Below are 288,358 nucleotides of genomic sequence, written 5' to 3'. Positions count from 1 at the left end.
TCTCCTCCCAAGCTCCGTCTTTCTCCGCTCCCGACTCAAGGCATCCAATGGAGGGAGGCGGCCCCTTTTATAATCACGTGCTCCAGGTGCCTCCCGATTAGCTTCTGCCAGCACTCCCAAGTGTGGCAGAAGTACCAGCTATGCACCCGAGAGTACTCTGGGTGTTCCTGGTCTTCTTCTCCCCAGCACTTCTGGGTGTGGCAGAAGTGCTAAGGACCAGGGCTCCTCAGGCATTGGGGTGCCCCCTAGTGGTGACCATAGGCCCCTAGAGGGTTGAGCTTCTAAGCTCTGTTCCTGTGATCCCCAAAGCCACCAGGGCGGTTGCCCCCTCATGGTCTGGAGGAGGCGTAAACCCTCCTCCAGTCCTCCTGGGTGTCCTGGCTGGGTACCACCCCCAGCCACTCACCACATTATCTATCTATAACACAAAGTTAACTGACTCTTTCACTCACTCACCATCTTCTGCTTAGTTAAGAAACTGAGGTTTGTCAGGATGGTTCATCTAGGGCACTAGGTGTGCACTAAAAAGGGACATTTTGATACATCAATATTTAGGGTTAAACACACACACACACACATATGCAGCCACACACAATAGAAAAACTAAATACAATCTCGAAAATGCCTTGATGGGTTTAATTGAAATATGGTGACTTTACTGAAAAAAGAAAATTCACAGACAAGTGTTTTTCTGTGTGTTCATACATTTTTTATTTTATCGAAATACTATATATTAATATTATACCAACTTACATGCCCCTCAATGTGCTAAGAGCACACTTTATGCAATTGAAGGATGCAGCAGAAGTGATTGACGGGCAATGCGAGTAGCACCAGTAACCATTAGGGTGGGCAGATGACTGAAGACAAGGAGGTGTCCTGGACAGGAAAAAAGAGACACGATCATGCTGTGAAACTGAAAAAGAAAGTCTGGCAAAGCTCAAAAGCAGAAGCAACAGGCAATGGCTATTAAGTGTTATTTGTTTGCTGTTGACTGCCAGCACTTTCAGATGCACCAGCTCTCATCTTGGTTATCCATTCTACTCTGTTGACCACCAGCCTCGGTTGGGGGCATTGAAAACTGAACAAACCACTACTCTTCAATCTTGACTTTCAAAACATTAAGGGGAGACAACACACACACACACACATTCTTTGATCATGGGCTCCAAACTCCAAGGGAGATACGTTGGTATTAGACAGTGTGGCTTGAATTTCTAATGGGGAAACACATCTGATATCACATTCAATGGCAGGTGAAGAGGCACCAGTAATGTGCTGGGAAGATTTCACCTCCTTCTGCAGAGATGTTAAGTCTGAAACCATGCAGTTACCTTATCATACCATGCTCCAAAACAGTTGGTCAGAATGGTCTCAATGGCGCAGTTGGAGAAATTCACAAAAATCTGACAAGACAGTTAGACCTTCCTCAGCCTCATTAGATAGTAAAAACGTTTCTGGGTCTTCTTGACCAGTGTGGAGGTGTTGATGGGTCATATCAGATCTACAGAAATGCCCAAGAACTTAAAGCCGGAGACACACTCAACCACAATCCCTTTGATATAAATGATGGTGTGCCCACGGCATTTGGACTTCTGGTAGTTCACAATGAGCTCCTTGGTCACCATGATATTCAAGGCCAGGTTCAAGGTGATAATCTCATATCAATTAAGTTAACCCAAAACACAAAGGCTTGGATTTAGAAACATTATTTCCACACATTAACTTGAGTAGGCAGATCATCTGCTCATTTGATAACCAACTGCCCAATCACATCAGTATTAAATAGACAACTAACCAATGACTCCAGATGTTGTAACTAATGCATTACATACCCACCAGTTATAACGCAGAGAAGCAAAGCATACTCTTGTGAGGTAAGGTCTGTAATGGCATTACCATATTAGCTAAGATAAACTCTCCAGAAGATATTTTCATAACAAATAAATCTTTAGCATTTAAAAATATATGTTTTATGTACTCTCTTTATCCTTCAATATACCTATTTATGGAAGTGGCACTGGTATTTAAAAGAAAGAAATCCCTTCACATTCTTTCTTCGTTGGCTTTTATTTTTAGCTCTTTTTATCAATCAATCAATCAACATTTATTTATATAGCACATATTAATACAAAAAAATGTAGCTCAAAGTGCTTTACAAAATGAATAGAAAAATAGAAGACACAATAAAAAATAAACATAAGTCAACATTAATTAACATAGAATAAGAGTAAGGTCCGATGGCCAGGGTGGACAGAAAAACAAAAAACTCCAAAGGCTGGAGAAAAAATAAAATCTGTAGGGTTCCAGACCAAGAGACCGCCCAGTCCCCTCTGGGCAATCTACCTAACATAAATCAAACAGTCCTCTTTGTATTTAGGGTTTTCATGGAAGGACCTGATGATGATGGTCACGTAGACTTCTGGCTTTCAGTCCATCAATGTTGGTGCATCATGATGCTTTGAGTAGGTGGTGGTGGCGCAGGCCGCCACCACAAAGAAACCGGAAAAAGAAACAGAAGAGAGAGTAGGGGTCAGTACGGATTTTAGAGCCACCATGAATAGTTATTATGAAGAATTGAACATACAGAGTATCAGTATTAAGTTAAAGTGAAGTTATAAAAAGGCCATGTTAAAGTAATGTGTTTTCAGCAGTGTTTTAAAGTGCTCTACTGTATTTGCCTGGCGAATTCCTATTGGCAGGCTATTCCAGATTTTAGGTGCATAACAGCAGAAGGCCGCCTCACCACTTCTTTTAAGTTTAGCTTTTGGAATTATAAGGAGACACTCATTTGAAGATCTAAGGTTACGATTTGGAATATAACGTGTCAGGCATTCCGATATATAAGATGGAGCGAGATTATTTAAGGCTTTATAAACCATAAGCAGTATTTTAAAGTCAATCCTGAATGACACAGGCAACCAGTGTAGTGACATCAAAACTGGAGAAATGTGTTCGGATTTTCTTTTCCCAGTTAGGATTCTAGCAGCTGCATTCTGCACTCGTTGCAAATGATTTATGTCTTTTTGGGTAGTCCTGAGAGGAGTGCGTTACAGTAATCTAGTCTACTGAAAACAAAAGCGTGAATTAATCTTTCAATGATATAAGAGGTCTAACTTTAGCTATGTTTCTTAAGTGAAAAATGCTGTCCTAGTGGTCTGATGAATATGCGATTTAAAATTCAGATTACAGTCAACGGTTACCCCTAAATTTTTTACTTCCGTCTTAACTTTTAATCCTAGTGCATCAAGTTTATTTCTGATAACCTCATTGAATCCATTATTGCCAATTACTAAAATTTCAGTTTTCTCTTTATTTAGTTTGAGAAAATTACTATTCATCCATTCAGAAATACCAGTAAGACATTGTGTTAGTGTATCGAAGAGTCGGGTCATCAGGTGCTATTGATAAGTACAGCTGTGTGTCATCAGCATAGCTGTGGTAGCTCACGTTGTAACCTGAGATAATCTGACCTAACGGAAGCATGTAGATTGAGAATAACAGCGGACCCAGGATAGAGCCTTGTGGAACACCATATCGGATATCATGTGTCTTTGAGATTTGATTACCACAACTCACAAAGAATTTTCTCCCTGCCAGGTAGGATTCAAACCAATTTAAGACACTGCCAGAGAGGCCCACCCATTGACTAAGGCGATTTCTAAGAATATTATGATCAATGGTGTCAAATGCAGCACTCAGATCTAAGAGGATGAGAACAGATAAATGGCCTCTGTCTGCATTTACCCAAGTCATTTACTACTTTAACAAGTGCAGTTTCTGTACTGTGATTTGTTCTGAAGCCTGACTGAAAGTATCAAGAATAGCATGTTTATTGAGGTGGTCATTTAACTGCATAATGACTGCCTTCTCTAGAATTTTACTTAAGAAGGGCAGGTTAGAGATGGGTCTAAAATTTTCAAAGGCAGAGGGGTCAAGATTATGTTTCTTAAGAAGGGGTTTAACTACAGCAGTCTTAAGACAGTCTGGAAAGACCCCCGTATCTAATGACGAATTAACTATGTCCAGAATATTGTCAATTAGCACGCCTGATATTTCTTTGAAAAACCTGGTTGGTATTGGGTCAAGGACGCAGGTGGAGGGTTTCAGTTGAGAGATTATACTATGTAATTCAGGTAAATCTATCCTGGTGAAAGCATTTAATTTGTTTATAATGGAGTACCGGGGCTTTGGAGGTTCTGCAGTGTTGGGGAGATATACTATGTTATCTCTAATATCATTAATTTTTTGATTGAAAAATACAGCAATGTTCTCACAGGTTTCACTGGAAGTATTCTGGGGGCATTCCTTTGTGTTACCTGGGTTTAACAGACGATCAATTGTTGAAAATAAGACTCTGGGATTACTAGCATTGTTATTTATAATATTAGAGAAATAGCAGCGCCTCTCAAGACGGACAGTGTTATTGTATTCTGTTATTTTAACTTCAATATCTCATAATGGATAGTTAGTTTAGTTTTCCTCCATTTACGCTCAGCTCTACGACATGTTCTTTTAAATCAGACACTCTTTGGGTCTTCCATGGAATAACAGTACTAGAGGATTTTTTAACTGTCTTTTCAGGTGCAACTATGTCAACAGCAGTTCTTACTTTAGAATTAAAGTTTTCCACTTTACTATTTACATTATCCTCGGTATTATAGTTGGCATTATAAACGGACTGATTGCTTAGAATAGTTGTAAGCTTTAAAGCTGCTGATGAGTCAAAGAAGCGTTTTTTAACAAAATGCTTCTCATGAGCGTTTTCTATCTTTATTTCTATATTAAATAGTAGAAGGAAATGGTCTGATAGACCAATATCAATGACCTGCTTTATATCAACTTTAAGTCCTTTAGTAATCACTAAGTCTAACGTATGACCTGCTTTATGTGTAGGCTGATTTACGAGCTGTCTCAAATCAAAAGAGTCCAGGAGGTTCATGAATTCCTTTACCTTTTGGTCACACTGATTGTCGACATGAAAGTTAAAGTCGCCGACTATTAAGAGTGCGTCATAGTTTGTAACTAAAATTGACATTAAGTCAGAGAATTCCTCAAGGAAAGACGCGTTATATTTAGGAGGTCTATACACGGATAATACGAGAACGTGAGAATCTCCATGAATAACAACGGCGAGATACTCAAAGGACTTAAATTTACCAAAACTAACATCTTTACATTTTAATCGGCTCGAGTAAATGTTTGCCAATCCCCCCCCTTTTTCCCCTGGCGGTCTGCACGAGTAAAACTGTAATCCGGAGGCGCAGATTCGATTAAAACTGCCGCCCCATTTGAATTAAGCCATGTTTCATTTAGCGCAATAAAATCAATCTTTTTATCACTAATAAGATCGTTTATAAAAAATGTCTTGTTAGTTAAAGCTCTAACATTTAATAGTGCCATACAAGCAGCATTAATATGGCAGTCTGTCTTTTTTACCAGTGTTGTTATGAACCTCACAGGTGGCAGAACCCACAGGGAGCCTAGTAAGAAGAGGAAAAGGGCGATTGTACTATGTGATCTGTTTAGAATATGTTATTGAGCTTAGCCCTTAATCCATCCATCCATTATCCAACCCGCTATCTCCTAACTACAGGGTCACAGGGGTCTACTGGAGCCAATCCCAGCCCTTAATCTGAATTTTTAAATCCCCAAGTTTTGTTTAGGCCAGCACAATGCTGCCTTCCTGCCTCATATCAGCTGGTGATCTGGGAAAAGTCTGCAGGTACTTCTGGGTTTCTCCTGCCCTAGTTTGAAGATATACTGAATAAACAGACTGCTGAACCTGGACTGACCCAGTAGCTTAGGCTGTGTGGCTGTTGCTTTCTGTTTAGCGTCAGATGTTGCATGAATAATGCTGACTTTCTTTTCCATAAGCAATGATCTATTATATGATTAGGTTTTGTTGTCCTGCATTTAATGAATAAATTGGCTTTTTGAGTTTTTTTGTTAATGTACTTCGTGATGGACTGGCTTTTCAACCTGTCGGCTTATACTTTGCATCCAGTGAGGCAGTTTGGATAGGTCTCTGCCTGCAACAACCATTAACTGGACTGACCAGGTTTGAAAATGGACAGATGCCCACTGCTATTGTCAATTGCAAGGCTGTTCTAACCAACACTCATGCCCTCTGCATCGACAGAAGATCTGCTTGCGATAGCCTCATCTATCAGCGATCATGTCCACCTGTAGTTGACTTTGGCCATTTGGGAAATCCATCCACTGTATAATTTTCTTAATGTAAGTACTGAGGTTATGGGTTATCTTAGCTTTGTAAATATTGTAATAACAAAAATCATAAACAGTCGGGACACCTGGGTGATCCCCGTATAACTGAAAAAATGAAAGCAATGACACAATACACAGTATAGGCAGAGATGGCAGTGGAGCTGGTTTTCAGGAAGACAAGGAGGAAGGGGCAATGTTCAGGAGATCTGGAAGTTGGAAGTGACGTCATTGATTATGGTCTGCCCATCAAGTGACAACGCCCACCCTTGTCTCGGAGGGTAATTACCATTGGAATAATAATAATAATAATAATAATAATAATAAATTTGATTTATATTGTGCTTTATATTTAACAATCTCAAAGTGCTACAAAATAAGAATAAATTAACAAACAAGATAATCTATAGAATAATACTAATATATATACTAATAAATACTATAATATATACTAATAAAAGGCAAAGCCCTCACTGACTCACTCACTGACTCACTCACTCATCACTAATTCTCCAACTCCCCATGTACGTAGAAGGCTGAAATTTGGCAGGCTCATTCCTTACAGCTTATTTACAAAAGTTAAGCAGGTTTCATTTCGAAATTCTACGCGTAATGGTCATAACTGGAACCTATTTTTCTCTATATACTGTAATGGACATTAGCTCAACGGCCGTGGGGGGGGCGGAGCTGCGTGTGACATCATCACGCCTCCCACGTAATCACGTGAACTGACTATGACCGCAGTACGTAGAAAAGAAGGAAGAGCTTCCAAAGAGCGCTGAAGAAAAATGCCGAATACTTTAGTCGCGAGATACAAGTTTAATGAGAAGACACGAGGTATAAACAAGACTTAGGATTACTTTGTAACAGAGTTAAAATTGCTGTAGCGAGAAACTTTTAAGTGCCGGGTCTTAGCTAACATTAAATGAAGCCTTGGACATCATGAGATCGCACGAGATAGCACAGGCACAGCTCATAAGCTTCGATGCATGCACTCCGAGCGGCTCACGTGAACTGACTATGAACGCAGTACGCAGAGAAAGCAAGACCTCTAAAGAGCGCCGAGACTTTTGATCACGTGACCGTGTCTGCAAAAAGTGCCGTTTCCTGCGCTGCAAAAATACTACAAAAGTCAGGCAGCCGGCGCGCGCGCGTGGCTGTGCCGGCCTTTGAGACTCTGACTGCGCTTCTGCCTTAAGTGAAAGTAAACACTTTTAATTTTTTTCCTCCTTCCCATGAGCTATAGCCCAGACAACTGTAAAGACGGGATCCCATTTCTAGACCGCGGCAAACTAATATTAAGGCGCTTCGCACTTTCTTTTACACGTATACAATTATGAGGTCGTCAGGTCAGATTATGAAGACACGCACACGAGTGGAGGACCGACAGTGCCATCCCGGCCAGTTAATGGCAGGGCCGTCTCTCCAGTCTACACGAGACCCACCGCGACGCTCATATCATCAGCGAAGACCTCTCTCTACACTATATAAAAGAAATAGGCAACTTTCCTTTCTTTACACCTTTTTTCCTTTTATCCCAAACCAAAGCCTTTCTCTCTTAACACTGCAGAGGACACAAAAATGATTTTCTTTTAATTGCTGGTAATGCTGGTAAGGCACATTACCACAGGCAGAAATTTGGATGTTCACATAGAAAATGTAATTTCTATACCACAGCCGTCGTGTAGCGCCTTTCAAAAGGGATCTACTACCGAGAGATGATCCATATACATTTTAGCTGCTGTTAGTACTACTTACCTGTTCTGTTATACTGGCTTTAAAATGTAGTTTACCCGAAACCACTCCAGTGGTGCTCAATGTATCTTTACTTCTTAAAACGTTAATGTTTTACTGTTTAATAACTTATAGACTACATTTTATTATTTTTCCCTTGCACATATAGACACATACATATATATATACACATATATATATACCTGTGTGTATGTTTGTATGTATGTATATATACATACACACACACACACCTATCTACATTATATATACACACACATACTTACATACACACACACACATAAATATAATTTGTGTGTGTGTATGTATGTATGTATGTGTGTGCATATATAATGTAGATAGGTATGTATATATATATATGTGTGTATATATTTATATGTGTATATGTAGATATGTATATAGATATGTATATATGTACTGTATATATATATGAAGATATGTGTGTGTATATATATGTATATATATATATATGTGTGTGTGTGTGTGTGTAGACTCAAACCGATTATGACAGCAGCAATCCAAGCTGTGAGAAAACAGTAAAAAGGAGGCGTGTCAGACGTCGTGGTACATTTTCTGATGCAGCTACCGAAAACAACTTCGTGACGCTGCCACCAAATACACAAAACAATTACATTGACAATCATGTTACGTTATTTTCAAAATGTTTCCTTTTCTTTTTCTTTACTTCTTTAACACACTACTTCTCCACTGCGAAGCACGGGTATTTTGCTAGTATAATAATAATTTAGCAAAATGCCTTTCTAAAAAGATAAGTTTTTAGGTTTTGTTTAAAAGCATCAGTCGACTGTGGGGCTCTCAGGTAATCAGGGAGAGAATTCCACAGCCTCAGCGCCACCGAAGAAAAGGCCCAATCACCCATACTGCTAAGCTTAGTTCTGGGAACTTGAAGAATGTTAGTATGCACAGAACGACGGTGCGTGAGGAAGTATGAGGGATAAGGAGTTCCTGTAAATATAGGGGAGCAGATCCATAGATGCACTGATGGGTAAGGAGAGAAACCTGGTACTCTATTCTAAGTGGTACAGGGAGCAAGTGAAGGGTTTTCAAGATAGGAGTGATGTGGCTATGTTTTTGCACCCTCATCAGGATCCTGGCAGTGCTGTTCTGAATGTACTGGAGTCTCTTTGAGTTTTTTTTGTGAATGTACTTCATGATGGACTGGCTTTTCATCCTGTCAGTTTATTTTTTCATCCTGTCCTGAAGTTATCTCCTATGCATATGTGTGTGACATATATATACATATATGACCATATATTGTATATATATTATATATATTGTCACACATGTGCGCACAGGGGGCAGCTAAAATGCTCGAAAGAAGGTGATTTCATGTCAAACCAAGGGATGGAAGATTGCGGTAATCCTTTTTCTTTTGTCCCTGCAGACCAAACACGGGAAATTCTGTCTGGGCTCACTGACATTATTTCCCGTTTCGGGGCCAATGATTTCACTTCCGGTTCCTGTCCAGATGACATCATTTCTTCTGCCTGACTTTAAAAGCTGTCATATTCCTTCTATCAATCAGTTCTGTTTGGACTCACATCTGTAACAAACTCGCATTTATCTTTTTTGTTTTGCCTATTTATTTCCTCACAGGTGGTGCAGCGGTAGTGCTGCTGCGAGACTGTGGAAGATTGAGGGTTCGCTTCCCGGTTCCTCCCTGTGTGGATAGCGCTTTGAGTACTGAAAAAAGCACTATATACAGTAAATGTAATGAATTGAATTGTTATTTTTGCAACCATACTCCAAGTATATGGGAGGCTGCCCCAAACTTTTTTCTGTGTGAAGGCATGTTCTTTCCACATTGGTGTAGTCAGCAGGATGAAGGACTCCTCGAAGAACACAGAGCCGGACCTCAAAGAAGCCATGACACAGAACATCATCAAACTACAACCCTGTTTTTATTTTGGATGTGAGAAACATTTCCCACCTGAACAGCAGAGCACAGTACAACTCACATTACACAGCTCCTCCTCCTCCATCTCCTCCTCCTGACTAAAGCTCCATGAATGAAGGCAGATGGCTCCTTTTATGCTGCACCTGGGAGCACTTCAGGTAGCCCATCAGCATTATCTGGAAGTACTTGCAAGTGTGGTGGAAGCCCAAAGTTGGGCTCTGCATCTCCCCTTAATGGCTCCCATGGAAGCCAACAGGGCTGTGCCAAACTCCAGCTCCCATGGACTTGAAGGTGCTGCTGCAACCCAGGGGGGCTTCCATCTATCATTCTGCGGGAGGTAGTGCTCTGCTTCCCTGGTCCTTCCTTTACAATGGCCTCCTGGCTGGGAAAGGGCCCCAGCCATCCATCACACAGAGTTGGAACAGACTGTGTTACTACACCCTCCGAGGTACTATATGGACAATATTCCAGTGATAATGGCAAGAAAATGGCAATTAACAAATGAAATGAGACAGAGCATTAATATCATTAGAAGTGTAGGCCTTTCATTAAGAGAAATTGCAAAACAAAGTCAAAGTGTCAATGAGTATGGTGTCCTACACAATCCAAAGGCAATTAAAATCTGGAAGAAACTCTGATACAAAGAGATCTGACAAACCTAAAGTCACAAGCCAATCAGAAGACAAGTTTCTGAGGGTCGCCAGTTTGTGGGATAGGCACCTCACAGCACAACAGCTTCAAGCACATCTTAACAAGGGTGGAAATAAGCAACTCTTAGTTTCTACTTTGAAGAGGAGACTCTGTCCAGTCTGCAGTAGTCCACAGCTGGTTATTTCAAGGCCCTATTTTGTCCTTTAAGGAATAGCTTTCTTACTGCCGCTCTCTCTGTCAAACCTGCAGCACAAAGTCTCCTCTTCACATATATATATATAGAATCACCCTGGGTATGGAGGGTTTGGACCAGACAGAGATACATTCCCCCTACCAGAAGGAGCAGGGCTGCTTGGGGAAGCCGGCCATAAAAGCAGCTTTGTGAGTAGTGTAACAGAGGTTCGAAAAGAGACAGCACTTTGTGAAATGCTTCAGACATGTTTCCCTGCTGCCTAGGTTTCTAATGGATAATTTGCTTTAAGTTACTGATTTTTAATTTATTATTCACATATAACAGCAAAGCCCCATTTTCAGCCTCTATTCCTTCAGTGTCCTAATGGTCCGCTCCCTTAGCTTATACTTAAATTAGTTATGTATGAATGAGAAACCTTTGTAAATGCATTAGCACCACTGGAAGCGTCAGATACTACATTGGGATTAATAAAGTATCTATCTATCTATCTATCTATCTATCTATCTATCTATCTATCTATCTATCTATCTATCTATCTATCTATCTATCTATCTATCTATCTATCTATCTATCTATCTATCTATCTATCTATCTATCTATCTATCTATCTATCTATCTATCTATCTATCTATCTATCTATCTATCTATCTATCTATCTATCTATCTATCTTACCAGTTGCGGTCAATAGAAGGTGAAGCAAAAATGGGTAAAAAAAACAAAGATCAGCTCCTTGGAGAGTTTAACTGGGATAGGTAAGTAAATATTGTATGCCCAGTACCTCCATATCAATCAGTTACTCCATACATTCTTTGTGCTAGCTTAGCTTTCCATGGTTTTCCCAAGACTCATGTCAAAATGAAGGCTATTCCATGTGACAGATTGCCAAGAAATTGTAGATTTCATACAAAGTTGTCTGTTACTGTCTGAAGAGAAGAGAGCAAACTGGATCTAACCAGAACAGATAAAGATGAGGAAGGCCCAGATGCTCAACTGCATTAGAGGATAAGGACATCAGAGTTCCTAGTTTGAGAAACAAACACCTAACTGGTCATCAGTTGCCTTCTTCCTTAAATAACTGTCAAATATCAGTGTCATCTGTAACAGACAAAAGACGACTCCAGGATGCTGACATTACATGCAGAGTTTCAAAGTAAAAGGCAGTTCTGAAACTGGCAAATAAAAAGAAAAAGTTAAAATGGGCACAAGAACACAAACAGTGGATGGAAGATGACTGAAAAAGTGCCTAATGATCAGCATCCTGTTAGTCTGGTGTATGTCACATCTGTTGCACTCAGTTTCCGGCCCACCACCTTTCTCAATTTCTTGTACAGAAGTTGACCGACACATCTTGTCTGCAGTGAAATTTCTGCAGCTTTCAAAAAGTACTTAGCTAGTATTAAGAGGTCCAATGTGTGACAAGAAAACACTGGCCACACCATTATACTACGAGCACCAGCCTGTGCCATTGAGACAACAACACCATTTATTAATATGGCACACCTTTCCACAAACAATGAAGCTCAAAATGCTACAAGGCAGGATGGAACCATTCAGTCATGACATTTACAGCAGATTCTCTGTTCTACTTTAAGTATTGTCAGACATGTGTGAGTAGGAGACAGCTAAAGGGCTCAAGTAATTGTAATATCACATTAGACCAGTGGGGTGGCTGGGTGTACTGACTGTCTTTTTCAGTTCCTTGCAGACCCTTCCTGGGAAATTTCACAGAGTTGCGGTGCCTTTAATGACATCACTCCCAATCCCAATTACATCACCTCCGGTTCCGGCGCATTAGATGACGTCACTTCCATTTTCGGTGCATTGGATCATGTTGCGGGCCTATGATGATGACACTTCCGGACCTGACGATATCACTTCTGGTTCCGGACCCCATGATGATGTCACTTCCTATCCAGACCTTTAAAGCCGGCATCTTGCCTTTGTTTAATCAGTTCTGTTTTGGACTCAGTCTTGTGAATAACTCTGTTTGATAATTCTACCTTTTGCAGCCAGGACATATTATACGGATGGCTGCCCCAAACCATTTTTTATGTCTGGTGTCTTATTGTATCACAGTATATTCTGCAGAAATAGAGTATTTTTTCATCAGTCCAGGCAGAAGTGTTTACAGTGTTCGGCTGTCTTCTTTTGATGATCACGTGCCACGACGAGAGCCTCAACTGCCTCTACTGAGCTGATCAGATTAGTGACCGGGGTGATCTTTTGCTGCCTCAGCCCACCCACTTCCAAGTGTAACACACTGCATGTTCAGAGCTGTCCTTCTGCACGGTCTTTCTGTTAGCTTAAACAAGTCTGGTCATTCTCCTGTAAACTCTCTCATTAATGAGGTGTTTTTGTCACCAGAACTGTGGCTCCCTGAATGTTTGTTCATGCGCTATTCTCTGTAAATTCTGAATGCTGCAATGCATGAATATCCTGAAGAGCAGCTATTTCTGCAATGCCACATCAGGCACCAACAATCATATGGTGGTCAGAGCTGCTCTCTTAGTTCACACATGCTGCCATTTTGTGTCTACATAGTATACACTGAGGTGTAGCGGAGCAGGCTGTTTGCTTTAATAATCAGGGCCTCCTACTAAAGTGGCAAATGGCGGCTTATTGCATAACTACATATAACAATCTATGTGTACAGGTGTGTGCACAGGTATACACAGCTATGGAACGTCAAATTATAAAAACGGATAAGCAGTTGGCTCAGGGTCATACAGTGTGTCAGAGGTGGAAATTGAACTGGATAACTGACGTTTGCAGTCTCTAGTATTATTCAGTCATATTTGCTAGCAGTGGGAACAGGAATTCTGCGAGGTTGAAAACTTTGGATGTGAGTAGCTGATATTCTGCAGATAATTCTGTGTTGTACAGGAAGCCAGAGTAACTGAGTAAGTGAATCAGTTTTTACTATTAAATACTATTTAAACGTGTATTTTTTGCCTATTTCCTGTTTTTTTTAACTTAAAGGTTCCAATTTTTGTGGTTTATTTTTCATTTAAATTAATTTTAACAAAGTTTAGTTTGATTACTATTTTGTGTGGTTGGGATGGGTCACAAGACCCCATTTGTCACTCTATTAATTAATCTATCTATATATATAACTCACTAAGTCCATGGCAAGCAAGACGCACACAAGACAGAGCCACACCCACCAACTCACAGGGCCCCGCCCGCCAACAATTCACTAAGTGGCCGACCGTGACACGCAAGACAGACCATGGGATACGCACGACAGAGCCCCGAGCGAGAGCGAAAGCATTTGCCAAGAATTTTTTCATTAATCAAGACACACACACAGGCGCGCACGAGAGAGAGAGACACACAGGCATGCGAGAGACACACACACACAGAGGCTCGCGAGAGAGACACACACACACAGAGGCACGCGAGAGAGACACACACACAGGCATGCGAGAGAGACACACACACACACAGGCATGCGAGAGAGAGACTTAAGATGTTGATAATTATGCGGCGTATGCTATGCTGCGGGTTGGCTAGTATATATATAAAAGTCAATGCGTGTATGTATATATGTTTCAGCATCACGTCCAAACGGCTGGAGCGATTTTCATGAAACTTGGTACACATTTCACATTGATCGACTGAAAATACTGTATGGTGAAATCAGCCGTAACCCACCTCCTTCTGGGTACTGGGTGATCTTGCGGTCTTGTATGTATGCTATCATCCGGTTGACACTTGGAATGACCACCAGAGGGCAAACTGGAGGTGACTGCCAGCATTCTTTATGTTTGAGCAACACCACCACACCCCTGTTGCTTTAGAAATTAAATAGAGTTCTACATGTGCAAGTGTCTGTGTCTGTAGGGCCCAGAAGTGAGATGTAGAGTCAGGGTGAGGGCTCCAGCTCCGAGGATACGCAAGCGAGGCCAGCACACCAGCAAAAGGAAACCTCCTAAGAAAGACACTCACTTAGCTGCTAATGCATAAACGATCTGAGCACGTCAGCAACATGAATCCTCATAGCAGAGAGATGCCAAGAGTAGTTCTGACGATTTCAATACCTTCTAGGATCCCGTGCTTTTAACAGCACAGGCTTTCACAGTTAGTATATACCAGGTGACTGCCAGCATTCTTTATTTTTGAGAAGCATCAGCGCAGCTATTGCTTTTCAAATTAAATAGTGTTGGCCGGTTCTGAGCGTCGACTAGATGATAACATACATAGAAGACCGCAAGACAAGGACATTAGTGAGTCTTTGTTTCTTAATTTATTTTTATTTTTAACGTTCTGTTTTTTAAATTATTTTTTTCTCAAACAATTAAAAAAAACACGAGGGCGAACTGAACGTGACTGCCAGCATTCTTTATTTTTGAGCAGCGCCAGCGCCCCTATTGTTTTTCAAATTAAATACAGTTGGCCGGTTCTGAGCGTCAACTGGATGATAACATACATACAACACCACAAGACAAGCACATTAGTGAGTCTTTATCCATCCATCCATTATCCTTCCATTCATCCATTATCCAATCCGCTATATCCTAACTACAGGGTCACGGGGTCTGCTGGAGCATATCCCAGCCAACACAGGGCACAAGGCAGGGCACAAACTCCGGGCAGGGCACCAGCCCACCACAAAAAACCCACGCAGGCACAGGGAGAACATGCAAACTCCATGCAGGGAGGACCCGGGAAGCAAATCCAGGTTTATTGTTTGTTAATTTATTTTTATTTTTAAAGTTGTGTTTTTTTAATTATGCTTTTCTCAAACAATTAAAAAAAACTTTATTTTTTCTCCTGGGCAATGCTGGGTATTTCTGCTAGTGTTACCTATAAAGACGGTACAGCTTTATAGGGCATCATGTCTCGGTGGATATTCAGCGTGTCGATTATCATTATTAGTTGTTTATTATTTCAGACAGGCCCCAGATCCAGCTTTTTTTTTTTTTTGCTTGCTTTGACTCTTAATTTATGTTTTGTGTTAGAAATCGTGGTTGTGTGTGTCATGCATCCATGTCTGAGGCCCACCTTGCCAGCTCTGATCATGTATGTGGTACCACCCCGAGCAGAGAGGGGGCACTGTTTCTAAGGGCTTATTCAAACTTCACGCTCAGAATGCGTACACGTCTGCATCATGGCTGCCACGCGTTCCCAGCGTTCATTTCACGCGTCCTCTGAGCAGGGTCTCATGCATAACGCTGTGCGTAGAATTCACACTATAACATAGCATAAGCACAAAAGCCGAAATGTGCTTACGCACAGAAAAATCCAGATGTAGGAATCTGTGCGTACTCCAACTTCCACGTTCTTCCGCTACATAAATCCCGGTCAGCGTGAAAAGTAACGCTTGTGCACGCGCATTATGTAATGCCCCAACTCCTCCCAGAATTACGCCTCTTTGAATATGCAAATCAATATAAATCGCCCTTAAGCTCAGCCTTCTGTGAAAAGACAATGGGAAAAGCACGGGGAAAATATAAGAATTTCAGCGAATACCAAGTGGAGGCAAAGGAAAAACATACTATTTGTTCAAATAAACCGTGGTATAATCAACAAAATGAAGTTGATCGAGTGACATAGCGTGTTGGAGAAACTTGAAAGCTCACGTTCACAAAATCGCACAGTGCCGGAAATAAAAAAGAAGTCACATATCAAAGTCGCCGTGAAAAGGCGAGTTGTAAGCCCACTGTCTGAGTGTCATATGAAAGCTTATTAGGGTACAGAGAAAAAAAGGCACACAGTGGGGAAAAAGCACGAAATGTCAACTTCAATCTCGACATTTCCACTTTAATCACGTATTTTATTTTGTCATTAAAGTAGAACATCATAAACATCATCTTAAAATCATTTAATTAACCAGTTTCTCAAATCACATCGTAATTAAAGTAGCACGTTAAATGCTTTGTTTTGTATTTGATCTTCTATGTGCTCTATGTGTGTGAATCACTACTTGCTTCTTAAACCGGCTCTCTTCCTCCAACTGGACACAGAATTCATTACATTCGTATATCAGATATTACAGCTCTCTAAATAACTAAAATACTGAGATGTATACGTGATATCATTCTCATGATGATAGGAGTTAAAGCACGTTATTAAACATGGGTTTTATGGCGCAATGATTGTGTGCAACCTTAGATGAAATTATTTATTACAGCAGTACTCATGGGCAGCTCTAGGCAGAGAAAGAATCGGTGGCCCCTTCGCCCACCTATGTCAATATGATAGCTTATGCACGGTGGATGGCCACGTCTATTGCGGACACTGCATAACCGCCTTGTGCTCATGACACAAGCATTTAACTTTTGTCGAAATTTGCTACTGCGTTTTTAGATGTGTCGTCATTTTCTCTATCTGTTTTATATTTAATATATATTGGCGTGGCCGCCCCTGCAGTCCTTGCTTTTCTTTCCCCAAGTAACCGATCGCCACACAATCAGCTCTGTAATAGGCGTTAAGCCATCTGTGAGCTTAGAGCGCCGATTCTTCAAAATGTTTAAGGAACATTGAAATATCTTCGTAGTACATGTTTAATTACAGTATTCTATCCTTCACACCAGTCCCAGTGAAGAATATAGATTATTTAAATGAAGTTAAAGTTTTATCTGTATAATATAATAAACATATTTTGCTGCATTTCACCTTAAAAATGATATCGTCATCATATGTAAATACGCGCTTTATAAAGTGGCGCAGGTTGTGAGATATTATAACTGTAGTGCAAGTTTACAGTGGGGTGATTGTACTTATAAGTACAAACAGTTCTACAAGGAGCACTTGATTGAGTGTGTTTATAGTTCTTGGGATGAAACTGTTTCTGAACCACGAGGTCCGTACAGGAAAGGCTTTGAAACGTTTTGCCGTGGCTGAGACAGCGTGTACTTGATGCTGTATACCGATAATTCTCTTTCCGATCAGCTGCTGCTGTGGTTCCCCACTCAGATACAGTGATATACTGTAAATACTCCGAGTGGTGCAGTGAGAGTAATATGGAAAAAGATGATCCGCTGTGGCAACCCTAACGGGAGCAGCTGAAAGAAGAAGAAGAAGAAGGAGGAGGAGGTGCAGTGAGAGTAACGACGCTAAAGCAGTTATGGCATTTGGAATACTATGGCTATTCCCTGGACCATTATATTGTTAAAGTTCATTACAATCAGATGCGTTACACTAATAAACAATATGCGGTTAGTTTCAGTGTATTTATAAAGCCGCGTCAGGAAAATAAAGAGTAAGCACACAGAAACAGTATGCTTTGACGCCAGTCTACAAAACCGAGCGGAGAACTTGCGTACCACAAGGTATGAGGTACCGTGGAAAAGTGCATGGCTTTACGCCAAGTGTAGGTTTTATACATCGCGATTTGAACGTGGAAAAGTTCTTACGCAACATTTCTGTACGTACGCACCGTATATACATGAGGCCCCAGGTCTTCAGAAATTAACGCAAGCCGTGCGCGAGTTACAGTTCCAGCAAAAAGTCGGAGGGCGCTGTGTGCTCAGTTTGGAACGTGACGTCAGAGTTTTTGTTTAATCAACATGGCTGAACGCTTTGAAGAAGATCTGATAGAGGAGGTGAGAAAATATTGTCATCTTTACGATGTCACGACCCCTCTCCACAGTGACAAACACGCTTCCCAGAACAGCTGGCATCAAATTGCCAGGTCTTTGGAAGCAGACATCGAAACATGCAAGACGAAGTGGAAACAAATTCGGGACAGATAGGCTCGTACAATGCGGAAAATGGCCGGAAAAAGAAATGGCGATTCGGCCGATTCTGCGTTTTGTCCTGCGATCGTCAGGCGTCTTGCATGGCTTCATAACTTCGTCAGCCATCGTACAACCGACACAAATTTGGATACTGCGGTGTTAAAATTTCGTATTTAATATATAGTGTATGTTATAGTGTATAATACAGCATACTTTATGTTAATGTGATGCTTAGCTATCATCACCTAATCACGGAGCACTTTTCTGTTAACTCTGCCTTCTTCATGTATACTATCCTAATCGTTTACTTTTTAACAACGTGATACTTTATATTTACACAAGCTGTGTATACATGCAGTGTGGCGCTGTGCGTCTGAACGTCAATCAATGACGTTGCGGGTACAAATCCCACCACTGATACTGTGTGACCCAAATCAGGTCACATCAGCCACCTGTGCTCCGACTGGAAATGCAAAAGAAATGTGGCCAACTGTATTTTAAAGTTGCTGGACAAAATATAAATGTAAAGGTATATTGCCTCCATGTTGCAGTCAGTACAGCTTGTTGACAGAAATAAATTGTATTTTTTATTATGGTTACAGACAAGCAACCAGGAAATCCCAGGACCAAACACAATACAAGTGCCTCCACCGACAACTGAGCAACATTCTCCAGGCTCTTCCGAGTCCAGTCAGTCATCAGCACCTTCAGAACATTCTGGGAAGAGAAAGCGAGACAAAACGGATCTTGTTGATGTTGCTATTCTGCAGACTTTGTCTCAACTGCACAATAAAAGTGAGAAAGCACCGAACATGTATAGTGCGTTTTGTGGCTACCTGGAACAGTTCCTTCTGCAGCTTCCAGAACCAGATGCTAAGAAACTTGTAAAGGATATAAAGCAACTGATGGCTTCATATGAGTAGTTTTATAAACTCATTGATGTTTTGCAATAATAATTGTTAATTGAAAGGTGCAAACTGTATTTATACTTTACATTTATATTTTGTTCTCATTGAGTTTTATATATTGATATTTGAAATAGTATTCATGGTTATATTTTGGAAACTGTATACTGTATATATTTGTGTTCATTTATTGGACTGTTACTTTTATTGGTTTATGTTTAAATAAACAGTGTGTTCTGATTGTTTACATATGTTTTTGCATGTCACATTCCTTTAAAAAAATTGTTTATTTAAAGATTTACACATATAACAAATTGATGTTACAGATCTTACAGAACTGTTTAGCATTACTGCAGCAAAAGTAACATCCAGTATTTCTTCCAAAAATGCCACATAAGTAAAAAAAAAATTACAATCTCCCGAAATCTTGAATATTTACAGTCTACACCTTTGAGGGCCAAATTATGACAAAGAGCATAAACTTAGCCTTAATTGACTGTGCCTCGATGGAGCACAGCATCCTGGAAAGTCACTTTCCCTGCAACAGTCTGAAAATATTCTTTTAAGACAGTCACGGACAAGAGTGCCAGTCCTTGTAGCCTGGCTGCCAGTGAGGCGTCCTGGGTTTAAGTTGGAATCACCCTCAACTGTGCATCTCCATTCTCCAGGGATGTTGCCCTCATCCACCAAGTGTCTGGACACACATCGTGTCCCATCAGGCTCCATACCGTCGTCACCAGTGCAGAGATAATTGAGTAGACATATGCACGCTTTGGTGATGTCTTGTGCTCTGTCAACTGAAAACTCCATGGCCTTTCCAAAAATTCTCCACCTAGCAGCAAGAATTCCAAATGCATTTTCTACAACCCGTCTTGTTTTGGAATGCCGATAATTATAGATGTGCTGCTCAGGAGTGAGACTGGTTCCTGTAAATAAAATATGAAACAAAATGACATGAGAGTCATTAAAAGGTTTGGGGCAGTCACCCGTATATATTGGTATCCTGGCTGCAAAGTGGCAAAATGTGTAACAGCACTGATGTGCACAAAACTGAGTCCAAAACAGAACTGAGGGAATAGGGAAAAGGTGGAGGCTTATAAAGGGGAAGACAGGAAGTGAGATCAAAGGAGTCGGGCTCATAGGGGTCTTCAGCCATAGTCTCAAACCCGGATGTGACATCACAGGGGCCAGAGCTGGCAAAGTCTTCTTCCATTGGCTCGGACCTGAAAGTGACGTCAAGAGGACCAGGTGGAATCTTCCATGAATGGTCTGCAGGAAAGGGAGAAAAAGAGTCAGTGCACTTTGTCACATCCTGGTCTGATTCGGAATTGCCTTTACTCAAGCCCTTCAGCTGCCTCCCATGCATACGTGTGTGACAAAATATATATATATATATATTTTAAACTTTAAACGGCTACCTTAACATTAATTTAACTTAAAGTAATTCCTCAAAATTACTTTTAATTAATGTGCACCCAAGGTAAAATACGTTTTTGTGGTTGCCATATGATACAATCTTTCAGAATGCAAACTTTTTTAAAGTTTTTTCTTTGCACCGATTTATACATTTGCATACAGTTTTGATATTTGCATAAGGAAACACCCTATTTTTACCACATTGTTCCTAGTGAACCACATAGCTTTGCATAGTGGGTGGAAAAAAAAGCTTAAACAGATTTAGTACTTATTTATTTTATTTATTATTTTTCCCCAAATGCTGAAGATTTTTTGAGGTTATGGAAGCTGATTTATGGTATGTTGTTTTCGATAAACTGGCCAACCTGTGTGACACCAGACACCACAAAAGCACATTGCAAAAAGTGAAATCTGAGCAAGTGAAAAGTATTTTTATCATGACATTAAATGTTGTTTTCCTTATTGTATAACCAAAAAAATTGCATTTATGATCATTTTGACTACTTTAAGAAATCTTGTCAAGTAAATGTTGCTTACCACATTGGCCGATTTGTTTTGTTAAATAAAAGAAAACAATTCCCATTTGAAGATTTTTGTCTAGTTTTTGCATATGCACTTTTTGCAGTGTAGATTTTATTTCTCCAGCAGACAGCGTGTAATAACTTTATTGAGCATTGAATTCTTTAGGCCCCGCCGTGAGTGGCAGCCTTTCCAGCAGCTCCATGTACAACTTTATATTTCTACCTTTCTCTCTATCTCTCCGATCACTCCTATCACTTTCTTTTATGTGGATTTGTTTCCTGGACACTTTTTACTGTTATACCTGCCTCACACTCTCCACCTTGCATTTTTTAACTTGCACTGTGCCTTTATTGCTCTTTAGTTAATATTGTTTTTATCAGTATGCTGCTGCTGGAGTATGTGAATTTTCCCCTTGGGGATTAATAAAGTATCTATCTATCTATTGTGGTCCCCGGCGAGGGCTTGTGCCTCCTCCAGACCACAAGGGGGCGTCCGTCCTGGTTAGGTTGGTTTCCTCGGGTACAGGGCTTGGAAGCCCAACCCTGTAGGGGCCCATGGCCACCACCAGGTGGCGCCCAGGTGTCTGAGGAACCCTGGAGCCCAGCACTTTCGCCACACCAGGAAGTGCTGGGGGGAAGACGACAGGGGATACCCGGATGGCTTCCGGGTGCGCAGCCGGCACTTCCGCCACACAAGGGTGTGGCTAGGACTGATTGCCGGGAAGCAGCTGGAGCCCATCCGGGTTCCTATAAAAGGGGCCGCCTCCCTCCAGTCAGCAGTGGATGTCGGGTGGTAGTAGACAGAGCTGGAGCGAGGACTGGAGGTGGCCAGGAGAAAGGCACAAAGGACTGTGAGCCTGGACTTTGGGGGATCGGTGCTGGAAGCACTGGGGTTTTGTGAGCACATGACTTTTGTAAATAGTTGTACAATAAACGGTGTGTTGGGTGAAAATATGATGTCCGTCTGTCTGTGTCCGGGTCAAAGTTCACACTATCTATCTATCTATCTATCTATCTATCTATCTATCTATCTATCTATCTATCTATCTATCTATCTATCTATCTATCTATCTTTTCAATGTGTAAAATTAAATTGCATAACATGTTTGCTATTGATAGTTATTTTAATCATGCAGACTGGTTTGTGCTTCTTTTTTAATGCTCTAATGATTGGCGTATTTATTACAGTGCATGGATTTCAGCTTATGGCTAAAGGTTCACTTCTATTGTATTGTGCTGTAACGCAAAAGCAGTTCTTTATGATAAAGTTATGCCATAGACCTAAAAATATTGCCAGCTTATTATTGTACTGTAAATGTAACATTTTTTTTTACACCGTACAGATATCATAAACTTAGTCCATAGGCACCGTCTTACGCACTACTGTATGTGTGCTGGCCCTGGAGCTGAAGCACAAAGGAATGCAGACAGCGACTGTGATGCTCAACTTGTGATGCTCAGGCCGTGGCTCCAGATGTTGACAGTTTTATCCGCCTTTTCTGTCACAGTGCAGCAATTTTAAATTGATTTCTTACATCTTTAATTAGTCATTTACGTAATCAATCTTTTACATTGTGAAGTTTATGGTAAAACCAGCCTCTGGGATTTTTAGAAGCATACATAAATTTAACTGTACCAAAAATATGTTTGAAATAAAACGTATTTAATTAAACATTAATTTAAAGGAAGACTAAATAATCAAAGGCATGCTATCCAGCTCTGACATGCAGTAAATCATGACACATCTCTCCTAATCTTTGTTTAAATCCAGAGTTTTTAACCAATGTTTATAATTATAAAGACATTTTTTTAAAGATTTAACAATTTGTTATGTTTCACTCAGTAAAGGAGACTGATATCATGTCTAACTCACAGTTGGCGCAGTCTACATTCTCCCAAAGTCACTTTAAAATGACCAGTTTTTTAAAACTTTTTCATTTTATTCAAACACATTGTGTTGTTTATTTTAAGTATTATTTTTGTATGTTTACCGTAATGATGTGTATCTTGCTAATATTGCTCCATTTATAAATTGCTCTGTGTTCTCCTATTTTCCACGTGTTTTGTGGGTGGCCACCATGATGTCATTGCTGCAGACTTAGCCTATATATGCGACAAAGGGGAGCAGATCCTTCAGTGGTTCATTGTGGTTAATTGTGAGTACAGGGTGCGCATCCCTAATCCAAAATGCTTGAAATCAAAAGAATTTGGGATTTTAGATATTTTTGGAGTTTGCAATAATTGCATGTACAGAATGAAATATCTTGTTAACACAAGTCTAAGCACAAAATATGCTTATGTTTTGTATATATACTGTATGTCTTATACTCTGCTCAAAAATGATGGGAACGCTTAATCATCACAGTCTAACATTAGGCCAGTTAAGCTTCAGGGATATCAGTCTGTCCAGTTAGGAAGCATAAGCGATTGTGAATCAACTTCACCTGCTTTGGTGCAAAAGAAAAAGACAAAATGTGCACTGGAGAGGGAATGATTTTGGTGGTGGCCACTGACAGTTGCTCTCTCCTTATCCTTCCTGACTGATCTGTCTCTAGTTTTCATTTAGCTAGTGTCCTTGTCACTACTGGTAGCATGAGGCACTACCTGCAGCTGATTTAGCTTGCACAGATAGTCCAGCTCCTCCAAGATGGCACATCCATACGTGCCATCACAAGGTCTGCTGTGTCTCCCAGCATAGTCTTAAGAGCATGGAGGAGATACTTGGATACGAGCCATTACACAAGGAGAGCTGGACAGGCATCAACCTTACAGCATGACTGGTATCTGCTCCTTTGTGTGAGGTGGAACAGGAGGAACACTGCCAGAGCTCTACAAAATGACCTCAAGCTGGCTAACGTTGTGTATGTTTCTGACCAAACTGTCTGAAACAAACCCCATGAGGGTGGCATAAGGGCCCAATGTCCTCTAGTGGGTCCTATGCTCACAGCCATTCACCATGCCGCTCGATTGGCAATCGCCAGAGAATACCACCATTGGCAGCCCCAAGATTGGCACCCCGTTCTCTTCACAGATGAGAGCTGGTTCACACTGAGCACATGAGACAGACACGAAAGAGTCTGGAGAAGCCATGGTGAATGTCATGAAGCCTGTAACATCATCCAGCTGCTCTTTCTTCTTTGCTTAGTCGTTGACGTTTCATCTAGCACATATTGTCCTTATACGCTTTACATGTGCTGAGAGCACAGGATCTGTCTGTGTTATGTGTCTTTATACGACTGAGTGTTTTGCTGGCCGTGCTCTTATTTGATATTGTTTGTGTCTCGGGGGTATTTTAAGTGTCTTCTGAGAACTTCCGAGAAGATTTCATTTTATAATAGAGAGATATATTAACCACCCTGTGTCCCTGGGCCCCAAACTCAAAGCCCAGCACACGTGTAGGTTTAAATAAAAGACATTTCTTAAACCTTAGCACCTTTTCAAAATCACCCTTCCAAAGACCATTTGCAATATGCACAAAATAACCAAATTCTTCCTCCTTCTGTTCTCCCATTACGTGTTGTCCGCTGCCTCCTGACTCTGAGTCATCTGATGTGATGAATCTTCTTTTCAAGCCAGACCCAGGAATGCTTCAGGTGCCACATCATGTCTTCCTGGAAACACTTCTGGGCTATATAAAAGGTGCAAAGGTCCTCCCCCAACAGCGCCCTCTATCAGCACTCTGGGAGCCCGACTGGGCTGCTACATGAGGACCACTGCTTCCTGCCATATGTGGATGGAACTGCCCCCAACTTCCAGTTTCTGCTGGTCAAAACATCACATTAGTCCGGCTGGGCACAAAGTTATTTCCTCGTCTAGCCAGCCAACCCATCTGTCCTTTTTTTCTGGCCTCCCATCTGGGTAACAAACTCTCCTCCTTCCTGACTGGGACACCTGTTTTCCTCCTACAGTATATATACTGTATTAACAGCATGGTCTCAGGCTTGTGCTTGATGCTGCCTGTATAAGCTTCTCCTCCAGAGGACCCTGCAATAGAAAATCATATGAATGGAACAATTAATTAATATTGATTCGTTGCATGTGTTTGGGCATCTCAGAATAACATGGACGTCTGCACAGTACAGGACTGGCTTCAGTCTTGCACCTGATGTTCAGAACACTGTTCTTCCATTTTATTATACTGAAAAATGAATAAAGCATGCATTGAGTGTATTTCCTGTGCAGGGATAGCAATAATCTCTCCTTAATATTTTACATCTCTTCTCTTTGTAAAGGACCCTGTGCAAAGTACAATGGAGCCCACTGGTTCTACTGCTTGTTTCTTTTTTTCTCTTTCTCTTTGGAGATGTAGACTCTGAACTATTCAGTTAATTCCGCCTGAAAGTTGGCTTGCAACAACTAGGAATTCAGATCAATAAGCCACTTATCTCTCAGGGTGTCTCAGGTCTTTTACTTAATTCAGATCAGTCGGTTATTTTGTCCCTTCATGACCTCAGTCCACATGCCTTTGAATTCCTGCCCTCTATTCTCAAAATTTTGTTTTCTTTCTTTCTTTCTTTCTTTCTTTCTTTCTTTCTTTCTTTCTTTCTTTCTTCATTTTATTGTCTTTAATGCAGTTAAGTCATTAAGCAATTATTCTGATTTTATCATCAACAAATATCAGCCTCTTTTATCTTTAACATTGTAAAAAGTGAGAAAATTATATTTGTTAGTCAAATTGTATACTAATGTCACATGAACTTTGTGGCTTTATAAGCTCAGGTTGGCATTTATGGTATCATCTGTTTAGATGCACCTTTCGTTTTCAGAATGCTATCAACGTGTAACACAATAACAGTTGATATACCAACCTGCTCAACTACACATACTTGATCTGCACTTTTTTGGAATTATGCAACAAAAAGCTTTATCCATTTTGTAGTATTCTAGTTTTGGGTTAAAACAAATCAACTGTGCCATTCTAGAAAGAGAATTCTTTTTTTAACGTTGAATTCAATTTCAATTATCCAAACTGTAGTGCCGCTTAAACATGTTCTAATTTCTATTTTCCTTCACCCACATTCTAAGCCGGACTGACGTTTACAATAAGCGGGAGCTTTCTCTGTGGCCTGCTGCTTGGTCTGGCCTGGCATTCAAAGCAACAAGTGACTGACGGTGAAATTATATGATATTATTATACTGAAAAACGAGCAGGTGTTATTTCTCTGCAGTGGGCACAAATCCTTTCAGTTTAATGTTGGAGGGTTTCTTGTTTTTGTTCAAGTCAAGTTTTGATTTTGCATGTGTGGTAGGTAATTCTTTCGAGTAAATAAATCTTCACACGAACAAAACAAAGTTTTGGGGACCATCCCCGTATATTGTCGTGCAGACAATGATGAAAAAAAGCAATTCAGAGTCTTTGGAAGTACAATGAATGTTTTACTGGGAACAAAATGGTGGTTTTATAGCAAGGATGAATCATATGACAGGAAATGGTTGGCAGGAAAGGACGTTGCAGCAGGACCTGGAAATAACGTCATCATGATGGGCTGGAAGTGAGGTGATTTGTGAGAGCTGGAAGTGACGTCATCAAAGTTGGAAACTGGAAGTTGCAGGATTATTTCTCTTCAGGATTTCTGTTGATGAAAAGTAGTTCAGGTAAGTACCACGTGATGACCCGCTATCTCGCGATATTTCACTCACCTTTAGGCTCTTTGGGTTGCACATGTGTGACACATGAATCTCGCACTCTGACAGTTGCGCTCTGATGAGAGGTGCGTACATCTGGTGCTTTTGTGATTAAAGTTATTTATGAAGATTGTTTAAAAGTTTATAATATACTTTGAATTATATTTGGATGGGTTCACTTCCCGGGTCCTCCCTGCGTGAGGTTTGCATGTTCACTCCGTGTCTGCGTGGGTTTCCTCCCACAGTCCAAAGACATGCAGGTCAGGTGCACTGGCGATCCTACATTGTCCCTAGTGTGTGTGCATGTGCCCTGTGGTGAGCTGGTGCCCTGTCTGGGGTTTGTTTCCTGCCTTTCGCCCTGTGTTGGCTGGGATTGGCTCCAGCAGACCCCTGTGACCCTGTAGTTAGGATATAGCGGGTTGGATATTGGATGGATGGATGTTATATGAGTTTTGGTATTTGTTACTGTGTATTTGTACTGTGTATTGGTTTTATTGTTGTTTCAAATTGTAATGAAGCGTAGCGTGTGGTCTCATTTTTAACATTTTTTTCCTTTTTCCCTCAGAGTGACCGGAAACAGTCCGAAATGTAGCTAAATCCAGCTAAACTCAATTAAACCCCAATTTGCGGATAATATCTTTAATTATTTTATTTTAAAATATATTATTTGTTAAGACTATCGTTGGTGTAGTATAATGTAGTTGCATTATACAACCATGCCAACTGACTGTTTCCGGAATGCAGCAGCTAGCGAGCTGATTGGAGACCGTAAGAGCCAATCAGAATTTTTGAAACCAAGTCTGTGATTGGTTGGTTTTGTGGCACACTTATAACGGTGTACAGAGAGTTGAGCGCTCGCAGCAGAGAATGTTGTGAGCGCAAGCAACACATTGCGAGCAAGCGCAAATGAAAAAACTGAGCGAGAGGGGGTGCTATTGTGTGTGTGTATATGGATAAGCAAACACTGAAATACATTTTTTGCACGCAGCAATGAATTTTGTTCACTCAAATTCAGCTTTTGTACGCTCAAAATAAATTTCTCTTCAAAATGCAACACTTGCACTTGCAATCTTTTTTTACGTGAGCTCAATATTTTTTTACGTGTGCTCAGAATAGTGGCACTGAAATAACGCCATAAACAGGCTTCACGAAATGTTTCATAGTTTACTAAGTGCACTCTTTAAAATATTCTTTGACAGAATTCTGTGGCACCGAGACATTTTTTGAGTCTTTTGTCTATTGAAGAAATTCAAAGTGGTCTTTTTTGAGTAACACAAAACTTTGTGGAAGATATTTCAGCATCACCATCCAGACACGGACAGCGGCTCGGCTTCCAGACTCACAGTTGAAACTACAAACATAATCTATGCACTGTGGATTCTACTGGCAACTACTTTTTGTGGTTCAGTGCTTTTTACTCATTTGTTTTGATTTAAATATTATAAAACTACATAGTTTATTTATTTATGAAGTGTTATTCCACATTTTATCAGAGGTTGTCTTGAGACTAATATTTAAGAGTGAAATGTATGTGTAAAAGCTGAATCTGCTGTCTCCTCATTCATAAAAAAATCCAAGACAAAATGGTGTTTGTCATTTTTTTGTGCCTGTAGCCTGGCCTGGGTAAGACTTGGGATTCCCGGCCTGAATAAGCTTCCCAGTCCGGCCCTGCCCACATTTTACTGCCTGTACTGCTGTTTTTAATGGTAAAGAGGAAAAAAAAGGTCCTTAGACTTCCTTCTTCCAGCACCTCAGTCTTTTGCCCCTATACCTTTTCCAACCTATCATACGTCTAGTTCACTGGACATTTTTGCTCTTGTTCCTGAATCTTTGGTTCCTACTTATGCTACTGTGTTACGGATTATTAATTTCAGATACTGTTACCTCTTCTAAAGAAAATGATTTTTAAGACCTTTAAATTTCTATTGGGGATCTTTTTAAAACTGAATGAGGTAATACGTCACATTTCCTTCAAATGCCATTTCCTGATTTGTTCCTGTTAGTAATTTTTTTCTGTCCTCTAGTGGATGTTTTTCTCTACATCCGCAGTAGTCTTACTATGCCAACTCAATGGCTAACAGTCCAAAGAAATACATTATTCTCTTGCGAAATAATTAGTTTTTTATTTTTCTATTCTGAATACACTATTGCTTGTGAAATCATTAGTGACTGCATTATTATTTTAAAATGTATTTTAATATCTTTGCAATATCATTTATTTTCAGGTATATCAAATCATTTGCTTTCTTTTTCAACCCTCTGCCTTCTCAATCTTTTCTGAGAAAACTAGTTTACCATGCCTTTATGAGGAAGTGATACTGTCCAGGACAAGCAAAACTACAGACCACAGTGGACTGCTTTTTTACTGAATGGTTTCTCAGACATGCTAAGGGTAACTGTAATTGAACTCTGAACTTTACTCGCAGCTTTTTCATAAAGAACAATGCTGCGAAAATCTGTTTCATTTTGTAATTTATTATCATAAGTATTTTGTCTATACTTTATATATATAAACTGCTCAAAAAACTAAAGGAACACTTTTTAATCAGAGTCTAGCATCAAGTCAATGAAACTTTTGGGATATTGATCTGGTCAATTAAGTAGCAGAGGGGGTTTGGAGCAGTTTCAACTGCTTTGGTGCACTAAGGGGGGCAACAATGAGATGACCCCCAAAACAGGAATGGTTTAACAGGTGGAGGCCTCTGACATTTTTCCCTCCTCATCTTTTCTGACTGTTTCTTCACTAGTTTTGCATTTGGCTACAGTCAGTGTCACTACTGGTAGCATGAGGTGATACCTGGACCCTACAGAGGTTACACAGGTAGTCCAACTTCTCTAGGATGGCACATCAATACGTGTCATTGCCAGAAGGTTTCTTGTGTCTCCCAGCACAGTCTCATGGGCATGGAGGAGATTCCAGGAGACAGGCAATTACTCTAGGACACCTGGACAGGGCTGTTGAAGGTTCTTAACCCATCAGCAGAACCTGTATCTGCTCCTTTGGGCAAGGAGGAACAGGATGAGCACTGCCAGAGCCCTACAAAAAAAAAAAAAGTTTTTAAAAATTTCTAAAAGTTTTTAATGATCTTTTAATTGCTGCTGATGCAGGCAGGTGCTCTATGCTTGTACTGTTAGATCTTACCGCAGCTTTTGATACAGTGGACCATCAGATCTTAATTATTAGATTACAGCTGTTAGGTGTCTCTGGCTCTGCTTTGGACTGGTTCTCCTCTTATTTGTCAAACAGGAGTTTCTCAGTCGGTGTGGCTGGCTTTTCAACTGACTGCTCCTTTGACATGTGGAGTGCCACAGGGCTCGGTTCCTGGACCTGTACTCTTCTCTTTATATATTCTTCTCCTATCACAGATTCTTAACTCTTTCAAGAACATCTCGTATCATCTATATGCAGATGATATACAGCTTTATTTTTCATTTAAGCCTAACCAAATTAATACTTTGGTCACTTTGGTTGATTGTCTGTCTCAAGTTAACGACTGGCTCAGTAGTAATTACCTGCTGTTGAATTCAGGAAAAACTGAGGTACTAATTGTTGCTCCTCCTTTTCTTCATTCTGGGATCAGTTTAAAATTATCTTCTGTCTCTCCTTTTATTAAGTCAAGTCTACGTAACCTTGGAGTTATTTTTGACCAGTCCCTGACACTTGATGAATATGTAAGGTCAGTCAGCCGCTCATGTTTCTTTCATTTAAGAAATCTTTCAAAACTAAGAAATATTGTTTCAAAATCAGAATTGGAGATGCTTGTTCATTCTGTTATTTCCTCACAGCTTGATTACTGTAATACTCTCCTTACAGGTTTGAGCAAGGCCTCCCTCTCAAGCCTTCAGTTAGTTCAAAATGCAGCTGCCAGGCTTATAACTCGTGCTAGCTGGAATGATCATATCACTCCCATTCTGTACACACTTCACTGGCTCCCAGTGTTTTATAGAATTCATTTTAAAGTTTTGGTACTTATTTTCAGAGCTTTGCATGGACAAGCTCCTGAGCACCTAACCAGCCTGCTCCAACGCCATACAGCTTGCTGGACTCTAAGATCTGGCAACAGGGTCTTCTTGTTGTCCCACACACTCGGCTAAAAACCCGTGGGGATTGTGCCTTTCAGTCTGAGTCGAGTCTGTTGATTCTTTTAAAAAACAACTAAAAACATTTCTTTTTAAGCAAGCTTTTAATCAATGCTGAATAGTTTCAGTTTGTTTATTTATTGTTTTTATTGGTTTTGTTTATGTTTTTGTTTCAACTGTTTGTATTTGTTCTGCATTTGCTGTTCAGCGCTCTGTGACATTTTGTCTGTGAAGGGCGCTATATAAATAAACTACTACTACTACTACAAAGTGACCTCCAGCAGACCACTGGTGTGAGTGTCTCAGAATCAGAATCAGACTTCATGAGGGTGGCCCGAGGGCCCATTTTCCTCTATTGGACCCTGTGCTCCCTGCCAGGAACCATGAAGCTCGGTTGGCATTTGCCATAGGATACCAGAATTGGCAGGTCCACCACTGGCACCCTGTGCTTTCACAGATGAGAGCAGGTTCACCCTGAGCATGTGTGACAGATGTGAAAGGGTCTGGAGAAGCCGTGGAGAATGTTATGCTGCCTGTAACATCGCTCATCATGACTGGTTTGGTGGTGGGTCAGTGATGGTCTGGAGAGGCATACCCATGGAGGGACACACAGACCTCTACAGGCTAGACAACGGCACCTTGGCTTCCATTAGGTATTGGGATGAAATCCTTGGACCCATTGTCAGACCCTGTGCTGGTACAGTGGATCTTGGGTTCCTCCTGGTACACGACAATGCCCGGCCTCATGTGGCGAGAGTATGCAGGTATTTCCTGGAGAATAAATTGATACCATTGACTGGCCCCCACACTCGCCTGACCTAAATCCCATAGAACACCTCTGGGACATTATGTTTCTGTCCATCCGACGCCACCAGGTTGCACCTCAGGCTGTCCAGGAGCTCAGTGATGCCCTGGTCCAGATCTGGGACGAGATCACCCAGGACACCATCCGTCATCTCATTGCAACCTCCAAAATTGTCAGACATGCATACAAGCACGCGGGGGCCATACAAACTACTGAGTACGATTTGGAGTTGCTGCAATGAAATTTTGGCAAAATGGATGAGCCTGTCTGTCACATCATGTTTTCACTCTGATTTTCGGGGTGTCTTTATATTTAGCCCTCTGTAGGCTGATAATTTTCATTTCCATCAAACAGTGTGGAATCCTTTCATTTCTAACACATTACCATATCAGTATAGATATCCAGCAGGATTTTATTTCCCATTGAGATCTGATGTGTTCCTTTAATTTTTTTAGCAGTTTAAATTAAAAATAGCAGCGGCCCTAGCACTGACTCCTGAGGAAGACCACTCTTAACATTGGCCAATTCTGATGAGGTTCCTCACACCATCACCCTCTGTTTCCTGTGTCTGAGTCAATTCTGCACCCATCTAAAAACACCACCCTAAACTCCCACTTGTTGTAGTTTGATGCCCAACCTCTCATGTGGCACCTTATCAAATGCTTTCTTAAAGCAGATATACACAGGCAGAATGGGGCGTATGTCATAGGGGACTGCTTGCGCCAACCCCATGTGACAATAACGAGACACAGAAAACCCTAGCTTGTGCCTTTTGTTGATGATGGGTGGAGAGTGACTTTCTGCGCTAGAAAGGGAGTGAAGGGAGAGCTATATAGAAGAATCGACTACCAGAGGGTTTGTGGTGAGGCTGAGATCAGGTGAGCAGATTGCTCATTTTTGCTTTTGCAATGATTTTTTTTTTCTCTTTTTTGGACTCCTTTTTGTGTGCCATTTAAACAGTGGTTGGCATGACACTGAATATGTCTTCATTGATGTATGTGTCTTGTTTCTCTTCACCATTGATCTCTGTCATGAACTGCAAATGCCTCAGGTTCAAGGTCATGTCTTGGACTGAGTAGACAAGGAGCATCACACTTTGATGACATCACACATCTTTCCTTCCCAGGGTATCTTGGGAATATCACCATAGCAACAGACTATGCTAATGATAGAAAATGGCCATACCTGTATAAAAACAAAAATAGTTCAACTACTGAAAGTTTTTAGTAGAAAATACACATTAGAATCAAATTCATTAGGGTAAGAAGCTCCAGATTAGATTCATATATTGATTTAATAAAATACTAGAAACTGTGCCTGCATCACTCATAATTAGCACTTAAGTGTGTTTATCTGTGGGATCAGAATGTGTGTATATAGTTTAGGATGTGTGAGAGCAGGTCAATCCATAGTGAAGTTGGTGAGTCCCATTCACCTCATAATAACACAGTGTGGAAGTAATAGACCTGAGCCATGAAGAAGTGTTGGGGAACCAGAGGGCTACCCTTTAATCCCAGGGATATGAGGGGAAAAGTGGTCAAAATAAACAGCACTCGAGGGTGCTAAAACAAGAAAAGAATGAAGTGCTCCTGAGTAGGTCCTTCTAAGTTGTGGTTTGTCAACAAACTAACACCCTCTTTACATTCCCGGTTGATTTTGAACAAAAAATTTCCCGGAAAAGGCACATTGATTTTTGTGACTTGGTCCCAGAAGTGACGTCACTTGCCCTCCATTCAGGGTTCCCCTGAACTAAGGAGGGAAAAAAAGGAAATTGAGTTACCAAGAGTGCCCCCTCTCTGCTCAGGGTGGCATTACTTACCTCACAGGAGCCTTGTAATTCTTGTAATACACAGGTACTCCCACAAACACTCAGATCTCATTAAGTTATTAATTGTTTTTTTTTTAGTTTAGCTTCATGCCTGATGAGAATAACTTTCTTGTTTATGGCATTTTGACTGTCTGCATTTGTTATTTTTGATGGTCACATCCTACCACGTTTGATTTATCATTAGCTTTGGCTATTGACCTTATCCTGACTTTCAGCAATTTCCCCCCGGTTTGTCATGTCTTGATAGTGACCAAATTCTTGTCTGCTTTTAGTCTGTAGTTTTGTTTTCACTTCTCAGAAAATATAATCAGTTCTTCTATTTTATATATGGGCTCTCATGCTACAGCAGCAGGGATTACAAAGTCGTTGCCTACTTTCCTTAAAGTATCATATATTCCACTGTCAGCTCAGAATGATTTGGGATGAGAGTCATGTGTTGTACTATCCTCTCCATCCTTAGCATTTATTGCAGGTCTTAAAGTGAAGGGCAGATGCAAGAGCAGATTATATGTCAATACATACTGACAGTGGGGTTGACGGTAATTCTAGCAGTATTGACTTCTAGATTTTGATCACTTCTGTTCAAAGTTTCCAATCCATCTGTTAATAAACTCCTTTAACCAAATTTATGCTAAAATTGTACATGCTGCAGTTATCTTGAGAAATCTCATGAGTGATAATTTAATGAAAATATACTGACATTTGAAAGCAACTGTGATTTTCTAGGGAAATTAGGTTGTAACCTCCTTGGCATTTCAGTAGTTCAGTATATTGTCAACTTGGTGGGTGATACAGCTGTCTTAGAATACTTACTTTTCATCCCTATGAATGATGGCCCATGTACAGTGATATAGGTAAGGTACCGTGACAGTTGCCAGGCTGTTTAAAGGAATGATGGCTACAAGAATTACAGAGACGCCAGGTGTCCCTTAAGGGAGCTCTAGGACTTTCCTAGACTCTTCTTTGGCCTCAAAAGTAGTTCCAGAAAATTCCAGAAGGTGTTCCTTCTTGGGGCTTAAAAGCTCCTTTTGACAACGGGCCACTGAGTGTGGAGTTTGGAAAGTGCTCAACAAATGTGAGGAAGAAAGTTGAGAGTTACAGTAAGAATGAAACAGAAGACCTGATGGAGGGGGTTATTGTGTGTTAAAGGTACCTATGTAGCTAGCATCCGTTATGGTACATGGGGACTATAGGGTGGTCCAGATCTAATTATGCAATTTTTATTACGCTATAACTTATTAAGGTTATTACATAGAAAATCACCTGAAAAATCCCGGACCATCAAGAAGTGTGTGAATTGACGACATGAAGAATCTTCTTTGCGCCGAACTGGTATCGTCCCCACATAAATCAAAGTCATCCAGACGATCTGGATCTGTATAATTAGATCTGGACCACCCTGTACAGTACGTATAGGGTTTAGTTAGACTCTGTGTCTCAGCCAGGCTTTGGTTTTCTTTATTTCCTTTGTTACTTCATAGGTTCACAGGGTCATGTACAGAGCAGTGTTGGCTCTGTACTAAAATGCCGATGCTGGTATCGATACCAGCATTTAGACTTCAGTACTGGTGCCAAAACAATGCTGAAGTAAATAATGGATAACTACAAAACCCCGGTGATTCAAGCTTAATGTAATTAGGTACAAAGTATGTTACAATTAAGAGAGTGGTCCCATTGACGTTCCAATAGTACAAATAAATGAGGTGCTTCCAGTACTGAAATTAACAAAATCCAGAAATTTTAAAAATTGTTTTATTCAGTACTTTTTCAATACCAGTATACTGCACAACCAGAGTACAGAGTACAATGAGTAAAAATACCAAGCCATGAAAGTTCTGTCAACCTTGCACAATTATTATGCCATCACATTTCAAGTGTATATTGTGAAAGCTATGGGGTGCCGCTGAACCCCAAACACAAACACACCAAACACAGTCCTGGGTTTAAATACAGGGGTTTTATTACAAAATCCCTTGCACCAACAATAGGTGTTTCTTCTTCTTACTCTCTCTCTCTGTCCCACTCCACCACACTGCTACTCCTCCAATCGAGTGTTGCCTTCCTTCCTCCCAGTTGTAACTCGCCTGGACAAGGCAGTGAGGTCCTTTTTATTGAGGACATGGGAGTACCTCTGATGACATGACATAACCAGTGAGGAGCACTTCTGGGTTATGAGAAAGTCAGGGAGATCCTCCAGTGCCCTCTATCGTCCATCAGGGATCTCTACAGGGCTGCTCCTCCAGACTCCAACTCCCATGCAGCCATGAGGGTGTCCACACTTGGACTGTATATAAGGGACACTACCACCTATTAAAGTGAAAGATGAACTGCTCCTTGCTGTGCTCTCCTACCAGTTCTTGTGATCTTCGGGCATTCCACACAGGATGGGGATCAGAAGGTGTCCCGACCGGGTATTGCCCCCATTTAGTCATGGCATCCTGGCTGGGTAAGGATTGTGGTCAAAATTTAACATCTTATTAAAAAAAGAAGATAGGCCCATAAGTAACAAAGACCGTTGAAAAGTTTAATATGGTGGCATCATACCACCGAAATAAGTACCAAATTTCAGCCTTCTACCTACATGGGAAGTTGGAGAATTAGTGACGTTGGAAAGTTCAATATGGCGGCTGACAGTGGCATCATACCACCGAAATAAGTACGTACATTGGTTTCAGTTAGCGCAGGGAAGCCGCCTACCAAATTTCGTGAAGATGGGGCCATGAATAAGAAAGTTCAATATGGCGGACGTTGTTGACCGTTATGACCGTTACACGTAGAATTTCGAAATGAAGCCTGCTTAACTTTTGTAAGTAAGCTGTAAGGAATAAGGCGGCCAAATTTCAGCTATCTACCTACACGGGAAGTTGGAGAATTAGTGATGAGTGAGTGAGTGAGTGAGTGAGTGAGTGAGTGAGTGAGTGAGTGAGTGAGTGAGTGAGTGAGTGAGTGAGTGAGTGAGTGAGTGAGTGAGTGAGTGAGAGCTTTGCCTTTTATTAGTATAGATAACAACTGTCCATAGTTTATAGGACATCTGTTGATTTCTTAGTTTATCCTTCAGTACATTTTATATATTACATCAACCTTTCTTCTGGAACATTCTTTATTTACTTGACCATCTCAGTAATTTTCCTAAACCAATTCTTATATTTCAGTGCACATTTTGTTGTTCACTTGACCATTAATCTGGTTTCCGACATTCATTAACCCCTTATGCTATTTCTTAAAGATGAATGCTATGTTACCCTAAAATTATTCTTCCACAGGACTCCACCTTCATCCTGGGTGGGATGCCCAACTGTGCTCTATACAGTGGTTATCAAAGTTTAAATAATGATATTGATAATGAGCTAATAACCAATGCCCTTTTTTGAACTTGTTTTGTACTTCCTTTACTTTGTTTTATCATGAATTTTAAGGACTGCGTACAGGCTTCCCACTTAGGCCACAAAATCATTGACTTTTTTGTTAGTATGTCAAGTCAAGTTGGGAAGCATGCACTGGTACAGTGCATTGCCGCACCCACTACACGACGAAACAACTCGGGATCCCAGTTGGCAAACTCCCAGGCAGACACGCGGTCCAGTCCTACCCTCCAGAAATGACCATCCATCTGCCGCAGCCAGGTGTTATGTGGGTGACCCCTTGGCCTGGTCAAGCCACCTGGGTTCCTGACAATGAGAATCTTATGAGCTGGAACACCCTCGGGGAAATGTGCCACATGGCCGTAGAGCTGTAACTATGCTCCCTCACAATGCAAGTAATGTGCCACATTCAGGACTCCATGAGCAACCGCTCATTCGACACAAAGTCAAACCAACGGTACCCAAGGATTTTCAAGAGAGACACAGTACCAGTCTTTGGAGTCCAAGGAGTCCAGTCTTTGTCTCAGGTCACTGGATAGCGTCCATGTCTCACAACCAACCATATAGCAAGACAAGAAGCACCAGGACTCTAAAGACTTGGAGCTTTGTTCTTTTGCATAGATATCGGGTGCGCCACACACCCCTTTCCAGCGACCTCATGACCCCCCATGCTCTCCCAATCCATCTACTGACTTCACAGGAAGAGTCACCAGAGACATGAATGTCACTGCCAAGGTAAGTAAACCTCTCGACAAAGTCAACAAACTCTCTGCAAACAGACACACTGCTGATGGCTGTGCCTAAGAGGTCATTAAAGGCCTGGATTTTGGTTTTATTCAGGACACTCACAAACCCAGACATTCAGACTCCTCACTCAGTCTCTCGAGCGCCCCAATCAGAGTCTTCATTGACTCCGTGAAGATCACAGCATCGTCAGCAAAGTCAAGATCCGTGAATCTTTCTTCACCAACAGATGCCCCACAGCCCCACGACCTTGCCCAACACCCAGTCCATACAAGCATTGAACAGTGTAGGAGCAGGAACACACCCCTGACAAACCGCAGAATCAACTGGGAAAAACACAGAAGTCCTGCCTCCACTGTGCACAGCACTCACAGTACCAGTGTATAGGCCGGCCATGATATCCAGCAACCTCGAGGGGATCCCGCGAACCATCAGGATGTCCCACAGGGCAGCTCGATCAACTGAGCCGAACGCTATGTGAAAATCGACAAAGGCTGCAAAGAAACTCTGCCGATATTCATGTTTGCACTTTATGAGAACCCTCAGTGCCAGGATGTGGTCGATGGTAGACTTCTTAGGTGTAAACCCAGACTGTTCCGGTCGCTGGTAGGTGATCACGGATCCTATTGAGGATGACCCTAGCAAGGACCTTACCTGGCAATGAGAGCAGTGTTATCCCCATGTAGTTGGTGCAATCCAGGCAATCACCCTTCTCTTTCCAGATAGGGTCGACAAGTCCTGTTTTCCAGTCAGTCCAAGGTTCTTGAGGCTGATCCACCAATTAGCTGTGAACCACCCAATCTCACTGAGATTGCACAGGTGGTGAACCAGCTGAGGTTGGGAAGGGCTGCAGGGATCTGTGGTATCCAGGGTGAACTTCTCCAGGCTGGTTGTAAGGCTGTCCTCCTGGCATTGCAAGCACTTTTTGCTTCCATTTGGGAGACTGGCATCATCCCAACTGACTGGAAAACGGACTTAGTATGTAACTCAGTTAATTAAAGCCAAGTCTTAAATGAATTTCAAAATGCAAGTTATTGAATTCTTTATGTTATTCTAATTGAAGGCACTTCTCGTTTATTTTAATTAAACATATACGGTATTTCCCACCGCATTTCTGAAGTTGACTGTCATTCACCAGCATTTTAGTGCATCAGCACTCAATCCCAGAGCAGGAGTGACGTCTGTAGAGATAGCGGCTGTGAGCACGCAGATGTTTACTTAAGCCGTACTTTCTTAATTAGACTTAGCTAACCACAAAAGAAAAATCCTCAGAGGAACTCAAAAGGCCTGAGTGGAAATATGTCAGTGTTGCAGGGTGTGACCAGGGAGTTTAAATGAGCAAGAGAGCCAAGCTTGCTTGCACAGATGGATGTTAATTCAATCATATCAGGGTCTGTATGCATAAAATGACCTCTAATTGTTTTTGAAAACTCATAATAAATTTTGAGGTGCAGCAAAGAAAAAACTCTTCTGTAAGAGTTCCACACAGGAATCTGCCTAAGGCCACTTTGTTCAGACAGTAAAAGACACTTATGAAAGAGTGTCAGTAATTTATGATGTTGACATGTTGTAACTGCTATCGCAGGCAGTGATGCTGTGTTGCTGAAGTACCAGACTGTTAATCATTAGGCTGCAGTTTCACATCATGCATCTAAGTGTCTGACCTTGAGCGACTCACTCATCCTTTCTATTAGTCCTTTGCAAAGCATTTATGGAAACAACTATGCTGTGATTCTATACTAAGCAAAATGGTGCATAAAGTAAAGGTTACCATTGGTACAGAAAAAAATGGAGCCGACATTAAATTAATTTTAAGAATGCAATTATCTAAAATAGAATTAGAGGGAGCCAAAGACAAATCTTGACAGAAATTAACCTAAGGCAGGTTGGATAACAACATCAGCCCATCATAGAGTCATCTGTGCACATTCCCAAACTGAGCCAACTGAAGTTAAATTAACTGCATGTTTTTTCAAGTAAGGGGCAGAACTGGCCTCCTTTAGGGAAACGCAGACACAAGGAGAACATTCAAATGTCATATAGGAGTCACTCTCAAATAGGATTTGAACAAGGGTCCAAGCACTATAAATGCCGCCCAGCTTTAGATACACTGGCCTCATTTTCTAATTTGTTTGTATTCATATACCCACCCTCCAATTCGTTTTCGAATTCATTTTAAGATCCTTGTATTTGTTTTTAAATCCTTTAATGGTTGTGTCCCTCTTTATTTGTCGGAGCTGCTGCACCCTTATGTACCGTCTCACTCTCTCAGGTCAGCAGACCACATGCTTTTATGTGTTCCCAAGGCATGATGCAAACTCCGAGGTGATCGAGCTTTTTCAGTTGCAGCCCCAAAACTCTGGAACGATTTACTGTTGCACGTTAGGCAGGCTCCTTCACTAGCTGCATTTAAATCATTTTTAAAAACACACTTTTACTCTTTGGCTTTTAACTGAGTATGGGATGTTGGGTAACTGTATACTTTTTATTAAGAATCTCTTCAGTTCTTATGTGTTTATGTGTTTTCTGTTTCATTTACCCTTTTGTTTTGTGTGTCTGATATGCTGGGTTTTTATTGTACAGCACTTTGGTCAGCCTTGACGTTGTTTTTAAAGTGCTTTATAAATAAATAAATAAATAAATAAAAAAAATAGATGGCACTGTGTTTAGAGCTACTGACTCACAGCTCAGTTGACCTGGGTTTGATTTTCATCCATGTGCTTTGCATTTCCATTTTTCTCAGACACGATAATGCAAGTGTATTCACAAAACTGCATGTACTGTGATGAAATGCATCTTGTCCAGGATAGGTAGCTCCTTTGAGTCTGGTGCTACTGGGACAGCTGCAGCCTCTCAGAAAATTTGGTTTGTAAAATTAATGGATTCTCTCTCTAACAATTTGTGCACAGTGATAAATAAATCACCAACACACAGACAGATGTAATGGAAGATAGCCACACATGACCTAAGTGATATAAAATGGGAATCTAAGAATTAAATAATAAGGTATATCAGAAGTTCATATTTTAAAATTCGACCCAACAACTACAGAAAATTATAATTCGAGGAGATCACATCCTAAGCAGTGCATTGGATTGAATAACACAATTAGATAATTCCAAAATTCCATGTCTGGGGCATTGTCATGGCATCAGAAGTTGCATAAAATCTCAAGAGAAGAGTTTGTCATCCTTTTTGAAAAATGAGTATGCATTTGGCTGTACTAATTGTATAGTGAAATTTGCCCTATAATGTAATATCATCAGCAAACTTTTATGCAGATGTTCAAAACTAGTTGAAAATCTGCTACCAGTACTGAAATCCTTTACACTTCAGTTAGAAACTTTCAAGCAAAGCACTTTGACCCCCCTTGATTAAAGTGTTCAGCATTAAAGGGATACTCCAGCCAAAAATGTTTTTCTTAACATGTTAATTACCCCGTGTGTTTTTAGTGACGGGCTGGGAGGTGACCAATGCTGAGAAAACAGCAAACAATACCAAAACATCCATGAATAAAACCAATCTTACGTCACTTATGTCTCATCATATAGGTCAAGTCAGTCATTCGTATGCTCAAAACATGCAAAATACCTGTACTTGTTTGCTAAATTATTATCAAAGTGAATCCTCTGGTCAAATGAAAATAGCCCATAACCCAGAAGCCCTCTCACACAGCATAGCATTTTGAGTTGAAGATCTGCCTCTCCTCCAATACACTGGTTAAGGGTCCTGTCTTCAATTCAAAAGAACAACTCTGTGTGAAAGGGCTTCTGGGTTGTGAGATACTTTTGTTTTCTTGGAGGAATCGATTTAACAAAATTCCAGCCAAGAATCTGTGCATTTTGCATGCATTGAGTATACGACTGAGACACAAGTAGCACAAAGTTTTTTTCCATGGACCTTTTGATATTGTTTGCTGTTGTCTATTGTGGTTCACAGCCTACTTCCATTAAATCACAAACTTTGCTAGCTCCATTCTGCATGAAAACATGACGTTAACATTTAAAAATTCAGTTGGCTTTGTTCATTGTTGTGCACACTGGTTTATAAAATTGATCCCTTTAATTATTATAAACAAATTGGAATTCCCCTGGATATATATACAGCACTGTTGGGGGACTGTGTCACTATAGTAGATCCTTATCCTCTTATTGCTCTTTTTGAAATTATGATGGATGAAGCACCTTTCATTAGTAATTATTCAGTGAAAGAAATTGCCGTTGTTTCTTTGTTAGCTTGCAGTACATTTATATTGAAGTAGAAGATGTGGAATAGTTGGTCATGGCTAAGCAGGAGAGGTCCGTTTTAAATAAATAAATAATTAAACTGCCGGTTCGATCTCTGTGGGAGTACGTGCTCGAGCAGCTGGAAGAGGATGGTGGGATAGTTGAGATGAAGCACACCTGTATGTGGTAGTATAGTCTGTCTTGATTGTTCCATTGGCTTTCCATGTTTCGCAAATGAAGCGATGCACCCACAGAGGTATATAAGGGGGAGCCAGCATGGCATATGGGGGAAAGGAAGAATTCAGATGAAAGACCAACAGAAACAGAAACAGAAAGACAAAGGTTAAGGATGGAATAATAGAGGCAGGAATGTGAGAGAGCTGGTGAGAGAGAGAGGAGGTATGCAGCTGGGAGGAGAGCCCCTTCAGATTTGTGAGGCTGACACTCGGCCCAACTGAGGGTCACTCTGGCTGACGGAGCTGGAGGGATGCGGTACTCGCTCCCACATAAGTCTGAGGAGAGGCAGTGGGAGAATGACGGAGCCAGGTGAGGCTCGGATTGGGAGCCCTGCAGGGAGCCAGGCCTGTGAAGGAAGGTTGGCTGAGCCTGTTGGCATGGTGTCTCCTCTACTGTGAGGTCCCGTGAGGGATAAGTAGAAGTCAATTTTAAAAGGATGCATCGGGGACATGATTTGACACAGCAGCTTCCTGCCTTTGAAATTTTTGAGTTTTTGAGTATTTATTCGATGGATTTTTAACCTCCACATGCTGCACTGTTTTTATGGATTGTTTATTTGTTGGCATAAACGATGGAGCACTGTGCTGTAATCTGAACACTTTGATTTGGAATTTTTTTAATAACAGCACTTGTTCACCTTTGCACCAACCCCTTGCTAAGTATGTGTCCTCATTTGCCCGACTCATCTCGATAACATTATTGATAGTGGTGGGTTCAAGAGGCTCCCAAAGAAGAATGGGAGCATGGAGCTAACCCACACCATCACAGAAGAGCACAGTGGCACTGTTAGCTTTATAATAGTTTAGGCATGTACTACACTTTTTTGAAGCTAGAATATTTTTTCTGTTTGGTTATCTGGATCTGCCAGGATTTGATCTTTGTTTCCTGCTACTTGTGCCACTGTTTTACATGTGAGTAATGTGGTTTTGTGTTAAACCTTAACTTAATAACATTAGTTTCCTAACTTATCATTTCACTGGCAATAGGAGAGTGTAATGTTTGAGTTTTAAAAAAATATATTGCACGTTATTTACATGATACACTTTATTATAATCTGTTCTTATGTTGAGGTGGCGCTATGGTAGTGTTTGCATGTTCTTGCCATGTCTGTGCAGCGTTTCCTCTGGGTGCTCCAGTTTCCTCCAAAGACATGCAGGTTAGGTGAATTGTGTTGCTCTGCGATGGACTGGTGCCCTGTCCAGGGTCTGTTCCTGCCTTGCTCCCTATGCTAGCTGGGATTGGCTCCAGCAGACCCCCACAACCCTGTTCAGGACTAAATGGGTTAGCAAATTTTGTTGCGTTTTTCAAAATCTCAGTGAAGATGGTAATAACAAAAATCTGGCCGAGAACCGTTATAATGATGACAATGTCACAGTGAGGGATGACAGCTGTTCAATCTCCTGCATCTTGTCAAAATTTGCTGTCATCGACTGCCTGCTCTGGAGTATCCAGGCCTTACATATTGCAAGTGCTTGGGAGACGTTCTGAGTGTGAAAAGTTCCTGATAACTCTGCTTTGTGTGACCGAAGTAACCATGGAGGAAAACTGATAGTGCACTTCATTGATAAAATGCACACTGTCTGGCACCTTCAACAAGGAAATTAAGATGACTGTCGTGTATCTGTCATTTGTCACTGTGGATTGCAATGTGAAAGACTCTGCAACTTAACACAGGGGAAAAAATTAACAGTGGAATGAGGGGTCAGTGCTGTCACTTTCAAGAGGCTAACTGGATTAAACATTTCAAAGCACTGTAAGCTGACTGTGTCAGACCAGTCAGGAGCATCTAATATGGTTTGCTTGGACCTCAGCATAGACCCAATTTATCTGATTTTTAATTTCAGCTGACCTCTTTGAATTGACTGTTGGCAATAGAGATGGCGACCAACCACGAGGATCGTGTCAAACGAATCAGGATTTGTGCAGTATTCAGGAACCTATAATGAGAGTTAACATCTAAATGTCTGCTGCTGACAGAAAGATCAAAGTCTGAATAAGAATTGTCAAAAACCATTAAACCAAAGATGAGCTGTCATCAGAACCAAGACAGCTGATGTACTCGGTACATTTTTTTCTATGTATTTCCTTATCGATTGATTGATTGGATGTGCTATCTGTCCTATGAGTCTGTATTCTTATTTTTTATATTTCTGCCACTGTATGCATTTAAATTTTCCCATGAGATTAATTACGTTTATCTAATCTGTCTAAGGTAAAACTGTAAACCAAGTTGAGAAATGCATTTCTATGAGTTGTTAACTAGAAAGAGCACAAGACAAATGCAAGATCGAGGCTGTGAGACATTTTAACCCATAATCGATAATGAGCGCTATATGTAGTTACAAAGCAGAGCATTACAGTATGGCACATAGAGACAAGAGCAGTGTTTTAAGGGTGGCAAGTGGGATGACCGCCTCAGACCCCGCACCTAAGAGGGCCCCGCTTTTGAGGTCTGCATGTCCTGTTCGAGTAGATTTGTCAAGTTGTATTCTCCAGTATACATATATATTTGAGATGCTTCTAAGAGGAACCCTTTTAAAATCGCTCTTCAAGGTCAAATTCCATACATGTACAACTTTGAAAACATTCCATAGTCCACCTTCATCACCCAAAAAGGTATAACCCCTTCCTAAAATAGGTAGCCTATTAGTCGCTGGGTTGGCTTCTGTTTTGACCTGGAAACAACTGATGGCTTGTCGCTTATGACTCATTCGTGTCTGGAGAGCCATTGTTTCTTAGTTGAGTCTTTGGTTCAGTTTGCTACAGTAGGCCTAGTTGAAACAGTGTGGGAAGTGTTTGTTAGTGGAATGTGTAGCAAAGTTTTAGCAGTATTGCTGTTGACACCAAGAGTAGAAGAGATCATGGCGTACTATTTTAATAGATTATATCATTATATTTTGATAAAGTCCGTGTGTTTTCTTGCAAAAATTTAGCTGAATACTGTAATGAGAAAATCCAGTGTATGTTAACATTATTTTTATTAAATTCGCACACAAGTTTGACGTAACCGGCCCCGTGTAGGGTTTGTCAGCCCTAGGCCCCACACACCCCTAAGGCCGCCTCTGCACAGAGCCTTTTGGGAGGCAACTCCAAGCAGCAGTGGTGTGTGTCCAGACAATCCAGCAACAAAATGGAAAAGCTACAAAATGGTGATGTTTAGCACTTAAAATTAAAGAGCAAAAATATTTACAATTATCCTAAACTATATTATTAATACAAAACACATACAAAGAAACAAACCTTGGCAGTAGAATGCTCAAATGATCTATAACAGAGAAACTGAAAAACAATATAACTTGACACAAGAAAATTCTAACAATGTGTACAAATTTGGTGCAGCCTGGACCAGTCAAATGTCACTGCTTTGTGACCAATTTTTATGTAATCGGAGACAGCTTGGTAATCAATAATTAGAGGTCATGGCTCCAGGCCAGTCATGTGTAGGTTTGTCTTGTGAAGTTAGCAGGTAAGCAAATGCTGCTTGTGGAGTCCTTTTAGTGTATCAGAGAGAAAGGTCAGGAGCATTCACTGATAAGGCGCATTGTCGCACCCACCACATGACAAACCACCTCAGGATCCCAAATTAGGTCCCGAGTGCAGCCATGCAACAGGTGACACCTTGGCACCACATTAGTTCAAATGGAATGGAATTGAGCAGTGTGAGGCTTTTTATAGTGGCTGGAGTGCCAATCCTGCCACCAACCTCTGAATTTTCCCTTTTGCAAGTTGGAGGACCTGCTTTCAGGGCTGGATGTAGGTTAAAGTCATACCCAGGATGGAGCAATTACAGCTTAAGGGCCCAACTAGCAACCTTCTGAATGCCAACACAGATCCCTAGCCTCAGAGCCACCACTCCACCTCCATGCAAGTTGTTGCCAATAAGCAAATGTCCTTATTCTAGGCCAAATCTGTAAAGAGCAAAGAATAGTGCATTTGCATTTTGTTTAAACATTAATAAAACAGTGATGGAGTGGTGACCTGTCTGGACTGGTTCCTACACAGCACCCTATTTTCCCTAAGATAGGTTCTAACCTCCTGCAACCTTATAATTAGATTAATTGGTCTAGAACAGTGGTTCCCAAACTCGGTCCTGGGGACCTCACTATGGCTGCAGGGGTTTTGTTCCAACCAGATTCACAATTGGTGATAATAATTGATAACGACTGATCTAATTTAATTAGCCAGTCTTTTTCACTCTTCTCTTATTCTGCGTCAGAAAAGCACAACAGTATGATTTTTACATTTATAAGACATTTAGAAATATTTCTGTTTATTTTCTAAAGCTATAAATGCTTAACTCTCTTTTGTTGTTTTCCTATTATTTTCCCTTTGTATTTTGCTCCTTTCATTTAACCCTAATAGTGACAATTAACAACCAGCACAGCAGACACCCAGGATGATGAAAGCAGCAACAACTTCAGTGTTAGACCCGCTCATCAGTTAATAATCAATTAAATAACCAGAACACCTGGAAAAGCAGAATTAAAATTAGTTTGAAAATACTGTTAACAACTTTAAAAAACTACATATTCCCTATATAACTGCTTAATACATTTTAATAAAAATGTACCTAACTTAGTTTGTCATTTCTACATTGACTCCAAAACACAGAAACTTGGGCTAAGAGTCCAATGAAAAAACTGAAGTTGGTTGGAACAAAAACCTGCTGCCAAAGTGGGTCCCCAGGACCGAGTTTGGGAACCACTGATCTAGAACATAAATGGATGGTTGGATGTAATTATAATATGTCTACAGTAATAAGGTGAACTCATTTGTAAATGTTTTATGTGGCAGAATTTATTCTCATGCTAAGCCCCATTTTGAAGCATAGCTCAAATATGCAGTCAGATCTTTTGGCATTTGGGACAACTTCAGTGTCTGTTTAGACGGTAGAGAAAAGCAATTTTTTGTCATTGTTCTCTAGGAACTCAGGTTTTCCTGACACATCCCAAAGACTTGCAGCTCATATTAGTTTTCAACTTTCCATTGGTCTACTATAATTGAGTGTGTGTGTGAAAATAACTGTTCCTGTTGAAGACTGGTTTCTCCTTTTTGTCTGATTCTGTCATGATAGGGTTAAATTGCAGATTGTGTCCAACATGAAGTGTTTGCTCCACAAATGCACCATTTTTAATGCTATGGTAAAATGGTCATTCTGCTTACAGTGATACTACAAAGCCACAATGGCCACAAAATAACCAGAACAATAGCTAAAAACAATCATGACACAAATATAACAGTGTCCATAAAAAGCATCCATCCCTTGGAAGTTTTCATATACAATATTGAATCAGACTGGATTTAACTTTTTAAAACTGATCAAAAGAAAAAGATTCTTTGAAGTCCCAGTAAAAAAAAAAGATCTCAGAAATTTTTTCCAAATTAGATAGAAATATCCATCCATCCAACTAACTACAGGGTCACAGGGGTCTGCTAGAGCCAATCCCAGGGCACAAGGCAGGAAACAAACCCCAGGTGGGGCGCCAGCCCACCGCAAGGCATGCACACACACACACACCCAGACACCAAGCACACACTAAGGACAATTTAGGATCGCCAATGCAACTAACCTGCATGTCTTTGGGCTGTGGGAGGAAACTGGAGTGCCCAGAGGAAACCCACGCAGACACAGGGAGATAGAAATATAAAACACAAAATAGTTGACCCCATACATATTCACCAACTTTAATATGAAAGACTTAAAACATCACTGGTGTGAACAATTAGTTTAATGGAGTGAAGATCACCTATCTGTACTTAAGGGGTTTCAATTGATTTAAGTATAAATGCACCCGTATCACGAAGGTCCAGCTTGTGTTGAGTTAGTATGGTGGCCTAATTAACATAATGAAGACAAAGAACACTCCAAACAACTCAGTGAGAAGGTGATTGAAAAGCACAAGTCAGGGGATAGAGACAAGAAAATGTCCAAGTAACTGAATATCACCTGAAGTCCAGTTAGCGCAATCATTAAGAAATGGAAAGAGTATGGCAGAGCAGTAAATCTGCCATAGAACACTCCATCCACAAAAACTGAGGGAGGCCAACAGGAGACCTAAGAGAACTCTAAAGGAGGTACAAGCTACAATGACTTAGTTTGAAGAGACTGTGCAGATAACAAGGTGCTTCAACTGGTTGCAGCCTTATGGGAGAGGGGCAAAGAGAAAGCCACTGTTAAAAAAAAAAGCACATGACATCTCAGGTGGAGTTTCCCAGAAGGCACATAAAAGACTCTGAAGTCAACTGGAAGAAGGTTATACGGTCTCATAAGAATAAAATTGCTCTTTTTGGCTATCAGACTGAACTCCATGTTTGGTGTAAGCCAAATACTACACATTATCAAAAGCATACCATCCCCACCGTGAAGCATGGTAATGTCAGCATCATGTTGTGGGGACGCTCCTCTGCAACAGGACCTGGAAAGATTGCTTCAGTAGAGGGGTAAATGAATACAGCAGAATACAATCCTGGAGGAAAACCTGCTGCAGTCTGCATGAAACTTACACTTTTAGAAAGATGTGTTTTCTAACAAGACAAGCGTAAAGACAAAACTACATAGGAATGGCCTAAAAATAATATTCATGTCCTGGAGTGACTGAGTCAGAGTTAAGATCTCTGGCCAGCTTGTGACTAGACTTGTAAGAGTCCCACAATTCTAATGCAACCTGACAGAGCAAAAGGGGTTTTGCAAAGAATAATGGGAAAAAACTGCAGTGCCCAGATGTTCAAAGCTGACAGAGATGTGTGAATTCAGGAACAAGAATGGATTTGCCACCAAAGGTGCATCTATTAAATTCTGACTTGAAGAGAGTGTATACTTATTAATTTGTGTTTTGTACTTGTATTTAATTTAGATTAATTTGCGCAGATCTGTTCTTACTTTGATATCAAAGGGGCATTTTCCTGTTGATTAGGGTTAAATATTAATGCACCGTATCACGAAGGCCCAGCTTGTGTTAAGTCAGTATGGTGGCCTAACCAACACAAGGAAGACAAAGAACACTCCAGCAACTCAGTGAGAAGGTGATTGAAAAACACAAGTCAGGGGACAGGGACAAGAAAAATGACTTGTAAAATATCTAAATCACTGAACATCCCTTGATGTCCAGTTAGAGAAATCATTAAGAAATGGAAAGAGTATGACAGAGCTGTAAATCTGCCTAGAGCCAAATTAAATCCAATAGGATTCAGTGCTGTATAATAATAAAATGTGAAAACTTCTGAGGTGATGAATACATTTTATAGGCACTGTAATCCTGCCTTGCGCCCTGTGTTGGCTGGGATTGGCTCCGGGAGATCTCCGTGACCCTGTATTTAGGATATAGCGGGTTGGATAATGGATGAATGGATGTAATTTTATATCTAGCTTGTATTATGTGATCTTTCAGCATACAGATTTACTCTCACTAGAGACTTTGTAGGATTTGTGTTGTGCCCAAAATCCTTACCTCAGACCCTAAGTTTTAACCAGATGCTTGTATGTGGCCCTGATACAAGTAAACACTATGAAATGACTTTTATGCACAGTTTGAGCGAACAGCAGCCTACCGCTTTAGAGGAGTTGCTAAATCTAATACTTACATAGAAGAGCTAGGAATTCAGGCTGTGTATTATTTAGTCTGACTTGGCTTAATGCAAACCTTTAATACCTGTAATTAAACTAACTACCAGTTTCACTTACCATAACCTTACTATGCTAAATATTTTGGATTATAGAGTACCGAAACTAAGCTAAATTAACAAAACCTTGTTTTTTAATTAAGAGTTCATAAGAAGGAAACACAGCATGTAGTGTACTTATGGGTTTAATGGAAAAAATGACAGAAGGAGACTTTAATATGAAAAAATAAGTAATGTGGTGCTCAGGAGGCTGAGATAGTGCATAAATGTTAGATAATACAAATAACAGCAATTACTGTACATAAAATATAAAATATCATAATTCAAAAATAACACAAACAGCAATAAAACAGAAGATAAATATGAGTCAGGGAAAAAACCCTGGCTGGAGTAGTGTATAAATATTAGATTATAAACATAATAGAAATTACATAAAAAATAACATAAAATATTATAAAAAAAAAAACAAGAATAAAACAGGAGATACATACAAGCCAGGAGAAACAAACCCTGGCTGTAACACAATACAAAGAAAACAAAATTAAACATATTTAGAGACATAAAGCACAAAGTACACAGAAAATCAATAAATGGGATATTTTCTTGGCACACTTTATGCCTCTTCGTACCAATTGAGCAATGTTTAATATTGTTGCTGAACATGTCAACCCTTTGTGATTGCAGTGTCCCTATCTTCTGATGGCTACTTCCAGCAGGATAACATTCCATGTCACAAAGCTCAAATCATCTTAAACTGGCTTCTTGAACATGACAATGAGTTCACGATACTCAAATGGCCTCCACAATCACCAGATCTCAACCCAATAGAGCACCTTTGGGATGTGGTGAAACAGGGGGTTTGCATCATAGATGTGCAGTCCACACATCTACAGCAACTAATGTTATCATGTCAATATGTACCAAAATCCCTGAGGAATGTTTCCAGCACCTTTTCAAATCTATGACACAAAGAATTACAGCAGGCAAAAGGGGATACATCCCAATACTAACATGGTGTACCTAATAAAGTAAGTGTACATACAGTAGTAGAGTTTATGGTGTCATGGGTGATAGGAGTTGTTGATAAGTATATGAGAAAAAAGAGCTGAAGTACACCAGATTAGCAGTACAGGCAGCCTAGAGAGGCTGGGAAATAAAGATTTTCTCAGAGGAGGATGAGTTGTTTCATCAAGTACAAGACTACTGAAAAAGATGGAAATCAAAGGTTTCTTGCTCCAACTTGCCATTAAGCCCCTGGAAAGTACTGTGGAAAAAGCAGCATTTAACTTTGGATTAAGAGGAAAGAAAACACCTTGTCTGTAAAATGAAAAAAACATCAAGGAGGGTATAGCACTAAGACGGTGGTAACTGGGATGCCAGGTGTCATTGTTCAGCACTCTGGAGATGTTGTGTGCTTATGAACAAAATGTATAGGAAAGAGGGTGGCCACCTGATAACCCCTGTACTAATCCTCCCCACTGCAATCTGATTATTAATATCAGTAAGAGTGTCATCTTACCAAAGGATTGAAACATCAAGTCCTATGAGCTTTAATTAAACAAACCAATGAAGCCAATGATAGGTGGTACTATATGCCTTAAAGGATCAACCTAAAACATAAAGAAATGTCAGCATATGGTTTATTGGGACAATTTTCTAAGAGTTAACCAAAAGAGCCTGATGGGTTGAGTGAGTGGTCTTACGCTGTATTTGTTTTTGTGGATGCACCCCATGGTGACAGTTACGGGGGAACTTCCTTGTCAGACCTACTGTAGAAACTATTTTTCTTGTACCTGTTTTTTCACCTTATGACTATAAGGTCCAGCCTCTGATGCGATTCAATGACAGGGCAATATGAATAAGAGAAAGATTAACTACTAACAGGGTGTCTGATAGTAACTAAAACACCTTCAGGAAAACCAAATAAATATTATCAGAATCAATTAATATTTCTTTTTCATCATTTCAGGTATTCCCAAGGAGGACCAATCATTTCTAACTGCATTTTTATATTCCATCATAAATGCTAGGATTATATCCATCAGATTATTGTTACATACTATTTAAATTAAACCTCAGAATTATATACATCATTGTTCTTCACTTTTATCAATTTTTTTTTTTTAAATCCACAATTCATGACTATCTTACGAAACAAAAGCCCTTAAGCCATTGCAAATGACTCCTGCCTAGCCTGCATTGAACATCTGGTGAAAAAAATGTTACCAATTGAAGGAGAAAAGATAATAAAAAATACAACACTACTGTGAGAAGCAACAATGATTATTGCAACAAGTCCCTCGATACACATACTTTTTCTGGTTCATAACAGTTCATGAGATCTAATATTAAAGATGTCCTCTGCCACTCAGCAGAGGTTAGTATGTGCTCAGCAGCTGCCCTTGTCACAACAAACTAATCCTTACATGGTAACAAGTGACTAATGCCAACTACACAAGGAAAGCAATGTGTAAACCCATCAAGACAAAGCCACCAAAGCCTAATTCACAAAATTGTCTTTAGCACAAATGGAGACATACACACTGTGATTCTGGCTTCAACACAGTTAATCTTTATCTATTGTTTCCTATTTAACTAGATGGTTTACTCCAGCTCTCTGTCTACAGTCTCTGGAATTATCAATAGTCTGAGCTTCCTCTATGAAATTCAGAGTGCAGCTGAGACTTTTGGCCCATTGAATGTATTTTATCTGGACTCACTATACAATATTAGTCATGGGGAACTGAAGACTACTATAGAAACACAAAAGTAAGAGACAATCACAGATAACACACACACAATACTCCCTACTGGTCCAGCTTAGAGATGCTAATTAACCTAATATGGGTAGCAGTTCTTGATGTGAAGGCAGGTCATTGAAGGCCCACTGTCTCTCTCACACATAAACAATGACATTCACACCGTTTAGGCAAGTTAACCAGACATGCACATCTTTTGGGATGCGGAAGGAAAAAAACAAACAGACATGAGCAGGACCAGCACCACCATTAAGTCAAATTAGGCATTAGGGTGCAGATGATAAGGGGGGGTGACTCACCCACTTGGGATAGCTATCGAACAGTTGGTTGCTTAGCCAGGGGCACAAAATAACGTAGCGCCGGCACTGGACATGAGGAGAACATGCAAACTTCAAGCAAACATTGACCAAGCATGATTTTCCAACCACGGGAGTTAAATTTGTGAAGTAATTAACTTGCTGCCCTAGGCTGGTATGCTGTAAATTTAAATAATTTTACAACAGCTTATTCAAATACAGGACTACAAAGGTTAAGAGACTAGTCAGGCATCATTTGCCATCAGGGTGCAATAAGTTCTGGATGAGTTGCCAGCTCGCTAACAAGGACACACTTACTGCTTCTCAATAATAATGGTATCATTAATCTAACCTACACATCTTTATGGTATGGGAGGAAATTGGAGAAAATCCGTAGAGATAAAGGAAGCATATGCAAATTAATTGTCTGCCCTGGGATTTGAACCTGTCACACCTTAGATGTGTAGCAGTGGTAATGACTGCCAGTCTGTTAAGATTTCACAGGTTTCATCAAAAAAATTGTCTGATTATTTCATGAGCTTTTTCTTTTTTGGGCACTGAATTAAAAAATGAAAACCATTTTTCTCCATGACATAACATTTGTCAAACAACACATTTTTTAGCTGTCAATTGTAGGTTTTTTAGAGACTCATCTGAAAGAAGCCCAAAAGGAGTACTTCTTTATATTGGCAATAAATACACATCAATACCCATTGCCCATTCTGTGCATTTGAAACCTACAAGAACTTTGAAATTCTTCTTGAGAAAATTTACCTCAATGAGTATCATTGGTTCAAATTTAGAGACCTAAAAGTACTATGTATCTTACTGGGCCATCAGTTGAGTTTTACACAATTTTCAAGTGGGACAGCAGAGCCAAGAATTTGCATTAGGAAAAAAACGACAGCTTGGTGCAAAAGAACACCATCAGTCCTAGCTGGGAGGATCGAGATGAAGTGCTGCTATCACCACTTCACATTATGCTTGGTTTAGCAGAGCGGTTCTCCAAAGCCCTATCAAAAAATAAGCCTGTTTTATATATTTGTATCAAAGGCTTCCATGTTTGTCTGAGGTTAAATTGAAAGATAGCATTTTTGCTGAACCTGATATTAGAAGACTGATTTCAGATGCAGAATTTGATGGTGCGATCAACATCTTGGAAAGAGAGGCTTGGTTATCATTCAAAGATGTAAGTTCTGTGTTTTTAGGTAATAATAAATTATATCAAAAAAGCTTGTGAAAAATGTATTAGTTAAGTTTAATTAAATAGGTTACAGCATGAATCTCAAAGTTCACTTTTTACAGATTTGCATTTGGAATTTTCCCCTGAGTGGAGAGTTAACAGCAGGGTGACAGATTCCATCAGGATAGCAAGGACACGGGAAAAAGGTACCAGAGATGTGGGGATGTCAGTATGAGGATGGAATACTGCTGGATGATTCATTGGGGTGCACCAGAAAAAGTGTACAAACGATGGGCCACCAAATGAAGTTCTTAATCAAAAAATTAAAAAGTGACAAAAACTAGAAAAGTTAAATGACAGTCAATGAATATGCATTGCTGCTTGCTTTATATATGTGAAAAATATTACATTGACTGAATATGTACATTTTAAATTGATTTGTATACATGAATATATTGTGCAGTTTGTTAGGTGTTAATTATATTTCTTTTCAATTGTGTAATTAAATGTGACTCAATTGAAACATTCTATTTATATTGTGCTGCGGTGGGCTGGTGCCCTGCCCGGGGTTTGTTTCCTGCCTTGCGCCTTGTGTTGGCTGGGGTTGGCTCCAGCAGACCCCCGTGACCCTGTAGTTAGGATGTAGCGGGCTGGATAATGGATGGATATTAATATTGTGTGCATGAATGCAAATACAAATAACTATTCACAATTAAAAGTTTTTAAGTTTACTTTTGCAAATTTGTGTTTTAGATCATTAAATAAGTATACGGAGAGTAAATTAATATATTACAAATACAATGCAAGCTCACAATGATGCATTTTATTCCAGTGAAGCTATATGTATTTAATATTAGTTTGTCTGATAAACAGAAATAAAAGTAATCAGTACAAGATGAGAGTGAAAGTATTCCTTACTGTATACTTTCCAGGGATGAGGGGCAGTCTTTCCATCATACAGCTAAAGTGTCAGTGTTACTCACCACTTCATTAGATTCTCTAATTTCCTTAGATATTGCATCTGCAGTAAACAACGAGAGCATTACAGATTATTTTATAAGAGATGCGGAATGTTGGAACTTAATTTTCCGGTTACAATCCTTCTTGTTCTACTTGAGTGTATTAACAAGCTGAGTTGACGGTAATGCTGCAGCGCAGTTTTTCGCAGCTCTTCGCAGCTCTTTGCCCACAATGCGTCCTTTAAGATGTGACGTCACTGAGACACACCCCCCCGTTAAAACTGCGCAGATTTTAAGAAAGCTGCGAGTGAAGTATCGGTATTTTTTTAACAATATCGAGCGTTTTCTTCTGAAATTGTAGTACTGTAGAGAAGTCACAAAACGTTATTCAATTATAGAAATAGGAGTAATAAATTAGTAAAACTTTACTTAAGGAGCGTGAGCGTGTTTTTGAAGAAACATGGTTTTTGCACGTAACTTCTTTTCTCGTCAGGCGCGCTGAGGGCAGCCTTCGCCAGCCAGGCTTATTGATGTCAGCGAGTCGGACAGAAGGGAGGGAGAGACACACACATAAGCACGCACACACACACAGACAGAGGGAGAGGGAGTGAGGTCACTTGTGTGAACTTCTAATGACAGCTGATCAGTGACTGTCGTAGAATAGCCCCACGCCGCAGAAACATATTCATTATATATATCAAGCAGGGAGACTCGATTCACTGAAAATCAGCTAACGGTGAGCTACGCAGCAGCCAGACACGCGATCATCCGGTGTGTCTACAACAGCGCAAGTCAGAGAGGCATATGCCTGTTTTGGGTGAAGAAGAAAAAAGTGCAATGCAGAGAAAAAAATACTGCAAGCTGGAAGTTTAACTGCCAAGCAGAATCTAAATCGCAGGCGTCACACAGGACAACTTCATTCCGAGAATACGTGCGCATCGGCTTGCACCGGCAGGTAAGTCACTGTGCTTTGGGGTACGGACCAGGAGTAATCGAACGGGATTGGGTCATGTAAAGTGCCTTATTCGTTAACATTTAACTGGATTTCCTTCACTCACTTTGAGGTCAGACCCCTATTAGTTTCACATTAGCCTAGGGCGAGACACACAAACGTATTACATTCGTATATCCACACACCCACACTGTATAGGGACGTGGAAGAAAGACTGCGTCAACATGCATCTTCAGGAGAAATATGTAAAGTTAATTCCAGCTGAAGTTCACAAATATAAGAGAAAGTTTAAAGCATAACGTTTCGTCTGTTGACCTTACGTCAGGTTTGTTTATATATTTTTTCAGTGCAGCCATGGTGTCAGTATTAAAACAACGGTACAGAAGTTTCGAGTTCAAAAGCGCTATTGTTGGCAAGTTACTGAGATGCTGATGTTTGCCGTCTGTTGTTAAATTATCACCGCCATCAATCTATTAAGATAATGTTCACTTTGTCATTTCAAGGGAAGGCGCGCAGAGAAAGCATAAGCTGAGACGTCTTTATTAAGGAGGTTTCAATGCTGAGGAGAAAACGGTTTCTTAAATACTGTATATTTATTGGTTAACTAATTTTTGCAATGTGCCTTTAATAATCTGTCACAATTAAGGTAAAACCGGTTACAAAAACTTTTGATGAAGAAGATTGTTTATAGTCTCATCAAAATGGGATACTATAAAAGATTATGTTCTCTTTTTTACTAGAAATCATAAGGCTGACGATGCTAGTAGAAGAGATAGGATGCCCTGCTGCAGGCTTAGCAGACCTCATATATTGCTCTAGACTAGAGAGTGGGATGCACTTCCTAAATACTGTACTGTGTTTTTCTTAATAGTGGTAACAGTAATGGTATACTGGGTCTGAACTCTCACTGCTCCAAGTTGCTATTATTTTTTTTTCATTGAAGGAGGTACTTAAATTATGAACCTTCTCATTTACAGTGATGACAATGATACAGAGCCTCACAAGGCAGGTGAAGTGACTCGTGTTGCATAATGAGACTGTGGTGTAGACTGAACTTACAGTTTTTGTTTCCAGGGCAACATTTTAATCTAAAGTTGATCTTTAAATTGAATTAGTACCTTTATTAGCAGGCAAAATGTATCATACGCATGGTTTAGTTTACAAATTTAACAAAAGTTCAGCTGAAGTGAGTCTTTTAGGGACTAAAACATGCCTTTCAAGTACTGATCTTTGAAAAATACACCATATTGTTGTCAAAGGAATTCAAAATCGAATAGTTACTCCATTGAAATGCCAGTTTCTTTGTCAGAAAGCCCATTGATTACAAATTGACAAATATTTGCATATGATATACCATCTTTGAATACTATTTGTATTGTTCATTTAGTTCCATACTGTTGTGGCAGTGTATCACAGTAACTCATGCTGTAGTGTTACAGTTCCAGATTCCCAGCCTAGCTTCTACCTGTGTGGGCTCTGTGCATTCTGTCCATGTCCCCATGAATCTTCTTTTCTGTTAATACTGGCAACTTAAAAGTTTTCCAGCATGAGTGTGCATGCCCTATGATACACTATAGTGCCACATCCATGACTGGTTCTTGTTCTGCAGGCTGTGCTGAAATAGATAGGCTGCACCCCCCACCCCCTTTCTCTATTTTGTAACAAGCTTGTTCGCAATTTAAAGGGATGACACTACATTTCTTTGTATATAATCTCTTTTCATTTGACAATATTTGTAACTCTCTGGCTCAGCTTTTTCTGGACAGCGGTACTGAAACTAATTTGAAATCATTTATCTTATTGAAATATTCATAAGACTTGGAAGTTATTGTTGTGACTGAAAATAAACATCATGCTAAATATGATAGACTCTTACAAACTCATGGGAACAAAGTGCTGTGATAGTTCTGTCATAGCTCAGATCCAAAAGACATTTGCTAAAAATGAGTTTGTGTTACAAATTAGGAATGGAGAAAACTAATTAGAAGAGATCATTTGGCTCATTAATTTAGTATGTGAGACAGCATAGTATCTACATTAGTTACAGGACTTGGTGCTAAAACATCACTATGATCAAAAGCCTTTACTTTACAAGGCACATTAAACATTTCAGTTTTAGTGTAATTGTTTGCATACAGTTTCAGCTTGTATTGCATTAAGTGGGCTTTTTATTTTCAGCTGTGTTAACTGTTTCTTAATTAATCACTGCCACTGGATGCTGCTACATTAGAAGAGCTGTGTTTTCAGTTTATTATGACCTAAATCTTCCTCCATCAAGTCAGATAGCTTCATGAGAATATTGTTATCAATGTATTCAAACATAGCTGATAAAGTGTGCTGTGTGCAACAGCAGATGTCAGCATTAATGTTTCCTGATAATATACTGTAAACCTTATACTGTAGCAATGTAGACTCCTCTTTTAAGTGCATAGTGTACAGAATAGTATGCAGAATGTACCCAGTAGTTTCCCATCCCACTATACTGTTAGATGAGTTGAACCCATAGTATTGGAATTTTGTTTGATTCAAGGGGCTGGGTTTCTCAAGGGAGAAGTGGTGCTGGTGCTGGGTGTGCACCTTAAGTTGATTAGAAATGGGTATGAGGCAGGCACATTGTGGGGAGGATGACAACTCAGCACCAGGCTTTTCCCATGAACTGCTCCAAGCCACGATTATAGAGTTAAGTTGAAGTTAATTACGGGTATTAGATGGTGTGCTGTAGTTTACAAATATTTTTACAGTACATTTCTTAAATGTATGTTTTCACATTATAAAGTTTGATTTCCTTACTGCTTGAGAGTGAAAACAAAAGAGCACTGGGTGTTTTCAAGGCATGCTGATGTGTGATTTTGTAGAACAATTCCTTATCATCCATGAAGGATCAAAATCAAATAGAGTCATCTGGATAAGCCTGGATTAGTCTAACATAACGTTAGGGAACATTTGATTTCAATTGTGTGTGTTGATCATTCTAGAATCAATTGATCCAGATCAGGATTTGTAGTTGATTACAAGGTGCCTCAAAGTGCTGCTGCCTTGTAACTGTCTGTAGTAGCTAAGAATCCTGCAGTTATCACAGTCTGGAAGGAGATTGTGGATTTTCTCCTGATATACTAGTCTTCTTTACAAATTCGAAAGATATAATGATTTATAGGGTCATTATTGTAACATGTACAGTGAAATACTTATGATGTGCACCACGTCTGAGCTCTCTGGTGCAATGATTAGAGAGAATAACTGACGTAGCTTGAAATTTACTTACTTTTCTTATCTACCTGAAAAATCTCAGAGCATATTTGTAATAACCTAGCAGCAACAAATTACTGTACATACAAGTTAGGCTAATTGGTACCTGTAGCAGTGTGGGTGTGCACGTGTGTGTCCAATCATAAAGTGGTGCACCGTCCTCGGTTAGTAGTCTCCTTATACCCAATATATCTGGATAAATTCCACGGATTAAGCAAGTTCAGTAAATAGATGGTTGAATTTTTAATGTAAAGATAATTGCTGCATGACTTTGAACAAATCACTTATCCTACCCTTGATCCAGTTGTACAGATGTGGTGCTGTGATTAGCACATTTAGTCTAATAAAAGAAAATATGACATAAATAGATGAAAATGTTTAGGGTCATGCAATTAGTCCAGTGGGGAAAGAATGAACATCTTTGTGATTTACAGTCCACTGTCCCTGTCACTAAGCCATACTGCTTGATTGAGTGAGGAATGCTAGCCCTTTTAGAAAAAACTTAAATCATTTTGATCCTGCTCTTGGCATTTTTGCAAAGGATCCCAAGGTACCCTTTTGATCAGTCAAATAAGGTGTTATTTATTTCACTGATGCCAAGCCATTTACATGGAAAGCTGGACCATCGGGTACATGGGTTACTTGGTTCTGGTATTAAATTGTTGACTTTTTAATTCCATGATGTAAAAAAAAAATAGTATATAAATAGTAAGTTCAATTTATATTTGTTTACTTTAGGAAGCAGTATAGTGTAGTAGATAAGCAACAGGAGTCAAAATCTCAAGGTGACCATCCATTTTTTCTTTTTATGTTCCTACTTCATTGTCATATTGCAAAGCACTTTGAAATAATATCCTTAGTAAGAAAATGTTAGGTCAGGTTGGGGAGCATGCAACGATACAGCACATTACCCAACCCACCACACGACGAAGCAGCACGGGAACCTGGTTGGCAACCCCCCAGGCAGACACGTGGTCCAGTCCCACCCTCAGGAAATGAGCCAGGTGTTATGTAGATGTCCCCTTGGCCTGGTCCAGCCAATCGGGGCCTCAACAATGACGATCCTACGAGCCGGATCACCATCTGGGAATTGCGCCAAATGGCCATAGTGCCGTAACTGACGCTTCCTCACAATGCAGGTAATGTGCCTCATTTGGGACTCCCTGACACAAAGTCAAACCTGCTGTACCCAAGGATTTTCCGGAGAGACACAATACCGAAAGAGTCCAGTCCTCATCTCAGGTCACTGGATAGCATCCATATCTCGCAACCATATAGCAAGACTGGAAACACCAGGACTCTAAAGACTTGGACCTTTGTCCTTTTGCAGAGATATGGGGAGCGCCACACACTCTTTTCCAGTGACCTCATGTGTTATAGAAATAAATAAATAATAATAAAATAAATAAATATTCTATAGAAATAAATTTTGTTTTCAGTATTTATAAAGTGTCTCAGTGTGGTGTTACCTCTAAAATGCATTATATAAAATAAAAGTGGCTTGTCTTTCCTTTCCTTATTGTGCTTCATACTTTAGATATTCCTGACCCTGAGGCATGAAGCAGTGTCTGTTTTTTTTCTTCTTTTTTTATATGTTCTGAATCTCATGGCCGCTTGTACAATTTTACTTTTTTAAAGATTACTTTTTCAATCTTTGTAAGCATCACTTTTAAAGGAGTAAAAATTACACAGTTAAACTTGATGAGGTACAATATAATCTATATCACGTAAGTTCTTTTGTTAGTACAGTAGTCTACTTATCATGATTTTGGATAAAACAAAAAATGGTCACGTTTTTATTATTTCGGCATTCTGATACCTTTTTTTACTGCTAACCTCAGAATGGTAAAAAGAAAAATTAAATTCTAATCCCAAGATAGACAGCGCTGCATTGACTGCTTGTGTTTTAATGACAGCTTGTGGATGGCACTCCTAAGATACTACATGTGGCACGCTCATCTGTAGTTCTTCCTTTTGCGTCAGACATTCTAATGATAGATACCCCGGTGATTCAGATTTGAGAGAAGTCTCTGTGTACTGTTCAAACGGAATGGGGGAGTGTATTGTTAACAGTTACATTTTGGATAAAGCCTCGGCAATTCCAGAAATTGCTGAGTGCTTACAACTAATGACTGTATTGTCCGGGTCATGAAAATCATTCAATAGTCACATGACCTTTTGAAGTGAATTGGCACTCTTGACTGGCTTTACAATTCGGTATTGTACCTCTTTTCAGATGCATTCAGTTAACAAATAAAAGCATATTTTATTAACCTACTGAGGGGTGTTTTTTTCTGTGTGTGGGCTATTTTTGTGTAAGCACTTACGTGATTGATAAACAACAGATAGTCTCAGCTGCTTAAAGTCATACCTTAAAATACACAAATAATTTGTTTTGTCTATTTTCTGTTATATCTGCTTTAGCTGTAATATAAAACATAAGCTGAGCCTGCTAAACCTTTTCAGAGGCTGGGAGTAGGAAGGTGTTACTTGCATAAATTTGATGGATGGAAGTGCCAGGTGACTTGAGTATCTCATTTCACTTTTAAAGCCTCATAAGATCTACAGCATTCTTCCTGAAGATAGTAGAATGTAAGATAATATAATTCTTTCTAACCCGCTTAATTAATGTCCGGTTTGCGGGGACTGGTACTTGTCCTGGCAGAATCGAATGAAAAGTACCGGTAGAGTTTCATGGAACCTAGTGCAAAAAATAAATTACACCACCCTTTGCGCAAAATTTTAGTAAATCCAATTAAAAAATAATCCGCATTAATGACATACATTAAGTGTATAAGCCAAAAAAGACGCATTATAGAGTTTGCGGGAATGATAACACCATTAAACTTTTTATTCTGATGTCAAGTAAGCAAGCTTGTTAATAATAAAGCCTTGCAGAAAAGCAACTATTCAGTAATCGTGGATGCTGGTGCAACTGCCCTTCTTTCACTGCCTATTGTAATATCACTAGCGTGGCCTATTTCTCCCAGTCCAACACCCATTCCCAAGCACACTCTCACTCTATGACTCCAATTAAGAATCACCAACTAACCTAAGATGCTCAAAAACAGTGCAGACATTATGGCAAGCTCAATGTGAATTCTTACTTAAAATATGTTTTTAACTTTTTCCCAGATTCTCCACCTGCCAAGCTTGAAAATACTTCTGTGGTCAAGTGCAGGTGTCACCTAAAAGAATATCAGGCTAGAATTGACTTTAGCTGCCCATGGTGCTCTCATGACTGATTAGCCTTGAGTAGCCCCTGTTGGGCCAGATTGCCCTGGCTAGCAGCCAGCTAGCTATGTTTAAAGAGCATCACATGGTCATACTCCTAGTAGGGAACATATGTTGCCTCCCAGCAAATTGATGGAACACTACCAGTTCTCTGCCTGTCATCCCAGGCCTTACTCTTGAAGGAATGACATGGGTCGGGTTTCCCCAGTTAAAAACAGTTGGCTGCAACTTTGTGTTCAAGTGGTTTGTGGTCTTTTCCATTTTCTCTCACACTGGAGGCCCTCTATGTTTCCCTTTAAAGAAATCACGAACCAGGTCTGCTGTCTCCAGTAGCTCATGTATTCCCACTTAGTGAGTTTTTTCACTTTTGCTTGGAGATTTTGTTCAGGACCTCTGCCTCCCCTATTCAGTCCTGTTCTTGTTTTAATTTAGGAAATCTTTTGCCAGCCCAGCACCCCATGACTGTATATTTGTAAATGTAAACAAGCTAGAATGCAATAAATTTACTTATCAGAGCTGGCAAAATCATTCATTTCCCCCTTTTTAAGTACCTGGACTGGCTGATTGCTTGTCAAGTAATAATGTGCTTATAGATGTACGGCTTTGAGGTCAAATCCCATCTGATACCAAGTAAGCCCATTAACTTAGCAATATCCTGACTTACGCGTGTAAATAACTGTGGGGCATATCATGTAAAGCATTTGTCATGTTTTTTCATGTATTGCTGGGTGTTGTGAAGTGTCAACCCTGTGTTTTTCAGGCCATTTTCTACCTACCATTTAATCTTGGAGGGGGGGATCCTTGGTATGAGCACCTTTAAAAGTATATATCTATAGCAGACACAAAAAGCTTGAAAGATGCTCATTGTAATTAATAACTTTCCAAAGTGTAAGACAGGAACCAAACCAGACTGTGAAACTATTCCAACCATCACTGATAAGTCACTTTCATTTGTTCAAGGCCAGTTGTTGGTAGTGGTTAACTTAACATGCACTTTGTATGCAAAGGAAAAGATGTGTACCTGGGGAAGATCCATGTGAACATTAAAAAATGTAAACTCCATACTGTGATTGGGCTTGGAATTAGTGCTTTACACTATGCCACTTTGCTGTACTATGGTGAAACCTGAACTACAGAATAATGATGGCCAGTAAAGTTAATCTCTGACTCCCAATTCTAATTTTACAGAGCAAATTCTGGTAGAATAGTTAAATGTTAGGTTATTTAGCATTATATGTTGTGTAGAAGTCAAGGAAAGTTATAATTTACCTATGTTGTGTATTAGTGAGGCCTTAGCCGAAGTACTGTGTGCAGGTTTTGATCTCTATCTTACAAAAAGACTCCTAATAAAGAAGAGCCTCCTCTTCCCTTTCGTATATAAGTTAGATCCTCTGTGTTCTGCGACCAGTCCATCCTGTCATTGATGTGGACTTCCAAGTACTTGTAGGAGTGCACCACCTCTACTTCCACTTCCTGAACAGTGGCTGGACATAAAGGTTCATTTAGTGTGGTGAAAGTCAATAACAAGTTCCTTGGTTTTGCTGATGTTAAGGTGCAGACAATTTACTTTGCACCAAGAAATAATGCTCTCTACCTGACTCCTATACTTTGTCTCATCCTCCTTATTGATATACCCTATAAGTGTAGAATCATCTGAGAATTTCTGCAAGTGATATGACCTGGTGTTATATTTATAGTTGGAGGTGTACAGAGTGAAGAGAAAAGGAGACAGGACTGTTCCTTGTGGTGCTTCAGTGTTGCTCACATCCATATCAGAAACACTGTCCTTGAATCTCACAAACTGCAGCCTGCCCGACAGATAGTCCATTATCATGGACATCATTGGCTCACCCACCAGCATATCTCTGAACTTACTCCTTAGCAGGGATGGCTGGATGGTATTGAAGGCACTGGAGAAATCAAAAAACATAATCCTCACAGTGTTGTCAGCTTTGTCCTGCTGAGAATAAATCTTGTGGAACAGAGAGATAATTGCATCCTCCATTCCAACCTTTGTCCGAAAGGCAAACTGTAGTGGGTCCAGGTGGTCTACCCCAAAAGGACTCATATAGTCCAGGATCAGCCTCTCTTCATGATGTCAGACGCAAGTGCCACAGTCTGTAGTCATTAGGTGAAGAAACGCCTGCCTTCTTTGGAACAGGAACAATAAAGGATATTTTCTACAACAGAGGCACTTTCTGAATAGGTAATAGAGGACAACACAATGTTGGTCAGTACAGGCCTTGAGAACTCAAGGACTAACTCCATTTGGCTCCACTGCTTTTCCTGTGTGTAGCTTCCTCCGTCATCTCCTTACTTGGTCTTTAGTTATGGACAGTCCACACTGATGGTCAGTGGTGGACTTGTCACTGGCCATTCCAGTTTCTTTGGTAGAAGTTGTTGATGTAGTAAGGATGGTGTGGGAAGACACAAAATTGGAAGAAGGTGGCACTGGGAGGGAAAATCTATTTGTCTGCATCCCCTTTTGTCACTTGAATCCATTAATTATGCCCAGCAGTATGGTGGACAGTGGTATTTTAGGGACCTTGACTCAGTGTTGTTTTGAAAAAAATAGGCGAATATGATTGCCCAGCTTTGTTGGGCTGAATGGTCTGTTCTTGTCAACATTGTTCTAATGTTCCCAGCTAAAGAGTGCTTGTTTCATATTTAACTATAGGCACTTGTCCTCTGAGATTTTTTAGAGAGTTCTTTATTTATTTGCTTACAGCCCAAACATATGCAAAGTAAGATGGTTGGCCCAGTGTAAGGAAATGTAGATGAGTAAGGGAACTTGTCCTGTGATCAGTTCGAACCATATCCATGGTTGGTTAATGTACTGTACCCAAACACTCCATGATTGGCTGCTACCCCATCCAGATTTGCTTTCTTCTGCTCAAATAGATGAAGCAGGCATGAGGATATGGTGTTATATTGTTATTATTAGTTTTCTACATTTGAAAGAGCAAAATTCCATAGTTTATCAAATTTTGGGAATAATTTTAAAATTTGAATGGATTAAAAAATTATAGGCATAATTTAACTGAATACTAAGGATCAAGCTTGTTATACATGGTAAAAATGCTTTTAAAAACAATCTAGCTTATCATATTTGGATCATAAGTTAACAACTTATTTTAGTGACAGATAAATTTAATTATATAGTGGCTGTCCTGTGAGACAAATTTTATACATTTTGGTAAAACACCTTGGACACCTTCTGGAACATTGGTGCTTATCGTCCATGAATCCTCCAATTTATGGATGATGGCTAGAGCCTTTACATGCTTGTCCCTTTAACTAAGAATATTTGGGACTAGAATTCCAAAGCATCAAGTGTAAGCCATGACACATAAAGTGACCCATAGGTATGGATGTTGTTGGGGAGTTTGAACTTTGGAAATGTAAGGCAGATGAAAAAAATGGTGACCAACGATAGAAAGAAAGTGATTTGAAGTGTGGAAGTAGGTGGGAGCAGTAGATAAAGATAAAAATGACACCATTATTTTAACAAGGTATTTCATTTCTTTGTGCACTTTGAAATTGCTGGGTTTGAGGGCAATAGTTGTAACAAAAGTGAAGAAGTGCTCCTTACCCAAAGCAGATGCCAAATCAAAATCTTTAACAGAATAAAAAAAGAAATACACCAGGAGAAATGGCAAAAGGGGAAAAAAACTTGAGTGCATGCTTCTCAATTTTTGGAGACAAGATCTGTTATGTCTATTTGCTCTCCTTGACATATATTCCTTCTAAACTTATCTTCGGTTTGTTTTTAAAAATTGACCGGTATTTTGAAGGAAGAAGGAAAACAAACATGAAGAAGGCGAGATTCTGGGGTCTGATAGTGTTCAACCACTGGAGTTTGCTGTGCCTTGCCAATATTTGTATTTTTTCCCTAGTAAACTGGTTATCGGATTTGCACAAAAAAAAGCTTTTTTTAAAAGTGGACTTTCTTCTTTATGCTTTTTAGCAATTGGGTCACCATATCATGAAAATGAATGTGAATTTTCTATTAAGTATAAGACATTTTTTAGATGTAATTTATTTCTACCTTCTGTTTTGTTTTAAAGGATACAAGTATTATCACTATAACTCTAAATGTGACTCACTAAGCCTTTGTATGACACTTCAAATGTTACCCATTTGTAAGAATATCTTAAGTAAATTGTACTTTATTGGTATTATAAAGAGGTTGAGATATTGTTTACATTTTTAAATTTGATATGTAAAAAGAAGAAAATATAATCTAGCTATCAGGTCTTTGCTATTGAATGTTCCGTTTTCTTTAGTAAAATTTTGTAAAAATGGACAGAGAACATTTAGCAGGCTAATACTACCGTGCAACAAAATAATTTATTTTTTGTGTTTTTTTTTTATTTTTTTATTTCCAGTGTTGAAATCAATGCATCCATTCACTTTCAACAGGAAGGTGCGAGTACACTGTGAAACCTGTTATCATGAAACAATACTTTCAGTTTTACCAAAAATAACTGCAGATAGCAGAAGAGAAAATTATAAATATTACAGTAGCAGTCTCTGGAGCCATGATATACACCGACCAGCTACAACATTAAAACCTGCTTAATATTGTGTAGGTCCCCCTGAGAGAGAAAGAGAGAAGAACCACCCGGATTGGGACCCGAATGTAGCGGGTGACACCTCGGCACCACCCTGGAACAGTGTGAGGTTTTTTTATGGCGGCTGGAGTACCAATTCTGCTACCAACCCCCAAGTTTTCCATACAAGTTGGATGACCTGCTTGCAGGCCTGGATGCAGATTAACGTCTTACCCAAGACGGAGCACTTGCAGATTAAGGGCCTTGCTGAAGGGCTCAATGGACTTGAGTCACTTCTGGCATTTACGGGATTCAAACTGGCAACCTTACAATTGCTGGTGCAGATCCCTAGCCTCAGCTCCAGCACTCTGCTCCTACTATCCCCTTTATGCCACTAAAACATCTCTGATCCATTCAGGCATGGACTCTACAAGACCTTTGATATCTGGTAGTAAGACATTAACAGCACATCCTTTAAGTTCTGTAATTTGTAAAGTGGGGCCTTCATGGAGTGGATTTGTTTTTCCAGCACATCCTGCAGATGCTCAATCAGATTGAGTTCTGGGAAATTTTGAGGCCAAGCCAACATTTTATCATGCTCCTCAAACCATTCCTAAACCATTTATGCTGTGTAACGGGATGCATTATCCTGGAGAAAGAGGCGACTGCCATCAGGAAATGCTTTTGCCATAAAGTGGTGTACATAATGTGTAACAATCTTTAGGTATGTTTCAAAGTAACATCCACAGGACTCAAGGTTCCCTAGCAGAGCATTGTGCAGAACATCACACTCCCTGCACTGGCATACCTTCTTTCCATAGTGCATCCTGCTGCTATCTCATCCCCATGCACCTGGCTGCCCACATGATCTGAAAGAAAATGTGTTTCATCTGACCCAGCCAACTTCTTTTCATTGCTCCATAGTGCAGTTCTGACATGCATGTACCCATTATAGGCATTTTTGGCAGTAAAAGGCTACTTGGACGTATTTACAGCCCATACACAGGAAGCTGCAATGCATTGTGTCATGCCAACTTTCTTTCAGTTTTTCTGCAACTTCTGCTACAGTAGCTCTTTTGTGGGATCAGACCAGACAGGTTAGCCTTCGCTCAACATACACATCAATGAGTCTTGGGCACCCATGATCTTGTCGCCAGTTCACTTGTTGCCCTTCCTTGGACCGCCTTTTAGTAGGTGCTAACCACTGCATACTCTCCACAAGGCCTGACATTTTTTAGATGCTCTGACTTAGTTGTTTAGCCATCATAATTTAGCCCTAATCGAAGTCACACAGATCCTTATGCTTGCCCATTTTTCCTGTTTCTAACACTTCACCTTCAATAACTGACTGTTCACTTTCTGCCTAATATATCCCACCTCGTTTGGCAGGTGCCATTGTATTGAGATAATCAATGTTATTTGCCTCCCTCACTTGTCAATGGTTTTAATGTTGTGGCTGATTGGTGTGTATCAAAGTACATGACTATAATAAGTTTTAAGAATATTCAACTCAATTCAGTTTATTTTTGTATATTGCTCTTCACTCAGTGCAGGCTCAGAGTAACAATTTCACAGGTAAATGCTATTACAAACAAGTTACTGATTATATAATGCATACCACTGAAGATAAAGATTTATTTAAACACACAGTAACACAATTCAAAGCTGATTAAAATGAATAGATCTTAATGATATCTGCCCATAAAATTATGGTTGACACTGGAGGAGGGGAAAACAAAAACTCCAGTCATTAGCATCTCCTGGGGAGTCCACAGTCTGTCAGATAAGGTCGCAGTTCTGAAGAGAGTAGTAAATTGGCTACCGACCATCTCTTGGGTATTCTCCAATTTAAGTTTGTACAGAGCAGTCTAATATGGCGATATAATACAAAACACTTACTGGCTTGCTTGATGTGCTCCTTATCCTTGTTTCTTTGCTCCCATTACTTGAAAACTTGTGCAGAAACTACAGCATAGTTGCACAGGCAGAGACTGTGTATCCTAGAGGCATGCAAAAGCGTAGGAGATGTACCATAGGTCCAAAAAAAAAAAAAAAAGAGAGATTTTAGAACTAGCGACTAAACCAAAACAAAGATCAAAAAATCAGAGTCAAAGTAAACACTGAAAAAGAGTGCCTTACCTTAAACTAAGAATTATTTTTCCTAGCTATAAATGATACTGAGTGGCAATGCTACTGCTACTACTAAAGGCTCATATAAAAAAAGAAATACAGTGCTGCTTGTTGTACTGTAGTTTTTTGCCACATCTCACAGACATGTTTTAGGGTTATTTAGAACTATAAACTAGTCTGGTGTGAATGAGCATGGATGTGTTTGTGAATGTGCACTGTGATGGACTCACACCATGTCTGGAAATGGTTTCTTTCTTGTGAGATCTGCTTCTAGGCTGCCATAGGCTCAGTCTTAAAATAAGATCAAATGGTTTCATAAAATGAATGAGTGGATTAATGTTATACTTTACATTGCTAGGCAATAACTGGCTGCTACTTGACTTCCAATTTAGTGATCACAACTAGTGTAAAGGTAGGCACACATAAGTTAAGGTCGTGCCAGTCCCAGCAAGCATACAGCACAAGGTAGGAACAATCCCTGAAGGGGGTGCCAGCTCATCTTACCTCTGCGCCACTGTGCCTCCACATGTTTAATTATTAACAGGATACATTATTTAAATGACATTAACAATTTATCTGTAATATGGTTTATATATACTGTGTGTGTGATATATATATATATATAATATATATATATATATATATTTTTTAATGAATTTCATCATAAAAATGATATCAAGTGTACATCCTAGCATTCTAACAGCATACAGCTCCAAGAGGATAGCTCTTGGTAATAAAAATTGACAGTCATCATCATCTGTAAATACGCGCTCTCTTCTATTGAACTGAATTGAATTCATTTATTGTCATTGTATGGTAGAATGAGATTCAATATGCAACTCCTCCATAAGCTAATTTTCCTATAAAATGATAAAATATAATAATATGATAAAAGCCTAAGTAATATTTAAATGTACAGTACATATAGTGCAGACGGTGCATATTTATAAAGTCGCTCAGGTTGTGCAATATTACAGTTGTAGTGCAAGTTTACAATGAGCTAATTGTAATTATTAGTACGAACAGTTCTACCAGAATCACTTGATGGATTGATTGTGTTTATAAAATTTTTTCTCCAGCCGTCTGTAGTTTTTTTTGTTTTTTCTGTCCACCCTGGCCATCGGACCTTACTCTTATTCTATGTTAATTAATGTTGACTTATTTTATTTTTCTTACTGTGTCTTTTATTTTTCTATTCTTCATTATATAAAGCATTTTGAGCTACTTTTTGTATGAAAATCTGCTATATAAATAAATGGTGTTGTTGTTGTTGAAGCTGTTTCTGTTGCCAGATGGCAGAAGTTCAAATAAACTGTGGCATGGGTTATTATAACTCATGCAGATGCTGGTGGCTTTCTTGAGGCAGCATGTGCTATAAATGTCCTCAAGGGCTGGAAGCTGTATCCCGATAATCCTTTGCACTCTCGATACAAACTGCTGAAGAGCTTTCCGATCACATGGATCACACATAGATACAATGTGTTAAAATACTTTTAGTGGTGCACTGAGAGTAACAGTGCTAAAGCAGCTATGGTATTTGGAATAGTTTGGCCATTCTATGCACCATTATGTTGTTACAGAATGATTACAATCAAGTGCCTTAAATTTGTACATGATTTGCAATTAATTTCAGTGTATTTGAAAAAAACCCACATCATGGACATACATTTAAAAAAAAAAAAAAGGGAAATGACACAGAAATAGTAGCACTGCTTTGATGTTGGGTTCTGCCAGTTTGCAAAACCGAGCAGAAACTTGCTTTACACCAAGTTTAGTTTTTATACACCTCAAAGTGAGCGTGAAAATAGGCGTACACAACATTTTTGTATGTATGCACCTTTTATACATGAGGCCCCTTGTGTGTCGGGTGCAAGTCATAAGCCAATCCTGGACTGGATACTATTCCACTGAATAAGTGTTTGTAACATATACCCACAAGTCACACTCACAATGTATAATGAACCGTAAAAATGAAACAAAAGTCCTTGAGATGTTGTGGGGGAAGTCAATCCATGAAGCCAAGGGAAAATGTGAAAACTTCACACAGACAGGAGCCTAGTGCGAGATATAAACCCAGGACATTGGATCTGTAATGCTTAGAAGTGAAACAAAAAAAGAGTAGATTTCATACAGTATGTCCATCCATCCATCCATTTTCCAACCCGCTGAATCCGAACACAGGGTCACGGGGGGTCTGCTGGAGCCAATCCCAGCCAACACAGGGCACAAGGCAGGAACCAATCCCGGGCAGGGTGCCAACCCACCGCAGGACACACACAAACACACCCACACACCAAGCACACACTAGGGTCAATTTAGAATCGCCAGTCCACCTAACCTGCATGTCTTTGGACTGTGGGAGGAAACCGGAGCGCCCGGAGGAAACCCATGCAGACACGGGGAGAACATACAAACTCCACGCAGGGAGGACCCGGGAAGCGAACCCGGGTCTCCTAACTGCGAGGCAGCAGCGCTACCACTGTGCCACCGTGCCGCCCTCATACAGTATGTGTGCGTTATTTATTTTTTTTCTACTCTACTAAATTGCCTGTTAACCGCTGCTGCTGGACTGTCATTTCAGTAAGGCAATTCGTGAATCTTCATTTTTTGTCATTTTCTTCTTACCAGAGGGGAGTGATGCCTCTAAAATAGGAAACAAATAAGGTATATGAATAATTTCTGATACTGTAAGTAAGGCACAATGTTCAACTATTAATTAAAGCCTGTGAAGTGGTATTTAGTGACAAATTGCCACTCATCCAGAGTTGAGTCCTGCCTTGAATATGATGCTGCTAGCCGAACATTCATGCTTTTTGCCAGGTGCTGCTGGCATAGAATCCACTGTCCTGTGAACCCAAATTGGATATTTTTAATAGAGGGATGGATAAACTGGCACCTAAGGAATGAAAACATTTGTCTTAGCTGGCTGCTCCTTCCATCATTATGTGTACCGTTCATATTTATAGATGATAAAAAGTTAAACCGAAGTGTTGGATGAAAATATTTATAGATTATTATAATAATATTAAAGAGATTAAACAGGTGACTGTTATGTAATGGAAAATATACTGATCTCTTTGTAGTTCATGCTCCTTGAATACTTCAAGTTCCATAAGAATAACACTGATCCCTGGTTCAAGTGGAACACATCTATTAATAAACAGGATGTTAAGCAAAACCACATTGTTTCCTCTCTTCTCCTGTTGTATAGAAATTACATCAAATTGTAAAAAACACCACTTGTCTCATAGTGTTGGTTCCTTAATTTTCTACAAAAGTGAAAATTGTGAAACATTAAAAAAGAAGTGCAATGCAGTGATGCTGGCTGTAGGTTTACTGCAATGGCAGCCATGTTTTCTGAACATTAGCTCCTTCTCAACCCACAGATGTCTCACTGGACTGAGACTGGTGACTGGAGAAGTTACATTTAGCTAAATTCACTGTCATATTCCAGGAACCATTCCTGGGATTCCCTTGCCTTGCAGCATTGGGCATCATTCTGGATGAATGGCTTCTCTTCTTCCAAGAAGGGATACTCTTATTTGGCAATGATGTCCAAACATTCTGCAACTTTTAATAATTGGCTCCCTAATTACTGTACAGTATAAGAAGAGCAGTGCTTGCTACAATTACACACTCTGTACCATTACCTTGCCATCACAGTGCTGTATCAAGATGGAATCATCGACTTTTAGGCCTTACCCATACTCTGGTCCTCCAGTCATGGTCAGTTGGATGCATCATTTTCCAGGCATCCATTGTCCAAAACATGTGTTGCATAGTCTAGTCTAGTGTGGTGTTTCTCGCCAACAGGAGAGAAAGTCTGTTACCTCATCTGCTACGAATGTACAATGAGTTCCCTATTGTGGTGTTCCTCTTTTGGCACCATGGTTGAAGTTCGCTGTTAGTTGACTGGCAGTTGCCCTTGTATTGTTGCATACAAGTTATCCTTTCTTCCATCATCTCCTTCCTGACCACAGAGTTGCTTCTCGCTCAATATGCTTTTTTGTGTAGTGGCACTATTCTGCTATTTTGATATTGTTGTTTCTGCAAACATCAGCAGGGTTCCTTTCCTGCTATAGCCAGTGAGGTGTGCCTGGTACCCCCTAGTATGCTCTCAGTTTAATGCAAAATAATTTTGTATCTCAATTATTAACCTTCCTACATGCCCACACAAACAAGCTGTTGGTCACTACCTTTGTGCTTTAAAACAGACATGAAACTGTGTGTTCGAATATTTCATTTTCTTGGAAGAACAGTTAGACCTAACAGTGGGTCAGCACAGCATGGATGGTGCAGTGGACAAAGGCAAGCAAGTAAGGATAAGAAAAATTTAGGCAAAGGAGGCAGCAGAAAAAAGGCACATCTCCTGTTTGTATTTGAAAGATGAGACATGGAGTCTCTCAGGCATGCATCTGATGCTTCCATGGATAGTCTGGTGTCCATTTTCCATTACCATAAAGTTACAAAATATCAGTTTACAAAGACAAGCATGCCTTTCAAAAGCAATAATCTTCCACTGTACTAATTGTAGATAGTGTAACAATTCTCTGTTTTTTTTTTTAGTTTTTGTACATATTTCACAGTTTCAGGAGACCTCCTTTCTCTATCCATCTTCTTTGTTCTGTTTAAAAGTTTAAGGAAGCTGTCTCCTTTTACTGAAGTGTGACAAGGCAGGTCACACTTCCTTCCAAGGTTTAGGCTTTACGTTTCATTGATCCCTACTACTTATTACGGATTGCTGTCAAATTTGTTAGGGTAAACCGTACATCTATTTACTGGAACCACTTCATTCAAATTTCATGATGCAAGAAGCTGGAGCCAACCCCACAGTGCACTGGGTATAAGACAAGAACCAGCCCATGAACAGGATATGAGTTCATTACAGGGCATATTCTCATACACATATACACTGCTGAACTCTTACACAATGCCAGTTAAAGGTTGCCAATCAAACCTAATGTTCATTACTTTGGGATGTTCCAGGGAACCAGAGAACCTGAAGTGTGCTAGTGGAGAAAAGTTTGTGACCAAGCTAAGTTAAGAACTCGGTCATCTTGCATTGTAATGTACTTATTACATTATTACTGTTTTGCCTCCTTAGCATTTTGTTTACCTCAGGCAAAATGAGCCAAAAACATTGAATTTCTTTCAGCAAGAAAAAGATATTATTACATGTAACTGAAAGCGCATCATAATAACAATACATTAGAAAAGGTTATGTCTAGTGTGCACCGATGCAGATTTAGTACATGTCTTTTGTGTGATATGTTTTGGGACAGTCACCAACACGCATCCTGATGTTCCAATTGGGACACTAAAATCATGTTTCTTTGTGCACTTTTCTGATTTCTGTTGTTTGCATGTCAGAGGGTAAAATGTCAGTGTGTTATTGTAGACAACCACAGCGCGAGGCTTAGTGATGTCCACATTTTCCCTGATATAAACATTGACAGTTGCCACATTGTGAACATTGCTTATGGAGCTAACATCTGGCTTGTCCTTGCACTTCATCACAATTATTTTACGTTTTTGTCACACAATTACTGTAACACTATGCTGAAGCTTGACATGACCAAATTCAACAAGGCATATTGCAGTACTTTGGTTGCACAGTATGTATAACGTTCCATGTCAGCAACTGATGACCAGTTCACATGGCCCTTACTAGTGCTTGATTTGAGCAATAGATCAGTTACAGTTTGTTCTACAACTGCCTTTATTTTTTTTCATTAGCCATTGTGTTTTTAGTTGGAGGCTCCACCCCTCTCATGAATATTGATGAGCTCCCTTAGAGTGGCAAAATGCATAGCATTCTTCATAGTGCCCCATAACTCTGGAATTCTCTTCCCTCTCACATCCATCAACTGGACTCAGTAGCACAATTTAAAACTGCTCTCAAAACATATATTTCCAAACTGGCATACCAATTATGATTTTGCTACTGTTACTGCCAGCTATCCTTGATGTTTTTTTCTACTTTTGCATCCTTATTACTATTTGATTTTATTGTTCTGTTTGTTTTCATCTTTTTTTACTTTTAATTCTTTGTAAGGTGACCTTGAGTGTTATGAAAGGTGCCTATTAAATAAATTGTAATAGTGTTATTATTATTAAGTGTGAGTCTGTATCATTGTTTTTTATGTTTCTGCTGCTGTATGCATCTGAATTTCCCCTTGGGAATAATAAAGTTTATATAACCTAATCTCATTAGTTTATATACAGAGCCTGTTTTTTCTCTTATTTGAAGAAATCTACCCAAACAGCTAGTTGTATGTATGAACAAAGAAAATTAGCAACAGAGCAGAGGGAATCTTTGCCAGAATGAATGAATGTGTTGGGTGGGCCAAATGCTGTGCAGTCATAGTTGGCCAGAGAACAGCTTTAGAATTAGATCTTCATTCTTGTTCAGTATCCAAAGAGACTACTATATGTGAGATTTGAATAATTTTTAACATCCATCCATCCATTATCCAACCCGCTATACCCTAACTATAGGGTCACGGGGGTGTGCTGGAGCCAATCCCAGCCAACACAGGGCGTAAGGAAGGAAGCAAACCCCGGGTAGGATGCCAGCCCACTGCAGGGCACACATACACCCACCCATACACCAAGCACACACTAGGGCCAATTTAGAATCGCCAATGCACTTAACCTGCATGTCTTTGGACTGTGGGAGGAAACCGGAGCAACCAGAGGAATCCCACACAGACACGGGGAGAACAGCAGCATTGTGTGCAAGGAGAAAGTAAAACATAGTATAGTGCCTATAAAAAGTAGCCACTTACTAGAAGTGTCCATATTTTTGTTTTCTACAACATTGGATCACAGCTGATTTAATTTGGCTTTTTTGACACTGATCAATACAATATAATACAATACAAAACAAAGCAATTTATTTTTGTATAGCTCAAAATCCCACAAGAAGTGCCGCAATGGGCTTTAACAGACCCTGCCTCTTGACAGTCCCCCAGCCTTGACTCTCTAAGAAGACAAGGAAAAACTCCCAAAAAAAACCCAGTAGGGAAAAAATGGAAGAAACCTCGGGAAAGGCAGTTCAAAGAGACCCCTTTCCAGGTTGGTTGGGCGTGCAGTGGGTGTCAAAAAGAAGGGGGTCATTACAATACAGTACAACACACAGAACAGAACAAATGCTCAATACAGTATAAAGATAAAAATTTTAGAAGTACGTAGCAGAATTTAACAGTGGATGATATCACATAATATGATTTGGATTTGTTTAGAGTCCTGGAGACCTCATCCATCAAGCTGCATCCCCCATTTGGCCATTCCACAGCTGAAACAGTGCTGGGCCAGCCAATCCGATGAAAGGAGCTCTCTTTTCCATGATTCCAGCGATCCTCCATCAGGGATGACTTTACCATAGGCAGGCACAACAACTTGGCAGGTGGGCCATGGCACCAAGTGCCACATTTGAGTACCGAGAAGAGAAACAGAATAGGTGAGGGGTAATATCAAATTATAACTATCATGTTACTTATGTTTTAGTGCTAATGACTGACAACAGAGATGCAGTCTGTACAGTTAATCAGCAGCACTAGTCAGGATATGCTAAACTGAAGTAGTGAGTCTTCAGCCGGGATTTAAAAGCTGAGACCTAAGGGGCATCTCTTATAGTAGCAGGCAGACTTTCATGGATCTATTTTTCATTTTGACATTAGAGTCTTTTTCTGTTGATCAGTGTTAAAACGGTCAAATTAAATCCACTGTAATCCAATGTTGTACAACAACAAAATGTACAAACTTACATGAAGGTGAATACTTTCATAGGCACTGTACCCTGAGAAAAATCCATGTGGATGTGGGCAGTACTTGTACAGGCAGTGATCAAGCCAGACTCTGAACCCATACTCCTGGAGCTCAAACACTGCAATGCTGTGCCACCGTCCTTTACATTTTAGGTATGTTTATAAAAGAAAGGAAGGAAGTCAACCATCAAATGAAGTTAAAAAAATTAAATTGAAAAAAATAAGATGACTTGTTTTTGTAAACCCACGTTGTTTCCCATTCCAAGAATATTAATATGAACTGGTGTCAGAACGCATAGTGAAATAATGCCCTAATTGCAAAGGTAGTAATGAAGAAACTGAGAAAAGAAGTAAAAAAAAAGGATATGAATGCATAAGATGAAGGCTGAAACAATAAAAAAAAATATAAAGTAGAATGAAAAATCATGTAAAGTAGCCCTCTTTTTACCCAGCAGGCATACAAAAAGGAGCTATGTATTTTTTGCTTTGTTGGTTTTATTATGCACATTTATTCACTTTAAAAATTCTTTTCAGCCTGTGCCTGATGCATATGCTGATGAAGAAATATTCTTGGCAGCACTTGTGTGGAGTAATCCGATCACATTCATATTAATGGCGTACCCCGCACCACCTACATTATGACTCATTTTTTGCTTTGTGAGTGTTGGTATGCAAGGCTTTACTCCCACTGGTTTAAATAAGTAATGTGATGTAGATAAAGCTATCCAAGCATGATTTACTTTTATTCATCTTTGAGCTGCTACATACCAGTCATGGATGGCAAGTAACTCTATTCTAACCTCGGTTTCATGGTCAACCGGGTGGTATTTTCTGTAATTTTCATGTTTATTCTATGTTTGTATGATTTTATTATCAGTGCTCTGGTTTCTTTCCAAAGTCCACATACATATTGCAAATTTCACAGTTGGGACTAGAATCAGCTTACTTATTGTGTGTTTTACCATTTCAGTGAGTATGCCCCGCTGCAGGTTGGGATCCTATCTATGGTGAGTTCTGGAGATGCTGGGAGAATTGATGCAGTGTTGTATCTTGATGTATCATTTGTACACCATGGAGAAGTATCTTTTTTTTTTCGGTAATAGTAAATACACAGATAAAAATGTTACTCAGCTAATAACTATGTATTTTGTGTCTCCTCATTTTAAATGGGCTTATGGGCTTAGAGTTAAATCAGAAGGAACTAAAATGAAAGGAGGTGTTGGGATTGTAGCATGTGAATCAACTCTTGCTGGAAATTTGCTTAAATATCTCACTGGGGTATCTGAAAATGTCTTATTCAATTAGACTGAGCTGAAATGAAGAAATTAGCTAGAGAGAAAAGCCCATAACTATGCTGGCCACCAAACAACTGTGCTTTAAGCCAGGGTTCCTTAATCACAGTCCTGGAGGGCCGCAGTGACTGCAGGTTTTTGTTCCAACCCGGTTGCTTAATTAGAAAACAATTCTTGCCAATAATTTAATTTCATAGCTTGTTGGTGTTTTAACTCTGCTATGTTAGGTCATTCTCAGATCCTCGATTTTCTTCCCCTTTAAGGATATCATCCAAATGGTTTGAAGGCTAAAATGGAGGAGTAATTCTTAGTCCTTCACTTTTTTCTCTTCACTTTCCTTCCAACTATTTACTTTAACCCAAAAGTACATGATAAATACACAAAGGTGTCAATGGTAACATGCTAAATGGAGAAATGCAGGTCTCTTTTGTCATTTTTATGTTATTGCTAATTAGGAGCAATTAAAAACCAAGAATACAGCTGCTTAAGACTAAAATAAACAATAAGGGTTCAAAATCTGAACGAGACAACTAAAGTGAAGCAGAAGTGTTACTTGAGCAATAAGTGCTTCTGATTAAACAATTGGGTTGGAGCAAAAACCTGCAGCCACTGCGGCCCTCCAGGACCGTGATTGAGGACCCCTGCTTTAAGCCATTACATTAGACAAAAAGGTGAGTGTGAAATGGTACAAGACAAACAGGCTATGAGTTTAATGAGATCATGACACAAAGCTCAGTGGACGTTCATGAAGACAGAGTAGTGAAGTTTCAGAGTAATGATTATCCTTTGCAGAAGCCAAAGTAACACAAAGAAAGTGGTTCTTCTGTGGTGTTCACTATTGTTATGTCAGTTATCCCATCTGCTTTTTATCTTCTTCACTGCTGCTTCTACTTGCAGCATTTCCAGCAGATCTATCATTTTCTGCAGCAGTGCACACACTTGAGTTCTATTTTTGTGGCCCTGTTCATTATTTACTTGTGCATGGATCTGGCTACAGGGCTTTTTCATTGAGTATTAGGGTATGTGCCTCTTGTTCTAATGTTATTTCCAGTCTCTCTTATTCTTTGACTATTCTACTTTGAACCCTGTCATGTTTTACTGTGCCAGACCAGACCTTGTCTTTGCTTCCTCATGAGCGCACAGTTTCTCTACTATTGATTCTCCATTGAGAAGCTTGTCACAGGCAAGATTTAATCTTCTAGATTCCGAATAGCCTTTTGTAAATAGGACAGGAAAGTCAAGAAAAGATTATGTTTAAAAAAAAATTGGATTTGTCTTGAAGGGTCCAAACTTTTTGCAGTTAGTTAGCAGAAGGGATTTAGATGATGATTTTGATATGAACAGTGAATTGGTGCATCTGAATCACCCAGGAATGGAATAGTCTTAACATTTAAAAGCATTGCTTACAATTGTTTCAATGTACTTAATTTTGATTCAAACCTTCAAATAATACTGCATGCATAAGGAGTAGAAAATACTATGGCATCCTAACATAATTGGGTATTGCACATGGTTTTAATTTATTAAAAGTGAATTATTTCTCATGTAAGCTTTTGCATGTCCTTATATTTAGGAATGTGGTATAACACATACAGTTTCTGCAAAGTCTTATTTTAGCCTTCTTTCTTTGTAGTGTGCAGACTTTGTGATTTAATTTTTTGTGGTTTGAATCAGTAGCAGTCTGAGTTTTCCTAGAATGCTTCTTTTTAGCAGTCCTGCTCTGCGGAAACCCAGTATGGGTCTGCATCTTATGAGAAGTTGTATCATTTCCTATAAAACCTTTTTGTATTCCAAATACTACATAAATATTAACTGGAAATTTAGCCATTTTGTTCTTCCTGAACAGCTGCATGTATATTAAAAATTTGAGAAACTTCAAGTCAAAGCAGAGGAACAGAAATATTGGAAGTGGAACATGCTGGTCAACTGCACCTCATAAGATGCCCATTTTTGATTGTGTCTTGTGAACAAGTGGCCAGTTCGAAATGGAATATAGACTAGTCTACCAAGACTGACTCGGAGTGATCCTGATTAAACCGTTTCAATGAGACCTTGCTGCTTTACTTTGTTTGTGCTCATTCTTAAATAGTAATTTTGTACTGCATTCGTAAAATGCTTTAGAATGGTGCTCAGCTAGTTCTGTAGAAATTAATTTTTTTCTGCTGTTGTTTGGCTGGTGTTTTGCAAATGGCCAATGTATTGGTAAAGGGTTTGTCTTCAGCTTTCCCATAAATCTGGACTAAGTTGACAGAAAATGGTTGGATGGTGGCATTTTAATATTGCGTTTGGAGGCCACCTGGCATCTTGTCTAGTAAGTATAATTGACCTTTGTGAAAACTAAAGCAAGTCCAGTTGTATATGGTATTGATTGCAGTAGTTTCCAAATTCCAACTCTTGTTGTATGAATTAATAGAAAATTGGGGGGTTTGAAGAGCCAAGAGAAAAGGAAGAAGTTTATGAGCCCCTGGATTCCCTTGAGAAGGATTGCTGCCTGCTTCGGCATGGTGGACATTTTGGCAGCTAAGTACACTTTCAGGCGGCCTCTTTGCAAGTGAATAATTACTATGTTACTGAACACAGAAAGGAAATGAGTTTTGATGCTTCTATAAGTAAGATCTTTAGAAAATAACTTGATGCCAATAAGTGCAGAAAATATTATTAGATTAGATTAAATTAGATTAGATTAATTTTATTAATCCCATGGGTGTAATGGCTAACACGGTACATCACCCTATTAATCTCATGGGGAAATTCAGAAATCAATCATTGTGAAGAGAGAGCAACAAATAAATGTAACTTAAAGATAATGTGATCAGTTGCTTTTTAATTGGAAAGATGTTAGAGCAGAGCTACCTGTACATGTCAACTGCGTATGCACTAGACAAGAAAACAGGCTCATTCAAGGAACAGTTGCATAAAGTTTCGCAACCCAGACCTTTACAATCCATGAATAAAAGAACAAATATCCACAAATTCATGGTGAGAAATCGCTCAGGCACAGTGCAAAGATTAAAGTTTGTGTGGTCAGCAATGAAAATATCTGCGAGATTGATATATACTCTAAAGGCAATGAAAACCCTTTTGGGAAAAGCTGAGAGATTCAGCCACCATGCAGTGTTGCGTACAGAATGCTTGAACTATAAACAGGCCACGGTGTGCATCCACTGTGCGTGATCTTATCTGCAGCTGTCTATGCCCGAGTATAAATGGGCATTTATAGGGTCAGTAGTACCAATATTGTCATGTGTACAGAGTACATTGAAATTCTTATTTGTAAGTTCAAGCCAAATGCAACATGTCACCACCCTCTGGCACCATAATTAACAAGAATGTATTAAATGCAATTGTTACTCACACAAGAGGTGATCAAAAAGCTTTCTGTGTTCTATGTGTTCCTTTGATAGACCTCATTCATTATTATGTATCTCCCAAAAATGACTATATACATATATGTATATATTGTCTCCATACACTGAGGAGAGGCAAGACACATGACAGCCCGCATGGAGTTTCCTAAAAGACACCTGAAGGACTCTGAGATGGTGAGAAATAAGATTCTCTGGTCTGATGAGACCAAGATAGAACATTTTGGCCATAATTCTAAGCAGTATGTGTGGAGACAACCAGGCACTGCTCATCACTTGTCCAATACAGTCCCCACAGTGAAGCATGGCGGTGGCAGCATCATGCTGTGGGGGTGTTTTCAGCTGCAGGGACAGGACGACAGGTTGCAATCGAGGGAAAGATGAATGCGGCCAAGTACAGGGATATCCTGGACAAAAACCTTCTCCAGAGTGCTAAGGACCTCAGACTGGGCCAAAGGTTTACCTTCCAACAAGACAATGACCCTAAGCACACAGCTAAAATAACGAAGGAGTGGCTTCACAACAACTATGTGACTGTTCTTGAATGGCCCAGCCAGAGCCCTGACTTAAACCCAATTGAGCATCTCTGGAGAGACCTAAAAATGGCTGTCCACCAACGTTTACCATCCAACCTGACAGAACTGGAGAGGATCTGCAAGGAGGAATGGCAAAGGATCCCCAAATCCAGGTGTGAAAAACTTGTTGCACCTTTCCCAAGATGACTCATGGCTGTATTAGCTCAAAAGGGTGCTTCTACTAAATACTGAGCAAAGGGTCTGAATACTTAGGACCATGTGATATTTCAGTTTTTCTTTTTAATAAATCTGCAACAATTTCAAAAATTATTTTTTTTGTCTGTCAATATGGAGTGCTGTGTGTACATTAATGAGGAAAAAAAAATTAATTTAAATGATTTTAGCAAATGGCTGCAATATAACAAAGAGTGAAAAATTGAAGGGGTCTAAATACTTATACACACACATTCAGTGCTCATCTGTTTTCACAATGATATTAAGGAGTAATTTTCTGTTGATCAGTGTCAGTAAATCAGAAGCAAATTAAATCTATTGTGATTATTGCTGAATAACAATAAATTGTGAGAACTGTCTGGGTATGCGTGTGTATGAGTATGTGTATATATAGTGAAGGATGGCATTAAAATGGAAGGACAGGGGGAGACCGCGTACAGGGTATGCTGGTATTGTAGTCCCAGGGGACAGTCCTGTTGGATCCCATGGGGACCGCTTGCGTAACTGCAGAATTTGAGAGTCCCTATTCCATGGGACTCCAACCTCACCAGGAAGTGCTTCGGAGCTGTAGCAGCATATCACTAGAAGCACTCCCGGCGGGTGACGTGTTAGATTAAAGGTATTGTTGTGGCAGTCCTGGTGCAATGCTAGAGAAACATCACAAAGATAATAATTGTACTCTTTTTCTTTCTTCATTCCACGTTTGGAAGATCAAATCAGTGTCATACCACCTAAGTGTAAAATAAGTTATCTTTGAGTGGCACTAAAACCAAAATAAGTCGTGTCAGGTAGCTTACAGTGCTGACTGATCTAATATAATGACAGCATTTTATAAAATAGAAATGTAATGATTATCCCCAGTCATTATTCCAGTTTGCAGTATCTTCAGTAATTTATGCAAAGAATGCAGCATAACCACCCAAGTAATGCACGGTGACAGTTTATAGGCAAGATCGCAGCTATGGAGAACTATGCAGCTATGTAACCCAAAAAATCCCGTGGCACACCACTATTCTACCAACTACAAAAACATTTAATGTCATACACCTGCTTAACTGTCCGAAGGGTCTTGACTACCGGAGACGGCATCAAAAAAAACAGTTTGGGGATTGGCACTTACAGACACAGCACTTTGTTACTGGCAAACACACACCCTGGCAGATGGACCCCCCAACATGTCTCCTGACTGCTACAGTGCACTCTAACTGCTGTGTCTGCAAATCAGCAATCGCGGACCTTCTTCTGTGTCTGCTTCTCCAGGTAGTCCTATCCTTTTCAGACAGGTCTCGATCATCTAAGGAGTGTGTTTCTCTCAGGTTGGGACACAGGGGCACCACACTATTATTTTCACAGCACACCAGTTGATAAACACTTGTGTGAAGTATAATTATCAAGTCGTTGATAATGATGAACAATTGAGGATGGTATTTGTGCAGTTTTAACACAATGTTAATGTATGCCCATTTAGGAGAGGCTTATACTTTCAATTAAATTAGTCTTTAGCAGTGCATTCAAAATATACAGTCATTTCAATCATTTAGTTTTACTTTGACATGTTTGTGTTTTAAGTAGTATGCCAATTTAAGAATTAAAGCAATTTTATTGTTGTTATTTTTGTAGGTGTTTATAATACATTGGCCTTGTTTTCTTATTGCATTCTTTTCACCTTACCTTTTAGGAAGGCATTCAAATTCAGGTTATGCTTGCTCTAGTAGTGTTTTGTTAAAAGTTCTGGTATAAGGTCATTGTTTAAGTTATGCCATTCATTTTTTTAACTTTTTTGTGTTGATTCTACATTATTTTTGTGATTCAGTGTGCGTTTACTTTATGATTTAAGTACTTATTTTATGGTTCCATGTTTTAATGATATATGCGATTAATCATGATGAATTACATACAATGAGGCGATTTAATACATTTTTTTAAATCGATAACCGGCCCCAATATCCGAAGCCTCGGATGTTGCGGGCTAGTTTGCTTCCTTGACTGGGTGAAGATCGGAGTATTACATTTGCCTCAGGTGCTGATGTCTGAAGTTCGATCCCTGTAAGGGGAAGCAAAGGTGTGTAGATCTGACAAGCCCCATTTAGGGTGAAAACATGTGTTGTGCACTCTTTGTATTATTTGGCAGGTACTGTATCACATATCTATGATATGCTTCTCACAACTGAGAGGATGTGGCAGATGTTGGCCGACTGGCACATATTATTATAAGCACTTAAGAGACTGTACCTAAGCTATTGAGCTAATAAAACTATTATAATAATCATAAACTGCATATCTGTTTATATACAAATACTAAATTTGAAAAAAAATCAGGTGAAATTTTATTTTATACATATTAGTAATAATCAGGAAGAACATTACAATAGTGCATACTATCTTTAACCCCTATTCAATTCGAGCATGGATGCCTTCTGTTTTCTTGCAACTACACTTTGTTCCACAATCTTCTAGAGACATATTGGTAGGTTATCTGTTTTCTCTTATTTGGTTTATGAGTAAACCTTGTGATGTGGTGACTCAGAGCGGAGTGTTGCCATGAATCTGTTGCCAAGGTAGGCTCTTTTTCATCCTCACTATATACATCCATCTATACTTTTGAAGCTGCTTTTCTAATTTTAGTCTTTGGTACTTGAGGAGTAGGTGAGCTGAGTCCTTGGAGGGGACGTGGGTCTGCTTGGGGATCTGTGCTTACCACACCAACTGATCAGGACAACAGTTTATCACAAATAATGCTCTCACAAACTTCTAAACTCACATACACCAATCTGCCAGTTAAGCTAACATGCTGTATGTGTTCAGATTTTTCACTATAGTGAACAGTATTTCAAAGCAGTGAAGATTCAAATTCAAGTGTAAAGGCATGTTAATGGAGTTGTATAGGATCACTTAAGGTGGCTATTGAATTTGAATCGGTAGCCCTGATGTTTTAAGCCCATCTTCTTATCCACCAAAACTGCATGAGCTGCTCAAGTGATTGCCTTAATAAGGGCCCTAAGTCTTTTACTTTTTTTCTAGGACATATTTGACTGACCTCCAATAAAAACAAGTATAAAACAAAGATAATGTATTGGGAAACTGGACAGGATCTAGCTAACTGCACACGCCGCTATCAGTTTACATAGCCCTTTGATACTGCAGCTATTACATGTATGTGTATTATTTATGTGTTTGGAATTACACTGAAAATTTTCTTCATGAAGCCTTGCAGTGGGTGTTTCCCCATTCAGGGGTCACTCTTTCCTTGTGCCCATTGCTTCTGGGATAGGCAATGACGCCATTTGATCCTCTAAGTAAAAATGTACAATTTTAAAATAGACACATTGATTATTTGCATGATGATGATTTACATGTACATCGCAAGGATTGCATTGTTTTACAGACCTAAACCTTCCAGTGCAGGTCACAAACTTTAGTTGGCATTGTCAAAGTCTAATAAAAGAGTGAAATGGTAAACAGCAATGCAATAGCATTGCAGGAAGCTTCTAGCTGAGTGCCCAGCTCTTCAATGAGCCATGCAGCCACTCGACCAGAGTGCTATGGCCTGGTGCAACACAAACTCTTTTGTTTTGTGGTAAATGACTCTCTCTTGATAAATAAACCAGTAAGTCAGCAGATCAGATTGCATTCGTGCTCTGACTTGCCGGCACTCACATTTCTTTCTGCTTTTTTTCTCTCTTTCTCTTCACTCCCTTACAAAAAATTGGCAGTTTTCTCTGTTTGCAGGGTTTGTTGGTAGCTCATTCATTTCTCAGTCATTGTTAGAATTATTTTACTGACGACAGCAGCATTTGCGCCTGCCTTCTGGAAGTGTAGTCTCTTTTCTTATTTATTAATCCAACTTTATTGTTTTATCCACTATTGAAAACTAAGAATTTCTAAGGATGATAAAGTATGATTTAGATGCCAGCGATCATGATTCAAACTGGCCTTCTCGTATCATGTTTCTAAATGATCCTTTTTATCATCCTACAAGTGTTTTCATTCCAGTCTAGCTCTGACGCGTAGACTACTGCTTTAAACTAAAGTAAAAAGAGCTAGGTCAGGGCTACAGTTTGGACATATCTTAGTGTTTTCTCATTGACACGCAAAAACAGACTCGCAAAGCATTGACTGGACTGTATTTGGAGAATATCAAGCCAGCCAGTACCTTTTACACAGTAGTGATAACTGTGAAGTTATTGCTTCAGTATAGCTAGCTCCCTTCTGTCCAGCACATCTATAACCTATGCTACCTTAGAAAGACGGTATTAGCCATCTTTTACTGCCAATTTGTCAAATGATACAGGATAATTAGCACTCACAACACTAAGTTCAGGGACAGTGCTCTTTAAGGCCACTTGACAAGCACTTGCCTATGCATACCTGACACCATGCCTATAAAAAGTATTTCTCTCCTTTGGAAGTCACTTTAGTGTTATAAAACATTTAATCACAGTGGATTTAATTTCACGTTTTTGACACTAATTAAAGGAAAACGCTCCCTTTTAGTCAAAGTGAAAACAGATCTGTGCAAAGGGATCTAAATTAATTACAAATATAAAACATTATATAATTTAATGCATAAGTATTTACCCTCCTTAATATTACACATTTTAATACAGGTATGGCCACTTGGTTTTAAAAGTTGCATAACTAGTTCAGTGGCGATCACCTATCTGGGGTTTCAGTTGATTGTAGACTAAAAACGCCTTATATGGATGGTCCAACTTCTGGGGCGTCAATGTCATGGCCTAACCTAAGAACACTCCAAGTAATTCTGTGAAAAGGTTATAGTAAAGCACAAGTCAGGGGATGGATACAAGAAAAATTTTAGTGTATGAGGCTACCAAATAATATGGCCACCAAGAGACCTGTGAAAACTCTGAAGTAGCTATAAGCTAAACTCACTAAGCATGAACAGACTGTGTAAACAACCACTATTGGTTTTTGGCCATTAGACCAAATGCCGTGCTTGACACTGCACATTATAAAAAATTTGCTATCCTGGGTGTGATACATGTTGGTGGCAGCATTGAGACGTGTGGATGCTTCTCTGCAGCAGGTTCTAGAATGCTAGATCTGGTAGAGGGGAATATTAATGCAAAATACACAGAAATCCTGGTGGAAAACCTGATTGTGTCTGCAAGAAATCTGTACCTTGGGAGGAGATTTGTTTTCTAGCAGGACAACAACCCCAAGCAGTCAGAGGAAGGAGAAAAGTTTAGCTGTGCAAAAAAAATCAATGTTCAAAATCCTCACCTGAATACAAGTTGCTGTTTGTCAATTTCTGTATTTTCGTTGAGATACTTTAAAAAGAGTGTGCTGTAAGCATTTTTGAAATTCCAAAAACTACAATTGAAAAGCACAGGTAAATCTGTGAACTCACCTGTTTTAAAACAGACAGACATTCTGTTTTACTTCAATTATGGATTTAATGTACCTTTTCAAATTCACCTAAATAGAGGTTCTTCAATTTATGTATTTTGTATATTTTCCTCTTTTAATTGTCTGACAACCACTTCTGATGGTAAAACAAATCTCAAATGCAAGTTTGTCTAATGCTGGGAGAGATGCATGTTTATCAAAGCTGTTAACCAGATCTGGTGTCTGTCATGATCTGAAGCAGCCAACAATTTTTATTTGAGGCTTTAACAGAAATTATAATTAACTACATTTAGTTATAGACCCTCCACAACCAACCAGCTAACAATAAGACATCAATCAATGCCATGTTTACATCACTTGAAGTGGAATCTGCGCTCAATGGAAGGTACTGAGCCACCGTAAGCCTATCTGGGCCGTGTGTTTAACTACATAACATTGTAAAGTGCTGTTAAAATGCGTGTCATCTGCTAATGCATGTAATTGCATTTAATTACACAAGACCACAGGTCATTTACAGGAAATGAACAAAACTCTGTGAAGAACTGTTTAGATCGTGATTATGTAGGGTTTACAGAGAGCTTTTTCAAAGTGCAATTTGGATTTTGCTTTATAGTAGGTGCAGGTTAGCCAGGAATGCAAAGTTTGATTTCTAATGGTTGGGTTTTTTATTAGCACATTTTAACTTTTTTAGTGAATGCATCCAAGTTAAGAATTTTTTTTGTTAGAGATTTGAAGGAGGGGGTGGGGGTATTTTACTTTTTTACTTTATATGTCCAAAATGTGTGTCTTGCATTTAGACCTTCATCATATAAGGACAGTTCCAGGAACTTTTCCAGCAAAGCAGTCCATTTAGCGGAAGAATGGTTTCCTGAGGAAGGCCTGATCATTTAAGCTATTGTCTTTTTACAGTGTGCATGTCATCCAGGATGATTGTCAGCTTTTTTTTTTTTGCTGAATTGTTGCCATTTTAACAAAATTATTGGCTACTGGACCTGGGATTTATATTCAAATTACTTAAGTTCACACATTCTTCTTGTGTCTGCTAGGGTTTCCTTCCAACTCCAGTAACCTTAGCAGAGAAATGTAGAAATGTATATACCGGTACTAAATAGGTGTGATTTTTAAGATGCTTTGGATTAAAGCAACCGCTAAATAAATAAATATATTTAGCTTCTATTTAGAATGAATCCCATCCTGGTCACGTCCTGTGTGTAATCTGTATGTTCTCCTTGGCTCTGTGTGAGGGTTTTTTTCTATAGATACTTTGGGTTTTCTTGCGTATCCTTGCAGATCTAGTTAATTAGAAAATCAAAACAATCCCAGTCTAAATGGAATGTTGGTTGGTATCCCAAGTGTGCCTCAAGTTGAACTGGCACATTGTTCATGTTCAGTTTTTGTCATGTGTCCAGGGTACGAGAACACTTTGCCCCATTGCCAAAACCCAACCACCTTCTCAAACTCTCTCATTAAATGAGTAGTTTCTGAAAAAGGGTGGATATTTCTAAACATCTCTGTGTGTTTATAGCTGCTTAGACCAGTGTAGACAACAAGAAATTCACTGAAGGCTCATGTGGCAGTAGGTTCTTTCCTTGTAATAAAGGACAAACCCTCCATAAATTAATGTGAGAAGCATGCAGTCCACCAACCCATTTGTGTGGCTTGTGAAACCAGGATACTGACTGATACTATTAAAAGGCAAATCATAAGCTGGTCTCTTTTTGTGTATAGTTGACTTTGGCCCTTGCCCCTTTTTAACATGAGGGCTAGCTTGTAGTCCAAAATGAGGAATTAAAGCAACATATGGATTTGAGCCATTTTGCATTAAGTTAATGGAGAGACGACAACTGTTCACAAATTGGTCTTTGAAACAAGCTTGTTATGTTTTCAAATATAGAGGACTACTGTAGTCAGTAGGATTTAATTTATGTTATTTTTATTACTTGTGTTATTTCTGTTCCTTTAATTGCATCACTGCTTGTGCATGTAAGTTTTTGTACGTCTCTCTCCTTTCAGTACTAATGCATATACATATATACCACACCTATTATAAGTATCCATTCCCATTATGTAGTGTTTTATATTTATATTCTTGTATCCATCCTTGACTTATGGTCTTCTATCACCTTTGGAGTATTCTTTTGTTTTTTTATTGTATAGGTTAGGCCATGATAGTGACATCCCACAAGTTTGACCATTCCGATACGGTTAATTTATTCTACAATCAACTGAAACCCTAGATAGGTGATCTCCATTGAACTAATTATGTAATTTTTAAAGCCAAGTGGCTGTACCAGTGAGGATTTAGGTGTATCATATTTAAGTTGGGGGGAATGATGAGGATACTTACATGACAAAATACTTTGTGTTTTATATTTGTAATTAATTTACACCACTTTGCAGAGATCTGTTTTCACTTTGACAATAACAAGAGTCTTTCAATTAGTGTCAAAAAAGTGAAATTATATCCACTGTGATTAAATATTTTATAGCAATAAAATTACTTCCAGAACTGTACTTAGCAGAGTCCTCTCTTTTCTTGAGGTCTGTAATTTCTGGTTTAAATTCTAATTTATCTTTCAGTTAAAATGTTTTGTTTAACAGTTTGTCAAGTATCCCGAGTGTTCTTTTTAACAACACATACCACAGTTTCCCTGTTTTGAAATTCCATTTTCTAAGTGTTTATAGAGGTGCACTAATTGACAGTGGCTAGTTATTGGTATTTGCACAGTTTGGTTCCTAATACATGATTGTTTAATATGAGTTTACTTGTTTTCAATGCTGCACCATTGTTAAAATAAATTTCATCTCACGTTTAGACAAGGTAAGAAGTTGTCAAATGTCAGACAGCAGGAAATAGAAACAACTTTACTACTTGAATGGAAGTTGCTTTTTCTCTGCCTCACTTCATAACATATCAAGAAACATCAAGTGGGAAAGCTTTCCACACTAAAAAACATCATATTTGCAAACAAGATACACGTGGGAACCTTTAAAGTGGACTCTGCTAATGTTGTAGCTGCTGTCACCTTGGAATCTTTTAAAATTTCAGTATGTAATTGCAGTTAATGCTGATCCATTGTACCTACAGTACTGCTGAGGTGGTGAGGTTGGCATGTCAAGGTGAGTTTCAGCCACAGACACTCAAGGTGTGCTCCAATACTTGACATAGTCTGAGGTCTTCCTATTGATTACTTAATTGCTGTTTAAGAGATAAGAGCTACTACAGTAGTTTAAATTCTGGCTTTTATAAGTGAAGCATATCCTTAAGTGTAGCTCTTAGTGATATGTGATTGTTGCACATTTTTTCCACACAGCTTCATCTGCTTAAATGTTCGGTCATTTTTCTGCAAATTGCTATTGAGGTGTATTTGTTTAGAATAAATAACTGTTTTCCATATTGGTTTCACTTTAACACAAACCCAGTTTACACTTGTCAGGTATCGACCCTGTATGCTGCTTTTCATGACTTTTCACTATCAACTCCCTTTGTAATCTCAATTGTCCTGTATAATTCATCAAGGAAAGCTTGTTGACCTGTTCTCCTTTGATGCACACTGACATTCAGAAGCTGTGCAGCTGTTTTTAGGTTGAGGAAGTTTCCTTTGCTGACTGGACATTTTCTTGAACAATGATATCAATTTACTTTCAAGAGTTGCTGTTCCATTCATCAAGGAACTAACCTGGACTTATGAGACCTGTTTTCCTTGTGGTTTAATGACAGAATGTTATGCTATCTAATACTACGTGCTGCTGGAAAACTGTCCAATACTATGTTTAGATAGATAGATGTATGTGTTAAGAAGATTTTAAAATTAGTTTGTGTCTTCAGTTGACTGTTAAAAAGTTGTCAAGTTTAATTCTTGGGTACCTGGAAATATGAGCTGCTTGAAACTACTTTTCTGAGTAAGCTTGTTACAAGATAATTCATTCATCAGGTGAAACACAGAGATGGACCAAGACATCGGGAAGAGCCTGCTCATATCACCATTTAGGATTAGAATTTAAAAAATGGAATTGAATGTACCTAGGAGTCAATAACTATAAAAGCTGAGAGACAACATGGCAGTCAGCATCCGAATGGCAGAACAAAAAGATTGTTTTATAAAAATAATTAAATATACAAATAGCAGATCTAAACTGAGGACTAATTGAAAAGCTTCTTCACTCCCAGCATTTAAGTGAAGGCTGAAGACAGTTTATTTTAGCATAGCATATTCATATTCTCAATAATACCCTCCATATTGCTGATCTATATGGCTTTTTAATAACTGTTAACATTTGTTTAATTTGGCAGTTATTAAGTATATCTCATTAACTTTCTCTTCTCAGCGTCTCACATTGAGTGTACCCCAGAGTAAATATGTAATTATGAGTTATTGAGCCATTTTCAGGCCTTTTGTGGTTTTCTGCTATTATCAGATTTTTCCTATGTCTAGATTTTTGTCTAGATCATGGCTGTGCAAGGACAGAAGAGATTGGGAGTTTAAACCCTCTTTTATTAGTACAGAAAACTATATACATGACATTGTTTGGTATATTACAACTATACTTAGTTTAAATCCCATGGCCTATGTGGAATTTGGAAGGTCTTCCCACTTCTGTGTGGATTTTCCTCTGCTGACTCCAGTTGTCCTCCCACATCCGCAAAGATGCACAGGTTAGGCTTATTGGCAGCCATAATTTGGCTGTGTGTGTGCAAGTAGTGGTATATTTAGAATACAATATAACTTATTTTTTGTATAGCACATTTCGCTGAGTACAGATGCAGAGCACTGTGAACAATTCTCAGTTAAAGAACAAGTACATACTATACTACTTACTAAATACAGAGCTATATGTCCGTGGATGCTGCATTGAACTGGTGCTCTGTCCTAGGTTGTGTCCCATCTTGCTCTTGTACTGATGGGATAGGCTTTGACCATGTGCAGTTCTGAGATGGATCAAAACCAAAATGCTACTTGTAGTTAAAAGAAGTACAGCAAATCCTTCAACACTAACTTGGATATTTGCTTTCTATTTGAACTGAGAAGTTGGTGTTTCCGAGTTCCTGGTCATAATTTTCAACTGGAATGCTCCCACAAGTAGGATTTCCTCCTCAGAAAATCGGGCCTGGTCTGTCAAGTCTGAGTTTGTCAGACTTCAGATTAAGAAGACAATCCATAACAGCAATGTACACTGCAGACTGTAGTATTATGCTCTTTATTAGTAATTTTGTCTATTTATGTCTCATTATATCAGTCACACACACAGTTCTGTCCAACTTCTATCTGTGGATGTGTTGCTATAGAGTTTGAATGTGCAAAATACTACATAGTATTTTGTTATCAACTGGTATTTATTCCAAAAAAATAAGCACAGCAGGGGTTTTCCTGGGAGGTGTCCATATTGGTTTTCTGAATGTTTTACTGGAACATGGTCAGCTTGGCTGTGACATCATTACCATCTCTGAGATCTGACTTCCAAGGTAAATGGAATGCAGCATAACTCTCACTGGTATTTGATGTTATTTCTGACTTCTATCCAATATCCAATATCCATATGGCCAACTGCCATAACATTACTTGTCACTGTTACAGAATAGAGTTTCCTCCAAGACAAAATAGAGGCAAGGTCTCCTTAAACAAGGCAGGGACCAGGCAAGAATGCTATCTTGTCTGCCCTGTAGAGACTTGCTTGACTTCAGGTAAGCCTTTTAAGATTATCTGCTGGCTTCAACTGGAGTAGGCCCAAAATGGGGAACTGGCAAACCAAATATAAATATTTAAAAAATAAGACTAAAACCTGATAAGAGGAGGAATAACCATAAACACTTGGCTTGTAATAAAGCACAAACAAGGAACATTTTCTGTAGGGGATTCATTTTTGGAAAAAATCAAATATAAAAACGTTCAAAGAATAAAAAGAAACACAAGAGATTTGCCCAAAATGCAATCTTAAATAAACAAGTTCAAATTCACAGTCCAGAAAAAAGAATCCATAAAACAAAAAAAAGATGTCCAACAAGAAATAGCAATACTCACAGAAAATTCCAACAAACGAAGAATCTCCAACTCCTGAGCCTTCTCATCCAATATAATAGACCGAAGGAGGACTCAAGAAGGGAGACGTCAGGTTGGCTCCACCAACAATGAACATAAGTACATTTTAAGGGACACGATAGAATTACAAATTCATACATGAAACCAACAAAAATAACAAAGACATGTAAAATAACTCAAAATTAAAAACAATTAAACACAAGATAGAAATATAACAAACTGATACATAACAGTCCTGTAACTGGCAACAAGCTTAGCAGTGGTAGAAATGTGGCTGTGGCCACAAAGTGAATGACACAAGTCACCAGACTACCAAAAAAATGAGTAAATGTGGAAAAATAAATGTGCAGAAATTCTAAAAACAGCACAGACTGAACCAGAGAAATCTGAAATATGGATTCATAACAGCATAAATTAAATTTGAAAACATCTTCAGTTGACAATCAGTGCACATGTCAGTAAATAACAACAAATTAATTTAACTTCTAATAACCTTAGACTGGACCATCAACCTTGTCTAACTTGAAACCCTCTCCATTAACCTTACTGCTTAGTTAACACTTTGGTTATTTTACTTTTATTGCTCTAAAGCAGAAAGACCCTTCTCTGGTGTCAGTTTACATGTCTTTTTTTTGCTTGGTATTCTGTGGTGTTAAAATGTAATGAAAGTTAGTATAAATGCATTGGAAACAATTTGGCTTACAGATCAAAGTAATCAACTGATCACTAATTTCTTTTTCATCTCTTGCTGGAATAACCATAGGGAGACCTTTCCATCTAAACCAGTAATATTGTTATAATCAAGGTTATTATAGTTTTGCCTTTTTATATTAGTTTTTATTTCTATATTTTTTCTGACCTTACTTGAAAATTCACTTTAGTTTTAGTTTTCCTTCATCGTGTATTTTTAGTTTTAATTTAGTTTTTATTTTGCAAAGACATTTCTATTTTATTTTTATACAGGGTTATTCAAAAAGAATGAACCGATTTCATTAAGCAATATTTTATTAAGGAAAAGTAATACAAAACTCCAGCCAAGTCACAAGTATTCTACTCACAAACAAGTTTTATTTCCTGTCTTACAAGTGTTCAATGTGGCCACCACCTGCAGCACGGACAACATCAATGCGATAAGAGAATTCCTCCCAGGCGTGTATCAGCATATCATGTTCCCCTGACTGGATCGCTATTGTTTGCTAAGCTCATCGAGGTTAGTGGGTAGCGGTGGAACATAAACGCGATCTTTTACATATCCCCACAAGAAAAAATCACACACAGTGAGGTCTGGAGATCTCGCAGGCCAAGCACAAAGAGCAAGGACTTGGGCCCCTTTCTTACCGTCCTGGACTTTTTCCTTTACACAGACACCCACTGTCTTGAAAGTGTCGAAACCACCATCGAATGTTCTTAAGGGAGGGCGGATTAAAGTCAAATTGCCTTCGAAAAGCACGCTACACCATAATAACCAAATTTGTTCTTGTGAACTCGAAAACGCAGAACACCTTTTGCCGAGGACTCGCCATTCCTAGGGTAAACAAACAACTGAACATTACCGGAAGAATGACGCGACTAATCATTCTTTATGACTCATTCCATGATGATGCTTAAAAAAAAACAATAATCTCGAAAATACTGCCTCATCACTTTCAGTGGAACGTGATATGCTGATACGGGCCTGGGAGGAATTCTCTTATCGCATTGATGTTGCCCATGCTACAGGTGGTGGCCACATTGAACAATTGTAAGACAGGAAATAAAACTTGTTTTAGAGTAGAATACTTGTGACTTTGTATTACTTTTACTTAATAAAATATTGTGTAATGAAATTGGTTCATTCTTTTTGAATAACCCTGTATATTAGTTTCAGTTTTAGTTTTGGTAATTATAGTATGGTAAAAGAGCTACTATGGAGTTTAGTTTTGTGTCACAATGAGACAGAACTGTACACTTAATAGGTTTGGATATAATATGAGTTTAATGTTAGTGGAAGCTTACTACTCTCCACAACACACTTTACTATTTGGTTTTGTTTTAAAAACAAGTATAATCAAAACCAGGTACTGAATATGAACAATTTTACACAATTCTATCACTTTTTAAATATTTTCTGTGTCATTTGTGCTGAACAAATCTGTGCTGACTGTTGGCACTTTTTTTTTCCCCTTTATTGCCCAGTATGGGCCAATTTGTAATGAAATTTAGGTGAATTTTAAGGTGTCTATACAGCACACAACATATCCTGCTCCAACAACAATGTGCTTATAATGAATGCCTTCAACATTGCATTCAAAAATCTCTCATACTGGGCTTTGTTATTTTCTACCAGCCATATTGATCTCTGGTTCCATCTCAGGCACAACCAATTTATAGACAGAATGGTTCCACCTGCAGACCTGAAAAGAAATCAAAAAATGAGAAAACAGAATCTACTGTGTTCTGACAGGTGTGATCATGAACATCATGGGGGCTTAGGAAGAACAGAGATCTTAGCCTTAAAACAGTATGCAGACCCCACCTAGCTGTATTGAGGGAAACAAAGAAAAATAAGCATGGTGTCAAGGTTAGGGGCAGTGAGACTTGATTAAGCCCACCATAAGAACAGTAAACCCATAAGGAGCAGAACAAGAGCAGGTAATAAGAGTGTGGACAGGCACAAAACAACACAGACAGCATCTGAGATTAGGAACAATATATAAATTATCTAAACCTGATTAAACAGAGCAGGATTGCAGGAATCTGGAGCCTACCCAAGCAGGTCTGGATGCAAGGCAGGAAAAATCCCTGGTATGCAATATGTATGATATGGCTGATGTTAAGAACAAAAATAATATGATATTTCAACAATCTATTTTAAGAGAGAGAGAGAGAAACATTGAAAAAATGGGGACAGATATTTTAAAAAATAATTATGCTACTGGATTATTTTCATAATATCAGGTATTTTGAGCTGTGAGTATTAATTAAAAAAGATAAATTAATAAATATAGAATACATACATAAACACATTAGTATGTTTAGCTTTTCATCACTTAGCAGACTCTTTTTGCCTAGCTACCTGTAGTTCAGTAGAGACATTGCCAACTGAGGAATTTAACAAGGTTTGTATTGCTTTGTTGTTAAACGACGTTTTTAAAGCAAAAGTGATTGGTCAGCAACAATATGCTGATCTTGTATGATGACTGTCAGTCTCTCGATCAGTGCAGTTTTATTTTCAAAAATCAGGAGTGGTGTCCCCAAGGCTTTCTCGTGTACTCAGATATGGGGATGGATATTTGAGGAGTAAACCACAAGACAATGATTAAATTATGTACATAAAAGAACCATCAACAACAAATCATATCTATACTAATAAAAGGCAAAGCCCTCACTGACTGACTGACTCACTGACTCATCACTAATTCTCCAACTTCCCGTGTAGGTAGAAGGCTGCAATTTGGCAGGCTCATTCCTTACAGCTTACTTACAAAAGTTGGGCAGGTTTCATTTCGAAATTCTACACGTAACGGTCATAACGGTCGATAATGGTCGACAACGTCCGCCATATTGAACTTTCTTATTTATGGCCCATCTTCACGAAATTTGGTAGGCGGCTTCCCTGCGCTAACCGAAACCAATGTACGTACTTATTTCGATGGTATGACGCCACTGTCGGCCGCCATATTGAATTTTCCAACTTCCCGTGTAGGTAGAAGGCTGACCCCATCTTCACTAAATTTGGTAGGTGGCTTCCCTGCGCTAACCAAAACCGATGTATGTACTTATTTCGGTGGTATGACGCCAGTGGCGGCCGCCATATTGAATTTTCCAAACGTCACTAATTCTCCAACTTCCCATGTAGGTAGAAGGCTGAAATTTTGCAGGCTCATTCCTTACAGCTTACTTACAAAAGTTAAGCAGGTTTCATTTCGAAATTCTACGCGTAACGGTCATAACGGTCAGCAAGTCCGCCATGTTGAACTTTCTTATTTATGGCCCCATCTTCACGAAATTTGGTAGGTGGCTTCCCTGCGCTAACCAAAACCGATGTATGTACTTATTTCAGTGGTATGATGCCACTGTCGGCCGCCATATTGAAGTTTCCAATGTCACTAATTCTCCAACTTCCCGTGTAGGTAGAAGACTGAACTTGGGCAGGCTCATTCCTTACAGCTTACTTACAAAAGTTAAGCAGATTTAATTTCGAAATTCTACGCGTAATGGTCATAACGGTCAACAACGTCCGCCATGTTGAACTTTCTTATTCATGGCCCCATCTTCACGAAATTTGGTAGGTGGCTTCCCTGCGCTAACCGAAACCAATGTACGTACTTATTTCGGTGGTATGACACCACTGTCAGCCGCCATATTGAACTTTCCAACGTCGCTAATTCTCCAACTTCCCGTGTAGGTAGAAGGCTGAAATTTGGTACTTATTTCGGTAGTATGATGCCACTGTCGGCCGCCATATTGAAGTTTTCAACGGTCTTTGTTACTTATGGGCCCATCTTCAAGAAATTTGGTACGCGGGTTCCCAATGCTAACTGAATCCTACTTACGTACATATATACGTCCATAGCCTGCATCTCAGTCACCGTGTGAGGTTGGATTGGGTCCCCCATCCCAACGCCTCCCACGTTGTTGTCTGCCTGCCTATATAAGGCCGTCCGTCGCTCCAGTCTGTACATTCCCTTCCTTGCTTCACCACAGGATTCACGTCTCCCTGCTGATAACTACAGCCTTTTTATTTAATCCACGGCTTCTCCACTGTTTTATTGTTCATTTATTACGATTATAGTTATTGTGTAGGTATTTTAGACTTACTTTACATTGTTCAGGTACCCATTTCCTTTATCATTCCAACCGTACCCGCATTAATATGTCTATCGAGGTGATCACCATCGATCAAAGAACTGTCATTTACCAAGTGGTTTCCATTCCCAGAGATGGCACCTACCTTTTCCATTCTCTTTGTTACATACGAGGTGTGGCAGAAAAGTAATGAGACTGATTTTTTATTTACCAAAGTTTTTATTTTTTTTCAAACATCAATGTTATCCCCTTCAAAGTAGTTCCCTTGGGCAGCTACACACCGATGGAGACGTTGTTCCCACTGTTGGTAGCAGCGCTGGAAGTCTTCAACTGGTATGGTCTTCAGCATGTCCGTTACACTCTTTTGGATGTTTTCTAAAGCACTCTTTTGGATATTTTCTAAAGTCCCGAAATGACGTCCTTTGAGGACATTTTTCAGTTTAGGAAAAAGGAAAAAGTCACACGGACTGAGGTCAGGTGAATAAGGGGGCTGGGGAACCACAGGAATGCCTTTTGAGGTCAAAAATTCTGTTATGGAGAGGGCAGTGTGACATGGAGTGTTGTCATGATGGCGCATCCATTTGTCTACAATGTCTGGTCTCACGCGAATGACCCTTTTTCTGAGCCTTTCAAGGGCGTCTTTATAAAAATTCTCCAAGCTTAACACAAAATTTAATGGCACAACGTTGCTCCAAATTCGCTGTTCCATTTTGCGTGGCACAACCAAAAACACAACCGCTAATAGCAGTCACAAAAATCACGTAGTTAACGGAAGGAGTTGAAACTCGCACTGAGCTATGGGAGGGTACTGATACACGTGCTCTATCAAGGACAACAGCGCAGCATTGCCAGATCGCTTGCAGTGTTGCCAGTCTCATTACTTTTCTGCCACACCTCGTATTGCACGGCCATATCAGGCTCACTCTTGATATCCGGAGGAACATTGTGTCTTATGTATTGAATGACTGGGATAGGTTCAAGGTGTGGACTGATGACGGTACAGGAGATAATTATACTACACAGGAGCACTATAAGAGTGAAATGCTTAAGCCCTTCACCTATGCATCTGCATGTGAGTTGATGGCTGCCGCTGAGTTGTTCGGTTGTTGCTTTCAAGTGTACCGAAATGGCCAAATATTTTACACCTTTCAACAACCACCAATGCCTCTTAAACATCTTAGATTCACAGGTGACGATTTCAGTAGTGGACACTTTGATGTTTATGAATGTTTAAACTCTCAAAAGCTGGATGTGAAGTTATCGATGAAACTGGTTGTATGCTTACAACGCTTGACAGATGCGGAATGTCACTTCAACACAAGTCCTGCAAATACTAACGTAATTGAAACAAACCATGAAACTCAAACCGATTGTGACAGCAGCAATCCAAGCTGTGAGATTTGAAAGAGGATTACTGTTCACATGGCCAACTGTACGTTGCATGCTCAAGAGTAAGCTCAGCGCACAGCTTGGTCATATTACAACCGGAGGGCCGAACTGACAATGTGGTTTACAAGGAAATCCTTAACAAATAATGATTGGTATATTTTCCCTCAGTTTAAAAAGGTTTAATTTTCTTCTTAATAAATATTTTAAGGCAGTACTTCGCCGCTGCAAAGCGCGGGTATTTTGCTAGTTAATAATATATTGAACAATTATTATAAAAGTAAAGCTGAATAAATTGGACTCTGAAGCTGCATGAATAAATAAAAAAATTGAGTATGTGTTCAGATAAAGTACCACTTCTTGTTGATGAATTTGGCCCAAAAGTTAATACAGATCTTCAATTTTAGTTTAACAACTACATGCCAAATTTCATCCATCTATTTGCGTTTTTCAGTTACCGTGTTTATATACTCACGCGCACATTATTGAAAAAACGGAATTTTCGGACTCAGGGAGGTGTAAAACATCAAAATTCATCAAAATTTCTAGGTCGAATTTTTTTCAGGGTTACTATACATTCTCTATACTTCATGTGCGAAGTGGCAGGTGGATTACTGTCAACAAAAAACAGGCACCTGAGAAATAAACTGAAACGTTACTCACTCGTGATTTTTCTATCCATACGGTAAAGTTTTTGTTGACAAGCACATTCCAGTTTCAGGCGTTTGAATTACATCTAGATTTACAAGCAAAGAAAGGCAGCACGTAAATCGCTTTCTATTCCACACACTTTACGAACGTATTCCGCTTGCTCTGTCATCGCAAAAGCTGTGTGAACACCCGCCCTCCTTCACAAGCCGCTGTACACTGGATGAATATATGCAGGCAGCTCATGGTGGATGACTTTCAGTTTTAGAGTTAAAAGTTATAAGGGTTAAAAAGTAACAGCAAGAATATTCATTCAATAATGAAAAATATAATTATTTTGATAAATTATTATTTTATTTCAGTTAGTCTTTCCAGCTACTTTAATAGTTTTGTTTAGTTTTAGTTTTTCATTTTGGTTGTGTTATTTTATTTCAGTTTATGAAAATGTTTTTTTAATAATAGTTTCAGTTTTGATTTTAGTTTTCGATAACTATAATAACCTTGGCTGTAATCAGTGCTTCATTTCTCTTTCGCTGTCAATCCCAATATTTTGCAAATGGTAAACAATAGGCGTGATTCGGACCAATCAGGTCTTTTTAAGTGTAGACTGCATTAGTTTCCATCTGTCTCCAATATGCAGACCAGTCTGGCAGCAAATAAAAAACAGAAGATGCATTGATGGCCAGTATCACTTACTGCATGATGCTTATAATTATTTGTACTTTTGGAAGTTTCATAAGACATGGGGAGTAAAATCTCTGTGTGTTGTTGTCTTTTGCTTATTCAGCTGCAGGAGATTTCAAAACTCACAGTGCAAATGAAACATATCATTAAATAACAATAATGAAAAAGTAAAATCCCCGGCACAGTGTGTATACTCCAGTTATACTGGGCTGACAGCAAATATAATAAGGGTAGTGAGATTAAGGGCAGAATCTGGATTTTCCTTGAGATTGATCAGTATTATAAATGCAAATGGAAACCTAGCAACTGTTTCATTGTATATACACTATTGGCACAGCATGGCACAATTTCAGAAAAAAAATATCTTAATTGCCCTGTTATTTGCCATGTACGAAGGAAACATTGACAACTCTGGTTAATTAGGACCTGAGGGAACATCTGTGTTTAAGCTACCTTATAAATGATATACTAAAAAAAGACAGAAGTACTATACATGAAAGAAACATGTGTATGGAGAGGACCATGCTTGTAGATTGTTTAATTGGGGTCTTTATAGGCATCAACAGTGCGGTTTAAGGGCTGAGGGTTTACCAAAGGAGAACAACGTTATGCCAGGAGGGGTGTGGGGCTAGATGTGCATTTATTTGTTTTCTTAAAATATAATTTTTTTTGTTTGAAAGGGGTTAATTAGGCAAGACTTTCAAGTCACACCTGTAAATCCAGTCTATGGCCTGTTGCATATTGAATCTTCTGTTCCTGCATGTATAGTCTTTTGTACAGGACTGGAGTGCTTTAATGATAACTGCACTATTCTGTCTACTCGTGTGTTAATTCAGTTTGTTGTTTTCAATTCTGATGTAACTTCAGGATGTCTGCTGGTTCCCAGGTGTTTCTTGGTTTTTCCCTGATGTTAACCTTGTAAGGTGCGCCAGGGCGTGTTTGTGTATTCTCTGAGATATACTGGCATCCCAGTCAGGCTCAGTCCCTGTCTTATACCAGATGCTGCTAGGATGCTGACCCCCTGGTTTCCTGTATTGGAAAAAGTGAGTTTGTTAAATGGGTGGAAAGATTTATTTGGCATTAAAATTACAGTGTAGTTTTTTTTTTGCATTGTAATATGTTCTTGAGTGCATTGTAAACCTCATTGAAGTGCTGTATATAAAAAGTGCTATAATGACAAATTGATTGACCAGCCTTTTGGTGGGAAGTAAAGAGGTAAAGAATTATACTTTTGTGGCTCCAGGCATCAATTTTAGACATCAAAATGTATTTTATTTTCAAAAATACGTAGTAAACAGATGTCCTGGAGGAAGTTCTCAACTGAAAAAATAGCCTTTTCTATTTTTAGCTGAACTTAGTGAATAAGGCAGACAATTTTTTAAATGTTCTTTTAAACCTCAATTCCATTAAAGAACAGCTACTTCTTTTTACCAAGTGTTCCCGCCACTGATTTGACAGCTGCTTCAAGCATTTGTCTCCAGGAGTTTCACAGATGCTTCATGTGAAGCAATTCTGCGGCCTTATTTACTAAGCCCCCGCTCATCACCGTGTTACATTCATCAATGTGGTGCAGGACCAACAAAGCAGCACTGTCCTGTCATCTTTCCAGAACAGCAGGTATGCAGTGCCTTGATTCCCTTTTACTGGCTAAGGTGTGTGCCATTGGTTATATAAGCAACTTCATGTTTTCTGATATACGGTAGCACCTTTCAAACTGGATAGAAATCATAAGGTGATTGATAGGATTATTCTTAAAAGAAGTTCATAAATGTTATGTATTTTGCTTATAAGAAGTGTTCACGTTTTATACACAACATTAAATCAAAGTGAATTTACTTTGGCTTTTTTGGAATTGATCAACAGAAAAAAACTCATTAAGGTCAAAGTGAAAACAGATCTCTGCAAAGTGGTCTATGGTTATTACAAATATAAAAACAAAGTAATTGATTGAATAAATATGCACCCCCTTCTAGTCAGCATTTGGTATTTATATACCCTTGACAGCCATGACAACCTTGAGTCTGTGTGGTCAGGCATCTATCAACTTTGCTCATCTGAGCACTGCAATTTTTCCCCAGTCTTCTTTGCAAAACTACTCAAGGTCCATCAGGTTGCATTGTGAGTGAACAGCCATTTTCAAGTCCAGCCACACATTCTCAATTTGATTGAAATTTGGACCCCTTTTTGACCACGTTTAGTTTTGAAGCTGTTTCTGTAAAGCTTAGTCTTTATGCTTTGTCGTTGTTGTCTTGCTGGAAAACAAATCTTTTCCTAAGGTGCAGGTTTCTTGCATCAGGTTTTCCACCAGAATTTTATTTTGCCACATTAATTTTCCCCCTTTACCCCCACCAGGCCCTGCTGCAGACCAACTTCTCCATGTTATTGCCATCCCTGTGCCTTTTTGCGGAGCGGATGGAATGTTTTTGATAATCTGCAATGTCAAACATGGTATTTAGTCTGATGGCCATAAAGCTCAGTTTTGGCCACATCAGACCAAGTAACCTTCCAGCATGCCTTCTGGCAAACATGAGCTAAGATGTCTTTTGCATTTTTGCATGGTTTTCTCTTTGCCACACTCCCATAACGTGGTGAGGCCCCTGAGCAAAGTTGTTGTCTGCACAGTCTCTTCAATCTGAGCCACTGTAGCTTGTAACTCCTTCAAACTTTGAATAGGTCTCTTGGTGGCCTCCCTCACTAATGTTCTTCTTGCATGCTCATTCAGTTTTGTGGCCAATATGCACTAGGCAGATTTACAGCTCTGTCATCATCTCTCCATTTCTTATTTATGGTTTTAACTGAACTCCAATGTATATTCAATGGCCTGGATATTTTCTTGTATCCATCCCATGATTTATGCTTTTCAGTCATGTTTTCACTGAGTTGCTTGGGGTATTCTTCTGTCTTCATTGTGTAGGTAAGGCAATTACTAACTCTCCACAAGTTGGACCCATCAGATATGGTGCATTTGGATTGCAATCAACTAAAACCCCTTGACTACAGACAGGTGATCTCCAATGAACTATATTTTGTGAGATCACTAGCTGCACAAGTGAGGATTTAGGTGTGTCATACCAAAGAAGGAGGATACTTATGTGATGAATTATTAATTAATGTAGACCACTTTGAAGAGCTTTGTTTTTCACTTTGACAGACTTGATTTCTGTTGTTCACTTTCAAAAAAGCTAACTTAAATCCACTGTGATTCAATGCTGTATAAAAATAAAATGTGAAAACTTTAGAGGGGTGAATACTTTTTATAGACACTGTATTTCAGTGGAAGATTATTAAAATATTTCCATATATCAAATGAGAATACAAAGACAGAAATAACAGAAACAGAGAGATTTGAGCTGCTGTCAGCTGTGCTACAGTTGAGAGGCTTCAGGTGATTTGTGGTTAATGCTGTGACTCTTATTGTTATATATATATATATATATATATATATTATAATATAATATAATATAATATAATATAATATAATATAATATATATATATATATATATATATATATAATATATATATAATATAATATATATATATATATATATATATATATATATATATATATATATATATATATATATATATATATATATATATATATGGAGGAAAAGGTCTGTGATACGGTTTGCATATTTGCAGGTGGAGATCCACGAAGGGAGAAAATGAATCACGTATCAAAAGTAGTTTTTTATTCCTGCCAGAGGGTCTTCATCAGAGGATAATGATTAGACTTACAAGAATCAAAGGCAATATATAGCAAAAAAATTACGTGCTTGAGGTGGCTAAGTCGGGGTATTGGGTGTGAAGTCTTGTTTATTATGAATATGTTCTTCTTAAGTTTGCATATGCTGGATTTATGTCCAAGTTTTGGTAACCAGGATTCAGTTCGGTTCAGAATAGCGAATGAACAATCTGCGCATGGTCCTCTTTAATGCTAAAAACAAGAAATCGACAGCAGAAACATGAAACGCAGCGTACAGCATTCCATGCAGCTCGTGCTCAGTGGTATACATTGGACAAACTTCAAAAAGAATCGCAACATGTATACAGGAACACCGCAACGCCGTCAGAAGAAAGGACTCACTATCATTGATCTATATGCACACTAAATCAACAGGACATACATTTAACTGGGACAATGTACAAGTAAAATTCAAGGCCAGTACGAAAAGCGCCAGAGAGCTGGCCGAATCCTGGTTATCAAATGAGAACGCCATCAACAGACACTTGGACATAAATCCAGCATATGCAAACTTAACAAGAACATATTCATAATAAACAAGACTTCACACCCAATAACCCGACCACACTGACTTAGCCACCTCAACGTAATTTTATCATAATATATGTATAATATATATAATACTAGCCATGTAAGCCCAGGGTCCTAGAAACTATTGAAATGATCAGAAAATAAATTGAAATGTATAGATATCAGGCCTCGCTAGTGTTATTAGTGGCTAAGCGAGTTGTCTGTTTCCTCGGAGATGGAGCCTTCAGCCCGATTCTGCCTCTCACTTTCAGGCCAAACAGACACACATACTTCCACGCATAAATGTTTATATATAAGACTAGACATTAAACCCGTTACAATAACGGGCGCTAGAACAGTAGTGTATAAACATTAGTAGGAACAGCCTATTGAATGGCAAGGGACCTTGACCTCATTCTGTTTCTTGTCTTAATTTTTTTTTTGTCGAAAATATTTTTGCAAGAAGCCTAAAGTAAAATAATAATAAAAATACAATAGAAGCATATATGAAAATACAGTAAGTGTAATTAATATTGCCTTAGTGTAAAACTTTGTAACAATCTGTAATACACAATATCTGAAGAAGATATTTAGGAAAAATTTTCTATATTTTTACCTCATGAAATTTTTTTTTATAAAATTTCATTATAGACAACATTTCTTGTAAATATTCTGTCTGAGTTTGGCAACAGTTTACCTTGTTCAAGACCATCTACAACCTTGATAACAACATCTGGAAAACTTCTAACTCTTGATAATGCAACATATAACTGACCGTGGCTGAATACTGCTTCTGGCAAGTAAATGCCAACTTTTTCTAAGGTTTGCTCTTCTGTGTCTTTCTCTTTTAGCGTTTTTCTGACGCATTTTCTTTTTCTTGAATTAATCTATTTGTTCGTATTTTTCTTTGTCTTTCAGCTTTTCTTTTGTTGATGCTTGCTTGTTGAGCTGACCATTCTTCCAGGAGATGTTGGTTATATAGGATTTGATCGTCTGTGTCTTTTGTCCTACTTGACATGTCCTTTTTTTGGGTGGCATGTTGTTAGTAGATACGTCCATAATATTTTCTCTTACAGTAATACTGGCTTGTATGTGGCTGTAATATGCGTCACTGTATTGTGTGCCTTCAATTTTCTCTCGCAGTAATACTGGTTTGTATTTCCGTAAAATGCCTGTAATTTTCTGTGGCAGTAATACTGGCTTTGATGTCCATAATATGACTTTAATTTTCTGTCACAACAGTGGGCAATCAGCAGAGTGTCCCCAGCAACTGATGTAATGTGTGGCGTGCAGCTGATAATCGTGCTTGTGGCGTCTCCCAGCAAGTATTTTAATCTGTGCTGGCGTGCAACTGATTATTGTTTGTGTGGTGTCTCCCCAGCAACGGATTTTATGTGCGTGGCCAGGACTACCCAATCATCACTCTCCCCAGCAATGATGTGCTTTATTTGCTTATCATGCGCGGCTAGGCCATTCACTGTGTGCCCAGCTTACAGTGTGTGTGCGCGTCCACGGTGCCATGGGCGGGGCACGGTGCGATGCGCGGTACAGCCCTGCGCATGCACACTTCACCATAAGACACACACACACACGGACACCTGGATGCACACAGGGGTTTTATTGAAGAGGATATGCATTTAAGATTTTGATGTAAAAATGGAGAATAACTTTGGAAAAGAATTAAAACTCCACACTGTGGACTCAAAGTCAGTCTTCTGGACGTGTGAGACAGCAGTGCTATTCACTTTGCAGTTTTTTTATTTTGGTGTTGTTATTTGCATACCTAGCCATGGTATAACCTATACAGAAATCCACACATTCTTAGAATTAAGATTGATATTTGCAACAGCATTTGACATCATTGATGCTAATGGTTTAAAGATGAACCTATCTGTCCATTATCAGTACCATTTGTTACAGCATTCATTGACCTTAAACTGGACTGTTTTGGAGGATACTTTGAATGCAACAGAGGAGCCAGTCCAACAAACTGCACCTACTCTCACACAGTTAGTTAATTCAGACTTAATGAATTAGGTTTCACCAATTAACCAAGCTAGCACATCTTTGGTATGTAAAGGAAAACCCAAGGAAATACCCACAGAGATACATGAAAAATAATCACACAGTATACACTCAAGAGTGTGTTTTGGATTCAAAACTAGTCACATGTGGCTGTGAGACGGAATGGATGACTTTATGTTTATCTAATCTAAATTGGCCTAAATGAGTGTAAGTCCAGTGCAATAGCAGTCAAACCCAGGTGGCTCTTGACTTGTGTTCTTTGCTGTCTGAATAGTCGTGGGATTCCCAGGACTGTATAACAGTAAAAGTGGATTCCAAAAATGGTTTGATTGATAACTATGGCAGCCCAGTGATACACCAGTTCATTTTGCTGCCTTATAGATTAGATAAACTTTCTTAATCATACTTGGATCCTGGTTCATTTTATGAATGGCATGGCTTTCAGTATGAAGTATGCATTTGCACAGTAGGTTTACAGTGATATACATCCCATGTGTGAAGACAGATTGCTAGGCAGATTGTGGATCTTGGCATGAGTTTGTTTTCCATTTGGGTTGGCTTAGTACCTGCATTCCCACATTAGTCCCCTGACTTAATCCTTTGTGCCAGGGAAGGCATAATCTGCTGTGGGTCTTTAAGAATTAAGCTGTGTGATGAAAGTTAACATGTTTTTAAAACTTTCTTTCTTTCTTTCTGCTTGAATCTGTATTATTGTTTAAAAGATTAAGCTTGCTGTTTTCTATAGTATTTATCAACATGGCATACAGAAAGTGAGACATGCACCTATTATAGCAAACACAATATGTAGTTTAGTGTAAAATGGTTTGGGCAAGTTGAAAGAGATTGGCTTAAAAAACATTTCAGATGTGTCGGTTTTAAACGATAAAATAACAAAAGCAAATTAGAAATATGGTGGCTATTTTCATTTGTTGTTGACAAACAATTAAGCCAACAGCTGATTAAAAAAAGAAAAAACTTTAATGAATAATAGCTAGTTGTCTGTCTGAGTTGTCAGACATCATGCACCACTATTGAGGAAAAAAAACAAAGCTCAATCACAAAAAACACAAAACTGACCCAAACAAATTGATGGACCATATGAAATTGTTGCAGGTAAAGGTTTTATGGAGGTCCAGTGAAACTTATGAGACTGGACTTAACATAAGGTGAGATGTTTTAGGGCTGTGAATAAAGGTGAAGTTGGTCCAGTGCTCAAGTGTGTGGAAATGGGCAGAAACATTTAGCATGCAGTCAGGAACAGAGCAAAGCAAATCAGCCCTGAGTGGCCTGGTTCTCTGCCTCCCCAGTTGTGAATTCAGTGAAAACTAAAAACTGAATGAATTATAACATAATATGCTGCTAATTAGAGATTGTAGTTTTTGATTTTTAATATATCTACAGACCTTTCTGAAAACATATTTTCAGTTTGAAGTTATGGGTTATTAAGTGTACATTGATCAGCAAAAATGGCAGATTTATCCAATTAAAATTAAATCTACAATATAATACAATTAGGTAACTCTTTATCTAAATGCATTTTTCTGAACACCATTTAAATTTGTTTTCACAGAAGTTTGAAAAAAAAAATGTTTTAAATGATTGAATGATCTTTTTAATTTCATGCAATGAATGTTCTTTATATTTCTAGTATATTTACTATGCTTTTATTCTTTCATTATTTTTAGTCAAGGCATCTGTTCTAAGTGCTTCAATAATCTTGGAAATATATTACAAGACTGGCAAAATGTGATGTTATATTTACAGGAGTCATAACAGCCTCACCAAATGGCGTCATCCATGGTCTTTTTTTAGCCCATGAAATAGTTAGTGAGACCATCAGGGTGTTTTATGCCCACTTTACTGTATTATATATTCAGTAAGTGAAAAGTAACTGAATTTTATTCCATAGACATTGAAAACTTATTTCTGATTAAGATAAATATGTAACTGCTGTGCTTTGGATACCTGATGGTGCATAAAATAAATCTTTTCTGCAAGCAACTGCATACATCAACGGCATTAGCAGTTTTTTTATGTTTTGCTAGCCACATGATTATATGGCTCAATGTGCTGCTATATGTGTGAATGGTTCCAGTACGAGGGGGCAGGCATCCCACGTGCCGAGGCTTCATGATTTTTGTGAAAGTACGAGGTCATGAAAAATTGTTGTAAGCATTTTCCTCCAAGTTGCTTGCTTAATCTTTCAATACAGTGTATTGGAATGGATTAGCAGTAGCAACTGTGTGTAACCAGAACTTCTTTTAGTCTAGAGTTGCTCTTAACCACATGTCATCCGTGCGACAAAAACAGCCTTAACAACTCTAAACTTTAAGTGAGATTAAGATTAATGCAGCTGCACAGCTGCTGACTGCACAAGTAAAGATTCCTGCATGCTGTGTCTCTGAAGTGAAAGAGCTCCTTGTTCTAACACTACAGCGGCATATGCAGTGGGGGAAACTTGAGATTTTATCTGTAGACTTATTGCTCATTTTCTTTCTCATTTTTAAATAATTACAGCTTTCTCTACTTGTTATTATTTTCTTTAAACCACTGACTGAAATACTTCTGTTTTTATTTACAGTATATTTAATAATTGATTTATTTGATACATTTCTACAATAACCCACACTTAATAGTTCAGAACTGTAGGTACTGGTAAAGAACCAGGTTTACAGTTCAACATATTAGCCACTAGGCTACATGACTGTTTTTTTTATTTGTACTTAAATTACCATAAGTATATCATTAGTATGTTTATGGAAGGTATAGTGACAGAGACAAAAATTCAGCTTTGAGATTTACACATTTTAGGTATCATGTCCACTTGCATTGTGATGTGTGTCAATAGATATGAAAAGCAAATCAGTTAATGTTAAAATAACATTGCAAAATTGCTAGAATTGTAAAATGCTAAGGGCAGCAGGGTGGCACAGTGGTAGTAAGGAGACCTGCATATTCTCCCCGTGTCTGCATGGGTTTCCTCCAGTTGCTCCGGTTTCCTCCCACAGTCCAAAGACATGCAGGTTAGGTGCATTGGCGATCCTAAATTGCCCCTAGTGTGTGCTTGGTGAGTGTGTGTGTGTGTGTGTGCCCTGCCTGGGATTTGTTCCTGCCTTGCACCCTGTGCTGGCTGGGATCGGCTCCAGCAGACCCCCATGACACTGTGTTATATAGCGGGTTGGATAATAGATGGATGGATGGTAAAATGTTAAAAGCCCCGTAATTTTCATAAACATCTCTCCAATAGTGTATGTTCTACTTTGAAAACTATAGAGAAGCATATTATTAAGTAGCTTTGCTACCCAGCTTTGCCTATAAAATTTCCCAAGACAGTGGGCCTCAGTTACAGTACTGTTGATTAATCGTATGTATCAGTAGTCCTGTGTAACTAAGTAAGCATCTTTTTGTGTACGATATTTGTACTTGTTTTTTTTTTTTTTTTCTTTTTTTACACTAGGGGGAAATATTGTTAGTTTGGAGTGCCTTACTCTTGAACAGAACATTCTACATACAGTTGCCCATGAGTAAAACATCCTTACCGTAGATCAGTACCTGCTTTTCTAGTTTAGTTTGTTCCTTATTTTAAGGTCCCGAGGTTAAACTTAGTTTTTGCAGAAGTTCAAAAAATATAAAATTGTTATATCAAAAAGCAACCCTACATCAAAAACATAGAAGAATAATAAAAAAGCAGAACAAACCTCTGACTTGGCTAATAATAAAAAAGCAGTCTCAGTGAGGCATTATAAAGGTGCATTCCAGGTATATTAATAAAAAAAAAATGTTGTGACAAGGTCAAAAATGTAAGTTCTTAAAGAATTTTACCATCGTGTTTTGTCTTTTAAGTCTATCAGCAGTATTTTTGCTATATGAAAATTAACTTCAGCACACCGTTTCAGTTACTTCATTGCTGTTCACTGATTCTTCCTTGTTTGAGATGAGCAATAGTAAGCAAGTAAGTGACAAGAAAAGATTCCACAAAGCAGTACGTCCATCCATCCATTTTGTAAACATACTTATCCAGATCAGGGCCATGGGGAAGCTGGAGCCTTCTGCAGCAAATAGCATGCACAAGGCTGCAAGTAACCCTGGCCAGGGTGAACACCCACACCAGCAGTCAATTTAGCATCGCCAGTTCATGTAACTTGGGAGAAACTGGAGCACCCAGGGGAAAACTCAAATTGACATGAGGAGAACATTCAAACTCCATTCAGGGTGCACTTGGTACTTAAACCCTGGTGTCCTTGTTGGGAGAGAGCAGTGTTTCCACTGTGCCACGCCAAAACCGATTTTTGCCCACCGAAAACAAGGATATTGCCCATTTAAATAATTATTCTTTCACTCCTTCTTAAATAGAGTGATCATTTTTTCATTGTAGTCTCAGTTATAGGCCACTAAAGTGAGAAAACTGGTCAAAAACAGACTGTTGATGAAAGGGGAAAACAAAGTTGGACAACTAACAGTTGAGTTGAACAGTGCTGCTGAATTAGGCACATCAAAGTGTGCAGCTCTGTACCTGTAACAGATTGGATATAGCAGCCGACACTCATAGTAAGCTCAACAAGAACTTGCTGTTGAGGTGTGTTAAGGAAGACTTACACTGAGCACTGGAGTTTTGGAGGGTAGGGATACTGTGAAAACTTCATGAGTTTTTGGCCAGATTTGTGTAGATGCCAACAGTGCAGGATGGTGGTGGTGTTGTGATGTAAGGTGTGCATTTGTGGTACAAACTGGCACCCTTGCTGTTAAAAGAAAATCTTGTAAATGTATTTCAATATCTGAACATCAGTTATAAGCAGGAATAGCAGTATTGTGTCAGTAAGTGGACTTCTTCAGCAGGATAGTGTCCAAATGCAGTAAGGCTTCAATAAGTTGGTCTCTGTGCACTAGCCTCCTGTGCAGGGCCTTCTGGTCCCTTAACTGTTCAATTGGCACTGGAATGAGCAATTCAGAGTAGAGATCCACCAACAGCTAGTTTGCAGCCACCATGTGACATGTTATATTCTGAAAAATTCAAGTTATTGTGAAAGCCATTGGACATCCGCCTCACTATTTAAACAGATTAGATGTACCTAATATAGTGTTCACTAATTTGTTCTTATATTTTGGATTGTGATGGGGTTTATCGTGAAACACTTCTCATACAATAATAAATAATTCCTTTGATCAATTTTAAATCCTGTACAGCATGTATGTTGCAGCAAACATGAGGGAGGGTGCGTTATTATGCATCTGCCCTTCCTGCCTCAACTAAGATCTTTACATATACTTATTTGGCTGACACCTTTATCTAATGTGGCTTACAACATTTATGACACAATTGGTTACATTTCTTTTGATTTTCAAATTGGAGCACAGGTAGGTCAAGTCACTTGCCCATGGTCACGCAGCGTCAGTAGCGGGATTTGAAGCCACAACCTCAGGGTTTGAAGTCCAAAGCCTAAACCTCTACACCACACTGCTGCATTGTGCTCCTTACCTTCAATGTCCTCAACAACTCCAAATGTAGTGAAATTGTTTGGAAAACAAATTGATGTAAGGTTGATTAACAATTCAAGTTAAAAAAAAAAAATCATGCAGTAAAATGATTTTGTTGTTGATGCAAATTTCATTAAAGGCAACCTTCCTTCCCCCTTTACAGTATTCTGTCATTTCATCTTAGTACTGCACAGTTAAGTAAGGTACAGACTGTCCTGTCACAGAGGGATGCTCCTACATTAATTTTCTAATTATGAAGAATTTTATCCACAAACGAATTGGCTTTTTTGTGGTTTGTTTTTTGTAGGTTTTGTTTTTGTTTGTTAAAATGATGTGAACACCCATTTCTAGAGTCCTTGCCAAGATCCTTAGTAAGCTGTAAAGAATATACTGTAAACAGTTTTAGCTTAGAAGGGACATGCAGTGGCCTTAGTTAACTGTAAAGTTTAACTGGTTACAGCTGCCACACCATTTTTAACTGGGTTTGAAAATAGTAATGCAGTTGAATGGTCATTTGTTATTGGGATAACCAGAGACATTGTAGAGCCAAAGCCTGCTGCAGAATAATTCTGTTCTACATGAAGGACACATCATTCAAAGGACAGTTGAGAATTCCTGGACTGGGTACTGGTGATGCATCTGCCTGAAGAATCAGGTTGTAGTTAACAAAAATCAGAGAAAAGCTAAGTTTAACGTTCTGTATATGTAATTGAGATATTATTCTATTCAATACAAACAGGATGCCATAATGCAGCAACATAATGCAATTTCTGGATTTGTGCAATTAATTAAACCCCAGTCCGACAGAAAATAGACATAAAACAAGGCAGCCAGAGTCTATTGGTTATGCAAGAACATGTAGTGATAAGTAATCAAAGAAGCCATCCTAGGACTAAGTCATCTGCCAGGACGTGTCCCAAGGGAAATGGGATCCTGTATAAACCAAGTTCAGTGCTGGAAGGATCCCATTTCAAAAGATAAGCAGACTTGGTAGGCAGTAATGATACTTTGTAAGCAGGATGTGTCCTGGTCTGGTGGACTGGCATTACGGGGGCTTTCTGATGTTAGGGTAACTGCCTGGTTGGCTTACACTTTACAAGAGAACACTTGCCTCTTGTTGGAAAAACAACTTCACATGCACTGTATGTAGCACCATCAGCCAAGCAATAAGCATTAAAGTAGCAGCCTTGATGTAATTTAAATTTTGCAATATGTTGGGTTCTGTAGGTGCATTACTTTTGATAGTTTATTCTATGTTGAACAACACTTCTGTGTCTTTACTTTTTCTTCTCATCTTAAATGTCAGCAGCTATAATCTTCCTTGGTGCTTTGATAGATGACAAGAGATCCTAGCTGGCCTCCCTTGAGTGTAGGCAGCTCATTCAGTCATTTTATGAGTGCCTGAGACATACGCACGTATTTTAGTTGAGGGTATGGTGATAGTTGGACTGTCAAGATACAGTGTTATAAAGTGACCTTATAAGCAACACTTTAAGATGATCTTTAGATTGGGATTTTGAAAGGAATCAATCCACTATTCCACTTGAACCTAAAGGTTTATATTGTTTTAAGGTCAAAGCTAACTGTGTGTCAGTGAAAGGAATGGAGGAGGTAAGAGTTGAATTGTACTAGCTATATTGAGGTAACCTGCCGTATTGTTACCATATACAGAGATGATCAGTGAATTATTTCTTTATCGCATGTCTTCACGGTTTCATCTTAGTTACTGATTATGTCCCTAACACTCTTGTGGGAGACAGGAGGTGAAATGAAGAAAGTAACTGATGTGTTTAAATTAAACAGTTTTGTGATTGCAAGCCAAACTTGATCAAATTTCCAGATATGACCTTCATGACTTTGCAATAAATAGATGGAGCAAGTTGTGAAGTTGGTGCTTGAAACTGTCACCCTAGTTGATTGATGTTAACTAGAAGGACATTTTTATAGAGCTGCCTGGGTTGGTGCCTTGAGCACAGTGCTGCCAGGATTGTCTCTATCCTATCCTAACTGAATGAATGAAGGATGAATGAGAATGAATTTGTATATGCTGGAATGTTGAAAAATGTTTTCGTAGTAAACCCTTTAAGATTGTTTCACTTTCAGACTGTGAAATAGTCATGAAACTTCAGTTCTTTCAATTATTTGAGTAGTTTTTTTTGGATAAGATGTGCAGTAATATGTCTTCTGAAAAAGATCACCGCAAGAAGTGTATTTTATTCCTTTAAGTAATGTTTACTTGAGAGGAGTACAGTAAAGCAGTGTTTCTCAACCACTGTATGGGTTTATTCTTTATATTTTTGTAGAGGTTTGTGACGATTGACTCTCCTCCCAACAAAGTTCTGACAATTGCATCCCATTAACCCAAGTGGGGGGGTTAGTCACAATAATATTTATATGGGAAATAATGTGCATTACACCAAAAAGGTTGAGAAACACTGCAGTAAAGGATATCCAACTTCTAAGCAACACAGCTAATCCTACAGTAAATCAGGTAATTTAACATATTGTTAAAACAGCAAACTGAACTTAGTCGCCATAATCACATTTTTCCATGGCATTATCAATATTTCATTTTGAATTATGTGACATGTTCTTAGTGCCTAGCACAACTCGACCTGTTTCTGAGTTGCTTTGGCAAACCCTTTGACCCCGCAGTGTTCTATCGATACATTTGCTCTGTGTGCACATGTGCAGCCTCAATGTCACGGGTCTGCCTTGGGCCTTCAAGATTTTTTTTTTTTTATGTAAGTGGAAGGGCGCAGTTTGAAGTAGACCTTACAACCTAATAAAAGGAGAATTAGTAAATTTCACTTATTTGGAGCAGCTGTCCTTATTATCGTGAATCAATTACTTACAGTATGTAAAATATGAATTACCAGTTTGCCCATTAAATAAAAATGGGAAAATTCATGATCATTCATTTTTAGTTCTGCTTTCTGTGTTGACTGATTGCTGTTGATATTGAGATATCTTTTACTACAGTCCTTTGGTGCCTGTACTCTTTGACAATGTGTTGATATACCTTCATTTTGTGTGTCCTGTTTTTTTCCATTATTCAGCTGACATTTTATAATCACTGGAGCTGGCAGCCCAATATCATTATTAAATGCAGATTAAATGCAGTGTCTCTCATATCCTCATGCAAGATGTACTGGAGGCCGTGTTCTTCCTTGACTACTCTCACATGCCTCTGCCATTGTTCGTGCATTGAGACTCCAATAATTGTTTTCTGCTGTGTCCCTTGCTTGCACTTTCATGCTATCAGCTCTGCCTCACACTGCTCACTGTGGGTCCGAAGAAACACACTGCACTTACTTTCCCCACTCCACAAACTGATCCAAGCCAGGGTCCTTCCTGAAATCACAGGCTGCCACATAACGCAGGCTAATCATTTCAGAGGAGTGGATCTTGTAAGTTCTGCTCTTTAAGTGGCCGATCATCTCTCATTCATTCACATGCAGACCCCCTGCACAGTTTCCTAAGATGATTCTGTCCCTTCTGAAGCATCTAGCTCCCAGGTCTGCATGGCTGCACCAAAATTTAAAATGCCTCTGCACTCATCCATAGCAAAGTATTTTTTTCTTGTGAGTGAAGAATCAACTACAACTAGTAAATAATTTGTCTTGGGTTTGATTTGGGAATGAAGAGAAGAATATGAACAAAAATACAATTCATGTTTTCCTTTCACTCCTCCAGAATGCCAATGATGAAGTTATCAAGTTTTTCAAGTGGTCTGTTTTTTGCAGGAGTGTTTGATTGCGCAGTTGCACATATAGAAATCCTGGAAATTTAAGTTGATTTTGTTATCTTGATTTTATGATAACCTATTATTTGAATACACATTTTTTGGCAGAAATGTACTAATTTTTCAGAGATGCAAAACAATTTATTATTCTTACTCTTGTCAAGAAAATCACTGCAGAAACATAATACCTGCCCATCTTGGAATATACTTGAGATATGTTAGGTCCATGTTTGTGGCCATACTGACCATTATTAATTTATTATTATTATTAACTTGATTTTGCAGTCTGCCAACTGCTGCTTTATGTGGTTTGTAAAATAAACACAAACAGATGATTGATTACTTGAGAAAACCCTTTTTATTGGCGTGAAATTGGAATTAGGCAGGGTGTTAGACAAGCACACATCCAGCAACAGCTATTGCACAAAGGTTAAGAGGTCAGAGAAATAATTCCTATGTGGTCAGAAGACAGGTCTGTGTGGTTTCTGGGAATTAGGGTTAAGTTGAAAGAGGTCAGAGATCTTCTGGATGGGCAACATACAGCTTGTGGAGAAAAAAAGACTGAGTCTTTCAGATAGTCTCTTAGCTGAATATGTGAAAGAGGCAGCACAATCATAGCCCCATTACATTCTGTGGATGTTGCCACCTGAAGGAGGAATACCACTTATCTCTTACTCACACATGCGCGCACACACACACACACACACACACACTGAGTGTATCTACCCTGTGCTATTGGTGTCATATTGCTCGGGATGCCAATACTAGTCAGCAACTACTGTCAGGAATCAGTTTGGGAACTCCCGCTGTACAGTCAGCTTTATATTTTTTGCAAGTCTTGTTTTTGGCAGTCTAAGCCGAGCCTAATAACTGCTGAAACTTGATATGATTTTTGTTTCACTAAAACAATGAGCTGAATAAATTGTACTGTGCTTTCTGATTTGTTTTAATGAGCATAATATTCCTTTTGTATCTTCAGACAGTCAGCTATTGTGCATGCAGCTATAGTCCCTTCAGTTTTGGCTGCTGTGTTGTCTGTTGAACTATTGGGCTGACTCACTGCAGACCTCACATTCATTATCAGCGGGGTGGGTCGGAGGGTACATTGTGATGTCATGACTACAGCAACATCTGAGTCCCAGCTGTGTTCATTTATGTTAAAATATATTACATTACTGAAGAAATGTTTCCTTGACCTTGTTTAGTGAAACTTTGAGAATCAAGGCAGGCCTCTCCATCTGTTTTTGCAGTACACCCATGAAAGGAGCTTATCCTGTGTAATTAAATGATGGTAGAGAGACCCTTCTTTTTACCGAGCTTTATGAATAATTATCTTAAAGAGGGTAAATAATAGTTAACCATGACATAAAAAAATAGACAAATTAGTCAAAAATATTGTTTTTACTATTGAAAAACTGAAATCTAAAATAAACTATGATCTGTTTATGCTTCATATGCCTTATTCTTTATTTATTTTTTGTTCTTTAATTAAAGTTAATTCTTTTTATTCCTTTAGAAGTCATAATGTATTTTATTAATTGTGGTAGCTCATATATTATTGAAAAAATTAAAAAAATGAAAAATATAAATCTAAAATAATCAATGAAATATGTTAGTCCTTGCTTATCTATACTGTTCATTGTCTTGTCTTATTGTTGTTTGTTGTTCTTCATCATTGAGGCAATGTCTATGATTTGCTTGACTCTTAGCAGATGTTGCTACTCTTCTTCTTCCTGCTTTTATGGTGGAGAACACTTTATCTTTTGATAACTGTGCCATAAACCAGTGTTACTTAAAGTTGGGATTCATGTTACATGGTAAGATCATCAGCAAAGTAACTGGTAAAGTTTAAGAAATTTCAAAAATATTATATATACTTGGTGTACTAACAGTCTGGTTATGCACTTTGCCTTTATTCTCCATTTTATGTATTTTAAACAATCACCTTGAAGCATCTCATTTAAAAAAAAGAAAAAGGCATTAAACAACATACAAACTTTTCACATGTGCCTACAGCAGCATCAATATATCCCACAAATGCACAAAAAGCTTTTTAAATCAGAATATAGTAATATAGAAGACTGACCTTTTTTTAACACATGCTGAGACCCCCTACACCAAGCATAAGCATAAGCACACAAACTTAACATCTGTGCCAGTCACTGCCATAATGTTCGCAGCCAATAAAAATGATTATGATGCCTCGTATCTTTCATTGTATACTGCTGTCAATCATTAGTGACTCTTCTTTGCTCAGTCACACTGAAGCTAATTAACTAGTTAGGAGAGTGAAAAAACAAACAACTTTTAAGTAACGAATGGATTCTTGGGACAGGTGTCTACATCGTCAGATGAAAATAAGCCAGCTTTTTCGAAAAAAAGAAAATATGATGTTAAATATATAGAGTTTGGCTTTGTGAGTCATCATTCTCAGCACTTACTGCTATCAAGACAAACTACAGGGCATGTTTGCATGTAATGGTCTGCTTATCATCCATGACTCCCAGAAGTGGAAGACTGTGCGGTCGGAGACAAGCGCACCCATCTCACTGATTTACTAGATACATGATTATTGAAAGTATGTGCAAAAAAGTTTTCCAAATTTATTTTTCTTCATAAAATTGCTAAAAATAGGTAGATTAGGTAGGTTATTAAAGAATCTAATGTATTCCTTTCAAAGGGGAAAGTGGATCTTTGGCAAGACCTGGCCAACCCTTAAGTGAAACAAGCCTCTTTGGCACCTGACAGATGTTTTCCTGATATTTCAATAGGTTAAGTAAATTGCTCTGGTTGGCTGAGCTAGAAGTAATTTCAGAAATTGACAGAGATTGCAGATAGAGAACTATTAGCTTGTTTTTAACTGTTACATTAGAGTTAGGGGGACTGTAGAGGGGACTGGGCGGTCTCGTGGTCTGGAACCCCTGAGGATTTTATTTTTTTTCTCCAGCCGTCTGGAGTTTTTTTTAGTTTTTTCTGTCCTCCCTGGCCATCGGACCTTACTCTTATGTTAATTAATGTTGACTTATTTTAATTTCTTACTATGTCTTTTATTTTTCTGTTCTTCATTATGTAAAGCACTTTGAGCTACATTTTGTGTATGAAAATGTGCTATATAAATAAATGTTGTTGTTAATGTACTTCTATACCATCAATGTTGATTATTGGAAATTATACATTCATATTAATTACAAAGTGAATTATTATGTGCTTTTTAAAGAAAGATTCCACCCAAATACAGATATATCTATATATGTTCATATTAAAAAAAAAAATAAAAAAAATAATCCGTGTTTTCATACAGAATAGGGATAACAATGTTTCTGATGTCATTAGGCATCTATGGTGACCAGAGCTGGATAACAGCAAACAATATTAAAAAGTCCATGAAAAATCTCATATTACCCATGTTGCTTAATCCAGATGTCAGGTCATGCAGTCATAACATCAGAACATTTCAAACACATGTATTTTTATTAAAATGTTCAACCATTTCTGGAAAACTCTCTCGTGAAAATGGAAAGCATTCAGACATGAACGTGCATTTGAAAAGAAGTCCCGCCTCATGTAATGTTGAGGAGTCCAGCCCAGTAATAATGCGACATCGAAAGTACCATGTACACTTAGAGAAATGTACAACTAAAGATTAAACCTTTAAGAAACGTGAATGAAAATATTACCAGGAAGAGAATATGCCACGTACGGAGCTTGTGTACATCTGCGATGCTTCAACAACCAGAAGGTCTATTCAGCTGTGCAGTTTTACAGCCTGCCGTTTAGTAATCCTGAGGTACTCCAGTTGTGGCTCATCGCTGTGAAGATAAATGTAATGATGGGAGGAGGGTCTTCAGTTCAAAATGCTTGTTCCATTTTTGTTCATGAAAGTATTTTCTGAAGGTGGCTTATATAACAATATTTTAGTAAAAATGAATGTGTTTGGAATGTTGTGAGCATATGAATGGATGACTGACATTTGGGTTATGTGACACGAGTAACGTGGTTTTGTCATGAATGTTTTTGATAGCATTTGCTGTTGTCCAGCCATGGTTACCTTAGGAGCTTAATATATCAGAAACGTTCTTATCTCCATCATGATTTGTATTTATTACTAATAATACTGTGTAAGTTACAGAACATGATTACAGCATATACAAAATGCTTTTCTTTCATGTATCTTTCCAGATGCAAGCTTTTGTGGCCAAAGCCCATGGCTAAAAATTTACAATACGTGAATTTACATTGCATTTATGAAGTACTCAGATCATTTGAAAATATTTACATTTTACCCAATTAAATTTAAGAATACCAAAAATATAAAACATGCAGATGCATACGGTATATATTGTTTTTTGTATCAGTATACTGCTGCTGGATTATATGAATTTCCCTTGGAATTAAAGTATCTATCTGTCTGTCTGTCTGTCTGTCTATCATGATATTTTCACTGCGTCTGTCTGGGTTTTCCTTTAGATTCTCTGGTTTTTCTCCCACATGTTTTATTATTAATTCCAAATTGGCCTCTGTGTGTGTGAGTGGGCCCTGACACTTATTTTTTTTCAGATGTAAGGAATTTCTTTATTTATGATACATTTTAATGAACAAGTTTACAAATAAAGGCAACAAAACATGAAAAATAAGTTACAAGAGTATAGAGTAGTTTGGATGTACAGAATGTATCTAAGATTATTTGAAAACAAGACATTTTAGGTGTGGATGTATCCAAATTAGCAATTTTTATGAAAACAGCCTTTTCCATTTGTGGATCATATGTCATTGGTAGTTAGCAATGACTCCTATGGGTTTGTAGTTGGAAAATTTTAACTTTATTGTTATTTGAGGATTTTGTTTTGTTTTGTTTGCTCTGATTTCCATTTCACAACAGCATGGTATGAGCCAGCTGGTTTGTATCAAAGCTTTCTCTAGCTATTACGGAAAATCATTTTTGACTATATTTGGCTGCCAAAATTTCCATGTGCCAGTACTTGCCAATTTTCAATTGAAACAAGATTCAATAGGATTTTTTTGTTTCATTTTAATAAATTATGTAAGAGTGAGCTGTACCTTACAAATAATGCTGGAGGTCACCTCAGTGTTTTTATGAAGTCCCCTGTGAAAGAACCGTGGGTGACAGTTTTGGGAAAGGCTGCCCTACATATTAAGAAAATAAGGAAACATAACCTGTTGTTAGTGTGAAAATGCTGCTGTAATTTTATTGAGCTTATGGTAATTGTAAGAATTTATTTACCAGACTGACTTTTCAAGTCTTAGCCATTTGAGTCTACATAGTCTTGTTCAGATGCATATGTATAAATAAAACTATTTTAACATGCAAGTGTTACCTGGATTATTGAGCATGCATCGAGACCAACATGCAAGTGCTGCATGTGCAAACTGGGAAGTGAATTATATTATAAAAGAGTGCATCTGATATGCCTATAAAGTAGTTGTCACATATGGTGCTTCCCAGACTTTGTTTTATATAGTGCTTTTTTATGGTGAACAAAAACCATAACACATGCCTTATAACATGTTATATTACACATTTCTACAAATGCTGCATGGACAGGTTTCAGTATGTGACTTGCTTCTATTCACATTGTTACCACAAGTAGGCAATACTGAGCCCTAAAGCACAGACACAATGTTACCCAACACAACTCTGGATAAAATTTAAGGACCTTATTTCTCACCAGTACCTCTTTCTTCCCTCATGGTGAGTGTCACCCACTGCCTCCTGACTCTAACTCCCTGAGGTGAGCTGCAGGCTTCTTTTAAACCCACCCCAGGATTGCTTTCGGTGTGATTACACTGGTTGTCCAAAATACTTCTAGATTGTGTGGAGACCAGGACAGTCCTCTCTCGGCAGTGCCCTCTGGCAGCACACAAGGACTCCCGTTCCCATTCTATCAGCCCAGAAGAGCACTGCCACCTGCTGTGTGGGGGAATAACCTGTTCCTGGCATCCACCTTCCCTCAATCCATCTAGTATTTCTTATTACCAACCAGGACTAAGATTGTAGGGCATAGAAGCATAAAAAAAAAAATCAGTCTCAATTCAGTCGGGAAGCCTGTCCGTCCTCATTGACACTTAAACATGACGAGTCAGTTATGGTGATTTAGAAGGTATACTTATGTTTATAATATATATAATATAATATAATATAATATTATATAATATATATATATATATATATATATATATATATATATATATATATATATTTAGGCATGGAGCTGGACAGTTTGACATCTGTGGTAGAGCGACTGGCACTGAGCAGGCTCCTGTTAATCATGAAGAATCCACTGAACAGGATCATCTCCAGACAGAGGAGCAGCTTCAGCGACAGACTGCTGTCACTGTCCTGCTCCACTGACAGACTGAGGAGATCGTTCCTCCCCCACACTATGTGACTCTTCAATTCCAACCAACACTATTCAAAGTTATTGTCTGTTTTTACCTGCATTTTTATCACTCTTTAATTTAATATAGTTTTTTTATCAGTATGCTGCTGCTGGAGTATGTGAATTTCCCCTTGTGATTAATAAAGTATCTATCCATCTATCTATTGATCTATCGACACTGCCTATTTGCATCTCATGCCTTTGGGCTCACTGGCAACAATTTTGTTACCTCCTTTATATCTTCTCTGTGAATAGTGTGAATAGTTGTTTAGATTTGATTATTAGTCACAACAAAAACATTAAATGTGCTATAAAGACATGTAGTGTTGCCTTATTGCCATATATCACAAAGGCAACATAAATATATATATTTTTTTTACATTTTACCATCAGTAAAGCAGACACGTACTGTATATTATGCATTCCAGAATGTACATTTCACAGACAAGACAAAACACTTAAATCAGAGCAGAGCACAGTCTTACATAGATGACCTTTGGACTTCATACCATAATTCAGTCAATGCAAACCATACATCTAAGTCATTGTGAGGCTTTGAGCAAGTCTCTTAAACTTTCTGTGTAAATTACCACAGCAGATTACTATACAGTAGCCACTAATTCATATTTGGGGCCATAGTGACCACGGCACAAGGTAGAAAACAACCCTAGTCAGAATACCAGTCCATTACAGAGCAGATTCACACACAAACTTTAAAAGACTTATTAAAGTTGAAGTTAAAACTGCTATCAACAATTTTGCTGTAGCTGTATACTTGTAAATTGCTTTGGAGTGGTGATCACAATGTAATCATATAATATAAAATCATTGTTTTTAAGAATAAGCAGCACGGTGGTGCATATCCATTGTCTGGTGTTTGAACCTTGTGCCTGGTTTTTATATATGCAGTCTGCTTGTTCTTCCCATTTCTTCAAGTGTTTTTTTCTCAGTAGTCAGGTTTTTCTACCACATCCCTGTGTATGTTGGGTTCTAAAACGAGAGTGTGTAATTGTTAGTGTGGATATGCAGTATATGTAAGTGGGCCCTGTGATGGATGAACTGGTGCCGCCTTCAGGATTGCTTCCTGCCTTGCACAGTACATAACCCTGATTTTGATTAAGTAAGTTTGAGAATGTGGTTTTATATTTTAAGAATATATTGCTGCATCCATTTCTATTAGCTGGAATCAGCCATACAACAATTAATTAATGCCACTTGGTCTTACCCGTACTTACTGTCCAGGAGCTTCTGCTGCTTCCCAATAAGAGAAGAAGACTGATGCTGGGTGCCTTCCAACTAATGACCACTGGAAGTAAACCTCAACAATTAGTTTCATCCAGTAATACAATGTGTGCCCCACCTGAAAACTGCTGAGTTGAAGTTATGGCCTGTATAGCAAAGAGCTGTTGTAGTTTTCACTAAATATGAAAGTGGGGCACAGCTTATCCTGGAAAGCACAGAACCAAGCCACATGTCCTTAACATATCATTCATTCAGTGGTTTCCTAAGAAATGTAGGCCATTAATAACCCTAACAAACTAATCCATCACTGTACATACCAAATGTATACTCTGCATTATAATCTTTGAATGCCGGAGGCAAAATCTGAGAAATATAAGACTAAATGAAATAGAATAAACTTGAAGAAATATAAAAAGAAATTGTACAAATTCTTATGAATGTCTGTCACTACCAGACTAGTTTACCAGCATACTACATTATATTTATTCCACTTCTGTTCTGTGATCTGTGACCAGCTATCATCTAGTGGCTCCTATTAGATAATATTTCACTTTGTCACCCATTGTACCAAATTTGCTGCCATAAGTCGCTTCATTCCTCTGTACAGCATGTGCACATTTACAACTGCTGTCTAAAATTACTGTATCTCCAAATTGTCATGGACTGATAAACTGGTGTCATTTAGCATTGTAATGCAAGGTCAAGTCAGTAATTATTAGATTAGATTAGATTAACTTTATTAATCTCAAGGGGAAATTCACTTTTGTGATAATTTTATTAGGACAGGCTATACAGCTTTCCACATGCACATATGTGTCTGTGGTCACTGTAGTGAAGTTTTGACCTTGATCAGTCAGTTTTTCCTGTTGTATATTCTAGGAACAAACATGGCCATTTGGACCACAACAAAAGCAGCCTGCAGTGATTGGATTTATATGTGCTGAAGGTGTACCGGGGCCAAAATCTGGACAACATGGAAATAGTGTCTTACCTTGGTGTTTGCATACGGATTGAAAAAATTCTAAAATGATAAGACGAGTGGGACCCCAGTCCACGTACACTACTGATGACAATACTGAGCAAAGCTGTACCATGATTCCAATGAACAGATGAGGATTTTAGCCCCGTACACCTTCAGCCCATAAAAAGCGGATTTTTGCTCACTTCCTTTCTTTGGTGCAGGCGGAGAGTGTTGTGGCCATGTTTATACTTAGAAAACTACAGGAGAAACAGATTGCACAAGGTGGAAACTTTACCACTGTGACCACAGACACACTATTTTTTGCATGGAAAGCTGTACAGCTAGCCCACTCTTACATGTTGCTTTTATGACAAGAAAAAGAACCAGGTAAGAAATCATATAAATTAGTCATAATTAAAAGTATATGGTATGGTGGCTCATGGATCCAGCTTCCTGGAGTAGAATCCCACTTCTAATCACAAAGTGGCATTTGCATGCTTCTCCCATATCTTTATTGGACACCAAACTGGGTATTCCAGTCTCCTCCCACATCCCAAAGATGTGTGTGTGTTAGGTTAATTGGCTATTATAATATATGTATGTGGGCCCTGTGGTGTCCTTTCACCTCGATTCAGCAGGAACAGGCTGCATCAAGATAACTAAGTGAGTTAAATGTTCATCCTTCCATTTACTCAACCTGTTTTTCCAGTTAGTTAGTTCCAGTCCTTGAAGCTTTTGTGAATAAGGCCACATCAGTACACTTATATGTTTTGGTTTTATTTTTTGTTATTCAGGTTCTACTTCTTTCTCTGCACCTTTTCCTACTTGTGGGGTTAATGTGCTTGATTAATATTCTTCATTCACCTCAGTGTTGCACTTCCACCCCAGTCAGGCCCTTTCCTTTCAATTCTTCATTTACTTTATTCACCCATCTCTGCTTTGGCCTCCGTCACTTTGTCTTCCACTGTAATTCCATTTCCATCATTTTTTTGTCCACAAATCCATTATCTCTCCTCATCAAATGTCCATACTACTTCAGTCTACTTTCCTGTACTTTCTTAGATATCTCTCCCACTTTTGTTGTACCTCTGATTGTCTCGTTTTTTTTATTCTGGCACTCATACACTCTCCTGTGCTCTCTTTAGTGCCCATGTCTCAGCTACTGGTCATTACTGGTCTTCCCCCATCTTAACAACCTTTCCTTTTGCCTCCACCTTCTTCAGCCACACAATAGTCCTTATATCTTCTAATCCTACCATTTATCCTAGATGTTTAAATTTAGACATTCTTTCTAATTGTTATCCCTGCTGGCTAACTTCTGAATCGTGATCATCATTAAACCTCATATATTCTGTCTTCCTTCTTCCTATTTATCTCTCTTCCAAAGCCCTTCTTCATTCTTCCAAGTTCCTCACCACCTTCTCTTTTCTAGTGCTACATAACACACAATGTCATCAGCAAAAAACATTCACCAAGGAGATTGTTGTTTTCTTATCCCATAACTCAATACAGCCATTGCCTGATCAAAGAGGTAACGACTTAAAGAAGAGCCTTGGTTCAGACCTACTCCAACTGGCATCTTGTCTGTTACCCCAGCACTGGACAGTCCTCACCTACTTCTCTGGTACTCCTTTTGCTCTCATGCACCTCCACACCTCTTGATATGCCACTCTATCATAAACCTACTTCAAATCCATAAGCACCATATGCAATCCTGTCTGTTTTTCTCAATGCTTCTCTATGAGCTGACTCACTATAAAGACAGCATCAGTTGTTCCACTCCCTGGCATAAAACCAAATTGCTCCTCCCCTATTGTAGGCTCTTCCCTAAGTCTTTTTTCTGTTTTCATTGTACAGTATGTGAGATCAACTTTATCCCTCTATAGTTTTTCCTAGTATACCTCTATGGTTTTTGTGTTTCTGTATATTAACACTATAGAGTATAGTAATACTATTTATTAGTCTAAGAAACAAGAATATGTAATGAAAATACAGTAGAATATGCCATAGAGGGAGGTCCTTACATTCCGCGAAAGTCTGCCGGTTAGCTTGTAGCTTGGCATTTTGTTTTATGTTCGCCGGAGTCTGGTATTCAGTACATTTCAAGGCCAGCAGTTCAGCTTTTAGGACCTCCCTACATATTTGAGCGTGCCACTTGGAGAAGCTGCCTGAGACACTGTAAGCTCTTTCCTAATTCCTGTTTTTTGTTAGCGGGCTTACTTCATACACAGGAGAGAACTTGTGTCAGGGTGGGTGGACCTCTCTCACAATCCAGCTAGCATTTTGTTAGACTTTTTTTTTCCTTGGCAAGATTGTTTGTCTAGGGATCAGACATGATGACTGATTTTCTCCACTTTGAGAGCTAAATAATAGCCATGTTTTACACATTTTATATACCTGATGACTATCTTTCTTTCGGAAACTATGTGATAGTGAAACTAGTGATGTTCTATTCAAGACAGCACCACTCTTCATTTTTTTTCTTGCCTGCTCCAGTACTTCTTTATATAGAAATAATAAAAAAGCCAGACATTGCTTATATACAATGCATGCACTTAAAGCCCAAATGTGTTTCAAAAAGGTAAAGCAAAGGTAATAAAGTACTGAGAAGTAAAAAAAAAAAAAAAACAAAAACAAAAATGTTATCTTTTTTTCATTTTGGAAATCCACTTATGGACGGATTTTATGCGCACTCCTCACGATATACTGGCTCCCCTTACCCATGGCTGTTTCTGTCCAGCTCTGTTTTGCCTGGAGCTGTTACAATAGGCCCAGGTTTCTGTAACCCTGAACTGTATAAGTGGGTTTGAAAATGGGTTGATGGATGAATGGCATTTAAAAAAAATTATCCAAGCTGAACCTATTGCTTTGCTGTGAATGATTGCCTAAACACATTAAGCAGTTGTCAGAAACATCATATGAAGGCTTTTTTATTTATTGTTTTTGATGTCATTTTTTTTTATCATCACCATCACCGCTTTCATTCTCTGTATCCTGAAGAGGTTTGGGATACCAAAATGTTTAGTTTAACCTGATCAGGCCAACCTACTCTCAGAACCTTCTTCATCCCCTCCTGGGCAATGCCCAGGCACTTGCAGGGCAGCAGAGAAAGAGAGACACCCTCATAAGTGTATTGTGGGTCTCGCTCAGGCCTAATCCCAGTGGTCCCTACCTTGAACACCTTTGGAGGTAAGCACCAGGAAGGTATTCTAACTTCATGCTCAAAGTACTTAAACTGGCTCCTCTTGACCTGGTGAGGCAGCAGTTCTACTGCTGGTCCTCCCGTATTTCTGATCTCCAAAACTAATCATGGAGAGCAAGCCAGAAACCATGTCAAAAGGAATGTCATTTCAGCCAATATTTACACTTTCATTCAGTTAATAACCAACCACAGCTTGTGAATATACTGTAGGTCAGAAATGGAATCTACACTGACCATTAAATTAACAGTTTAGGGACTTGGCTCCTAGGGGAGTCCAGCACGCACATTGAACAGACTCAACCCGATTCCCACACAAATACAGGGACTGAATGACATTTACCACTGGCTGAGTAAAAACATATTCTAAAAAGTGACTCCCACAAGATATTAATGGGTCATAAACTTTTTCTAATCGTATAAAGCCCATGTGGGGAGGATTAGAAAATGCCCATGACACCTCACATATGTCTGCCTAGGTAAAAATTTGTTCCACTATCCTTTGGTCAGAGCAGAATTCATATTGTCCTTTCTAGATCTGATGTTCAGCTATTAGACAAAGTATCTGTTTTAGTAATTTGGCAGTAGGCGATGAAGAGTCTTGTGCTGACCCCACCTTTAACACATAATTGAAGAGACGCATCCATATTTCTAGTTGGATCTCATCCATCCTTACAGCTTTGTCACTATAAAGCTGTTTAATCAATGCAGAAACCTTCGCCACACAGATGGATACAACCCCAAATAATGTTACTGGGACTGACGCCTCTGGGTTTGGGAGTTCTTCAAAATGTTCCTTCTGCCTCACAGCTACCATTACAATACCCGTGCGGAGAACAGCCTAGGTGACATCTTGCCTGCTTTCCCTGAGTTGTCCAGTGACTTGCCAAGAATTTTTTCAAGGATTTTCAAAAATCATTCTCTTTCTTTGACCAAATTCCACACATACATGGGCTTTTTTTGACTGCTGTAAACACTACATTTTTGCTATTCCAGTACCTCCAAGCCAGACCTGGAGAATCTCCTTCTGACATTGTATAGCAAGATAGCCACCATGACAGACACTAACTACCCTCTAGCCATTCAGACGCTACATATCTGATCTCTTCTGACATTCAGAAGTTTCTCCAGAGGGGGGAGTTAAATTTATTCTGATCAGAGGCACCCACTACACATTTTCGACATACCTTTAGTGTCTATATAGGTCTTCTAGGATGGTCCAGTGGGCACTCTATATGCTTGAGCCAACTCAACACCAAGTGGTAATTAGTTGACAGCTTGGCATCTCTCTGTCTTTACTGAAAAGTCCTGAATATTGGGCATTAGATCAGATGAGCCTACCATAATGTCGAATCACTGACCTCTCAACCAAGATAACCTTTTTACCAAGTACTTTTATGTGGAACCTTGTGTTCAAACTTGGTGCTCACCATATGGGTTCGGTGCAGGCAAGCTGTTACACCTCCTTGAATAGGGACTTAGTAAACTCCAAATCTAATACATCTGAAAAGGCCAAATGCTGTGAATAGTTATCTGATGCATATAAGCAAACAACAGTCAATATTTTGTATCTTTGCAAGGCTAATTTGCTTTAGGTGGATGGGGAGTAAGTGGTCATCTGAGAGACTGTGAACCAGGAAGAGAGAGAGCTATTGCTGTACATATCATAGTAACACCAGTGGCTGGAATGAGAGTGTCATAGTCTGATCATTACTGGTATATGCTCATTTAGTTCAATTATTTATTTTTATTTATACAGTGGTCTTTTCCTTAGCCAGATAAAGTATTTCTAAGCCATTGGCATAGAAACTATTTCTTTAGTAAAACTGTCATGAAGTGTACATTGGGTATAATTCTGGCTCTTACACTACTATATTGATTTGTACATTGTTCTTATTGTTTTAGACTTGTGTTTTGTGTTGTGTTAATGTTGAAGCAAATAAATTTCTTTCTGAAGATAGATGGACAGATAGATAGATGCGCACAGATAGATGGATATCTATGTACAGTTACTGTCTGGCTGGCTGCCTGCTATATTTTGCAAATACTTTCTAGGAAAAAATTAAACTATATTCATTCACTAGTTCATTTGAGAAGCCATATGACAGGTTATGTTCTGTCCATACTGATGTGAGTGTCCTATTAATTCAATCTTAAATGTATTTAAAAATAAATTGGCTCATTGCAGATCTACTGAGTTTTTCTGCTTTCTTTTCATTCCATAATCATTCTGCAAGTGCACACAAGATGCATGAAGTTTAAACCCACCAACTCCCAGCTGAGGAATGCAGGAACTGGCAGTAATTTATTGGGGAGTTTTCCTAAATGCTGAGCAAGTAAGCTTCCCCACATGCCAACAACACTCTGTGAAATGAAAAAGATGGAAAAAATAAACTTTAAACTTTTCAGCTATAGGCATTCACATTTCCATTAAAGTATTGTACAGTAACGATCATCAGAAGTTTTTCATTGAACAGTCACATATTTAAGTGCCTAAAGTATGCTTTCTGGTGTTCTTGAAAGCTAGACATCATCTGTTATCAATATCCTTAATAAACATGAGACTGTCATTATTAAATTGTTAAGACTGATTTTTTTATTTTTTTCCCTCTCTCTCCTTGCTTGGGAGTCTTATCGTGCCTGGCTTTTTATATTAAGGTTGTTGTGGTAACTGTGGTATCTATGTGATGTCTACACATGATGTGTTTTAAAATTCAATAATGAAGTCATTTTCTAAGGTTTGCTTTTGCTATAACTGCAGTGGATTGCTGTTTGTATTTTATTTTAATTTTTTTTTTCATTTTCTTTGAACTTTTTTACAGTAAGCTTATTGCTGACAAGCTCATTTTATATTTTGTAGCAGAATGCAAATAGAGAAAATCACTATATAAATGTAATTATTATTATTATTATTGTATATACATGTTTGGAGTTTGCAGGTTGTCCCCATGTCTGTATGGGCCTTCCAACAGGTATCCCCCTTTACCAAAGGTGTGATAGATTCATTTTAACTTTAAACTGACCCTGCATATGTTTGTGTATTTGAATGTACTTTTTGATGACCTGGTGCCCCATCCCATGCCCAGTGTTTCTGAGACGAGAATGAGCTCCAGGTTAACCTGAACTGTATAAGGAGATTAGAAAATGGATGGATACATAGCAATATCAAGTCATGCTTCATTTCTTGTAAGCTGCATGGAATTTGACTTTGAATTATTTTAAGTTTCATTGTTTTCATTTCTCATATCTCAATATACAACCTTTAGTTAGTTAATTATATTTATGAATCCTTTCACAGTGGTTTGTATTTAAAAATATATAATAATATGAAGTAATTTGTTAATGGGGTGAATATCTACAAAACAATAAATGCTGTTTCTTTTGATATAATTTCCCCAAACCTTGACTTGCATGGTTCTCACTGTGAGGCACACACAGTTAATTAAGACAACTGCAGTTTGGAATTGCTATACAAGGTAGGGAAACAGTAAGCCAAAATAACAAGTAGGGGTGAGGGGTGTTCCCAATACCGATATTGGCATGGAAGGAGAGTCTCGCCAGTGGGTGGTATAACAGAAAGATATGATAGGTGGTCTAGACAAAAAAGAGTCAGAAATACTTACAAGAGAAGAGAGGCAGTGGTGGCTGAGACAGGAAGAAGCAACCAGGCCCTGTCTGGCAGGTGGTCTGACATTCTGGGGGGGTTATATCTGACATAAACCAAGGAGCTGAAGTGAGGCCAGTGGGTAAATGTCCGAGCCAGAAACACATCTGGGTCACTAGAGGATACTCAAACCTAGATGAGAAAGAATTGGGTTATTAAATCACCTCTCTAACAGTGTAGGTGTCTGTTGAAGCCAATGGAAGGCTCAAATGTTCAGGACCCTAGAAGCCACTAGAGGGAGCTCTAGCTTGTTGCTTATTGTGTAAATACTATAACTTGAAGATTTCAGTGAAAGGTTTTACCAGCATGTGCTAATCATCATTGGAGTTGCCAGTTTGTGTAAAAGCACTTGTTTGGGGAAAAAGTGCAGACTTTATGCCAGCAGTTATAAGACTGTTGTATTAATAATGTAGTAGTGCTAACTGTTATCTTTATGTTAAACATTACAATTACATTTTTTTTTTATTACACTTCATAATTGCTATCTGAAAGCTGATCTGGCCATTCAGTATTTATTTGGTATTATGCATTATGGTATTGTTTATCACAATACGCTTTTGCAAGGCTCTTAGCTGTAATATTTGCCATCTTAGTTTCCATGGTGATGCAACTGTTTTAAGTTATCTTGCATCAAGTATGAATATATTTTTTCTGCAAATGTTTTTTGTCTTTTTTAGCAGATTCTACAGATACAGATGGCACATTTATTCTGGTGCCATTATAACTCAAAAAGTGCTAAAACACATCATTCATCTGCATTCCCTGTTTTTTCTTCCTTGTGCTTCTGACAGTCCAATGAGCCATGGAATCTGGTACACTGGTGCGAGCTGTGTTTGATTTTCGTCCCAGCGTCCCTGAGGAGCTGCCTCTCTTCACTGGGGACATCATCGAGGTCCTTGGCATAGTGGATGAATTCTGGCTGCTGGGCAACAAAGATGGCGTTTCAGGTATATATTGCTTTCCTCTTTTAAATTACAATTGAAAAAAACTGTGTAAGTCTAAATGCTGGAGTTAAGAATACAAAGGAGAAAACATACCTCAGGCATAGAGTGTCATGTTATTTTCAGAAACCAAATATCCTATACAATAGAACCTCATATTGCTTTTTGTTTTAGATCCCTCACAGTATAAAGCATATTAGCCGTTTCTCGATGTGGAATGATTTTTTTACTTCTTACATTAAATATGGGTCTACCCCCTTTTATTTTATGTGGCTAATTATGATGGAAGCCATATCAGATTATTTTACAAGCTAATGCAACCCAGTTTGTCAGGACACATAGTTTAAATATTAGTCCTGGCTAAGTAGTAATATGTATTTGAGGCCATTATTAGCCCTGTGGCCAAAGGGAATGTTTTTTTTAGCTTAGTGGAATAACACTCTAGTATGAAGGAAAAAGCAGTACAGTACCTGTAACGAAAATTCAGTTCTGCTGTTGTACAGTAGCTTACCTTTACATTGATGAGAGTGACTCTTTCTTTAACCCACAACAAAGTGCAGTCCATATTTTATATATTTATTTTATGAATAACAACTTAAAAGAACTTAAGATGAGCAGTATATTATTTCAGGCCAGCTTGGCAGCTTGCTAAATGTCTTACTGAGTTAGTGGCGAGACGTGAACTTGTGAGATTGTGACTTGAAGTTTTATTTGCCTCATGTATCTAGTACCTGTGTTCTTTCGGTAACAACACAAAAAAAAGAAGCAAATAAATCCAGATATTCGTGATACTTACTATCCTCCTCGGGGGTACTTGGTGTTTAATACTTCAGCACAGTCTGCCTCACCACAAAGGTACAAATAGTCAGCTGTTTTTTCTCAAGCTAAGTCAATACATAACTAAAGTAAATAATTGCTCGCATTGTGTCCCTTGCAAAAAGAAAATAAATGAATTCGAGAATGCAGTGCCACTGCTTTAAATATATATGAAGTATGAAAATTAAGCAGGTTGACAACTGGTTTGCTAACAGATTTCTGGACAATAAAATGAAACAGATAATTAACATTTCCCAAGGACACTGATATGTATTGAAGCAGATTGTTTAATGATACAGTTATTGTACCAAAATACCTCCTAGCTGGACTTTTCTATTTAATGCTCACAATATTTCAATTGGAATCACTTTCCTTTTTTTTTTTTGTTCACATGTATATTTGTGGCATTTGTAATAAAGTCTGTCACTCCTTGCCTGTCTGAGTGCAAACTTGCTAGCATTTACTTTTCTACTTCAGCATATTTTTCAGTAGTTAATTATGATTGCTATTGAAGACTGGCATCCTACCCTGGGTTAATTACTACCTTGTGCCCGGTGCTGCCAGTACAGACATCTCTTACCTGGTTTGATTGCATCTGTCGATTTTCACAATTGCTTCTAGTTCACAATGTTGGGATGTTGTGGTGGTGACTATCCCAGGAGCATTAATTGAAAATGATTTAACCCTGAATGGGAACCAATCCATCACGGGGCTCAACACAACACACTTTCTCATACTGAGCCAATTTAGTATTACTAGTTTACCTAATCTGCCCTTTTCTGTGACAAGGGGGAGAAAATCAGTTTACCAGGGGGAAATTCTAAAACATATATACTATTTAAATAAGGACTCATCCAGGATTTAAACCCAGTCTCTTGGATTTATAAGGCAAAATACTTAACCACTGGTCCACAATGTCAGATATTGATTTAACTGAAATTAAATGAATTTAGTGCTTGTTAATTTATTGAAACAATTAATTTAGGCTGATATCATATTACATGACTTTGACTTAGAGAGCATGTTGTACTTAATGACTGTAATTGCTGGATCTTATTGCCACAAGGATGTCAGGTTACATAACTAGAAAGGGCAGGGAGTGATGGATTACATGGTTCCCTCACAACATCGTAGCTCAGCTTCAGACTTACTATTGTGTGACAAAAGTACTGTGAAGTCAACATGTTTTGGCAGCCAATCAGTGCAACAACAAAGACGAGATGCTAAATTGAGGTTTGTTTCCAAAGTTTCACACTCCTGTCCTATGTTTGTGTGGTGTGGAACATACATTTTGTTTAATTTCTTGACATTGCCATTACTGTTCTCTGTTCTTCTTTTCTTTGTGTGTTTGTTTTTTTTTTGTGGACTTGGTTATGCTGTTTCTCTGTTTTTGAGCACTTTGTGCATTGTAATTCTGGCTAAGTACTGATTAGCTGTCTAGTTTTGCACACACCGGAGCACACAGCTACAACTTGTGACAAAATCAGACCGGTTTGATTTTGTTGTGGCTAGTCTCTGATTGCTATAGCTGATTCTCTGGAGATTTCACACTTCATAATTACCGATGACCTGACTTGCATTACACCAATCCTTCAATCCTTCACCATTTACCTTCCAGGTGGGAAGTCCACAAGCTGGCTCCAATGAAGCTACTCCACCTCAGCCATTTGCAAGCACCATTTCCAGTCCCGGTGGCGGGAGTGCCAGAAGTGTTGGTTAGGAGTGGATCTAACTCTGAGGTTGAGGTGCCTGTGGCATTTAAACATTTCTGTAATGGCAGGGCCACATTGGTGGATGAAATCTGACTAGAGATTATAAAGACACTTGATATTGTGGGGTTGCTTTGGCTAACATGCTTCTTCACTGTTATGTTGAGGATGGGGACAGTGCCTCAAGATTTACAGAGTGGAGTGGTGGTTCCTGTTTTTAAAAAGGGTGTTTAATAAGATATGTTTCAATTACTAAGTGATCACACTCCTTAGCCTCCTTGGGAAAACCTTTGCCAGGGTTTGATTTTGTCATGGCTAGTCTCAGATTGCTATAACTGATTCTCTGGGGATGTCATTTTACATACAGTAATAGTAGATCATAGATGTGCGTTGTAACTGCCCATGGCTCACAAAGGTTTTGCACAGCAAATGAAGGCTAGAACTGAATATTGCTGGCAACATTGTGTAGAGTTATGGGGTTTTATAGTACACTGATTTCACCCATTGCATCATGTCTGTGATTAGCTGAAACTAATGTGATGAAATTGAAACAGCATCTCTGGTTAGCTGAAAGAAACATAACTTGAATAAACTGTCACTACCATTTACTAAAATATCATATCCTGTACAACTAGATAGCACATAGCTTACACAAAACAAGCTAAAAACTATTAAGTGAAAAAATAAATATTGCTGCCATATCAATTAAATAAAAGTTGAAATGTGACTTAATAATTTACAGTACTCTTTAAATACATAATTATAGTGTCAGGTGACCATAATATAATGCAATTCTCAGTATTTTTGAAGAGTGTGGTCATTAAGACTAAAACGGTTAAGTTTAACTTTTACAGGGCAAATTTTGAGCAGATTTGGCAAAGTCTAAGGAGGATAAACTGGGATAAGTTTTTAAGTGCGGGGATAGTCGAGGAGCAGTGGAACAGGTTTAAATACATTTTACATGCATAATGTAGGACAGGTACATACCTAAATTTGAAATTAGGAAATTTAGAAAAATTCTGGGCAGCATGGTGGCGCAGTGGTAGCACTGCTGCCTCGCAGTTAGGAGACCCGGGTTTGCATGTTCTCCCCGTGTCTGCGTGGGTTTCCTCCGGGCGCTCCGGTTTCCTCCCACAGTCCAAAGACATGCAGGTTAGGTGGATTGGCGATTCTAAATTGGTGTGTGGGTGTGTTTGTGTGTGTCCTGTGGTGGGTTGGCACCCTGCCTGGGATTGTTTCCTGCCTTGTGCCCTGTGTTGGCTGGAATTGGCTCCAGCAGACCCCCGTGACCCTGTGTTCGGATTCAGCGGGTTGGAAAATGGATGGATGGATAGAAAAATTCTGTAGTGGGTTAATAAAGAGTTGAAAAACAAAGGAGAAAACAACTATATATGGCATGTTAGATTGATATGTCTAATGTGAAATCATAGGGCATATGAGAACATGAGTGAAACAATTAAGAAGGATATTAGAGAGGCTTAAAGGCACTTAAAGAGGAATATAGCAGGCAAAAGATGACCCAAAGAGATAATTTCAGTATTTTAGTAGTAAAAGAACAGTCAAGGAGGAGGTGAAGTGCATCAAGAGTGGTAAAAGGGAATTAAAAATACAGACAGTGAAATAACAGATGCTGTAAACTCAAATTTTTCTGAGGTCTTCACATGTGAGGAAGTGGATAACCTCCCTGTGGTAAAAAAGACTACTGAGGATGTACTGAGTGTTTTGCAAATTATAGAGGGAGAAGTACTGTTCAGATTAAATAGGTTGAAATCAAACAATTCACCCTTACCAGATAATGTTTACCCTTGAGTTCTTAAGGTGGTTAGCAAGTACATATTTAAACCCTTGATGCATGTTTCAAGGAAGTCATTATGCACTGGGGAAATTTTGAAGGACTTCAAAATGACAAATATTGTCCAATTATATAAAAAGGGTGATGGGGAATATCTAAGGAGCTATAGGCCAGTACGCTTACCGTGCATCGCAGTTTAATTAATGGAAGAAATTTATTAAGGATAAGAGGGAGGTCATGTTTTACTAACATGCTGGAATTCTATGAGTAAGAAACAAAAGGAAATGATCAAAGTGGAGAATATTATATTTTTTACCTTGACGTCCAAAAAAAGTTTGATAAAGTGCTATATGAGAGGTTGTGAATCAAACTAAAAGAACTGAGAGTTCAGGGTGTTTGTAGGTGCAAAATTGTCTCAGAAACAGGAAGCAGAGGGTTATGATGCAAGGAACCTCATCAGAATTGGCTGACGCTAAGTGTGGACAGCAAACAGGCTTGGGCAGATTTGTGGCAGATGAAATTTAATAACCAGGTTTCCATCCAAGGAGTTTTTGCGAAAAAATATTTAGCGCTTCAAATTTTAGCTGATGGAAATGCTAATTATCGATAAAATGTTGTACATGTCGACATAATATTTTTCCGTTTAACTTTAGTGCATAAATTCCATATCGATACTTCAGATGTCACAAAAACTACATTGGAAACACTTTTTGTCGGAAAAAAGGGCTTTAACGCAAATAAATGTGTCACATGACACATTTTCACCACGTGCAATCAAAACGAGAATAGTGGTGCGGTTCGCATGGTCTGATGAAGAGACTCGTTATTTCTCGTGATGAGCCAATGTAGTAGCGGATAGGCTGGGTCTCCTGCTACTAAAAGGGGTACCTGAACTCCCTCCACATCAACTGTAGCCTGGGGGTGTCTCTCAGGATGTCTAAATAATACAAAACCGCAAAGGTAATTTACTGTGCCAGTCAAAATATTTAATAAACCGTGTGTTTCATTATCTAAACATTTTTTTCTTATTATTAAATGGCAGATGTTTTAGCATATATGAGAAATTCTCTCATTAATATTAACTTTAGTTTTTTTTGATTAAACGTCGCTATTTTGTATTAATTCAAATTTCAGTTTTAATTAAAAACCTTAAGGGAAGCAGGTTACAGTACTAATTCAGTTGTTATTGCACTGAGAAGGGATGTTGAAAGGTAGGCTCACCTGTACAGATCCGATGCTGCAAACACAGCTGCATCATGGGCACTTCCAGGAGTGCCAACGCAAATGTCTCGTTCATGCACCTGTCATCAACAAGGGCCTGGAGAACAATAGATGGCCACCCTTTGCGATTAATGTAATCGCGGTAGCCTTCCATCGGGGGAAGAATAGGCACATGTGTGCCATCCAGCGCACCGTAAATCTGTGGCACAAGATGCACCAAGGAATTGCGGTATGCAATTTCATTGGCCTCCGCTACAGTCGGAAGTCTGATATAACGCGCATTAATTTTTCTTTAATAGCGGTGCACACAGCATATACACATCGATGGACGGTAGTTTTACTAACCCCGAAAGTTTCTCCAACTACTCTATACTCGGCGCAGGTTGCCAGCTTGTAAAGGGCGATGGCAATCTGCTTTGGGTTGGAACCGTGGTCGGTGACAACCTGTGATGGCGCAACATCAGGACTGATGAATCCACACAACATCTCAAACATTGGCCGTGTCATTCTAAAATGTTGCAGCCAGAGATTTTCTGTGAAGTGTCTCCCACCACCTCCTCCCAGAAGGTCTTATTTCGTCATCTCTCCCATACCCGTGGGTTTCGTCGCACTGGGGTACTTTCTTCGAGCTCTAGGGCTATCGGACAAGCAACTGCTTCATTCTGCTGTTGTCTTCGGATATTATGTACAATTCCAATTATTTGTGAAACTGAAATAACAGTAAGCTGGCAAATTTCAAAAAACTGTCTGAATAATCTCTCCATTTCTTTGTTCCTTTGTTTAGTGGAGGGGGTGTAACGTGAAAAACAAAAGGTAGATAATTTGCGACATACACAAAATTATGTATGGAAACGGCTCAAGGGCAGATTTTTTTTCGCGATACAACAAAACTTATGCGACAGTTCGTTTTGGAGGGGATGACCTTATCACGCACACCATTTTATCGATAAAAAGCCAGTTGGATGGAAACAGGCTGGAGACAGCAAATTTCGCACATTTTTTTTTACGCATTTTCTGTTTGTCCATAACAAAACGTCGCAAAAAACTGGATGGAAACTTGGCTAGTGTAAGTAAATATGAAGTATTACACATAGGAAGGAAAAATGTTAGGTTTGAATACACAATAGGAGGTCTCAAAATCAGAAGGATTAAGGAGTCGTAGTGGACTTGCCACTATCATCTGCCAGTTTTCAGAGGACATTAAAGAGGCTAACAGAATGTTAAGTTGTATAGCACGGTGTGTAGAGTAAAAGTCCAAGAAGGTTATTCTCAAGATTTATTAGGTAGATAGATAGATAGATACTTTATTAATCCCAAGGGGAAATTCACATGTTCCAATGTAGCGACCTGTGGTTGAGTCTTAAAGTTTTTAGAGCCGTACTCAGCCGTGCACTTCCCCCAAGCTGGTCGGCCAGCGGAATGCCAGCGCCATGCACGCAGCTGTACCTAGCTCATTAAGCCAGTGAGCACTCGTGTCCCATACACCGCACGACTCTGAGTGTCTCGGCAATCATTGCTTAGATGAAATCTTAGCAATACACAGCTCTGTCCTGTTGTATCTCTTTATTAAGCAGATAGTCAGAAAACAAAGCTCAATCTCATTGCATAGCCATTGCCAGGGTCATTAACGAAGCCACCTTTCTCCTTGATGGTAACTATTTACAATTTTACAAAATAACCCAAACTCACCCCACCAGTTGAACACAAACACATACAACAATTTACAACAGGAACAATAATTTGATTGACTTGCTAATTTAACACAACAGTAAACTTTACATAAATTACCCACAATGCATCATGCCGCCAGCGCTGGCTGCCGGGTCACTACACAGAAAGAGGGTTAGTGTCCCCACAACCCTAATCTCCACAATAAAAGTCCAACAAATGTCCTGGCCGACGATGGACACGCTTCGACTCTCCTGACGTTCTAGCACCCGTTGCTATGGCTCAGTCCTGAGTCCCGTCCATCTCGGCACTGAGGGTGGATGATGGAGATCTACTGTGGTTATTCGTGGAGGACCTCGGCGACGTGGGTAGCGTCTGTAGCGGTTACTGTCGGCTGCATATTTGCTTCCCTGGACTGGGTGTTGATGTTGGTTGAACGCGACTGACCCCCACTTCCTCAAGTTGGTCCCCTTCCATCCCTCGTTCAACTGCTCTCGTCAGCTGGTGCAGGCGTGGCGATCGACCCGTCGCTGACTCCGCCTGTAGCACCTCCTCAGACTGCTCAGCCTCCCGCAGTGCCTCACTCAGATCTCGGGGTGACAACTGATGGACATGCTGGCGGAGACGCTCCGGTGTAAGGCCCCGCAGGAAAGCATGGAGGCTGCGCTCCTCCCTCGCTGCTGCCGGGAAAGTAGGGTAGCCTGTCCGTGCATCGACCCTGATGTCAGCTACGAATGCTCCCACGCTCTCACCTTCACGCCGGCGTCGGTTAGTCAGCTCCTCTCTGCTGTGCTCTTGGATGGCACGCTCTAATTCTTCAAGACTCTGTTCCATAACGGCGTCTTCTAAACAGCCTGGGATCCCACTTCTGACACCAATTTACGCACTGGTTATGCCTCATCTGGAGTACTGTAAGCAGTTTTGGTATTTAGGCTACAAAAAGGACATAGGAGCATTAAAAAGGTCTAAAGAAGAGTGCCTAGGCTGATTCCAGGGTTACTGGGGATGAATTATGAGGAAAGATTAAATAAGGTGAGCCTTTTCAGTTTAAGCAAAAGAAGTTTAAGATGAGACAGGAATTTAAAAATATTAACATTAAGTAACAAATCAAAACTTAGTCCTCCTTTTTCTGAGTGTTTTCAGACCATTTTATAGTTTATTTTCTTGCATACACTCCCAGTGTCCACATTGGTGTCCTGCCACAGTGCAATCACATATGGGTTAGGTGGACTGGCAATGCTAAATTGGCTCCTGGTTTGTGTGTGTTTAGTGTGTGTTCACCCTGTGACATACTGGAGCCCTGTCCAAGTGTTGTTTCTTCCTTGTGCCCAACGCTTGCTGGGATAGACCCTAGCTTCCCCCTGACAAACATACTCTGGATAAATGGGGTTAAGGAGATTGATGGCTGGATTTCATACATCTTACTTTATGATCATTTTCACTGTGGCATGGTTTATGAGACTTGCACTGCCATACAAAATCATATTCTTTCCTGTAGATAAGGTAGGGTTAGGTGGTAACAAGGTCATGACACAACTGCTAAAATAACAATGCACATCACAGTTCACTGAAGAACTAATCTTGCTTTGTAGAGTTAAGAGTGAGGATTCTCAAAAATGTTAAATATTCAAATTCTAAAATCATTGTTCATGTCTTAAGTTTGTTGATATATTTTATTAAGAAATTCTGTCTTTTTTGATGGCTGGTTGTAATAGATTTTTAATGTTTTATATTATTTGCTTTGACGTAAGTTGTTATATAAATAGTGATATTTGTATTTATTTACAATTACTCATTTTTTGTTTCTTTAAATTTGCAGGTCAATTTCCAAGTACCTTTGTGGAAGTTGTCACCATTCCAAAAGTAAAACGAGGAGAAAAATTGTATGTCTGCATCAGCAATTTTAACGCCCTAAACACTGGCAACCTTTGCATTAAAATAGGTCTGTGTCCTTACTTGTTGGGAATATGTAAGCAGGCAGCAATGCTTCTTTTCTAATTGATTGGCTGTAGGCAAGAATCTAACTTTGTGTGCCAAAAGGGATTATACAAACATAATATCTGTATACAGGATAAAATATTATGGGGGTTATTCATTTTTTACAGCTATTGCTTCTTTTTGAATGTGACATTGTTTTCACTCTTTTTGAGAAAATAAAATATAGAAGAGCAGGATTTATCAATAATCATGTTTGTACTCACACTGAGGTGATCACATTTTTACTTGGATGTTTAAGAAGAAACTGTCCAATTTTTATTGCTGAAGTGGAGAAGGTATAAAAAATGAAGAGGAATTGCTGTAGCCATTGAAGTAGTAGCAGTGGTGTTATATAAAGTACCAGTCACAGTGCACTGCATTATAACGTGCAGTGAATACACTTGACTTGAGCATTCCTAGTTTTCATCCTCTTTCTTTGTACATTTAGCATTCGTTTGCTCAGAGTTCCTGAGCAGCTCTTCTTTTCTTCACCCTAGCGGCCCGCTTCTTCTCTTCTTTCGTCGGCATCTTTACACGTTAAAACCGATTTGTCAGTGTTTGTGTTGCAATTACTTAGTACATTCTCTTTAATTTTTTACTTAAGCTGGCACTTAAGTCTTCAATCTGCCTCAAGAATGATTTAAGATATGAAGAAGTAGGGGAAGTGACGGTGAAGGTGGTAGGGATGAGAATGGTGGCAGTACGCATGCACCACACGGTCACCCTGCTGGCTGTGACCAAGAGTTGATTCTACAATAAAATAAAAATAAAAAGAGGAATAACCTAGGAGGTCAATAATCAAACAGAATTTAAATATTTTTTTATTTTAGAAGTTCTTAATGACATACACTTAGGAGTGGCCAATTTAAGTTGCTGTTATTACTGGATTTTTAACATTTTGCCTGAAACTTTTTTTTTTTTTTTTAATAACCTGTCTTTCACATTTCCGTGCTTTAAGTTCTAAATCTTACTTCTTCTATCTAAAAAACAGTCCACCCAGACAGTAGTCATGATTATTCTTAATTTCCTGTGGGCACATAAAAACCCACCCAGCAAATTAAAGCTATGAGTCTTGATATATCTCAGTGCGTTTAATGCCAAGTGGCAGACGGTGCTGTTTACCATGTTACATCCTGTCAAGAAACATGTCCAGGTGGTGTAAAACTAATGAATAAGATGCTGAAATCTAAACCCCATTACTGACTTGCTGTGTGATCCTTGGTAAATCACTGCTCCAGCTGTAAAAATATAGGACCAACTGCATTCATGTACCTATTATTTGTAATTCAATTTGAAAAAAATTAGACTTTCTAACCCTCTGCTGTCCCAACCAACCAGCTAGCAACTTTAGTTTGTGTTAGCTACTGATTTTATCATCATAGTTTAGGACTGATTGTAATATAATTTAGAGCATATCACAAGACTCTTGCTATGTTACTTGTTAATATAGGATTTTCTGAATCACTCAGTTTTGATATATAACGGCTTTTGTATATAATAATAACACATTAGCATAGGGGACAGTATTTATATTATTATTATTATCATTATTGTGTTTGAGTCTTACAATTATGAAGCTTACAATTATGCAGTAGTTTGTACTTGTTTTCAGGATTTCATGTTCTGTGTTGCTGCTGGACCAAGTTGGTTACCCTTCTGGGATCAATAAAGTTTCTATTTGGCACTGCCCTGCCAATAGTGAATAATGCGGTAACTACAATAATGTAGCCATGCCTTTATTTTCTGAACTCCCTTTATATGAGGTGTCATGGCACTAAAGCTCTTGTTTCAGCATGGCATAAGGCAGGACCCAATGGGTGTTTCACTAGGCATATTTGTTTATACTCACCAGACACTATTACAGTATGCAATTAACCTAACACGCATATCTTTGGGAAGTGGGAAAAAAAAGTGTTCCTCAAGAAATTATGCACAATCCTGAGGAGATTGGCTTGGCTGAAATCAGGACCCAGGTCACTAGAAATGAGAAGCTAAAGCACATATTATTCCACTGACATGCTTCCCGTATAAGAATATTTTTTTACATGTTAAAGTCCATAAATCTGGAGCCTTTTCTAACACCTTTAGATGTTAAGGTACGGACCTTCTATAGAAAAGGTACCAGTTTATCACAGGGCATTATCACTTGTCCAACAAGTCTGGAGCTAGTAATCAAACTACCTTGCAAAATCTTTGGGAAATAGGAAGAAATCAGATGATCTTAATAAAATTCGCACAAGGTGGGGACTCTATCTAGACAGTGTTGGGCAGACAATCAATTTCAGGCTTCTGGCGCTATGTGAGACAGCAGCACTAACCGCCGAGAAACTCCTAAATTAAAATGTAAAATGTTGTTTTGTGTCTGGTGGTTGTACTTAAGTCAAAAAGAAAAGTTCAAACATTCAATTCATTTTTATTGTCCCAAGAGCAAAATTTGGTTTGTCAGCAAATTTTACAGAGACCTCGACGTAACATTAAAGTCACAAAGAACACAGCCATCAAATATATATTCTTAGTACAAATAAATTTAATAATAATATAGCAGTGAGCATAATACTTATGGTGAAACATTAGATCAAACATATTACACAAAATATTATACCTATGTTTAAACCTGACTGATAATTAATTCAAATAGTAACTGTTCATCCCATGATTTAAGGTTGTGGATCCTTATTAAAATAGAATTTATTTAGAATATTAATAGCAGTTGGGATGAAGGAGTATTTGACCTGGTTGCTTTTAATCCTTGGAACCTTAAACCTGTAACCTAATGGCAGCAACTGGAATTAAAAAATCTAGTGGTTAAGTCCCGTCCAGCAGTAAACACCCTGCTTTCCTTAATACATGCTTTTTAAACCAGTTCATCAGATTAGACTTTTGAGACCTTGTTCTGTTTTAACCATAAGTAAAGACAGATTCAGTACAAGATTTGTAAAAGATTAACATAAGGGATGGACTCATATTAAAAAGACACCGTTTTCATAAACAGTAGAGGCCCTGCTGTCCCTTTTCACAGATAGCCTGTGCATTTTCATTAAAACTCAGTTTTGAGTCTATGATTGCCCCCAGATATTTATAACTGTCAACAAGCTGCACTGCCTAGTCTTTGATGATTGTTTCCTTTGGATGAATGGTGTTTCTTCTAAAATCGACTATTAGCTCTTTAGTTTTTGTAACATCATTAATAAATATATTGCTATTGCAATGAGGGTGCCTATAAATTTTGCCACAGCAAAGGTTTTTAATTTAATTTCATTGCTTTTGTGGTAATTGGACTGAAGAATACATTATGCTTATAACAACAGTTTTCTTTCCAAGTAAAGCCCTTCCTTCCTGAGTGGAGTTCAAAGAGTGCATTCTTAGCAGCTTTTTGGCTCCTCATGTGCAGTATGCTGTTTCAATCAGTAGATGTCTCACTTTGCTTGCCACTAGATATGCTTTTTCTAGTTTGATTTTTTTTCTGTGTATGCATATTTATTTATATACTGTATGTATGTATGTACATACATACATACATACATCTATATGTGTGTGTATTATGTGTTTATTTATAAAGGTGTTTATATATATATATATATATATATATATATATATATATATATATAATTATAATTATAATTATAATTATAGTAAAAAGGTGCATGATCTGACACGGAGGCGTGAAATAAAACAATTATTTATTTTCTTCACCTCTGGAGCACGTCTTCCCCGTAATCCCCACAGGCACAACACAGTCCACAGTACAAATAAAAACACCCAAGCACTCTTCTCTTTTGCACCACCACTCCTCTTCCTCCAAGCTTAGTCCTCCTCCTCCCGACTCTTGATATCTATTTGATATTTCAGTCAAGACTGTTTAGTGTGGTCATTGGACTCTTCCACACATGGGCTTTGTCTCTTCTCCTGTTCATCATTTTCATGGATAGCCTATCAAGGCATAGCTATTCTTTGTGGGTGTCCATTTTTAAAATCTAAGGGTTTCAATTATTTTGCTATAAGCAGATAATGTTGTTTATCTTAGCCTCATTAGACTGCGATCTGTAGGTCTACTGTAGTATTTCATAGCTGAGTGGGATGCAACTGTAATGAGAATCTGCACTTCCAAAACTGAGGTTGTGGTACTCTCCAGAAAAGAAGTAGCTTCAGGCAATGGATGAGCTGCTGCCCCAGGTCAGGAAGTTCAAGAAACCAGTGTCTTATTCAGAGGTGAGGGTAGAGATGACTGTGAAATTGACTATTGAATCAGTGCAGCCAAGTCCACAGACAAAACTGTCAATTTACTGGTCAGTCTATATTCCCATCCTCACTTATGGTCACAAGCACTTAGTAGTAAACGAAAGAACTGGACCACAAGTACAAGCAGCACAAATAAGGTTCCTGTGCAGGAGTGTTGGGCTCACTTTCTGTGACAGGAACTTAACAAATAGGGAGATCCTTGAGTAGATATGCTTTCTTCCCTAGATCAAGAGAAGTCATTGGTCTGAACGTGTCATTAGATTTACAAGGCCTAGCCCCAGCCCCCTGGGGAAAACTGAAGGCCATACACAAGACAAGTCTGAGAGAAAACATTTCTCTATCATCCTTGGGGCATATGGATACTCCCAAGTTCCAAAGAAGTGTTAGAGAAAGGTGATATTGAGACCCTCAACAGGAAAGGCAGAATGAACATGACGATGATATATAAGGGTAGTGCAGTGGTTAGCAGTGCTGTGTCAGAGTTCCAATGGTCTGGGCTCAAAACCCACACCCAGCAGTTGTCTCTGTAGTGTCTCTTTGTTCTTGTCATGTGCTTTTTGGATACTCCAGTCTTCCGTTCACTTTTTTTAGTTACATTGTGATTCCAAATTAACACCATGAACCATGAGATAGACTGGCACATCATCCAATTCTAGTTCCTGCTTTGCTACCAATGTTTCTGGGACAGGATCCAGCCCCCTGTAACACTGAATAGAAATATGCCGCTTTAACAATGCTATGTTCTGTTTACTTTATAAACAGTGGCCTCTTGGCAAAGAAAAGCAGCTGTTTACTTTCAACAAGTCAAGGTGATGGGTTCAAATCCTGTTCCTGTCTCATTGTTTGACCCTAAGCAGATCACTGCATCCTGACTTGACTACGTGATTAAGACATTCATATAAAGTGCTTTGAGATGGTGTTTGCCAAGCAACTCATTTTAAAATGTAAAAAAGTTTTTCCTATGCAGCTTCTTTCCAAAATATACATGTATTGTGCGAAAATAACTTGGTGTTTGTTTAGGACAGCAGTTAACAAATTTAATATTCACATATTTATTTTTTATTTTTTTTTTTTTTTGCTTTGACAGATTTTATTTTAAGCTCTCTTTTCTGCATATTTTTCAGGTGACATTATTGTTGGAGAGAATTCTGTGGATGCCAACTGGTTGAAAGGCAGGAATGGCCTGGGATCTAAAGGAATCTTTCCAGTATCTTGTGTTAAAGAGTTGCACCTCTCTTCTAAGTCACGCAGCCTTTCAAAGAAGTCAGCATCTTGCCTTCCAAATTATGCTTTGGGCCAGGCTCAGGCCTTGATGAGCCTCACTGCTCAGTTGGAGGAGGAGCTGGATTTTGTGGAAGGGGACATCATCACCATTATTGATATCCCTGAGCCAGGGTGGTATAAGGGAGAGCTTGATGGGAGGAGAGGTATCTTTCCTGAGGGATTTGTTGAGCTTTTGGGCCCTTTGCAAGTAGCAGAGGACCAGGTGTTTCAAGATGACTGTGAAATTCAAGAAACCAGTAATGAAGAAATTAAGTCTTTGGATTCAGATGATGATGCCAGAATATATGGAATTGCTTTGCATCAGTTTAAGGCCATAGAAGAAGGAGAGCTAGATTTTGATGTTGGTGAAAGAATATGCATTATAAAAACATTAGAAGATGGCTGGTTAGAAGGAATTGTCAATGGCAGAAAGGGAAAATTCCCACACAGGTTTGTCAAGTTTGAAAATCAAGCTTTTGGACAGGAAACGGAAGACTCATTGTCCAAGAGTGAGGCAATTGTTCCCAACAAAAAAGAATCTGAGTACAGCTTGTATAACAGTTATGATGATGTGATTTACTGGCATCATCAGGACAATGGATTATTGGATCTTGATTATTTGCAATCAAACAGAGAAACCAGTTCAGACATTTTGTACTCAGTAAAAACTGAAGAGGAAATGTCCTCTTCTTGCAAACTCCTAACCCAGGAGAGCTGCAGATTGATTAGTACAGAAAGAAAAATCCAGGAAAAGAAGAGTACAAATTCAGTACAAGTAGACCCTCATGAAAGAAGTGCTGGGACAACTTCAATATCGACAAAACCTGTCCTTCCTCAAAGACCTAGTCGTCATTGTCTGAATAGCAAATTATACAACAACATACCTAAAGTAAGTAAAGATGACAGTGCAGAAGTGCCCCCGGCACCAGCAGTTAGAACACTGAGCTTAAGAACAAGACATGTGAATAGAAACTCTGATTTTAATTTACAAAGTCAACATTTCAGTAGGACACAAGGACGGATACAGTCAGAAGAGCTTGTCAAAAATGGAAATATTAATGTGTTACATGATTTGGCCAACTGGATGGAAGAGCAGAAGCAAAAAAGAAGTCCCACAAATGTTTGTGGTAAGGATTATAATTTCTTATCGGATTGCAAAAGCATACCAGCCATCCACTGTCAAAAAAGTGAATCAAATGGCTTAGGTGGCTTGGTAGGATTAGACACTTCGGGGTCTGACTTGGATTTGAAGTTGTGTGAACAGCTGGCTGAATTTGAAAAAAGTTCACCAGGTTCTAGAGGGAGAGAACCAAAGAAAATATCCAGACATTTTTCCATCATGGACTACAGAAGTGAAAATGATATTATGAGAGGATCATCCAATTCTTTGAACCAGCCAGAAGCGGCCTCCTCACCAGAGAGAAGAAGAGCATTAAGACCCCCTCCACCTAGACCCAGGACACCTAAGTCACAAAGTTCTTTGAATGTGCTAGCTAATTTAGAGGAAAGTCTTCCAGTTGCTTCTTATGAAAACTCACCAGCTCGCTCTTTCCCATTCAAACCTTCTCGACCTGCTCCACTACCCCCACCAGCATCCTTCAAAAGAAATTCAGAGTCCCCCAAGCCTCCACAGCATATCGATACCAATGAAAACTCCTTTTCCCCACAGCAACATTATGGCAGTGAGGATGTTGCCACTGAAGGAAGACTGCAGATTGCCAGTGATAGTGACCTAACAGAAACTGATCACGACCACTATTCTTTACAGTTAAGACTACAGGAGATTGAGAAAGACATTGAAATCTACACAAAGACCAAAGAAGAGCTTCAATTGATGCTTGAGGAATCAGAAAGTGAAACTGTCAAGGAGCAAACTTTGGAAAACTTGGAGTTTTGCAGCTATAACATTGAAGCGCTAACACTGGAATTAGAGCAGCTCACAGGTAAGGTTCTGTGTTGTTTACTCATTTTTAAGTCTTCTGGGATTTCACACAATAGGCCTGATATATCATCTGTTATCTTCAGATATGAAAAGCTCTTCACACTGAATATTGCGGACTTCTAAAACTCAAGAGCAAACAAGACCTGTTATAGAAAATTAAGGAATGTTGACCATTTGCAAAAGTGTAAATTATGCCACTCTTGGCGTCTTTAATCATTAAAGTTTTTGCTATGAGAATTTTTCTGCAACCCCTTGCCCTGCATATTTTGTGTGTTAGATATTGGTCACTAGTTTTTCCAAACATCAAACAATATTCTGTATTTTAAAATGACATCATGAAAACAGGATCATAGAATTTTTTGCAAATTTATTAAAAATAAACAATGTGAATATCTGACACAGTTATTCATACAATTAGATGAAGAACCTTTGACATCAATTACACACCAGGATTTCAGGTCTCTCCATTAACGTTCGCTTGGGTTCAAGTCTGGGCTATTCAAGACCATCAACAGTATCCCTGATCTGCCAGTGTGCTGCCTTTATTTAGTTCTTATGGTCTTTGTCCAGTTAGAAGGTGAACCTTTGATCCTTTCAGAAGTCCAGAGCACTCTGGAGCAGATTTTAGCCCTGTTCATCTTTTCCCCAGCACTCTCTGGTCTCCCTGTCCCTGCCTGATAAACAACTGCACAGCAATTATTGTGGCCAAAAGGTGACATGTGCTGTGTGGCAGCAGTGCCAAACACTGCAGCACTGTGCATTCGTGAGATCAAAGAAGAAAGAATGCAGTCGGATGCTGAATAATATATTTCATCAAAACAAAGTATAGATGCTGAAATCATAGTCAAAAGTCAGAAAAAATATGTAGGTCTTTTAAATGCAGAAAATTCAAAGTGGAGTGTTGTGATTGAAACCGGTGGCTCATTCTATTTTTGAAGTTGTGCTGGAGGCTCTCTAAAGTGCCTGTGCTGATGCTTTGTACTTTTTATTATATCAAAAAGAAACATCTTATGAATAGTAAATATTTCATTATTATTATTATTATTATTATTTCATAGAGTCCCCTCTATTGGGGGCATCAGGCTCCGTCAATGTTTGTTTTCACTCTTGCCGTGCCACATGGCTAATTATTATGCATGCATAGGGTATGCGCCTCCTTCTCATATATTGACATGAGAGAGAGAGACAAATAAATCTCCTAAACCAGCCAAATTATCAGTAAATAATTTGATGAACAAGGGCAATTGCAGCAAATTTGCTGTAAGAGACACTTTGGTGAAATTCGCTGATCAACACTGTTGCACAGGTAATGGACGGTACGTGGATTCCTCCAGGCATGATGCTATTTTGGTTTCGTCAGCCCAGAGAATCTTTTTTTTATACCAGTCCGAGTGTCCTTTGGGTGCCATTTTGCAATCTGCAATTGGGCTACCATGTATCTTTCACTGAAGATAGGCTTCTGTGTGGCCTCTCTGTCATATAGGCCAGATCTGTGAAGTGTTTCAGTGATGGTTGTCCTTCTAGAGGTTTCTCCCATCTCCATACAGGTTCCCTGGAGCTCACCCAGAGTGAAATTGGGTTCTTGGTCCCCGTTGCCATGGCCCTTCACCTACAATTGCTCAGTTTCACCAGTTTGCCAACGATAGGAAGAGTTGGTTGTTATTCCAGTCTTCTTCCATTTTAGTATTCTGGATGCCACTGTGCTCTTAGTAACCTACAATGCAACAGGAATATTTGTAGCCTTCTTTAGGTCTGTGTTTTAACACAATTCTGCCTCTAAGCTCTGCAGGCAATTCCTTTGACCTCATGGCCTGGTTACACAGTGTCAGCTGTGTGTCCTTCTGTAGAGAGGTATGTGTCTTTCCTCATCATGTCCAAACAATTAAATTATTCACAGGTGGACTCCACACAAGGTGTAGAAACATCTCAATGATGATCAATGGAATAGGATGCAATTGTGTCATATTTCAAGTTTCTTAGCAATAACTGTTCCTGTTTTTTTTTTTACTTCTAATAACTTTGTAAAGATTTTTAAAATCCCGTGTGCACTTTGTTTCTATGTGGTATTGGGTGTTGTTTCTTTGTGGTAAAAAAATAATTTAAGTAATTTTAGCATAAGGCTGCAACATAACAAAACGTGAAAAAAGTGATGGGATCTGAATACTTTCCAAGTCCGCTATACCTGTCCTCTCCACTGTGCTCCACTGCTTTCTTCCAGTTGTCTTTGATTGCATTACATTTTTGTATTTAACATTTGGGTTTCTCAACTGCCTGTGTTTTTGTTCCCAGAGAAGCTACATATAAAGAATCAGGTAGTAATGGTATTTTCATCAGTTCTTTCTTCATCCCTAGCGTTTACTGCAGTGTTACAACAGTCAACACAAAAAAACCTGTATAGAATATGCTCAAGTCTAAACTTTAAAATTCTTTCATCTATTAAAATGAATGAATTAATGAAAATCTATTATAATCTAGTTAAAACTAGCTAACATAGCTGAAATACCCGGTGTTGCCCGGGAGGAAAATAAAGTGTTTTTTTTTTTTTATTGTTTGAGAAAAATGTAATTAAAAAAAAAAAAAAAACTTTAAAAATATCCATCCATCCATCCATCCTCTTCCGCTTATCCGAAGACGGGTCGCGGAGGCATCAGCTTGAGCAGAGATTCCCAGACTTCCCTCTTCCTGGCCACTTCTTCTAGCTTTTCCGGGAGAATCCCAAGGCGTTCCCAGGTTAGCCAGGATACATAGTCCCTCCAGCGTGTCCTGGGTCTTCCCCGGGGCCTCCTCCCGGTTGGACGTGCCCGGAACACCTTACCAGGGAGGCGTCCAGGAGGCATCCTGATCGGATGCCCAAGCCACCTCATCTGACTCCTCTCGATGCGGAGGAGCAGCGGCTCTACTCTGAGCCCCTCCCGGATGACTGAGCTTCTCACCCTATCTTTAAGGGAAAGCCCAGACACCCTGCGGAGGAAACTCATTTCAGCCGCTTGTATTCGCGATTTCGTTCTTTCGGTCACTACCCATAGCTCATGACCATAGGTGAGGGTAGGAACGTAGATCGACTGGTAAATTGAGAGCTTTGCCTTACGTCTAAGCTCGCACAGATCCGCCTGTCCATCTCACGCTCCATTCTTCCCTCACTCGTGAACAAGACGCCGAGATACTTGAACTCCTCCACTTGGGGCAGGATCTCTCCCCCAACCCTGAAAGGGCACTCCACCCTTTTCTGGCTCTCACTTTAAAAATAAAACATAAAAAATAAATTAAGAAACAATGAAGACTCACTAATGTGCTTGTCTTGTATGTATGTTATCGTTCACTCGTTTATTAACACAATAAAAGCTGTGGTTGCACAGAGGTTCAGTGTTTAGCATCTTCCTTACAGAACCCTGCTCTGAGCTGATGTGTGTGTGCAGTTTTCACATTCTCCCTTTGTCTGCATGGGTTTGTTCTGGCTAAATCGGTTTTCCTCCAACTGGTTCCTTTTTAATATGTGTACTAAGTTAGAGAGTGTGTTTAAGTGTGTATATGTCTATGTTTGAGTGAGGACACTACAATGGGATTAGTGTGTGGCTTGTGCATATAGCCGCTCAAGAGGCTTCAGCCTTCTGAGACCTTGAAATGTTAAAATGTTTTAGTGAAGTTGAATGAAATATCACCAATTGCACTGTAGGATGAACTGAAAGCTTATTAACAGGAGACAAATACAAAACAGTTAACTTGCTTGCTTTGTTTGTTGTATGTCTGGGAGTTCTGAAGGAATATTTCAGCCTGTAGTATGATGGAAGCCTACTTGTTCATTAAAGGAAGTGTCTGGGGTGCTTAGTCACCATATACTCCTCCAAGGGAAATGAAAAAATAGGCACACTTGGTGTGCTAGAGAACAGTTCTGCAGAGAGACAGGAAGGCAGGTGTAGCCATGGAAAGATGTATGAATTAGACATTACAAAATAGAAAGGTCTTTTTTATTTAATTTTTAATTTTAATGGTGTGCCTTTTAACACTAGATAGAAAACATGAGTAATAATTGGAATGTCTGTGTTAAGAAATTTAGACCTTAATCAAGTTAGAAATTTTCTGTTTGATTTTTTTTTTCATCATTTGCTACACTTCCAGACACTGCATATGCAGATGGGTGAAGTTTTCATCACAAAATCACCCATTTATTAAGTGATTAATCTAATTTCATGCACACAAATTGTGCAGTCTATACCAAAGTTTGAATGATTGCTGCATCTCTAGCTTGGAGTGATTTGCTTTATACACCAGCTTGGGTATAGTTGGCTGTTTTCATATTTGTGGTGGACGCTCTCTTTTGGCTTGCATAAAATGCTAATTTACGACAGATTTTGATATTTGGTATCTACCTGATAACCATGGTGTCACATCTTGCATGCCCTGCTGTATTTACTGTTCAGATTAGAGATCTTGATTTTCACAAACTCTGTGATAGCATAGTGAAATCCTTGTGACATAGTTACGAGTATGTATAAATAAATATAATAATAATAAATATGAACAAACACACTTTTTATGTAGCATACGTTTTTCTTTAATGTGGTTGCAATGCAAATTATTTTAATTGAGTCCTCTGGTATGTGCCATAGCTAGGGCACACTAAATATGCTTGAAGGTATCTTAAGGATTGTGAGTTTATTTGGAGAAGCTAAGCTTATATTCAATAGATTTTCTGCTGCTGTTCAATGCAAAGTGACTTAATTCAATTGAGTCATATGCATAAATAAGTAATAGACAAAATTGCACAATTTAACAATCATTATAAAAAATACATTTTTACAGATTGTATCACTTTCTGGTAGTCGTTAATCTGTTACAAAAGAGGTGATCATTAAAAGACTTACCTATTCCCTGAAATGCAATGTTATAAACGAGTAGCATATAAAATCAGTATTAAGGGCTACTTAAAGATTTAAGTGTTATTATTTAATACTAATTCTTATTGTGTCACAAGTTATTAAAGAAACAAGTTAAAAACACTGGATAATGAGAAGACCTGATGCAATTGGAAGATTTGGGGTAGAGATGATGAAGATGACCGAGTCATCAGCCAACAGAGTGTGTATATTAGACTGTATGGCATTGTATTTCTAAGATAGTGAGGTGATGGATGAGAACCTATCAAATAACATGACAATAGAGGATTTTAGAATACTGAAACACAAAGACATACTGTATGTTAAAAGACATGACAATTGGAAGTATTTGGTTTTTTTTTGTAATTTCATGACAAAGGTATCAAATTACAGATAAACACACTCTGTCCCTGTCTACTGTGGTAACCCCAACATAATAAATGACTGATTTTGTTGAACTGATTTTTGCTTTAAGTAGGAAAAGTTACATTCAATCCTTCAAAAACTCATCCTACGGCCCCTGTAAATCCACAGACATCATAGAAGTGACATGTGTTCCATTTCTTTCAAATGCTCTTAAAACTAAAAAGTAATTGAACTAATGTAGGTTATACAATACCACTAGAATGCTCTCAGTTACGTAAGCTGCCATTTTCTTTTTAATATAGCAGCAGTTCACTGTTTGGATTTGGTTTACATTTAAAATTTTCCTGAATTCATTATACATTTTTTGGATTTTTCTTTTTTGTTTTAAGGGTTTTGACTGAAGCTGGATCATAATTCTGCTTTTTATTTGTTTGAAATGTATTTAACGATGTGTGTTTAGTTTCAGTTCTTTTTTTAACACCATCTTTTATTTGTAGGGCATCACCATTTTATAAATTTGTATCTTCCAGCTTATATGGTTATGAACCGGTGTAGTCATGGCCAAAAGTTTTGAGAATGACACAAATATTAATTTTCACAAAGTTTGCTGCCTCAGTTTTTATGATGACAATTTGTATATACTCCAGAATGTTATGAAGAATGATCAGATGAATTGCAATTTTTCATCCCAAAAAGTCCATTTCCATTGCATTTCAGCCCTGCCAAAAAAGGACCTGCTGACATCATTTCAGTGATCCTCTCGTTAACACAGGTGAGAGTGCAGACGAGGACAAGGCTGGAGATCACTCTGTCATGCTGATTTAGTTTGAATAGAGAAGTTCAATTATTCTGAAGAAGACTTCAGGGCGCTTAAGAAAGTCCAGCAAGCTCCAAGACCGTCTCCTAAAGTTGATTCAGCTGTGAGCACCACCAGTGCAGAGCTTACTTAGCAATTGGCAGCAGGCAGGTGTGAGCCCATCTGCACACACAGTGAGGCAAAAACTTTTGGATGATGGTCTGTTGTCAAGAAGGGCAGCAAAGAAGACAAGAAAAACATCAGGGACAGACTGATATTCTGCAAAAGGTACAGGAATTGGACTGCAGAGGACTTTCTGATAGTTTGGGGCATCTGGAAAAAAGAGAAGAAAAGGTGAGCGCTACCATCCTGTGTCATGTAAACAGTAAAGCATCCTGAGTAAAGCATCCTGAGACCATTCATTCAGCCAAGGGAGTGAGCACACTCACAATTTTGCCGAAGAACAGAGCCATGAATGAATAATGGTACCAAAACATCCTCTGAGAGCAACTTCTCCCAACCATCCAAGAACAGCCTGGTGATGAACAATGCCTTTTCCAACATGATGGAGCACACTAAGTGGCTCGGGGATCAAAACATTGAAATTATGGGTCCATGGCCAGGAAACTCCCCAGACCTTAATCTCATTGAGAACTTGGGGTCAATCCTCAAGAGGCGGATGAACAGACAAAAACCCACAAATTCTGACAAACTCCAAGCATTGACTATGCAAGAATGGGCTGCTATCAGTCAGGATTTGGCCCAGAAGTTGATTGGCAGCATGCCAGGGTGAATTGCAGAGGTCTTGAAAAAGAAGGGCCAACACTGCAAATATTGACTCTTTGCATAAACTTAATGTAATTGCCATTAAAAGCCTTTGAAACTTATCAAATACTTGTAATTATATTTCAGTATATCATAGAAACATCTGACAAAAATATCCAAAAACAAGGAAGCAGCAAACTTTGTGAAAACCAAAACTTTTGTCATTCTCAAAACCTTTGGCCTCAACTGTAATAAGCAGTGTTTGTCTTCTTCAGTAATAGCATGTAGAACTAGGGTGTTGTACCGTGTTAGCAATTATGAATGTAATGAGAAATCAAGCAAATTGACACTTTTTATTGGCTAACTAAAAAGATTACAATATGCAAGCTTTTGGCGCAACTCAGGCCCCTTCATCAGACAAGATGTACTTCAGTAATAGTATAGAAGGTCAGCACTCTGTATTTCTGGGTAATCTGACATTGAGTAAAAATATTCTATATGTTTTGTGCGTTTGGCTTATAAAGCATTTGATTTTTTGGCATAAAGACATTTTGCTTTGTTTGCTTACAATAAATTTTGGTTTTTGATTATTTATTGGCAACAGACAGGCCTGATTTTTATCTACAAATTTTCACTTGTTTTCCTGATTTTAGGTGTCATCTCCCAGTCTCTTTATAATAGAAATTCTCTGCCTTTTCTCTCAAGGCAAAACAGAACATTTTTATATGCTTTTTCCTAAATGTATTATTTATATTTTCTTAAGCTGTATCTTAAGTTTTTGACATTTTTCTTTTTATTATTATTATTTTAGTAATAATCATAACCTAAGGTCTGATAATATGTCAAAGAAAGACAAATATATATACTGTACACTATGGAAATGTACATGTCCTCAGAATTCTTTTTCAATGGTTGTATGAAAGCAGATCACTTTCAACTGTGTAACTGTTAATCTCACAGATTAACGTCCTTTCATTCCCCATTAAAGTAGAATCTTGCTTAATGAAGATTCATGTCTATTCCATCACTGCCTTTATGGCTGAGAAGATGCATTTTTTGGGTCAAAAGATTTTTCCAGTGTTGGAGTTTTTAAATAGCAATCCTTGAAGGCCATTTTTATTCCAGATTTAGTATTTTTTCAGGTCACCGAATGCCTTCTAACTTTAAAAGGACTATACTTTTATGATAATTAGCCTCATGGCAGGATGTACATGCCTTCTATTCAGGGTGTCACCTAATGGCAAGCTTAGCCCATGCCATTGCAGTTCTATATCTCCCCTTCTGTATGTACCCCATATTCAGATGGAAGTTGTTTGTGAATAGGGAGGAATAAGATGATTGTCACATTGTTAAAGGTTGGACTGTGTAATGTGCGATTGACAGATAGAGGACTTGGTGACACAGGTGAAACAAACAAGAAGTATAGCTGATTTATAACAAAACATTTGAAGAGGATTGAACAAAGACATAGCTGGGAAAAATAAGAAAATGGGTAAAACATGAAAAAAAAACAGAAAATGAGGCAAATGGCTGGGGCCATTACTAAAACTACATGTCATTAAGATCAAGGCTTGAGATGGAAGAAGAATGTATTAAAGAAAGTTACTTAGGCAAGAAAACATTAGAGTCATCTAAAGTAGCACTTCTTCACCACAAGGGTTGTGGGAAATTTCTTCTGCGTCCTGTAAAGTGTGGAGTAGAAACTTTGACCACTGTTAGAAGACATCTCAGTAAGGGTTTGGGATGACAATGATCCTGGAGTCAAGAGAATCGGGTATTAAAAAATAAATAACTTACATGACAGTATAAAATACACAGATAAATGTTATCTGAATTTGAAGTAAGTGATGTTATGGAATTTATGAATGCAGAATGAAACCCTGAAGACACTGCTAGCATCACAGAATTCAAAGAACCATATTCAATATATTTTAAATTTGTAATCGTATTGATATTTAGAGCCAGTAAGGTATCTATTTCTAGTCCAAGCATGAGGCATTCATTGTAGCAATGACTCAACACTGAAAACATAGTGGGAAGCAAAGTATATGCTGTATACTGTGGTACTGTACTGTAAACCCTACTATATTTATTTAGCTGAAACTTTTTGACTAAGTTACAAATTACGAGTGCAAAAGTAAAATTGTTTACATATTTTTTCAATTTGGATACTTTATGGCTAGCAATTTGTTGAATGCCTAACTATACATTAGAGGTGGGTATTAAACCAAAACCTCTTTTATTTACAATTTAGTACCTACCCACGGGGCAGGTTTAGATCTAGTGGCAGAGCTACACATTAAAATGGAGAATTTGTAGAACTGCTGGAATTTCCACATTCTGAAGCTGTTTGTAAAATAACATTCAATGTGCTGCTCCTTTAAAATTTGAAGAAAAGTAAAGTTTAAACCAATAACATAAAATGTGTTTTGCAAAAGGAGAAAAGTAGGTTAAATAATATACAATTATCACCAAAAAAGAGACTGACAATCTACTTTTACCTAAATATTCTGAGATTCAATTTGTTCCTTGGTGTATTCTTATTAAGCACCTAATGTATGAGTGCAGTGTGCTATACAGTAATTACATATACTGTACTGTGTATAGAAGAAAAAGAATTGTAGAGTATAGCATAATGTTAAAGGCATAAACCAACAAATACACATACAGTCATGTGAAAACATTAGGACACCCTTTGAAAGCATGTGGTTTTTGTAACATTTTTAATAAATGGTTATTTCATCTCCGTTTCAACAATACAGAGAGATTAAAGTAATCCAACTAAACAAAGAAAACTGAAGAAAAGTCTTTTCAAGATCTTCTGTAAATGTCATTGTACAAAATGCCTATTCTAACTGAGGAAAAGATAGGACACCCTCACATGTATTCCCTCTTAAATTGGCTCAGATCTCACACAGGTATATCACACCAGGTGCACATAATTAGTAGATCGTTACTCTGCATGTTGAATGAGGCTTGCCCTATTTAAACCTCAGACATTTAGTTTGGTGTGCTCCTGACTGTTGAAGTGAGAGTGAGCACCATGGTGAGAACAAAAGAGCTGTCAGAGGACTTCAGAAAAAAGATTGTAGCAGCCTATGAGTCTGGGAAGGGATTTAAAAAGATCTCAAAAGATTTTGAAATCAGCCATTCCACTGTCCGGAAGATAGTCTACAAGTGGAGGGCTTTCAAAACAACTGCCAACATGCCCAGGACTGGTCGCCCCAGCAAGTTCACCCCAAGAGCAGACCGCAAGATGCTAAAAGAGGTCTCCAAAACCATAAAGTGTCATCTCCAGAACTACAGCAGGCTCTGGCTACTGTTGATGTAGAAGTACATGCCTCTACAATCAGAAAGAGACTGTACAAGTTTAACTTGCATGGGAGGTGTGCAAGGAGGAAACCTTTGCTTTCCAAGAGAAACATCGAGGCCAGACTGACATTTGCCAGAGATAAAGTTGACAAAGACCAGGACTTCTGGAATAATGTTCTTTGGACAGATGAGTCCAAAATTGAATTATTTGGACACAACAGCAGAGGACATGTTTGGCGTAAACCAAACACAGCATTCCAAGAAAAGAACCTCATACCAACTGTGAAGCATGGAGGTGGAAGTGTCATGGTTTGGGGCTGCTTTGCTGCAGCAGGACCTGGTCAGCTCACCATCATAGAATCCACGATGAATTCTACTGTGTATCAGAAGGTGCTTGAAGAACATGTGAGACCATCAGTTAGAAAATTAAAGCTGAAGCGAACTGGACCATGCAACATGACAATGACCCAAAACATACTAGTAAATCAACCAAAGATTGGCTGAAAAGAAGAAATGGAGAGTCCTGGAATGGCCAAGTCAAAGTCCAGATTTGAATCCCATTGAGATGCTGTGGGGTGACTTGAAAAGGGCTGTACGTGCAAGAAACCCCTCAAACATCTCACAGCTGAAAAAGTTCTGCATTGAGGAGTGGGGTAAAATTTCCTCAGACCGATGTCGAAGACTGGTAGATGGCTACAAGAACCGTCTCACTGCAGTTATTTCAGCCAAAGGAGGTAACACTCGCTATTAGGGGCAAGGGTGTCCTATCTTTTTCCTCAGTTAGAATAGGCATTTTGTAGAATGACATTTACAGAAGATCTTGAAAAGACTTTTCCTCAGTTTTCTTTGTTTAGTTGGATTACTTTAATCTCTGTATTGTTGAAACGGAGATGAAATAACCATTTATTAAAAATGTTACAAAAAACCACATGCTTTCAAAGGGTGTCCTAATGTTTTCACATGACTGTACATATAAAAGTGGTTTTAATTCTATCTGCCCTAGATTAACCAAAGTCTTAATGGATTAGTCACTAGGCAGACAATGACATTTTCATTTTGACAGAAGTTGCCTGAAACCTGGTCCATCATATCTGATGACACATCGGCTCCAAGACAGACTAAGTGTCATCACACACCATGAGCAGAAAGAAAATGGAAAAGGCTTCATAATCACAAATTAAAGGCTCATATTACTACAACTGACTGAAAAGTAACATTGTGCAGAGAAAATAATGAGTCTTCAGCATTGAAGGGCTTCTCTAATGGGGCTTCCCTAATAATGGTAGGCAGATCATTACAGAGTTTGGCTGACAAAGGTTTTCTTTATCCTCTAAATTTAAGCAATTCTACATCTTTGGATCACCATATATAAAATGGAGTATAGGCCAGAGGTGAAACTAAGGAATGCCCCCATCCGTAATTCGGTTTTGTTAAAAGAAACAAAGTCAAATTAGGGAAGAACGTGTGTCGATGTACTGATGATTCAGATGATTGGTTGAGAAATGCACAACATAAACTTTACATGCCTGGGAGCACCACGTCTCAAGTCATGTCAGTGGTCACAGTGAATACATCATGCTAGATTGTACATGGAAATATTTTATAGGTTTCCTCATATTCAAGTACATAGTACAGTTTGAAAGATCATAAAACAAGTATTTCACTCTGTTAGGAATTACATTCAATTTTGTTTTTCACTTTTGATTTTTTTCTGTCCTATACCCTCTTAATGCACATACCCCCCAGCACAGGGGCAACAGGGACTTTAAATATGCCACTAGTGTATGTACTTATATACTTGTAAGATAAGGGGAAATATTCCTTTTTCTCACTTTGTATGTGAGATGGGGACTCTGAATGATATGATTTGAAGTGATGCTCCGCCAAAAAATATCTTTTTTGAATTTTACTTACCCCAATGTGGTTAGTAATGATGGCCGAGAAAAAGTTTTAAACTAATGTTTTCATGCAGAATGGAGCAAACAAAGTTGATACTTTATAACCAGCTCTGGACAGCAGCAAACAACATCAAAATGTGAGGTTTTCTTTTCATGGACGTCACTTGTGACGCATTATCCATGTCAAGTCATCCAATCATATACTCAAAAAGTGTAAAATGTATGCATTTTTTGGTAAAATATTGTTAAATCCATTCCTCTGGTAAAACAAAGAAGCCAACAACTCAGAACCCTTTCACATGGGATTGCACTTTAGAAGTGAAGACAGGATTCTTGGCCAATGTACTGTATCAGACAGATCTGTGCTAAAATCATATGATTGTTTCTCTCTAAATGGAGGCTATTTTTTACCCATTACGTTCAGCGTTTTTATTTTCCATAGCCTACAATATGAGATTCACACCAAATGGCAGCATAGTGAAAAAAGCACATGTGTGTTTCATTGTACTTTGCACAAATAATAAAAAAATCTGAAGTGAACTAGTTCTGCTGCATTGTATTTTTATGGAAAGTCTCACATTTTTGATGGAGCCAGGCCACCCACGTTGCAGTTTTAGTGGTGTGTTTAGTCCATGCACAATAAAAAAAATGAAAAAGGCAGACTACAACAGGCAGATTGAAGCACCACGAACCAATTATTGACTTTTGTAATGCATGATGAGTCACTATTACTGAGGATATGGTAACAAAAAAAGTTAGAACAACATATTTGAGTGAATAAACTCACTCATACCAATCAATCCATAAGTACGTGAGGAGAATTTGTAAAACTCATGTAGACCCTGGTATTGTGAGGCAGGATAGACAGCTGTGCATTTCCTGGAGAAGCCAGTATAAAAGAAGCTCCGCAAGCGGTGATAGGGGAGGGAATGAGTTGGGGGCTTGGTGTGCGGAAATAGCACCTAATTGGAGTTGGTGGAAATGGGATGCCTCTGACCCCAGATGAGCTGAGTGAGGCAGAGCCGGATGGCATGCATGAGCGGGCAAAAGGATGAAGCAGCTGGGAGTATGTGTCTATACGTCTGGGCACCATGGTAGAAGCAACTGCTGAGGAAACCAGAAAGTCCTTTTTAAGGGCCACCTCACCTGCAGCCGATACTATATACGAGTAGTGGCTAGTTCCATTCCTCCGTCACTCACACTCCACCAGTCAATTGAATATTCTCTCTCACTGAAGCACACACGTGCATTATCAATCCAGCAGCTGCAGAGAATATCTTTTTAAAATACGTCTCTGCATAGAGAAATAATATAATCATTCATATGTGTGACCTTTTTAGTTATTATTTCCTAGATGTTGTGGTCTATGGCCGGCTTGTCATCCCTGCCAATACCCCCAGGTCACCAGATGGAGCTCTCCCTGCAGCATGGAGGCGCCCCTGATGCCAGCAGGGAATCATGGACTATGGAGTTTTCCCTTACAAACTTGCTGGATACCCCAGAGGCCAACAGAGGATGCTGCAGGGAGGAATAGAGAGTCATATGTGCCCTATAACCCGAAAGTGCATCATAGGCAAAGCGACAGCAGAAGTGACGTACTTCCAGGATGAAGAAAAGGACTTTTTATCTGACCCGGAAGTGATAAGGATCACATGAACTGGGGATTGGAACACTTCCGGGTCAGGGACTATAAAAACACTGTGACAGCTCCCAGACGGCGAGCTGAGCTGGGTGGTAGGAGGGCAGCACGTCTGGGAGTGGAGGATTGTAATTGTAGAGTATTGTGATTTGTTTATTGTGGAGGAGAGGGTGCTTTGTGCACTGTTGTGTAGTAATAAAGTCAACTATTGGACTTTTATCTGGTGTCTGGAGTCTTGGACAGGGGTTCAAGGGAGCGATAGTGCCCCCTATCTATCACAATGTCTACAAAGCAAAGGCACAATTCATATATCTTGGCAATGACTTTCCAGGGTGAATCCATACCCCTGGCCCTGAAAGATACCGTGGAGGAAAGTGCATTGCTGATCTTCTTTTAAAATGGCCCAATGTCACAACAATGGTTTGTGTTGTGTCTTTTTTCGTCTTAAGTCAACAGTCGATAACACATTTGGCGTAAAATATGGACCGAGTCCGTAAGTTTTAAGGCTTTTCTTAGTAATAAGACTGCAGTACCCATAAAGCTCAATTATAAAAGGCAGGAGCAGGCTAGTTGTTTTATTAAATTTATAAAAATATGCTTCCCTTTAGAACACAATTTCATATGACAAATGAATACGTACAATGATTGTGAAGAAAGAACTTTGACTTGAGAAATACAGAACTTATCCTTTAAACCATGTAGTCCATAGTTGTTAAATTTGTGACACAGTATGGGAACAACTTGACACCTTCCTGGACATTTCAGACATAGGTGTATTTATATGCTGGATGCATACCATTGTTAATACTGAACCTGAAGCTTCCATAAGAGGGAGAATTGTACAACTGTAAATTGAAGGAAGGCAGGGGATGTGAGGGCAGGTAGAAGACAATGTTACTCCCATGGATCACAGTCATCCTGCTGCCCCTACAGTCTAATGACAGTGCCCACATCTCAGAGTCTTGGGGAATTTTTACATCAAAATAGGTCAGATTAGGTGGGTCCCTGCACTATAATGTAATGATAATGTAATGAGGACATCGTTTTCAGTATTTGCATGGGTAGCTGCTGTGACCATGGTTCCAAGAAGCTTTGCTGAAACCATTCTACACATCTGTTACTTTTGGGAGCTGATGGGTAGCAGTATTTCTCAGACGTGCTTTGTAGCCGCAACTGACAGACCTGTCTGATTATCAAAAGATGGGTTGGCCATTTATATATTTGGTTTTGTTTTACATTTTTACCACAAATTATGTTATTTACAGTGGTGTTCTATCAATGACCTAGGTACCAAAAAGCTTAATGAATTAAACACTTTCATTTTCATTTCATTAGCAATGATTCACTAGGAATAATTGAATGCAGGATTTCAAAATTTGCTGTGACTGAGAAAGCATTTTAAGTTTATATAAATTACATAAAGCTGTAAGCCTGAAGCAACACAGTAGATGTCTTTAAGATGATCTTGCTGTTCAAGGGCATTATATTGCGCAGGCCATAGAGTATCAGTTAGAAAAATAATGACTTAGGGAATTTACACAGCAAACAGGTTAGGTGGGTTCCTACCAGTTACTGTGGGATTTTACTGTTATTTTCCAGATAGGGTTTTTTCACTAGCTTGTATATATTTGTTATTTTATTGTCATTTTTTAAATTCTTTGTGATGTTTTGACGTTATTTTGATTAGATTTGTTAATTATTTCTTATTTGTTTTCTTTGGGAGGTACCTTAAGAGGCTGTGCCTCCTTGACATCTCTTCCCCTGAGACTTCCCTCTGGCTTTATATTAAATCAGAAAAGAGTATTTCAGTTGTAGTGCGTTATGTGGCCCCAACTCTTGGGGTACCACCCACAGAACAGAAGGAGTAAACTCACATTTAAAGGAACAGAATACAAATAACAAATAATTAGATTAAATAAACTTTATCAATCCCAAAGGAAAATTTAGATGCATACTGCAGCAAAAACATATAAAATAACAACCTAGACTATCAAGACAATTCAAACAATCAATAAATAATCATAGAGTATTTGTTGTGCAGAAATAGCAACAAGAATATAAGCATTTAATCTGAGATGTTGGGAAGAAGCCTTGAATTGCCTGACTGCAGCCGGCCGAAAAGAGCCCCATAGGTGCTTCTCAGCACACCATGTAGGAATGAGCCTGTAGCTAAACTTGCTCCAAGGGAGCACCTCCTGGAGAGGATGAAGGGGAATTTTCATAATGGCATCCAATTTTGCCATCATTCTCCTTTCTACAAGCACTTCCGATGTGTCCAGGGATAGCCCTGTGATGTAGCATGCTTTCCTGATAAGTTTGTTCAGGCATTGTGCGTCTTTTGAACTCAAGTTGCTTCCCTAGGAGACCTCAGCACAGAACAATACATTGACTACTACAGACTGTTAAAAACATTTCCAGCAGCATGCTGAACACATCAAAAGACCTGAGTCTTCTCAGAGTGTGTAGTCTGCTCTGGCCCTTCTTGTTCTGCACCACTGTGTTGTCAGACCAGTCCATTCTGCCTTTTTTTTTTTCTTTTCAAATGTTAACTTCTGGGTACTTGTTGCTCTGCACCACCTTCATGTCCTCCCCTTAATGGTGAGTGGTCTCAGAGGCTCTTTAGCATACCGAAACTCAAGCAACAACTCTTTTGTCTTGTTGATGTTAAGCTGTAGGTGGTTCTCCATTAACCAAAAAACAAAGTTCTTTACAAGCCTCCTGTACTGCAATTTATCTCCAATATTAATGCAACATATGATGAGGAGTCATCTGAGAATTTCTGTAGATGGCAAATGCTGATGTTGTATTGAAATTCTGTTATGTGGCGTAAACAGGAAGGAAGACGGGATAGTTCTCTGAGGTGTCTAGTATTGCACACATTCCATTTCTGTCACACAGTCCTTGAGCCTCACAAACTGCTGTCTGTTGGACAGGTAGTCCTTGATCCAGGAGGTTGTGGGGGCATCAAGATGCATAGTCAAAAGGTCTCTCCCCAGTCAAAAATATTTAATAAAGATAACATAAAACATAAAGTAAAATACTTCAAGAATGACTAAATCAACAATAAAATACACATGCCAGCGAAAAAGCTCTGGCTATATCATAACATTCTTCTTCTTCTTCTTCTTCTTTCAGTTGCTCCCATTAGGGGTCGCCACAGTGGATCATCTGTTTCCATATCTTCCTGAACTCTGCATCTTGTTCTGTTACCCCCATCACTTGCATGTCCTCTCTCATCCCATCAATAAAACTTCTGTTAGGCCTTCCTCTTTTTCCTCTTTCCTGGCAGTTCTATCTTTAACATCCTTCTCCCAATATACCCAGCATCTTTCCTCTGCGCATGTCCAAACCAACACAATCTCACCTCTGACTTTTGTCTCCCAACTGTCCAACCTGAGCTGACCCTCCTATGTCCTAATTTCTTATCCTGTCCATCCTCATCTCACCCAATGCAAATCTTAACATCTTTAACTCTGTCACCTCCAGCTCTGTCTCCTGCTTTCTGGTCAGTGCCTCTGTCTCCAACCCATATAACAAAGATGGTCTCACTATTGTCCTGTAGACCTTTCCTTTCACTCTTGGCTATATCATAACATAAAACAACCAAAAAATCTAAGATAAATAAAGTTTACATTAAACAACTTCAAATAGACTTGAATGAAAATAGCCAGGGGGAAAGTCTTGGCAGCAGCGACAACAGGGTGACCCTGCTTCTTGGTGAACTGCCCACATAGCACCAGGAACATCACAACATTCAAAGTTACTGTACACAATTAATAAATCAAATATAAAACTAATAGGATTAACAAAAATATGTAAAATGATTTTCAAAATGTAACAGAAATTCAAGCAAAGGAAGGAAACCTGCACTTAGACACCGCATTAGCTTTATGCCCCATCCACCAATATTTGATTAAATGGTTATGAAAGTAAATGGATGGATGGAATTAGCAGATGGATGTATTAATCTAGGATTATAGATGGTCCTAGTTAAGAAAATATTTTAGGGAGCTAAGCTAACCCCATTAATGGTTCAAAGTGTCCATGTTTGTTTTGTTTTGTTTTTTTCTGCCCATTGGGACATTTGTACACCTGGAATATCATCATTTATAGGGTATTGTTTCTCTGTGATAAGATGGTTTATATCTGTTCATCTCCAGGACATAATGGTGGTAGAAAATTGTTTGGATGGTTTGGGTTTCTTATACAATTCATTGCTGATATTTGTTAAATGGAACACTGTTGTCCTCTGAAAGAAGGTTTAGTATAGTGGAGGTCAGCATTTCGGTAAAAGAGGGGTGGATATTCAGTAATAAAACAGCAAAATGATCCATGCGGAATTAAATTTCCAGTGAAACTCAATGTTTGTTTAAAAAACAATAACAAAACAAATAGTTTTTCACTTCCTTCACTTCATTTCAGCCGCTTGTATTCGCGATCTCGTTCTTTCGGTCACTACCCATAGCTCATGACCATAGGTGAGGGTAGGAACGTAGATCGACTGGTAAATTGAGAGCTTTGCCTTACGGCTCAGCTCTTTTTTCACCACGACAGACCGATGCAGAGCCCGCATCACTGTGGACGCCGCACCAATCCGCCTGTCAATCTCACGATCCATTCTTCCCTCACTCGTGAACAAGACCCCAAGATACTTAAACTCCTCCACTTGGGGCAGGATCTCCCCAACCCTGAGAGGGCACTCCACCCTTTTCCGGCTGAGGACCATGGTCTCGGATTTGGAGGTGCTGATTCTCATCCCAGCCGCTTCACACTCGGCTGCGAACCGCTCCAGAGAGAGCTGAAGATGCCTGATGAAGCAAACAGGACAACATCATCTGCAAAAAGCAGTGACCCAATCCTGAGTCCACCAAACCGGACCCCTTCAACACCCTGGCTGCCTAGAAATTCTGTCCATAAAAGTTATGAACAGAATCGGTGACAAAGGGCAGCCCTGGCGGAGTCCAACTCTCACTGGAAACGGGCTCGACTTACTGCCGCAATGCGGACCAAGCTCTGACACGGTTGTACAGGGACCGAACAGCTCTTATCAGGGGTCCGTACCCCATACTCCCGAGCACCCCACAGGATTCCCGAGGGACACGGTCAATGCCTTTTCCAAGTCCACAAAACACATGTAGACTGGTTGGGCAAACTCCCATGCACCCTCCAGGACCTGCTAAGGGTGAAGAGCTGGTCCACTGTTCGCGACCAGGACGAAAACCACACTGTTCCTCCTGAATCCGAGGTTGACTATCCGGGACCCTCCTCTCCAGAACCCCGAATAGACTTTTCCAGGGAGGCTGAGGAGTGTGATCCCTCTATAGTTGGAACACACCCTCCGGTCCCCTTTTAAAGAGGGGACCACCACCCCGGTCTGCCAATCCAGAGGCACTGTCCCGATGTCCATGCGATGTTGCAGAGGCGTGTCAACCAAGACAGTCCTACAACATCCAGAGCCTTAAGGAACTCGGGCGTATCTCATCCACCCCGGGCCCTGCCACCAAGGAGTTTTTGACCACCTCGGTGACTTCAGTCCCAGAGATGGGAGAGCCCACCTCAGAGTCCCCAGGCTCTGCTTCCTCATTGGAAGGCATGTTAGTGGGATTGAGGAGGTCTTCAAGTACTCCCCCACCGACCCACAGCGCCCGAAGTGAGGTCAGCAGCGCACCATCCCACCATATCGGTGTTGACACTGCACTGCTTCCCCTCCTGAGACGCCGGACGGTGGACCAGAATCTCCTCAAGCCGTCCGAAGTCATTCTCCATGGCCTCCAAACTCCTCCCATGCCCGAGTTTTGCCTCAGCAACAACGAAGCCGCATTCGCTTGGCCTGCGGTACCTATCAGCTGCCTCCAGAGACCCACAGGACAAAAAGTCCTATAGGACTCCTTCTTCAGCTTGACGGCATCCCTCACGCCGGTGTCCACCAACGGGTTGGGGATTGCCGCCGACAGGCACCGACCACCTTGCGGCCACAGCTCCGGTCAGCCGCCTCAACAATAGAGGCACGGAACATGGCCCATTCGACTCAATGTCCCCACCTCCCTCGGGGCGTGGTTGAAGTTCTGCCGAGGTGGGAGTTGAAGCTACTTCTGACAGGGGACTCTGCCAGCCGTTCCCAGCAGACCCTCACAACACGTTTGGGCCTACCAGGTCTGACCGGCATCTTCCCCACCATGAAGCCAACTCACCACCAGGTGGTGATCAGTTGACAGCTCGCCCCTCTCTTCACCCGAAAGTGTCCAAGACATATGGCGCAAGTCCGGCGACACACCACAAAGTCATCATCGACCTGAGGCCTAGGGTGTCCTGGTGCCAAGTGCACATATGAACACCCTTATGCTTGAACATGGTGTTCGTTATGGACAATCCGTGGCGAGCACAGAAGTCCAATAACAAAACACCGCTTGGGTTCAGATCGGGGGGGCCATTCCTCCCAATCACGCCCTTCCAGGTCTCACTGTCATTGCCCACGTGGGCATTGAAGTCTCCCAGCAAAACGAGGGAATCCCAGAAGGTATGCCCTCTAGCACCCCTCCAGAGACTCCAAAAGGGTGGATACTCCAAACTGCTGTTCGGCGCATACGCACAAATAACAGTCAGGACCCTGCCCCCCAAAAAGGCGGAGGGAGGCTACCCTCTCGCCCACCGGGGTAAACCCCAATGCACAGGCTCCAAGTGGGGGCAATAAGTATGCCCACACCTGCTCGGCGCCTCACCGGGGCAACTCCAGAGTGGTAGAGAGTCCAGCCCCTCTCAAGGAGATTGGTTCCAGAGTCCAAGCTGTGCGCCGAGGTGAGTCCGACTATATCTAGCCGGAACCTCTCGACCTCGCGCACTAGCTCAGGCTCCTTCCCCTTCAGAGAGGTGACATTCCACGTCCCAAGAGCCAGTTTCTGTAGCCGAGGATCAGACCGCCAAGGTCCCCGCCTCCGGCCACCACCCAACTAACACTTCACCCAACCTCCTTTGCCCCTCCCATAGGTGGTGAGCCTATGGGGAGGACCCAGGTTACCTCTTTGGGCTGTGCCTGGCCGAGCCCCATGGGTGCAGGCCCGGCCACCAGGCACTTGTCATCGAGCCCCTCCCCCAGGCCTGGCTCCAGAGGGGGGCCCCGGTGACCCGTGTCCGGGCAAGGGAAAACATTGTCCACAGTCTTTATTCTTCATTGGAGGTGTTCAAGCAGCATGTCACTTTTTTTAAATAACGCACCTCACCTCTGTGGAGATGTGAACAAGAGATTTAAATAGAATTGATTTGACAGGTGTTCAGGCAATTATCTGCATTATGCACCTGCAGAAGATGTACAGGTAAACACAGAAATGTCAATGGTTCAGTCTGTCAATTTTGTACGGTCAGCTAAGAATTAATTAGACGCAATATATCATCTATCCATCCATCCATTATCCAACCTGCTACATCCTAACCACAGGGTCACGGGGGTCTGCTGGAGCCAATCCTAGACAACACAGGGCGCAAGGCAGGAAACAAACCCCAGGCAGGGCGCCAGCCCACCACAGATATATCATCTATATAAGCTGTAAAGCCTTCTACATCAACTACATGACTCAGAAATTTGTTCCAGATTTCTGACACACTTCATGTAAAGAAATGTTTCATGTCTTTCATCATAAATACGTACATTTCTAATAGTGTCTTAAACTGTATGTTTCACTATTTAACTTTTATTGATGCCTTTAGGAATTTTGAAGACCCAGAGTTAGATTGTTAGGGAAGAACATGTCATTTAGTCCTGAGATCCATTTGGTTGCTTTTTCCTCTAGAGCTGCTAGTGGATCCAGGCCAAGCTGACCATTGACCTGAAAGCTAACTGATGTGTTAAGCTGATCTTTTTGGAGACTCGTGAGCTTTAAAGAGATGACCAGTTTAAGAGCCTTCTTGGCAGGTTCAAAGGTAGCTATGGGCTGGGTGCAAGATTTGGAAGGTGGATAAATGTGTTTGACACTGGAAAAGTGGCCTTTAAGTGATTTTTTTTCTTTTTTTCTGCTTATTGCAGCCCATCATTATACCTGCTTCTGATTTTTGGTGAGCTTAATACAGAAGATTAACAATATTAGACAGCATTTTATTTTGAAGGAGTGCTGTGCTATCTAACAATGCATGGATTCCTTGATTGGTGCCCCTTTTACCCTTTGCAATCTCTTTTCAGTACAATCTGAATGTTGCTTTTATTGAAGCATCCTACCCTCATGAGTTGAGTTCTATAGCCTTACTGGTTTTTCCACATTAATTATAACCTGACAAGTTCATCAAACTTTCGACACTCCTTTGTCAGCAGACATTCTCAAAGACTGAGTCTTGTTAACCCAGCCTCATTGAACACACCCTCTGTGTTACAGTAGCAATGAAAACAAAAGGAGATCTGGCCTAGCCATTCTCTTTCTTAGTAATTTCCTTTGTTGTGTTGTACTCAGAGCGACATTTTATGTTTTCCTGTATATAAAAAAATTGAAGCATGATAAAGTGACGTATCAAAATGAGTTAGTCATGATACTACGATGTACGGATTTTGAAAACCAGATGCTACTGATTTTCATTCCAACTAATTTCTTAATGGATGGACAAATATCATTTTTTCTTCAACTCCATGTTTAATTTAAACTATTCCATATGAGCACTTTAACTGCCATGCTGTGTGGAAAAGGATTAATTCAGGCTGGTGCTGATTCACTTCTGGATGTGGGATAACATGGGTAAGTACTGTCCATTGTAGTTTCACAGTCTTTAGTGTTCTCTTTTTATGTCTGTTATTGTATACTTTATTAACAAGAATGCATGACAGAGGAATAAGCCTTGCTCTAATATGTTAATGCGACAAACATTTCTAGTTAGATTATACAACTCCAGTTTTTTACAGGGTGTCCCATAAATCTGCAGTCTCGGGAAAGAGAATGACAGTACAAATACATTAATTCAGAGAATGCACTCAGTATCTCCATGTTTGTTCCTGATGCAACAATCCATGCAAGATTTGCCAGATCTTGCAGATATCACAGGATATTCCACAGGATTTTTAATTTTCCTCATGATTCCGGCTTGGTATGACACAGTGTATTTTAAATCCTAACAACAACAACAACATTTATTTATATAGCACATTTTCATACAAATAATGTAGCTCAAAGTGCTTTACATGATGAAGAAAAGAGAAAAAAAAAGACAAAGTAAGAATTAAAATAAGTCAACGCTAATTAATATAGAATAAATGTCCGATGGCCAGGGAGGACAGAAAAAACAAAAAAAACTCCAGACGGCTGGAGAGAAAATAAAATCTGCAGGGGGTTCCAGGCCATGAGACCGCCCAGCCCCCTCTGGGCATTCTACCTAACATAAATGATCAGTCCTCTTTGTATTTAGGGTTCTCATGGAAAGACTTGATGATGACGGTCATGTAGACTTCTGGCTTTTAATCCATCAATGTAGGAACATCAAGGTGCTTTGATTAGGTGGTGGTGGTGGCGCAGGTCGCCACCGCAAAAAAACGGGAAAAGAAACAGAAGAGAGAGTAGGGGTTAGTATGGATTTTAGAGCCACCATGAATAGTTACGGTAATAAATTGAATATATAGCGTATCAGGATTAAATTAAAATTAAGTTATGAGAAGGCCATGTTAAAGTAATGTGTTTTTAGCAGTTTTTTTTAAAAGTGCTCCACTATATTAGCCTGGCAAATTCCAATTGGCAGGCTATTCCAGATTTTAGGTGCATAACAGCAGCAGGCCACCTCACCACTTCTTTAAGTTTAACTCTTGGAATTCTAAGCAGAAACTCATTTGATCTAAAGTTACGATTTGGAATATAAGGTGTCTGAATATCACATATTTCTTAAAGTATGTTGATATTCTCAGGCTTAGAACATTGTAAAAGATTGTGAGAAATTAGCATAGTATTTACAATACAAGAAAGGCTGAAGCATCTACAGATTTTACATTTTCTTGAATTTTTCAGAATCTGTAGTAAAATGTGTCTCCATTCCTAATGAATTTTAACATTGTTTCATTACCTGGGGTTCTGTATTTTCATCATTACAATCAAATAATGAAAAAGTTTGTTAAACTGAGGTTATCTGAGCAATTACTGATTACCTTCGTGCACTTGCCATTTTTACATAGTACTAAAATACCAGATAAATGTGTTAAGCAGAGAGGGAAAGCAAAAGTAAAATAATGAATATAGTGAAGGATGTGTGGCTGACAAGAAGTTCCCAGAACAATGTCTTCACTAGGATGACACGGGGCATGGCCTCCATGACACACAGAGTGAGAGCCATACTGAAAGTAGAAGAAGAGAATGCAAGGGTAGGTAGTGGGGCTCAGTGTAGTGTGTGCCGAGTATCCTGGAAAGATAATATGTAGTTGCACCTACACAAGAATCAAAGGTGGTGGTCTAGGAAAATAAAAATTCAATTCCTCTCCATAATCATAGGCAGATAACAATGGCACACACTCATCTGGTTGGCAACATCCTCTGGCCACTTGAGAACACTTAATACCATAAGTAGGTGTAGTAGTGGTATTGTTACATGTGCAGAGTACTTTGAATTTCTTACTTGCATGTCTGAACAACATGTGGTATTTTGTCACTCTTTGGCAACAAATGAAGCATTGCTGACTTCTGACAGAATTGAAAGCAGAGTGGCTGCCGTGGAGACCTTGTCTTTTAAGGGTAAATTCAGGCTAATGGGTGCAGGGGGCAACACACCTGCTATAGCAAATTCTAGCCTATTGTATTGGAATTAATGTTGAGTTTCCATTAACACGGGAATAGAAACTAAAGCTGCCTCATGACTAGAGTAGTGTAGTCAGGGCTAAGAGTTAATGGGGACAGCTAAACTGGCAAAAAGAGAAAACCAGACTGCTACATGGTGAGAAAAAGGGTGCTGTTATGTGTTATTTTGGTGGCAAGATACCCCATGAGACTGAAAGGAGTTTAACATCCATCAGGCCAGCACAGAGAGACTGCAGGCTTACTTTCGCTCTGTTTATTTGCACTTTGTAAATTCTCCATCTGTTCAGCCTTCAATTTGATTTAATGAAAAAAGTTTTTTTTTTTCTTTTTTTTCAATTTTTGCTTTCTTGATGGTGTTCTGAGTGCAAAAGACTGGTGGAAGGACCTCCAAACTTTTCATAGCATTTACAGCTTAAGTAACAAATCTATCGGCCATGATCTGTCCTATTATGATCTACTGTAATTACCCTAAAACTTGCTTGTGATGCTTTATGTTTAAAAAAAAAATTCCAGAATCAACTTAGAAAATTGCAAGCATGCTTTACCAGGGGGAATTAGATTGAGCAAATACCTCTTAAGAGATAAATATCATTTGCCATTTTATTGTTACCTTATATACACCTGAAAAAAACACTACAAAAAGTATATACTGGAAAGTGCTCAAAGAGCACTTGACACAAAATACCAGTACTCCATAGTAAATAAATAAAAAGGTTGCTTTTGTGTTTCCTCAGTATTTTGCAATGATTTTCCAAATGATCAACTGGCATCTTATGCAGGGGATTGTTCCCCTCTTGTGCCCAATGATTTCTGGGCTTCCCAGTGACTCTACCCTGTATAGGCAGGTTACGAAGATGGATGAATGGATGGAAAAATGTTTTTCTTATAAAACACAATAGTATTAAGGCAAAAGTTTGGCAGTAATTCCCCACAGACCCGGACACCTGGGTTTGATTTCTGGACTAGGCACAGCCTTTAATTCTGTTTGAGCATTCACCCAATGTCTGCATTAGTTTTTAAAAAGCTTCCTTCTGCATCTTAAAGATGTCAGCATTTGGTTAATTAGAATTTCCAAATTTTCAGAAGTGTGAGTGTCATATCCTGCATTGGTTTTAATCTTGAACCCAATAAGCAGGACACTCTGAAATATATTCTATCTCCTCCATTGTCCAAATAAAGGATACAGCATGTTCCAAAAATAGGTGAAGGTAACAGCATCACACAATGCAATAAAGCAAGCATTTAGATTGAAGTAATCTGCATAATGTGTTTGCTTGAGTTTCTTGGTCATCTATTCTTCTGTTTCTAGTAGGATTTGACAACTGATCTTTCATTATTATATCATTTTATTTGTTCATGTGTTGTCAATGAGTGTGGAAATCTGTGTGAATCTACCCTGTCATGGACTGTGCAACTTCGGGGTTTGGTTCCCACATTGCACCAGTGTTGCTAGGATATAAACTGGCTACCAGTAACTCAAAAAGAAGAGATATGTTTAGTACAGAATGTGTAAGAATCAATACATATATTAAAACAGAATTGAAAGACAGACTTAATTAGAAAAAGTACAGAGATGTCAGCACCCTATACTGTAAAGCAAGTCGTAGCTTATTTGTTTAAGAAGGTTGAGATTCCATTGAGTGTGTTTTCAAGGGTGTTGTATTAACCCTTAACAAAATTAAGAGTGCTTTTCCAATAATCACAGGTATCTGTAAAGTAAACCAGTTTCTTTGTTTTTACAGGGATTTCCTATGTGGTAAACAGCTGACGATAGATTGACAAACAGTTTATAGTTTTGCAAAAGTCTATTGCTAATTTTCAAAAGACATGCATAATCCAATCTGTTCATTCAAACACATGCAAGCTATTATGTTAAATGTGAAACTTAATGTGTAAATTGCAGCTGTGTATTACACATAACGGCAGTATTTGTTACTTGTGGTGTGAAGGTGGATGTTATGAGTACAGACTGTCACAAATCTCTCATTCTAGGAACCTGTTATTTATTACTGGCTCATGCCAAAAAAGTTCAGCTCATTCCCACTTTACATGTTTCTTCCTCTGTTGATGTTGGCTGGATTCTTGCAGAGGATAAGCAAATATGTTCTGTAAAAGGCTAGGTCCCTCCCTACTATTATTTCTAGAGCTTAAGCTCTGCGGTTGCCATGGAATATTGTGGCCAATATTCAAAACATATCTCCCCTAAAGAACCGGCAAGTTTCAAGGTAGTAGTTCCAAATTATTTGACCATATTTGTTTTAATAAATAGTGGATGAAAAAGCAAATAAAATAGTAGGGTAGCATAATTTTTCTTGGCATTGACAATATAATTCACCCATAGTGAATCAAACTCCAACTTTGCCTCACTTTCTTAAAGTGATTTACACGTGACAATAGTACTACTGCTACTATTATCTTCTATAAGACAGCAACAAGTGTAACATTTGACTCTTAAGAATGAATGTGTAGTGTGTCTCACTGCTGCTGCTGTACTTAACTTTAACTGCCAAATTACTATCAATCCAGGGCAATGGTTCTCAAACAGTGCACCTAGGTGTACCACGAACATTACTGAAGAAGTAATTAACCCCCTCCCCACTCTTACACAAACTTCAAGTTGGACCACTACCGCACTGCCCCCCAGATTTAACAAGGAGAGAAAAATTTTCATACATTTTACCCTGTGCCACAAACAAAAACATTTGAGGCCATAAAAATTTGAGAAGATTAGTCCTCAAGTGCAAACTGGATTTTTTACAGAAGCTCTTTAAATAAGTAAATATACACAAATAGGTAGATAAGTAAATAAATGCACACACACACACACATGCACACTTTGGTCTGAATACAAAATAAAATTAGAAAGAATGTATACTTCTGACTTGGCTGTCACAATTAAAGTGAGACATTATGCAGATGTATTGATGTTGATAAGGACACCCCCACATTGTAACTTGACACACTTCTGCTAAATTTACGAATTTGTTGGCTGAAAGTCCTCAGTCTTAGTGTGTCAGAGAGAGGATGTGCAGCATTGTTCATAATGGCACTCAGTTTTGTTTGAAGTCTTTCCTCCAGGGGATTCAGAGTGTGTCCTGTAATTGAGCCTAACCTTTTAATTAGCTTGTTGATTTGGTGGCCCTCTCTTGAAGTGATGATACCAGCCCAGCACATCACAGCATAGAAAATTAATGTACATTCAAATTAGTAAATTGGAGAGCTGGTGATCATACAGACATGGTCAGGCAAGAAAAACTTAATAATCTCTTATCATGAAAATGGAAATTAACAGAACAGTTAAGTGGATGAGCAGAAGGTCATGAAACACAAATCAAGCAATCCCCATGTGCAAATGGTGAAGTAAGTTGCTCAATGTCACAGAGTGAGTCAGAGATAAGAACTGAGCAGGTAACCTTCTAATTGTAGTACTGATGCCTAATCAGTAAAACCAGTGCCTGTCTGTTTATAAAGAGTACCCTTAATAACAGCATCTTTTAGGGCCAAACAGTCCTCTGGTGCTGGCTGAATAACTGCAGTTATTTTATGACAGTAAGAAGAAGCTATGGTCACTGATCAGTAACAAGATGGCAGTTTGTCCAAAGGTACAATCTCCCCTTAAGGCATCTGAACTGAACCGTCATCCAAGGATCACGTAGTAAGTGAAATGTCAAGTAGAAGATCAGCACAATTTGGTTCCAAAATTTCTTTAAATAGGGTTCTCCTTTCCAGAAGTTATTTTAAAGTTTTCAAAATTGGTCCCAAGAAAACATTCCACTTAAAATCCATGTATTAAATATGTTTAATTACAACATGGCAACATTGCACTGCCACATACCAGGCCAATTTAGATTGGTTGGTTTGCTCAACATGCACAGCCTGGTATACCCTGGCAAAGTGCTGTACAACTAGGCTAAATGAAGCCAGTTCTGGTACCGACCACTTCTGCATTATCTCAGCAAAACACTTTGATTATAAGAGTGGTCAGTTTGATGAGCTGAGAAAAGGCAGTGAAAATGGGAGGCTTTATCTAAAGAGGAAAACGCTGCCGTGAGGGAAAGGGATCAAGTGCGTATTGTTATACCAAACCAAATGGACAACCCATGAATCGATTAAAAAACATAATGTCTATGTTGATTATTTAGATTTCAGCCAGTATTATACAAGCCTCTTGTTAAAAGTGGTTTGACCACTGAATAACTTGCTAAAAAGTTAAATAAAATAAAAATGAAGAAAGATGTGGCAAAATAAAACATACAACACGAGGAGAAACACTATTGCAAAAATGTTAACAAAACACAAAACCATGTAAAGAAACAGGTAACTGTACTGTCTGTGCAATTTAAAGTACCACATTATGTTGAACCCTTGCAAAAAACGTCCAAAGCAGTACTATCCATATGTCGATACTAACCGTTGCAGGCAGTGATTCAGCTGGACATACTTTGATTTGGGTGAACCAGAACACCTTATACCCACATGTTTAGAATATGGGAGAAAAAACAGAGAAAGTCCACATACATATGCAGATAAATATGTTAGCTGCATACAGTCTGTGAGCAAGAATGGAATTTAGGCCAAGTGTGCTAAATCCAAGAGGCAGCAGCACTAACCCTTTCACCATAGTGTCACCAAATGTCAAGGAATTCTGTGTAAAATATCTTATCATCAACTACACAAATATGTCAAAATAAACACCCCATAATTGTGAGCAAGGGAAAACTCAGTCGCCCTAACAGTAATAGTAACATTTCTGTTCTAGGATTGTTTTGAATGATTTGTTAAAACACGTTAAGATTTTAGTTCTATTAATAAAATTTTCACAGGTAAATGTGACTTTGACAGGCTAAAAAGTTGCAGAAGCCACCAGACATCGAAATGTCCCCAGTTATTTCTTTGGGGTTTGTTGTCTGGAGTGTGCACTGCTCAGCACAAAATGCCTTTTAAAAAGAGCTTGAACAAAGTCTGGAATACAATTACACAGCCAGTTTTTAGGCTATCTCATATTTTAGTTCATCTGTCTGATTGGCGTTTTAGAGAAGTTACAGGTAAGACATTTGCAAAATATGTATTACCTCAAAAAAATTCTAAGATTAAAGCTGTAGCTCCTAAGTGTCTGTTTTTTCTATATATGTACTACATAAGTCCTGTGATATGCAATTTACAGATTCTGTACACTGGATGTGACTGATGTTTAGGCCGAGAGATTTGCGGCATATTTTGATGAGCTCAGAATTCCATAAAGACAGCCTTACTCACTTGTTCTTAGTCATAACATAATATTTGCTTACCCCTTAATCCATTTCAGAGTTGTTGGAGTCCGGAATATTTCACAGCAGCACTAAGTACAAGGCAGAAACCAACCACGGATAGAGCAAAAGTCCATCACTAGGCCACTCATAACCAAATCCTCTTTGAAGCTGATGTGAGCAACATCATATCATCATCATGTGCCTAATAACAGCGATTTCTGTATAAATTAACATACACGTAAGGATTTCGCTGTCCTCAGTACAAGGAGCAATGGGCAGACACACAAAAAAGGTCATCTCATCCTCTAAAGCGAAGGAAGCAGCCCTTTTACACTGAATTTACAGTGGTGTGAAAAACTATTTGCCCCCTTCCTGATTTCTTATTCTTTTGCATGTTTGTCACACAAAATGTTTCTGATCATCAAACACATTTAACCATTAGTCAAATATAACACAAGTAAACACAAAATGCAGTTTTTAAATGATGGTTTTTATTATTTAGGAAAAAAAATCCAAACCTACATGGCCCTGTGTGAAAAAGTAATTGCCCCCTGAACCTAATAACTGGTTGGGCCACCCTTAGCAGCAATAACTGTAATCAAGCGTTTGCGATAACTTACAATGAATCTTTTACAGCGCTCTGGAGGAATTTTGGCCCACTCATCTTTGCAGAATTATTGTAATTCAGCTTTATTTGAGGGTTTTCTAGCATGAACCGCCTTTTTAAGGTCATGCCATAGCATCTCAATTGGATTCAGGTCAGGACTTTGACTAGGCCACTCCAAAGTCTTCATTTTGTTTTTCTTCAGCCATTCAGAGGTGGATTTGCTGGTGTGTTTTGGGTCATTGTCCTGTTGCAGCACCCAAGATCGCTTCAGCTTGAGTTGACGAACAGATGGCCGGACATTCTCCTTCAGGATTTTTTGGTAGACAGTAGAATTCATGGTTCCATCTATCACAGCAAGCCTTCCAGGTCCTGAAACAGCAAAACAACCCCAGACCATCACACTACCACCACCATATGTTACTGTTGGTATGATGTTCTTTTTCTGAAATGCTGTGTTCCTTTTACGCCAGATGTAACGGGACATTTGCCTTCCAAAAAGTTCAACTTTTGTCTCATCAGTCCACAAGGTATTTTCCCAAAGGTCTTGGCAATCATTGAGATGTTTCTTAGCAAAATTGAGACGAGCCCTAATGTTCTTTTTGCTTAACAGTGGTTTGTGTCTTGAAATCTGCCATGCAGGCCGTTTTTCCCAGTCTCTTTCTTATGGTGGAGTCGTGAACACTGACCTTAATTGAGGCAAGTGAGGCCTGCAGTTCTTTAGACGTTGTCCTGGGGTCTTTTGTGACCTCTTGGATGAGTCGTCTCTGCGCTCTTGGGGTAATTTTGGTCGGCCGGCCACTCCTGGGAAGGTTCACCACTGTTCCATGTTTTTGCCTTTTGTGGATAATGGCTCTCACTGTGGTTCGCTGGAGTCCCAAAGCTTTAGAAATGGCTTTATAACCTTTACCAGATTGATAGATCTCAATTACTTCTGTTCTCATTTGTTCCTGAATTTCTTTGGATCTTGGCATGATGTCTAGCTTTTGAGGTGCTTTTGGTCTACTTCTCTGTGTCAGGCAGCTCCTATTGAAGTGATTTCTTGATTGAAACAGGTGTGGCAGTAATCAGGCCTGGGGTGGCTACGGAAATTGAACTCAGGTGTGATACACCACAGTTAGGTTATTTTTTAACAAGGGGCAATTACTTTTCACACAGGGCCATGTAGGTTTGGATTTTTTCTCCCTAAATAATAAAACCATCATTTAAAAACTGCATTTTGTGTTTACTTGTGTTATATTTGACTAGTGGTTAAATGTGTTTGATGATCAGAAACATTTTGTGTGACAAACATGCAAAAGAATAAGAAATCAGGAAGGGGGCAAATAGTTTTTCACACCACTGTATATACTGTAAATTACTTGTCCCAATGCCTTAGTTTTTTAATTCCAGATTTTTTATGCTTTTGCTATTTATACCAAATTTCTTAATTACAGTTACATGAAGAAATCCATTTTTAGCAACCTTACATGTATGGACCAAAAGCACTATATTAGTTCTTCATTTTGTAAAAGTGTGTGGACTACTGGTAGATGTCACAGACCTGTCCATATATCCATTTATTTTACCAGCATAGGAAATTTGGCAAATGAGAAGAGACCACTAATCCACCCAGCTTTCCCATCTAGCTAATAGGTAAACTTTGCCAGTGTCTCATCTATATACTTCTTAAAGGTTGTCAAAGTTTCTGCTTCAGCTACATGGTTCCCATCACTCTTTGCATTAAAAAAAGTGCTTCCTGGCATCATCCCTAAATGCATTTTCCCTTAATTTCCAAAGGTATATATGTAATTCACCATTTATTTAAATGAATTTGTCTGGATCTACTTTATCAGTGCCTTAGTGAATTTTGAAGACCTTAGGTCCCCAAATAGTCTCCTCTGTTCAAGATTAAACAGGGTTAATTCTCAAGAGTGTCAGATTCTGACATGTCCTTAAGACCAGAGATGCACTTGGTTTGTTTCCTCTGCATTGCTTCAACTGCTTTTCTACTTTTTACTCATTTTTTTCCCAGCTATTCCAGTTTTTTCCTGCATCCCAAAGATGTGTGTTAAATTAATTACTGACTGTGACTGCTTGTTAACAAATGTGTTCATTGACATGCTTAGCACCCTTTTAAGCATTGGATCCTCCCATATGCCCCCAGATTGTCTGCTGCTTTTGCCATCCAAGAAATGAATTAAGTAGGTTCAGCAAAAGAGTGAGTGGGACAATTTATTCAATGTGCCTAACGATGTTAGTGGATTTTCTGTGGAAACAGAGAGTAGATTTTACTAAAAGGTCTTTCATGGTCCTCCAGCACCACCATATTTGTGAAGAAGGCTCAACATTTACATCACTATTTGAGCTGGCTGAGTAACGTCAGTTGCAACTTTGATCTCAGATCATCAATAACCTCTACAGTTTGACAGTGGATTTGATATTGACTAGTTGCATTACAGTTTGGCATGGAAATTGTCTCACTGTGGCAGACAAGACCCTGCAATCAATGTTTAAAATTGCCCAATTTAAACTGTTGTCAAGCTCCCATACGGCATATTCGTGACAAGAGATGCCTTAAAAATCCCTTTATGTTGTGACAGATCCCACACGCCTCTGCAACTAACTATTGCCAGAAAATATTATCGTAGAAATCAGGGCTGTACCACCAGTCTCTCATTTAGCTTTTGTCTCCTTAAACTGTTGGCTTCCATATAATCATCTGGCTGACCTATGATGAAGACTCCATCATGTAAGCACCCACTCCACCACCCAGTTTGCTGTAGCAGTTCCACTTAAATTTCTTATTTGTTACCTGTTCTGTCAGATAAATGTGGCCAGCCTACAGTACATCTGATACTTATGTGTTTATTTTTATTATGGAATAACTACACTTTTTTTTATTTTCAATTAGCATTTCAGCATAATTTACACACCACAAGGATAAGCAAAAATGATTTTTATTGTACTGTAAAATATAGTGCTAATATACTTAAATTAACTAACATTGAACTTAAGCAAAAAATTTGTAAAGATTAGATCTATACTGAAAACAAAAAGAAATGGTTGTTTATAATAGTTTAACTTATAATAGTTTCAGAAAGAACTGTTCACCTTATCTCAGTTATTTCATCATTTTGCTGCTAATTGCTGAGAAGTAGTGAGCAGTAGATTTTCAACACTTAGAAAGGACCTTATCAGGCCCAGCAGCTGTGATTGCTCTGTGGCATTACAGTAACATTACACACTCAGCTGTGTTTCATTTATTAATAACATATTCAGACCTGAAACCCCGAAGGTAGAGGTGCATCATTTTTCAGCTTGAGAAAACACTAATTTTTTTTTTTTGGCCATGATATATGAACTATTAGGTGGCATAAATCGTGCCTCAACTTGCTACAAATCCTGGAGCCTTGTGAAAATTCATTTATTAGATGAGATATCTTTTAAGAGGTAGACTACATGTGAGAGGAAGCATTATTATTATTTGGAGGGAACAAATTGTCAGGTTGTCAGAGGGAACATAAGCTTTATTGCATATTATAGAGGAGGATTAGTGAAAGAAGGTCACAACAGAATGTTTCAGGGCTGAGTTAGGTCCCAGCAAGAGGTTCCAGGGTTGAGAAGAGCCACGTTGGCACTAGCATAAATGTTTGACTCAAGTTAAACAATTTAAAACAATGCTACCAAATATTAACAAAGTGTATGCAAACTTGTGATGCACTACAATTGTGATATAGTCAATAAAAAGTGAAATAATCTGTCTGTGAACAATGTTGGAAAAAAATTATTTTGCCCTGCACAAAGTTGATATCTCAAATGATATGCCAAATTTATTGTTTATTAGTATAAAATCCATGAATGAGTTATTGAGTTTTAAAGAATTCTCCTGAAACCTGGGTTCGCTTCCCGGGTGCTCCCTGCATGGTGTCTGTGTGGGTTTCCTCTGGGTGCTCCGGTTTCCCCACATGGTCCAAAGACATGCAGGTTAGGTGTATTGGCAATTCTAAATTGTCCCTAGTGTGTGCTTGGTGTGTGTGTGTGTGCCTTGCAGTGGGCTGGCACCCTGCCCGGGATTTGTTCCTGCCTTGCGTCCTGTATTGGCTGGAATTGGCTCCAGCAGACCCCCATGACCCTGTGTTAGGATACAGCGGGTGGGACAATGACTGACTGACTGCATGTAAACTTCTGACTTCAACAAGAACAACAACAACATTTATTTATACAGCAGCTTTTCATACAAATGGTGTAGCTTAAAATGCTTTACAAGATGAAAAAAGAAAGTTTATATGAAACAAAAATAAGGCAGTACTGAGCATCAAAGAATAAATTAAGGTCAGATGGTCAGGAGCACAGGAATAAAAAGCTCAAAATGAGTCAGAGAGAAAAAAAAAATCTGCAGGGGTTCCAAGGCCAAGAGACCGTCCAACCCCCACTGGACATTTACCTAACATAAATGTTCTAAATCAGTCCTTATGGCTTTCAGGCATCACATGAAAGGATTAGATGATGATGGTCATATGGACATCTGGCCTTCAATCCATCAATGTAGGGACTACATGGTGCCTTAATCAAGTGTGGTGGCAACAGAAAACTAGAGGAAAAACAGCAAGAGAATAGTAGGGATTAGTATGGATTGTGGAGCCTTGATGAAAGTGATAATTCCATGCACAAAAAGCTTAACAAGGAAGCTATGAGGAAACCATGTTTTTAAAGTGCTCCACTGTATTAGCCTGGCAAATTTCTATCGGTAAGCTGTTCCAGATTTCAGGTGCATAACAGCAGAAGGCTGCCTCACCACTTCTTTTTAGTTTAGCTCTTGGAATTATAAGCAGACACTCATTTGAAGATCTAAGGTTACGATTTGGAGTGCAAGATGTAAGACATTCCGAAATATAGAATGAAGCGAGATTATTTAAAGTTTTGTAAACCATTAGTAATATTTTAAAGTCAATTCTGAATCCCACAGGTAAGCAATGTAATGACATCAAAACTGGAGAGTTGTGCTCAGGTTTTCTTTTCCTAGTTAAAGTTCTTATAGCTTCATTCTGCACTAGTTACAACTGATTGATGTCTTTTTTGGGTAGTCCTGTCCTGTACGTCACAACTTTTTCTCTCTTATCTCATTATTAGCATGTGGATTTGGTTCCTTCTCATTAGTGTTAGTCTTCTTTCTTCTGTGCAATGCTATGTGACATTTCGGTGGTACCCTTGCCCCTAGCAACCTCCCACTATAAACTGTGTGTAATATTTGCACATGCGTGCAGTATGCTGTGTGTACAGTTTGCATCTCATTCCCTAAATTCAAAGAAAGGTCGAGTGAGGCTCATCTGTAGTAAACGGCATACTTTTCTTCTATTCAAAAACAAAAAAGTGTGTGTTATTTGATTCCTATTTTTATTTTATGATGGCACAGAAAAACTTTACGTGAAGAAATTAGTCAGAAATTAGGTCAAAGATCAGTTATTGCTAGGTTCATGTATTCAGTGAGTCCCCTTGAGATACCTGTTCAGAAATATTGTTTGTGGGGTATTTCTAGAGCCAGAAGTGCATAGATTTTGAGATTGTGTTGCAACTCTAGCTAGTTTGAAATTTCACAAGTTTGGGTGGAGGCAGCAAAATTAGCATGCTTGCCTTACGCCTCTGGGGAGAGTGATTTAAATCTTGGCCTGATTACTGTATGAAATGTGCATGCTTTCCCCCTAACCTCCTGGTATGTGGGTTTTTTCCCACGTCATTAGGACATGTTTATTACATTGATGGGTAAACTTATATAAGTGTGCATGTAAGCATGAGTATGCCTGGCATTCTATGCCCTTTCTTTAATCTCATAAGGTCTGAATAGACTTCTCCGCATACTCTGATTCACTTCAGTATCCCAAAGAAATGTATGCTAGGCCAGTTGGTGCAGATGCAATCATGAGTTGGCCTGGCTTCCAAAACTGGTTATTTTTGCACCATGTCCTGCTTGGATAGGCTCAGGCTTACCCACAAACCTGTAACTGAAAAAAGGGCAAAAGAATGGGTGGATTGATTAATTAATAATTAGGGGGAATCTATCCATGCCTAGAGCCTGACCTTACACTTTTGGGTTTAGGGCAAGAACCAACCCTGGAAGGGAAGTCAGTCAGTTTTAAACCATATTCGTGCATTTATACAGGTACATACTTGGTTAAGTTTAGACTGCCCATTTATTTATTACAAGACAATACACATGGATGCTGAGAAGAATTTACAATGTCCACATGAATCGTGAATTGAAATTTGTAGCACTTGGTGGAGCAAAAAAAATATTTTGGTTACCACATGAGGATTTTTAATGGATATGATTATTTGAACATTTAATTACAGCAAAATAATTTAGAAATGCTCACTCATACTTAAAAAGATAAATTTGCCCATCAGCTCAAAAAAGTAAGAGCAATGTTTAAAAACAGTGATCACAAATTTGGTTGTCAGTCTGTCTGTCTGCCTGTCTGTCTGAACAAACGTTAAGGACTAAGTGTGTGTCTGTTTCCTCTAAGCAATCTAACTGGTCACTTTGACTTTGGTGTGATTGGTCAGTTTAGCTTTGGTGACACAATTGAAAGAGAAAGTGCAAGTGTAAGACACATGAGGTGGAGTATAGGTGTAGCAAATGTATAGTAAAATGTATATCATATAGACTGTTAAGAGGTTCTAATAATTGGAAATCTAGCACTTTGTATATTTAGGAGTTGTGGTCAACAGGGGGAGCTTCAGCTCCCTAAACACCCAACACAAGCAGGTACAGGCACAAGTTTAAAAGGAACAAAGGGTAGTTTTTGTAGGAAATTTCTCAAGCGGGGCGGCACGGTGGTAGCACTGCTGCCTCACAGTAAGGAGACCTGGGTTCGCTTCCCAGGTCCTCCCTGCGTGGAGTTTGCATGTTCTCCCCGTGCCTGCGTGGGTTTCCTCCCATAGTTCAAAGAAATGCAGGTTAGGTGCATTGGTGATCCTAAATTGCCCCTAGTGTGTGCTTGGTATGTGTGTGTGTGCCCTGCCCAGGGTTTGTTCCTGCCTTGCACCCTGTGCTGACTGGGATTGGCTCCAGCAGACTACCATGACCCTGTGTTAGGATATAGCGGGTTGGATAATGACTGACTGACTTTCTCAAGCAAATGTTTCCCACCACCACATCCACAAGTACAATTAAGCACATTCTTTGTCTTCTTTTATCTCTGTCTTTTACTGGTCACTGTGTCCTTCACTCATCCTCACAAGCTTTGTCCATCTTCTATCCAACTCTGGCTTGTCCCTGTGAGGCAGGCAGCTCCTTTTATCTCCCACCCGGGAATACTTCAGTCTTCTGTACATGCAGTCCGAAAGCATTTCTTGGTGAGGGGGAAGCCCCATGAGATAGTGCTCCTCAGCCTCTGCAGCACCTTCTAGCGGCACCCACAGAACCCAGAAGGGCTGAGTTGAAAAACTCCATGTCCCATTCTGGCCTGTGGGAATCCAAAGCACTACTGCAACGCAAGGGGGCTGCCTTCAGGTGCTCCATGGATGATAATGCCTTTTACACGCTCTCTGCCCCAGTAATGGCACAGGCTGTCCCTCACAGAGTGCATATATAGTTTGAAACATGGACCCGCCAGAGGCTGGTGATATATTGCATATTTATTAAGACTCCACACGCATCACAATAATGACCATGTAAACTAAAGTATTACTAATCTAACTGCATCTGAAAATGTGCTAATTTGATCCTTTCCCTGAATTTCAGTTTGTAGGTTTAGAATAGAGATGGATTAATCTTCAATATGTTGTGTGTGATATTTGTGAAATGAAAAATTCCTTTTTTGACCATTTTTACTTTTCCTTACATGTACTGTGTAGGATATAAACATATGTGCAAAAGAAAGTATTGTGACAGGGCCACATTATTAACAGAATTTGCATATTTTAGAGATCCTTGATCATGGTTTGACAACTTTTAGGGTGATGTTTGTGTCAGAATATATTAGTAGCAGTAATATTGATGGGAGTGCAAAGAAATGATTACTTGCGTGCCCAACTATCATGCAAAAGCTGATTACTTTCTGGTGGCATTTTAAACAAGAATGTATTAAAATACATACCTTAATTGTTTTATATTAATATTTACTGTATTTGTTCCAGATAAATTTAGTACAGAAGAAATTAAATAATATGACATCCTAGCATACGTTTCAGTAAAGTAAAATTACAAGTCTGTTCAATGAAAACTATAAAAAATCTCATGTATCACAGAAACAATTAAAAATATGCTATCATAAACCACACTAAAACCCCTACCCTCTCGCGGAATAAACAGCAAAATTTTAATAAAATGAGAAAAGAAAGAGACAAGGAAGGTCTCTTATTATTTAAAACAATAGGAGATTTGTATAGACACAAGTAGGAGCACAGCAGTTAATTTAAAATTGAAAATGTAGCCAAGTTGTAAAGAAGCGCTACAAAGTTCTGCATAAAGAAAAATGATGTTTTTTCTATTTTTAGATAATATAAGATACTGTTTTCCTATTGTGTGATGGAAGAGGTGTGTTAGGATTCTTCCAGTTTAAGGGAATAACTCTTTATTTATTTATTTGATACCAGTAACGACACTTGACTTGAGCGTTCATAATTTTCATCCTCTTTCTCTGTACGTTTAGCATTCGTTTGCTCAGAGGTTGATGCGCTTGCTGCTTCCTGAGTAGCTCTTCTTTTATCCACTCTAGCGGCCTGCTTTTTCTCCTCTTTCGTCGGCTAAAACTGATTAAGTCAGTGTTTGTGTTGCAATTATTTAGTATGTTTTCTTTAATTTTTCACCTAATCTGGCACTTAAGTCTTCAATCTGCCTCAAGAATGATTTAAGATATGAAGCGGTAGGGGAAGTGACGGTGATGGTGGTAGAGATGAGAATGGCACCCTTATGCATGCCCCGCACAGCCGCTCTGCTGGCCGCTGCCGAGAGTTAATTCTACAATAAAATAAAGTAAAAATAAAAAGAGGAATAACCTTGGAGGTCAATCATCACCCCAAAGTGAATAGTAGACATCATGTAGTATATGTGTACCAAATTTCAGGTCAAAAGGTCAAACGGTTTGTGATCTACAGGTGATTTATAATCCTGGACAGACAAACAATCAGCCACGGTAGTGTGTTATATATAAAGCTGAAACATCTCACCTGATGTACTCCATACTTCTTTTTAGATGCCATTGCTTCATTTATGCTTCCATGTCCTTAAACCTTTGTCTAAAAGAACCTAAAAAAAACTCTATTATAGTTATTTTGAGTCATAGACACGATAACTCAGAGATAAATTATTCATCCACTTTACACAACTATTAAGATTATCAAATTTTAAAAGGTTATTGATTTTCTCTAAATCACTCCAGTCCATTTTGTCGTACAGTGATAATGATTTTATGATTTTTGTGCACATTTGCACCTCAAGTGCAACATAATTGAGGAAGGAGAGTGGCATGTTTTTAAACAAGATCTGTCTTTTTGTACACATTTAAACATTTGGCTTCAACATTTTACTGGTGAAATCAGTGCACATCTGATTTTTTATTTATTTAATTTTCTTGGGTGTATTATTATTTAATTTAAATTAAGTAATTTGCATTTTTCGTCAGTTAACTGATAACCATGCATATTTTGTACTTTTTATGTCAACATTTTTTATTATCTTGTAGTTGCTGAAAAAAAAATTAGCATCAGTCATGTTACAGTAATTTAAAAACAAAATTGCCACAAGTATTGTTCTGTATATTTTTTGCTTTTACTAGACTACACTTAGATTTTAATATTAAAAACAAACAATGCAGGAATATTATGAAGCAGCTTTATTTCTTAATAACAATGGTTATATTTGTACGAGTGACACAGAAGAAACACAGCTAGGTAATAACCTGATCCTCTAAACCATTCTTATCAAAGGCTGATAGAAGGGATCGCTGGTGACAATGCTCTTTTTGTGAAGGGGACTGCATTTTTTCATCACTACACTGACTATGAATAAAGAGACTGTTTGTAAGTTATATTCAGTCTGCCCCCCTAAACGTCCCTGAAAACACTTTTTAAACATATGTATGGTTATTTGTGATTTACAAATTCATAGTATATTGTGTGGTGTAATATTTGTCTTTAAAATGAAATATATCTTAGCAATAGAAGAGATTTTATTGCAAGTGATTACACAAGCTGATAATTCCCTGTTTTAATATTAGACTTCTGAAGTCTTTTCATTATGTCCGGCTTTAAATCTTGCAAGGGCAGGAAATTCTCTTCCAGAATCCTGTTTAGCTGAAACAGAAGCTTTTACCTTCACTTCAACCTTTTAAAGATTTAATAATGGGGGTGGGGTAGGAGTTGGCTTCTTTGATTGCCAGACAACAATTGAGGGAGTTGGATAAGAACAGACACACTCAGCGCTTAAATACCTTGCACTCACAGTAAACAGATAAGCTGTAGTTTCATGTAAGCAAGCAGCAAGAGGCACTTTTTTCTCTCTCTAACTTGAGAATTAACCAATTACAGGAGGCAGAGCTCTAAGCCTGGTCATGTGACAGCTCAATAATTAACTCAGAGCGCTGTTAGCCCATTGGGTGCTAAGGTGAGAAAGGGGCTGAGTTCTTGCTGGGTGCAGTCAAGCAAGGGAGTGCCTGTGTAATCACACAAAACTGAGAGCCAGCCTCTGCACAATTTAGCACCATGACTGGAAGGTGACAGTTTCTGTTGATTTATGTGAAATGTGCTTTGCATTTCAAGTAATGGAGACATTCTGGAATTCCACAGCACTTTGGGATGAGAGGAAAAGCCCTACTCACACAATCAAGTGGCTTCAATTGTGAAATAAAATGTGTGAGTGGGAGATTTGGAGGCTTCCTCATGGAGAATATAAACTTGGATAAAAGCAACCTGAGGATCGAGAAGCAGAGTTCTGTTTATGGAGATTATGAGCAGGAGCTTGAACCATGGCAGACTAACCGGAAGAAAAACAAAGACCAGAGAAAATGTGACTGGGAGAGTAACACCAGCCAGAGAAGTCAAAATAAAGTACAGGATCCTAAAAATGTGAGAGACTTCCACCAGATGGAGTTAAGACAAAGCAGAGATCCTCAGAGAAATAACCTGGAATACAACAGGAGCGGAGGAGACCAAAGGGAAATAAGGGACCATGATGTGAGCCAAGGAAGCCAGACACCAATTAAGAATAAAAATGGGCCCCAAAAGGAGAGTAGGGATGGTTGGAGAGGAAATTTCCAAAGTGGACTATATGAAAGACCAAGGACTAACAGAGAAACTGAACACTGGGATGACGGGAGATGCCAAAAGGATGCTAGGCAAAGAAGGAACCCAATCAGCCAGGATTATCAGGGTGATATATACCAGGAAAATAGAAGTATGACAAGAGACTATAAAAAGGATCGCTGGGACGATGACACAAACCAGAAGCTTGAAAAGCAACAAAGAAACAGTTCTAATAGAGGAGATTGTGAAGGTGACACATTCCAAAGGGATGTGAAGCCAGGAAGAAACCAAGAAAATAGTAAATGGGAGAGTGGCAACTACCACAGGCAAACAAAGGGTTATAGAAACCTTGAAAGGGAAGGTTATGACAGTGATGCTAATCTGAGAATGGAAAGACAAGAAAGAGGGTATTGCAGTGACACCTTGGATAATGACACTTCTAAGAAATGTACACGGAGAAAAGGGGACTTTGAAAATGATGGTTGGCATAGTGACCCAAGCCAGAAAGTGGAAAGACGAAGAAAAGAGTACGCAAGTGATGGTTGTGAGGATGACACTTGCCAGGAGTATACACGGAGAGACAGGGATCCTGAAAATGATGGCTGGCAAAGTGACTCTAGCCAGAAAGTTGAAAGACGAAGAACAGAGGACAGCAGTGATGGCTGGGAGAATGACTCCTACCAGACATATACCCGGAGAAAAAGGGACCCTAAAAATGATGCCTCAGACAGTGATGCAAACCGGAGAGTGGAATACAGAAGAAAAGACCATGACGGTTGGGAGAGTGACACCTACCAAACATATACCCGACAAAGAAGGTGCCCTGAATACTATGGCAGGCACAGTGACACAGATAAGTATTTGGAAATACAAAGAAGAGGGTGCAATAGAGATGACTGGGATAATGACTCTTACGAGAGGCCTCAAAGAAGAGGCCCCAAATATGATGGCTGGGAGAGTGACACAAACCAGAGGACAGAAGTTCGAAGAACAGAGTATAGCCATGATGGCTGGGAGTGTGACACCTATCAGACAGACAAAAAACAAAGAAGAGACTATGAATACAGGACCCAGCATTATAAACATTATGAAGAGGATAGTCAAAATTATGGTAGAGGAGCATATGAGCAAGATAAGTGTCAACGATACCAGAAACAAAAGCGAGACATTGGAAATAAATGGGATAGTGACTCTGAGAGAAAAGAAGACAGGCAAGGTGGGTACGACCAGAGGGACATCTGGGATAATGGCAGAGCCCCTGAACATCTTGATCAGTTTGGATATCGCACAGTGGGGAAGCAAACACTGTTTTATGACAACAGTGAAAGCTCTGACCAATGCATTAAAAACTTCCAGGTGAGTGCAAGGCAGTCTGAAAACAGTTGCCTTAGAGGGAAATGCTTTGAGGAGTGGCAAGGTGACCTGTTAAACAAACCAAGGAAAGGTGGACATCAAATGGATCTGGATTATGATACATATGGCAGAAGCAAAAAAGGTCAAAGAAATCAAAGACCGTTAGACTGGGAGTATGAGGACTGTGAAAGAATAAGGCAGACAAGAGACACAGATACATGGGACAGGAACAGTCTTTACCGCAGGACAGCCCCTGGCTCTTTGCGGCGATCTGACTTTGCCATCAACCGGAAAAAACAGCAAGGTAATTAGCAACATATCTCTTGCTATGTGGGTATAGTTCAAATTCTTCTGTTAAAGAAAAAGACAAACCCTTGGTTCTTCTGAATGTTTTAATATGCTTATTGTTTTCCTCACAGATTGAAAGGGTGGGATTCCTAGAAACCAGATAAACTGGTTCAGTGTCTTTCTTTTTTCTCTCTGGGAGGTGCATTGCATTTTCACACAGTTTCTGTAACATTTTCCAAAGGGTGACAATTAATTACAATAGAATGAGTGCTTAGTAATGCAAAACTGTCTCCCTAATATAACACAAGAAACCTCCACTTGATAATGGGAGACTGATGTGTCTGCAAATGGAAGTCAGAGAGTTGCTTTCACTTTGTTACAGCATTTTTTGCCATCAACAAAAGACTTTATGTTCCTTAATTTATTTTAAAACAGTTTCCCCTGTGAAGTTACATACATGTAAAACAAAGTGTATTTAATAATGGTGTTGTGCAAAAGCAATGGGGAAAAAGCAGGTGGGGGAGGACTGAGGGAATAGAATGAAAATGGAGTTTGTTATCATTTCTCAGCAGATACTCAGCTACAGGTACTGCTGATTACATTTTTTGTAACTTGTACTCTGAAAATTCCTGTACAACCTGAAATGCTTTGGAATGAAATGACCACATTCCTTCAATAGCATGGTGTTCAACAGGTTGAATTTACCACCCCCTGTATTTAACCCCATAAAAGAAGGAAAGCATGTGTCAATTGCTACTATTAAGTCTTACTTAAAAAGCAAACAGCAATAATATAATATAATATAATATAATATAATATAATATAATATAATATAATATAATATAATATAATATAATATAATATAAGCCCGCATAATCCTGAACAGGGCCATGGGAAAGCTGGAGCCTATCTCAGCAAGCATAAGGTATGAACAATCCCTATACAGGGCACCAGTCCAACACAGATAATATAATATATATAAAATCCTAATGCCTGTCATCTGTCACTCACTTGCTTGCAAACTAGTGGGGCTAGAACCTTGATCTTGGTCTTAATCTAAAGTTGATGACCTAATAAGTTCCGGAAATTTAAAACAATGTAGGTATCGGCAACCTGGTGTGCACTTTACAGGTGAGCAAAAAAGCTAATTGTAATTAAAGACAGTCTCCACAGACCATACTAATGATAACCCCCAAGAAATGGTACATAAGTTTTCAGAATTTATAATCAACAGGTGTTTATAAACAACGGACAGCTATTTTACTGTTTTTTATATCTGGCCTTTTGTGGCATTTTATTTTAGGACTGTAGCTTTAAATAGCTGTAAACACAAAGTTACCAGTTCAATTCACATATCTGGCTTATTGTGAGATCGTTGGCAAATCATTAAACTTGTCTGTGCTTATGCTGTAAAAAATACTTAAAACAGTCATTAACATAATGTAAATGTAAGATGTTTTAGATTAAGACATCAGATAAAGACACAATATTAATTATAATAATGTGAACCCTGAAATGAATGGACATGTCTTACCCTGACAAGCTAATTGAGTTAAACCTCTGTAGTCTTGTGCACAGAGGACTTTGTGGAGACCTATTTCAGGTCTTCACAGTACTTAAAGGCATCAGTAAAGTTGTTCCAGCAGAATTCTTTCATTTAAATAGTGAAACAAATGCTTGAGGGACGTACATTTATTGGTGATGCCAGGAAGGAACTTTTCACACAGAGGTGTGTGAGTCTAGAACAAGCTAGCAAGTTATGTAGCTGGAGCTGAAATTTTGACAACTTTTAAAAAGAGTATGGATAAGAAAGTGGGACAACTTAGCTATTAGCTAACCAAATGAGGCGGACTGAATTGCTTTTCCTCAATTGTCAAACCTGTGTTCCTATAGTCTTATTTTCTTGTATAATTTAAATGTCTTAGTGGTGCAGTGGCTGCAGTTACTGCCACGTAACTCCAGATTTGTGGCTCCTAATCCTTGCTTGGCCAGCAGCATCTGTGTGCAGTTGGCTATGTCTGTGTGGGTCTAATTACTTTTACTCTTGTTTTCATCCCACATTCCAAAGATGTGAATGTTATGTTAATTGGTAACTTTAAGTTGGCCTTTATGAATATTTTGTATGTGGGTGTGTGTGTGATTATAATTTGAGGGATTGACAACTTATCCATAGCTAGCTCCATTCTTTTAAAGTGCACTTATTGCTTTGAATGATGGTCACTAGCTGATTGCTACCATAAAATGAATAAACATGTTAGAAAGTTGTTATATAATATACAGGTAACATAATATTCTCATGCCCACTTGCAGTCGGAGTCTATTCGGAAAGCAACAGACACAAGGCAGATACCAAGCCTAAGTTACATGCAAGTCCATCATATTTGAAGACTCATTCATTCACACGGAGGTTAACAAAAGGCCAGTTTAGAATGGTCAGTTAACCTAACACAGGTCTTTGGGATTTGGAAGGAAAACCAGAGTATGCAGAGAAGTCACACAGACACAGGGATAATGTGCAAACTGAATGCAGACAATGCTGGACTCATCAGACAGCAGAGATATAATATAATAGGTCTATATATGGTGTAGTGTGCCAGCAGGACAGATTCTAAAGACTACTTTTTGCTCTGTTTAGCTGCTTGACTTTGCATACTTGTCAGGAAAATTGTAACTCTATGAATAGAAGCTAGAAATCAGATTCTTGAGATGAGGAGCCTGATAACATTTTCAAAACCTGATTAATCCAGTTTAAGGTCCCAGGACACTGGTAGCACTGGGCCATAGTGCAATATGACAATAAAACTTAATTTGATGCAAATTACCTATACTATGACTAATGTAATGCAGTATTTCCTTAACTACGTCAATGTAAGTCCTTTGTTGCTCATCATTGCTGTGTATATAACTGTCCGCCTTGTCTGTCTAACATAACATGAAAACTAAGACAACCTGACTTTCAGTCACATGGTTGTCAGTTTTTTAATTAATACTTTAAGGCATACTAGTTCATTCAATAGTTCTTTCTTCCCTCAACCTTCTAGTTCAACAGAACTAGGTACCAATCTCAGACAACATGCCAGTGCATCACATAGCAGGCTCACTCACTCAGCCACACTTGTACACACCAGGGCAATCCCCCTGAACTGTTTTTTAATGTTGCATATGAATGTGCAGACTCCACACACACAATACCTTTTGGGGGGATTTGAATCCATAGCACTGGGTTTGTGAGAGCAGAAACTCAAAAAAAAAAAAAAAGGTGTTATTAATGGCCTTATCCTTAGAAAAGCTGCATATACAAGGTGAATTTTTTGGTAAAATTAGTTGGACTCCGATATAAGCAGCTGTTTACAGTTCATCTTATCCTCTGAGTTGTACTGTTCCAAATCATGCATTGATAACTGTTATACATATCACAGTTTGCACAAATGACACTGGACGAATAGTTTTGGTGAACCTAGTAATATTGCATATTCTTAATGTTTATAATAGAATTAAGCCATTTCAGGACATTATAATTCATTCCTTATCCTTATGTTCATTGTCCAATTCAGGATCACAGGGCCTGGGGCCTATTCCTAGACAACAGTGGATGCAGTACATAAAAAGAAAACCCTGAATGATGTCCTCATCCACTGCACACATCTCAGAAAATAAACAGGAGAGAGGATATAATAAAAATCATTCTCAAAGTGAGCACCATTCTGAGCCCATTGAAATCAAAGTGTAGCTCCAAAGTGTTTCCCTTGAAGTTATTACATGCATATGTAAAATGGAGATTGTTACACCTGTACTCATTTTCTGACTTAAATCATTCATGCTACAGATGTTTCCAAGTAGACAACACCTTTTACAGGCCCAAATTTAAAAATCCAGTGCTGTTAAATCCAGACTGAATAATCAACAGTAGGTTGCCTGAAAATATTAGGTGTTTCATTAATTTAGTTACAGAAGCGTGTTTTCACAACATGTGCTTGTAAAGATTATAGTGTTTTTTTTAGTGCTTTCTGAGTTATAATTTTCAGTCGTTATATATGTTTTGTATACAATTATATGAAAGCAGATCTGCAAATTCATATTAGTACATACATTACAAAGGGGTAGTGAGATCACAATTGAAACCTTGCTTTGCATATTTAAGACTCCATTTTAATCAGGCCCACTTCTCTAAATCTAGCGAGTGAAAATTTATGGTATTTTCTGCTTCAGGGATAAATCTAGCTCTCATGAAAATGATGCATATTGTGCCGCAAGCATACTCGTGCTTGATGAATTCCGTGTGTGCCTTCCTCTGTGTGCACAAGCACAGCAGTTCTTAAGTAATAAGCAGTGTTTAATTACACAGTAAATATATACCATAGTACAAACCACGGTGGGATCATTTAGCTGCACATCTGTTTACAGACAAATGGGTCTTTAACAAGTCTAGCAGCACTTGGTGATGTAACATCTTTTGCTCCTGGTAGATTAGCAGCCTATTTAGATCTTGGTTACATCTGTCCCATCCATTTTCTTTCCCATTTGTCCAGTTTCAGGTCCACAGGGACCAGATCTTATCATAGATGAATTGGACAGACCTTACATGGAGGACTATTCCATTTCAGGACACACACACACACAGACAGACTCACAATGAGAAAATTTGAAGTTACCAGTTCACCTATCTTGTGTGTCTTTGGGATGTAATTGGCAAAACCAAAGTACCTGCAGAACAATCCACTCAAACATGGGGAGAATGTGCAGACAGTGCCCAGGCTTGAAACTGAACCCAGGTCTCTGGAACTGAGAGCTATACTCGGAGTATATTTTCTAATGTGATGACTCCTTCCCCTATTTAATTTATGTATCTGTTAATTGCTAGGCTGCAGGACTGTTTTAAGTACATAACGACAGCAACCTAAGGCTACCTACACACTATTTTTTTTTTTAAAGTGTTTTTTAATCAAAATCTCCATCCATTGTAGTATTTTCATTTTGTTTTATAAAAGTATTTCCATCCCCACTAAAATGACTAAAAACACATATGACAAGGATGCTCACTTAGGATGGGCATTTGTGCATCGGCAGAAAAATCCTTGGAAGTGAAGTGGTGGTAACGCTGCTGGCCATAGGATCACAGAACTGTAGTGACCACAAAATTATTTCCCTTTTGTGCATGTATGCAGCATTCAAACTGTAAAAACACAATTTAAATGCATACAGATAAGCAACACAACATGTGCCTTGGAAAGCAACTCTTCTGTGCCTGCTCTGTTGCAATGCGGTTTCTTCAATGAAGGGTGACCAGTCGGAGAATGAGATGTTGTAATGAGCAGGATCCAGTCAAAAAAGGGCTATATATAATAAGCACAAACAAATTTGATCATTACTAGAGTCTGCATTTTTCAAAGTCTATGTTTTGACCCATCTCCGTTTCCAAAAGAATCCATTTTAGGGGGTTAAAAATACTACAGTAATGTGAACAAAAGCCACAAATATAGACTAATATCAGTTTTTTTATAAGAAAATGTAGTAGTGTGAAGGTAGCCTGAGAGTGGAATTTGTTCCAAATAAGAAACCATTTCACCTCAGCTATGCCCAAGTTATGCATTTTTATTGATTTAAAGTGTTAAGGCTGTGCATCTTCAGCACAAATAGTTGTTTTATGAGTTAAAAAATAAAGCATAAAAGTAATAACCAAGGCCTGAATGAAGTGAGTTAACCATTCTTGTGTGCAAAAAACATGCATTGCTCTTCTACTATTAATTTCATTTACTTAATGTAAGCAGTAAACCAAGAAATGTAATGAGAAAGACCTCAAAGGTTTTTTAATGGGTAAGCAATAGAGTGTTTTTTACAGGAATAGGCAGATTATAATTTTGATAGCAACATAACTAAATAAAGGTCATGTTGAATTTGGGCATACAGTATTCAGTATTAGGTAATCATGGAACTTGTCTTAGCTTGCTGATTTAAAAAAAAAAAAGTTAAAGGTAGTTAAGTTGATCAAATACAATTGAAAAATGCAAAGAATTCCTAATATGGATTGTTTATCAGAAAATGTAGGTTTGCAAGCACAGGAATAAACTGTTTTTACAGACCATTGAACCATGATTAGTTGTCTGGGGTGTTATTCTTTTCCCTCGTTAATTCTGTCATTCAGATTACAAAGTCTGTGGTGCTGTCTAGCTTGCATACTTTTTATTTTTCAGTTTCTGGCATTTACAGTTTTGGATTAGTCTGATTTGCACTCGCTTTAATAAACCCGAAGCAGACGGGGTCCTGCCCTGCCCCCCAGCAGGCGCGCTAATCTCCGCACTGAGCGCCAGGGATTAGACTCGACTCCTTGCCTTGTGTGCACACAGGACTTGAGGGGACAGCAGACAAAAAGCCTATGTAAATGACAACTGGGGGCTTGTAAGATTAATGAATATAGGTCAAATTCAGTCTTCAGTTACTCACTAGCTGTATTGGAAACAGAGACAGAATTGTCTCCCCTAGAAATAGATGTTTATAGGTCAATACAGGGTAATTATTATTACTGTATTTAAAATTTTGTAGCTGCTTTTCACTTTGTACTATAAAGTATAAAAGTATGCAATATGACTTTGTATATATTCTAAACTTTCAAAGTCAGTAAGACAGATTTTTTTCTGCTGGGTACAGAAATATTTGAATTAAATTTTTCTGATTTTGTTGGAGAGGCAGTTTACACTTTTAAATCTTTGTTTTTTTTACAGAAGAATTAAAGAAACAAGGAGTTTCAGTAAAACATTAACAATATCTGCTAGAAATTATATTGATCAATCATTAAGTGAAGTTTAAGAAAGAATGTGACTTTTTACCTATTTCTATTGCAGCATACCAAAGATTTTTTTTTATCCATAAATAATAATGTTTGGTTTTTCATACTTGTCATCTTTCAAAGTTACAAACCAAAACAAAGTCCCCTGCTGCCTGTTACTTCCAGTTCTTCATCTTCATCAAAATAATAGATTTTGTAAATGTTGCTGTGTGCATTCCTCGCTACAAACTTGCTGTGCGTGGCTACGCAGGAAAGGGAAAAAGAGCTAATGGAAATCAGTCAGCACCTTCTGTAATTTAAACCATTGCAGAGTGGTTAACATTTCTAAAGTATTTAGTTTATGAAATGGTTGACCAGAACAAACCATAAAACTGATAACTATTCCTAGTATTTATAATAATCAGTTTAGAGTAGGTTTGTAATTCAAGTGTAATGTGAGCTTTCTAGGTCAATGTAGGTTCATAATAGCATACTTTGATAGGGAAAAAGAAAATCTGTGTCCTTCAAATGCTTAATTGCACGCATACAGAATTTATGCATAAAGAGATTTAATAGTGGCCTTAAAGATTTCAGTTTCCTCTGAGAAAAAAATAAAGTATTCTCTTTTAAGCATTGTAGAATGGAAGGCTATACTGTACATGTCTTTATTGAAGATTTCTATGAGCTGAAAAATGCTTTGGTCGGTATTAGATTACAAGCTATAAGGACAGACCACATAGGGCATATTGTAGTGGATACAAAGCCGTGATTAGTTTACCGTTTTGAGATTATTCACTGGTGCTCAGTTCTTACTAGGCCACTACTTTACATCAAAGTCCATTTGTCTTACTCCCTTTTACCCCCTTTTTAACCATAGGGTTTATGATTTAATTTGTAGCCTACTAAGCAGTCCCCCAATATCTGACTCAGTATTTTCGAAAAAATACCAAAGGCCACTGAATCTATCTCCTGTTTATTTAGAAATTTTTAAATTGGATTCTTCCTCATAGCTTTTTCTAAGGAAAAAAAAATCAAAAAGAATATATATTGAAATTCATAGAATGGAGCAATTACAGGCAGCAGCAGAAAGCTATTAAACCAAAATGCTAAGTGGATGAGGACAGGTATACTACAAGCTGTGATGGCATTAAATCACAAACTGAGTGTGACATGTTAAATATGGTAAAAGGCTACTGAGAAATGTGGTAGTATAAATGTGTTTGTTTTTCAATATCAAGTCATTTGGGAAGATCCATGATCTCAGAGGCAGTTTCAACATAGCATGAGTACAGCCCAGTGCCGGCACATGCCTACCAAAGGCTGAAGATACACAAATCACATGTTCAGTCTGTCCAATGAGTTTACCACTAAGTGGCCAATCTGAAATCAGGTGAGAACAGTGCTAGCATTTGGGAATGGGCATCTCACTCCGTCATGGTTACAAAAGCATAGAATCTTTTCCAGAAGCCAACCATTTCAGCTTATGCATGAGCAAAATTGTGAAATTCATAAGGGTGTAGAAATTTACAGCATCATTATAGAAACATGTTGTTGATAATACAAGCAACTCAGTTACATAACACGAGAAGAGCTTTTCAAGACAACAGACCTGGGGCCTCATGTATAACGCCGTGCGTAGAACTCACACTATAACATGGCGTAAGCACAAAAGCCGAAATGTGCTTACGCACAGAAAAATCCAGATGCAGGAATCTGTGCGCATCTAACTTCCATGTTCTTCGTTACATAAATCCCGATCAGCGTGAAAACTAACGCCGTGCACGCCAAGATTTTGTAACGCCCCAAATCCTCCCAGAATTACACCTATTTGAATATGCAAATCAATATAAATCGCCCTTAAGCGCAGCCTTCTGTGAAAAGACAATGGGAAAAGCACGGGGAAAATATAAGAATTTCAGCGAATACCAAGTGGAGGCAAAGGAAAAACATACTATTTGTTCAAATAAACTGGTATAATCAACAAAATGAAGTTGATCGAGTGACATAGCGTGTTGGAGAAACTTGAAAGCTCACATTCACAAAATCGCACAGTGCCGGAAATAAAAAGAAGTCACATATCAAAGTCGCCGTGAAAAGAAGAGTTGTAAGCCCACTGTCTGAGTGTCATATGAAAGCTTATTAGGGTACAGAGAAAAAAGGCACACGGTGGGGAAAAAGCACGAAATGTCAACTTTAATCTCGAATTTTCCACTTTAATCACGTAGTTTATTTTGTCATTTAGTAGAACATTATAAACTTCATCTTAAAATCGTTTAATTAACCAGTTTCTCAAAATTACATCGTAATTAAAGTAGCACGTTAAATGCTTTGTTTTGTATTTGATCTTCTACTCGTATGTGATCTATGTGTGTGAATCACTACTTGCTTCTTAAACTGGCTCTCTTCCTCCAACTGGACACAGAGTCCATTACATTTGTGATATTACAGCTCTCTGAATAACTAAAATACTGAGATGTATACGTGATGTCATTTTCATGATGATAGGAGCTAAAGCACATTATTAAACATGTGTTTCATGAGCCTCGTGCTCATGACAAGCATTTATCTTTTGTCGAAATTTGTCGCATGCTTTTAGCTGTGTTGTTATTTTTCTTTCTGTTTTATATTCAATATATATTGGCGTGGCCGCCCCAAGAGTCCTTGCTTTTCTTTCCCCAAGTAACCGATCACCACACAATCAGCTCTGTAATAGAAGTTAAGCCATCTGTAAGCTTAGCGCCAATTCTTCAAAACGCTTAAAGAACATTGAAATATCTTCGTAGTACATGTTTAATTATTCTATCCTTAAAGACACTCCCAGTGAAGAATATAGATTATTTAAATGAAGTTAAAGTTTTATGTGTATAATTTAACAAACATATTTTGCTGCATTTCACCTTAAAAATGATATCATCATCATATGTAAATACGCGCTTTATAAAGTGCCTCAGGTTGTGCGATATTATAACTATAGTGCAAGTTTACAGTGGGGTGATTGTACTTATAAGTACAAACAGTTCTACAAGGAGCAATTGATTGAGTGCATTTAAAGTTCTTGGGATTAAACTGTTTTGAACCGCGAGGTCCGTACAGGAAAGGCTTTAAAACGTTTTGCAGTGGCAGAGACAGCGTGTGCTTAATGCGTATACCGATAATTTCTTCCGATCAGCTGCTGCTGTGATTCACACTCAGATACAGTGATATAAATACTCCGAGTGGTGCAGTGAGAGTAATATGGAAAAAGATGATCCGCTGTGGCAACTCCTAACGGGAGGAGCTGAAAGAAGAAGAAGAAGAAGTGAGAGTAACAACGCTAAAGCAGTTATGGCATTTGGAATACTATGGCTGTTCCCTGGACCATTATATTGTTACGAGTTAATTACAATCAGATGCATTACACTAATAAACAATATGCGGTTAGTTTCTGTGTATTTATAAAGCCGCGTCATGAAAATAATGAGTAATCACACAAGAACAGTAGCATTGCTTTGACGCTGGGTGCCGCCAGTTTGCAAAACCGAGCGGAGAACTTGCGTACGACAAGACATGAGGTACCGTGGAAAAGTGCGTGGCTTTACGCCAAGTGTAGGTTTTATACATCGCGATTTGAACGTGGAAAAGTTCTTACGCAACATTTCTGTGCGTACGCACCGTTTATACATGAGGCCCCTGGTCTTTCAGCTCAACATAGTTCACCAATGTCCCTGCTGATCTAACTTTTTCAAAATGCAATCAAGTTGAAATTTCAAGGTCCCCAAAATGTTTTTGTCTGCCACACTGCTTAGTAACTTCCATGTATCTATGGTTTTCTTTGTGAAGAGGGACGTATAATCACTTCCATGTGTGCCTCCTTATTCTAGTTGAAGAATTAATTTTAAAACATTAGTTTACTTCCACTCATCCAAATCTTTTTTAATTGTATTTCTTCTATCATGCCACCTCTTAATCTCTCATTGTTTCGTAGAATCAAAAATTCAAAAATGTTTATTCTTTCCTGTGCTGTTCTCTTTTATTTTTCTTGCTCTGTTGGTATTTTTTGTTACATATAGACTATTGTATAGCTTAAGGATTAGTTTGTTTTTCAAGTCAAACTTTTTTCTTCACATACATGGTATATATGCAATTCATGTGAAATTATGTTCTAAAGTTAAGCAGTTTCTATAAATTTAAAAAATATCTTAACTGCTCTGGTGATTTACAATAGATGATATGGGGCACAGAAGAAAAGCTTAAAAATGTAACAAATACATCAATTTTTCAAGCCAAGATGCTTGTCGAGTATTGATCCGTGCCTTTCATGCTTCTGACAACAAAAGGGATCCAGAAAGAATCATTTTGTTGCATATTCCTAGTACTATTTTTGTCATAGTAAGAGTACCTTTTCCATTCACTTGTGTGAGTTCTCACATTAATACAGAAGAAAATTAAAACAAAACCAACCATGTGGCACAAAATTTTACTGTGATTTGGTCTTTCAAGAGGAAACCCCCTACCCAAAAAATGGGACAAAAAGGTTGTTGCACCAGAAGACTAAGTGCTGAGCTATTGTGCATAGCTGGTCTTCTTTTAAAATGTCAGAATCTCATAATATTGATGTAATTCAAAAATATTATCAATTATTATACATTGTTATACATGTTTTACAATAGTTTATAATGTGTGCATACTCATAAGACATGGATCAATACTTGATAACCATCTTGGCTTGAAAAATGGACATGTTTGAAAGTTTCTAAGGTTTTCCTCCATGCCTCATAGCCTCCAATGTAAAGCACTATGGCTGGCCTGATATTTTTTTTTAATTTATACAAAGTGCTTAACTTTAGAACACAAGTTCATGGGGGGAAATGCATGTATAGCATGTTTGTGAACTTTGACTTGAACAACCAAACTTATCCTGTAGGAAAGCCCCTCTTGGCTAAACTAAAATTCTAGGTTCCATTTTAATTGCTTCTTTGTGTTGACTGCACATGGACAGTCACAAATCCACTATAACTCTGAGGTACTTTTCAAAATTGTATTTATTAGTGACGCAGGCGATAAACTGCATGAGTAACTTAATGGCTAACTAAGGAGTCTTAACTGAAAAGAGATGAAGATTGTATGTTTTGCAAGGTTAGGTATTTTAAAAATGTGCCAAAACTGGATGGACTGTAAAATAATCCAGCTGCTTTTCATTTAGGTTAAGAAAATGTAGTTTCGCTTTCCACTGAATGTGAACATTTGCTGACAGCTACTTCAGTGTTAGTTAATTAGTAGTAACAGACGGTGCATGGTACTCGTCCCGTGAAAACATGGCTTTATGCGGCTTTTGAGAACAACAAAAATTTGATTGTGTGCAATGTATGCCATAGATATTTGGCTCTGCAGTGTTTTACTTTTTCATTTTTTATCTCATTTATATCTTGAATGTATTTTGTAATTTATGTATATTGTAAAAGAATTATTTTGTTTATACTGTATAACAGTGATCCTAAGATGAGCTTATCATTGAACTACTGTTTCATCTGACAGTTTTGTATATATAAAAATCCAAACTAGAATGATAAATGAGAATGGTTCTCACTAAACTCCTGGGGTAAATTAACTAGATAACCGATAATTGAAGTGCCACTAGGCACTTTTGTTTTAAACATGTTTGCATGAACTTTGCTTGCTTTTTATAAAAATTAATTGTACATATTTTTCATGTGTACTAATTCATTTTGGGACTTTGGGCTATGTGTGTCAAACTGCTTGCAATAAGAAAATTACAGATTTTTCTGCACAGCAGATAGGAGGAGTTCCTCCTTCTCACGCTAAGCAAATAATTGTGATTTCCTGACCTTTAATAAGATGGCTGGTATGTGACTCTTTGACATCCAGGAAACAATTCTACGAGGGCACAATTTTATTAAATAGCTGTGGTAAATTTTAGAATAGAACAGAGATTCCAAGGTGGTCTGCATGTCTAGATAATATTAAATCAAGGAAAACATGCAATGTTAATAAGGCTATCTCCTATTCCTTACATGTATAAATGTGACTGATTTAGAATGATGAACTTCCAACAGAATTATTGACTCCAAAATGTGACATTCATTGCTTTCTCTTTCTGCTTCAAGTCTAAACTCCTTAGATGCCGTGGCAAAAAGTCAACAGTTAATGATAACAAGGGTGACGCTGCGGTTAGTGCTGCTCCCTCAAGCCTCCAGAGATCAGAGCTGAATGTTGACTTTACTTGTTTTCCATTCAACTCAGCTTTTTTTGTTTGTTTGTTTTTTTTTCTTTTTTCACAAATGCTATATAATTCTACTACATCTTAAAGACTTTCTGGTAATGTTAATTGAACACTCTAAATTGGCGCAGTATGAGTAAATGTGGATGTTTCTTTAACTGTTCCCTTTGATGAACTTGCTTGTTATGTAGGATCAGTTCCTGTTATGCATCTAATGTTGCTGGTGTGGGCTCTTCTCATGATCCTTTAACTTTAAAAGGGGGTTCAGAAATAGGTGAATGGATAACACTGCATCTAGTACCGAAACATACAGTAAACATCATAAGAATTTAATAAATTGTGCTTTTATTAAATGCAGACAGTAGAAAATATGAGCAGATTTATTTATTTATAAATGTATGTTTGTAGTACTAGGGTGTTGTACCGTATTAACCATTATGAAAGCTTGCATATTGTAATCTTTTTAGTTAGCCAATAAAAGGTGTCATTTTGCTTGCCTTCTCACTTTATTAATGTTTGTAATTTACCATTGAAAGAAGGTCATATAATATTTGTTGCAAGTAATTCCAAAGGATTCACTGCCTTTTTCGTACAAATATATGTATATAAGAAAATCACTTTATATGGCTGCCCATTTTTTTTAATATTCAATTTTTTATTGAAATACAAAGTAAACGTTTTATAGGGGAGCATAAACCATTCTGATGGGAATTACAATAAAATAAAACCCTATGCTCGGCACCCATGTCCCAAACCATCCCTGCTTTTATAAAATTAATAGTGGAAACAAAAGAATAAAGGAGCCCATGAGTACCAGTAAGCAAGGGAACAGCACATCAACTTTCCCATTAAAGAGAAGAAGAGCTAAATATTAGGGCTGTGGCCAAGAACTGATCTGTGTTCAGACCAGCTGTGTCATGTCTGCCCATTTATGAGTATAAGAATAAGATACCCCATTGATCCTCACTGCTAACAGCTCCATCCATCCATTTTCTCTTTCTTAAGGTGGGTATTAGCCCTGGAAAATCAAATTCAATACAATAAACAGAGAAACACATGCCTACAATCATTTGTTCCTTTTTTTTTTTTGCAGTCAGTCTTACTGTATTTTTAAGACTGTGGACAGATTAATTTCTTCAGTCTTTTCTCAGACTTTCTTATTCTAGTACATATGAAAGGGTAGAGAGGTGCTCAGTCCTTTCTGGAGAATCAGCCATAAGGGGACATCCAAAGCTAGAAGTAATGCCGGTTAACTGCAGGGCACACTCTAACACACATTTATGTACCTCTGCCAGGCCATTTCATAGTCAACGTTCCACCTATCCTGCCCATTTGTTCGATTCAAATAAAATCAGAACACATGCAGAACACCTGTGTGCACTCAGCGAGCAGATGTACATTTCAAATAATACAGTAACGGAACTGGAATTTGCACCCAGGACTCTGGTGCAGTTAGGCAACAGCACAACCAGCAAGCCTTAGCGTGCGTTCAAAACCCCTTACCTGCACCCCACCCGCTTTCATAACGCGAGCGGCATAGGCGCAAAGTGGCAAAAGGACATCTTCTGTACAGGCTTTGAAATGATCGATGCGCAGCGCAACAAGCAGAAAACGCAACTCGCCAGCAGATGATCCGACCGCTTCTCCTTAATGTGTGTTCATCCCACCCCTTCACAACGCGAGTGGCAGAGACAAGAAATGGCAAAAGGATAGCTGCTGCACAGGCTTTTACATGATCTACACGCAGCGCAACAATCAAAAACAGGAAGCTCGCCAGCAGCAGCAGAAAGACAGCAGCTGATCCGAGTGTATCTCCTTAGCATGCGTTCAGCCGACCTCCCTTCACAACGCGAACAGCTTTACACGTCCTGCGAGAAAGAGATTTAACCACGCCCGGGGCTAAAAATAAAGGACAAGTATTGTTTTTACAAAAGTTTTAAAGTAAAAGTGAAAATATTGCATATGTAACAATTCCCATGAAAATAACAATCTATTTAAATTGTATATGCGGTAAATCAAACCCAGGGGTGGGTGAGCGAAGTGAGCAGGGGGGCGGAGCCCCCTAGTATATATATAAAATTGTTGACTTCTATTTACCTAGTAACAAGTGATTAGCAATAAGTGCTCCATACATAAGCCCTATTCTAAAGGGTCACTGGTGTTTTATCAGTCTTACTAAGACCAAACAAAATGTTTTTATTTAATTCTTTTTATACTACATTAACTGACTAACAAATGCACCTAGGTGGCCACTATGTGGCCTCCATTTTTGTTAGCTGCAGGTTTTTAAAAATAATATTCAAGGTTTTGCTTATGTTTTTGTCCTTCACCTCTTTCTCCCTGAAGCTTATGTAGTTCCACCGGTTATTATATTTTGCCACCCAGACACTTCACCTGCTGCATAGTGTAAGCTGTGAATTGGTTTAATTTTTATCTTTTAATTATATTTTGGCTCATATTTTACCAAGTCAATACTCAAACTGATGTACAGAAATAATACTGAGATAATGTGGAATATGTTGCTTTGGCATCCCATAAATGCACCATGCCACAATTTTGCACAAATGACTGTCATATCTTTTTGTTGAAGTCAAGTGATCCATCCAAGCTTAAAAATTTCTATCATATTTGAAAACCAGCTGAAGCCCCACCTCCTAAGTGAGAAGAAACCAAAGTGTTGTGAGTCCTGCCAGCCCTGCAGTTGTGTGGATGTAAGATATGCAAAACAATACCAGTTGAACTTAATCTGTGCACATCCGCTTTATGGTTATCTTGGCAGAAGTCAAAACTAAATAATGTGAAGGCTTAGAAGGTGAGCTTAAGTATCTCTTACATGTTAAAACAAACAATGTGACAAAAGTAAAGACCTACCTACATGTATTTGCTTTTTTGATATTAAAATTCTTTATTGAATAATACTGTGTTGCCCCCCACCTTTCTTAGTTAACTGTAGTAGATATTTACATTTTTAGTACATTTCAGTAGCCTGATGATCGTGAATTAGATTTATGATTTACTTGGACTGCACAAAGGAGTTTTTTTTGTTATGCTGATGTATGAAGTACAAGCTCTTTCAGAAATACCTACTTCCCATGGAAATTAGTTCAGATTTCAATCTCTCAACGTGTAAAAGACTAATTCACTAAGTGGCAGTGCTGTCTGTTTCCTTGTCTGGCATATTAAAATAGTTCTTTGTGAAGGTATGCTGCACATTGGGTACATAAACTCTCTTCAGACAAAAAAAAAAAAAAATCCTAATCTTTATGTGGAGTCTTCAGCATAAGTCCAGAATGGTTATGCAAATGAGACAGGCACATGCTTTAAATACTGGACTGTATGAATGGATTATTAAAGATAATTGGGGACAATAACAATAGCCTACTGTGAGCATTCATTATGTATATATACTGAAGGCTTAGCCGAGACTCTTGTACATCAATAACAGTTCAGTCTCTGTTCAGTGGTTCAGCTAAACAAATAACTGGTTAAATACGCCTGAAACCTGGGAAAATATGATAATCTTAAATCAACCAAGAGATTAAGGAAATGTAGTCTAGTCAGTAAGGAATGGAATTAGAAACAACAGCTGTAAAATTTACAATCCTAGCCTTGAGGCAGTGTGACCTTGAGTGATTCAGGTAGCTGGTCTGTGCTCCAGTTGTACACATGTATATTTCTGTATGAGGTGTTATTATATTCTGGGATGCCATGGTAAATTAAATGCACTGGAAAGAGTCTTGTTTGTTTATATATATATTGCTGCTTTAATTGATATGCTAAAGTATTAATCCTCTTTAAAATTTGTTTATTGTGCACTCAGATTTTTACATTACATTTGACCAAAAATGTGTAATTTTGCATTAGAGTTATATTATAGATTTGTGTGTTATCATAATGCGATGCAGGATAAAGCAAGTCAAACAGCTTAAAGAAAGCTATGCAGCAGCAAAGCGTCGGGAGTAGTGATGGTATCTTAGCAATAAAAGCTTAGTTGTGTTTTCTTACCTTTGTACTACATTATATGTGCCAACACACTGGGACAGATTACAAGGGCATATAGCGTATGCTGGGTGTTACTTTGTGACGGTGAGATCTGTCTGTTTATCCAGTAAGGCACACTTTCTCAAGCGCAAGTTTCTGTGGAGCCCAAGCCTATCCTGGCAGCAGTGGGTATAAAGAAGGATCTGCAGTAATCCTGCCTGGTGACTGCCTGGCCATTTTAACGTACACATCCACACTCACTCACTCACTCAGGGACAGTGTAAAGTCATTAGTCTCAACCTAAATCCCCTTGGGATTAATAAAGTATCTATCTATCTATCTATCTATCTATCTATCTATCTATCTATCTATCTATCTATCATATAGTGCCTTATCTATCTATCTATCTATCTATCTATCTATCTATCTATCTATCTATCTATCTATCTATCATATAGTGCCTTTATCTATCTATCTATCTATCTATCTATCTATCTATCTATCTATCTATCTATCTATCTATCTATCTGATTATTTTTGGAATGTGAGAGGAAGCTAGAGTTTTGGAGAACTTCTATGTAGACATGGAGTGAATGTGCAAAGTGTACGTACAATGACAAGGCAGGGAATTGAAATCGAACCCCTGGAGCTGTGAAGCAGCAGCACTAACCACTGTGTAGCCATACCACCCTGTTATTACACTCCTTCATGTAATACTTGACTGTTGCCCTCATTTCCTTTTTTTCCTTGGAGCTGCTGTTTAAGGCACTGTATTGTACACCATTGTGAATGTGCACATGCCATTCATGAAGTACCAAGGCATGCAACCAAAGGTCCAAGCTGCCACGTTACCCAAAATCTTAAACTGGTTTGGGTTGGGTTTTGGCAGTTGGCCATGCATTTCTTAAAGGCTGAGTCATTTTCTGAAAACCCATCCATGCATTTTTCAACATAGCTTAATTCAATTCAGGGGTGTATAGATTCCACATGAATAGAAATTGGGCAATGCATGGCTTTGCTGCCCCACATTGTGCGGACCTAATTTAGAGTTGCCATTAAAATGAAATGCCTATCTGTAAACTGATCAGAGCACTGGGAGAACATGCAAACTCAGCATACAGCGAGCGCTTCAAACAAAAGATATTAAACAATATTTTTAAAGAAGATTTCCTTCTGAATTACAGTATTGGAAATGTCTTATGGATAATATTGGTTATCAGTTGATTGATATCCATGTGCTATAAATTGACTAAACATATGTAAAAGTGTAGAACTAAATGCAATTTAGCATAAATGTGTACTCCATCTTAATACTGCCTTTAGCAGTATGCCCCATCAACAAGGTGCTTTAAAAGAAAAAATAGCTAATCCAACTTTTCCACTATCATCATCAAGCAGAATAAGAATGCTGGCCTAGTTTCAGGTGTTTTTCTTTTTTTTCATGACATGCAGAAATTACGTAAAACATAAGAGACTGAAACTCACACACATAGCCCATGCTCATATGCTGAGGGAGCTTTCACTTACCGTTTGTGATGTCACATCTTTCTATGTTTGTTCTGTTCACATGCATTCCTCATTGTATTTTGGGAAAAATGTAAGGTCACTGATGATTTGCTCCTTAATTTATACAAAAATCAATTAATTAGTTATTATATATTGTTTATTAAAGTAGCAATTATAAGAAACTTAGAGAGTTATGGATCTACTTTTTTTTTGTGAAGTAGATCTAATCTAATAAGTATCTGTCTAATTAATGGTATCAGGTAAAATGTTGCCTACTATTTCAAGTTTTACAAAAGATTTTCCAATGGGGAGCTTATATTTCCTATCCTGGGTAGAGTTTGACATTTATGCATGAGGACGCAGACAAACCGATATAAAATAGCATTTTTTAGCATCTCAATAGAACCATTACATATTTACATCAAACCCCATGTCAAATATGGTAAATTGTTTGAACATAAATTTATATATGAGGTAAGACTCATGTACATTAACACTTTTAAAACTTTGAAATTACAAGACATTACATAGTGTTAATAATATTTAAATGTTAAAATTTTAATCGTCTACCTATTTTAATTGTGATAAAATGAGCACTTTCTTATTTTATCAAGTTTGTAAATGTATGCATAGTGTCACATTCAGGGGCATTGGGGGAGTTAAAAAAAAATCTCTGACTTTCAAACCAGTTAACTATGTTTTATTTGCTTCATTAAAGAAACAGATATAATTTTTTTGTTTTTTAAATATTTTGTAACCGGTCAGTGTGACGTGTGATGGCGATTTGTGCAGACAACCACACCAATGTTTGCACAGCTGATTCAGTCGCTCGTGCTGACTCTTGAGGGTATGTTCTTTGCCAACAGGAGCAGCAACTGGGTGTGCAAAAGAAAATACTGTTTACAAAATATATAAGTTGAAATGACCCCTCTCGAGCTAAATCTAAAACAGTAATTGAAATTGTACAGATTGTTTCCCTGTCTCTTTTAAGGATAGGCAATGTGAAACACAAGAGTTGATGCTGCTGGTCTGGTGGATGGGGGTACCCTGTGGAGTTTTCTTTCTTCAAAGCCGGGGGACTCTGTTGGACCCCGTTGGACTTTTGTGCAAGTCATCCAGGCATACCAGATAGTGTAACGGCAGGAACGGGGGCTGGCCTCTTGAAGATCAGGGGCTGGACACCAGAGATAAATAGATGGTGTAGGAGGTCTTGAGAAGATCAGGGGCTGGATGTCTGACATCAAGGTGCTAAAGCCCAGGAAGACGCAAGAAGCCACCAGCCATTTTGTTTTGAGAAGTTTATTTGTCGGTATTTATTAATATTATGCTCTGCACTGTTCTGAGAGGGGTCTTTATGTAATTGAAGGACACAGAAGAAGCAATTGATGGGCCACGTAAACAGTAGTACTAGCCAGTAGGGTGGACAGACAATTGAAGAAGGGGCGGTGTCCTGGACTAAAAAAAGAAGCGTGATTGCATTTGGCATGTACTGTTTAACCAGTGCGCTATAAACCTTCAGTGAGGGTGCCAGAAGCAGAAATGCAGGGAGAGAGAAATAGAAGTGGAAGTGGTGTCCTCGATTCCAAGACAACCCGAGACCAGTGATGTCATGGGTTCCCCACAAGCTACTCCATTGTAAATATACATACATACAATCAAATCTCACATTGTTCCTATTGATTACCCATTTCAGTTCAAATTAAACCACTTTCCTGTAAAAATGTGTTTTGCAGTGACCATCAGCAAAAGCCAAGCCACTAGGAAAAGCAGAAATTGATTTAAGGTAGAAATGTTGTAGTCATATGCAATTGTGTGTATAGCATGTTCAAGAGCAAGCATCTCTAATGACCTAGTAATAATATTATTACTTATTATTTGATTGATGCCTTCATCCAAGGCAATTTACAACATTTAAGATACAATTGGCTACATTGCTTTTGTTTTTTCGCTTGGAACACTGGTAGGTGAAGTTATTTGTTCATGGTCACACAGTGTCACTAGCAAGATTTGAAACCACATCCTCAGGGTTTGAGGTCCAAGGTCCAAAGCCTTAACCACTACACCACACTGCCTGTCGATAACTTTAGCACTTGGCAAAAACTTTCCGCACTTATTTTTTTTTTTTTACTCTATTTATTAAGAATTTAAAAAACAAATTTCATCACATTTTCACATAGTCACCTTCCTTTGCGATGCAATTTTCCCAGTCACATGACACTCTCAGAAATGACCAGTTAATACTTACTAAATGTGCGGAAATTTTTTGAATGTCACTTGTGTGTATGTATGTGTGTGTGTATATATATATATATATATATATATATATATATATATATATATATATATATATACAGTATATATATATATATATATACAGTATATATATGTGTGTGTGCATGTATGTATATGTATATACTGTATGTAGCACTTACTGTATAGGTCAAAGTTTCCAAATCACATATAATGTTTATGATGTTGTTAGTGATGTTGATAGTATGGAATTGCAATTTGTCAGTAGTTCTTCATATTTGTCACCCCATTTTGTATATAAAAGAAATCCAAGCAGTTTTCAGGAGTGTGTGAAAATGTAACAGAGAAGTACATTTTTAATGTTACCAGCAATGTATAGAATACCTAGGCAAAGTATGAAATATCTGAATTATTTTAATATTATATATACTTTCCCTAGACATTGTATGTAATACCTAGGCATTATATAGAATGACATGCTATTTAGGCAAAGTATTAAAAGATTGTCATGAAAAGGCTTTTATTGAAAAGATGTATAGTATATGAAAATGAAAGAAATACAAAATAAACTATAGGATTTTCTTATTGAGAAAAACAAGTTAAAATAAAATATGAACCTTCTTTTTTGCCATGTGACATTAGAAATGTCATTAGCGAGAGTATTTTATACTTCACCGGTTTGTCTTTTGGCATTGCATAGAATGCCTAGGAACTGTGTGACATATTAATCGTTTCGTACTGTGCCGTCCAATTTTCGGCATTCTATATATTGCCTAGGCATTCTATACAATGCCAGCCTTTCATACATTGCCGGTATATACATTGTAGGTCAAACCACCTAGGCACATTTCGTTCCAGGACTTGAACTGACTCATGGTATCGGATCATTGGTCATAGGGATACAAGATGACAGAAGTTTCCAGAGGGTACTAATAAAAGAGCCAAGACCATCTAGGTCCTCCACAGTAAAGCAAATCATAATCAAATTTGAACGGACGTCTATGCAACAGATTAATTTCAATCTTGAAACATTTGGATTTTTCACAAAGGTAAATGGACTGGAATTTATTACAGTGGTTCAGAATCATTACCATTGCGTATTCGTGCGCTATGTAGCTAAGCTACATTGGCGGTTGGATCAAGGGTTTTTGGGCTGTCTGATTACAGACGTTGAAAGATCCCAGGAAGTTTACCCAGGAGATGACCCAGTGCGAATAGAGGATGAAAACGTGGCACCGGACTTTAGGAAAAAGCCGTAGCCGTGTTGTTCCTTCCGAAATATTACCATAGTATTGGATTTTTCCACTTGTGTTTTTTTTTCATTCTGGCCCGCATTCTCTTATTTCAATCACTATTATTATACATGATGGTTGTGTTAAAGTAGGCAGTAGTAAGGGAGGTTTTAATGCGGTATAATCACGGCAGCTCCACCCCAATCGGCTGCGTATTGTATGACCACTCAACCCCCCCTCCCCAAAGCCATCAGCTGAGCCGATCTCGGGGTAGAGTCCAGCTCCGCTTTTTGCCCCCTTCGTTTGCATGTGCTCTCAATTGTGTGTAATCTCGCTGCATCCCAGCTATTCACATGTTAATACGTTGCTCTTCGAGGCAGAATGAGTGTTCTGTTTGGAGACCGGCGGACCTGTGAGGAGACGATCTGCCTGGCACGTACTCAAAGAAAACTTTGTCGGTCACAGTTGCACTTCTTTAACGCAAACACAGAAAACAAAAATGACTGTGTAAAAATGAACAGTTTGAAGTTCGCCACACCTGGGAGGACTTTGTTACACTTGTAGCGGCGGCGGGACTGGAGTGGAGAGGAAGGTAGGAGGCGATGCGCATGACTGAACCGGGAGTTTCTTAAAGAGGCAGCGCTGCCTGTCCGGTATACAGATGACGGTGTGGCGCGAGCAGTGGGTGTAGACTGAAAAGCTACTGATCGTATACGTTTAAATCACAACAGAACAAACGTCTAATATTTAATTGTAGCCTACGGTAGTTTTGTTTGTTTGATTAAATGGGAGTTTGGAATTTCCCGTCTTGTTCATTTACAGTTTGATGTAATTGTAAACACCTTTATTTTTGGGTAAATATCATTATGTACCGTTGCATTTTACATGGCTGCCTTTTGCTTCGGAGATGCTTCATGACACTCAAGACATGCACGCCTTTTCCTTGTTTATGTAATATATCGCCGGCGAACGAACGGAGTCCACTAAGTTGGAAATGCATTATCATTTCAGCCGGTACAGTTTGTGTTTTCTCTCGGGATTTGGACTCGCATATCACAAATGGGATCGTTCCATAAAGTTCACGGCACAGGTGCCTTGCAGGTGCGACCAGCCTGATTCAGCTTGATTTACTTTGGCCTCTGAGGTCTAAACGGCTTGAAACAGCTACTCCGTGGGGTGTGTTTTTGTTGCCGAAATTCCTAAATTAAGCCCTAGATAGTTGGCGCTGATTTTATTCTAACTAATTTATTAATTTGTATCAGTTCCCACATAATTGATTCTAATGCCTACACAGGTTGATCTTACAATGGTAATTCCCCCCGGCATTTACATGGTTGTTTCCACCCAGATTATTAAACTGTAACAGTTACATTGTGTCTTAGATGCGTTAAAAATTTTTGCGAGTTTCCTTGGTGATCCACTATGCCCACGACGACCACCACAATTTGGCTGGACTTTTGCATTATAGTGCCAAGACAGTTACAAAGCTATCTTGTCTGTCTAAAGACTATATTCAGCTGTGCCATTCTAAACCTGTCAGTTCTGCTTTTTCATGTGTCTTGGATCCATCTATTTTTAACCCAATTCAGAAAGTGGGGAGCTATTACTTCTGTCTGTTATTGGCTATATATTATGCCATTGCCAAAATGTTTCTTCAGAAGGCACTTTACAGAGCTAACAAGATTACAATACTGTTTCAAATGTACTTAAACGTACAATAATAACATGGCCAATAGAAAAAAGGTGGCACTGGCAGGTACCAGGACAAGCATAGAAAAATACCTGACAGATATTTTAATTGTAAATTCCCAAAAGGAGCATACAAGGCCAGCACATCAACTGTATTAAACTGTAGATAGATAGATAGATAGATACTTTATTAATCCCAAGGGGAAATTCTATAAATCTGTGTTATAAAAATGTTTTCAAGTTCAAGTTTGATTTTGTTTATTTCATTCAAGGTCAAAGTGAGGGCTGAAGCCTGTCTTGGCAGCACTGGGTATGAAGTAAGAACCAGTCCAGGACAGGGTGCCAGTCCATTATATACACTCAGACACATAGGTCTAATTTAGTATGGCCAATTTTACCTATGCAGCATGTCTTTGGAATGTGAGAGGAAAATGAGTACCTGATGGAAATGCCACACACGTGCGAATGATCACATTACACATTAACTTCAATGCTTCAGGCAGTAGCTAACTGGCTGTGCCACCAAAGATGAAAAGAAAAAAATACCTAGTAGAGTAGCATAAACAAAGTGTATCATGCCACTTTCTATCCTTGCCTTGCAGGTAACCCCATTGAAAGTTAAAAGCTTGTGATTGTTGTCACAGATGACATAGGTTGACCGGCGTACAAGCCAGGATTGATGGTTCCTTACCTGGCCAGGAAACCTTTAGAAAGGAAGGGCATGAATTAAAAGGCACCTCTGTTGGGCAGGAAGCTGGGTATGTTTCTGGCCAGGAGGTCTTTATTTGGAAGACAAGTGAGAGATGTCCACCTCAAGATGTGAATTCCCCCAGTATGCTGGGTGGCAGCATTCCGCCAGTATAGCACCTATTTGTGCACCTTCAGGGTAGCATGGAAACTGTAGTATCAATAGGCACCCCGCCGTGATACTTGGATATGCTGTCAAAAATATACTCTTTTGTCCTGGGAAGATTCCTTCTGACCTGTACGTGCTTATTGGTGGCAGTGATGTTGTGCAGGAAGTACTCCTGGGTCTGGGTTGAAAAATTAGCTTCTCTGCCTTCCCCATGTGTGTCAAGAGTCGGGAGCAGACTCGGGCAAAGCTCACCTGGGAGTAGTGGGGAAGGAGCAAAAGAATAAAGAAAAGAAGTATTTATTCTGTGTTCTGGTAAGAGAAGGAACCTATGTAAGGTATTTTTGACAAAAAATTTTGACCGTAGGACGTGTGTGTCTAGTTTTGTTTGCGGGTACTGCTGCACTCCCTACAGGTCACAATATTTACTGCTTTAGAAGCTTTTCTTTTATGATGACTGAAAAAGTTGTTATTGTGTTTTCCTGGGAAATTCAAAGGTTTGTGCACCCCAGTCTTTATTGTAGTTTACGTTGGGATTTGGTCATTGCCTCGCTTGTGTATTCACAGTATAGTCAAAAGAGGTGGGTAGCTGTGTGGTAGTCAGTCAGATCAAAATTAATACGATGGGAAGCTGGGTCAGCTAAGTGAGTGACACACCTCAGAAAAGAAATGCCAAAATAGTTAAAATGCAGGATGTGAAGCAACTAGAACAGACACAAAAAAAACAGTTGACTAGTCAGGTCAGTTCAGTTCAAAATTTAGTCTTGTGTGACTAGTGGAGGCAGTTACCACCTCCCAAGTTATGGCTGATTGTGTTTGCTTGCTTTACATTGTGTGTATGTATGTATATATATATATATATATATATATATATATATATATATATATATATATATATATATATATAGTGAAAGGTGCTATATACAGTCATGGCTGAAATTATTGGCACCCCTGGAATTTTCCCAGAAAATGCACCATATCTCCCAGAAAATTGTTGCAATTACAAATGTTTTGGTATACACATGTTTATTTCCTTGATGTGCATTGGAACAACACAAAAAAACAGAGAAAAAAAGCCAAACCTGACATCATGTTACACAGAACTCCAAAATGGGCCAGACAAAATTATTGGCGCCCTTTCAAAATTTGTGGGTAAATCGTTTTATTTCAAGCATATGATGCTCGTTTGAACTCACCTGTGACAAGAAACAGGTGCTGGCAATATAGCAATCACACCTGAAGCCATTTAAAATGGAGAAACGTTGACTCAACCTTTCTGTTGTGTGTCTGAGTGTGCCACACTAAGCATGGAGAACAGAAAGAAGAGCAGAGAATTGTCTTAGGACTTGAGAACAAAAATTGTGGGAAAATATCAAAAATCTCAAGGCTACAAATCCATTTCCAGAGATCTTCATGCTCCTTTGTCCACTGTGCGCAACATAATCAAGAAGTTCACAACCCATGGTACTGTAGCTAATCTCCCTGGACGTGGACGGAAGAGAAAAATTGATAAAAGATTGCAACGAAGGATAGTCCGAATGGTGGACAAATAGCCCTAATCATCTTTAAATCATATCCAAGCTGTTCTGCAGACTCAGGGTGCAACAGTGTCAGCTCAAACTATTCGTCGACATCTGAACGAAATGAAACGCTATGACAGGAGAGCCAGGAGGACCCCAACGCTGACACAGAAACATTAAAAAGCCAGACTGGAGTTTGCCAAAATGTACTTGAGGAAGCCAAAATCCTTCTGGGCGAACGTCTTGTGGACAGATGAGACCAAGGTAGAGCTTTTTGGTAAAGCTCATTATTCTACTGTTCACAGAAAACAGAATGAGGCCTACGAAGAAAAGAACACAATACCTACAGTCAAACATGGTGGAGGGTCTAAGATGTTTTGGGAATGTTTTGCTGCCTCTAGCACTGGATGCCTTGACTGTGTGTAAGGCATCATGAAATCTGAAGACTACCAAAAGATACTGGGGTGCAATGTAGGGCCCAGTGTCAGAAAGCTGGGTCTGCGTCAGAGGTCATGGGTGTTTCAGCAGGACAATGACCCCAAATATACCTCTAACAGCACCCAGAAATGGTTGAAGAGAAAGCGCTGGAGAGTTCTGAAGTGGCCAGCAATGAGTTTGGATCTAAATCCGATTGAACACTTATGGAGAGATTTCAAAATTGCTGTTGGGAGAAGGCGCCCTTCAAATCTGAGAGACCTTGAGCAGTTTGCAAAAGAAGTGTGGTCGGAAATTCCAGTTGAGAGGTGTAACAAGCTTGTTGATGGTTATAGGAAGCGCTTGATTTCAGTTATTTTTTCCAAAGGGCGTGCAACCAAATATTAAGTTGAGGGTGCCAATAATTTTGTCCAGCCCATTTTTGGAGTTCTGTGTGACATGATGTCAGATTTGACTTTTTTTCTCTTTTTTTATGTTGTTCCAATGCACATAAAGGAAATAAACAAGTGTATACCAAACATTTGTAATTGCAACAATTTTCTGGGAGATATGGTGCATTTTCTGGGAAAATTCCAGGGGTGCCAATAATTTCGGCCATGACTGTAGGTGCCCGACCCGACACGGAGGCATACGTAAAAATAAAACACAAATTTATTTTTCTTCAGCTGGAGGGCATGTCTTCACCATGTCCCCCAGCCACAACACAGTCCCAAAAACACCAACACAAAAACCACACTAATTCTTCCTCCACTCCTCACAGGCAGCTTTGTCCTCCTCCTCCCAACCCTGGTGCCCTGAGTGGTGGCCCCAGGCTCTCTTTATAGTTCACCCAGAAGTGCTCCAGGTGGAAATTAACCTAGATTAGGCTGCACTTCCGGGTGTGGCTGCATTACCTCCCACTTAGGCTCAGGAAGCCTTGCAGCTCCCCCTGGTGGTGGCCACGGAGCCCAACAGGTATGAGCTCCGGTGTTCCAAGGTATTGGCCCTAATGCAACCCAGGGGAGCTGCCACCAAATGTTCCGGGGGAAGTAGTATGCATCCCATGGCTGCTCCCCCGGATCCAGTATCAAAGGGGACCAATGAAGCATCTATCTGTCTATTTTGATATGTGTGTGTTTGTATACACAACTGGTCGAAAGTTTTAGAACTCTTCAGTTTTTACAGTTTTTCTTCAGATATAGTCAGCTGAAATGCAATGAATGACCTAAAATAGTGAAAAGATAAGCAGTAAACTGCCAGAGGTTTAAATTTAAAGTTTAGGTTAGCACAAACTGCAAAAAAAGTAAATATCAGAATATTATAAATGGGCCTTTCTTCGAGGAACAACTAATAGGTTACAACTTACGGATATTCTGCAGCAATTAAAGTAAATTAGGCTTGCAAGTTGAAGCAAACAATTTGCACAGGTGTCCAAACATCTGCTGATTACTTGAAAACCGTCTGTCTACTTTAAAGCAAACTTGGAATAGACTGTGTTACTATACCCTCTGAAGTACTACTTGGACAATACTCCAGTGATACTGGCAAGAAAACGGCATTTAACCAATGAAATGAGACAGGGCATTATTACCCTATGTGTATTTGTGTGATGCTGTGCTGTGCTTTGCTGTCATCATTTTAAAGTTCTAAATTTACCTTATTTCAATGCTTGGAGGCTATATTATGTGATGAGTGCTATACAGGAGTAAACTGGCTTATTGAGCAAGTACCGGGTGCAATACAGTAACAGTACCTGGAAAAGTGTACCAGCCCATCGCAGGGTAAACACACACACAGACTTCAGAGGCCAGTTTACAATTACCAGTCTACCTAACCTGCATGTCTTTGGACCGTGGGAGGAAACCCACATGGACATGGGGAGATCATACAATGGCTTATTGAGTAGAGCACTATCTGAGTGTGAATAAAATGTATTAAAAAACATCAAATGTGAGGTATGTAGTGGAGTAATGTATAGTAAGACTGTGCAGTTGTGTCTTTTTTATTTTTGTTGAAGTTACCTAATATTCAAAAAGCATGGGAAACGTAGCCTTTAATTTACTGTAATTGACGATTCATTTTTATTGCTGAAAATATCAGTCAGTATCTGGAATTTATAAAGTTGATATTGTTTAAACTATTGTTGTTATATGCAGATCTTCTTAAGCGACTTCGTATTCAAGATACAGAAATGGCTGTTATTTACCACTGTGAGTCTTTGAAGTCCATGGTTTGGAAGTTTGCTGAATTTTTTTTTAAATTGTGTGCAGTTGTTTTCTTTGTGTCTTCAGCTATGGTGGTATTTTTAGACGTGTGTTTGGTGCATAATAGATCATTTAAAAAATGATCATTTGTGCTCTTTGCGTAATAAGTGTACTGGTTGTCAAGCAAAAATAATGCATATTGCCATTCTGAGCGAGTGGTTGCTGTTTTTTCATACACTGCAAAGTAGAAAGGGTGGCTTTGTGTTTGATCAATAATAGTATTTTGTCCTCCATCTATATGTTAATTTTAAATCCCCGCATTGTCATAGGTCAAGGAAACAATCTGTTGAAGATGTTTGGTGTTCCATTCCCTTGTTACATCCTTTTAGTCTTTAGCAGCAATAAAGCACCTATAGTTGTGTCATTCCTGCACCTTTAAGTAAGCCTGTTTCTGCTAATATACAGTGTACAGTTAAATGACAAAATCCTTGACTTAGAGGTAAAGCTTTTGTTTTTTTTTGTTTTGATATACTTTATTAATCCTCAAGTGGAATTTGTGACCCCTTTGTCCTCAGTTCTGGCCAAACATAGAATAAAAATCGGTGTGCTCTGTAGCCTCTTACCTGTATTGTCAGGAAAGGATGAATACTGTGTGCTTTATACACTGTAAGTAGTTTTCCCTTCTCTTGCTTTGTTAGCATTTCTTTTTAAACATCCCTCTGTTGATTCATATCCTTAAAACACTTAATCCAGTGCAGCAGGTCATGGAATCAAAGACTGTCCTACTGTAGGCTGCAACAGAAATCAATGGATTGGACATTGATCTATCTAATTTACAGTACTCCTCTACACTCACTCTCTAATTTATATGGGTCGATTTAGCATCACCAACCACCCAAAAATGAAGATATGTATATGTGTATGTATGTATATATATATATATAAGCCAGGCTCACAAAGCTATGATGCAGTAGTTCTAACCATTGTGCCAACATGCTTTAAATTTTTAAACAATTAAGTTTAATTCAGGCTCTACTGAAAGCATAGAATTAGAACAAGACAGTTGCAATTCTAAGTTGATCTTTATGAAGCACCCTACATCATCACCCCAGGAAGGAATACTCCACCTAAAAATGATGTATTTTTTTTTTCTGTTATTTACCCCATGAACCTTGTAGTGGTGACTGAGAGGAATTTTAGCCACATGTTTGCTGCAGAATGGAGAGAGAAGTTTGACATAATTGAAGCCAATAGTGACTAATGCCATACAAGAGCTAACAATATAAGAAACCTACAAAATCTCACATCAGACATCATGAATAGGGAGCTAAATCCTCATGGGAGTCACTTTTTGAATTGAAAACCCGCTTCACAACACATCACCTCTCATAAGCTCATAAGGAGTTTGGGCCTGCTAGACTACAACGCTCCCTATGTAAGTGGAGTCTGGACTAACTGACAGCGAGACCTTAGGCAGTCCAGTACCATCACGCTGAGCACTTGTTCCCACCAGGGTTATGTACTCGGCCCACTTCTATTCACTGTGTTGACTCACAATTGTATGGCTGCATACAGCTTGAACACTATCATTAAGTTTGCGTATGACAAAACGGTGTTGGGTCTCATCAGCAATGAGCATGAGTCGGCTTACAGAGAGATAGGATGATTGGCGGACTGGTGAAGTACAACAATCTGTCTCTTGATGTACTGTAAACATGGCGAAAGGTTGTTAACAGGAAGTAGTATGCTATCCACACCCCACTGCACATCAAGGTTTCTCTCGTGGAATTGGTATGGAGTACCAAACTCCTTGGTGTGCATCGGGCATCTGACTTTACTTGGACAAATTAAAACCACCTCCATATCAAGAAGGCACAGCAATGTCTCCACTTCCTTTGGCAGCTAAAGAAGGCAAGCCCACCCCCAGCAACCCCTCCCACCCCCATTCTCACCACATTCTACAGGAGCACCATTGAGACCATTCTGATTAGATGCATCACTGTCTGGTTTGGAAACTGCAGTGTCCCTTACCATGTAGTTCTAGAACAGATAGCGCACATAGCAGAAAAGGTCATTTGGACCTTTTTACAAACTGTTGTATCCACTTATAGCCTGTAGCATTGTAAAGGATTGCTCCCTCCCCTCCTTTGTCCCACTTCCATATGACAGAAGGTTCTGAAGCATTCAAATCAGTTCTGCCAGTTTCTGCAATAGCTTTGTCCCCTTGACTGTCTGAACTCTGAACTCCTTGCTGCCCTCCTGCTCTCAGATCCTAGGAGCTTCTTTGTATGCAATACATTTGTTACCCTTGTTAGTACCTTTTTATTATTAGTTCTTCTTATTTATTTATTAAACTCTTTTTATAATTATTACTATCTACTCACTTTCCCACTATTTATTGATTGATTGATTGTGCAGCATAGTTCTTTGCCTGTCTTTCACTTGCCCTGTGTTTCTGTATGTGTTGCACTTCAGTCCTGGGAAATGTTACTTAGTGCCACTCTATGCTGCCAATACTGTGTGTGGATGGTATGACAATAAAGCCATTTGACTTCTGTCCCTCATGTATTGATACAGAGTTCTGTGTATAATTTAAAAAGTCAATCCCACAAGGCTTTAGTTCATGATTTATGAGGCATGGTAAATATTCTGGAAGTAACTAACAATACTTTACCAAAAACGCATGAATTTTGCACATTTTAAGCATATGACTAGATAACCACAACTTATTAATTATGCAACACAAGTAATGTGAGATTTTTTTTTTCTTTCATTTTTCTCATTGTTTGCCGTTGTACAGCATTGGTCACGATTGTCTTCTATTATATCATACACTTTCTCTCAATTCCCCATCAAAGCATGAGATTATGTTTTTCTCAGCCCCCTCTACAAAGTACTCCGTGTAAGTAGCATCTAAAAAATATTTTAGGGTGGAGTATAAAAACGAATCAGCTAATTGCGAAAGGTCTCAGTTTTTCATTCTAAGCTTTTTATATTCCAGTTTTTTTTAACAAGTAGCTGGGCGACTCAAGTGTTCTTTCTTTTGAAAGGTTGATAGAAAAGAAATCTGTAAGCCTACAATAAAGAATTTATTAGAATCAAGGCTCCTAGTCAACTCTCCTGGGTTGTTTTTCACCATTAATTCAAGGTTCCCCTTATTTTGCTTTTTTCAAATAAGGGACAATAAAACACAGTAAGGTGTATGAAATCTGCAAATGTAGGCTCATGATCATTTCACATCTATTGCTCATCTGCTGGCAGATACAGTAAATCTTTGTATTGTGAGTAGCTTGGTCTACGAGTGTTTTGCAAGACGAGCAAAAATTTTTTATAAATTTTAACTTGATAAAGAGCGAGGTCTTGCAATACGAGTAGTATGTATATGCTCTGTCTGCCGAGCATCACGTGATCACAACCGATTCGATGCGGTTCTCTCTCTGTCTCGCTGTGGGATTGTGGGTAATTGTCTCCCATGCTCGGTCTCATGTGGCATGCCTCACTCGTATAGTCAACACCTGTATTAGCGTATACTGTTTACTGCAGCATTGTGACCACGTGTGTGAGCACTTTAAAGCATTTTTGTTAAACTTGACTTGTTTAACTTGTGACTTGTTAAAGTCGCAAAAAAAGTAAAAGATTCCACTGAGCCAACAGACAGCAGTGATTCCGTTAGTTATATTGAAAGGTGTCATACACAATAACCCTCCTCCTCCTCTCGTCTCCCTTACACCAGCCACGATTCTTTTCAAAGGCAAAATGCAGGTTAATCTGTTTGATGTATTTTTACTTTATATTTTGTATGAATCATTTTTATATGAATATTTTTGACCTGTGGAACGAATCATCTGAGTTTCCATTATTTCTTAGGAGGAAATTTGCTTTGATAAACAAGTGTTTTGGATTACAAGCACATTTCTGGAACGAATTATGCTTGCAAACCAAGGCACCACTGTACATATCACTTTCAGCTCTTCACCACTTCCAGAAGCCACTTTATCTTTGAAAATTACCTCTATATATTTGCATTGGTATGCCATCTTCTAATATGATCACTGAACCCGTCTTGCATTTACATGTTTAAATTGTATTGTATACTCTCCTTGTTTTGCCATAATTTCTCTTATTTAAAAGTTTTTTTACACTCCACTATAGAGTTGTTCTTGAAGAACCTTGATGTATGTAAGTTGCTTGCTTTACTGCTGAATGTTTCAAAATTGTCTTTTTATTTAGCAGAGATGACTCTCCTTTCAAGTCACCCAGCCTCCATAGAGTCGGCATCTGCTTCGACCAACTCGGAAAGTCCCGAGCTCAGAATGATGGAAAAGCGTTCAAAGGTTATTGAGGAACTCCTGCAGACAGAGAAAGATTACATAAAAGATCTGCAAATGTGTGTCAAGGAAATAATGCAGCCCCTCCAAAGAAAACAGGTACTAGCACTGTCCTATTTCTCAGTCAGCTTGTCATCAGCTTTATTAGTCCGACTGCCATAATAGACATGTTTTATGGGTATGGTCATGCTCCTCAAATCTTGGCTTCTTCATCTACATTGAAATAATACAGTGGGGAACACTCTTCTTTTTGTGGCATTCTGAAGCATGACCAGAACTTCATTATTAGCTAAAAGTCTGCTTGCTTTGTAATTGTTAATACAGGCGTTCAGTTCTAACTGCTTTATAAGGAAAGTTATTTAATAGCTTTAGCATCATACAAATCACAATGAAGAGTCGATTTCAAGCACATCCCGCCAGCGTGAATACTCAGTCATATTCTTCTTTGCAAGCCTGTGGAGCAGAATGCAGGTGGATATCTGGGTAGGGGCAGGATGTTGGTGATACCCAATTTCGGGCAAAAATGATTCTCACAGATGACACTGCATTCAAGTACTAAGGTTTAGCCAACTTGTCTTGTGTATCTGTCTCACTTCTGAGGTGTTGGAGAGGTCATCAAGGGGTGCTTACCCTGTAGTCTGTGTGTGGATCCCAATGGCCCAGTCAATTGACAGGAACACTGTACTGTAAAAATGGTGCTCTCCTTTGGATGAGACATAAAACCGAGACCCTGGCTCTCTCTGTCTGCCTGTCCAGGTTAAATTGATCACTGTGGCCCCCTAATCAGCCCCTGTCTCTATTGGCTAACAATCTCTCTCAACCCTTCACCTCCTAATAGCTAATATGTGGTAAGCATATTGGTGCAGAATGGCTGCCATTGCATCATCCAGATGGATGCTGCACATTGGTGGTGGTTAATGTAAAGCCCGACCCACCTGAATAGGGAGAAAAGTACATCCTGGATCCAAAACAATATCACTTATTAGTTGGAAAACAAAGTGATACGGCATAGGGAAGCAGCCTTACTAAACTGTATTTAATGTCTTCGTAATGGTTGATGACTATTGTTGAACTAATTGCATCCATTTTCTTGTATTTTGGTGAGCAAAATAGTATTTTGATGGGGCAGAGAACACTTAATACATTTATTTCATTTAAATTAATGGAAATTATATATTTGTGTTATGAAAATTCACCTTATTAAAGGGAATTATCTTTGTAAAGTGAGGGACACCTGTTTTTTTAGTCACTGGGCTATTGAAGAGTCAGCATATTTTTTTCATTTAAAGATTATTTAAGACTGGCCACAGATTAAGCCGTTTATTCAGGGAACTGACAATCAAATCCAAAGTACTGCAAAGGCACAGATTTGTTATGTACATTAATGTAAACACCATTAATATTTCTGAACTACAGTATGTTTGCCTTGCTGACAAGTTAAATCCTACGATTAGCCTGTGCTAAGTTTTCTGAATGAATGAAGTAGCACTTGCATGTCAAACTGAGAAACTAGCAACTGAAGCCTGCAAATTGGCATTGTTAGCTCTATAGTGCCCTACCTGCCAAAAGCGAACATTGGAAAAAATAAAGATAATCATGTAAGCAAGACTGGTTTAATATAGTTCTTTTTATTGTGAGCAGTGTCATTAAGTGCGCCACAAGGCTAGCAAGGATAGTTTGATGTACGTGGAAAGTAGAATCTTCATAAGGCAAAATACAGTAGTGTTAGTAGAATAAGTATATGTGTGGGTTTTTAAAGGTTGCATTTACCTTTTTATAGCTATCAATTAATGAATGTCATTTTGTTTTCATAACCAAAGTTAGGCAGCACATTTGCACAGTGTTTAGTTCTGCTGCCTCTAAGATCCATTGGCCTGAATTCAAGTCTGGCTAGTCAGAGACAGTATGTGGTCAGCAGATGTTCTCACATTCTCTGTATGGCTTTTTAAGCCAACTACTTGTATGTTCCTTCCACATCCGATTGGTGTGTGAGTTGCTGTCACCGCACTCTGAAATTAGTTAAACAAATCTGAAAATATTGTTTTGTTTTAACCATATTGTTAAAGAATAGAAAAAAAAATACGCTGTGTGAGAGTTTTTGTCTTTCTTTATGAACAGCATTCATAGCTCTGCATAGATAGAGTCAGAGCATGGTGGCCATGAAGAAATTAAATAAAATTATTTAATATTTATAGAATTTATAAATATATATTTATATAATATTTATTTCATAGTTGCTTATTTGTTTTATTAAAGGTACAAAATATAGATTGTGACGGGCTCTTTACTATTAAGTAATGTATTTATATGACAGTTGCTTATTTGTTTTATCAAAGGTACAGAATATAGATTATGACGGGCTCTTTGGTAACATTCAGATGGTGATTGATCTCTCAAAGCGCCTGTTCAAAGATCTGCAAGAAACTGATCTTATAGGTGAGGTTTATATATATGTGTGTATTTTATTTAATGAGATTTTTTTTCCCAGCATAATATATTCAAGTCACATCTTGTCTTATCATATCATAAAAACACACCCATGTTGATTTGCCCAGCAGTGTAATAAAAATTAATGTTTCTTGTAAGGATTTGCCAAATAATTTTTTCCTTTTCTTTCAGGCTGAATTAAAGCTGTTTATTGTATGAATCACACTTCATCAGTGTAGGATTAGTATTTTGGTTACCTGTGTATTGCATATTCAAATACACACAAGAAGACAAAAAAATTATGTTGAAATAATCTTTCACTTACGGGTAGCAATTAAGGTAAATTAACAGGAATAGGCTGAAGTACCAGTAGAATGTTCTGTTTTTACCAGCCCATTTTAATACTTGAGACAAAGCCTTTTAAGTCAGAATTGTATCTGTGTTTCTGGTTTTATTTCAACCAAGGTTATGATTCTTTTTTTTTCCTTTTTGGTCAGGAAATGTTTTTCTAAAGTACAAGACTGACCTGGAAGATGTATATAAAATCTATTGTCAGAATCACGATGACGCAATTGCCCTGCTTGAGGGATATGAGAAAGACGAGATGATCCAGAAGCATGTGCAGGAGTGCCTGGAGACATTAAGGTAATAATGGAGGTGCTCAGGGTATTTACATAAAGAAACTTGCCAGCACTCCTGGTTCTTTGATAATGTATGCAATTCGGTTCCTTTGTTAAGCCGCTGTGATTTAATGTCTGGTGTGAGATCCTGAAGAAACTAATGTATTTTAACAATTCGGAGCCTGTGCTCTATATACAAATTAGTACAGCAGTCTCATTGTCCATTACTGTTTTGTAAAGAAAAAAAGGAACCAGGAAGCGAACCCAGGTCTCCATACTGAGATGCAGCACTACCGCTGTGCCGCCCCACCTAAAACATGTATTTAATAAAATAATATGTTAGTGAATAAAGTCAATCCACATGGACATATTTCTGGCACAACTCAGACATGCCAGATGGGCAGTTTAATGAGTCTAAGTGTACCTTACTTGGGTGTTAGCTTACCCTGTGATGAAGTAGCCCCCCCATTCAAGGTTGGCTCTGTGTGTCAGAAATGACTGTAACCGTCCACAACCCTGAATCAAATTAAATGGTTTCAAAAGTGGGGGGTTGGATTCTTTACCTAAAAATGGTTTTAAAATTGAATTATACTGTACAATTTTGTGAAAAAAAGCATTTTTCAATAAAAAATTTTTTTAGTAAAAGTCATAATGATAATATTTATGGAATATACTTATTTTCCTTGCTTTTTCTGTTAATTTAAAAGGAAATATTGTCTGGAATAAAATAGTTACAAAAAATAAATTTTCAATCCAAAATTATTAAAGACTCATGCCACTGAATGTTGATAATCACACTTGAAAATTCTCTAAACTGGCAGGAATTTTTCTTTCAAACCTCAGTTTGTACCTTCTTAGCCAATGCTCTGAAATAAAATTGAATAAAATTACTCCTGATTAACTCTTACCCAGGCGGGTCTATCATTTAGGCCTTAGTGTGAAATGTGAAACACAGGAACAATCGGCCTGTTCAGTTTACAAAAAAAAAAAAAAAGTTATGGTTTCTACTTACTGTTCCAAAAATCACAGGTCTACAAAATTAACTCATTCAACTCAAAATATTTTATTTAATTGTGAATAGTTATTTTTATTTGCATTCAAGAACACAAACCTCTACACTTTTGGCACAAATACATAAAACAGTCTCCATCTTTTGACAGGGCTTTGGCAAACTGCCCCATTAAACCAAGCTTAAGGTGAAATGGTGGTAGCAGTAATTTATACGGATCCACCAAGCTAGGTCTGAGGATGTTTTTGGCACTAGGCTATAGCTTTTTTTCAAGCTGGTCATTCCATTTGAACCCAATACAAATTATTGGCTCTGCTGTCTCACTCGCTAAGAAACCTTGGGAATTTTGTATGCCCTGACTGCTGAACCAGAACTTTCATATCAACCAAACAGTGCTCATTGTAGTTAATTTCCTCAAGAAGGTTTTAAACGCTTTAAAAAATATTAAATTAGAAAATATTAATATTATATTGTGCATACAATAAATAAAACTATAATTGACTATAGGGATGCTCCAGTCAGCTTTTTTAAGGCAGATACTGAATACTTTCATGTTATTTGATCAGCCGATACTTATTTAGATTTTAGTTTTTTATCCCTTTAAAAACATTTTTTACACTAATCTCCTGCATAATCACACAAATAAGCTTTATGTCCTATATTAAAGTGTATTTTTATAATTAAACTATAGACCACTGGTGTTAGCTGTTCATTTTTTATTAACAAAATGAAATTCTCTAGGTTTATTGTTCAGTGATCATTAAATGCTAAAATGAATAAAAAATTTCCTTAAAATACATACTTTTTCTAATAAAATATGTTAAAAAAAGTGTATCCCTAATATATATGGTATTTAAGTATAATAATTACAAGCTGTCGTATTGTTTAGTTTTTTGTGTAATGTACCTAACTGAAACAAAGATTAATTAAAAACAGTAGTTTTCATGATTTCTCTAACAAACAACAAAAATAGTCAATTAATTGATATTGGCAATGAAATGCTGCTTAAATGTAAATATACATGCACTTGTTCGTTTTAATCATTTTTAATCATTAGTTGCGCTACAGCTTTTTGCTGTTAAAATATATATTTACTATATTTATACAGATGTGTTTTTTTGTTCAGTGTATTAACTAGACATTCGTAATTCTTAAAGGTGTAATTATAAAAAATGGATTACCATTTTCATTATGTAGTATTTGTTTCTTACCAAAACTTATGCTGTATGACACACAGCAACGAGTAATAAATACTGTACGAGTCTTTAAAAAATGAGACCATTATTTACTAAGCATCAGTTTCAAATTTGTTTCAATCTTTTCTTTTTCCAATTAAAAGTGTAAGCTGCTGCATTTTAAACAAGTTTGCTGTCCAAACTCACACAGTGCCCGTTTTAATTTTAAGGACAAAATAAAGGTCTAAATTGCTTAAAGTTGCTTTTCTTGCCTTTTGTCTAGTTTCACAAGACATCTTCTCCAATTACATTTTTTTTCAGTTTATTACTTCACTTTCTTTAACGTAAAGGCTAATATACCAATTGCAAGTCGTTCATTGATAAAACAAGCTTCCACTAGCTGCTATTTGTTTACACTGCAGGAAGTTTTCTGCAAAAGAAAAAACAAATGTTGCGTAAAGGAGCACTTACAACTAAATTACTACAACTAAATTACCGTAAGGCTTAGAAAACCAGGGGCTGAAAATATCGGGTTTTGTGATTGTCATTTATACTAAGTCTTTTTATAGTGAAGATCTACTGATTTTGATCGGTGGCTGATTGATCAGATCATCCTTAATTAACAGCTGTGAAAATGTGTTGGGGAGAAAATGTTTTTTTATTTTTGAAGTGAGCACCCAAAAATGTATAAAAATCATAATAATAAAAAAATTTCAGTGTATACCTCTGTGAAGTAAGAGAATAACAAAATACATTTCAGGAAGCAACCTTTTTAAACCCATTTAAACCGTGTTTGTTTTTTTGTTTTTTATTTTACAAAAATGGATGTAACATTTCTTTGCGGCTAGACTTTTAAATGAGCTAAATTTGGATTTATGGCAAGCTCACACTTAGTGGCTTCCTAAGGTCACTACAGATGTAGTTCATTATGAATGACTGGCGTCTACATTGATGCCTCTGACATCAATGTAGACAGCGTTTCACTCTGTGGTCCTAGCCAGCTGATCCTTCAAAAAGCTTTTTATTTCTAGATGCCAGCCAAATGGTGATCATGCTGCAATTTTAATTCTCTGTGGCAGTGGCACAATTGGCAGTAAATATTATGCATTTATGAATAAAACTTTCTCTTCCCAGATGGATAAACTCATAACACCATTTGTTCTGTCTGCTGAAGAAAAAGAGAAAAGTTACTGGTTATTATGACCAAATAGATAATACTGAAATCCATGATTTTTATGGTTTTAATGTCATGGCATTGGCTCAATTTCATTGCAGTTTAATAATGTTTGAAGGATGCCACCTCACAGATCAAGTGTCCTGGTTTTGAATCTGTCACTCAGTTGTCAGCTCACTCTCCTATTGTTTGTTTGAGTTTTTCATGCTTTATTGACATTTTTTTCAAAACCTTCTGAAAGTAGATTAAATTGTGCCTTAGACTTGTAAGTGGGTGGGTGTGTGGGGGTGCATGTCCGGAGCTGGTTCCTCGCTTTAACTTACTGTTGCAAGGAAAGGCTCTGGCATCACTTGCAACTCTAAATTAGTTTAATCAGTCATTGAGTTATGTTTTTTGCTAAATTGCTCCAGAGCCAAAATGTATATTGTGTTCCTTCATTGGAAAACCCAGAAACATGTTCCTGAATTTCTTACTGTGAAGTTTCTTGCTTTCTAAAATATTTATTTCGTTAATGAAGAAGATGCTGTTATATATTTTCTTTAAGATTCATTTCATTGGTTGCATTTATTTCTTTTAATACTGGGATTTTTTTTTAAGCAAATGGTTTAAAATATGCTCCTGGAGAAGTCTTTATGTTCTGTAGATGTAGAAATGTCTTGTAGTGTTTTAAGATATTTACTTTTGTTAGTAGTTCTCCACATATTAGTAGCCCTGTATCAAAGCCTTGCCTGGAAATTCTTTAAGATGGCCTCCATCATGTTTTAAATTTTGTTGCCCTATGTACTTATTAATCTGGTGTTAAATGCATGGAGAAATATAGAAGTCTGTCCTAATGCTGTACAAACAATTGTATCGTTCTGTTAACTCTTTCCGTTTCTTTCCTTTCCATACTTGGTGGTTACCTCCAAATTCACAGGACAGTTTATCGTGAGTGGTAAGTTTTAGACATTCACTACACTGTTGCCAATTGCATGTGCTCCTTCTGACTGCATGTAGACTCCTTTTAATCATTTTAACAATTCAACAGTATGAAATTATTGTATTAACCCCATCCATTGTATTTGAAGCATGCAGTTCTGACCATGTTGCTTTGTGTTTGTGTTGCTTGGTGCATCCTTGTACTTTGTATTTATTTGGGGGCCCGTGTGCTGCTGCTCTAGCACCCATAATAAGATAACCAACAACATTTCAAAGCATTTTACTTATACATAAAATAAAGTCTCCTTGCTTTTCCATGCACTTTCTACATATCTCAACAGGTTTCTTAGTTCTGTTTTAGAAAAAATGTTTTTGGTTGGTTCCAAAGCGAATACAAAATAAGCCCTTTAAAACTGATGCACTCGTGTTTCACCCCAGTAACCATTCTTTTTAGTGAACCTTCTCCTTCTGTTACATAACTTTGTAAGAACTAGGAAAATATCTCCAAACACTTTTGTGTTCTTCTGTAAACTATTTAGGGACTCTGACATATCACTTATTATGGAATGAGCAGAACCATAACTTGTGTCCATCAGCAGAAGCAGTAATTCACAAGATCCACATTCATCACACTATTTGAGATTGTAAAGACCTTTTTGGAGAGATTAGTTTTACAAATGGAAATGAGGGGAAGTAATTTTTACCAAAAGTCCCCTGTAATTGCTCATGTTAGTATCTTTTCATGGATGGCATATTCACATCTTGATAAAAATTACAAAAAGTCTGTAAAAAAATAACGCCAGGTTGAACTAATCCCATGATGATCAACATGTCAGTAAAATTAAATCATTTGAGCCATTCAAGTAGGACTAAGCTTGCAGAGGACCTCAAGTAATGATTACATTACCGAGCTCCTGAAATGGGAAAAAGAACTGTACTTCTTGTTGTGCACGCTGAATAACTGGAGTTGTTATTACCCCTCGAAGGGTTGTCAGCATAATGATCTACACAATTTATATTGAAAAGAATGTGAGTGTGAGCCTGTCCCTCATGGATGTGTGAATAGACACATTGTTCTTTTAATAAGGGTTGTTAATGTGGTCCAAACAGATGGTACGACTTTGCATCACATTATGATGTAAAACTAAATCTATCCGAGAAGGGCTTTAGACAGCCTGATCTGTCTTCATCTGCCAAACGAGTTCTTCTGTTTTTACAACTTTCCACCTATTCAAAAACTCTTCTCTGTCCAATATACTTATCAACATACTGCAATGATATTCTTCCATGGAATCCATCAGGCTTGACTACTTCTGTCCAAAAGAAATCTTACTACATTTTGCTGTTCAGTGTTGGTGCCTTCAAAAAGTGGAACATCCATGATTACATGATGACTGGTAACACTAAACTGAGTGTCGGCACTACAGATACAGTTATGTCAGACCTCTGCACTCAGGCTGTTGATCATTAATTACCCCTCTTGCATGCTTCATACATTTAACAGATAAACTGCCTTTACTTACAGATAAACTGCATTTACTTTTTGACTTTTCCTTCATACAGTCATATGAAAAAGTTTGAGAACCCCTCTTAATTCTTTGGATTTTTGTTTATCATTGGCTGAGCTTTCAAAGTTGTAGCTTCCTTTTAATATATGACATGCCTTATGGAAACAGTAGTATCTCAGCATTGACATTAAGTTTATTGGATTAATAGAAAATATGCAATATGCATCATAACAGAATTAGACAGGTGCATAAATTTGGGCACCCCAGCAGAGATATTGCATCAATACTTAGTTGAGCCTCCTTTTGCAAATATAACAGCCTCTAGATACCTCCTATAACCTTTGATGAGTGTCTGGATTCTGGATGGAGGTGTTTTTGACTATTCTTCCATACAAAATCTCTCCAGTTCAGTTAAATTTGATGGCTGCCGAGCATGGACAGCCTGCTTAAAATCAACCCCTTAGATTTTCGATGATATTCAAGTCAGGGGACTGTGATGGCCATTCCAGAACATTGTACTTCTCCTCTGCATGAATGCCTTTGTAGACATTGAACTGTGTTTTGGGTCATTGTCTTGTTGGAATATCCAACCCCTGCGTAACTTCAACTTTGTGACTGATGCTTGAACATTATCCTGAAGAATTTGTTGATATTAGGTTGAATTCATCCGACCCTCAAATTTAACAAGGGCCCCCGTCCATGAACTAGCCACACAGCCCCACAGCATGATGGAACCTCCACCAAATTTGACAGTAGGTAGCAGGTGTTTTTCTTGGAAATGCAGTGTTCTTCTCCTGCCACACAAAGCACTTTTTGTTATGACCAGATAAGTCAATTTTGTCTCATTAGTCTAAAGAACTTTGTTCCAAAATGAATCTGGCTTGTCTAAATGAGCACTTGCATACAACAACCGACTCTGTTTGTGGTGTGAGGGCAGAAAGGGCTTCTTTCTCATCACCCTGCCATACAGATGTTGTTTGTGCAAATTGCGCTGAATTGTAGAACGATGTATAGATACACCATCTGCTGCAAGATGTTCTTGCAGGTCTTTGGAGGTTGTCTGTAACCATTCTCACAATCCTGCACATATGCCGCTCCTGTATTTTTCTTGGCCAGCCAGACCTGCTAGGTTTAACAGCTAATGTGCCTGTGGCCTTCCATTTCCTGATTACATTCCTTTCAGTTGAAACTGACAGTTTAAACTTCTGAGCCTTCTCCTAAACCTGAACTGAACAATCTTTGTTTTCAGATCTTTTGAGAGTTGCTTTGAGGGTCCCATGCTGTCACTCTTCAGAGGAGAGTCATAGGGAAGCACAACTTGCAATTGACCACCTTAAATACCATTTCTCAAGATGGGACACACCTGTCTATGAAGTTCAAGGCTCAACGAGCTAATCCAACCACTTTGGTGTTGCAAGTAATCAGTATTGAGCAGTTACATGCATTCATCAGCAAAATTACAAGGGTACCCACATTTTTGCACAACCAGTTTTTCACATTTGATTTAATTTCATACAACTAAGTAGTGTTTCACTAAAAATCTTTATTCGGAAAACACCCCAGTACTCCGTTATTCCTAGGAAGTGAAAGACATACCACTGTTATCTTTTTTTGTTGAAAGTAGAGTACATTTTTATGCAGGCTGAGGGGCGTTCCCAAACTTTTTCATATGACTGTATTTATTCATTCGTTATTTGTTGTGATTGACATTGATTGACATCCTGAAATCCATAGTGCACACACTTTTGAATGCACTTTGACAAGCAGGACATTTGAAATTAACTATAACTTAAATTTCAGATGTTTTTGTTAATTCTGACTGAAGTTTAGAAAGTGTTACTAAGTTATTTTGGCAAACATTTTATCATGGCTACCTTGAATATCTGAGACCTTTAATAAAGACCACTGTAGTTTCTTGTATTTCCAATAAAAAGGTTTCAGTGCTGTGAAAAAATAAGCACATCTCAAGAAAGGATATGTGTTCGTCAACATTTTTTCATGTATGGATATACTGTATGATCTTCATTTCAACAGTGTTGATAAATAAAGGTGATCTAATTTAACAAATAACAGTGAATATTACTCTTTTCAATCATGTATTTAACAGAAAAGTCAGAAATGCAATTGTCTACTTGGAAAAGTAAGCAAACCCTTGCAGAGCAAGAAGTGATCCTTGGAATGATAATGCACATCTGGGGACAATTTGCTAAAATCTTAGTAGGTGACAGCACAAAATCCACCACTAAAAGGTTATGCCCACAAGGTGTCCTTCCTAAAAGCATGCTCCCCACATTCTTGCAGTCCAGCAGCTTTAAACGTTCAGGGTATAATCAAAAACACAGTTTGAATGCTAGCATAATTTACCAGATTTGTTAAGGCATCATTAATGTTAATGGTTCAAAATAAATGTCATGAGAATAGTGTTTGTTTCAGAATTTTTGTCTGTATGTATTCTTTTATGGCATGTTTGGCATTAGACAGTAATTTTAACTTACTTTAGTTATAGTCCAGATGGTACAGTGTTGATGGTTCTGGTGCTGCTGCCTCGCAGTAAGGAGACCTAAGATCACACCCTGCGTGGAATTTGCATGTTCTCCCTGAGTTTCCTCCCACAGTGCAAACTGCTAAACTGCTAGTACCCTGTCTGATGATTGTTCTGTCTTGTGCTCTGTTCTGGCTGGGATGGTCTCTGGCTTCCCTGCAACCTTGGTTTAGTAAGTTGAAGTAGGTATAGTCCATGGTACTTCTGGTGTCAGAATCATTAGACACTTTTACTGTTTTGAGTGTATTGACTACAGAAATCTGTATCTCCTGTGACTGTTCGTTGTTGAAAGTAAAAAGACCTGACTTAACAGGAGTTCTTTTCAACTCATTGTAACTTGATGTGATGGGATGACGTTTAGCTTAGTTGCAGCTGCCAGTTCTTTCAGACTCAAATTTACTGCCACTGTGTCCTCGTAACTATAAGCAACTGACACCACATATACATCGTTCTCTTTTACCACTAGTCTAGTGATGTGTTTGAATGCCAAAGTGTAATCTGCTTTTCTGGATTGTTTTTTTCCCTTGGACTAGGTTATGTTTATATGTTTACATTTATTAGATTAACACAAGTGTTTTTGGGAGACTTTTCAGCCATAGACTGTTTATCCATCATAACCACAGGCTTACTATTGGTTGTGCCAAGAGCACCATTACCATTTGCTGCTTAAGTCACCTCCTCTACTTTGAACTCCACCTTCAGCAGGCATTATAATGATTTAGAAATGTCACACTCAGTGAAATGTCTAATTGTTTCCACTCGCATTTAAGCCAAATTCATTTACGGTTGTCTCCAGATGTATATTGGTCCTGCATGACCAATATATCTCTAGATTCAATAGCCTGTTGCTGTCACACTCATTTTCATGTCTCATAGTCCGCTATCTCAAGTTGGAAAATTTTGCTGACATTTCTTTACTGAAATCCATAAACTATGTATTGTTTCAAGGCTTTTCTTGCAGGTACTGCACACTTCAGTTCCTCCCTCTGCATTTCTGTTATGTTAGGTTTTGAATTGGCTATTCCATAACGCTCCATCTCTTCTTTTGGACTCATTCTTTTGTGGATTTGCTTTAATGTCTAAGATTATTGTCTTTGCTGCATCAGTATTTCAACAGATGGCCACAAGTTTTCCTCAGGTACTCTCTAATAGAATGTGGCTACCATCAAAATCCTGATGCAGGCTGTCCAGGCCCCACTATCATGCTTTACAGTTTGTATGTGGGTCTCTTGGTCAAAAGTAGTTTAAGGTTTTCACCAAGTAAGACCCCTGGCATTGTAGCCAAACCTCTCTACCTTTGTCTTATCTGCCATAGTTCATGTAGTCCTGTGATTCACCTCAGTGCTATCTAGAAAACATTTTTTAAGAATTATATTCTTTTTTGAGAAGCCGTTTTCTTCCTGACCTTGCATGAAAAACAGAGTTTTTGGACGTGTTGACACAAGCATTTTGGCAGTGTCTGAGGCATCATTTACCTGTAAATCACTTAATGTTATCCTGAAGTTCTGGGAGATTTCCCAGGAGGAATATGGTGGCAGAATCTAGCCTAGACATATTGGCAGTTGTGGACAACAGAGGGCACTCCAGCTCCCCAAACCTGACCCAGGCAGACACAAGCCTCTGCAACAAATAAGGCCTTTATTTTGCTGTGGGAAGCTCTTCCCAAATGTCTTCCACCTAAATAGCATGGTACATAAACACAAAGAAATAAAGTACACAGCAGTTCTTTTTCTTCTTCATTCTATCTCTCCTTCTGCCTTCACTCCTCCTCCAACAAGCATCGTCCCTGTTCTTTCCAACTTTTGCTCCCAGAGTAGTGACAGGCAGCTCCATTTAAGTAATCCCCAGAAGTACTTCCGGTGTCTCAAAGGTTTGGCCCCTTAGGTTAAGCCTTGACCCTCAAGAAGTAGGGTCTCCGGTCCCCACAGCACCCAACAGGGCTGAGTCAAAGAACTCTTAATTCCCATGATGCTCTGTGGGAAACCGTGGCACTGCTGCAACCTGGGGGGGGAGGGGGGCTGCCATCTGCATTCTGGGGGAGGCAGTGCCCTAAAGATGCTGCCTTCCCCAATCCTTCCACCTCAAGGGCATCTCGACCAGGTAAGGCTGCCAGCTGTCCCTAACATAGTAGAAATTTACAATATTTGTATATGATCTTTGGGACTGTAAAAGGTGGAAACACCTCTTGGAACCCCTTTCAGATTCAAAACTGTCGACATCATAAAGATCTTGTCATGATTCAGACACATACCTCAGTAGTTAACACCAAACCACACCACCAAATTCTTATGTTTATATAAGCCAGGGCCCTCCAAGTTTCCCTCTGATGATGTTCGATATTAGGCATTTCAAGTAATGCCAAAGAGGGCTGTACTGTTTGTACAGAAAGAAATTGCATTAGTTTGATTTAATTAGTACAGATTAGTTCAAAATGCATTTTTTTTTTATTTTTAAAATTAGACTGCCTTTGTATCAGTTTTGTTGAAATGACAAACAAAAATGTGTAAAAAAAAAAAAAACTTTCCATGGAATGTACTTACAGGTACTTTCTGATACTACTGTAATAAAACATACTAGTAATTTTTTTCCTTTATGAAAGGTTTCAATTGTGTTAAAATTACTGAAACCCAGAGTGCTTTCCAGGTGTCTAGCTAGAAAAGTGAAATTGGAGTCCCTGGAAATGTGTATATGGAATTTGAAACTGTGAGGTGGCACAATATTGAAATGCACACACTTTCACATTTTATACAAAACTGGATTTGCCAGATTATCTGAATTGTACTCCTTGTAAGGCTTTGTATATTTACCATCACCCTGTTAATGCACAGTTTATTTATATTGTGCTTTTCATTCAAAGTGCTGTCTCTCTATGTCTCTCATGACTTTTTGTGCCAAGTGATACATAAGGCAGAATTATGATTACGCCAAGCATATTTGTCAAGTGTCCAATTCATACGCAATAAGTAAAGGTCTTCGTTAATGTTTTGTGCCCCGGTCGTCCTTGGTCTATCTGGTCGGCTTTCATATGTGGCAAATGAATTGTTTTAAACTGTGTTATATTTTTGAGTTTTCTTTATGTCATTTGTTTTAGAGTTTGCATTTTAATTTGTTTGCTTTTTTCTCTACATTTATTTACTCAGTTAAAGCTCTGCTAGTGCTGCTTCATTGACCCCAGCTCCTAAAATGAAAATTAATATGACACACAAGTTTCTCATTTGTTAATAAGGAATTTTTTTTTTTTTTTAGGGGGAAGACAAATTATATAAACTTGGGGTCTTTCTTAATCAAGCCTGTGCAGAGAGTAATGCGCTACCCATTGCTGCTGATGGAGCTACTAAACACCACGCCAGAATCCCACCAAGATAAAAAGCTACTTATTGAAGCTGTGACTGCCGTGAAGGAGATGAATGTTAACATTAATGAGCACAAGCGCAGGAAGGATCTGGGTAAGTATCTTTACTGACTTTTGCCTAAATCTTGGATGTTGCCATGATTTCTTCTTATACTGTATTTATGTGGTTTTAATTCACGTTTCAAAGACCTGCACATTACAGTTGTCAGCCATTACAATTATAAGTGTTCCCTGCAGTGGACTGAATGCCCATCCAGAGCTGGTTCTTATTTTGTACCTTGTTTTTTGCTGCAGTGCCTTAATTCAGTCGATTTGTTTAGAAAATGGATGGACAGAAGGATTTTAGGTATTGTTGAAAATTGTGTTATACTAGAGTGAAAGATTAATTTCTGTAAATAAATTATGTAATTTTTAAAGGATATATTTCAGACAGCCTTTGAAGAAAAAAGTATACTATTAGTTCATTTATATTCCCTGATATTCAAGATAATTGTCTTTTGTTCTTTGTGTAGGCAAATTTATTTTCTTTTATGAGTTGTTTATTTGAGATGCCAAGTTCATTTGTATTTATCCATCCATCCCTCAGTTACAATTCATAGATAATAATGAAAAGTGGTTAATTAAATTGGGTTAACTTAGAGTTTCATCTGAAATGACTCCCTCTGTCCATTTTCTGAATATTTTGGTGTTGTGTGAAAAACATCGTGTCCAGGATACAAGCCTTAGCATTGGCTTCACAGGACAGATCTGGCATTTGAGCCTAGAACTGGAGATGTAGAGTAGCATTACTAAACTCTGTGATGCCTTTGTGTCAGTCATAGAAAATGAAATGTATATATCTTTAAAGAAGCACAAAGTTTCTTTGAGCAAATTCTTAATCTTGTATCTTCTTTTTTTCCTCCTCAGTTGTCAAGTACAGAAAAGGTGATGAAGATACACTGATCGATAAGATTTCCAAACTGAGCATGCACTCTATTATTAAAAAGTCCAACCGTGTAAGCAGTCATCTGAAGCACCTTACTGGTTTCTCTCCTCAGGTAATGGGATGTTCTGATGGAAATTCTGTTTTTGATTCCCTAATATCCTCACCGTGCACTGTAATTCTACTCATTAGTCTACTCAGTTTTGGCTTTTGTGACTTTATATTTTGTGCGATGATGTAGTAATCTGCCAAAAATATTCAGTTCTATTTTAAACTAAAATATTCACAGAAAAAGCATGCTTTGAAGTATTCCAAGTGCTTCTCCAAAGAAGAATTGGAAAGCATGCTAAATCCATGTTAGTACTGTTTCATTTTTTTCTTATTTATTAAGACCAATGTGTTATTCAGTGACTCCAAGTTATAGTATGAAAAAAAATATACACACACTACATATTCTGAAGCATATTAAATAGAGAAACCACATGCAGGCAAATTTGTATTTCCACGTGTTCAGGCCTATATACAGGGTGGTTTTAGGTTCAAATTCCATTAGTCCTGTGTCCACTGCATTATGAAATGAATTATCCTATAGGAAAAGACAATATAATTTGAGTAGAAAACATCGGAAAATGGGTCTGTCACATGTGTTGACACATTCACTTCAAGTGCCACCATAAACATAGAGAAGAGAAAGAAAATGGAAAGACTTAACAGAACAATATGAAACAACCTATTATAAGTATATTCTTTGTTAAAATAATAATTTTTCAGACTTTCATTTTAATGCTAAGACCAATGAGGCTTAAGGTTTAAGGTTTCTTTATTTAGTCATGTTTACACAAGAAAACATGAAATTTGCCTTCTCAGTTGCATCTAATAACATACAGAATGAAATAAAACAGACAAACTGAAACAAGAAAGGTTATTGTAAGGCAGTTAGATAATATATATTTACACCAAAAAAAAAAAAAAGGTTACAGGATATATACTGCTCAAAAGAATTAAAGGAACACTTTTTAATCAGAGTATAGCATAAAGTCAATGAAACTTCTGGGATATTAATCTGGTCAGTTAAATAGCAGAGGGGGTTGTTAATCAGTTTCAGCTGTTGTGGTGTTAATGAAATTAACAACAGATGCACTAGAGGGGCAATAATGAGATGACCCCCAAAACAGGAATGGTTTAACAGGTGGAGGCCACTGACATTTTTCCCTCCTTATCTTTTCTGACTGTTTCTTCACTAGTTTTGCATTTGGCTACAGTCAGTGTCACTACTGGTACCATGAGGTGATACCTGGACCCTACAGAGGTTGCACAGGTAGTCCAACTTCTCCAGGATGGCACATCAATACGTGTCATTGCCAGAAGGTTTGCTGTGTCTCCCTGCACAGTCTCAAGGGCATGGAGGAGATTCTAGGAGACAAGCAGTTACTCTAGGAGAGCTGGAGAGGGCCATAGAAGGTCCATAACCCATCAGCAGGACCAGTATCTGCTCCTTTGGGCAAGGAGGAACAGGATGAGCACTGCCAGAGCCCTACAAAATGACCTCCAGCAGGCCACTGGTGTGAATGTCTCTGACCAAACAACCAGAAAGACTTCATGAGGGTGACCCAAGGGCCCCATGTCCTCTAATGGGCCCTGAGCTCACTGCCCAGCAGCATGCAGCTCGATTGGCATTCGCCATAGAATACCAGAATTGGCAGATGCACCACTGGTACCCTGTGCTTTTTACAGATGAGAGCAGGTTCACCCTGAGCACGTGACAGAAGTGAAAGGGTCTGGAGAAGCCATGGAGAACATTATGCTGCCTGTAACATCATTCAGCATGAGCAGTTTGGTGGTGGGTTAATGATTGTCTGGGGAGGCATATCCACGGAGGGTCACACAGACTGCTACAGGCTTGACAAAGGCACCTTGGCTGCCATTAGGTATCAGGATGAAATCCTTGGACCCATTGTCAGACCCTATGCTGGTACAGTGGCTCCTGGTGCACGACAATTCCTGGCCTCATGTGGTGAGAGTATGCAGGCAGTTCCTGGAGGATGAAGGAATTGATACCATTGACTGGCCACCACACTTTCCTGACCTAAATCCAATAGAACACCTCTGGGACATTATGTTTTGGTCCATCCAATGCCACCAGGTTGCACCTCAGACTGTCCAGGAGCTCAGTGATGCCCTGGTCCAGATCTGGGAGGAGATCCCCCACAACACCATCTGTCATCTCATTAGAAGCATGCACCGATGTTGTCAGGCATGTATACAAGAACACAGGGGCCATACAAAGTGCTGCGTACAATTTTGAGTTGCTGCAATTAAATATTGGCAAAATGGAGTAGCCTGCCACATAATTTTTTCACTCTGATTTTTGGGGCATCTTTGAATTCAGGGCTCTGTAGGTTGATCATTTTCATTTCCATCAAACGATGTGGCATCGTTTCATTCCTAACACATTACCCAGTCTATATCAGTATAGATATCCAGGAGGATTTCTTTTTCCCATTGAGATCTGATGCGTTCTCAAAGTGTTCCTTTAATTTTTTTGAGCAGTTCATATCAAAACCTTAATCATCATCTCCGATATTTCTTATTGAAAAGTCGTATGGCACTAGGAAGAAAGGAGTTTCTGGAGCGATTTGTGTGGGTTTTCAAAGCTACTATCCTTCCTGATTTACTGAAGTTTTGTTCTACGTGTAATGGATGCCTGTCATCAGTTGATAAGGCTTCTATAATAATTTTGCTTGTGAACTTATTATGGCATTCTGAGCTAGCACTCACTGAACAGCAATGTACAAAAAGAAACTGAATTGAATAATAATGCTAAGCATAGTAGATCATTCAGAGTTTACGGACGCTCTAGCTGCATATTTTGTCCTATCACATTAAGTTATTTGCTGAATTTTAAAGTGGCCTGAACCTTGATTTTATTATGTGGCACTAAAAAGTTCTAGTTGTATTGGGAGGTGAGTGTAGACCATTTATTAAATTATATGCAAGACAAAGAATCAACTACCAAGGTGCATAGAGGAGCCCAACATCAAAAAAAATCTCAAACATAATGTTTTGAAATACATTACCACATTATCAAACTACAGTGGAAATTATGTTTTAAACAAATAAGACAGTCTGAAGTTTCTCAGTTTCACTTTTTCCCTTAAGATACCTTTAATTTGGTCTTTGTGTCTCTCAGTCATCATTTAACTAGCGGGTTTTCAGCAATAGTATTTTCCGTATGAATATCCCCTAATCTAAACCTATGTGATTCATTATCAATCACCAGCAAACTTCAATGAAGTTCATAACTAGCTTTAGGCAATCAAAGCAGCATCCAAATAACTGAAAAACAAACCATGGAGGTGTATCTTTCTGCCACCAGCTGTGCACACACCCACACTTGATCATACTTGGAAAATTTAGAGCTGCCGATTATCATAACCTGTGCATCTTTCAAATTAGCAATAAAACAGAACATTTCCTCTGTGTCTGTGGTATTTTATTTTATGGAACAAGCTGATTTTCATTTTATTTTTATTTATTATTTGGTAACAGATTAAAGATGAAGCTTTCGATGAAGCTGAGAAGATATTCCGAATGCAGGAAAAACTAATCAAATCTTTCATTAGGGATATCTCCCTGTACCTGCAGCATATAAGAGTAAGTGAAGACTAATAGTCCATCCATCTGTTTTCTAAACTTGCTATATCCTGAGGAGGGTCACAGGAACACTGGAGCCTATCCTGGTAAACCTAGGGCGTAAGGCAGAAACAGTCCCTGAATAGGGTGCCAGTTCTTCGCAGAAGACTAATTTTGAAATCTGTAAGGGGGGGAAAAAAGGATTTGTTTGTTGGGTACAAATACTGTATATGTTGTACATAGTGATTACTGCAAGCTTCTTTATTGTTTATGTAATTTAAAATACTATTTATTATCGAAATGGAAGGGCTTAGTTATAGCCTAAAAAGATAAAGAAGAAGAAGATTATACTTTTGTGTGTGTATAATATGTATGTATATATGTATTGTGGAAAAAGAAACGTCCTCTGACTTTCAACTGTTTTTACTTTAAGTAAACTTAATGTGTAAATATTTGTATGAACACTAAGAGAGTCAACACCATAAGACATAAACTAAAAATGTTTCACAATGTGTCCCTGAATGAAGGGAGGCTCAAAATCAAAAGTACCAGTCAGTATCTGGTGTGGCCACCAGCTGCTTGAAGTACTGCAGTGCATCTCCTCCTCATGGACTGGACCAGATTTGTTAGTTCTTGCTGTGAGATGTTACCCCACTCTTCCACCAAGGCACCTGAAAGTTCCTGGACATTTCTGGGGGGAATGGCCCTAGCCCTCACCCTGCGATCCAACAGGTCCCAGACGTGCTCAATGGGATTGAGATCCGGGCTCTTCCACTGCGAGGATGATCAGCTGTCCTTCCTGTCTCCCTGTAGCGCTGTCTTAGGCGTCTCACAGTGCGGACATGGCAATTTAATGCCCTAGCCACATTAGCAGTCCTCATGCCTCCCTGCAGCATGCCTAATGCACGTTCACGCAGATGAGCAGGGACCCTGGGCATGTTTCTTTGGGTGTTTTTCACAGTCGGTAGACAAGTCTCTTTAGTGTCCTGCGTTTTTAGAACTGTGACCTTAAATGCCTACTTTCTGTAAGCTGTTAAGGTCTTAACGACCATTCCACAGGTGCATGTTAATTAATTGATTATGGTTAATTGAACATGCATGGAAAACATTGTTTAAACCCTTTACAATGAAGATCTGTAAAGTTATTTGGATTTTAAAAACATTATTGTTGAAATACACAGTCCTGGAAAATGGAATGTTTCTTTTTTTGCTGAGTATATATGTGTATGTGTGTGTGTAATATATGTATGTATCTACTAATTAATTAATTTAATTATCTTCTGTAAAAAGGCAAATTTCCCCTGAGGACAAAGATCTATTGTTGGTCTGCATTCCTAAAGCTATGAGCTGTGGTAAAAATATATCAAACAGTAAAATGAACTTACTTTTAAAGCCTCCCAAAGAAGAAGCACTGAAAGTGTAAATAATGAAAAATATGCAAATCATTAGTCATTTGGTACAATGATAATAATAATATATTTATATAGTACTTTTTTCACTACTCATAAAAAATGTCAAGAGGATTCACACTGTGACATTTTAAGGTCTTTCATGTTTGCAAGTAGCTTAGGCTATGCTTACAGGCATACAGACATACATATTACATTTTTTTTGTATGCCAGCTATACCCTTGCAAGTGGGGTTATCACATAAAGTGGTGTAAGGATTACTGTCAGAAATAATATTGAAATGACATTTGACTTATGGAGTTTGAAATCTCTATTTTCACCTTTCGTGGTTTTAAAAGAGAGTTTATTTTTGGAATGGCTAAGCATAATATTAATAACACTTTCTATGCAGTGTGTATTTTTACTTTTTAATATACATATATACACACTGTATATATACTGTATATATTTATCAATATTTTAAAGTTCACATTGTTTTTCAGGAATCTGCATCTGTGAAGGTGCTGGCGGCTATCAGCTTCTGTGACATTTATTCTGACAGGACGCAGGTGGACCTTGAAAGCTTTCAGAAAGCACATCGTTGTATCAATGATGAACGCTTTGCTAATTTTGTAAGCATGCTTTACTTAATTTCTTTTTCTCCTTTTTCTGTGTATTTACATACAGTGCACCTGGAAGGCATTCACAGCGCATCACTCTTTCCACATTTTGTGTTACAGCCTTATTCCAAAATGTATAAATTAATTTTTTTCCTCAGAATTCTACACACAACACCCCATAATGACAGCGTGAAAAAAGTTTACTTGAGGTTTTTGCAAATTTATTAAAAATTAAAAAACTGAGAAATCACATGTAGATAAGTATTCACAGCCTTTGCCATGAGGCTCAAAATTCAGTTCAGGTGCACAAAATGTGGAAAAAGTGATGTGCTGTGAATACTTTCCGGATGCACTGTATAATGCAAAAAGCACCTACTATGATTGCTATGACTGTCTTTCCATCTGTTTATATTAAGTAACTCAGCTTCCAGTTGACCTATTTTGTTGAAATTTCGCACACTTATTTTTCAAGGAAATCTCTTAGAAAGGTTCCATTTTTGTTGGGATATCTCAAATACAGCATGCTGTGCAGCAGTTTGAAATTTCAAAACCTCCCATTGAAAGGCATTAGCATATTTTCACACTCATCTGTCTTAACACAAAGAAACATTTTGTGTGACTTTGTTTGCAGATTAGAGTGAGACAGGTCACTCCAGCTTGTTAATTATGCATATTTTCCTCTTTAACACATCCCAAAAGCCACTCTTGACAGCAAAATGGAACCTCCATACAAGTTAGTCATGTACCAGGAGGGGGTGCTAGTGCACCAGCTCACTTCTCCTGCTGCTTGAGGTAAGTTAACCACAGAAGTTAAAAAAGAAATGAATGTAAGGGGACAGGAATTACATATGCATAGCTCTATAAGCATAGAGTAAACCAGGTTGTACTCCGTATTTGTGATGTAAAGTAATGCTTTAATTTTCGATTATTTATATCATTGTGTTGAGTTGAAAGGATAATTCCAGTCACGGAGGACATAAAGTGCTTTATCAGTGTTACTGTTATGTTTACTTTTGGTGTGGATTTCCTTTCTTTTACAATAATCTTATTAGACAAGAGAAGTTTTTCCTATCTGTGTAATCCCTTCAGTGAAATTTCTTTTGTTTTATTTAATTTTGACCAATTTTTGAAATTAATTTCTTAATCATTTTAGCATAGTTTCTCAAAGAGATTCTATAATTATTTAATTACCATAATACTCGCGTATAATTTGATCATAATTGATCCTAAAATCAGACCCTGACTTATATCACCGTTCAAAAATACACTTTTTTATATATATATATATATATATATATATATATATATATATATATATATATATAAAATCTTCTTGCTTCCTCCAATCTCACATCACTTTTGCAGACACATCGAATTTTGTTGTAGCAGTGCAGTTACCAATTTCTTCTGCCACTTCAATGACTTTTAATTTAAAGCTAGATTCATATTTTCTTCTGATCGAACGCTCCATCACAGATAAGGGGCGCTTTTACAATAAAGGTGTATGAGGGTGTGAGATACAAAAAATACAAGTCGGTGCATATTTTGCTCCAGAATAGTTCAGGTATCACCATGTGGTCACGTAGGCACAATACATAGCAAAAAAAAAGGCTCTCAGGTGGGCGTTAGTATAACATAATCTCTTGGACCAATAGTTTTCCACATTTGACTTATACGACCGACATTATAAAATGCCGGAAATTATACGGTAAAATCAAGCCCTGATTTATCTACAGGAGAACTTAAACACGAGTATATAAGGTATATGAAATTCACTGTTTGTGATCATTCTCATTAGCTGTGCTTTCTTAATACCTGTCATGTGAATTGGGCAAATATTTTAACACTAGAATCCCTGAAGCCACAAATAAAAGTTGTAATGCTGGGCCGCCTTAAATTCCTTCTAGTGTTAAGACAATTAGAATAATTTTACTTCATTCCTTCTCTTTTACTTGTTTAGTTTTCATTTGCCATATCAGATAAAATCATTTTGGCTACAAAATCATGACCTTTCACTGTTAATGGCTTTCCATGAAGCTTCCAAGTATTATATTTTGTTTTGTCTTTTTTTCCCCAACAGAAAGAAAGAACAGAAAATCTGGTGATTATGCCACTAAACCAGTTGCTTACCATGTTTGCCGGACCATACAAGCTTATCCAGAAGCGCTTTGATAAACTGTTGGACTACAATAATTGCAAAGAGAGGGCTGAAAAGATGAAGGACAAAAAGACACTGGAGGAGCTGCAGTCTGCTCGCAATAACTATGAAGCTTTAAATGCTCAGCTCCTTGATGAGCTTCCAAAGTTTCATCGTTGTGCAAAGGACCTCTTTACAAACTGTGTTCGAAACTTTGCTGAAGCACAAAAGGAGTTTGTCCGGCTCACTTTGGGTGAATTAAAACCTCTGTTGCAGGTATTAGTCTTTAGAAAATTCTGCTTTGGTTGAACTATACAAAAGAAATAATTCTACATTTCTTTAATGTTACAGATCTAATTGTTTTATTTCATTTAATGTGCATCATCGTAAAAGTAGTTTTCAGTTTCAGTTGAGATTTAGTACTTTTTTTCCATCAGCATATTTCAGTAAAAATTGTAAATTTATTACAAGAAAAATAGTATTATTTGAGAAACTTTCACACCTTTTATGCCCCCATGCATCCACAGAGAACTGGATTCTGTTCCAGCAACATTGGGTGAGGGGCAAGGACTGACACTGGATAGGATACCACTCCTCTACTTACACACTCATTCACATGTTTTGAATAATTACAAGACATCAGTTCACTTAATCCTAACATCTTTAGAAAACTTTTTTTCCATCTGGACCTCTGTGAGATAAAAAGTTGTGAACTTGAACCCGGACACAGACAGACACGGATACCAAATATCCCCAAAACACATTCTCAGTTCTTTTGCACAAAACAATGAATACTGTGCACCAACCAGCCACAATGTTCAGTCCTGTCCTTTTTTTCTGCCACCTCCACTCCTCACTCGCAAGTTCCGTCTTCTTCCACCTGACTCCGGAATGAGGCGGCCTCCTTTATACTGCACCCAAAAGTGCTCCAGGTGCTTCCCGATTAACATCCAGCAGCACTTCTGGGTGTTGTGGAAGTGCTGCATGTGTGTGAATTCAGCTCCTCTCCTGGCAGCACTTCAGGGTCTGGCGGAAGTGCTGCATGCTAAGGCTCCAGAGCTATCCAGGCAACCCCTGGTGGTGGCCACGGACCCCCGCAGGCTTGAGCTTCTAGCTCCAGTTCCATGATCCTGATGTAAACCAGGGGGGCAGCCCTCTCGTGTCCCTGGGGAGGTACTGTTGGTGATATGTCCACTCCCCCAGTCTTCTCCTAAAAAGTGTGCCCTGACCGGGCAAGATCCCCGGCCATCCATCACAAAATAAACCTAACAACATCGGACCTTGCAGTATGATCAGAGATTGTCTGTGACTTGACAAGCTGTCTAAAGAAGTACTGTTTTTTAAGACAGCTTTAACTTTTTTTTTGTTTTATTTTCAAAGCTAAAGCCAACATCTTAAACAATAACCACTGCAGGATTGATGCTAGGCTGTATATGGATGTACCAAAGAGTACCATACTGTAATTACATTAAATGTTGTACAGTCATAAACAAAATCACATTGGAAAATATTCTAAATTATATAAGGCATGTAATGCTTTAATAGTTGTGAAAAATCAGTGAAACTAATTACATGCTAGAGAGTTGTATACTGTAATTATCCAAATGTGAAAAAATTTAACTGTGTATAATACACATGATTAAATACTCGTGGTTTTGGAAATAAATTAGCTTTGTCAATTAAATACTTTAATATTAAACATATTAAGTGGGTAGAAATGAAAGGCTGTGGCTGTGCCTAACAGTTTATTCCAGCCTACATAATTCTTTAGTTGCTTTGTTGGCACACCTCACAAACACACCAGAATTTTAGCCAATGTCACATTGCACAACTTTCTGTCATGGGGTACGTCAGATTTGTCAATTGCAGATGCTCATCTTGTCACTGACCATATGTCAAATTACACAACTCATGTTACATTTATCAATCGAGTGCCGATCTTCCAGTGTGTGCCATTTTTTCTAACAGCCAATAGTGTGCTGGCTGATAGAGCAGTGCATTACAAAGAGTTAAAAGCTAAAGTGAGTTCAGCCGCAATCTGTGCCCTTTAATTCTTTTTTCCATTCTATTATACTATGTAAAATACGAGGCATCAGACAGACAGGCATCTTTTCTGTTTGTTGGGTTTGAAACATGCATGTTCCTTATTCCTTATCTCTACATTCTATTTATTGTACTTCTGGATGAGCATCATTGGTTCATTTGGTTGCCAGGTCTCCTGCATACACAGCCCACCCCTCCAAATCGCCAGTCGCAGACTTGTTGGACTCCGTCATTAGGCATGTCACATTAGACGAGAACATACTACCGACTGCCTCTGATTGGCTAAGGTTATATTAAACCTCGCTCAACAAGTCGTAGATCTAAAAAGACATTTCTTTTTTGGTAGATTCCAGAGCACATATAACATAACATTCACATAATCTTATTCATGGTTATGGCAGCCTGGAGCCTATCCCAGCAGCATCAGGTTGAAGGCAGAAATCAGCTTTGAACAGACTGCCAGCCCTTCATAGGGCCAAGTAACACACACCACACTTTCACACTGTTATTCACCCTGGGAAATCTACCAGTGATGCTTTACTTTAGATATCAATTATAAAACACCTACTAAAAGTGCATTTTCTTAACTAGACTGTTAAAATAGCAAATCATCATATGTTTATAAAAGCACACTGCAGTAGACTGGTGCCCTGTCCAGAGATTGTTCCTGCCTTGAACCGTATACTAACTTGGATAGGTTCCATTGACTCCATCCCACCCCTACCTCCCAAAAAGGACGTTGGTCTAGATTAAGTGGCTTAGAAAATGACATGCCATCTAAGCACACACACACTTGAACTCACAGAGAGCCTGTTTGGAATCACAAATTAATCTAACACACACATCTGTGGCAGTATGGAAATAATACCACCATACCTGCAGAAATATCCACACGGACAATGACCAAATGCAGGATTCCAACCCAGGCTGCTGAATCTTTGGGACCACTGCCCCACCGTGCCATCCATAACTTACATTTCACAGCAAAAAAAAAATACAGCATTCCTGTCCACAGCTTGATACGATAAACAAATGAAACATGCATTATGCAGCTTATATCAATATTAATATTACTGTCTGGTGAGATCCAGGAGCACAGCATCGGCTCACATGATACAGCTCAGTTTTTAGAATTCCTCAAACTGAGGAGATGAGAAGTATCTAGCTGTCTTGGCAGCAACACAGTGGTTCAGCAGAAATTAGGCATCAGATTTGTAACCATCTACCAAAGCAGTAGGATCAGCAGAGATCACATAAAACAGAGTGAAGCAGCATGGGAGGAGGAGACCGCATTATCTCACATGACAAAGCTCTGCACACATGTGCTCAAGTTCCAGCTTTTCTATCCGCTGTCTAAGGCTAAGGTACTACGAGGTTTAGCCCAAGTTGGTAGGAAATAAACTTTCTTCTACAAAATATATGTCTGCTGCTTATGAAACAGAATTTCTGTGCAGTGAAATCAAAGTGCAAGTCAGAGTGTGCTGATGTTAAATTTAAAAATGCCTGTAAGTGATTTGCCTCTGGAAATCCAAGAAAATTAGCTTTAAACACATTTTATTGCATTATCATTATCAACGGTTTAACGGACATTTCGCAGGTTTAACCAAATTAGCCAGTGCCACTGTAACATCTTTTTTCTCCACTCTCCCTGGACCTGAGTATCCTTTAGGATGAGACCCTTTATTTTTATATCGTCTGACACCACCTCCAATTAAATCTTTTTTGGTCTCCCTGTTGGTCTCATCCCCTCCACTGCTATTGTGGTCCACCTGTTCACCCAGTCATCTACTGCCTTTCACTTGCCTAGAACTGTACAAGTACTAATTTTTAAGTATTTGATATTTCAGGACGTCTCTAGACACAGTTTTATACAGTGGTACCTCGGTATACGTCCTTAATCCGTTCCAGATCCTTGGACTTATACCAAACAGGACGTATACCAAACTAATTTTTACCATAAGAAATAATGGGAAAAATGATTAATCCATTCCCATGAAAAAAAATCCTATTGTTATTGGCATATTATACATTGATGGGGTTGTATAAAATAATTTAAACTCTGCTTAATACTAAAATACATAAATACAAAAGCAATTAGATGAAATAAATGAAAATTTAACTTCACTTTTTAATAACATCTTTGTTTTTCACAATCGTAGATACCGTCATTCTCAGCAAACGGTATGCAACAGCCATGTCCCGGATACGCATGCCACATTCATACTTTTTAACAATCAATTCAAATTTACGTGAAAAAACACAAAATCACGTTGTGACGATGCGGGTTTACTGTATGCTTCCATCTTCTGTTGGGGAGCCCTTGAACCCTACACCGTCGGTAATGTTACCGATGAGCTTAGCAGTGAGGCACAACAAAGCACAGGATGGTGAAAAAGTGCAAGGTGCTTTTATTAAAACAATCAACAAAACAAGGTGTTCAAATTAAAGTGCAGTGTCCAAAGTTCCAATAAATAATCCATAAAATAAGAAGTAAAACGTGGAGGTTAGAAACAATAGAAAAAAGTCTTTTTAAAAACAACAAGGTTGCAGGATGCATTCTTTAAAAAAAACAACAAGAAACCCGGTGCCTTTTTACCTGGCGGCCCCCCTGCTTCCCAACAGGGGAGTCCCCCTACTTGCAGCTGTTCAGTTCACCTCTCCGATCCCTGGCTCCAGTAGGCTCCTTCTGACAGCGACTTGGGATCCACAGCGACCAGGGCGCCTACGCTGGGGAATACACTCACCCAAGTTCCGACTCCCGCGGCCTTATACGGAGAGTCATCCTCTGTCTGGTCAATCCCGCTCCATGATCACTCAGCGGGAGTGACCACTACTACTATTTCCCGGGTGTTGGCCCAACACCCTGGCTTCCTGTTCAGCTGCAAAGCTCTCCTGCACCATCTTTCTTTCTTTCTTTTTCCTCCCCTTCTAGCCAATTCGCGCTTCTGTTTATCAAGATAAGCAGCCCCAGGAACAATCACAAATGTGGATGGTCTCTCACCTGTGCACTTAGGTGAGAAACGCCCACATCGGGAAACGCCCTGAGAACCACTTCAGCCACACAACCACCACACCCCCTCACCAAGCCGTGAGCGAAGTGATTATTTATTTTAAAACTGGCCTTTGACAGGAGCTGTGGACCCGCTATACCACACACATGAAAATTCAAAGAGAGTTATAGCGCGGGTTGTTCACTGAATGCTACCAACTAGTGCACTGACGCTCGTGGGCAGTCATGGCTTTGTCTCGAGAGGTAAACAAGGGTAGCACGCGAGTCGTATTCCAAACAAAGGTCGTATACCAAGCAAAATTTTTCACGTCCAAACAGGACTTATACCAAGATGGACTTATTCCAAAGTGGACGTATACCGAGGTACCACTGTATTACCATTCGTAACAAGAGCTGCCATTCAGCATATATTAATGCAATGAAAATCATGAAGCAATACTCTTACTCTCCCCTCAGCATTTACGATAATTGATTACAGTCATAACAGTATCATAAATCTGCATTTAAACTCAAACTAGTTCACCAGTTGCTCTTTTCATGATACAGGCACATGTTGCCCTCAACTTACAGAGCAACTGTCTTTGTATTTTTAATAGAACATCCTAAAAATGAAAGGCTTTACACGAATTTAAAACTTCATCATGTTTTTTTTTATAAATAATCTTCTCTCTACTGTCTGTTCAAAAATGTTTTAGTTATAAAATTATTGTTTGGGTAATTAGTATTTTATAAATAGTAAAGCCTCTAGAGGGTATACTAGGTAGAGAGGTCTTTGCACAATTTACACAGTGAGTGTTTTTTAAGTAGTTTGTGCGTGTGGTATTAGTTGATAATCCTTAGTGCACAAAAATAAATTGGACCTGTTACACTAATGCAATTTCTTGCATATTGAAGTTTTCCAGAGTGATCAACACAGAGGGTAACCTTGTTGCACTTTTTCAAGAGGAACACAACCGCATTCTCCGTAACCTGCAGTGCTTCAGCTTTTTCCCAGAAAGTCTTCCTAATGCAAAGAAACCATTTGAGAGAAAGAGCATGGAGCGTCAGTCTTCACGAAAACAACTAGTGGGGCCTGTAAGTCTACCAAAGCAGTTTACCTTTGTCTTGTTGGCCTTGCATTACATTAAAAAAAAAAAAAAAGTTTTCACTTTTTTTTCTGTAAAAATGGTCAAGAAAGAATATTTACATTACGTTCACATTATTTGAAAATGACTATGTTTGATAATTGTGCCAAAAGATCCTTGAATAGTTTTTAGATCTGTTTTTTCTTTTGTTGCTGTTTTAGCCCAACTATATGATGCAGACAGATGAGCAGCGTGCAGCGTTATTATCCAGATACCCGCCTGAAAAACTTTACCAAGCTGAGAGGAATTTTAACGCTGCTCAGGACTTGGATGTATCTGTACTGGAAGGAGATATTGTTGGAGTTATTAAGCAGCAGGATCCAATGGGAAGCCAGAATCGATGGCTTATAGACAACGGAGGTATGTAATTCATTTAAAATGTATTGTAAAATGAAAGGTATCTGTTACTAACATGGATGGTATAGAAACATGCAACAACATTTCAGTAAATGGTAGATTAGCACACACATTACTTAACAAAGCAAATGACAGTACAAGTCAACGAAAACAGTATCAATTATAAATTTAAAGATATCAATTAAAATATGTAATATATACATTTAAATATAAATAAATACAAGGTATAAAAATGCAACATATGTCAGACAGAACATGAAACAGTATGACAATACAGTCATCCCTTACCTATAACGGGGGTTACTTTCCAGAACCCCCCAGCGAAAGGTTAAAATCCGCAAAGTAAAAACTATATGTTTATATGGTTATTTTTATATATTTTAAGCCCTTATAAACTCTCTCACACTCTTATAAACATTTCCCGCACAGTTATACAGCATAAACCCTTTGTATTCTCTTAGATATTAGGTAAGATTCGTTGAAATTATGTATGTAAACACACTGTTTATGTACAGTCAAACCTAAATATTATGCGGTTTAACTGTTCCCTTCCTTCAACATATCCAAAACTTTCACCATTTCAGCAATCATTAGCATGTTCTGTTGGCGCTTGGGCACTGCCCCTGAAGCAGTAGCAGATCGTTTTGGAGCCATAATGAAGAGCTTGATTATGCACAACGATAAACACAAAAGAGCACAAAAGTTAACTCTTTACACAGCAAAATATGTTGATGCTGAATGAGCAAGACGATATTTCTGGTTAACACAGCGTAATCGAATTCGGCGTTCCGTCGTTGAGCCAGTCAGCGCACGGGAACTTAACTGCGTGCTTTGATTGGGTAACTTCTCAGCCATCTGCCAATAGCGTCCCTTGTATGAAATCAACTGGGCAAACCAACTGAGGAAGCATGTACCAGAAGTAAAAAGACCCATTGTCTAAGCAGAAACCCGCGAGGCAGTGAAAAATCTGCGTTATATATTTAGATATGCTTACATTTAAAATCCGCAATCGAGTGAAGCCATGAAAGTCGAAGCGCGATATAGTGAGGGATTACTGTACAAGTATTTGAGTGTGGACAGTCAGCAGTTTTGATTTGGTAACATAAACTGATTAGTACTGCAGTTGCTTACACGTTTGAATGATGGAGCCTTGTCACAGATCAAGTAGATGTTGTATGGGAGTTAACACTTTAATGGTCTTCAAGTAGAAACTGTAAGTCTCCTGCATTGAAGCAAAGTTTCAATTGTTGCTTTCTGCATGTCAAAGAATAAATGGTTTGTTGCTGATGTGTGTGAGGTGTGAGATCAGAGACAGTACCTTCTTTGGTGATAGTATGGATCCACTGATGAATTCAGCCATTATAGTCATCTACTGCAGGGACAAAATTCACTTACCATATCGAACTGAAAAATGCAGCTGGTGAATATGCTGTTTTCAGTTCATCTGTAAGCATTAGGTAGAATCCAGGGGAATGGATTAACCCTTCACAAAAAGTAAGACATGATTAACAAGGGCTTGATGGTAAGGGACCATGTGAAAATATTAAGGGACTATGTGAGATCCTAGGTGATGTGGTTCCTTTGAGAATTTAAATCTACATACTCTTTCAATGACAGCCCTTTTAATGTCAGTGAGGGTACGGTCGTCACAAAATTTCTTAAAGTCTATGTTTTTCTGACACTGAGGTGCAGAGTTTTGTCATTGAAATGTTCAGAGTACATTAGAAGTATCCTTTTCTGTTTTTTAAAAACTGGATTTGATATTCCCACCCTGGTCAATTAGCTTGCATTTTCTCATATGTTATTAAACTGAACCTTCTTCTTCACCATAAGGTGATATGGCCTTCCATATCTTTTTTTGCACTAACCTATTATTTCTTGATGTTATATTGTCAGTTTAGTTTTTGCATTAAGAGAATTCCCATTCTAACTGGACTTAAAATATATTTCCTCAAGAAGAGAACTTTAAGGCCAAACTCTTGAAGTACTGGTTGTGTAACACAGAATCTGTTACGCGACTAGACACCTGTAAATCAACTGGAATTATTGACCCCGAAGGCCTACAGTATGCATAAAGTAATACTCAAGACAGCCTAAGTTTACTACTTTAACAGGATATGACTGGCTTCCTTCCAGGCTACTTTTAAAAGTGCGACGCACCCCCTGCTTCTACCAGCCTGGGACCTTGTGTTGCCCTTGATCAGCCAGGTGGTATTCTTTCCTCCTGTGAACTCTCTGTGGCCTGCACACTCTGTACAGAGAGTTAGGCATCCTGGGTATCTCCTTGCTCACCTGCCGTCTAGTGTCTTTGGGAACATTGTAGATTTCCCCCTAGGCTCATACTATCTTGTACTGCTGCCCTGGCGTACTATATATTCATCCACGGCACTCAATATACATCCAGAACTCATCACTCCCAGCAAAGTCCTTTTTTTTTCTTCTGTTCTTCAAGCTGCATGTCCACTTATATTATAACTACCAGTGCATGTGTTCTGACATTTGTCATCAACCGAATCAGTGTTGTCACTTTCATACATTACTGCACTGGAGCTTTTTGAAGTAAAACCTTAGGTGACAACAGTTTTGAGAAGGAATAGTAATGAATTTTGCTGCTAATCTGTCTAGTGCTGGCTACTTTTGAGGCGAGAAAGTAATTAATGAAAAAAATATTTTGGAGAGCTTGTTATTTTTTAAAATATCAGTGAGGGTGGATATATTTACCTTATGAACCAATACAAATACTAAACTTAAATGATAATAATGAAAGCTGTTCTGCAATATTTATATTCAAATGAAGGATGTACCAAAACAAATCTAATTAGACACTAGAGGGTGCTACAGTGTTTGAGCATAACTGTAAAAAGAAATTGCAACTTTGTTTTTAAATGGCTGTTTCACACCCAAGATGGGACAGAAGCATACAGTAGTAATTACTACTATTACTAATATCCTGGGTACAAAACCCAAGCCCATGTGAAGTTTGCATGTTCTCTGTGGCTTTTCTGTGGGTACCCCTGGTTTGTCTTCCACCACCCCTCTCTGGACACATGGGTTAGGTCACTTGGTGACTCTAAATTGGTCCTGTCTTAGTGTGGATGTGTGCATGACTGGGTGGAAACAGTGATGGACTTGCATCCTCTCCAGAGTGGTTTCCTGAGTTGAATTAAGCAGGTTTGAAAATGTATCTATGAATTATGTTTCATAGATCTCTACTGATTACGGTTGGAGAAGGTATTTACTGTTTAATGTTAAAATCCATTCTGTGCACTTTCCTTTTGTTTAAATTAAAAAAAAATGCATACATTTCCTTTTAGAGATTTTTTGTTTTTGCATCACTTTAAAGTACAAATACATACTCCAGCCGGGGTTGGTTTTGGCTTTGTCCCTGATAGTACCTGGATAGGCTTCATTTACAGTATGCTCACCTTGATTGAGTTTTTTTGAAAATAAATAGATTAAAAAAAGAAAGAAAAACAACAGAGATGATACCTGATAATCACATTGACATATCTGATGTTGTGAAAACAATTTGAGCTTTTTCTGCTTTGGTCACATATCATACAAATACAGTTTGACACCCCTGAGGCAAAAGAGCCAAGGTTAATTTATGTGACCAAAACAAACCAGACAATGCTTCCATTTTGTGGCCCCTACTCCTGTTCTCCTCCTAAACAAAATACTCCTCTTCTGGAACTAGGCTGCTGGCTTGAAATCCCAGGATTGCAATGTCCTTACCCCTGCAACAGGTGGGCTCCCATGCTGTCTTTTGGCAGAGGAAGATGGGAAAGAAGTTCCAGACTATATCCTACTTAAGTCACTTTCATACCACCAGTGCATCTCTCTTTCTGTTCTGTAACTAATGTGTAGTGTAAAAAACAGTTACCTGAGATGTGCCGGATCAATGCACCTTGCAACGTCAGACAACCTGATACATGATAAACTGTAAATCATAGTCTAATTGTAACTCCTTTTTAATTACTCAAGTTAAAGCTACTAGTAGGGGCAATAGTTTGCAAGTTTTTACTTCCATCTTCTATATGCATTGTGACTATTTATAAAGTTTAGTTTATAGAGTCATCCAGCTCATGGATATCTTTGAGGCTGCACATTAGGTTATTATAACTTCCTTAAAATGTTTGCAATGAAACAAAAAGCCCAGGTTAGTGAATTGACTGAAAAAATCTCACTTGATTTGGATTGCTGTAATGTAAGGACTTTCTGGCATCCTCTTTCTGAATGACGCAGCTGTCATTTATGTTTTTTGATATTTCTGAGTCTATTTGCTAGCAGTGTTGTCATTGGAAAAACCCATATAACCACTTTTGGCAATCAGAAAAAAATGCTGATTGTATTGATTCTCATTGTTTGGCTTTTCTCTGCAGTGTTAATTTTGCTCAGCATTTTTGTCCTTTGTCTTTAGAATAAAATATATTTCAGATTTCTCACATTTTAGTTGTGTGTTCTGCATTAAAAACGGTCACATTCAAAACATCTAAAATAATGTTTAATCTACCTACTCAGAAATCTCTCAGTCATTAATTTCACATTGCACATTGTTGTCATAGTTGCCATAGTTTCTAGAGGGAGGTTTCTTTAGTTAAAGATCATAACATAATGTGAGTGACGGCCATGTAGTGTTTAAGGATCTGGTACAGTAACCAAGTGTCACAGGTTTTTTCCTTTGTGCTAATAGTTGTGGAAATGTCATTGTACCTTTTAAAAAAAATAATATGATTACATTTAAAATAGTCAGTTTTGTCAGTGAAAGTGATACAACAAGAACAATTCATGACAGGTTCACAATGTGTTTTTGAAAAACAGTTCCTTTTTTTCCCCACAGGAGGCACATTAAGGATAAGTGTTTAAGGAGTTCAGGTTCATACATAGCATGGAACAATCATCTGTTCTAAAGCATTAATAAATAATTAAATAAAAGTAAAGTATATTTAAAGGGTATGTTTGATCATTTTCAAGACATGCAACACAAATTGTGTTCTAAAGTTTAGCACTTTCCATAAATTTAAAAAAATATCTTGTCCGCCATTATGCTTTACATTGGAGGCTATGGGGCATGAATAAAAACCTTGGAAACTTACCAAACATGTCCATTTTTCAACCCAAGACAGCTGTCGAGTATTGAATTTTTTTTTTGAACAACCCCAATATTATGCGATTCAGCCATTTTAAAGAAGACCAGTTTGCATGCCATCTCAGGATTTGTTTTCTTCCGCAATAACCCTGTATCCTCAGGCCATGATTTTCTTTTAAAAGAGCAAATCACAGTAAACTTTTTGTGCCATGTAGTTAGCTTTCTTTTGATTTACTTCTGTATTTATATTCAATGTCTCACAAGCAAATAGAAAACATATTCTTACCGCAAGGAAAATAGTACTAGAATTATGTGATAAAATTATTATTTCCAGATTCCTTTAGTTGTCACAAACATGCATCGGAAACACAGAAGGCATGTTTCTTTACATCAAAACTTTAGCCACTTCATCAGTAACTTGTTAGGCTTTTATTTTCCATTGGGGGGCAGCACTGCTGCCTTGCAGTAGGGAGATCAGGGTTTGCATCCCAGGTCCTTCGTGCATGGAATTTGCATGTTCTTTCTGTGTCCGTGTAGGTGTCCTCTGGGTGCTCTGGATTTCTTCTATTGTCCAAAGACATGCAGGTTAGGTGAATTGGCAACACCAAATTGGCCCTTATTGTGTATGTGTTCACACTGTGATAGACTTACGCCCTGTCCAGAGTTTGTTCCTGCCTTGCACCTTATGTTAGCTGGAATAGGCTCAGACACTTCCAAGTCTATAGTCTGGATTTAGCAGGTTAGAAAATTACATGACATTTTCTTGTTGTGTCCCATGCCCCATTAGCCTCTATTGTACAGTGCCAGTGAGAGTAAGGTATTTTTTTTATTTATAGAAAATTCTTAACTTTGGAAAATAATTTTGCAATGCATATATATATACCATGTTTGTGAAGAAATAACTTGGTCTTTAAAAATACCAAACTTATCCTTTAAAATGCTCACACTAAGGCATGGTTATCCACTAATGAACAGGACGTGACAAAATAAGCTGTGTGTTAAATAAATATGCATTGCTGTGAATTTTATTAATTAAAATACTGATTCGTTCATCATGTCACTTTAACTACATAAATTAAGATTTTTATTTTTTTTAACAATAAAATATTGCAGACTAATATTTTATCATAGGTATGTTACAGGCTAATATTAAATTATTTGGAATTAAATGGAATAATCATATATTATTAAAAAAAATGAATCTCCTACTTTCCTAGTTGTGCTGCAGTTATGGCACAAATGTGTAAGAATTGGAAAACTATTAAATCTGATGATTCATTATTGTTATTCTGTCCAGAGACATGGATCTCGATATATCCGAACACACAAGGTCTTTGTGAACGTGGCCATATCATGTGCAATGGGGTCTAAATGTGTAAACCCATTGAAAATGTAACTTCCTCACAATACTGTTGCTAAAAACATGCCACCAGTATATGTTATTATCTTTTGTGGATCAACATCTACTGGAGAGATTTTTCTAAAAGGAAATATCCTTCTAGCATTCATACAATGCAAATGAAAGTGCCAAAATTTACTCCAATGAAGTGATTCACTTCTGAATTATGATCTCTGTCTCGTATCCTGATGTACAGAATCACAGACACTAACATACAACACCCTGAAAACAGTCAAATCATTTGTAAATGCAGTGTAAACTCTTTGTCTTTTTAGCCTGTCACAATAATTCCCTTTATGTGCATATGATATATAGGAAAAGTAAAATCTAAAATAATAATAATTAAACAGTTATCAGATTGCCAGAAAAAAAATGATATTGCTTCTTTGCTTTAAAAGTGAACATAGTGGATACACTGGCTTGTCAAAGAAAGTTGCATTTTTTTAAGTATGCAGAAGTAATTACTTACTGTTAATTTGTTGGTATGGTATCAACCTTATTAATCACATTCTTTTCCTTTCAGTCACAAAAGGCTTTGTGTACAGCTCCTTCCTAAAGCCTTACAATCCTCGAAGAAGCCAGTCAGATGTCTCCATAGGCAGCCATTCTTCCAATGAATCCGGATATGGAGGTTCCTCACCAGTCTTCTCCCGTCAGAATAGTAACAACACATTAACTTTCAATGCAGATGGCGTGTCAGTGGCATTTTCCACACTGCCATCTCAGAAATCTTCTCAAGATTCTGGTGCACTACGGGATTCCAACTCCTCCCTTTCATGTTCCTCCAGAGAAGGATATTATTCTAAGCGAGCCCCTAATACAGACACCACAGCAGCACAACACACATTCTCTAATCACCAGGACCTGTCCGACTCAGCCTCTGAAACAGACTATGGTTGCTCACAGAGGAATATCCATAGTGATCTTGCACAAAGGAGCACGGAGATGGATGACTTCAGCGAGACTGGTATGACTTTTGGCTCTGTGATGAAAAGAAATGGAGACTGTGGGCTTACATATCGGAGATCAGCCTCTGTGCCAGCAGACAGCATTCTTGAAGAGATGCCCCAGTCAGATGGGAACCAGGTAATATAAGTAAAATAACCTTAGCTAGAACCATTCCTGATTTACTGTGTATAATATCTATTCCAGGAATCTGAATCAATTGAGGATTACTCTGCTTCTGTCCATAAGTTAACTTATGACCGTCATGCAATGGTAGAAGCTCCAGAATATGTAACTACTTGTACAACAGTCTCAGAATTGATGAAATTTGTGATGTAGCACAGCAGCATTTATGACTGTTTTTGCCCAACTTGTTTTGAGATTGAGATGATATGTTGTAATGGTACAGGACTATAAATGTAATATCTCTACTGCTACTATTTATGGGGGCTTAATTCTCCAAAATCAACTTTCAGATAACCTGCTATTCTTTGTTATATCACTTTTTTGTTTTGCGTCTCCCATAAACCACGCTACAACATTAAACAGATGTGATCTAAAGTTGGAGCATATAGTATATTAGACAATCATATATAAATAATAACATCAAAAGAAAACAAAGATACGAGGGACATTCGTAACATTTGTGCACTTTTATATTTTCGTTGGAAACGGTGATAGTAGTAATTGGGCATTAAAAAGTTTGTACAACGCTGGGAAAATTACATCATAAAGGAGGGTGGCTATGTAGAAAATTGATGTAATTTGTTTTTGAAATTCTTAATAGAGTTAAAAAAAGTGCAGAAACTTTTTGAACATCCCTTGTATTAACAATAGTCGATCAGGAATCCGTTGATGCCACCACCTAGACGTTTCAGTCTCAGTACCAGCTGATATTTAAAATCCTTTACATCATCTGGAGCTTAACTCCTAAATATCACACACATTATGACTTACCAGGTTGTTTCTGCCCTGGGTTATATACGGAACTTTAAATTGATCATTGTCTTCTCTCAAATGAAAGCATTCCTGCCGTAGGAAAAGTCAGATAATGTGCCAATATTCCTATTGGCTTGGATCTACAAGTTTACAACTCTGTTATCCTCTTTCATTCACTTAAAAACCACCCATCACATGTACTTCTTGTTCTTCTACTGTTTTTTTCTGTAAATACAGGTGCAACTGCAGAGGCCTCTTAGAGACATTTGGAAAAGTGGACTGTCACTTTCTTTACTGTTTCACTTTCCATTCTTGCAACAGTATTATAAAGGAAAGTAAATGTCAATACCGATACATAAATGTGGCACTGTTACATACCACCCCACCTTAGCCACCAAAGAAAGGCTTCAGATTAACCACATTAATGACATCACATTTCCTGTTAACACATTCACCCCCACTATACTCTAAATGTATTTGACCCCACCTTTTTGTCTGCCATCCCTAGTCCTACCCATCTGGGTGCCAGCTTGGCCATAAATTTGTCTTTGGCTTTACAGAGGTGGTGAGCCTTCACCAAACCAAATCTGTTCACAAACAATACACATTTATGACATGTTACCACAGTATTTGGCGTCTTTGGTCTTGGACATGCCCATCCTTCTCCTTGCCTCCGTAGACAGCTGGTCCTGTAACTGCAAAACATTATGTGCTGTTCTAGCTGGGGAAGGAGCATGTGAGTATCTAATGGTTCCTTAATAGGTCTGCCTAGTGCCAGTAAAACCGAAGTAACACCTGTAGTCTCATGCACAGCAAATTTTAAAGCCAGTCTTAATTCCGGATCGCATAATAAATGGTGGATGATTTTATAGTTTCATGTTTTAAACTTATTCTTAGTTGGAGGTCTAAAGAGAGAAACTTTTCCACACTTGAAATACTTAGAAGGGCATACTTTTAGAATAATAGTCTGAATAAATACTGCAACAGAAACTTGTAAATAGCGAAGCATGTTCTAATGTGTATGAAATCAACATTCTTTAACAATTACCTTGTCTTAACCTTCAGTGCAGCATAAAGTAGTCAAGCTAGTTTAACCGCTAATGCAAGACAAAACATTTTAGAGCAGTTACCATATTTCTTTTCCTAATACACAGTGATATCTGAGTAATGTAGACTTTAGTTCAGTTTTACAAGCATGTTTACCTAATTGCACTCTGTATAAACAATTTAATCTGTAACCCTCATTAAACAAAAAGTACCTATCTGCATCTTATCATTATAAAAAATGAGTATTGCCAAAAGTCTACATTGAAAGTTCCTATATAGCAGCTTTAAATAATTATATATTGTTTTTATGTTTATAATGTTGTATCTGAGACAATTTTGTAAAATGGTGCCTAATTAATTTTTGTGATATCTTACAGATTTATTACGCATTGTATTCTTTCAATGCCCGCTGTGCTAATGAGTTGACAATATCTGCTCATCAACGAGTAAAAATCCTGGAATTCCATGACATGAATGGTAACAAGGAATGGTGGCTTGGAGAAGTGGAAGGCAGGAGGGGCTATGTGCCTTCAAACTACATTAGGAAGACGGAGTACACCTGAGGCGTACTACATGAAGAGCCGAGGAACACGTTACACGCATGCATCTCGATAACGGGTGCCTTATTCAGCAGGGGAGTCGGCGAGATTGTGTTTAATAAAAGTAAAAATGCTTCCATCGACCTGTCATGCTGCTAAGCTTGTACATAAAAATGTATTGATGTCTTTATATTTCCCCACGTTCATAAGTGCTACCTACATTTTATTATCAATAATGGAACACTTCCAAAACTGCGTTCATTGGAAATAAAAAAACATTTTTAGGCTCCTTCTAACTGTTCCTCAGCCTTTTTAAACTTAAAAAAATCAGTGAAAAGTTACAAATATTCATTTTGGAAAGTATCTGATTTTCCTCCCATTGACGCAGTGTTCAAAGCTTTTGAATACAGGACACTGTGACTGAAAGTTGTCTTTTTTTTCTTAGAATTAATAAAAGGTGGCAATCCAAGCACTTGTTATTCACTGACGTGGAATTTGGGGATATACTGATGGACAATGTTGCACATTAAGAAACTCGTTTGATTAACAGTGTTTTTCTATGAGAAATTCCAAAAAAAAAAAGGGAAACCTCATCGATCAAAAAAAAAAAGAGCACTCTGGATTTGTGGTGTATTTGCAATGATCTCTTTATATTACTGTAATTCTTTGCTGTTTCTTGTTTTTAATCAGAGTTGACCACAAGGCAGGGTTACATGGTTGACCATCTCATGTAAGGGCTGAGATTGCAAAGGGAGTACAATAGGAGCAGGTGAAACTTCAGAACATCCAGAAACACACAATCAGGAAACAGGTTTGCTACAGAAAGCAACAGGTTCATCTGTCGGGGTCATGAAATTAGAGTTATTATTCCTACTATGAAATGCACAGGTAATTTACTTATTTTTTGAAAGTTTCTTTTTAAGTAAGTATATGGAAGATAAGATCTACATTTCAGGTGGTGACCTGAAATGCAGATACGCAATAAAATAAAACTGATTTGTTTGCACAAAATTAAAAAAAAGATGTTGTGTTTTCATTAAAATGAGTGAGAAAAGAATAGCAAAGCACGATGTAAGCTGTCCAGTTAGGTGGCCTAAGCTGACGTGATGTATAAGTTTCGAATACATTTTACCAGAGCATAGAGCAGTTTGGCCATAGCCTGTCAGTGTTATTAGGACTTGCACTGTACTTTGCACGCTGTGCATTCCAGTCCCCGGCCTTCCTCTTTCTTTTATTTGAAATATCTCCAGCCATCTTCATCTAGAGGTGCTAAACTTCTCGAAAGACAGTGTGCTTGATTAAGATAATGTGTTTACACATCTCCGGCAGGTACACGTGTCAGGTGTACAGGTCTGAAAGCTATATTACAGAATGTTTTTTATTTAGACCCTTCTTATCTATCTTGGGGAGCATCTAGTCATATGTTGTTACTTTCACAATTTCTTTCCAGTTGTCCAAATCTCTGCATGAGCCTGGGTGTATTGTTTTATTTTTCTGGCAGACTACTGAACAACTATCGAAGAGTAAATGTTTTATATTAAATACACTGTTGTAAATGTGTAAATAAATTTTATTTTGGATTTGAAATAAAGCTCCAAGTGCATATTGTTCACATGGCTCGGGTGACCTTTGCTATTTGATGGGAGCTGACTTGTGTGGGTTCTTGTCATAGCTGTACTATATAGTATGTGCTCCTTATGCTGACCTTTTATTAATCTTATTTTCAGGCTGTCTCTGTTGCCTCAAGTTTGCAAACCATTTTTCAGTATCACTATCAGCTTCTGTGCTGCAAATAAACTATAAAGTAATTTGAGGGAAACAAAAAAACCTCAGAAGCCACTAAACATCTTTATGTCTCACCTCTTCAAGTAGCCTTCATGGTGTTACTGTTGGTACTGTTAGTTCTGGCATGAAGCGTTGGGTTTTAGGTTAACCGCTGATGTTAAATTAGACTAACGTGAGCCAGGCTTTGCATCTAATGCTGCCAGAAGGCTAAATGTTGAAAACATGTCACTTACCTGAATTTACAGAAAGTTCCCCAGCTGTACCAGTACCAAAGAACGAGCATTCCAGTAATCCCAAGGATTTTGGACCATTTGCTCTTACTCCATATATCATGAGGACCTTTGAGAGGCTCATCCTAATACAGCTACAATCCCTGGTTTCAGAAGATGTGGATCCTCTGTAGTTTGGTATGGAAGATACTCTCATCTACATGTTCCACAGAGCCTACTCCCACTTGGAGAAAGCCAACTCCGCTATCAGTATAATGTACTTTGATTTGCCTCTTGATGCTCCCACGATCTCCTGGATCGTGGACTACCTGACCAACAGACATCAGTTTTTAAGGCTGAAGGACTGTGTGTCAGAAATGGTGGTGTTTAATTCTGGAACACCTCAGGGAACTGCCCTGTCTCCCTTCTACTTAACCCTCTACACAACAGACTTACAGGACAATACCAGCACTTGGCACGTACAGAAATTTTCCGATGACTCCTCCATTCTAAGCCGCATTAATAATGGAGACGAGTCAGAGTACAGGAAGGTTGTGGGGAACTTTGTCTTGCGGTGCAGAGAAAACAACCTGCAACTCAAAATCAGCAAAACAAATGAGCTGCTGGCATGCCAAAAAGATGAGTCACCATTCGGATGGATGTTATGGAGGTGGTACAGAGCTACAAGTACCCGGTGGGGTTCACATACATAACAAACTGGACTGGTCTGATGACATAGTGGCACTGTACAAGAAGGGCCAGAGAAGACTCTACTTGCTAAGGAGACTCGGGGTCTTTTTATGTGAGTTGCTGGAGATGTTCTACCAGTCCATAGTAGCCAGTGTGGAGTTCTACGCTGCGTCTCCTGGGGAAACAACTTGATTTTATAAAGATGCACAATACCTGAACAGACTTATAAGGGAAGACCGCTCCATCAGCCGGGCATTGTGGAAAGGAGGATGGTGGCAAAATTGGATGCCACCATGAAAAATTCCCTCCATCCCCTCCAGGTGGTGCCCTCTTGGAACACTTTTAGCTATAGGCTCATTCCACCATGGTGTGCTAAGAAACACCTCTGGGGGTCTTTTCTTCCCACTGCTATCAGACAATTCACTGCTTCCTTCTGATATAGCACAGTACGGTACCTAAAATTACCTGGAATTGGAAAAAAAAATTGTTTTAATAATTTTGACTTACTGAAATTTGAGTGTCCTTCAAAGTACTCTCACCATGTGAATGAGTGCACTTGTCCCAGCGGTTTTCCCACTGGTGGAAACATTTTTGGAATTCCAGAAGAGGAATGTTGTCCAATACCTGCAGCATTTTTTTTTTTTAAACTTCCTCCATGGTATAAAAACAATTTCCTTAGAGTTCTTTTTTCATATGCGGGGACAAGAAAAAGTCACATGGAACAAGATCCGGCAATTAGGGAAGGTGGCAAGAACTCCAAGACTACAAGTCAATTCAGAAATGTCTTTGATAGTCCAACAGCTATCTCTGTAAATTGCATTGCAAACTTTTTCATGATTTTCGTCATTCCTAATTGTGGAAGGTCGGCCAAATCTTGGTTGATCTTCAAGTGACATTTCCCCTCGTTTGAAATGCAAAAACTACTTGTAGACCTGTGTTTTACTTGGTTTCCTTTTTAAAAGCAGTTTCAAATATGACAACAGTTTCAGCAGCTGTTTTCCCTAAGATAAAACAAAATTTAATGCAGACTTGCTGTTCCTTATGATCACCTATCAGAAAAATTGCAGAACACGTTTAATATGCACCAAGAAAAACTAACACAGAATGTCATACGAACAATACAGAGCAGCGGCACTTGGCAGACTGCCTCAGAAAACTATAAGTATGCTACACCTAGCGGCAAAATTCACAACTAAGTCTAGTTTGCGCACCAGGTACAGATTTTTGTTATTTTTGGGTACCCCCTTGTATACATTTATTTATTTATCTGTTGATTTATTGATTAATTGACTGGCTGCATTATCTGTCCTTTGAGACTGTATTCCTGTTTTTTATGTTTCTACTGCTGTATGCATCTGAATAACTTCATGGGATCAATATATTTATCTAATCTAATCAAATGTAGAATGATCACTTGACCCTCCAAAATCCTGCAGTGGAATAAGCAGGTTTAGAAAATAACTGATTTGGCTCATAGTAGTTAGCAGTAACAGCTTCCGTTTCATGAACCTCTCCTTATTCTATTACTGGGTCACAGGATGCCAAAGCATCAAGGCAGGACATGTCCAAGATGCCAGTCCATAGGAAACCACAGACAAACATGATGTCACTTAGATCAGGGCAGTTTAAGGTGCATGTCATGAAGGATATCACAGAAAGCTAACTGTAGTTATCGTAATACTATCATGTGTACAGAGTACCGTGAAAACACACTCCTGTAACATTGAGTCACAGTGGATTGAATTTTACTTTTTTGACACTGATCAACAGAAAGAGACTCTTTAATGTCAAAGTGAAAACGGTGCCCACATTTATCAAGTGTCTCAGAGTAGAGAAATGGTCTCAAGAGTGATGCAAATTTGGTCCCACTCTTCTCAGTTTTCCTGATTTTGAGGACTACTCCTAACACATTAGGACCTAGGAGAGCTCATTAGCTGTCCTAACAACCTGGGAAAGTCAGAATTTTTCAGAAGTGCTGCAGAACAAAAGATATTGATCTGACAGAGATACAATAATATTCATAACATTATAATGGTCTTGTGATTTATTGATCAATAACTCTATGCGGAGAAGCCATGGGCCGTTGGCCACAATGAAAGTGTTGGTAACGTTATGCTTACGTTCTGCAATATAGTGATTGCATATCACGGCCTTTTGGCCACAGGGAAAAGGCAGCTTTCCAATAGCAATGATTTGTGTTCTGCCACAACCTACCTTTTCTCCAGCTTTGAGTACACTTGCATCACATAAGGTAATCTACAGAATCATACATTTCCCCACAACTCCATGTGAGTTAATATTAATACAAGTTTCATTCATGTAAATCTGCACACACATCAAGATCAGGTGTGGATGAGCACACATTATGTGAATCAGAAGAAATATCATCAGGGTCAAATGACATCTTTTATTGGCTAACTAAATAGATTACAAATGCAAGTTTTTGAGGCAGCTAAGGCCCTTTCATCAGGCAAAGTGTTACAAGGGTTACACGTTGCCTGATGAAGGGACCTTAGCTGCCTCAAAAACTTGCATTTGTAATCTATTTAGTTAGCCAATAAAAGGTGTCATTTCACCCTACTTTCTCCTGTATCAATCTATGGCTAACACGGCACAACACTAAACTGCTAAAGAAATATCACCGTATTGAAACACAGATGCTCATGGATAGCAGCTGTACAGCAGTAGCAGCCAGCATGTTACTTGAATAGACAGAGCAGGTCGGGTTACTGTCAGGGAAATGTCACAGAGGTACGCTGAGCTCTGCGTTCCATGAACCCCTGGAGCATTCACGTTATGCTTTACAAGCATGGGAAGGTTCATAGAACTCCCAGGGCATTAGATAGCATAGTTCTAAGTTGATTTTAGATTTCTAAATGAGCTTTGTGTGGAAAAAGGCCTGCATATGGATTCATAATTCTGCTTTTTTTGTGCAAAACCTGTTTTTTTGCCTTTCTAGCAGAAACAAAGCTTTAGTATGGAACCAAAGCAAGGTTTTGTGAATGAGGCCTGGGAAGAGCACAAGGTGACACAGGAATGGAGGTGAGGTTAAGATTTTCTATCCACGATCTCCTGTGTTCATATGGTGTGGGTACACATACAGTGGGTACGGAAATTATTCAGACCCCCATCAATTTTTCACTCTTTTTTATATTGCAGCCATTTGCTAAAATCATTTAAATTAATTGTGTCCCTCATTAATGTACTGTACACACAGCACCCCATATTGACAGACAAAAAAAAGAATTTTTGAAATTGTTGCAGATTTATTAAAAAAGAAAAACTGAAATATCGCATGGTCCTAAGTATTCAGACCCTTTGCTCAGTATTTAGTAGAAGCACCCTTTTGAGCTAATACAGCCATGAGTCTTCTTGGGAAAGATGCAACAAGTTTTTCACACCTGGATCTGGGGATCCTCTGCCATTCCTCCTTGCAGATCCTCTACAGTTCTGTCAGGTTGGATGGTAAACGTTGGTGGACAGCCACACACTGAGGAGAGGCAATACACATGACAGTCCGCATGGAGTTTGCTAAAAGACACCTGAAGGACTCTGAGATGGTGAGAAATAAGATTCTCTGGTCTGATGAGACCAAGATAGATCTTTTTGGCCTTAATTCTAAGCGGTATGTGTGGAGACAACCAGGCACTGCTCATCACTTGTCCAATACAGTCCCCACAGTGAAGCATGGCGGTGGCAGCATCATGCTGTGGGGGTGTTTTTCAGCTGCAGGGACAGGAAGACTGGTTGCAATCAAGGGAAAGATGAATGCGGTCAAGTACAGGGATATCCTGGACAAAAACCTTCTCCAGAGTGCTAAGGACCTCAGACTGGGCCGAAGGTTTACCTTCCAACAAGACAATGACCCTAAGCACACAGCTAAAATAACGAAGGAGTGGCTTCACAACAACTCTGTGACTGTTCTTGAATGGCCCAGCCAGAGCCCTGACTTAAACCCAATTGAGCATCTCTGGAGAGACCTTAAAATGGCTGTCCACCAACGTTTACCATCCAACCTGACAGAACTGGAGAGGATCTGCAAGGAGGAATGGCAGAGGATCCCCAAATCCAGGTGTGAAAAACTTGTTGCATCTTTCCCAAGAAGACTCATGGCTGTATTAGCTCAAAAGGGTGCTTCTACTAAATACTGAGCAAAGGGTCTGAATACTTAGGACCATGGGATATTTCAGTTTTTCTTTTTAATAAATCTGCAACAATTTCAAAAATTCTTTTTTTGTCTGTCAATATGGGGTGCTGTGTGTACATTAATGAGGGAAAAAATTAATTTAAATGATTTTAGCAAATGGCTGCAATATAACAAAGAGTGAAAAATTGAAGGGGGTCTGAATACTTTCCGTACCCACTGTACATAAAACATAACCTGTTTTTGCCAACGTAAGCAGGAAATTTGCAGCAGTGCCCGGTTCTCCTAATGTAATCTTTGTATTTTACTGCACTCGTGCTGCAATATGCAACCTAGCAAGAGTGAAGTTATTTTTGTCTACTGTGGGCAGTGACATTGCATTAACAAACAAGTCGTCTGTGATGCCATGAGGTGACTGAGAAACGTTGTGTCTCTATGGCCTGGGTCAGCTTGTGATTATTTTGAGGCAAAGTATCTTTAGCAGACGTGATGGTGCTGTATGTGATGGCTGGCTTGATGGTAACACAACTGTCTGAACCCTCAGTGTTTCTTATGGCCACTATAAATGGTACCAAAACCTCCTCCAAGAGCAACTTCTCCCAACCATCCAAGAACAGTCTGATGATGAACAATGCGTTTTCCAGCATTATGGAGCACCAGACCATAAGGCAAAAGTAATAACTAAGTGGCTCGGGGAACAAAACATTAAAATTTTGGGTCCATGGCCAAGAAACTCCCCAGACCTTAATCGCGTTGAGAACTTGTGGTCAATCCTCAAGAGGCAGGTGGACAAAGAAAAACCCACAAGTTCTGACAAACTTTAAGCATTGTGCAAGAACAGGTTGCCATCAGTCAGGATTTGGCCCAGAAGTTGATTGACAGCATGCCAGGGCAAATTGCAGAGGTCTTGAAAAAGAAGGGCCAACACTGCAAATATTGACTCTTTGTATAAACGTAATGTAATTGTCAATAAAAGCCTTTGAAATTTATGAAATGCTTGTAATTCCACTTCAATATACCATAGAAAGATCTGACAAAAATATCTAAAAATACTGAAGCAGCAAACTTTATGAAAACCAATACGTGGGTCATTCTCAAAACTTTTGGCCACGACTGTACACCAATTCCAGGTTTGGTTCCTCCCGGACACCTGCTGCTTATGGGGTAGCCTCTGGTGATACGTGTGGATGGCTTCACCGCGGTCCCTTACAGAGCAGGATTGCATTGTCTGATCAAATTGGCGTGGCATTGCATTATGGATTTCCAGTTTGTTCATTTCTCTTCACACCGCAACAGCGCTGACACCAATGCATGCAATGTCATTCGTTCAAATACTGACACGCTGGCCAAACACCTTCCAAGTGATACTTGGAAAATCAACATCTTCTTTTCCGACGCACTGCAAAAGGATTTGAAGAGTTAACATCCAGCTTTAGTGACCTGCATGGTATTTTCTCGTAACACATCTAATGTTTACCCGTTGCTCAAAGAAGCCCTGACCCCTGTACTCTGAACTGTCCAGCGGGTGTTGACTGAACAGACGGAGGAAAAAAAAAAAAAAACGGCCATTTAAGGTCTGTGCGACCACTTCCGGTTTGAGCCAGTCCTACTGATTCAACTGCCCAAGGCCTCTCTGCAATGTATTAATTAACATACAGGCTGGGTGTGGGGCTTCATGCGTAGATGTCTAGACGTTGTATCCACAGGTTGGTGGCCGAGCAGATCTGTACTGGAGATTTTATGACTTTGAGTGTTTATGATTCTAGCGATCCACTAGTTATACAAGTTACTATCTCTGACTCCTTCAGGAAGGTGAAGTCCTGAAACATCTCACGAGTAGAGTGAATTCAATTCACGTTCTAATATAACTTACTGTGTTTCACAGAAGTAACTTTTAAGAAAATCACAGCTTGTCTATGAACCAAATTAAAATGACAGCAATGGCCCTTCTATCCCATGCTGCCACTTACCACTTGACAGTTTATTCCAAGGTTAGATCACTCTTAAAAATAAACATGCCCGAGTGGTTCTTCAGAGCAATGCTGTAGGAGAACATAGGGTTTCAAAAGACTCATCCACATGAAGGATCTAAAAAGACTCTTAATTTATTTAGATCTGTAACATGCTCCATACTGTAAATAACTATGACTGGGTGGTAACAGATTTGTAAAACACCAATCGGTTCCTGATTTTGGAAGGATTCACACTGCAATGCAGTAATACAAGCTAAGTCCAAGTTTTCTCAATCTGTTAGTGTCCTGCTCTGAATCCTACCATAGATTTCAAACTATAAAGAACCAGCTTCAAATGCAGAGAACCCTTCCCAGAATGGAATGGTGCTTTGTCAAGCAAAGGTTCTATGAGGAACCACACAACCCAGTAAAGTACATAAAGTGACATTAAAGAGTGTATAGGGAGGACATCCTGTGGGCATCAGGCATGAAACGAGCCAACTCTAGATGGGTAGCATAAAAATAAACTAAAAATAAAATAAATCACATGCAGCCAACCAAAAGAGTGTAACAAGTACAATTAGCAGTGTAGTTAGAGAGCCTTTATTGACCTTCATACATTTATAGACATTACATGTGCAAGAGGAGCTCCTGATGTTTATTAGAAACCTGTGGCGCAGTGGCTAGCGCTGATGCCTCACAGTTAGGAAACCAGGGTTCATGTCGTCCCTGCGTAGAGTGCATGTTCTCCCCATGTTTGCGTGGGTTTCCTTCCACAGTCCAAAGCATTAATATCCAACTGCAGACCCGCAGCACCATACACCACAACAGACCTACACCAGCAGTTGGGAGTTGAGGTTAGGGGTTATTATCATGTAGCATAAATGATTAAGATTAGGGGTGAATTAAGGTTAGGGATTAATGTGCGGTGACGTCACTTCTGCTGCTGTAGACGTTCAGTGCAGCTCTGTAGTTGGGTGCTTCTCTTTCCAAAGTCATGCAGGTTAGGTGGACTGGCAATGCTGTGTTTGGGGTGTGTGTGTGCTAACCCTGCGATGGACTGGTGGCCTTTTCAGGGATTGCTCCTGCCCTGCACCCTATGCTTGCTTAGTTAGGCTCCATCTCCCCTGCTCTGGATTAAGCGGCCTTTAAAAACGGAATGGTGTGGTAACAGTTCTAAATGCAGCAAGCCCACCTCTGAATGTCTGCAAGCATTTCGAGGCACAGGCTAAAACATTCAATCCCATTCAAGTTATTTCTGTTGAATAACTCCGAGTTGAGTTTTGAAGGTCCCAAAAGGACCACTGCCCAGCCTACCACACTGCCTAGTAACTTACCCCACGTGTCTATGGTCCTCCATATGAAGAAAAACTTTCTAACATTTCAGAAAAATGTAACCAGAAGTTTCCACCTTCAACCATGTGCTCTTCTAGGAAATCTCATTTTGGGGTCTATCATATAAATTCCTTTCGGATTTATAATTGCATAAATTATACTAGAACAATAAAACAATCGAGATTAGAACTGGCTATCTATCTATCTATCTATCTATCTATCTATCTATCTATCTATCTATCTATCTATCTCTAGCAGATTGTTGTTAAAGAAGAGACTTTGTGAGAGGCTGCTACTTGAGCAATCAACAAATAACTACTGTTTTCATACTTAACTTTTGTCAAGTTGACTTAACTTTTTTTGAGTTTGGATGTACAATTTAACACACTCTTGTGTAATAACGTCACAAATAATTTTGTTTAGTCCCTAAAGAAAGACAGCATTATTCTATGCAACGACTAAACAAAATCCGTCTTATTTGAAGGCTGCAGTTATCTCATGTTCTGAAGCCAATCAAAACAAAAAGCAAAAATTATATAAAGTCTTCAAAGCAAACCTGTACACGTTCTGAAAACTAAACTCCTTAATACAATCAACATCAGACATATGCAGGCAGATGACTTCCTGCTTGGACCTACGAGGACCGCACCTCCAACAGTGCCTGCTCAGTTAGCTGGAGACCACCATTGTTTGAGGTTTCACCCCTTATCCCAGAACATCTCCTGGTGGGAGAGCAGAGAGCAGGGACAGCCAACCTTTCCTCAGAAGTTACTTGCTCCCCTCTCCTCAGCTATGTTCAGAAGTTTTCCCCTCGCTGCTTGTCCTGCTAGTTCCCTGGTGACCTCTGTGTAAACTCAGATCTTTGAGCCGGCATGTTGTTAACAGGCCCTTAAACTCTCACGCACTCTGTGACCAGGTCTGAGTATTTCACTCTCTTTCTCTCATGTGCCACCTACTGGGCCCTGCCAGCTCCATCAGCAGCACAGATTTTACAGTTGCAGCCCATGTCTGGCCACAGTGATGTGCTGCAGATCTCCTCTGGGAAGTGGAGCTGCCTGCCTCGGTCCTCCTCCATCAAAAACATAACTTGAAAAATCCAAAAATCAAAGCACAACACAAATATGAAATAGGGAGAAAAACAAAGATTGAGTCCAACAACACAAGCAGTGCTCTTTCCTTTAGGGTATAGAGCCCAGATGACTGGTGGAGAGCACCACCATGTTGCCTAATCCCAATGTGTTCCATTGACCCTGTCATCTTAAGGCCCCAATCCTTCGCCACTGAACAGTAAAATGTATGAATTCTGCAAGAAGTACTCAAGTCAGGCATTATGAAAATATGCTGGAGAATAGTTTTGTCTTTCAGAGTTTAGTAAGAACACAATACTAAATTACTTGATATTCATGGAGCTCTCAAAAGCTGCTTGATATTTTCAAGGTCTTCTCTTTTGAAAGATGGGCTCCCTACTCCAACTTCAGTACTGAACTGCTTACCACCTCCTCTACGACACCCTGCAGATCTTCCAGGGGACCACCTGAACACCTTTCTGTCCACCCGGCCATTGGACCTTTTCATTATTCTTTGTTATTTAGTACTGCCTAATCTTATTTTTATTTTTTTATCATCATCATTAAATAATCTCGCTCCATCCTATATCTCGGAATGCCTCTCACCTTACACTCCAATTTGTAACCTTAGATCTTCAAATGACTGTCTGCTTATAATTCCAAGAGCTAAACTTAAAAGAAGTGGTGAGGCAGCCTTCTGCTGTTATGCAACTACAATCTGGAATAGCTGACTGATAGAAATGTGCCAGGCTAATACGGTGGAGCACTTTAAAAAACTGCTAAAACCCATTATTTTAATATGGCTTTCTTATAGCTTGATTTTAGTGTAAACCTGATACCCTGTGTATGAATTTAGTTATTATTTTTATCATGGCTCCACAATCCATACTAACCCCTACTTTTTTTGATGTTCTTTTTCCGTTTATCTGTGGTGGCAAACTGCTCCATCACCACCTGATCAAAGCACCGTGATGTCCTTACATTGATGGACTGAAGGCCAGAGGTCCTCATGACCTTCATCATCTAATTCTTCCACGTGAAGCCTGAAAACCATGAAGACTGATTGAGATCATTGATGTTAGGTAGAATGCCTAGTGGGGGCTGGGTGGTCTGGTGGCCTCGGAACCCCTGCAGATTTTGTTTTTTTTTTTTTCTCCAGCCCACTGGACGTTTTTTTTTTGTTTTTTTTTTTGTTTTCTGTCCTCCTGACCATCAGACCTTGTTCTTTGTTACTTAGTATTGCCTAATCTTAATTTTATATTTTTCTTTTTTCTTTTCTTCATCTTGTAAAGCACTTTGAGCTACATCATTTATATGAAAATGTGCTATATAAATAAATGTTGTTGTTGTTATTTTGTAGAGCACTTCAGTTAATCCAGGAGTAGAATTTCCACTCACAAGTGACAGATCGTCCTGGACCTCTTTTTCTAACGTGGCTCCTTATCATTTAGAGTCCTGGTGGGTTAATCAAGGCTCAACTTGTCCAAGAACCTCATGGTGATGCTTAAAGTGCCGCAGAGATGCTGGTGATCTCTTCTTTGTTCCAACCAGAAACTTCTTGGTGAATCCAAAAGGACTCACAAATAATAGAGCCAGCTTTGTGACCTTCTCGTTCCCCTTCTCATTTATGTCATTCTTCCAGAAGTTTCTTTGACAGGATGTCCCTGACCTCCACTGAGGTACATCCTCTCCAGCTGCCTTCAAAGGGCCCTTCAATGACCATAGTCGTTGTCACAAATGGCTGATCTTCTCTGTCCCTACAGTGGCCTTCTTCTCCTCTAAACAAACAAGCCTTTTCCCAAGTTTCACACCTACTGTATAAATGTCATCATGCCATATTCAGAGGTCAACCACTTCTGAAGATGAGGAGCATATGTAAATTATTCATTACTCATTCATTATGAATGAAATCACTAAGAAGCCAAGCACGGGGTAAAGGCATTTATTAAATTGGCTAATCTAAAAAGCCATACTTAATGCTGGAAATGGAGCGCCTTCATCAGCAGCATTTTAATAATGATGTGATTAATATAATCAATGAATAATGTATGTTTACAGTGCCGACTTGTCACAAGTCTGGACAGCATCAGTCCACACTGAAGACGAACTTAAACTAATTTAACAACTAAGCTGCTTGTTCTTCATTTTGAAGGAGAGATACGAATCATGTGTTGTGGGTTACAGTGGTAACTGTGAGGAAATGATGGTGTTTGAATGACATTTCACATTCATTTCACACTTTATTTTATATTTTTATAAATTGCTTACTTATAATAAGTTTTATTTCATTGCTTTATACAGTTTCCTTTGAAGACATAGCACTGAGACACGGCGACTAGTAGGCTTTGCCATGACCGTGCTAGGTGTGCTAAAATGGGACGCCACCAGCACCATTTCATATTTATTTCCTGAAATTTTTATTATCTACAAGAAAGCAAAATTCTCCTTTACAGAAAAGAATCCCTGCAGAGAAAAAGGTATTTGATTATTGACCACATTGCTCTTGACTCTTTGGTTTTGTTATGTGTTTTTCACCTTTAAAAATTCATCAAGGCTTTTTGTACAATTAACATGTGGGGACACACGTGTGTGCACATAAGGGACACCTTAAAGGCTCTGGTGAGTGTAATTCTACCTCCACTCCACAGGTTGGCACTGTGTGCTAACACCTGTTTTCTTCCTCCCTCTGCAGATTGGATGATTGACAGCTATAAGACCACTGATGTTTCTTCAAGTGTCTGTCCAACTGGACCCGCCTCTTCCTGCCAGAAGATCCACCATCTTAGTTAGTGCTATTTTGAAGTCTTGTCTTGTCCACAATTATTGCATGTTTTTCTTATTTTTGATCTCTCCAATTATACGGGGTGACGACCAGGCTGATACCCCAGATCTTTATGATTGTCTTGTCATTCTCTTACAGTGGAAATTCTAGTTTTATGTCTTATAGAAAATTTCTAGCTATATTAATCTCTTATTGCTGTTTTTTAAATAAAACACTATTTTTTTTTTTTTGTTACTGTTCCACAATGCCATTTTGTTTATTTATGAGCACTGCTTTGTGCTGCCAGGGGACGAGGTCTCATGTGTCACAACATCTGATGTCACCTATGTGATGACCCAAAAAATGTGTGTGTGTGATTTGGATAAACAGACCACTTAAGGTATTTGTGTGTGTCTCTGTTTAGTAATTCTTGTTATAAACTTCTTGCTCTACTCATTGACTTTGATATCAATGTTTATCATTTGCATTTTTGCTGAAAGAACGCCTTTTGTCTTCTCGGTTACAGTCCTTTTTCTTTATGACTTTGACTTTGGTTCATTTCCCGGTGCCGTTTGTTTAAGTATTTCACGCTGCTCAGTTTGCTGGCAGTACAGGTTTTGGTTCTCGTTCTTTGTTACCCTACAGGTTATAAAGTAAGGGTCCTACTGTTGCTATCTAAATGCATATTGTTGATTGGGAATGCTTTTGGCACCTTTGCTACTCTGTATAATTCAAATACCATCACACATGTGAGTCAGAAGAACACCTGCTAAGGTAAGTGTGGGGTCAAAGCGGGCACTGGCACTAACAGTTCCATCTCTTTTCTTCTACAGCACTGAGTAGACACCTCTTGAGGGCAACTGACCTGACTCTTTTGGTCCAACGAGTATGAAAATGGGGTTTAATTTGTACCCCAATTTAGTAGAGGATGAAGCTCCGCAATCCAGACCCTCTCTTGCAAGCTAACCCTTTGAGAAGCCAAGAAGGCTGTGTGATGAGTGGTCCGTGGAACAGAGCGACTTTTTAAATAAATAATTGTGTGCTGGATAGCGTGCAGGCTCGGAATCGGGTGTGGGTGTGCGCAAGCCCATTTGACTCACTTGGGGTACTTGGCTGATTGTACAACATAGGTGGACGGATTGGTCAGGCGCCTCAGGTGCAGCGACATGTGGCACCTGCACCCAAGTAAACAGATAGATAAAGAGGAGTCTGAATATGGCAGAGAGAGGGAAAAGAACGACAAGACAAGAATGGTTGGAAGTTAACAAAAAGGATGAGCGAAGGGCAGGAGTGCGAGAGAGCCAGTGTGATGGAAAGGAGGCAGGCAGATGGGAATGAAGCCTCGGGGATGGAGCGTGAGGCCAGCACTCAAAAGGGGGCTGAGGGCAACACGATTACTCCGGAGAGACTCGCCTGCAAGGCCAGAGATGGCAGTGGGAGTCGAAGGAGTGGAGGCTCGCCGATGTCCTGTGGAACACCATGGGTTAGGCAGTAGGGACACGAGGAGGAGCTGAGAGTGTCTGTGCCTGTTGGATGACGTCTCTCTGTGCTGCGAGATCCAAATAGGATAAGCCAGAGAGACATCGGTTTTAAAGGGATGCACCAGGGTTCAGTAACAGCTTCCTAGTTGTTTTAACCTCATTTCATGGATATTTATTAATTTATTCTGGATTTGTAATCTCCACCAGCAGTTTGTTTTATGGATTATTTATTGATTGAACTTTGGTTGCACTATACTTTTGAATATTGTTTTCTTTGGTTTAAAATACAAGCACTGAGCAATACATTTCACTGGCGGGTTAAAGAGGAGTGGGAGCATAGAGCCGCTGTCCCAGGCTGTTTGTGTTTTGGTTTTATTTTGCACCCTCGTGCACCTGTTTTGTTAAAAGTTGACAATAGGATTAAAAGGTACTACCAAGCTGGCACTCCAATACTTCTCTTCCTTCCACTCATCCACAGTACGTAGATCTAACAAATCTTCTGCAATGATTCTGAGTATTGATTGTCATGATGACCATTATAGTACTCATCTTTTTGGTTATGTTTGCTTATTTTCATGCTGTCATTTTGTTTCTTGAAGGCACAACCATTTTGATGATTAAAAGCTATGCTGTTGTCTGCAATGCATTCCCTTCCCATCAACAACAATTTATTTCTTGTTTCGCCCAAACTCAATGGGCTTTAACAGGCTCTGTTTTTTGACAGCCCCCCAGTCTTGACTCCTTAAGAGAACTAGAAAGAACTCTTTAAAAATCTTTTAGGGGAAAAAACAATGGAAGAAATCTTGGGAAAAGGCAATTCAGAGAAAGATCCTCTACCAGGTAGGTTGGGAGTGCAATGGGTGTCAAAAAATGAGGTAAATACGTACAACACACAAAACGGAACACAAGTAACCCTCTTCAAAGAGTTTGATGGCCAATCTATCCTTGCCACCTCAGAAATACAATACAACAGTACAAAATACTTTATTCTTGCACAGCACTGCTCACCAAGTGCAGGCACAGAGCACCACCATGACTCTCAAGGCAAAAAGCAAGAATAGATTATACCACTCAGTAAATATAGAACTGTTACGTGAGGATACCGATTTAAATCAAATATGTTGAAAACAAAGTAGAAACAAATCAATATAAACAAAAACAATATCTGTCCATCACCCAATTGTAGCATCACAGCCAGACTGTAGAGAAGCAGTCAAACAAGTCCAACACAGTCAGAGTCCTGGAGACCTCGGCCATCAATGGCCCCCTATTGGCCATTCTACAGCTGAGTCAGTGCTGGGCCAGCCAAACTGGTGAAAGGACCCTTCAACCAGATGATACCAGTGCTCCTTCATCACTATCATGAGAAGATGAATAATAATACATTTTATTTAAAGAGGGCGTTTCCCAGAAGGGAGGCGTCATAATGTCACCACCTGGAAGGTATTTAAGATGGCTGCACACCACTCTTGGTATCATAGGTTTTGGATTGCATTAAAAAAAACTATCATAGTTAAAACAAGCTTATCTTGCTGTCTGTACTCGACTTCGATTTTTGGTTAACATTTTGAACTTTGGGACTTTTCCATTTCTGGTGCCTTCTGATTTTGACCTCTGCCTGTTTACAAGACTCTGCTCTGCATTTACATTTCCTGATCCTTCTTCACTTCATGTTGCTTTTTCAAAACACGGCGGTACAGCTTCAGTTCCTTATGAACACCTGTGTGAGGGATTGAGGGTCAGGAGCTCCCCAAAACTGATGTTTGCATATTTTGTGCTTTCTCGTCTAGATTTTTAGAATATGCAAGTGTTGGAAATGTCTCAGCATTTATATGTTAATACAATTTTTTCCCCCAAATTTATTCTCTATAGGATTTAGAAATACAAATGCAAAAATGTCTTTCTGTGTGCCTTCAAATAGCTGAGCTGCTCTCCAGGACAGATTTCTTACCGCATTATGATTAAGGAATGCGTATTACAAAGTTATGTTAGTTTTCAGCTTTCACATGTCGTGTTGCTCTGCTGTACTGAGGCATTGCCACACACGTCTGTGTGAGTTCTCCCATCAATATAAGCTTGACTTTTGAGCAAACAGCCCCAAAATATGGACACATTCCCCTTTTCTAATATAAAATTTCATTAATGCCAAAATATATTATGAAATACGACTTAAAAGTATTTTCAACTACAAAATAAGTGAGAGTAAACATGTACGAAGGTGCACAGATGAGTGTGTGTCTGCACTGGTCCGTTCATTGTGCAGATGATGCCGGACTCGGCCTGTGCGCCTGTAATGATTCATTTCTGCGGCTATCCCATAACACCAGGCGAATGAGACAGGTCTGCATCTACAAGTGCAGCATTTGTAATTGAATTTTTTAAATCGTCATCGCCTCTGTTTCGCATAATCATCCATTTTTTTATGAAGAAAGACAGTTCAGCCCTCACCTTTGTGATCTGTTTTTTGAATTTAATTCAAAGCAGTTGTATGATTTACAAAGCTCTTGAAAAGTACTTTAATTAAATAGACCTACACATGATTAACTTCATGCAATTCTATATTCAATAAAGGAGGATAAGATCCTTAAAACATTTATTACTTCATTCTTGTTTGACTGGGTCTGTCAAATGAGACATCTGACCGACAGATTGAGTAGAACAAGTTTATCGATCAGGCCCACTGCCTTTCCATTCATAAGAAATTAAAAAATAAAACAAGGAGGGGACAGCTCACCTAACTTGGGTTAGTTAATAGATAAGCTGGCCCAGCAACTCATTTAGATTTAGTAAATGTATATGTTTTTTTATATACACACATCCTTACCTGGCTAGGAGGCCACTGTACTGAATAGCCAAGAAGATTGGCAGATGTGTCTGGGAAGCCTGAGAAAGTTACTCTTACTTTTATCTTTTCTTGGCTTTATTTCTGTACCTCATTGTATTCTGGGGTCAGTAAATCCCTGATGGGCAGATGCAGTTGGTTCAGAATGCTGCAGCTTGGTTTATGGTTGGGACAAAAATGTTTGCCTCTGCATCTCCAATTTTAGCCTCTTTACACTGGCTGCCTGTTAGTTTTAGAATTGAATTGAAAATTTTGCTGCCGGTTTTTAAATCACTACATGGGTCTGCTCTCACCTATTTATCTGAATTGTGCATTATACACCAGCTATTTATAGATCTACGGGTGAGTTGTCTCTTATGGTCCCTCGTATTAAGTGCAAAACTAAGGGGGACAGGGCATTTGCAGCTGCTGCACCTCGTCTGTGGAACTCTTTACCTAATTACATCAAGAAGTCAACTGTTTAAAACGAGTTTGATGACGCATTTCTATTCTCTAGCTTTCCGTGACCTTCAGTGATACTGATGGTTCCCTCCTCTGAGTCATTTGTTTGTTTTAAATTTACTGTTGGTTTTATTGCATTCTATTTATTTTATGTTTGTTGCATGTTTTAATGTAAAACATTACTGAGATTGTTTTAAATGTGCTTTATAAATAAATTAACATTGACATTGGCATACACTGACCCAACACCCTTACCCTACTGGGAGTCAGTGTAATGGAGGGACAGGAGAAGATGGCTTATTCAGACCATTGGCTCCCCCGACAAACCAGATGGCAGCACCCCTGGGCTACGGTACTCGTATGGACACCTGCAAGGCTAACTGAGAACTGTAGTCCCATACAGCAGCCTTGTTGGGATCTGTGGGTGCTGCAGGAATTTGTGAGCCCTACTTTGTGGGGCTTCAGTTTGACCCCGAAGTGCTTCCTACGGGTAATGCCTTGGCACTGGAACTACTCCCTGGTCTGAGATAAAAGAAGCTGCTCTGCCTCATCCAGATAAGTTAGAGTTGTGTGGAAGAAGGCAAAGCTCGTCTGGAAGGAGTGGAGCAGAGGCAAGGAAACTAAAAACTATGTTGTGCATACATTTAGAAACCTGTTGTAGATATTTTTTATCATCTAAATTATTATTCGAAACCACAACTTGTGTCTGTGGAGTATATTGTCACACACATGCACATGGGAGACAGTTTACTGCTTTGCACACTCTTGGCATTCTCTCGATGAGCTTCAACAAATAAAACCATTTCAGTTGACTACCTGTTGAAGCTCATCGAGAGAATGCCAAGAGTGTGCAAAGCAGTAATCAGAGCAAAGGGTGGCTATTTTGAACAAACTGGAATATAAAACATGTTTTTAGTTATTTCACTTTTTTTTGTTAAGTACATAACTCCACATGTGTTCATTCATAGTTTGGATGCCTTCAGTGAGAATCTACCAATGTAAATGGTCATGAAAATAAAGAAAACACATTGAATGAGGAGGTGTGTCCAAACTTTTGGCCTGTACTGTATATATATATACAGTATGTATATATTGTGGTGACTGGCCCGGACACAGACAGGCAGACACATTCATGTCACCCAACACACGTTTATTACGAACCATATTTACAGAATAAAGTGCACCACAAACCCAACAAGTCCCCAAAGTCCTGGTCACTAAGCACAATGCCTTCACTTCTTCAGGCCGCCTCCTGCCTCCTCCACCGAGCTCTGCTCACTACTCTCCCGACTCCAGCCATTCAATGAAGGGAGGCAGCCCCTTTTATAGCTCCAGGTGGGTTCCGGCAATTTTCCCCGACACGCCCCAGAAGCACTCCGCGTGTCCCCATTCTTCTTCCCCTCGGACCTTCCGGGTGTGGCGGAAGTGCCGAGGTCCAGGGCTCCAAAGGCACGGGGGCACCCCCTGGTGGTGACCCTGGGCCCCTACAAGGTTGAGCTTCTAAGTTCTGTACCCGTGGCCACCAAAGGAACCAGGCCAGTCACCCCCACATGATCTGGGGAAGGTGTAAGCCCTCCACCGGTCTTCCTAGGCATCCCAGCCACCCCAGCCATCTCTGGCTATACTGTATATATATATACTGTATATATATATATATACAATAATCCCTCGCTATATCGTGCTTCGACTTTCGCGGCTTCACTCTATCACGGATTTTATATGAAAGGATAACTAAATATATCACGCAGATTTTCCGCTGCTTCGCAGGTTCTGCGGACAATGTGTCTTTTTTACTTCCTGTACATGCTTCCTCAGTTGGTTTGCCCAGTTGATTTCATACAAGGGACGCTATTGGCGGATGACTGAGAAGCTAACCAATCAGAGCACGCAGTTAAGTTCTCCTGTTTCAGAAGCTAACCAATCAGAGCACGCAGTTAAGTTCCTGTGTGCTGAATGCAGTGTTAACCAGGAAGTCTCGTCTCGCTCATTCAGCATCAACGTGTTTCGCTGTGTAAAGAGTTGTGCTCTTTTGTGTTTATCTTTGTGCATAGTCAAGCCCTTCATTATGGCTCCAAAATGATCTGCTTCTGCTTCAGGGGCCGTGCCCAAGTGCAAACGGAAGATGTTAACGATTGGCGAAAAGGTAAACGTTTTGGATTTGTTGAAGGTTACGATTCTTTTTATTTAAAAAGAAGGAAAGGAATATAAGATCTACGGCCACAGTGTCCTTTTAACCAGGGTGCAAAACGAGTTGTAAGTGGATGTAATAAGGCAGTAGTCTGGATGGAATCTGCTTTAGGGATTTGGATTGAAGGCTGCCAGAAGAAGAACAACGGCAGTGCTACACAATCGCCTGAAGTGGCTCCTTTAGAAGAGCTGTAACGCTCTCCTTTGTTGTGCAGTAAAATTAAACTCATTGTTATCGGACAAGTCATTGTGTCATTGTTGGTGAGTAACCATAATTAATTTTCTACTTACAGTACTTAGTACATGTACGTACGTTTAGTGTCACTGTACACACATTTACTGTATACTATTTTTCTTGCATTGTGCGTATTTATTGCTGGTGTCCTGTCTATCGTAATGGCTGTAACATATGTGATATCGGGGACACTCAATATCTTTAAAATAATATTTAGGTTTTACTGTATATAAACAGTGTGTTTATATACATAATTTCAATGAATCTTAACTAATATCTAAGAGAATACAAAGGGATTATGCTGTATAACTCTGCGGGGAATATTTATAAACAGTGTGGGAGAGTTTATAAGGGCTTAAAATATACAGTGGTGTGAAAAACTATTTGCCCCCTTCCTGATTTCTTATTCTTTTGCATGTTTGTCACACAAAATGTTTCTGATCATCAAACACATTTAACCATTAGTCAAATATAACACAAGTAAACACAAAATGCAGTTTTTAAATGATGGTTTTATTATTTAGGGAGAAAAAAAATCCAAACCTACATGGCCCTGTGTGAAAAAGTAATTGCCCCCTGAACCTAATAACTGGTTGGGCCACCCATAGCAGCAATAACTGCAATCAAGCATTTGCGATAACTTGCAATGAGTCTTTTACAGCGCTCTGGAGGAATTTTGGCCCACTCACAAAATGGATTTGCGGCATTACACTAAATATAAGTAACTTTCTCTTGAAGACTTGGATCACATAATAAATGTCAAAAATGAATTCACTGGATATTAAAACTCCATAAATAATATGTAAATTGACCCAAACATTACAAGTACATGCTAAAGAAATCCATCACAACAGCCAAATGACGAAAGAAGGTAAGTTCAAAATACAAATTTGAAAAACAAAAATCTTAAATGTATAGTTCCCTGAAGAGACCCAAAACATAAGACAAATACTGAAAGCCTCAGAGAGAAATTAATAAAGTGAAGAAACTCGCCAACGTTAAGAACAAATGGTTGCCAAAGAACACAATTCTAGTTAATGCCACAGCAACAAGGCAGTGGCAGCTGCAGTCTTTTATGATCCTCTCAAGTGACTGCAGCAACTGTCATGTCTTATTCTGATGGTGACCCCACTCCTGCGAAATCAAGGCAAAAAGGAGCATATTGGACCCCCCTGGATATACAAATACATACATGATACAGAAGAGAATAGAAAATACAAAGGAAAATGTCAGGGATGTGCCACTGCTACAGTCCTGACATTTTCTTTCAACACTTCATGTATTCAAAGTGTCAGCACTGGTTTTGTGTCAAAATATTCATTTACAACAGGCAATACAAGTTATTTTATGTTTTCAGACCTTGCCACCTTGTTATTTACGTGTGTATGAACTTCAGGGTGCCATGATGTGGCAGTTTGAAGTCATTACTTGGGCCAGTCACATGGCATGGCACTGCCTTCCCACTACTGTGTTCCATCCAGGTGGAGCTTAGATGTTCTCCTCATCTCCAGTTTC

General features: G+C 38.7%; 1 protein-coding gene across 8 annotated transcripts; it reads left to right on the top strand.

The window, feature by feature from the left end:
* The first annotated feature begins 55,444 nt into the window (after positions 1-55,444).
* LOC120543152 (dynamin binding protein) lies at positions 55,445-267,071 on the top strand. 8 transcript variants are annotated; one of them, XM_039776056.1, is made up of 17 exons: positions 55,446-55,943; positions 132,949-133,104; positions 142,124-142,246; positions 147,645-149,726; positions 225,703-225,896; positions 228,134-228,233; positions 228,722-228,869; positions 233,119-233,136; positions 240,417-240,616; positions 241,429-241,559; positions 244,994-245,098; positions 246,969-247,097; positions 249,166-249,498; positions 255,170-255,349; positions 255,561-255,759; positions 262,768-263,330; positions 265,553-267,071. In XM_039776056.1, the coding sequence occupies exons 2-17, from the start codon at positions 132,960-132,962 to the stop codon at positions 265,736-265,738; spliced, it is 4,836 nt and encodes a 1,611-aa protein (XP_039631990.1). In that variant the 5' UTR covers positions 55,446-55,943; positions 132,949-132,959; the 3' UTR covers positions 265,739-267,071. The 8 variants fall into 8 exon arrangements, with proteins under 8 accessions (XP_039631997.1, XP_039631990.1, XP_039631981.1 ...); XM_039776047.1 differs by having other exon boundaries at positions 225,700-225,896; XM_039776063.1 differs by lacking the exon at positions 233,119-233,136 and having other exon boundaries at positions 55,445-55,943; positions 225,700-225,896.
* The last annotated feature ends 21,287 nt before the right edge of the window (positions 267,072-288,358 follow it).

Source organism: Polypterus senegalus, chromosome 1, assembly GCF_016835505.1.
Source record: "Polypterus senegalus isolate Bchr_013 chromosome 1, ASM1683550v1, whole genome shotgun sequence".
NCBI classification, from domain to species: Eukaryota; Metazoa; Chordata; class Cladistia; order Polypteriformes; family Polypteridae; genus Polypterus; species Polypterus senegalus.
The sequence above is the reverse complement of the archived record's forward strand: the minus strand, read 5'-3'. Positions and strand labels throughout refer to the sequence as shown.

What these genes read in the sequence shown, in the direction of transcription:
- LOC120543152 (XM_039776047.1), top strand. Translation starts at nt 132,960, where the DNA reads ATGGAATCTGGTACACTGGTGCGAGCTGTGTTTGATTTTCGTCCCAGC. An exon ending in CAACCTTTGCATTAAAATAG is followed by an intron (nt 142,247 to 147,644) that starts GTCTGTGTCCTT and finishes CATATTTTTCAG; the next exon opens with GTGACATTATTGTTGGAGAG. An exon ending in ATGGCTTATAGACAACGGAG is followed by an intron (nt 255,760 to 262,767) that starts GTATGTAATTCA and finishes TTTTCCTTTCAG; the next exon opens with TCACAAAAGGCTTTGTGTAC.